We start from the raw sequence: 285,644 nt of genomic DNA on the forward strand, positions 1-285,644 counted from the left end.
TAAAGATTGTGTCCGTGCTGCATACAGTGTCGTCATGATGCCTGCACCTGGGTGTTGTGCGTCTGTGCATATGAGCAGAACATAAACAACAGCTAAAATCAAGAAGGTATAATAATCACAACTGGCTGCACCACATTGCATAGATCATGTACCCAAGTCGCTTGGAAACTATAAATAAGTATTCTCACAGCTTTCATGTACAAATGCATTCCAGATGCTGATTTTCTTTCTCTTTTTTATGTCATACAAGCTAACAGTTTGCTGCATATGGACATTAAAAAAAAAATCTCAATCCTGCCTCTTTTGCCACAGGACACGCACTCTGAGCTACTAGCTAATGGCTCCCTTGTCAGTTTGAAAAAGCACTGATGGACATCCTGTTAGGAAGTCACTGACATTTCAGGTGAGTGATTCCAAACACTTTCTGCTGGTTTTGACATAGCACATCTCTAAATGGAGGAGAAAACACATACACACACACACACACACACATTTTTTTTTTACCCCATAGCAGCAGCAGCAGCAGCAGCAGCAGCAGCAATCACCTGTCTTTGTGCAGCCTGCCGTCCCTAAAAAGGAGCAGAGATGAGGAAGGGAGGACAGACAGAAAAAAAAGGAAGGGCGTTAGTAGGAAAACAATGACAGCTCAGGGTCACCCTAGCACCTCTGCTCTGTCTGCACCGATCTAGCACAAGACAGGCAGAAAATGAGATAGGAGGGGTGCAGATGGCAGAAACACTTAGATAAGGAAGTCTCTTCTCCCAGCTCTCTTCATTAATTTTCATAAGTTAAGTTGTGTATGTGTTTAGCCCTGCAGGCCCCACAGGACTCAAAGCATGTTGTCATCTTGTAGTCTCATTCAGGATGCAGCTACACTATATCTACCTCATGTTTCTTCTCTTAGAAATTCATGACCAAAGACAAGTTCATCATAGACAATACAGCAGGGCTTTATTTGAACGATAACAAACACAAAGATTCAGCTGTGACTTGGGTTAATGCAATACTAATGCAGTTATCACACCTCAAAGTACAGGGGGAAATCTCAGTGGGGAAACAGACAGAAAGGTGGTATTGAGTGGAAGTGATTGATGATTGTTCTCTATTTACAATATTTCTGGCACGTTCGCTGTTAATGTCGGCTTTCAGAAGTGCTGCCACCCGTGCCTCTCCTGCCAATATCATTTTATGAGATATTGGATATTTTCACACACACAAACACACATACACCTAATGATTCTTGCTGCTGTTTCAAGTTAAAGGAGATGTTGGCCTCAATCAGTAACTGGCTAAAGAATGGCCTCCTTTTATGTCTTTGTCCTCTCATCTCTCACATAGGAATTGCTGACTGGGCATGCTCCATCTATCTTCTGTGAGCTGGACTGTCAAAGATCATAGCAGCTTTTCAACTCATTTCAGGGCATTTGTCGGGCAGTGTGGTTGGACTGATACAGAAGTTTGCAGTAGTGGTCATGTTCAAAGTTCTCTGTCATACGTATATACAGAGGTAATCCCTACAGATTCTCAACAGCACCTTAATTTTTTTTACATTGGTTCCACATCTTCTGTATATGGTTTGAGTTTTATTTGTCATGAGTCATTATTGATCTTCTTGACTCACCAAATACAATGAGACTAATGAACCTGAGCCCATATGTAAGTGGATGAGAATCATTTAGACTACATGTTGCTCATTCTAACGTATCACTGGTGCCCATTTATTGTAGGAAACCTTGAGAAAAATATATAATTAAAATATCATAAATGCCTTAATACATCCGTTGCTGCAATCCAGATAAAATTAGGAGTACATGACGCAATGTGGTGGAAAATCTTTTTTTTTTTTATCAGAGTGTGAGGATTATGTTAGTCAGAATATTCAGATTCATGACTATTCAGTGATTGTCACTGTCTCCAAAAAGTATGTATGGTTCCAATCAAAATACTTTAATTGAAAGATAAATAGCACCCCGAAGCTGTTTTATATTTCTTCACAGCAGGGCATTATCTCGTTGATTCTGGCCCGCTTGTTATGTGTAAGCTCCAGTGAGCGCTGTATCTTCCTCGCCTTACAAAAACAAAACCATGCCCTGTTGGGAAGGGGCCACATCTTAAAGTCAACATGGTGGCAGAGTTCCCAGGCTCTGGAAAATAAGCAGTAATTAAGACTGCTGACATGAGAATGATAGGCCAAACTGCAGTGGATGCTTTATCAATATGAGTGTTCCTTTGGCTTTAATGCATATCATATTTGTTTAGTGCCATATTGCCTAACTTGTGGTTTAATTTGTATTAAAAGTTTACAATAGCAATTCTGTTAAACAACAAAACCATGAATGTACTGTAAGAGGAGTTCATACCCTGCACCTACATCTATGAAACTATAGTATGTGCACTCTGTTGATAGGCCTTTTATTCACAGCAGACATTTTGACTTGTCACAGTAGGAAAAGCAAAGGTGTTACTAATAAAATTAATGATGGCTCCGTTGTGTTCAAGTGTAGTAAATCATGACAGTGTGACAGTGAGTCAGCATACACATACCAAGACCCTGAACCTGAAGCAGCTGAATGGAAATCAGCCATCATTAATTGTATTGTATTTACACCTGTACTTTTACTACTGTGACAGGTTAAAAATGTCTTCTGTGTGAAAGGCCTAGGGTACATCCCAAGTCCCTTATTTGATAATTCCTCCCTCCTCGCTTGAACCGGAAGTCATTCTGGTCCGCCATCATGAAGGCTGTCTCAAAGCTCTTATTTCTGCTCTGAGGAGCGAGGATTGAGGAGTGAGGAGGGACCTCTGAGGAGCAATGAGCGAGGATACACTAGAGCAGCCTTTATCAAAGTCTCTTACCGGCCGACATGCCCCTTTATTGGATGTCAGTTATTGACGCTGCAGTTGATCACTGCTCTGATACATCACAACATGAGTCGAGACAGATTACAGATTAAACTCCTAAATTTTAAATTTTATTTGTTTTCTGATTCACAATCTATTTAAAAATCTGTGTTAATTGTTGGTCTGAACAACAAAAGAACCATAAACAATTTTCTTAATTTATTCGAAAGATTTTTCCTCTCATGATCTGTTATTTCCCCCATTAACTTTTATTATGAATATAATGAATGTCAGGGAGAGGAAGAGAGTCTGTCTGTCAGCAAGAAACACAGTTTAAACACAATTATATTTTACATAATTTATTATAATTTCCTTTCAGTCTAATGTGAGGCTGAAAATTCCTGAGCTGGTTTGATATGAGTTACATGATTTCAATTTTCCCTGAAACATTTAGCCTAATAAATAATTTTGTTGTGACACTCTGACCATATTCTGTATTATTAAATTATTAATTCATGATCAGAATATCAATAAATACAGATGCAAATAATGAATAAATAATACAAACACATTCTGCTAGTAGAAATGGTTCATGTGCCTCTGAGCAGGACACAGTACACAGTATAAAAACAGATACAGGTTTTTATTCATGTGTTCAGGTGTTTGTCAAACAGGTAACAGGCTACTCTGCTCTGGCAGTGATAACTGTTCACCTTTATTAGTATTAGCACAGCGCACATGTGTGCAGACACAAACTCCATCAAAAGTCTCTACAGCTGTTAAAGCCGATGTTGAGGAAAGGACGTCTCATTTCTCTAAAAACACATTTCCTCGTTTCCTCTCTCCTCCCATGGTTTCCTTGAGTTTCTCCATGAATCCTCAGTGGGAGGGACTAAGATGCAAGGAAAGGACACAAGTGAGGGAAATGTGGATGCAACTGAAGGGAACTGGGATGTAACCCTAGACTGAGAGATTTGTAAACATGTCTCTCAGTCAGGGTGGAAACACATCATTTAATGAGTCATAGCAATAAACCAGGGAATAATGCCTTTTGGAAACTGTTATTGTGCACAGTGTTGCCTTGTTCTGTAAATGTTTAGAAGGTCCTCAGACACAAGCACAAGCACTTCCAGAATAAAGTATGTAATGTATATGCACTTTACTTCAATGGACCAGTTTAGAGCAGACCAGCTTGGACAGTACCTTCTGTTAGCAAATTATAAAATAAATTTTCAGAAACAGTTTAGCCTTCTGACAGAGAGATTTCAGGGACAAATCACAATATTTGTGTGTGTTTGTGTATCTTGTTTCTCAGATGATGGTTGCAGGAAACACACAGAAACGAGAGTCTTTGAGCAGATATATTTTAGTGATGATAATCCATTGTTAACATTCATGCTGTAGTGAAAGCATCAGTGTAAATTCTTAGGGTATAGGATGTAGTTTACTATAATGTTGGGAATAACTGCACATAATTTCAAGTGTGTCCATTTTCAGTGTCCTGCAGACTATGTATCTAATAAAGCACAAGTAGGAAATAGATCTAACTATTCATTCACTCTGGTCTGGATACCGTAAAATGCTCTGTGTCTGCCCGTGAGGTACATTTCTTGATACTGGGCTCTTCAATTTCAAACACTGCCTAACCAGCACTATTTATAGTTTAATTTAGTTTGGGTTTTTTTTAAGTCTCTTTTTTCCCCCTCAAAAGGGAGTGTGGAGTATCTTAATGCACAAAGGTGTCCCCTGGCGTCTCCAGTTATCCCTATCAGCCCAGACCCCCTCTCCTTTCACCACCATGCCTGCACTGTTCCCTGTTTCCTTGGCAACCCTACGGCCAGCCAGGCCTCTCTCTCTCTCTCTCTCTCTCTCTCTCTCTCTCTCTCTCTCTCTCTCTCTCTCTGGATACACAGGGACTTCTGTTCTTGCCCCCAAGCAGCTGAAGAAGGATTCACTAAGGTTGTGCAAAGAAAAAGGTACATGCTTATCCTTTTCTTCTCTCCCCAATGAGACACTTGCATGACCACAAACAGAAAAAATAGCTCCACTCAAACTGAATGAAGCTTTTTGTGATGCTGAAAACTGTACTGCATATATAATCTGAAAACCAGAACATAAAGGTCAACTGCTGTTAAAGCTCATCACCACTGACTTTCAGGTGAGAAAGGTGCAATCTGTTCCAAACGGATGAGAGTGCCATACAAGAAAACAACAATGTTCTGTGTCATTTTAAGAACAGATTAGTGTCTGTTATGATAAAGCATGAGCATAGACAGTGTGTCAGTGTTGCTTTTATCCAGTGTTTCATCTGTTTAGCTGGAGCTTGCTGTATGGAGTAGAAAGGTCCAGCTTTAAATAGTTCAACATTCCGGGAAATAAGCTTACCTGCTTTCTTTGAGAAAGATGAGAAGATTGATATCACTCTCATGTCTGTGACGTAAGAGCTAGAACTAGACGTTGCTAAGCCTTGCTTAAAACAAAGCATGGGTGATGTGTGTTTAGTCCAATTTGACCACTGGACTAATTGTGTTGTCTGTGTTTGTTGCACCAAACAGCCAACAACTGTACAGACAGTGGCTGTAAGCTAGCTAGCAGCATACGCACTAAAGTGTGTCTCAAACAAGCATATTTCTCAAAATGTTGAACTTCTTCTTTAGGATAAAATATACAAATAATAATTTAGGGCCCTTTCACACCTACCTTATTTGGTTTGAACTTTCAGACTTTTCAGTTTGATCCAATCCAAAATGACAGGTGTAAAACCTCCCCCGGACCAAACAGTCGAACCTTGGCCTGACAAAAAGAGGCGGTCTGGGTCTGGATCAAACTGAAACATGGGTCGGTATGTTTCTAGTGTGAAAACATTTTTTGGATGGTTCGGACTTTCGGACCAATCACAGGAAGTTCCGGCAGGCTATCATGGGGAGAGGAAGAGACAAAGTTTTTAATTGAAATATGGCCTAACAATGTTATAAAAAGTCAACTAGAAAACACTCATGAAAAATGCTGACATTTTCCAGGTATTTTTGTAGCGGATGAGAGAGGATATGAGAGGACGGGAGAACAATGCCACCTGAAGATAAAGAAACTGCAGCAGCAGTATACAAAGGTGCGTGATGCCATTAGAAAAAGCAGTGCGTCAACCATTGAGAAGGACAAATTTCCTTTTTATGACATAAATAATAATATAATAATATTATTATAGTGGCTATGAAATTAATCTGTTCATTCATTTTTCTCCATTAATTCAAACAGCGATAGAAGACCGACAAATTGGCAGCATTCCAACGTCAGACGCATGCCCGTCTACAAGCCAATCAATGTCAAGTATAGGGAGACACCGCTCACATAGGTGATGATGACAGGACGTATGTATGTTCTTTAGTACACTCGCATAATTGCAATGTGAAACCCAAACCGGATCAAATGTATACAATGTAACAAAAACATGAACCTTGGTTCAGACTTTCAGGTGTGAAAATGCCCTTAGATTGCTGTGACCTTAAGTAACCTTTTGTAGCCATGATCAGATAGAACAGATCTTCTAACAGACATGGACATTGGATTCTGGGAAATGCCTGGCTGTCCAGTTGGCAAAATTGTTTCCTCTTTCAAAAGTGACATTAGAAAATACCAGCACAGACTGCTTTGTCTGACTCTGTGTTTGTGGATTTACAACACAGCTTTCTTGAGTACTATAATGCCAAAACATGTTCTTTTTCACTAGAGTCTAACTCACTTTAACTAGTGCAAAAGAGATGTAAGGCTGATGACTGCGGGGCAGTTGTTGTTGTTTTGAATCTCACATCCCATTTCAACACATCAGCACCATACAATGCAATATGTACAGATCGAGGGGCCCTTTCCCATGTTGTGTTAGGACTGATTTAATGAAGTGTCAAGAGTATGGTTATCACTTGTCTCCTCAGCTGTAACTCATCAGCTTTAATTGCCTGGTTTTGTTTTGAAGGAACTTTTAGTGGTTAGTGTGTGTATGTTTGGTCTCCCCTTTGGCATAACAAATTGTTCTGTTCTTGACTAGATCTTCCAGTTTTGTGGCCTCTTTGGTCAAGGGTCTCTCAGAGCTTAGGGGAACAATTAATGAGAGAGGCAGGTGCAGCCTTAAGTTCATCCTGTATACTACATTTCAGGAGACAACATCCAAACACTGAAGGATTTATCCCAGCATGTTACTGGTATTAAACTTGCGCAAAACACTTTGTACAAATAGTTGGCTTTTATTAGATTGCAGATACAGCGAGAGTCGAAACAGATGCTTCTTTTAATGATGGTGTGTGTGAGAGAGAGTAAAAGAGATAGAAAGGAAGGAAGAGAGAAACAGTATGTCTTAACTTTAAGACATCACTTAACCCTCTCTCACGAGGCAGCTAAGGAGAAAAGGGACAAATATGGAGTTTTCTTGGAGAGATCCCTGCCTGTGACCGCCCAGGGTGACAGACAGATAGATCTTCTGGAACGGCTTGTTTTGTTGACACTGGCAATGAAAGACATAAATCATTTGAGTAACCTAATGAGATAATTACTCAATCATAAAGGAAAACAGCGACTAGAGTAAAAGCTTTATGAGAACAAGATAATCTGTCCCCCCATGACCTCTTTCATCTACTTCCATCAGCTTGGCAGATCTTTCACAACAACTGAGAACTCCCAAGCTTTACTGAGCGACAGGTCCAAAAGCAACATATAACCCAAACCTTATATGGGATTCTGGGATCCATGGTTGATCCTTGCATAATATCACCTAGCTGGTTGTCTTTAGCCCAGAGATGCTGTTGGCTCCTAATCACTCCGTCCTGTATGTGGCACAACAGAAAATGTGATGTCATAGTTTACATTTAAAGATATTTTAGTTATTATACATCCCTCATTTTAAATGATAAGGCTGGCGATATTCTATATTTTTTTACTGTCAACAAATTTGATGTAAAGACCAACAATGAACTGATCCCACTCACAAGTCTACTCATTGTTTATGAAGACAAAGTCTGATATACAGTTTAATCTTGTGTGGCATAGGGCTCCGTTGCTGTCCAAAACTATTAGAAACACATCAATGAGCCATATTGTTGCACTGGGTGACATAGTCCTTCATAACGATGAACATGGGTGCTGTAGTTTATTTTGAGTCAATTCCAATGTACTGCTGCTGGAAATACTCACTAGACTCAGATGTGTATTAATTCGCTGCTGAAAATAGTCACCAGATAATCCTTTATTTAGTCCTGTTTGAGTAACGTCTGCTAAAGCCTACAGTTCCCAGCTGTTTTAGGAAATTATTTACCCCTTTTTAAACATCAGATTAAATATTCATGACCCATTTTTAAAGATTACATCTTCAGTGGTAACCAATGGGCTTGAGGCTGAGTGTCACAGACAGCGTAGGGAAATCCAAGTTGAGTGACGGACTGACACATTGTTGGCTTTGGTCTTTTCATATGACAAAAAGGAAAAAGTAGGATAACGCCAGCCTTATCCTTTAACTCTGTTGGAGATGTACAAGTCAAGAGTGAAAGCAACTGATTAGCAAATCAGTCAGCAAACCAGCCAGTCGGTCACCTTGGTGTTCCGTCAGCAACGGAGGCAACTAATCAGATAGTCAGTCAGTCAATCATTCATTCTGTAAGTCTGCCAGTTAGTCAGTCACAATCATAGTGCTGCTCAGATTGAAAAGCAGCCAGCCAGCCTATTAATCAGCTCAGCAGCCAGTCATCCACAAGACTGAGGATATAGCGGGAACATAAGGGAAATGGGGAAAAGCTGGCGAAAGAGTTTCTTTCAATGAGAATAAATATTGTCATAGATGTAGAGCACTTTACACACTTCAGCAGAATTGCGGAGATGAGGCAATAGGCTGACTATAAATGATTGACTGAATGGATGAGTTTTTAAATGAGCTCTTTGCAGCTGCAAATGTTAATACATTGCATATTTTTCACCAAGATAATGGTGAAGATTTGCTTTTTGTTTAGACTTGTGAATGTTCACTGGACAACCTGTGAAGTCATATGCTATTGGTATGTGTCGAAAACAGCTCTCCCTCTTATCACCAATAACATGAGAGATCACACACTGTAGAGTCAATTGGAAATGTACCATGAAAACCTCATTGTTCCCCTTCTGTGATTGGTTGTATATAATCTGTCAGGGTCATGTGCAAATGTCAGCTCGGCCACATTGGGCCGAGTTAAATGTTAAAGGCATTAAACTCCCAAGAACCAATAAGACCTGTCAAGCAGTGGCAGACATCCATTCACAGCACCGTAGGGGAAGGCCTGGCAATTGATTGTCTTCTTGTAACTAGTGTGACGTCAAGGGTAGCCTGAGGCGGATGCCTAGTGTATTGTGCAAGGGCCAGCCCAGGAATGAATACAAACACATATTCTGCATCTGGCACACTAAAAACAGGAGGTATACACACCAACTAAGAGGAGAGGAAACTCTTGGAGATGTGACAGGGGTATAATAAGTGCGGTGGATCGGTTCCCCATGATGTCAGCTTTCTGATGATTCTCATGTTGATGAGGTCAACTTCCTCCCTAAATGGGAACAGATCCTGGCTGATCTTGGCTGCATATGCCTTTTCAAATAAACTGTTGACTTTGTACCAATAGAAGAGTACCCTGATGTTGACTGAATATAGTTTTCTAGCAGTTGGATTTTTAAAATTTATCTTTTAAATATGCTCAATTTAAAGTCATCAGTATAAGGTCAACATATATATATATATTGTCTGATGAGTGAACCTCTCTGTCTCTGACCAGAAAGCGCTGCAAAAGGTGATGATGCTCAGAACACACACACACACAGCTATCTTCATTTCACATGGACATGTATACATAAGAAAACCATAACCTCTCTTGTGCATGCATGCACAGGGTAGATGCTAAACTGCCTTTTGGTGTACTGGTACTGCAATAACAATAAGGTCAAATCTAGTCATCTAATGTAACAAGATTGTTTGGAGTTTATTTTGATGACTTTATCATGGATACCTTTTTCGTGTTCACAGAGGTAACATGGGCTATATGACCAATAAATGGATTACTTAATACTTGACTTTATCAATAATTGCTTGTAAATGCATTCATGCAATCACATTATTTTTCTCAGTTACATGAAAGTATACTGTCCTTTGTTTACATTCCTTTACATTACTTGAGTTGAGTATGATCCAGTAAATTAACAGCTGTGTCAACATTGATCAAGGAAAAGTATTTTGGTTTGGCTCATTTCTCCTTCAACTGTCACAACATGTGTGAGCATGAGAGAAGAATGTAATAAAGTTATGCAGTATTTGGCAGAGGAGGCTGGATGCTTTAATGAGCAGAAATACCCTCATTATTTAGAATTTACTCCATGTGTAAATAAGAATATCACTGTAAAATTGAAGATTTGTCTACGGCAGCCACTTAAACAAGCAAAATATATTATATATAATTTTGCAAATGACGTTTCATTATGTATAACGGTGAGAATGCCCAAATGCCTGCTATTAGACTGTGATCCATTTTCGACCAGTAACATAGGGACTACAAGAATCACCATCTGTCACACAAATTTTGAACAAGAATCTAATGATAGTTTAGGATTGATATGACATTTAGAAAGTGTATTATATTGCAAAAAGTAATACTGTAAGTACTTGCTAATGGATTACTTCTTCTGAACACCTTCCACAACACTGTTTATCAAGTCCAAACAATCAAGACCTCCATCCTTACTTCAAGCACACGAGGTGCTTACACCCTTACATACAGCAAACTGTGGGGACAAAGGATGAACATGAACATGGATAAACTGTTTAAAATGAGACGGATTGTGGGAATGTGAAGCTGTTTTTCATTTGGCTCTCAGACCAGGGACTGAGCACAACAGTCAGAGCACTTTTCTTCCCAGCTGGATTGGAGGGTTGTGTCAGTTTTCTAGGAAGCAATTGATTCAAGACTAGTCATCTAGAACGGTAATTCAATTCACATGCATTGTTGATGTTTGTTTGTCTTGTTCCAGTAAAGCAATTCTGATTCAATTGTAGGTTTCGTGTTATTTCGAGGAAACTTGATTCTGTCATAATTGTCTTGACTTTCCCTTCTATGAACCTTTCTAAAAAGAAACAGGATATCAGTGTCCTGTTTTATATTAACTGTTGTGGAGACATGAATCATCAAACAATGTTATTATGCATATCCATTGTCAATTGCTGGGCATGTGTTTCGTGGTTTTGGAATATTGTTGTTAAGTTGAAGTAACAGGATCGGCCCTGTGTTTTTGAGAAGCTTGAGTTGAAGCAGTATACTTGCATATTCTTCTTTTCTGGGTTTCTCTGTTACAGTTTGGTGTGTGTTATTTTGCTTCAAGTGTGAATACAGAATGAATACTGCCATACATATCCAGTCAAAGAGTATCACAGCATGTGAAACATGAAACAACCCACTGTCTTATTATCTTATGGCTCTCCAACCCAGCAATCCTGGAGCTTTGTTAAAGTCACTAACAACCAAAATATGTTTATAGTGCTTGTTTTGAGAAATTATCATTGGGCTCTGCACATTATATTAAGTACAAATACTTGCTTGTCAATAACATTCACATCTTTGAAGGAAAAAGCTCTGTAGACGTCTTTCCAAACACAAGTGGGTCTGTCTGTTTAAAGCAAGGATTTCAGTTTAAAACTTTCTGCAAGTATAATCTCTGCCCTAAACCAAAAACCAAGGCCAAACAAACAGGAGAAGATACCGGGGATAAACCAGTGCTGCGGGTATATGACCTGCTCATCACATTTGCATGACACTGAATATGTTACTGTAGGCGCTGAGGAGCTGAGCGTTAGCATAAGGCTTTGAGGTCCACTGCCGAAGAGGATAAACATATTTATTCAGCCTTTCCTCACCTTTCGCTTCAAGAAAACGCTGATCCATGTGTAGGGAAATGCAGTTTCGCTGGTTTGTGAAGCAGCATAATTGTGCCCGTTGAGGCTTCTGCCGCTCCCACACCATCAATAGACAATACAAGACAAGAACAGATGCAGCCTCTGCAATACAATGGGCTCTGACAACATGGAATTACAGCCTGTGCAGCTGAAAAGTGGCTTTTTATTTCTTTGCTCCAGGGAATAGCAATAAAGGGTAGGACATATATTGAATAAAAGCATTGATTCTCATACAAAGATGCAATGGCAAAAAAGAGGCAAAGCTATAGCATCTGGACTGATCTGTCACTCCCGAATCTCCTCCCAATCTATAAAGAAGAAACAAACACACAGAGGAAGAAACTCAGTGGGGAGAGAAATACTGGATGCGAGGTGATTCATGTAGAGACAGATGCATGTGATACATCAGTCTTTGGACTTTCCAAAAACCACACAGCCTCTGAGAAGCTTATATTACGGTGTACAGAGCTGTGAGTTGTAATGCATGCATGTGAGCTTTTGCTGAGCTCACCGAGCAGCTGTGAGGCAGGCTGCAGGTGAAAGATGAGTCAAGTCCTAGAGGGAGACATCAATCATTGATGGACTGACACATCTGAGAAGAAAGACAGAGAGAGAGACAGAAGGCAAGCCAGGAGAGAGCAGACAACAAACACACTCTTACTCTGTCGTGTTGTGACCCTGTTGAGAAGTAGGAGAGTCAACGTTGTCCAGTCCAGCCGAGCCCATCCCAGCACATATGAATTCAGTCAGCCCGGAGGGGAACAAAAGGATATGATGCAATATATGACAGGGTCTCTGACAATAAACACAGTCATTTCCCAGGAAATCTCATGCAATCGTGTACGTAATTTACCAATCATTTTCTACTTTTTGCCAAAATTTTGATTTTTGTTGATCCCTTAGTTATGATGTGTCATGATAAAGGCACTCCAGTTTACATGTTTGTTGTCTCAACTAAGATTTTAATTGCATTATGACAGTGTCACACACACACCACATTTATCCTTGCCAGCTTGGTTCTTCCATGATGATTACACTGAAGGATTTTGGTGAGTGTTCACATGCCGTTTTTAAGGAGACAGTTTGAACTTCATTCTTAAAGGCACCCTTTGTTATAGTGTATTAAAGTATATGTATTTCATTTTCTTACATCATATACATGAAAACAGACATAAACCTTACAAGCATATAGCCTAGGTGATGATGCACATTTCTACTGGCTGCAGACAGCTAAATGCTAATGTTAGCTTGCTGACATAGTCACAATGACAACACTGGCATGCTGATGTTTTGCAGGTAGAATGTTTACATGTTTACCACCTTAGTTTAGTATGTTAACATGCTAACATTTGCTAATAAGAACTAAAATAAAGATGAGTCTGATAGGAATGTTATTAGTTTTGCAAGGATTAAGTCATAAACCAAAGTATTAGGCAAATCAAATCAATTTGACCTGATGAAAGATGCTAGTGGAAAAAGTCAGGGGATCACAAAACTTTATTACAATTCATCACGAAGGGGACATGAATGTTTGTACTATATGTCAGGGCAATCCTGATGACATAGTCAGATTCATCAGCTGGGAACCACAAATGTCTGTACCAAATGTGCCATCAAGTAGATGTTAAAATAGTTCACTGGAAGTAAAAACTTGACCTATTGGTGGTACTAGATGAAAAGTCAGGAGATCACCAAGGTCACTAGGATTTGTCCTCTGTGGACCAGGAATGTCAATCAATCAACTGAATAGTTGTTAAGATATTTCAGTCTATGTTTGACCGACTGACTGTCAGACCGATATCGCCATCCCTTGCACTAGCATAGCTACTGGCGTAGCTAAAAATCCAATTTTCAAAACATAAAAAAAGGTTTTGCAAATGTTTTATTATGTATCAAACATGTTTGTTAGAGGCTGAGAAACATGAAAAACATGAAAGAAACATGAAATGTAACCAAACGTCATGTAACCATGAAAACTTTTAAAGGTTTCCTTTAAGTATGGATTCCATGATATACAACACCATAATCCACAGTGTCTCAAAGGGGGATGTGTTAGTTTTCTGTATTATAGCCCCACTTTATGATGTAGACTGATAGGATAGATGGGAAAAAACTTGTCAGTGCAGCTTAAAAGGCATTTGGTTTACATACATTCATAGGTCAAAACCACATTATGAAACAACAGAACATAACTGGCAGAACGCACAGTGTCACATGAATGAAGCAGTTCAGGTGTCCTGCTGAGAGCAGGTGAAAACTCTCAATTTAGTGGTTTTCCTGACAGCACCTGTTACATCAAAAGTCCAGCAAAGTGCATTGTTTTTGCTGACAAACCTTGAAAGAAATGTACTTATTAAAATGTATTTTAATTAGTGATTATAAGACGGTTCACTAATCTTAATGTATGATGACAGGCACGGTGATGATGTGGTCAAAAACTCAACATCACAGTGAAGTGAGAGACTTAAAATGGCTTTGAAGGAGAAGTAGAGTAATAACTCATCGCTGCCCACAATAAAGTCAACAAAGGGACGGGGACATTTTGCTTCTCTTTAATGAATACAATTGGTCTTTCAGTGTTAAAGTGACTCAGTGGTAACAGGATGTGCTGTGCTCATCCTTTGACCCACTAGATATTGGATAACCTCCGACTGATGGGATTTAATGGATACATAAAAGCATGTGTGAAACAATCACACAGGAATGTGTCTCGGTGACATATGAATCAGTGGCCAGTGTCACGCTTTAATGACTTATAATGGATGTGCATTTTGCTGATGTGAACGGTAAGGTTAAAGTCTTTCCTGTTCCGTCCTGTTTCAAGTGTTATCTGTGTGCATGTTTTCACTTTAGGTCTAGTAAAGTGATTTCCTTTCACTCAGCCATGTCTCAGAAATCATTTTATAGTCATGTTAATTTTCCAAAAACTAAAACAACACAAATTAAAAGACATAAATAGACTACAAAATGAAAAAGCTCAAAAGGCAATTACAGAATGTGCAAGATAAAAATAATCTATTAACAGCTAAACGATAACAGCGTCAGGTTGTGGAAGACACTTGAGATCTCCTGAGTGTGAAGTACAGCTGTATTCATATTTTTAGCTCTGTGGTAAATGTAGCCTCTGTGACACTTCACTGGCCTGTTGCAAGTTCTTACCAACCTTTCCCTTCCTTCTACTTAAAACAATAAATAACTGGAAACTTAACTTAAAAATACTTCTTGATTAAATGTTCACTGAAATCACAAAAATATATTGTATGTATTTTTCCAACTTAGCACTAGCCATGCAGATGTTTTTGGTTTTATTTTCTGAGATTTTGAGGTGCTGACACTTGTGCTGCAGTATAATGGGGGTGAACAGAATTTAATTTGTGTTGGTTAGAGCATTAAAAATGACAACAGAAAAACTCAACAGAAACATACCTTTCAAGAAATAATTTCCTGAGCTGTCAAAAGCTGTTATTGCAATGATTTTCCACCAAAGGTAAAAAAAACAAAAAACGAACAATCCATAGCCACTGAAAAATCTTATTAAACATAAATTATTTATTAAACATAAAGTTTGATATTTTTTTTTATTTCTGCAAATGTTCAGATAATATATAAACATATGGCTACTGGTCATTTATCTAATTTATAGAAAAATAGCTCCTCTCCTATGGAACCATCTTCCAGTTTGGGTCCAGGAGTCAGACACCCTCTCTTCGTCTGATAAAGCTTATAGTTCGGGCCAGCCAAGGCTTGCCTTGGACCAGCTATAGGCCTAGACTGCCGGGGGACTTCCCATGATGCACTGAGCTCCTCTCTCCTCCACCCTCTCTCCATCTGTACACATTCATATCCCATTAATACATGTTACAAACTTAGTATCTTACCCGTAGTTTTGTGTTTTCTCATCTCGCAGGAGACTTTCGGCTGCGGACCGACGGATGTCCAGCGTGACACCCACTGCTACTGCTATTATTATGAGTCATATTTCTATAATTATTGTTGCTGTTGTTATTGTTACTATTGTTGTTGCTGTGCTCCTCTCTCTCCCTCCCTCTTTCTCTCTCAACCCAACTGGTCAAGGCAGATGGCCGCCCACCTAGAGCCGGTTCTGCTTGAAGTTTCTTCCCGTTAAAGGGGAGTTTTTCCTTGCTGCTGTCGCCAAGTGCTGCTCATGGGGGGAACGTTGGGTCTCTGTAAATTAAAAAGTATGGTCTAGACCTGCTCCATGTGAAGAATGCCCTGCAGATAACTGTTGTGGTTTGGCGCTTTATAAATAAAATTGACTTGACTTGAAATTGAATTGCTTTTTGATTCCAGTTCAAGCCCTAAATCTACGTTCCCTTCATGTTTTGAGGAGCTTGGAAGTCTCGTCTTATCCTATTATGACCGTGGCATGCTTCCCACTAAACAAACCTGGAGTCATAAAGAGTATACAGGTGTTTGCTGCAGCACCACTTTTCCCAGCAGTCAGAGAGCTAATCATCACTGATTTTGTTTGCTGAATACAGTAAGCCTCACCCCGTCACTCAAGAAGTCCCTTTCACAACATAGAAGTAAGGTATTTATTATGTTTTGTTTATGCTTGAATTAATCTGTAATAACGGCTCACCTATCAGATGGCTGTTTTGATCGGTTTGGTATCTCATGTACCTAAGAATAAGTGGGTAAAATGAAATCCAATACCATTAATAATATACAGTATATAGCCCATGCTCTATATCTAAGCCTTAGTGCAGGCCACCTGTAGAAAAGAAACCCTCTAGTTAACATCTCATCTCAGCTTCAAATAGCAACATTATGTTTCTGAACAATCTCCATGTCGTGCTACGTGCCAAAGACTCGTCCTTTATGTCAGAAGATACTGTAAGACCCACCGTGAATTCAGAAGAGAGAAAGTTTTCATTAACTTAGATGGATACAGGTGGGTGGATTTCCCCCAGTCAAAGTGTCTACATCAAACGGAGGCAGCACCTGTGCTAGCCACTCACCTCGGGCTATAAAACGCTCTCTTTTTCAAGTCAGGAGGGAGAAACCCCCTAACAGGTGCACAGGTTTGTATCAAAGCTTTGTACCTTACCAGCCTTAGTGGATTCTCTTTTCTCCCAGATGAACAAGATTGCTTGCTCACAAACAAGCTGACCTTGGCTTTCAGGGAGGTGCTTGCGCCCTCCAAGACTTCAGATGGACAAGGAGCAGCAGGCCTATGAAATATTTCAGTTTTAGCTTCATTCAGAGAAACCTGATACTGCACATAATGCGTCATATTGACACTTTTATTGTAATTCCAGGTGTTTTCTTCACTAGAGTCCTCAAGAGATTCTGTACAACACCTGGGTGTTCATATGTCCCAACAAAAACAAAGCTCATATCCACGTCTTCATTTGCAAACCCCTCATGCAGCCCAATTAACACTTGCAGTTTTCTGTGTGAGTGGATTGCTTTCGACTCTACCAACACACATGCACACACACATCACTTAGTCTTTAATCATGCTCAGAATTGAGAAAAACCACTTCTCATTAGTAGAAAGGTTTTGAACATTAAGAACGCCTCCTAAACGGACAACCAGAAAGCAAAATTCTACCCATTTCATCTCCACTTTCTGCCATTGCACATGAACAGGAACTGTTGCTGTAACAGACGTTCACTCGCTCACTCGTTCAGTGATGCTGACCTGATGGTGTGTGAGAATGCTGAAACCTCACTGTAGTGAACCTAAGGTAGCTTTTTACTCAATATTTTAATTGTGGTTCTTGACTGTGATTCTATTACACACAAATGTTGCATTTTAGTTTATTAAACTACTTTTACTTTAATCCATACATCTAGGAGATGGGGCTGGGCACTGTAATGAATATTTACAATATATTCACTATTTTATGCTGAAATGATAATGATGATTGACAGATAACCTCTGATATTCAGTTCATAAAAGGATATGAAGAATGTTTTTGACCATTTTACTGATGCAGCTTTGATATGTTGCTTTAACTCTTTGCTGTGTTGGTTGTGCTTGTTTGTGAGTATGTGTGTGTGTGTAAGAGAGAGAGACAGAGAGGATAAAGCGTGCTTAGTCTATTGTTCTGTTGTTCAGTGGGTTGTAGTAGCCTTAGTTCATGTGTTTTCTGTTCTGAGACAAAGGGAACATTAGAAAACGTCTACAAGTTTGAGAGCAAGCGGGGAAAACAATACCAAGTTTATAAATGTGCTCTGATAATTTAGTTTTTTTTCACTGCCATACAGCCATTTAGTCACAACCTGATTCAATACAATTCTGCCTTTGTGTGTTACCTCACTGGAAAAAAAAGTATTGTAATAAATATGTAATTCTGTAATCTTCTTTGCCATTATTAAAAGCTGGTTAGTCCAAATGATTGTTCTGGTTAGAAAATCCCTTTGTGAAGGTATTTCAGAAAGAGAAGGAGAAAGTATTAACATTCAGATACCATATATATTGTATATAATGACCTGGTTGTAAAATATTAGATTAGATTATTGTTTTTAAGCAATAATGCCTGACTCTATGAAAAACAGATTTGACTGTTTTACTGTTGTAAAATGAGTGAAAATGGCCAGGAAGCTCTGAAAGGAAAAAAGTGGCACAAGAGCTATTAAGTGTTCAACAGTCTTGCTTCCATGCTGATTAAAAGTGCTGTTTTCAAGGAAACTCAATGAGTAAGTGCCATTTCCAGCACCATGTAATGAGGATATCCTTCACAGACATGGACACATTTCCAACACGCAAAAATAAAAACAAACTACAGTAGCTGGAATGCAGCTCACTGTGAGTCTGTAGAGGTTCTAGTTAACTCTAGGGTACAATAGATGCTCTACTACAGTACTTCATATGTAATGAGAATTATTGCTCAATTATGTACTGTAGCCCCTCAGTAATTTCATGTGCTCCTAAATATCATTACAACTGAATAATCTGATCCACAACTAGTACATGCTCAGTTTAATTAAGTATATTGATTAAGTTATTATTTCTTTTTAGAGCTATATAAAAAGAGAGAAAATCAGGCAGAGCTGATCACACTGAATTTTTCATATTCATGGAGAACAGAACAGAAATAGTCTTGAGGACAGTGCGACCAATTAGTGACTAGATTGTTGCTTATTCAATTTGTTCAGTACCTGAGTGCACTGAGCAAAGTGCTCTGGTGATTAGAGGGTAGCCGGTTTTACATCAGCAGTGCTCTTTAACAGCGCACCCTGATGCATGCTGGGAGACTCGTGTCATGAAAGCTTGTGTGCAAAGGCCAATTTATATTCAAGTGAATATTAAAGGCAGCAGCCATATATTGAAATAAGTTAGTAAGTAATTTTATTTATATAGCACCTTTCAAGAGCAGAGATGTCACAAAGTGCTTCATAGAGGAGATACAGAAAAAACATAAATACAGACATAAAACACAATAAAAACAGAATAAATAGAAAATAGAAAAATGACACAAAGGCAAGTCTGAACAAATGGGTCTTGAGCTGATTTTTAAATGTGTCCACAGTGTCCACAGATCTTAAATCCAAAGGGAGAGAATTCCAAAGTTTAGGAGCCACAACCTCAAAAGCACAGTCTCCTTTAGTTTTAAGCTTAGATTGAGAAACAACCAGCAAACCCTGATCAGAGGACCTTAGAGACCTGCTGGTGACATACAGCAGTAGATCTCTAATGTTGGCAGGTGCCTGACCGTGCAGAGCTCTATGTGATCACAAGAACTTTGAATTGGATTCTGAATTTGATGGGGAGCCAGTGAAGAGCAATCAGAGTCAGTGTCACATGAGACCTTTTGGAGGACCTGATCAAGAGTTTAGTAGCAGCATTTTGGACCACTTGTAAATGATCCTGGGATGTTTTGCTGAGGCAAGTGAAAAGGAAGTTACAATAGTCTAGATGAGACGATATAAAAGCATGAATTAACATTTCTATCTCTGCTTGAGACGCAATGGGCCTGAGCTTTGCGATGTTTCTCAGCTGGAAAAAACAAGTGCGAATCAGATGCTGACATGTTGGTCAGAGTCAGAGCCTGGTCCATAGTGACACCTAGATTTCTTATGAAGGATTTAACCGACGAGGTTAAAATCAGCCAATCTGCATTAACTCAGTATTTGGCAGACTGTGTGTGGTGAAGCAGTCAGTCCCACCATCTTGTCTGTCATGCGTATGTTGTCTGACATTATGCTGCTTCTGTACTTTCCCCACAAACACTAATTAGCCAACTTCCTGGGTTTATGGTAGTATGTGGTATTTCTGGTGGTAATGCAAATGTATGAATCTGGATTTAAGAATGCTAAAATATGGAGAATGTGGACTCAAAAGCTCAAACATGTTTGGCAATAGATGAGAATCATTTGATTTATCTTACCTGGTGAATGATGTTACCACATTTTTAGATTGGCTGGAGAATAATAGATCAAGTACCTCATGCACTCAAGTAATCAAATCAAGTACAGTATTCAGAGTGTTCAGATATGATTTTCCTCAAGTGTTATTCATCTTGTGACTGAGTAGAGATGTTCTGTATCACTGAAGACTGACTTTTAACTACATAGTGTAGATGCATGCAGCACTCTAAGACTGTCCTCATGTGTTATCATCTGTTTTTCTTCTTTGAAATGTTACCAAAAGCTGATGTTGCAATCACTGTTTCAGCAGAGTGAATTAGAGCTGCAACAATTAGTCAATTAATCGATGAGTCAATCAAAAGAAAATTAATTTGCAACTATTTTGATAATTGATTGTTTTGAGTCATTTTTTAAGAAAAATGCCCAAATGATCTTGTTCCAGGTGCTCAAATGTGAATATTTCTTGGTTTCTTTATGATAGTAACTGAATATCTTTGGGTTGTGGACTGTTGGTCAGAACAAAACAAGATATTTCAGGTTCCATCTTGGGCTTTGGGAAACAGTCATCAACATTTTTCATCATTTTCTGACATTTTATAGACCAAGTGACTAATCAATGAATCAAGAAAATAATCAACAGATTAATTGATAATGAAAATAATCCTTATTTGCAGCCCTACAATGAATGCTACTAACTTTGAAGACACACAGGAAAGCTCCATGACACTAGACCTCCATGAAAGCATCCAGTCGAGATTATTACCCAGCTGCCGATGAAGTCGTCTCTTCTCTTTCTCGTCTGTGTGTGGACAGTCTGTCTGTCTGCCTGCTCATGTACATGAAACACTGTAAACTCCTGAATAAACCTCACTGGAGACATACTACATCCTGAAATAGGCATGAGAGCCTGTTCCAGTGGGCCGCAGGGGCAGTATGTCATGTACTAGGAGAGGGATGCCCCAGTGTTAATTATTGGTCTCTCAACAGGGGGTGAGAACAACCTTGGCTATATTAAAACCCTCACCGGAGTGGGATCCTTGACCCCACTCTGGCATCCACACTGCTGTCATAGTTCACATACTTCTCCTACAATCCTGTGTGCAAAACCTTCTAGTCAGTATGCTGCACAGTATCTTAGCATTTTTTGTACGGTGGAATACATAAAGGCAACATGTAAATACGCACAGACTGATTTTAACATTTGAAACTGAACTACAACCCTCATCTGAGCCTCCACACGCAGCTGTTCAGAAAACTGAAAGAATGCTCTCTGCTTCAAATGCTTCATGACAACACAGGATATTTCTTTGAAAGAGGGTCTTATGCAATAGCTTGCGCATTCTCCAGGGATTTGGTTTGAATTTGAACATGTGAACTTCAGTTGCCCCAACACGCCCTGCCTGTACAACTCTGGAAAGCCGTGAAGGCTCGAAGCGAGCTGTCAGAGGACGAATGAGGTAATACTGTTACACCCTAATAAAAACACGCTGTCAAGTGAATGGCAAAACAGAGTACTACACTGCGTGGAATGAATAGCAAACACATGGCAGCACTAAAGTTAAAATCCAGTGCTGTAACAAATTGAGCACGCTGGGCTCTTTCACTTTTACGTCCTCTCTAATTTGTGTAATTAATTAAAGATGACAGAGTGTTTGATAAGTATTGTCTTCTAGGTGAGCTGGGTCAAGATGATTTATTACGGGGGGATACAAATTGACCGTATAACCCAAAGTAATGGACAAGAATTTAAGAATAACTTCTTCATCAATCAGTTTAGAAAAACCTAAACCAGAATTCATCTGCTGTTTTCTTTGATATTCCAATCAATATTAGTGAGCTTAATCAAGGCTCGGATTTATTATGTGATTAAGAGACAGAAGACTTCTGTTATTAATTACTTTCAATGTATTTATGGGCTCAAAACTGTAGTTTGAGCATTCAGCTTTCAGCATTCAGTCATCAAAAAAGCCTTCATTTTAGGAAAGTATGCATGAAAACTCCCCAGATTCCTGTTATTCTGTGTCTTGCATTAACTGTCAATAACTCGTTACACAACTGGTTTGCACATGACATCATCACTGGCTCTATTATGTGTAGTTTTAGAAGAAAATTATAGTTGATCACAAATCAGGCCTCAGCTAGCTGAGACTGTAACAAGTAGCACATGGCAAATTTTCTCTCTGATGTATTCTCCCTTTAGGAGAATGCCTGTTTCAGATTAATCATTGTGCAACATGTTTCTCATCTTAAGAAACAAATGTAGACATTAACTCTACACCCACTGCACTATTCTTACATTGGTCTAGAAATACTGGACATATGGGCACCAGCTTCGTGATGTTAGGATTTACTGATAAATGTTCTCTAAATAAAGAAAACTGGATTTATTGGCAGATCAGGCAAATCTAGTATCTTATTTTATTGTGTTTGTAGCTGTGAGAGAGAGAGAGAGAGACAGTGAATAGTGGACAGTCCAAAGTGATGAAGCAGATGGTAATCACAGTCTAGACAAGCAGGGCAGAGAGGAGGTAGGCGAGGAGGAGATGGGCCTCGCTGTTAAATCAACCACCCACAGGAACATTTTAAAGCTGTTTTCAAAGACCTCATTGCACAGATTTCTGCAACGTGAAAAGCAGGCAGTCAAATTATCATGGTAGTGCATCATGATGAACCAACAGCACCAGACCAGAATATTAATACGTTGGCATTGGAAAAAAAAAAGGAGCTTGTTTTCATACAAGTCAATGTGTTTGCTGCATAACTACCGTTATTTGAACACCACTTTTTCACACATAGGAAAGAGAGACAGATGCACATGATGTATGACAAAGGATATGAGAAAGCCTCATGTTGTCAGTGTCTAATATGTATGAATTATAATATAGTATAGTGCTATATGCTCCTCTCCCTGCGCGCTCTCTGACAGCATGTGTGTTCCTGCTCTCGACTCTTTTACATAACAATCAATAAAAACTCATCTCACTTTGCTGACACAGTCTAAGTTTGAGACCACCGACCCACAATCATTTAGATTCACAGCGCATTCGTATTGACGGGCTCCTGAATACTGAAGGGCACAAGGGCACCTTTATGTAAAAGACCATGTTCTGTTAATAACGCTGGATAATCACAGCCGTCTGTGTGGACTGATAACACAGTACAGCAGCACTGGAAGACATGAGAGACAAATACAAAGAGAACATCTGCGTGCTTCACAATTACACAACAATTCAATATCAACTGAATGTTATTTCCTTATGATGAAACATTTTTGTCTTTAAAGGAGGACACCAGTCAGAAGCCCAGTATATTGGTTTCAATAGAGAATGTATTTATTCCCACATTACCAGCGATGAATAAATTGAGCAATCTTAATCATATGAGACATGAATCATCTGGACACTGGAAGACATGTTTAAAAAGCTCCAGCACAAGAGGTTAGTGGAGTGTTTGTGCCCTCTAGTGCCAGATTTGTGCATTTCTGTAAGGAAATGAATAACTGCAGCTCGGTTTTAACTCATATTTTTGTTGTCTCTGAGACAAAACGTTATCATCGGCTCGCTTGTGGATACAAGTTTAAAAATACAAAAAATGTCGTTGCTTTGAAAATGTCCTTTTTCCACCTTCAGCAATGTCTTCGTCTATTCTGATTATTTTAACACACTTTTAAAATTAAAAATCTAAACAAACAAAAACAGTATAATGTTTCAGTAGAGATTTGGTATTCAATATGTAATCTTGTCACTCTAAATAGTCTAAATATATAAAGGTGAAAGCTTTTCTCTAAAAAAAGGTCTGACACTGAACCAGAGCAAACTGATTCTTGTCACAATCTGTGTGCGTGTGAGAGTGTGTAACTGTAATACACACATTTTTTCACACACTCATAATTGTGGGCACTAACTTCTCATTTGGGGACAAACAGCTGCCACACACACACACACACACACACACACACACACACACACACACACACACACAAGGTAAACCATTACGTTTTAGGGTTAAGACTTGGGCTCAGTCAATATATTTATTAAATATATTTAATAATATATTTTTAAAATTCCAACAGCTCTTTTCAATCACTTATAGGATATATTTTTACTTATTACTATAAATATTATTTATGATGACTTCTGTGCTACTTGTGTTATCGTTCCTTCAATATTTTGATAATTATGCACCACAACACTGAGGCAAATTCCTTATATGTGTAAACCTACTGGACAATAAATCTGATTATAATTCCGTGTTTTTATCCATCCTGGTAAATTGAGTCCAGTTGTTGGGCGCAGACATAGTGCCACCTGGTGGATTTACTTAATGTGAAACACATTTTGTCTTCAACAGTAAAATTAGTAACATATTGTTATTTCCATAGCCTATTAAAATAAAAATAATACAATAATCAAATTGTCATGATGGGTTAGTATCCAAACAGACTGTGCGCTTTCAGATTTGTAAATTGATTACTGTCAGATTTAAATATAACAACCGGTATCAAAGGTTGTGAAGCTTGTTTAAACACATCTGTATTAAATGATAAAGCCTCCATAAAGATGATGTTTACCGGCTGCTGGTGGATTTTTATGAAGTCAGCCACATTGCGCCTTTACTTGTGGCGTTGAGGAGGAGCTCAGTTGTTTATTCATTCACGTCAGCCCCTCTTCCCTTCCCTTCCCTCCTTCCTGCTACACACAACGGGGACCCACCGTTGTAACTGTTTTTTCCCATATTAAAATTAACCACAGTCACGTCGCCACCATAAACCGATTTTGGAATCAGGTGAGTTATGATTTTATGATGATATGTTTTCTTTAGAGGGGGTGATATGCTGCTGCTGCTGCTGCTGCTGCTGCTGGCGGAGCGTTGACTTGTCCGGCCCCGGCGAGGCGGACTGTTTCAACCATAACTTATTAAATTCCTCCTCAGACCAGAAAATGTACGCGCGTCATGGATGGCGATTTGACCGCCTGTTCGTTTTGGACGGATGTCTTTCGGTGCGGCTCTCGGCTCTTTTTTTTTTTTTTTTTTTTTCTTTGGCGCTACACCGAAAACAAACGGTCGATGTAGGTCAGCAACTACAGTCAAAATGTCGTCTTTTCTTTTTTTACTTCCACATTCTCTCATGCCACAAACAGATGGCGTCGAGAGAGGGGGGAGGATGGAGAGAATGGGGCAAAGAGACGCATAAAGGAATATGGGGCTACACCAGGCCACATTAGCCCGGGTCTGCCCATCACTGATCTATACCCCATACACACACACACACACATACACACAGATACACACACACACCTCTTCATGCCGAGACACGGGAGGCCAATATGTCTTGCCTAGGCCCGTCTTCAACAAAGTTTTTGCTGTTAAGTTGTCGGGCCTTTTCTTTTTTAAAGATACAGCGCAAGTTTTGGGGGATGGGATAATGGTTTATTTTGAGCACAACCCCAACCTTCAGATAACACTCGCCTCGGTCAGCTTTAGCGTACAGTCGAAGCCACATTTTGGTCCTAACCCTCGCAGAGAGCTATGAGGGGGGGACATCACAACACCGGGGAGATGCACTGCAGCAGATAACCTGTAGCCCGGGCTGCTTCCTTGCTCCTGTGTGGAAGACAGACTACCACCAGTTGGCTGACTCGTCACTTGGCTGTCAGAGATCATTGAGAGGCCACAGGTATCCTCCAACGCACTAATGAGGGCAGTGAGTCTCACATAGGCTGTCAGGAGAGAGAGAGAGAGGGGTGAACGTCCTGTATGGTTGTCTGCTTGCGCTCACATTTTTTTTTTTTTTTTGGTGCCATTTAACGCGTTGGGATGCGTAATAACACCGCTGACCCCTTCCATGCAGCGTCTAATCATGTGATGTGGATGGTGCATGCAGCAGGGAAGCTGCATACTGTGCATACCATTTGGCAGCCCAGGGCATGTAGATGTGCTCTGATGCAGCTCAGTGTCTGTGCACTTCAGTGGCTGCCAGTAATTAAAAAAAGACTGCCTCCCCTTGTGGTCTGTGGGTTATCTGATTGGTGGTCATTTAGCTGGAAATATTCAAATGACTCAGCGTCAGTCAGGTATCACAGCCATGCGGATCCTGCTTCATGCTGCAGAACTTAACTGTTTTTTTTTTTTTTTTTTTTTTTGGAAAATGACCCATTTCTGATGTCATCCTGAAATGACACTTAACCGACTCAATCATCTCAATGCCCGAGGAAGTCAACCATTGCTGTCCAGCTCACCCTTTTCTAGCCTCACTGCCAGGAGCTCCAATTTCATTGCAGCTCTTAGAGTGAGCATCTTAAGTCATATCTGGCCTTATGGGTTGTTGACCAGAGCTCGTCAAGTGGCCTTCCTGGTGTTTTCTGACTGTGGAGTCCACCTCCACCTCTGCTAAATGTGTCTCTTGGTGTTTTCTGATTTGAGTGACCAGCTATAGCCCCATCCTTGATTGTATTTGCAGTTTTGAGTCTCTTGGCCGTACACTGTTTGATGATAATATCTCTGGTCTGTTTCTGCTTGTAGGCTTCTTGCCAAATATTCATTTGCTTTGCAAACTTCTTGTCTGTCAGCAGGCTGCTATATTTACAGTCTTCTGTGTCAACCTTGTGCTAATGATCTGTCCTATGCACCCTACCTTGTGATTTTTATGTATTGTGCTCCGTGATGATGAATAATACAGGCATTGTGTGTTGGCATTTGGACAAGACTACTTTATTTGTAGTGTTAAAAGATCGCTCGATGGTGACAGAATGGTGTTGGACGTTATGTATGATGATCCCCCAACTTTTGATTTAATAATAGTGTGCTGAAGAATTGTCGAGATATACAAAAAGCATTGGCAAGCTCTCAACCATTCAGGCTTTGCAGAAATTATGCCTCCCAAGTTTAACAGTGATTTTTTTTTTTTTTTTTTAATTCTTGGCCAGCTTGAGTTGTATAGTGATGAATGATTTTCCACAAGTTTGGATCGATAATATGTCATTACACTGCTGCTGCTACTACACAATCTGTATGCTACTCAGGGGATCATGAGCCATTCCTCCATGGATCATCAGCAGCAGGGTGACGCTGTTGAATGAGGTCCAAGCAGAAAGCACATCAGGACATCCACAGCACAGGATGTTTGAATGTTGGTGAAAAAACCAAAACTGAACCAATCTTACCAGACGCTGAAAATTAGACATCTCTTGTGAAGGAAGATAAGTGAAAATTAAGCTTTTTCTTTTTTTTCCTTCCATCCTCTTTTTATCAGGATGTGGGAATATAGCTGTGGTAAAAGGTTTAGAATAGCTGATGATGGTGTCAGCACATTGCAGCGCTCTGCTGTGCTGCAGGCAGGGTTTAAAAAAAAAAAAAAAAAAAGAGGCTGATGTTTCTCGAAGCACAAAGGCCTAATGTGTAGGGCCTGTTGGTTACAGCCACGCTGAACGACCTCCAGTGTGTTGTGCCAGTTTTTATGTGCTGTATGAGCGTAATGTGTAGGCCTAATTAAATGCCACAAAGCCTGCGGCATTGAATTGTTCATAATAACACCAGATTTACCTTTTTTTTTCTGTGTCATTGGAGCAAGCTAACAGTTTAGTCTGAACGGCTTCATTAATAATAAAAGCAGCCTGGTTTGGTTGCAGTTTTGGTGTGAATGTTTCACTAACAACACGACTGTCAGGATATGATCTGACTGTAGACCACCATGTGAGTAACAAAGATCCAGAACAAGCAGATTTGTCAAATGTAAAATCACTAATGGCAGCTTCACCACACACTTTGACCACTAGTTAGAATACAGTATTGTTGCCAAATATCTGTCGCTTATGTCAGGGATACTTTTTATTTTTAGGATTAAAGTGAAACTGTATAAATGTTTCTATTTGAATACAGGCAAGTGGCAAAATAGCTTTTAAATCATTTAAAGTCCATGTAAAGCAATGATAAATGTGTTTTTTCACACCATAGAAAAATTAGGTAATTAACCACCCAGCCAAATTTGACTGATCAAAAAAATTGCCAAGTATATAAAATAAGGTTTCAAAATCGTGGATAAATAAGCAGTAGTCTCCGCTCTGAAACACTGGGGGTGTGTCTGCTAAAGACGCTGACAACACGGCCCAACTGAGCAGCGTCTGAGTTAACAATGCTCATATCAAACACCCATATAAAAATACACAATTTAAAAGGCTTTGTTTGTAGGTGTAAGGTGAGCAATATGGATGATATTTTAAAAAATAAAGTAACTTTAGGAGACACTGTTTACTTCAGCACGTATTTTGTAGGTAAATGAGGATTTACTTCAGTAAAAGTGTAACTTAAATGACTAGTTAACAATTGATCCATCATCAATCATCGTAATGTTAAATTTTTTTTTTTTTCAATGGAGTTTGGTGCACTTAACATCACCAGCTTCTCTGCTGGAAAGTCCTTGGCGGCTTCATTGCGGCCGTCACCTTTGGAGCAAAAGCCTGTCATGCTGTGCTTTTTGGTGAAGTGTTGCCTTGACCTCCCAGTTGCACAGCCGGGGCTGAAGCTGAAGCAGTGGGCGACAGCCGGTGTCGGCCGCTGCCATAGCCGTGTTGGTCGACTCTATCCGTACTCCTAGCCAAACAGCTTGTGCTGAAGCTGAAGCTGCCGGCGGCCCCACCCATCAACGGAAGCTTCAGCTGGGTTTAAAATAACTCGAGTGCTAACGTTGACTGAAAATGGTCCCATTCACCAGTAACGGCGGATTATCCGAAGTGAATCCCAGTTGTCTCAGATGAAAGTTTGTAACATTTGCCGATGTAAAATAGAAACTATGAGTATGTGTGCTCTAGTGTTTGTGTAGTGGAGTGGGGGTGGAGGGTCATGCTAGTAACCCATCTACGTCATAGAGCTACCATTTCAGACCCGCCCAAAAAATCTTGAACACAGAAATAGTGAAAAACAGTTTAACGGTCTAACGCCACAATTCAGTACTACATAGTTCACAGTCTTTTCACATTTTCAGCAATTATTTTCCAACATGTATAATGTGTTTGAAAAGAAATCTCGTATTTTCCTTTACACGGATTTTAAGACTTGAATAATACAAATGTACAATTTCAAAGCACATTTTTAAAAAATGAAATCTTAAGCCCGCTGATCTGCTTCATGCTGTGTATGCAGAAGGAGTGTTTTTAATAGACAACTCCAGTATGTAATGCTTATTAGGTGCGAGTCATGCCTGTCAGTTTCAGTCTCACTGCTGGTCTGGATAAACGCTGTCCTTGCCAGCTTTGGCTGTGTGAAGTTGTTACTAGTTGTCTGGTGAGTGGGTTTGGGCCCGTCAATCCTCTCAAATCCTGCCAAACTCTCAAAAGATTAGCAATGTTGAACTTATTTTGCTGCAGTGCAATGTTGTTAATTATTTTTTGAATATTTGGTCCTTATGTGTAAAGGCGACTCTTTTCTTCTCGTTGTTTCCTCCTTTTTTTTTTCCCTCTTCGGTTCTGATTATTAGCCTCTGTATGGAGTTGCAGTTGGACTGTAATCATGTGGGCTGATGTGGCATCGTGCAGAGTATTCAGCCAACAGTTCAGTCATATAGGTAACCATCTAGTGTTAGACATTAGCCTTCCGCTCTGTGCAAGCCTCTGTTCACTTAGCTTACTACCACTTTCCAGCACAGTGCAGAGCAGTGGCCTAGTTCATGCCCCCTTGAATGTAATTTTAGCCGTGTGTGTATGTGCACGCTTATCTGTTTTGTCTCTTTCTCTCACTGTCTCTGTTTCCCATTCTCTCATTCCCTCCTCTTTCCTTTCACACTGTCCCTGTGTGTCTCTCTCTGGTCAGTGATAGAGGCTTTTGTTATGGACACTGTGCAGTACTCAGGCCAATGATGCAGGGCTAGTTACCTCAGTTTCTCAGTTACCGATGTATGTTTAGCCATGCTCCACCTCTGTGGACGGATGGCGTTATCCTCCAGGGAGACGTCGGAGACAGTACAGCCATTTTACAGTGTCGGTTTGATTGACACGTCGCATTGCTCAGCCATTACTGCTGATATCTGGTTTACACTGAGGCTGCAAATGGGTGGAAAGTAGTTGGACTGGAGAATTGGATCAAGTATCTGCTAGTTAAAAGTCTTTTCACACAACTTGCCTGCTTTGGGGTTGGCTTAGTCACACTGTATGAGTGCAAGATGGTCAGAATCAGCTGTACATGAGCATAATGCAATTCAAATTATAGTCATATTAAACATTTAATCAAAAACATACATCAAGAGCGAGAATTGCCTCAAATCTAAGCTGATGGCAGTAAAGTAAATCTCACTATTGTAGGCGAACATTTTATGAGAATAGGATCAAATTTCCAACTGAGGTGTTTGTATAAGGTCAGTACATTTAGAATGAATTGCTCCATTTGGCAAATGAGCTTTTAATTAAGTTACCGTTGTGCAATGAGAATATTGTTAGCAGCTTTTCTTAAAGGGGACATATCATGCTTTTTGTGATTTTTTTGTTCTTTTTTTTACTGTTATGATGTCCGACGTCCGTGTTAAAAATGGTCAAAATTTCAAAGCTTCCTACAAGTCAGAAGCCCACACTTCATCCGGCTCTGGATGCTTCATTTCTAATGTTACCTCTACTTCATCCTTGTGATGATGTCAGATTGTTTGTACAATGCACATGTGTTTGTTGCTAAGGTTTTTCCATGTCTTGTTCACGTTGTCCACTCGCATATTTCAAATCGGATTCTGGGCTCCAACATGTCTGAATGTCTTTGAGAAATTTCCATGGTGAGTAAATCACGAGAAAAAGAAGTGAAATCTTATTACTACTGTTTGTTTATGTGGCCTTTGGAGCTGGGAGCTGGCCAATCAGACCAGAGTGGGCTCATTGGGAGGCGTCCCTTAAAGAGACAGGAGCTAAAACAGCCTGTTTCAGGCTGAACTGAGGGGCTGCGTGAAGGGTCAGTGTAAGATAAACAAGGAGTTTTTGAACTGAAAATCATGCAAGTGCAAGCATCCCAGTACAGTCCAGAATATAAATATAGAATATGGGAATATGCATGATACAGCCCTTTTAAGAGTGTCCAGTGCATATGTTTTAGGTGGATTGTGTATTATAGTTGACTATACGCATCCTCTAAAAGAAAAACATCATAATGCACTAAATACTGTCAGCAGTGTCATTTCAGATCAAATGGTTAATTCGATCATTGAGCTTATTTTCTGATATCTTCTGTGTTGCTCTAATGGATTATTTGGCTTCATGTGAATACAGTCTTTGATGCTGAAGTGCCTTATTTTGTCTTTGCATATTAATGGACATATTTATGCTCTTTCTATTTGCTCGTCTGCTGTGTGCACACGCTAAATATTTTGAGACCTTGTGACAGCTGCTTGTCCCGTTGCCAGGAATCGCTGGCCCTTAACTGAGAGCCTCAAACAGACAGACTTGATTGGCTTGAAGACTATCATTTTCCCCCCCGTATTCAACTAGCTATAGGGGGAAAAGATATCCATGAGTACCACTCAATATCCGTATCCAAGGATCCGCTGTTCATTTAATAAGGTTAAGTGGTGGACAGGAAGATCGAAATTCAACCAGGAAGTTCAAAACTCCATTTCAGCAAACATCAGGCATGCTGTAGTGTCCTTGAGCAAGACACTAAATCTCAAGCATCTCTGGGGGCGCTGTTGTGTGGCTGATCTCCAGCTGGGGAAGAAGAAACTTTCCCTTCAGGGATCAATAAAGTATCAGATTATTAACCCTATTGTTGTGTACTTGGTTTAGTTTTTGAGAAACACCACAATTTCCTCTATAAATTTTCCTTTTTTATGTCTTATTTTTTATTCTCATCTGTCTCGAGGGAAGGAAGGTCCTGATCATCACACCACATATGCATTAAAATAAATCTGAAAGAGAGAAACTGGTTTGGGAAAAAGCAGCAATGAAGGAGTGGTAGGGATGATACTGGAGGAGGAAAGACAAGAAGGAAGTGATGGGAAAAAGTGGGGAAAAAGGAGAGAGAAAAAGGGGGAGTGTGGGCGTATCCATGGAAACATGAGGAAAGAGTGATGGGAGAGAGGAGTAGAAAGGAGTAATGTAGTTTGAAACTGTTAGTTAGGAAGCACTGGAACAAAATGGTAGGCCCACAGCAGCGTTTAGCAGAGCCGCAGAGCTCCGATGTTCATTGAAACTTTAAATTGTGTCTTCTCATAATTCTACTCAACTAGATTCAGTTTGATAGCTTCATGCCTTGATATTTTATTGTGCTATTGTAAGTGAATTGATAACATAAGGATGAAACATGGTAGGAATAAAATGAAATCCTGGACTGATGTTTTAACGCTGTTTGGTCGGTTTGGATTGATGACCTCATAAACATTAAGCAAAACCAGACTCGTCCGCCTGGTTGTTCATATTTATCTGACAAATTTTGAAATAAAACTGGAACAGTGCGTGAATATGATATATGTATATGATAAGTCATGTAACTGTTTTCATTTCGAACGTTTAAGGAGAGGAAAGATAAGATGTTACCAGGAACAGCTAAGACACCACGTCTTTGGGATTCTGGGACTTTATCCTCAAAGGATGGCTCTTCATAAATATATTATACTGTATACTTGCCTCAAGCACTGCTGCTTTACATCTGCCATTTACACCTGCTGAAAGCTGCGACGGCATATTCGCAGTAAGTAGTTTAATGTGAGTTTGAGATCCAAACTTAATTTGATTTTTTTTTTTTCCTTTTTCCTTTATTGACCCCCCGTATCAAAAATAAACTGTGTGAAAAATGGCACAAGTAAGAGAGCACTTCCAGCTTACTGCCGTGATACTTAATTTTTTTCTTTAATGCAGTGGAAATTGAAGAAAACAGCGAGAGGTTTATGGGTCACTGAACTACAGGTCAATACAGTTCGACCCATGGCTGGCAGTGCTTGACCTTGTTGTTCGCTGCTTCGATTCCACTGTTTTGAAATGGACGCAAATTGGCTATTTCTGTGCTGCCGGAGCTGCTGTTGATGTTGGCTGCGTGTGTGTGTTTAGGGAGAGGGCTTCCTCCCTTCACAGCATTGATTAATGTGATATCCATTTTTATTGTTTGTATGGGTTTGCATTGAAATTTTTTTCTGTTCATCTGTAGTACCGTGTTTGAGTTTCAAGCACAGTACTTTTAGTGTTTAGTCGTTTTAGGATGTATCAAATAATTAACAGAAATTTACATGCAACGTTGGGGGAGCAGCATACGTTCATTTCAAGCGAGCGCTCGGAGAGAGAGGAGCAACGTTTTGGAGACATTTAAAGATGGTTGAAAAAAGCCAACATAAAGCATCTTGATAAAGTGTTGGCCCACCACAAACCTCCAGAACAGCGTCAGTGCTCTATTGGCAAGTGTCTGAACTCTGCTGGAGGAATGAACACCATTTTCCCAAATATATTCCCTCATTTGGTGTTTTGATGAGGCTGGTGGAGAGTGTTGTATTACACGTCGGACTAGGGCTGGGCAATATGTACATAATCAAATATCACAATATTTTTGGCCCAATATCTCTATCGATATCGCGACAGTATTGTAGGATTTTCATGAAATATTTATACAATGAGATTTTTGATGAATATTCATCAGTAATGTGGATGTAATGACTAAGTGGGTAAAGGCAAATAATAGAACAGCTAGAACATTCTGGTAAGTTCAGAAGATTACATCACTTTACTGTAACGCAGCCTTTAAAACCAGGAAAAGACAACACTTATGCCGTATCATGATATTATGATATCCAAAATCTATGACGATATCTAGTCTCATATCACAATATCAATATAATATCAATTTATTGCCCTATCCTACATAGGACCAAAATTTTCTTTACGGGTTCAACTGGGTTCAGTCTGGTGACTGAAACTCATTAGATAGTTCAGTGACTGCTGGTTCCCTGTATGGTCCCCTGTCTGTCTGTTTATTATCAGTTATTTATGGATTCTCAGTTTGAACCAGAATAATGTGAGTAGAACTTTGTCGTAGAAAATCTGTGTTCAGAGCTTAGTCTGACTCACTGGATGCAGACTTTGGGTCTCAGCCTGCCGTTGACTGCCTAGTTCAAGCAACATTCTCCTCCCCCTCCGCTATCTGTTTATTACTGTTTTCAAAATTCTTGTCGCTACGGGAAACAACAACAACAACAAAAACCTCTAGCAACTCACACGCTGAAAATGACAAGATATGTTTGTCTTTTTTATCAGTAAAACTCACATCACAGAGCTGACATCTTTTAGTGTTTTATGTGGCGTTTTCTTTTGCGGGGAATTAGCCATTTTAATGCCAGGGCTCAAACAAGTTCCCCCTGACACTATTTTGCAAGGACACGTTTGCTACATCCTGGGCTTAACACGGCCCAAGACGATTGTGATTGGCTTAAAGAAATACAAACAATCCAGAGCATTTTTTCCCACTATAGCAGAATGATGGTAGAATACAGACAGACATTTCTCCAGTACTGGCACAGCACTGCGGAGATACGTCTGGCTGTGCGAGACTATTCAGGACCTGATCCTGCTGATGGTCGTTCTATCCATATGTCATTTCTGAAGGCAGAGTGCCTGTCCATTGCTGCCAACACCTGTAAATAATAAATAAGGCATAAAGAGAAGAGAATTTGCCCATTTTCACACTTAAGCACACCTGAATCATTGCTGTGGAAAGTGCACAGGGCTGTTAAAAATCCTGCCATTGGAATGCTTTCGGACACTCTCGGATATGCTGAATTGCACTTTGTTGAGAACACACTTTCTCTGTATCAATACTAAGTTTTGATCACAATTCCAATTCCAGCTTGACTAAGTTGCAGATTTCCACCTCAGCATGAGTAACCGTCTATTTAGTCACTACAATGAGTAAGCAAACATTAGCTGTCCAAGATTTTTGGCCCTGCAGGCAGACAGATATTGTTGAGCGTTCATAGACAGTTTTTGTGATGTATCCAGAACTGTAAGCACCTGTCAGCCTTCACTGTCAGTCGATTGAGAATGTCCAATCAGCAGCTGCTCGGACTGGCTGCTCAGCCCACTGAATTAGTGATTTCACAGTGCCAGTTGCAACTTTTTATGGATACCAGTCACAGTACCGGCTGTGTTCAAGACATAAGTCAGTCTGACTTTGTTGGCGCTGGTTCTTTAAGGTCAGCTGTGTCGGGACCCTCTCACCTTGAGCCGTCATCTTTGGTGCTGGGGAAGCAGCAGTTTTGCAAATTCTGTCGCTGTTGAGTTGATCGGCTCATTAGAAGAAAAGACAAAAGTAAAAAGTTTCTCAACACATTAGATCCACACTGTCAGGGTTGCTCCTTGAAATATTACAAAGTACAGTATCATACCGGTTGAAAAAATGTGGTTATGTTGGGAGAAATGAATAATCCAGACTCTTCCTATTCCTAAAATATTACTGGTCCTGAGAAGTCAGCTTTTCTTCTGTATTCTCCAGGACTTCCTGTGTCCTATATAGGCTTTACATGACAAAATGTGCAAAATATTCCCTCTTATGTTTTCTGTCTGCCTTCCAAGTACATATATATATATATATATATATATATATATATATATAAATTTCTGCTGATGTATATATATATATATATACATATATCAGCAGAAATTAAAATATGGACAAAATAGCAACATTATCATTCATTGTTTCCAGTGTACATCTTTTCCACTTGTATGTAGGGGGATCATAGATGGAGCTTGAAATTTGTGTGTGTGTGTGTGTGTGTCTGTGTGTGTCTGTGTGTGTGTGTGTGTGTGTGCAGCATGAGGAAAAAGCTTAACCGATACAGGATTTCTGAGGCTGATACCTTTATTGATATTACAGAGCTCTAATGATATGTCAGCAGATGATCACATTTTTGGTAAAAAACACATAAACATTTTTGATCAGGATCCTTTTAAATTTGCTTATTAAAAATTATGACCAAGATATTTTTGCATTCAAAAAATAAACCTGTCAGTGCTCTCTGGTGGACCAACTATGTAATTGCAGCACTGTTTGTAAATGACCTCAAACATACTGTATTTTTTGGCATTTCTGTACACACCAATACCAATATTTCTGTGATAAGATAAAATCAGATTGAATATATTTGTATGCTGTTAAGCCTCTAAGTAGTTTAGTTGAACTATAAACTGGAGCTTTGAACCCATCACCATATACTTGAATGCAGCTGTTTCTATCATACAGTGATTACAGATGATGTTGGTTTATAATGATGTTATTGGTTGTGTGTGTGTGTGTGTGTGTGTGTTGGAGGAAGAGGACTTGTGAAAACCAACAATGCCATTCTTTTTTTCTTCTCTTTTTTGCTGCAGCCATGTTTGTGAAACCACAAAATAGAGCGAGATACGGTTTTGTGCTCTCTTTCTCCCATACTCGCTCCCCTTTTTTTTTCTCTACCTCTTTCTGTTTTTCTCTCTCTGGCTCTCTTCCCCTCCCCCTCTTTCTGTTCCTCTTTCCTCCTCTCTCCCTCTTTTATTCTCCTACCTCCCTCCCTCCTTCCCTCTCTCTCTCCCTCTCTCTCTCTCTCTCTCTCTCTTTCTCTTTTTCTTTTTTTTCCTCTCTTGCTCTCGGTTTCCATCACGCTTTACCCCTCCCTCTCCTCTCTTTTTCTTTCTCTCTCTCTCTTTCTCTCTCCCTCTCTCTCTTTTTCTTTCTCTCTTCCTCTCTCACGTTGCACACTGCCCCTCCCTCCCTCTCTCTGTCTTGCTCTCACGTTGCTCCCTGCCCCATCTCTCTCTCTCTCTCTCTCTCTCTCTTTTTTCTGTCTAGCTCTCTCTCTCTCTCTTTCTCTTGCTTGTTCACTCTCTTGCTCTCCCTCTACATCGTCCCCTCCCCCACTGCTGCCTCTCATTTTCTCTCTTTCTCCCTCTCTCACTCCACCATTTCACTCACTCACTCCCTCCCTCCCTCACTCACTCGCTCACTCACTCCCCCTCCCGTCCCTGTTCTCTTTATCTCCTCCCCTCCCTCCCCCTTCAATCCCTCTTTCATTCCATGCAATCATCTGTTCTCTCTCTCTCTCTCTCTCTCTCTCTCTCTGCTTCCTCTATTACGCCCCCATTTTGTCCTCTGCCATTTCCCTCTCTCTCTCTCTCTCTCTTTCCTCCATGTTCTCTCTATCCTGTTGTTTACCACACTCCCCCATGACATTTATGATACAAACTTTATTGAAAAAACAGTTTTTTTTTAATCACAGAAAAAACAAACATGTTGATGAAAACAACATTTATATATCTAGAATAAAGCTGTATTGTGAATAAAAGCTGTCACCGCATATTTGTTTCTCATTTAACCCTTCTACGGTGCCATTCACTGGCCTCTGTTGTTCACATTAACCCAAATATAATCTTTTGTCTCCTATAACGATCGGCCCTAATGCTCGGCGGTTGCTCATATTCAACAAGTGGCTAACTTCCTCGGCTACAAAAAACAAACACAAATGACAGTCATCATCCTCACGGGAATGTAAACTAGATGAACCAGGTGACTGCCTCGCCTCTCGGTTTTACAGACAGACAGGATGATGGCCTCGCTGAGCCACTCCTGCACAGCTGGAGGCTGCTACCAGGTTTTACTGCTTTTCGCTTCTGCAGCAATACCAGAACTATACTTTTCCCACTAGCATATGCCACTGTGAAAAATATAAACATGGCTTCCTACAAAAACACTTATCACAAAAGAAGCCAAAGCTCTCAAATGGTAAATGTTGTTAAAAGGTAAGCAGCTTCAGGGGAACTCTGCCTCAATAAATTGGGTCTGAAATTGTCATAATTAGGATTTAAATGAGAAACTGACTGATTAATGAACAGGTGGAGAAGGTCTGAGCAAGCGTTGGATGCTAGTTTTCTGATACTTGGTGTTACAAACACATTTCACTTTGTACCAAAAAAGTGCAGCCCCTACCAATTAGGGCTGCAGCTAACGATTGTTTTAATAATTAATTCAGTGTTTGTTTTTTTAAACAAATTGATCATCATTTATTCTATAAAATGTCAGCAAATAATGAAAAATGCCTACCACGCTTCTTCTAATTTCTTGTTTTGTCTAACCAATCAGTCTAAATGTCACAGATTTAAATGTTTTAAATGAAATAAAACAGCAAGTCCTCACATTTGAGAATCTGGAACCAGTGAATTAAAAAAAAAATTGAACATATGGGCAAAAAGATGAGACATGTACATGTACAAACATGTACATAAAATAACATCACATAGCCTAAAATACAAAACAAAATAATAAAACATACATAAGCATTAAAAAACCCCCAATATGACCAGCTGTATATATCAAACTTAAAGTCTCCCTCCACTCAAAAATATGTTTTTCTTCTTGTTCCTACAGTTTGATGTTTGAGCTTCACTGTGCAGAATGATGTATGTACAGAGTTTGACACTAGACGACTGTTTACACATTTATCTGCTGAAAGTGGAAAGTTTCTCTGTGCTCATTAAAGATCCAGTTTTAAGGGGTGGGCTTACGAGCAGGATTTGTGACATCACAACTAGTTTAGAAGCCAGTCCTGGTCCAATATTCAAGTCACACAAGTGTGATGTAGAAACTTGAAGCCTCCAGTGCACAAACACTGACTTTACACTGAAGTAGGAGACATCTTGTGTCCAGCAGATAAATGTCTGAAATTAAATATATTGGCATAGGCTATTTATAGATTCTGATTTTTTTTTAATGAGAAGGGGTAGATACAGTGTTAATAAGACAATTGAACTTTTTTTGTGGAAAAAACATATCACACACATTATTGAGTATTTTATTTATCTTAAAACATGACTGAAGGGGATCTTTAACAAAAAAAAACAAAAAAACAGACAAAGAGTAAAGTAAATCACTCTGTGTCCCATTTGGAAACACAAGCAGCAGCTTAAAAACCGGGATTTCAAAAGAAGAAAAAACAAAAGTAGCTTCCCGTTGTAGCTTAACAAGACCAGGTCAAAACCTAGTTTATGTCTGGACGGTGTATGGTCATTGTTTGAAATTGTGGCCAATGTGTCATCGGGATAGTCAGTGGTAGTGTCTATAATGTGAATTCCTGGATATGAAATGTTCATCTGCAGTGTTCTGTAGTGGTGCCAGTAATATTTGTTGTTAAAGTGTACTGAAGTAGCATATTGCATAACATGGTTAAGTTATGTTTGAGTAAAAAAAAAGGTTATAAATGCAGTTCCAAGAACAGTACTTTCCACTCATAACTAGGAATGTTGATTTGAAAGACAGCTTATTTTAATTTTAATTATAACGATTTTAATTATCTGTTAACTCCCCCTGCTCTTTCATCTGTATCAGCAGATGTCTGTAAACATATAGTCTCATCCAAATGTTTACGTAGGATTAGCATGCTACGCTAACAATCCGTCAGCTGTGTGACTTTATATCTGCGCCTTGACATCTTTCAGAGCCCACAAACACTGTAAACACACCTGTCACCTGCCCAACACCGTGCTGTTAAACCGGAGACATCACGGCTATACCTTATTTTTATGCAGTCTATGGGCTACACACAGCATGGCTATGCTAACAATGCCAGCCACGCTAAGTAGTTTCTAGCCGCTGTGCAGGCTGGTAAAATGGATTCGTTGCATCTCTTTGTCTTTCAGTTGGTAAATGTGTATTTTTAAAACTTATTTCAGGAGTGGGATCAGCACTCGGGCCAATTCATTTTGAAAGAGCAACAGCCAATGGGGAAACTCCAACACTGGGCTGGCTGACCAATGGTGTGACTTCATCATTCAGTCAGTGAGTCAGTGATGGACAGACATTTGGGGTTATAGGGCTGGTCTGTAGCCGGTGCAGCCAAAAATTATGTTACATTAAGGGTGCAATCATCAAAGTTGTTGACGATTAAGTCGAGATGAGATGAAAATGCCTTCTAAACCGTTTTAGATCCATCCCTGGTCATATTGTGCACATATTTAACAATATATGCCCAAAAAATTGCAAAAAATCTATTTCTTTGTATTTTCATATCAAAATTCAATCATGTCTACTTCCTGTAAAACAAAATATGTCGTGTGCTTACACAGGCTTGAACAACCAATTTCAACCAATAATGTCATGACATCCACCCATCAATCAATCTTGAACTTTTAGCGGCACTGAGCTAAGATTCATTATGACACGCCCACTTTTCAACATTCAAATCAAATTCCTCCCAACGTTACGTCCCACCTGTCTGTCCTGTTTCACTCGGAAATACGTCAGGATATGGAGGTTAGATACTCTCGAAATGCTGTTTCATCTGGACTTTAATTTTCTCTCAATTGATTAATTGACTAATCGTTTTAGCACTATTACAAATATATACCCAAATATTACAATGGTGAGATGCTGGCTTGATATCAGAAATAATGGAGCCACACTTACAGAGCATGAATATGGAGCTAATGTGGTCAATCTGTCACTGTCGGAGACTTAGTGCTGAACTCCACAAGGATCCAGCTCTGTCTGGGCCATGTCAAGCCCTGGCCTGCTGCAGTGTCTTTTATCAGGATATATCCTTTGTGTCTGGATCCAGTTGAAAGGGACTGTACTTTACACCTGGCATCAGAATGTATCTCGAGCGGCCACTTTTGGTCAGATTTCACTTCCTTGGTCCCATGTGATGTTATTTGTAGGAAACTGTGACTTAAGTGAAACAAAAAAGATCACATTTGTTCTCAAGTGTATAGCTAGAGCAGCGCATTGAAACATGCATCAGTGTTATACTGTATGTAACTGGATATTTAGTTATGAATTCTGATCAGATCACCTGAGATACATCTGTAATACTGAGATTATGAACAAGACCTGAGAAAGCACATGTTATTCTAGTAGACAAATGTAAGTCACACATCTTGGCCTGTTGTGTGGCTGCACTGGAGAATCATTTATTTAACTTCCTGTTAATTGAGCTTTTTGCAACTGTAAAACAAAGGTTTAAGTAGTTTTAGATAAAATAATTCTGACAGTTTTATGTAAGAATTTAAAGGTGATGCGAGATAAACTAATGAAAAGACCAGTAAGATTGTACTCTTGTGCTTTATCATTATATGAGATGTGTCTTGTCTTGCCCATTATGTTGTAAATCAAGCTACTGTATATTTTCTGATTTTATTTTACAGACAGTGTGGAAGCTTGTTTTGCATTGTGCTTGTCTGACTGGGTTGTGATTGACAGGAGGTGGGTTGTAGCATAACCACAGAGAACGGTAACTATTTGTGGAAAGTTTTATTCTGTAGATGAAAACATGGAAATCAGTGAGGCCTAAAGTAGAGGAAAGACACCCTCACCTGTCACGTCTCAGCTTTTGCAGTGTGTCTGAATGTGCCCAGCTTGTATAATGGGCAACAGTGAATAGTATCTAGTTGAAAATGTTTACCAGTGGTATCAGGATCAGGTTGTTATCTACACTAAATGAGAAAATTAGGAAAAACAGCTGTTAGGACATGATTAATAATAGAGATACTTGAAATAAGCATCGATCCATAGTTGGAAACGAGTGATTTTACTATTCTAACACACACCTGGAAACAAAATCCACCAATTACCCAAAAACATGACTGGTAATGCTGGATGGTTTGACCTAGGGCTGTAACTAATGATTGTTGTCATTATTGATTAATCTACAGATTATTTCCTCAAGTTGTCGAATCCAAAATCCAAAGATAATTGGTTTATTATCATAGAGGAGAGGAGTATGAAAACCAGAACATATTCACATTTGGGAAGCTAGAACCAGTGATTTTTTTTGCTAAAAAAAAAAAGATTATTTGATTATGAAAATCATTGCTGATTGTTTTTCTGTTGATTGAATAATTAACTAATCACTGCAGCTCTACTTAAATCATACTAATTGGGCAAATTGAATTAATGTTTGCAGGCTTTTTTGTTTGTTTGTTTTTTACGTTTTTCTTTATCAGTTCTGCAATATTCATGATTATGACATTCTCAAGATATTTATACTGTTTATGACAGTTAACCTCTGACTGAAGTCTCTGTGAAATATATTTTCCTCTTCATCTTTTCAACATTTTGATGTCTTTATCAGATCCTTGGTCTCCCAAGTGATCGGTCTTTTCGCTTGTTGAGCATCAGGCGGTTCTTCTTCAACACCCCTCTCATGCTGGCCATGGAGAACTATGATATTACTGTTCTTGTGTTCTGTGATACAGGAGGATGTTTGATCTAAAGGGAAGACGGTCAGTTTGTGGAAATTGATGTTGTGGCTAAGTGACATGACAGAGAAAACACCTTCAAACATACCATGCATTGACTCACACACTCATTAATAATGCACATCAGCATCTACAGTTACAATCAACTGTCCGTTCACTCTTGGTGGTTTGGTGATGGAAATTCCATCAAAAGAAATGAAGCTTTGGTTTGTTTGCATCAATCCACACATGTTTTCTGCAAAATGCTTACAACATGTTGAGTGAATCTAGGTTTTGTATGTGTAGTATTTTTTTTATACTAACATATTACTACTTGAAAGGTTGATTCACATTTTCTCATTTCCCTCCACAATTTACGGCGTGGTGATTTGCAGCTTTGGTGTTGTCTCAGTATCATCGTTGGCAGGATATGCCTGACCTTTGTGGGCTCTCAGGCCACTGTTGGCACTGTCGCACCGCTCTACGGCTATCTCATCTCTCCACGCATACATGCCTAATTTCGCTGGCGGTGAAAAGAGATTTAAAAAAAAAAAAAAAAAAAAAAAGTTCTTCACACTCGAACCTCGATGTTTCCTGAGGCGTCAATCAGCACCCAGATTTGTGTGTGTGATTGAGGCAGAGGACGGAGGGATTTGCAGGCCTGTTTGATGCATCGTTAGCAGTAGCGTTATCCCTTCATTCTCCCTCACTCAGTCTGTTTCTTCTCTTCATCCATCTTCCATTTCTTCTTATTCTTTTACCGCATTCTGCTCCACTCTTCCCATCCCCCTCTGTCTCTTCCTCTCTCTCTCTCTCTCTTTCTGCCTCTCCCTACCCCTCCCCTCCCCTCTCCTCTCTTTTCCTTCAGTATTCTCTCCTCCTCCTCCTCTTTCTCTCTCCATCCTCTCTCTCCCTCAATTCGCTCATCTCCTTGTCAGTCACCTTCCATCTCTTTCCTCTCCTTTCTCTCCCTCTCCTCTCTCTCTGTTTCCTCTCTTCTTCCCCTCTTGTATCACGTATTTGCAACCAAGTCTGCGCACAAAACAATCTTCCAACACTTTTCCGTACTCATAAACCTTACTTGATAGATGAGAGTGAAAGATACAAAGATGTAGAGAGAGGAGAGAGAGAGAGAGAGAAGAGGGACAGAAAAAGGACTCAACAATAGATGGAGACACAGGAATAAACAGATAAAGGAAGAGAGACAGACAGGGATAGGCAGAAACAAAGACAAAGAATGACAGACGGAGATAGAAGAAAGCAGGGTGAGCGAGGAAGCGAGGCAGCCTGGTGGATCCATAATTTCAGACTGATATGATGTTGATTTTATTTTTCTTGTTGGTGTGTGTGTGTCTTGTGACTTTGAGGTGACTTAGCCCATTTATCACCAGACTATCAAGGAGCCTTGTGCGTTTAGTGATGTATGAGCTGTGCTTTTTTTTTTTTCTTTTCTTTTTTGTTGTTGCTTTTAAACCTACTATCCACATGCTCATTCGTTGGAAGATTGTTTGTTTGTTTGTTTGTTTGCGTCTGCTCTGTGTTTGCGCTGGTGTGACCAGAGTCACTACTGATACTGTGTTGAAGGAGGAGGGAGGGGAGGATGGGGGCAATGTTAGCTCCGCCCCCCCCCCCACCCCCCCTCCCCCCCCCCATCCCTCACATATAAATAGGAGCCGAACATAACCTATTCTCACTCAACACTCGCACAGAAGAATGAGATCCTTAAAGCACCTGAAGCCTCACAGCAGGAGGAGCGTGGTGAGTGTATTGGCTCTCGCTCGTAGCATGTTGAGTGGTAGTGTACTGAGGTGGTGGGCAACATGGGTTGATCAGCTGAAAGACAGGTAGGAAAACTGCTACCGGTGATGTCTTGGATTTTTTTTTCTTTGTTTTTAAAGTTGCCACCAGTAGATTTCTTTTTTTTTTCCCCCCTTCGTCATAAATTAAGAATAGTCTTTAATTGTCATTAACTCGTTACTCGCCTGTAGCTTCCAGAAATGTCCTCTTGGAGCTTTTTTTTCCCCAAACTCTTCTCTGATCCTGTTTCACTTCGCAATTTTTTTTTATCTTTCATGCTGCCTGGCTTTCATTTTGTCATTTTTCTTTCTCCCTCTGTCTCTTGGTGTGCTAGCTGCCTCTCCTCTCCTCTCCTCTCCCTCCCTCTTGTCTCTACATATCTTTCTTTCTCTTTCTTCCTCTTGCTCTCTTTTGCCTGCTGCCTCACACTCACCCTCTCACTCTTTCACTCAGCTCTCCCCTCCCTCCCTCTCCAGTGTCTCTCTCTCTCTCTCTCTCTCTCTCTCTCTCTCTCTCACTCTCTCAGCCTTCTTCCTTCCCTCCTGTCTCCCCTCCCCTCCTCTCCCACACCCCCCTTTCTCCTTATCTCTCCTTCACTCTCCCTTTACCTTTCATTTCTCTTTTTTTCTTTTTTCCTCTCCACCCTCCCCTCCACTAGACTCTTGCCTGCTCTAAGCTCTCTCCTCCCTCCCTCCCTTCCTCTGTCTCTGCTTTCCCCCCTCTGTTCTCTCTCTGTTTTTGTCTACTCTCTTGCTTTTCCATTCTTTTTTTGTGTCTTAATCTTTCTCAGTTTTTCTTCTTTTTTCCTCTCCCCTTTGCACTTGTATATATGTGTGTGTGTGTGAGTGTGTGTGTGTAGATCAGTAGGCCATCTAATCCCTCACAACACACACATACACACACACACACACACACACACACAAGCCAAGCCATACATGGTTAGCATGCTGGATTAGGATGGTGTCTCAGTCACCAGATCTAAAAAGGTTTGCTTTTGGACAGTCTTAATGACGGCTCGCTACATGTACCAGAACCATTGACTGGGGAATAGGTTAGTCCCTGTAGGAGGGAATCTTCTCTGGTTTTGTGTATCCTTCACAGTGATGCAATAACACGCTCTTTAAAATCAAAGTCTCCGTTTCTGTCTCTCTCTTTTTCCTTATTTCTCTCTCGACAACCATCTCAAAGAGACACTCTGATTGGATGATGAGCCCCATCACCTTTTTGTCCGTACTGGATCACTATTGATGAAGGACACGTTCTTATTGGAGCACAGTGTGCTGTAGCTCAGTTTTTCTTCCTTTTCATATCAATTTAGTTTGAACTCTATTTAGTTTTTTCAACAGTGATGTTGTGTTCTCGATTGTTTTCGTAGTAGCTTTTCCTAGCCCATTGGTTCCCAGAATGGGGGTCAGGACCAGGCCACTGGATTAATGCAAGGGGCTGCGAGATGAATGGACAGGATAGGGCAACAAAACATATTTCTGACACACAAAATAGTTTTTTTGCAAGCTTTCCACTAATTTTTGCTTTTATTTATTGTGAATTGCTGTGTATTATCTCCTCAGCCTCTAAAAGTTATTCAGATAAAACAAAATAAGTCCTCTTTTGTTTAACTGGTAGACAATGCGACATGTGACGAGTGGTCCCAGCTAGACTTTACATTATTTTAAGGGGCCACAAGCCAAAAAGGTTGGGAATCACTGTCCTAGCCAGTAAGTTAGACCTTAGAAATTGGCTGAAACAACAAAACAGACATTTACCTGAATTCAAGATGATGACAGAGAAGCAATCCATATTTTAATTTACTTCCCTCTGCTATGCCGTGTGGTAGAATGAGTCATAAACTTGATTTGCTGACTATAGAGATAGTATACTCAGATATATATATTGTTCATTGCTTCCTTGCAGTGCTGTGGTCTTGACCGTGTGTGTGTGTCTCTTTCTGTTCCAGGAGGAGGCGAGCCGGCGCCTGGGTAGATGTGAGCCCAAGGTAATGGCCAGGCTGGTGGACATAGGCACACAAACAGATCCAGTTGTTGTGCTGTCCTTGGCCCAGGCCGCCGTGCTAGGTCTCATCTCCCAGAATGAAGTGTTTGGAGCTACCATAGCACCTAACGGCTTCTACACCGGTGAACCCAAAGAATCCCCCGCACCCCCAGTAGACGGAGTCGACTACGAGTACGCAGACCAGCTTATCGGAGCCAACGGAGATTACCTAGGAGACAACTTGGGAGAAGACGGACAGATGCAACCCAGCTGCAGTCAGAGGAGGTGGCAGCAGGGGCCCCCTCAACAACATCCAGACGGGAAAATGGTCGTCCCCGAACGCCACAGCCTCCAAGCCGGTGATGGGACCTCGTCTCATGTGAAAGGGGAAGGGGTGACCTCTGCAATGTCCTCCTGTGTCCACATGCTGAACAACATGGCTCCCAGAGGGGGTTTAGTTCAGGTGGATCCGGCCACCCTCAGAGGCACCAACAAGAACTGTGCAGAATGTGAGCGGGAGGCAACTAACCAACAGCAACCCAACACACACGGACACCCTCCTCCCACCCAGGTGGGGCACAGAGCAGGGGAGCAGGCCCACAGAGGACTGCAGGGCCAGCGCCCTATGGGTGGCCACGGCCGAGGCGTCCGGGAAGATGAAGAAGACGTGGAACACCAGGGGAACAACATGATGAAGCCCTCACAGCAGGACGAAGCCATCAGCAGCTACTTCCAAACTAGTGAAGTAGGCAGCTATGATTCGGCGGAAATGGGCATGGGAGGCGAGTACGAAGACGGCAGCCAGAGTATGATGTGGACGGATGGGAGCTGTGGAGGGCAGCACCAGCAGCCTCAGCAACCCCAACCTCCTCGTCGGCATGGCGGCCGCAGAGTCGACCGACTAGATATCAACATCCAGATTGACGAATCTTACTGCGTAGATGTGGGAGATGGTCTGAAGCGCTGGAAATGCCGCATGTGTGATAAATCGTACACCTCGAAGTACAACCTGGTCACACACATCCTGGGCCACAACGGCATCAAACCACATGCCTGTCCTCATTGCGGGAAGCTCTTCAAACAGCCCAGTCATCTTCAAACCCATCTGTTAACCCACCAAGGTACACGGCCCCACAAGTGCACCGTCTGCAAGAAGGGGTTTACCCAGACCAGCCACCTGAAGCGGCACATGCTCCAACACACGGACGTCAAGCCCTACAGCTGCCGCTTCTGTCGCCGCGGCTTTGCCTATCCTAGCGAGCTGCGAGCACACGAGGTGAAACACGAGCGCGGCCGCTGCCATGTCTGCTCGCAGTGTGGCATGGAGTTCCCCACCTATGCTCACCTCAAACGTCACCAGACCAGCCACCAGGGCCCCCATACCTTCCAGTGCACAGAGTGCAACAAGTCATTCGCCTACCGTAGCCAACTCCAGAATCACCTCCTGAAGCACCAGAGCCCAAGACCTTACACCTGCTCCCAGTGCGGCCTGGAGTTTGTTCAGCTTCACCACCTACGTCAGCACTCGCTCACTCATAAGGTACTGACACCGCCGCCGGACACTTCCGATTCCACCCAAGTTTACTGACCGTTCTAGTTACAGACACACTGTAAATATTACCTGAATAGTTCATTAGACTGTTCAGGGTTTTCTTTTATCATGTAAAAGAGAATGATAAAGGAGACAGAAACGGATCACCAAAAGGAGGCTGTTGTCCAAAGGCCTCACCTCAGTTCATCTTCTGTCCTTTACCCACTAAAATCTGGGTGAAGTAGACAGGTAAGAGCACTTAGCTTGGCAGGCATCCATGCTCTGTGCCTCATGCCTCTGTGTCTTTTTAGAGCTGCAACGATTAGTTGATTCGTCAATTATTCGATTAAATCAATTAGATGGTCAACAGAAAAATAATCAACAAGCAACTAATCAGCAGCTATTTTGATTAATTGATTAATCATTTAAATCATTTTAAAGTAAAAGTGTCAAACATTTTCCAGTCAGTCATTGTGAAGATATGCTGCTTTTTTTAGTCATATGTGAAAGTAAATTGAATATCTTTGGGTTTTGGACTATAGGTCTGATAAACCAGGCAATTATACTGTTTTCAGATGTTATATAGAACAAACAATAATGAAAATAATCGTTAGTTGCAGGCAGCTCTAGGGTCTTTATTTCAGACTTTTGTTATGATGAAAAATTTTATTGGATTTTAAGACTAGAAGCATCTAGAAACAGTAAAATGTACGATTTCAATATATTATAGCAAGACTAAACAGCAGCCAGCCTGAATGTTTGATAAAGTCAAATAAAAAACAAAGATAGGAAAGTTAAGCCTTTTTTGACAAACACTTAAGCATTTAAAAATGATATCCCTACACTTTAAACTTCAGAACACAGGCTTCAGTCTTTGATATCACTAAAAGGCAAATGCTGACGCTACCTCATCAACAATACTAAGGAATTCTTTGCAAGTTTTTTCATCTGTATAAGGTTTTTATCAACATGCTAACAGGTAAAGAACATTATATTTTACATGCAGTTCCCCTGAGTATGGTTACAGTTATTAAGTTCATCCATATGTCTTCAGGCTGCATTTTTGAGTGAATCATCTTCCCTTCAGATGTTTGCATTAGATAAAGCAGAGAAACTGTAGAATAGATATGTCAATCCAATGTTGCATTTTAACAAGGATTTGATGCTGTGCATCCACAATATAAGGCGTCTTCCTCATGGCCATCCTCGTGTAAATGAGATGTCTGTAATTGCTCAGTGCCCCCTGCCTGTTCTACACATGTACATGCTAATTACTCTCTCTCTCTCTCTCACACACACACGCACACACACACATACATATACACAGACATACAGGTGAGGAACAGCGGGATGAGGAGGCCCAGATATCACAGTTCATTTCATATAAGCACAGCACCATCTTTTTCTATGTTATTGATTCTTGATGATTCTAAAATATGCAACATATGACATCTTAGCCTTTCCCTGAATCAACCCCCCAATCATTTCGCCTTTTGAATGAGGCCATGTTTGGAAATTGCCAGAGTCTAACTTCATACAGATAGATGCAGGGATAGAAAGATCTGGGGCAGTATTTATAAAGTTTCCTAGTACAAAAAGTTGCTCCGAGTGATGAAAATCTAAGAAAAATCTCAGAATTATGACATTTTCTAAGAAAGACTAAATCCTGGTCTGAGATCCTGGTGAAGATAAAACTTATTCACAAAGCATCTTAACCCTTAAGAGAGCTCCTAAGGTAAAAAATTGTTAGGAGTAAGGAGGAGGACTTTTAAGAGGCTTAAGAGTTTCTTAAGCAGAGGAGAAAATGGCGGAAAGACAAAGAGGAAGGATAAATATTCTCCAAGCGCTGAATGACAGTGACTTAATGAAATGCTACAGAATAGATCATGCACGGATAATGTTCGAGGTTGATCTCATTAGACATACGCTCATATCTCCCATCCAAGACAATAACACTATAACACCAGAAATTAAAGTGATCACAACACTTAAGATATTTGGCAACTGAAATAATATGGAATTTGCAGACAGCTGGAAAAAAAAAAGATTTATATGCCAACCAACGCCACTACTCATATAGACTGGCCAGCAATCACAGAAATTAATGAAAGCTGAGCCATTTTTTCCTCTTTAATATCAAATAGATTAAGTACTAAAATGACCAGCATGGTAAATAAATGTAAGAAAATAAATGTAACAACTATCAGCATGTGAATGGGCTGTTGCACAAGTAGGCCTGTGTTTTCAAACATTTCATAGGCTACTTTTAAAGAATGGCTCACAATTTATTCAACAGATTTTCATTACATAAAAAGAGTATTTATAATTACACAATGTCTTAATAGAGACTAAATTCTATGATTAGGCCTATCGATTTCACTGTCATTATATGCCCATTATCACTAAGAGTGCATTTTTCTTTCTTTTTCTTTTTCTCTTTTTTTTTTTTTTTTGGATCAACCAATCACATATTTTAAAAGAATGAGTCATATCTAGCAACGGGGTCAGCCACACCTCCTCACCAAAGTAACAGTTTTTGTCCCTTCCTTGCTTAGAGTTGCACTGAGACGTTTCCTAAATCACTTCTAAGCTGGGACTCCTTTGCTAGAAATTTTTAGGCCCAATTAAGAGCTCTCTGAGAGTCTCCTCAGAATGTTTGTGAATACGACCCTTGTTCATTTTGACTACTTTCTAATAGAAAACACACAGTGACAAATAAAAAATGCTTCATTACAAAGGGTTTACTTAAATTTTATTACTTTTAGGGGAACAAAAATTCCGGAAATGGGAGAGATAACATGTACAAACAGCAGTCTGTATTCAAAGAGGAGTGAGAATGTTCTCCTTTGTGGCTTGTTTTCACTGTCATTGAGCCTGTTGACTGCTCCCCCTGGTGGCCAACAACATCAAACCCTGTCTGTTGTGCAGACGGTGGGTGGACTGACAGCCTGCCAGATTTGTCTGGTTATACAAACACTGTCTCTCGACCTACTCGTGACCTGTAATACATATTTGTTCTTCCCAATAACCCAGAATCCAGTCATTCAGTCCCACTTTGTGTACTGAGAGCGCTGCAGCTCATTCATTTAGACAAGCCTCAAGGCTGTGGATGTTGTGAATTGTTTACTCTTGTGACCTAATTCTCAATGTTTATACATTTCCTGTGGCATGTGGCTGAGAATATTACAGGAGCAAAGTAAGGATGGCTGGACAGGGCTTTTACTCTTGGGTCAGCTAAAATTTAACAAATCAAAACAAATCTACCACCAGCATCCCAGAGAATCGGTCGCTTTGCAAATATAACACAATGTACATGCATTTCATTACATGACATGCTAAAACAGTCCACTAGTTTCTCATTTTGAGTAGAAAACATGGCAAGGAAATGAGTGATACGTTTGTTTGGTTGACCCCTTCTTTCTGTTTGGACTCTGCAGGGGATGAAAGGCCACAAGTGTGACGTGTGTTCCCGAGAGTTCACCCTGTCTGCCAACCTGAAGAGGCACATGCTCATCCACAACAGCGTGCGGCCGTTCCAGTGTCACGTCTGCTTCAAGAGCTTCATCCAGAAACAGACCCTCAAGACCCACATGATTGTCCACCTGCCTGTGAAGCCATTCAAATGCAAGGTAATTGAACCTGATTCATTTTAAAAAGTAGTAGACTACTTCAAAGTCTATACTTGACTTTGCTGTATATGTCTGTGCTCATCAATGTCAACATTTTTGGTTATTTTTGTTGTTATCCAGGTATGTGGAAAGTCTTTCAACAGAATGTACAACCTGCTGGGCCACATGCATCTCCATGCTGGCAGTAAGCCCTTCAAGTGTCCTTACTGCACCAGTAAGTTCAACCTGAAGGGGAACCTCAGCAGGCACATGAAGGTTAAACATGGAATGGACGTATCACCAGAAGGACAAGGTGAGGCTCGCTGCACATATTATCACTTTTTTTTTTCTCTATTCAACCTTTATTTTTCCAGAAAAGTAGCTTCCTCACTTATTTTTACCACCGACATTTTCCCTGTTTGTAATCAAATTTCAATTGTAATGTTAATTCTGAAAGTTATATTTAACACTAACGTTAATGTTTGTGAATACGGTCCAAGATCCTCAGTACGGACACAAAAATGGGCCTGAATATGTCAATATCCTGAGGCGAGTCATGCTCAGCCCAAGTTGCTGACCTAAACCAAACCCTGTTTTATAATATGTGCTATTATATTTCCCAGACATGATGACAGCAGAGCAAACTCGTTTTTATGAAAAGAATATTTATTGGAAATTTCACAAAAGGTTGGAAGATACAATCAGCATGTGATTTTATTTTTGTTGTTGCTTTTTATGTAAGCTACAGTCCTGCCAAAGGCTTGTTGTTTGCCGCATTTTTGTGTTGGTTTCTCCATTTTCTCTTGCTGATTTGTGCTTTTTCACTTATTGTTATTTCTCTTATTCTTACTTATTATTTTCACTCAGTGTTATTGGAACTTATTGAAATACAATATGAGTAGTACAATACAAGAGCCCGCAGGCATCAAAACAACAGACAAACCAGATATATTAACTCTTTGACTTGTTGAATCCTTTCTTTCATTTTGCCTCATTAAGTTTTATTTACTGATTTATTATTTTTACATTTACTGCCATATAGCAGAAATGTCTTAAGGGTTTTGTAGCACAGTCCTATGAAATGTTTAATTTTTTTAAGTTGGCAAGATCTCCTATGATGGGCGTTGGTCCCAGGAATTTCCTTACACTAATGGTAACTTTGGAAATGTGCTTTATAACCCCTTTTTTATTTTATTTTCCAGAAGTTCTTCCAGAAATGGAAAGCCAGGGGGAATATGAAGGACAGAACTTCAGCTTTACATCACCAGACAATATGGACAATGGTGGCTCCCAGAACCTCACTAAACTCACTACAGCAAATATGGAGGACATGGAGGAGTATTACAATTTTGGGAAGGATACAAGCAGCTACACTACACCTTGAGTGGTGATGGACCGGAGAACATGTTTTGTTTTTTTTGAAGGCAGAAGGAAGTAACAGAGTTGTTGTCAAGGCTTTGGAAGACACTAGGGAAGGGGGTTTTCTTTAAGTTTTGGCCTACTTCCAGAAGAGCCAGAACTGTCCGACTCTGATGGGAGGCCAGGAAGGAGACGCACTTCAAAGTAGACGTTTCAGCTCTGTGGCTGATAGCAGAGACACTGAAACTGTTGACATGGTCTGGAGCTCCTTTTCTGGGATTACTATGCCACCGACTCAAAGACTCTCTCTGGCGGACAGTCAAATCTGTATGTTGTGTGTATGTATCAGCTATTTGGGGGAAAAAAAGAAAAACGTTGCAGTTGCAGAGCCATCAGTTACATTTGATGTGATAGAAATTTGTTTACCATTATGCCATTTTTTTTCATTCACGACCAATGTATGCCCTTATATTTTTGACTGAAAGTGCCAGCTAGATACATTTGCAACTAAGCTTCCACCGTGTCAGCTATTTACTCACTGTATATTGAACTTTTGATACATAGTCACAACATATTCATAGGTTTGAATGCTCTTACTTAACAATTCCTAATTGTATTTACCCTTTCCTGCCCAGCCCTCAGTTTAAACAGGCCGGTCTGTCAATGCGTGTGTGTGCTTTTGCACAGGACATTGTAGCCTCTTTCATGCCAGGGCATTTACTACCAAAGTTGCTACTGTCCCATGTCAGCTGATACCAGAAAACAATGCATCCGACATGTAAAGCCCTCTCACTGTACAAATGATTCTGCAACATGCAGTATGTTTACCCACCGTTTTGTTTCACATGGTTTAGCTTTACATGAATAATCTATCCCGTGTAGTGAATATACTGCTCTAGTTTTTGAATTACTGAGTGAACAATACAAAGCACTTTTTCATTGAGACCTGTCATTTTTCTGTGAAGGCTGTCTTCAGTAAGAGTGAACTCAATTCGCCTCAAGCAGAAGAACTGGGGGAAATGAGATGGTAGAATCTTCCAGACCCCCCAAAATGGCAATATTATTAAACACAAACAAGATATGCTTTCTCAGTAGGTTTTTTGTAAACTGCAGTTTTCTTGATATGGATATTTGACAGTTGTCAGTTCAAATGCGAATTGAAGAATGAGCAGTTTGTGCAGAGAATCAGCAGTTTGGGTTGTTTGTTGTTTGTAGTTTCAGCACTCTTAAATCCAGGGCTGTTTTCACTTCACTTTCAATTCAAATAATTCAGAAAGATATATTCCTCCCTCAAGGGAAAAAACATTAAAAGTGGATATAAAATCCATTCTGGAGATTAAAAAGATGAGTGCTGTGTCACTAGCAAATTATTTGGAGGTTGTAGTTACATTTTGAAATGATTGAATTGAAAATGGACTGACGGTGGTCCTGGTGTTCATAATTCTGTTTTGGGGAAGACAGTCAGCTCCCCCTGTCCTGCCATGCAGGTCAGCCTTGATATGCACACTAAACCAGAGGAATGGTCTACTAGTTCTTTTTTGAGATGAGGAATATCAAACTGAGACCTCATGGAAATTGACCATGAATTATTTAATAAAGGTTCTCTAGTTTAAATGATGGAGACTGGTGTTTTAATCTGTCACTGTGTGGGGGGTAATTCTGAGTTGAATGGGGATATATATATATATATATATATATATATATATATATATATATATTTATTTATTTATTTATTTATTTATTTATTTTTTTTTTTTTTGGTTCTTTTCTTTAGCCACACTAGAGGCATATGGCAATGTCCCTCCATACACAACTTTGGTCCAGATTATTGAATGGATTGGCATGAGGATGAGGATGGTCATCCGAGGATGAAGCCTCCTGACTTTGGTGATCCGCAGACATTTCCTCTAGCGCCACCATGAGGTTCACATATGTGGGTTTCAATGAAATGTCTCTGTGGTTCAGAAATTCATGTTCCCCTCTGAGTGAATATTAATAGCTTTGGTGATCCCTTAACTAAACATCTAGCACCATCATCAAGTCAAAAATGTATTATGACCAAACACCTGCAGAACTAATGACATTATCCATCAGCCTTATTTGCAAATGTTGGCATGCTATCATGATAAACTAAGATGATGAACATGGTAAATATTATAGCAGATAAACATCAGCATGTAAGCATGTTGGCATGCTAACATTAGCATTTCTCTTAGTCTTGTTTTAAATGGTTTTATGCAGTCAGCTGACATAGTGTCTTGAGTCAGGACACATTGCCTGTTGTGGGAAGAAAACTGGGGCTTATACTTCCATAGGAAATCACTTCTCAGGACCTGATCATTTTGCACAGAGATATAACTCTTTTTATGGCTGCAGATCATATTAAGTGGGGGGTTCTTTAGCATTTAGAAGTTCCAGCAGAACGTTCACCCAGGATAAAATTTAGGAAAAAAAAAAAAAAAAAGGTAATCTAAATGCTAATTTATGGTCATTTTTGATGGAGGCACCTTGTTCATCTTCTTAGACTTTTCAGTGATTGGGAGGGAGAGACATATTCCTTGGTCCTCTGTAATAAAGTTAATCGATCTGTCAAGACTTTGAGTCCCATATGCTTTAGACTGAGAGTGAACAATAAAATAACAAGATATCAAACTAAGCATTGTTCCATCAGTGTTAGATAGCCAGATCTGTGCAGATTGTATTCACATATACTTACTATATGTGTTTTCTTTTAATCTACATTGATAAGCTATAAGTTGTTATATGAGACAACATAATGAGAATCAGGTAATTTAGATGAACACTGCTGGAAAGTCAATTCAGGTAATCTGTGATGGCACCTTACCTGACATGATCTGAATCGTCTACCGTGAGCCTCAGTTATTCTTCATTACACACAGACTGGATCAATAATAATCTGCTGACACAATTTAGCCCATGATCAATTTCAGACAAGAATGGTGTAAAGTTTAAACTGGGGCATTGTTGCAGAATGAACTTTAATATTCCATAGAGGACATGGCTTGTCGACCGTGATCATGTCGACATCTGCTGGTGATACAATGTAGGTGCCTCCACAGCAAAGAGCTTCGCCAGACCTCCCATCAGGTCTGGCCCCCTGCTGGTGCAAATGCTGCTCACTGTCATGCACTGGCTGGTGCATATGATGCCTCCTAAATGAGCAGACAGCACTGCATGATTGCACTACTGGGCAGAAGCTTATATGAGCAAGTGTATGAAATTAAAATGTGAAATGAATTTGTATGTGGATGGCATTTACTATTAGTGATTCTGACTGCCACATCTGGATTGGCCAATGTAAGGTTACCTCTTATAGCACCCCCTGGAGGAGTTGTGTATGTAACACTGGTTCAACAGGAAAGGGTTCAAATTCAGATTGTTGTAATAAATGCGTCCTTCTTCTCAGCCAGAGTTTGATAAACTGAAACCAAAAATGTTTCTCCACTCCTTTACTTATCATTAAAACCCGAAGAACTTGATTATCATAGAGTGGTTTTTAACCACACCCAAAATGTTTCTGTACAGCCTGTGTTGATATGTGTTTTACTGAGTGTTGCACTAAAAACAATGTTTCTGCAGAAAAAGACAACTCCACACTGCTTGTCATTAAGTGATTAGCTTTTGCTTTTTTATATTCATGCTTATAGAGCAATACATGGCATTACTGTCATTTTTTGTACATACAGATTCCTAAAGATACCTTTTAATTGAATGCAAAAATAGAAACTTCCTTGAAATGGCCATTATAAGTTACTATTAGCAATAATATTACTGTTATTTATACAGTACAATCACTCAATTTATTAATATCAAAAAGGACCGTTGGCAAAAGCAAAGGTGGAGGAACACAAGCTACTGTACACAAGATACTCTATAAGTGATCTATACAAATAGGAAAATGGCACATAAATAGTAAACTTGTTTCCTTCAAAACTGGATACAAAGGTTGATACAAACAACAGGTAAAAACGAGTGAAAAATCTACAGACAGGGTTTGTCTGTACATTGGCACGTGTGTCTTCTGATCATTCTTCATTTTCCCAGAGCTTTGTCCAGGTTGGTCTTGATGGCATCTAGGAAGTCTGATGTGTTGACATAATGTTCATTCAGCTTGCAGCTGCAAGATCACGGAGCAGAGGTGAGACATATGATAAAATATACCATCTGTCCTTTATATAGTTTCCTGAAATCAACTATACACATACAACATACACTTGGCATGACTCAGGGATCTGAATATGTAAACTCACTTGGCCAAACCGTGGATGCAGCCTGCGAGGTCTTTGGTCATCACACCATTTTCCACAGTTTCCACACAGACTTTTTCTAACGTCTGGGAGAACCTGGAGAGCGACAATGCAGGGTGACAACTCAATATGATGCAATATTTCACAAACATATATGTCACATGAGTGAATGACACTTGCTAATCAGAAAACATACTTCATCAGATCAGGATTTCCATCCAGTGTGCCTCTGTGCTCCAGTCCTCTGGTCCAAGCAAAGATGCTGGCAATTGGGTTTGTACTGGTTGGTCTTCCCTACAATGCAAGAACACAGTTACTGAAAATTTAACATGACTTTTTGCATTCTGGTCTATTTTGTTATTGTGCAGGGAGACAATCATATCTCTTACTCATGTACCACAGATTTCATTGTGTGACTGTTCAACATTGGTGTAAAATGATGAGTCTAAAAAGAGTCTCTTATTGTTTGATTTGACTAGCACCAAAACCTGCCTTTTACTGTGTCGATCACTGAAAATTTCCAGTTTTTAAACTCCATTTAAACTGTGCTGAAGATATCACAAAAAAATATTGATGCATAAAATATGACTCAGTTTTTCTTCCAGTAATTTGGATCAGTTGAAAAACAAGATACAAACAAAAAATTAAACAAAATAAAATAAAATTCACACCAATTCTTCTGCCCGCTCTTTAATTTTCTTGCACTTTTCAAAACTGTGTGTAAGTCAAAGAGAAGTTCAAACTGGGTGTGGTTTGATTTTTCTGATGTTTTGAAGTTGCTCACTTAATTACTCTGTTAATACTTGCAGCTGAATACAGATCAAACTCTATAACTTTTTCAGTGAACTTTATATTTCAATGCACTTCTATCGTTTGATGAACTCAGTTTGAACAGTTTCCATGTTGGATGGGTTTGCACTGACTTCAAACATTAAGAGACTGCTTGCAAAACAAAAAGTGGAGAATCCCACAAAACTGAGTAAAGAGAAAATGCCTGAATAAGCAAATTTGAGTGACAGTTGGTATTTGGCATATTCATTGCAATTTACAGCTCTTAACCCTCACAACTTAAATTGTGACTCTACACTACCCCAACAACAAGTCCTATCCTTGAAACAGTCCCTTGAAAAAGTAGGGTCTGACTAAAATGTCCCTCATTTTGCAAACATTTCCACATTTTTGAGGTATAAAACTCTATAAACTATAGAACAGGAGCACACACACACACACAAACAGTTTTCTTTCCTCATAAAGTAAAAACACTTGCAGCAGTGTGACCTGGTGACTCTTACCCTCTGGTGTTCACGGTAGTGCCTGGTGACGGTGCCATGGGCAGCCTCAGCCTCAATAGTCTTACCGTCAGGACACACCAGTACTGATGCCATGAGACCCAGAGAGCCAAAACCTGGATACAACACAGACAAACAAGCCATTAAAGGGTAATCCCATGATAAGAATAAGCCCAAACAATAGCAATGGACTTTATATATTGTATCACCTCCTGACATTATCTTCATGGCCAGAACATGCAGTAAAAGTACTCTTACCCTGAGCCAGAATGTCTGACTGCACATCTCCATCATAATTCTTGCAGGCCCAAACAAATCCTCCTGAAGACTTCAGGACCTGGGCCACCATGTCGTCAATGAGACGGTGCTCGTACCAGATCTTCAGCTTGTCAAACTCTGGTTTGTACGTCCTGAGGGAGACAGAATAATGAAACTGTCACCATAACATTATTTTCATACACTATAACTGGAGACAGTGCATTGTTTGTTCATCTGGTTTTATCACGTGAAATTTTGAATTAGCCTGCTGAAAAGTTTTGTTGTTTTTTTTTTTAATAAAACAATTAACTTCACAAAGGCTCAGTTGTCCTTGTTTAGAATCTTACTTCTCAAAGATTTCCTGGAAGATGTCTTTGAAGCGCCCGTCGTAGGCCTTGAGGATGGTATTCTTAGTGCTCATGTATAGAGGCCACCTCTTCTGAATGGCATACTGGAAGCAGCTGTGAGCAAACCCACTGATGGACTGTATGAAGAAAATATGAAGGTCCAGAATTTAAACGGAAGAAATCACATCACAGAAACCAAAATTATCTTAAACAAATTATGTTAATCTATGCTTGTATTATCCCATTTAAATAAATCTATAAACAAACTTATTCTTACCTCATCAGTGTTGTACATTCCCATCGCACAGCCCCCAGCAGGAAAGTCAAACACCTCCCACTCCTTCTGCTTGCTTCCATCGTTTGGAGAAAACACAATCTTGAACTTGCCAGGCTGGTCAACAACAAAGTCTGTGGCCCTGTACTGTGAGATTAAACATCAAACCTGGTAAACCAGATTGTTCTTTGATCCGTTTGGCTTTGAAAAAAGTGAACACCACATTTGCATTTTTTACCTGATCGCCAAAAGCATGTCTGCCGATTGTTATTGGTTGTGTCCAACCAGGAACAAGACGGGGAATGTTTTTACAAAGGATTGGCTCACGGAAAACTGTGCCGCCCAAGATGTTCCTGATGGTTCCATTTGGACTCTTCCACATCTTCTTTAGCTTAAACTCTGAGAAAAACAACAAAAGCATTTGCAGCTGAGGACCCAGCACAGTTTCAGTCTTTAACCATAGCTAAGATAACCAACTCATAAAGAAACAAAATGATTATCATTACATGTGCTGTTATTTACACGCTCACATAGATACAACTCTTACTGTTTATACTGGTTAAAAAGGAAATATTACATAATCCCAAACATTTGAAAAAAGCTGCTTAAATTCAATACATCAAACTTACCCTCAACTCTGGCCTCATCAGGGGTGATGGTGGCACACTTGACAGCCACGTTGTACTTCAGAGTCGCAAGTGCAGAGTCAATGGTGACCTGGTCATCCGTCTGGTCGCGGTACGGCAGACCGAGGTCAAAGTACTTCAGCTCAACATCCACGTTGGAAAGGATGAGCTGAACATGTACAAAAGACATTTGTCTGAGCACAGTGCTGCACAACGACCACAAAATCACACACAGTTTCTGTGATTTAATGTGCCAGTAAAACTATATATTCTATATATAAAAATATATTCTATTCTGATCTGTTTTGTCCTGCACAATCTCCTCATGAAAACCTAATTTCCTTTTGAGTTTGTCATCCGGGATCACAGGCTCAAGAAAAAATATACCATGAATCCACTTTGAATGAATCAATTTTGATTGTGAATACAAGAAACATCCTTGAAATTTCTAATAATTAAAGGCTATCTATTGTTTTTTTATTAGTGAAAAGTCAGTCCTGCAGGCTTTTACCTTCTCTTTGATGAACTCCCATATGATGCGAGTCATCTCATCTCCGTCCATCTCCACCACCGGCTGGGCCACCTTGATTCGCTTCGTGGCATCTGTGAAATGTTTAAATTGATTTTCATGCCTTAATGTGTTTGTCAGTTTGTCGTCTAATTAAAATTCATTTAGCTGAAATTTCAAACGGTCATAATTTGCATGTTGACCTTGGTTTAGACTGAATACACCTATACAAATCAAGCAAAATGCTAAAATTACTACATAGTACACACATCTCACCTGTAACACTTGTCTGATGAAGCACAATAAATATTTCTTTTACCACTCAGATAAGCAGAGTTTATTCTTAATGAGACAATGAAACTCAGGCAGCTGCCAGGTTTTCTGACCTTAGGATTATAGGACTGATTTGATAGCAGTTATTACCTGTCCAGCCTTTTTTTGGTCCTGACAGCACGTGGACTCACATGTCAAGACAGACTACTCAAATAATAATTTTTATTATCATTCTTGCTACAGAGTGGATTATCATTCCTTTTTCAGGATCTGGTATGTATATACTTCCTACACAACATTCAATGAAATAAGAAACACTTACTTAGTTTTTCAGATTTCAAAGAGCTTAATGATCTCTCAACATTAAAAATAATCCTAGGAGAAGGAGACAGGACCCAATATCTATCAACATGCCACAACCTGAGGGTCACAATGACCTAGACACAGATACACTGTCACATACTGTTTGTTATCTAAAACAACACACAACCAAATGATCATCACTTTAATGTTACGAACCTCGCTGAAAATGAATGGATGTTTTGATCGGAGGCTGACTTACAGTTCCTCTGTTGCAGTCTGTGATGATGGCAGCCGGCGGCCGGTGACAGTACAGCGGCTACACTTCTCGACCCCGTGGTCAGAGCCTTCAGGTAACCCGCCATGTTTACAGGGGATTGATTACTGACACGTACGAGGCCGTTCAGACTGTACCGTCTTTTCTTATCAATGAATTACAGGTCGCCATGGAGCCCAGACGTAGGCTCTAATAAATTCCACCCACGTCAGCGTGGATAGAGCACGTTTCACGCTGATTGGTCCGCGGGAGAAGCGCCGGGCCAATCAGAGCGAAGCGTTCTTGTTGAATAGCTTCCAATGGGTTCAGTGTGGGTTCAAGTCGGTTCAAGTTCACTTCAACTGTCCTTCCTCTGTCAATGGAAGAGTGTATTTTTTATGTCTTTATTTAACTAGTCTGTTGTTTAATTTATTTTACGTATTCATATTTTATTCATTGTTATTTTTCTTTTTTTCTTTCTATTTCTTGTGTATTGTTTGTGATCCCCCTGGCATTTTGTTCACAAGAATATATGTCGTTCTTTATTGTACTCAAAGTAAAAAAAACTCTCCTTAATATTTCTGATGATTTCTGATGCCTGACTGTGTGAGTCCCATCGTATTCAGTGTTAAATAAATACACACAAGTGGCTTTGAATACACTTCAGTTTGTCTTTTGGTTTGAGAATTTGCAGGTGTGAATATAATACTTCCCAATCTTTAATGTTTTCAAAAAATAACTGATTAAGATAAATAAATGTAGTAGTAATAATAATAATAAAAATATTATTGTTATTATTATTATTATTATTAATAATAATAATAATAATAATAATAATAATAATAATAATTTATTTATTTCTATTTAACATTTCATGACAGTGGTCACCCTCTCACGTTTCAGCCAATCACCCACCACCTGCCTCTTGAACTAATCTTAAACTAGCAAACTGTTAGCTAGTTAGCTTCCGGGGTATGTGTTAAAATAATTCACATAAATGAATGACTTTCTCTTAAATTTTATTTAAATCTGTTGACAACAAACAGACAAGTAAACAAATAGGACTGAAAACATATGAGGTTACTATAGAAGAGGATTAGGACCATGTGAAAAATTAATTTGAGTTCTCAGTTTAAAGTCAGAATTCTGGGTTTAAATACATTTTTCCCATGTGGCCCTAATCCTCTTCCGTAAGTCACTTTCTAATGTCCGTTAAACATGTCTCCTTGTGGAATAACACAGACACAACAAGCATATCTCCAAATGTGCATGAATGAAAACTAAGAATCCAATCAATCAGTAACAACAGGATGGGATGTTAACAAACAAACAAAAACAGTATACATTCACTTTTGTAGGAAATTCAGAAAAAAACTTGCTTAAGGCACTTTTTATGGAAAAGAAAAAAAATGCATGGACCGGAACAACTTTTGCACATAAATTAAGATGATAACATCAAACTAAACACCATAAAACAACTAAAACTAACAATCACAAACAACAGTTCTTTGGTTTCTACTTGTGTGCCACAACTTTCACTGTAACTGCTGGACATCAAGATGAAAATCCAGTCTGAAGGCAATCTGGGTCATGAACAGATACTGTAGATCTAACTGAAACTGCTTTATCATACCTCTATAAAAATATAATAAATAATCTCTGCAAGATTGAACAATTTCAATATGATCAACAAAATGTTTCTTTTCAATATTCAAGATTCAGTTTATTGTCATTTTTTTGTGTATTTGCATACACAAAAAAATGAAATGCTCTTCCTCCCAGCCCACAGCAGTGCAACAACAACAGAAAGGATTAAGATATACTGTATACCTAAAAAATTCCCTAAAAATGATAAAAACATAAATCCCAAGAGAAACAGAAACAAAAAAAGAACGAGCAGTTAGCAGCACAGTGAGTTAAAGTGCATTTAGAGAGAAGTACATGTCTCAGTTGGATGTAAACAGCTCTTGTGTGTCAACGAGTGACTGATGGGGGAGTTATAAAATCCATTTTGCTGTCCAGACACATTAGCCAGCATGATTGTTGGAACTGCCCGTTTGTATGGGTTAGCAGTTAGCCTAGCTTGCACTATTCCACGCCTGCCCTGCCTCCACGTCCTGCCACACTGCTTTCGATGTTTCCTCTCCAGTGCAGCTTGAGGCAAGGCTGTGGTCTTCTTTGGGTCCACTGGGTGTAGCAGACCAAGAGCGCTCATCTGATTTAGCTCCCAAAAGTCTTTGTTACAAATGTCCAAAAGAAACTGATGATCATAGACATATTTCCCTGCACTCCACACAATGACACAGACATAGACGTTGACATGGACAAAGACACTGCATAGTAGGAACTAGGAGAGGCCACTGCAAATGTTGCGCCGCCATCACACCAGTTCATGGAGAGAGAGAGAATACCACCAACAAGGACCCCTTCATTTCACCTCTTGTCTTCACAAAATAACTCTTCTGTTAGCTTCCTCAGTGCAGTTTCTCCTTTGGAAGGTTGGTAACAATGGCAGGTAGCAGTTAGCAGTTAACAGCTAGCTAGTTGTTTTGATTAAAAAAATATATCCAAAGATGATATCTCCTCTTCTGTTCTTGCTGATTAATGCTGTTACCTCTTTTTTAGGGCCTTTTCTGAAGATTATTTGAAGATTATTTTGCAAAATGTCCCACTTTTTAGGTCCAAGTTTGAGATGTATTCAGGTGCTGAAACTCGCTCTCATAACACGTTAATATAGCACGTCAAGAACAAAACAACAGACATAAAAAGGGTTTCACACTGAATAAGCCAGCAGAAATAAGACAATAACTCAAAGTATCCCTTTAAAAAAGGGTTTGCTGATACTACAAGTTGTGTGTTAATCTCCAGATGCACTGCTATGTTAACATCAGGTTTCCACCCGTCTTCAAGACTACATGGTTAAGTCATCGCTGCTACAGAGCCTTTCTTGTCACTGAAGAAGCTCCTAAGCAACATGACTTGACCGATGCCGATGACAAACAGCAGAACGGTTTCTCCAACTGACCAGTAGGTAACCCGCTCTAAGAGGTGCTCTGCCTTTGTTCGGTCTTGTGCCTCTCGTAGTCTGTACCATGTCTGGGATTCAGCCACCACCTTCAGGATCTCATGAATGGAGACACAAGTCGACTCCAGCTGAAAGAAGAAAGATCAACGCAAGTTAATCAAGAGCAAAGTAATGGCTTGGGGCAAAAGTTACGGTGGAAGGTGGGTGTCTCTTTTTCTCTCTCTCTCTCTCACACACACACACGCACACGCACACGCACACGCACACCAGACTGACTTGTGCCCACAAAACTGCTTCTGAATTCACTTCAAATTCCAAAACTTTTCCCAGGAAGTCCAGGATGTACACATCATACTATTCACTATTCAAATGGTAACTATTTCTAACTTATGTTTTGTGCAAAATTGAAATGGACTGGTTGTATGTATCTGTATGTGTCATTTTAAGGGTACTGGTATTAGTATCACTTTCGGGGTACTGGTATTGGTACTGGTATCACTTCAGGGGTACTGGTATTGTAATTTTTTAAATGATACCCAGCCCTATACATCATGTTGAGACTCTGAGTCAGAACAAGTCTGGTTCCACCTTGTGGACTTAATAAAAAACTGTCCCTCTTCTGCAATAATGATGGAACATTAACAGTGTTTCTGGACTTGCTCGTCTCATCTCCTGATTAGTTAGTACAGTCAAGTAGACACATTATCATCAGATAATTTTTATAATTGTTTACTATTTTGTAATAATCACAAATGACATGATAAATAATCTATTCTGAGCAGATACTGTATGAAAATCCAATGTCTCTTTAACCAGTTTTATCTTGCATGTGAAAATATGTATAATGGTTTTGTTTATTTTTTGTTTGCCTAACTACAAGATGCCTTTTCAGACAAAACAGAATGAGCAGCAAGGCCACAGAGTTTTGAACGCCTTGTTCCTCATGTATAAGTTCCTCAGACGTACCTGAGTCAGTGCCGTGGTTCCAGTCATGCTCGGGAGGAGAGGTTCCTCGTCACCATGGCGGAACTCCAGATACACAATTTTGTGTGTAAACGTGGAGAATTCATTGCTAAAGCAGACCTTGTAGACTCCCTTCATAGCTGTAGTGTGAGAGAAGCTGTCGTACTGCTTCTTCTTCTCGTTATACAACACATTGTTTTGAGGATCTGTGACAAAACAGTCCACATCATAGTTCCCTCCTGAAATCACCTAAAAGAAAAGAAAATACAAAACACAGATTAAAAAAAAGCTGTGTGTGAATGACGTGAACAATGACACACCAAGATAGTAGAGTGCAGTTGTAACATATGTTTAGTTGTAACCATCAGTTTGTAACATGTTTGGGCTGTGTGGTGCTGAACTGACTGAAACTGGTTATGCAGCAAACCAGGTAACACTGGCTGAGATAACATTTACCAAACCATTGACTCCTCAAACTGAATCTGAGTTTCTAATGTTTACTGCAGTTAAATGAATTAATGAGGATGTCAGCTGACTTACCAAATGACTACCGAACTAAAAATGTAAAACATGTATTAACTTTAACTTTGCGTGTTCCTCCTTTTTTTTTTTTAAAAAAAAAAAAAGGAGACAGACACTACTTAAATAACAAATGACAGAGGGCAGCGTCCTGCAAACACACAGACTGAAGTGATGAAGCCTGCAGAGTAACTTACTTGGAAGTCAATGTCGAACTTCACGTCTTTCTCTAGTTCCTCGTAGAAACACTGTTTGTCATTGTCGGGGAGCTCAAATGTGAGCTCAGTCCCAAACACCACAAACACATGGAGCAGCAAACAGCTCAGTCCCAGGTACAGCATGCTGAAGGCTGAAGTGAGTCTTCCTCAGCTTTGGTTGCAATGATGATAACAGTTTTGTAGCTCTGACGTGGCGCGAGCACGAAGAGCTTCCGGGGTACTTTTTTTTTTTTTTTTTTGATAAAAATTAGCCAAGTGTTACCAAACGTCAAACATCATCATGCATAGGTCTTTAAAACTAATCTATAACATTATATAAATACACTATATAAATACGATATAAAATAAAAATAATAATGAAATGTTAACATTTGTGTTGATTTGATTCAAACTTCCTGATTGCTTAATAGTGACACATATTATTTTATGTGAAGTAATTCACCAGGACCGGTTGTGAACAGTGACTGTATATAAATATGGACGACGCGTCTCCACTTCCTACCGCCATCATGGATGTATGACTGCTATGTAAAAGTGAAAGATATATTTGGGTCATCTAATCTAGTGGGGAAAGAAATGTTTTGCCTTCTTCTATTTCGTGATGACGATTGCTCATGAGCGGAAGTAGGGGCCTGGTGTACGCCAGCAGGGTTTTATCCTCGGTTGTCATAGCAACTGATACAGTACATGATATAACAATTTTGCTTCTGTTAATAATGTGAATTTAATTTAGTCAGGTGAATTAATCTCTCACACAGATTTGGTAATCTAATGTAGGCCCCACTGACAGCACAGCAGTTTATCTGCAAAATGTGGCATTTAAAAAAATATACAATCTCATTTACACCATTTATAAACTACTGGAACTACAAGAAATTAATCAAGAAAATAAGGATTAAAAAAATGAATTTTCTTGAAAGCATTTTTACAACAAAAACAACCACCGAAAGGAACATGTGGCATTAAAACAAATGTACAGGTTTATATGTCTTATTTACACAGTTTATATCATCATTCATATCATATCATTTATGTGTCTGAAGGTCTTCCAGAGGGAGACAGAAGTTAGTAAGGTTATTCTGAAATATTTAAATATTCTTCTGTTACATTTCAATCTTTTCAATCTCAAAAAGTAAAAAGAGCACAACCCAAAAAAGGGTTGTGCTCTGGAGGCTTCAAGTTTCCACATCACACTTGTATAAGTTGAATATTGGACCATATTATCACATCTCGCTCTCTCTTTTACTCACACATCCAGAACATTGTAATCGTGATATTTAGAGGCTGCTATTCTTAGCTCTTTGGCATCACACTGTACACGCTCATTGCTACATTGATACCCCCCCCTCAAAAAACACACACACACACACACACACACACACACAAAAAAAAGACAGACCAAATGTTTGAAAGTTCATCTGATTAAGCTTTTACTCTGACACATTCCCAATAAAAGCTTTAAATATCTAAAAGTGGACTCTAAGGAGTTTCTTATTTTCAAAATATATCTCTAAAAGTATGTGGACACCCAGAAATTAAACCCATAAATGATTGTTGAACATCTTATCCACCACTGTAACAGCCTTCTCATTTTTGAGAAGGCTTTAAACATTATTTTAGAACCTGGCTGCAGGGATTTGTTCCCATTTACCTACAAGAGCATTAGTGAGGTCCAACACTGAGGATACTGTACATGTTTATTAAGGGAGACTGTGTGGCTGAAAACAGGAGAAGTGAGACTTTTCCTATCTTTAGTGTTTCATATATGTGCTCTATTCCTAGATCCTTCCACACAGGGTTGGAGTAGTAGTGGTAGTAGCAGCAGTAGCAGTACTCTCACATCATGATTATGATGTGAGAGAGTCAGAGAACAGATCTCTAGACCAATCACATACCTTGCTCTCATCATCAAGCAGGTAACCATTAGATCCATCCAAATTCTCCTCAACTGTTGTGATTTTATCACACCCTGCTGCCTCACTGTCACATGGCTGACTAAAGACACGATATCCTGTTTGTTTCAGACCTCTTGATGATGACATGAGAGTTTGATCCAACACAATTCTTTTACAATTAACTCCATCTGCCTGCTGCTCCTCCCACGTGCAACTGCTGCTATTATCAGTCTGCCTTCCTCTGGGTTTCACGCACGGTTGTGTTTTAGCAGCAGGAGTAGGAGGAACAATTACTTCATTGTCCTCATAATCACACAGAGTCACATCACAAACACTTGAGTCACATTTGTGGTTTGTCTTTCCTCTTGACGCCAAGGTTAGAACCCCTCTCTGGATCGTCAGGTGCTGTGAGGCCAGCAGATGGTGTTTATGCTTGTCAGGTTTCCAGAACCTCCTTTTTTGGGTGAATCTGTGGCTGCGTCTGATGGGTGTCGTACCCCACACCAAGTTTTCTTTTGTAGACTCTCTGCCACACTGGGGCAGCTGGTCAGCACTGACGCTGTTTAATTTACGAGGAAAAGATGTGGTTTTGGCTGGCTTTTTACTGACCAGTTCAGGCAGATTTCTGTAAAAAGCACAAGAATCTTGCCAGTTAGATCGTGAACTGAATTCACTCAATGCCAAGGTGCTGTATGAGGAGGCAGGTGATCCTGAAGCATCAGCTACTTTTACAACGGGGGTGGACTGAGAGGAAGGGATGAAGTCAAGAGACTGATCTTGACTGTCTTGTGGAATTAAACTGTCACAACTATCTCTGCTGAAGCATTTATTGGTCTTTGGTTCCCGTCTGTCTGGTGTTAAAGGTGGGCCTTTAGCCCGCCTTTCACTTCTAAGGGACCTGTTAACAAGTGGGCAAGCTTCTGAGGTCGTCCTGACAGTTTCTGCATGCATGTTAAGCATCTTTGTGTTCATATCTATTGGTGAGCTACTGAATAGGTCTGCTGAACAATTGTAGACATCCCCTTCAAGCTGCTCTTCTTCATTGTTTTCAGAAAGAAGAGAAACTGCTTTCTCATCCTCCTGCTTACACTCATCAGAACAAATGTTGCTGGCTCGGTCCTGATATGTCTCGTCAGATAAATCATGTCTGTCACCTCCAATGTTCTGTGCAGTTGTATTAGTGATGTCCAGTACTTTTTGTGAGTGAATTTCTGTCATATGTGTGTTACTCTGACAAACAGAAATGGATTCACTTGATAAGTTCTTGTCTTGCAATCTTATTCTAATGTTGTTTCTTGCTGTTTCTCTTTGATATTTCACATTTAGATGCAAATCTGTTTCACTAACTCTGTCAAAATCTTTCTCACACAAAAACTCTGAGAGACTCTCAGAAAAAGGTAAATCCTCCCAAGCCACGGAGCTTGATAAAAATGTTTTGGTGAGTGTTCTAGTAGTGCATCCCTTTGCCTTGGAGCTGAGTGATAGATCCTTTTTATGGCTAACTGGGGAGGGACTGAACCAAGTGTTCAGGATGGGAGCGTTTACGACAGCTTTTTCAATGGATGAGTATGGGTATTTGGTGAATGATGGACTGTTGTAAGAACTGCTGTTTAAGGAAAGAAGGGATGACGGCACTTTCTCCTCTTTGACACTATGATTCTCCAGACAGCCTCTCTGTACATGACGTGGTGTTTTGTTGTCTGTCTGTTTGCTGTTCTCATCTCCACTGTCCTGGGTACTGCAGCCTTCCTCCTGCTCTGCCGATGAAGTAACTAGTCCTAGTGATTGATCCCATGGTGGGGTGGGAGTAAGGGTGCAGTCTTGATGCTGAGATCTAGAGTGAAAACAAAAGCAACTGTTACAAAATGTAACAACAGTGAACGATTCATCCAGTGACACCACCTGACACTGGAGATTTACATGGAGAATCTCTGCTTTTCCTTCAATATCCATAAAACCAATCAAATACTGCAACTTGTTGGCTAAAAATGTGGTAAAGAATTGAAAAGCACATGTGAAATATAAAGACAAAAAGCATGTAAAACTATTCTTGTTTTTACAGCATATAGGGAGTAGCAACAGAAGACTTACAGAGAGTTATTAAATATAAACAGGACCGGCACTTTGAACTGTCTAGGGCTGTAGTCAACCAAAAAAAGTCTTGGTCGACTAAAATCATACATCTCCCGCTGCAGGAAATAATGGATTACTCCTGGAAAGCTATTGATGTAGCACTTTTCTCCTTATGAAAATAACACAGAGATTATTCGACCAATGAGAATTTAGTCGGACGAGAGCATATCGACCAACTAATCGACCAGTCGACCAGCAGACTACAGCCCTAGAACTGTCTAGTTACAGACAGCCTTGTTACATTTAATTTGTATTTTCTCACAATCCAAAGAGCATTTTCAAATGAGGAAAACTTTTTGAGGCACAGTTGCAAATTCACTAGTCATTCCAGTGATTGTAAGAGTGCTTGTAAGAATTTTATGTTATATTTACTTTTTCCTTCTACCTGAGTGAGTCTCACTAATTCCCATTTATTTGTAATTTGTTCTGGCCCCCTACAGAGCCTGCTCTTGAAATAAAATATTGAGCATTATTAGATAAAAGCAATAGCTCTCAATATGTTCTTAAATTCATTACCTTTGCAGTGACTGGGAAAGAAGACCTGAGGCAGAAAGTGTGGTATTATTGAAGCTGCTGGCTGAAGAATGATGAGGAGCCATCAGCGGGACTGTTGCTGGGGGTCTGTAGGTTTTGCTGTGATCAGTGGATTCTTGCTCATATTCTGCTTTCTGAAGAAGGATCCGATAATAACTAACCACTGAGCAGCCTCCCAGGCCTGTAGCTTTTGGGAGAATCATCTGACTGGCAATGAACTGGACCATGTCTGTACTGTTGGAGCCATTCGGAGCACGCCCTCCTAACCAAGGCCCACTTTCTGTTTCTGCTACCTGTGGGGCAAAGACAAGACCAGGGAAGGTTGACATCAAGCAGCCTAAAATACAAATGAAATTTAATAGAATACACATTTTGAACATGTTGTTCAGTCTCAGATGGCTACTACACTGTTCTTGACACAGCATTAATGTACGGTACAACTACCCTGATGACAGAAATCAGGGTTACTTCAAGGTGTAATTGTAATATTGTCACAACTAAGAGCTGTTTTTAAACTACAAGTTTGAGATTTCATCAAATATAAAATTGCATTTAAAGGTGAGGGTCAATTCCAGTTTCTTGGAGACTAAAAATTATTAAAAGGGAATTTTGAAATCTTAGCAATTAAAGATCATATAAAATGAGGTAAAATCAACAACATTTCTTGATGTTTGTTGACATGTCATACAAAACTTGTGGGAATAATACAAACTAACATTTATAAAATAAAAAATGTCTCTCTCCAATTTAAGCCTTGTATCAAGCTGATATTCAACAATATCATGCTTGGTATATGCCTAGCATAACCAATTAGGATAATCCAATACCCAATGAAGTTGTACCTTTATTCCAAAGATAAAATGTCTGCCAATGAAACAGTCCGTGACAGCCTTCACCAACAAAGTGGATCTGGTTGATGGTTCAGTTGGTCCTTCCAAATTCTCCACCAACCTACAAAATTACAGACACAATAAAAATCCAAACTGCTTGTCACCAAACTGATCACAAGTTGATCTTTTTAAATGTACCACATTAAACATGGGTAAACTTTATTCCCTGTGACAAACACAGGGTTTCCTGCAGTGCAGACCACCTCACCAGAAACAAACACTCACAAACGTCAGAAAAACGTACAAAAATATACATTTTTTTCTGACTCGAAACATTAACCTCCCGAGAAACACATATTTAATTAGTGTCACTGTTGGGTCTATTAAACTAAACTGAATCATGAGACAAGATGCATCAAAATCCGGTTGACTTCACAGAGACTTGTACTAAAGTAATGTTAAAATGCATCAAAACCAAACTTGTGTTGAACATACAGTCTAAATGTTCAACTCAGAGAATAATGTGATGCTTCAGATACAGAGCAACATGACTTCACTGCTGAATTAAGAGATTACATTACGAACTAAAGTGTCAAATTCAATCCAAACAAAAAAAAAAAACAAACATACAATATACATAAAACAATTCATGCACGCAATACATTACATACAGACATGTTGATGGGAGTTGTTTGACAGATCATTTTTTGTGCTCACCTCTGTAAACCACTTGCATGAATGCCAAAGAATGGGTTCAAGCTATTGCCAAATACTGTTACTCCAAATATACTCTTGTCCCGGGTTACCCTCAGTGACAGACGGTATCTGTAATCAACCTGTTCCCTCAGACAGCTGTAACCACACCTGGAGCATCTGCATCTGTGGCGGGTAGACAGAAAAGGCAGGTGAAGGTGAGTATGTATTAGTGAGAGGGAGGGAATTATACAGTTAGCTTTAATTAGCATTGTAGCGGAAGGTAATTTATCTAAGTTAGCTGACAGTTACATCAATTCATTTAGGGGTTTAAGCTGATACAGCCTTTATGAATACCTCTATATGAAGTCGGCAGTGAGACGTAACGTTAACTTGTATTTTTTTTTTACCTCGTCGTGTCCTGCTGCTGCTGAACATCAATCCTTGAGAAGCAGCCTTTACAACACGGATAAAACACACAGGTATCTTGCAGAGACAGCACAGCACAATCCACCAGAGCCCGTCTAACAGACATTTAGTCTGCCAGGAGTTGAATCTGAGGAGCAGACACTCGGCTGCAGCTAGCTCACGTTTAAATTAACTTAACTGTAAAGTAACGACAGTAACTTCCTTACCAACGATTATTTCTGAACTCACAACGAATTTCTAACTTGCCACCAAAAGTGCTCTTCTCCGTGTTGTTTTGATTTGTCGGCGGTTGGCAGCCAGCTTGTAGGCGCAGTATCGCCTCCTACTGGTCTGGAGGACGTGAGGCGCAACACCGGGTCTCTAATAAAAATATTATACCAATGTGAAAATAAGGATCAAACTAAATAAGATTTAAAAAAAACGCTTCTATTGACACGTATTTCACGTACATATAGAGGTAGAGGAATAATTATCAAGTGGACATGGGATGAAAATCTGGAAAGGGTATTTATATCTTTTTGTTTTCTTTCTTTTTCCACATTCGACAAAAATTGTTGCGCTAATAGCATACAGACTACTTTTTGCATCCTGTGATGCATTTCTTCACCTTTCACTGATGTGAAAATTACAGTTATGTGACACCTATCAGTGATGCAAAATGAGAAGAATTGATTAATGTTTGAGAAAGCCCAAAATGACGTCTTCAAATGTCTTGTTTTTTCCAAAACTCAAAGATATTTAATTTACTGTCATAGAGGACTAAAAAATGAGAAAATATTCACATTTGAGAAGCTGGAATCACATACGTTTTGGAGTAAGTTTAACTCTGAATATTGAGGAGAACAAATCAGCTTTCTTTCAGCTTCTGGGGGAATCTGATGTCCAGGCAGTTACAATTATGGGAGGTGACAAATTTCCATAAGGACAATCACTATATCTACTTTATAACTACATTATAGACAATTATAGTGTATATGAATAGTAGTACCACAGTGCACATGTGGTATCAAAGGTATATTTAAAATATATTAATGCATATAATTAGTGGGACGTTGTTTTAAATATAAGTTTCCATTATAATTAGTTGAGTACAGATTTGTATTTGCACTTCTTGCATTCTTCCAGCAGATGATGCTGCAGCCGGACAACCCTACTAACATCTGTGTCCCCCTGGAGGAGCTTCCTCCTCCAGGGGGACACAGATGCAGGATGTGAAGCAGGCCCTGCCAAATAACCCCTAGGTCCTTTCCATCAGAGTCAAGCCAAACAAAGGAGCAGAGATATAAACTGAGTCTGAAAAAACAAGCAGATTTTTAAATTATATTCTCTAAACCTGTGAATTAGTTTTAATGCCACATGTTGTTTTTATTGTAAAAGAATCTTTTTGAGAAAGTTCATTTTTAAATCCTTATTTTCTTGTTTATTTTCTTGTTGTTTCAGTATCAATATAAACTGTGTAGATGAGATAATCTATTTTTAAATGCCATCATGCTAGTTCATCAAATGAACTGTGTTACACCATACAGTAGGTGTTACTTAACACAATGTTACAGTTTTGTTAATTGCTACATATTTGTTGTGAAAATTGGAAAAAGGTTTTCAAACACCTCCAAAAAACAGCAAATATGTGGTGTACAGAAAATGTGTGATGTTATGCAGAAAAACAGAAAACCAGTTTTTTTAATAAATATATTCTGATTTCTTTTAAATTCAAATATTTTGAACAGATGAATACTTAAATTCTGGAGCAAAGGACTGAGATCCACTTACTTAAATTTCTCCTCCAGTCAAAAATGTGTTTTACTTATTGTTACTTAATTTGGATGTTTGACTTTCACTGTGCAGCGTTTGACACTAGATGGCTGTTTTCACATTCATCTGCTGAAGGGGGAGAAATTCTCTGTTGCCACCTTAAACCTGATATTAAGATGTGTATCTATGAGCATTGTAAAATCGCAACTAGTTTGGAGCCAATCCTGGCCCAGTATGCAGCCTCCAGTGCACAAACTGTACACTAACTTTTCAGTGAAGTAGAAGACATCTGACATCCAGCAGTTAAACTTTTAGAATGAGAAATATTTGCATATCCGTAGATCCACTCGTTTTTCAGTGAGGGAGGAGTAGATGTGCTTGATTGAACTCAAACTCATATAAACATATTGAAAGCAGAGTATTTTTATATTGTTGTCACTTTTACTGAAAGATTCAAACTCGAAACTTGCTTATAATCAGTATGTTGTATGTAACTGGGATACAGATGTACACTCTGTTTACCTATTTGTTCATTTGAGACTAAAAATCTTAACATTTGCCTAAAAAAGCTGACCTAAAATGGTTTAGAGTGATTTTTTTGTTTTTGTCTGAAATTCAAAGTTGTGGTTAAAAGTGTAGACAGCCTATCAAGCTGAAATTGAAACAATAGAGTATTTATTGCTTTTATATCATTTGCTACAGTATGAGGAAGTTGTTCAACATTTGCAACAGTTAGCCTCAAACAGATGACTCATCTCTCTTACCTGATGACTGAAAGAAAATGATCATACAACCTGTTCCCATGGGTTTAATTTAGTGTCCAAAAATGATAAGTTTAAGTTATTGGCACCTGAGGCTGTGTGGTTCACTTCTGGATGTTGCAGCCAGACATTAAAATAAAAAAAACATCTCCATTTCTTTCCTTTATTTCATTGATTTAATTGTACACACAACCTAAGGTTACATCACAAGTTACATTTGGTCATTTGTCAGACTTCATCTGCAAGTCAAACCACTGGCTGGTTGCCATAGTTACAGTAATTCTGCTGGGTCCCAACACAAACATGTTAAAATACGTTGTTCCTTACACTAATTTTCTTACTTTCTCTCTAGGTGGAAAAATATACAAAGTCTCTGTTTTTTATGGACCATAAACTAGTGTACATCATCTATGAGAAGATTTGTCATTTATCTCTGAGTTTTGCCATCGATATGTATGGTATTGATAAATTAAAACCTAAATGACAATTTGTAAAACTGTGACAAACTGTAAAATTATTTTTTGCAGAAAAGCAGAATACAACTGTTACAATTATCATTTTGCAACCTGTGATTGCATGAAAAACATTTAGCTACATAGGTGTGACACTTAAAAGTATATCTGTGTTTAATCTATATTTAGGTTCATGTCCAGTCAAAAGGTTAGAGAGGTGAGTTTGTGATCAATATGTTCCCAGTTCAAAGCCACTATGTTAAGATTCTTCCTAGACTGATGACTTGTTTGAAACATAATCATGAACATCAACATCAACATAATGATGAGAACACATGATCCCTTGATGACATGACAAAATCCGCGGCGAATGACAAGTGTAACCACATCCTTACAGAAACTGTGTGTCTTATGAAATTCTTGTGAAATGTTGGACTTGGTTTACCACAGAGGTGCTCTGGTCAGCACACCCTTCCAGCTGTGAGACTCTGCCACCTGCAGCAGAGCAGGACAGTGTGTTTAAACATGAAACTGAAAAGTAATGGCATACAGCATGAAACACAAAGACTAGAAGAATACATTGAAACATCCCTTGAAAGTGTTTTTGTGACTGTTAGACTGCAGTTAAATGGTGGCTATAAGTTCATTAATTAGGCTTGTTAATAAGATTATTACTAAAATTAAAAGTGTTGTGAGGACGTCAGCTTAGATACGTAAACTCCTAGACAAGGTTGTAGCTGAGTGGTAGGAAGGTGCTTATTAGTCAAACACATAATAGATGCATTAAACCACAACATCACAACAGAAGGACTTTGATGTAAATAATACTTGTAATTAACAATACCTCATAAATGTTTGCCATGTTAGATTTTCACCTACAGATTTTATTCACTCAAGCTCATGTAACCATTGTACAAGCAGCAAATACAATAGCAACAAAACAATGAAACCCAGCAGGAATAAAGGGAGCATATGGGTAGAGCATTATTCATGAAGGCACTTATTTTACATTTAACCTCTGGCTTATCTGACTTTAATAACAAATGAAACTTAAAGCAGTAGTTCAATATTTTGGAAAACAAGTCATATTCACTTTCTGGCAGAGAGAAGGTTGATACCATTCTCACTCAGAATTGGGAAATAAACTTATTTCCCCATATTGTAATAATTGTTGTTTTTTTTTAAATTCAAGCAAAATGTGGTTATTTCTGCCTAATCCTTCATATCTTCCAGTCACTTTGTTGATTTAGCTGTTGCTTACCCTAAATTGTGTTTTTCACTTTCAGTCTGATATCAGATATACAGTATATTCGTGCACCTGCAGGTTAGGTGTGTGTGATTTGATCTCGCTGGAGCACTTTTAGCTCTCTTGCGCTGTTTCTGTTGCTTTTATATTTGGGGCTAACTAATGCTTTTAATTGTGTTTAAACTTTATGTCTCTTGTCATATAGAAGTGTCAGTAATTGTGATTAAGTTACTCTGTTACTTTGTCTACTGTCTATTGATATAAGATATCTGTCTGTTTATTATGTCTGAGCAGAATGACTCACCTGCATTCTCTTATGAAGAAACCTCAACTTCTGGTTAAGGCATTCAATCTCCTGAAACAGGACAGTCATGGTCAGATGGATGTAGAGGCGCATATGATTCTATTGTAATTTAATCGTAACATAAACTACAAACTATATCTAAGTGACTATAGTTACACTCATGAGCACGGCTGTGTTATATGGAGTTATATTTGTGCCTCATTCATTCCTGAGTGTGTGGTGGGACACTTTGAGCACAGAAAAAGACTTTTGCAAGCATATTTGTAGAGAAATAATTATCACGCAAAGAAAAATATAATGTGAGTAAAAAAAAACTCAGTAAGACTTTGTGAGCACACAGAGCAGATATGTTGAGGGGGGAAGTTACAATATGTGGATAATAGCAAACACGTAAACAAATGTATTGAGCACAGAATAGATTTGTTTAATCAAATTAAATTATTCTTTGTGTGATAATAATTTCTGCATGAAATCTGCTTTATTTTCTTGCAAAACAATCTTTTTCTGTGCTCAAAATGTTCCATTACTCACTCAGGAATGAGGCACAAATAGTAAAACTCCATAGTATGTGTTACGGTTAAGACTTTGTTCACTGTAATGTTGAAAGCCTGGAGGAAAGTTCAAATACCTGGTTTAGTTTTTCATTGTGCCTGCGTTTAATCTGAGGCAGAAGGTCTTCCAGTCTCTGAATCTGAAATTAAACATGGAACCTGAATGATTTTATAATTGTTTTTGTTTTATTTTTTTAATCAAATTACAAAGTTACATTTTCATTTCTGTCAGTCATTTCTTTCTTTTGTCAGCCCATACAGACTTCCACCTTGCAAAAGGGGATCTACTTATATTGTTGTCATGGAGATTTTCTGAAGTAGATCATCTCCTCTTGGACACTTTAAAACAAACCAAACTGCTATTTCTAAGAAGTGCACAGTTGATGTTGTAGGAGAATTTGAAAGAATCATTCACTTTGCCAAAGATGGGAATTTTACCGCACAGTTGAATTTCTGAACTATTACCAAACCACTAATGTTGTTGTTGTCTCATTGCTATGTGCTGTGTCATACCCTCCTGTCAATAGTTTGTAGCCTGGTCTTCATGGTCTTGTTGATCACAGTCATGGGAATGGTCCTGGGTTTGGGACGCACTAGGAACAGAAAAGTCACAACCATCAAAGAAAAAAACACTAGTGTTTCACTAAAGTAAGGCCTTAGAAATGAGTTTTACTAATGAAGGGAAACGTGAATGACAAACACACATCGCTTCAACATAACTGTGAAAAAGTACCACATTTGTGTTGCAACTACACTGTGTACTTTAGCAATACTTAATACAAAGAAGAGTAAAATATTCAAGTGTCAACAATAATAGGTGCTTATGAACATTTTTAGCTTAGGACAGATTTATAGTAGTTTGCCAGGTACTATGATTTGTGATACTGTGTTGCTTTTTCTCTTCTGGTGTCACCTCAAAGTCTATTGCAATCCATTTTGGGTTGTAACTAAACTAGAATTTATTATTCTTATTTGCATATAAAAATCCTGCACAGGTATTGGGGAAAATATGCAATCTTCACACATATAAATAGGAGAAATGGGACGTTCCTGTAGATATCATATAGCATATAAAACTGTATTTTAGTGATCCAGTGTTGATCAAGTTGAGTCCACTCTCACCATGCTGAAAGGTCTTGGCTACCTCAAGCACATAAGGCCTGTGATGAAAAACACACGTTACCAGTTGACACAAATGCTAAATAAATGCACTGAATAGACATACAGCAGATTATGTACCACCAAGAAAAAATAGAATCTTCTAATTGTCTTAATATGAATTTGAGGAATGAAAGACCTTAAATACATCAGTATATACAGTATTTACAACAACTAAAATCAAACACAGATGTCACATTTACGAGTGTTCTGAGTTCACTATTGGAGGAAGCTGCTGTGAGTCTGACGTGACTTACATGTGTTTGCTGTTAGCTGGGATCGAGCTGTTCAGAGGAATCAGACAGCCACGGTGGTTTCTTATCTACAAACAGACAAAAGCAGCCAGTGATCCAGCTCACTGTGTTTTTAAGGATTCTCACCTCATATCGATAGTTTCAGGACTGTAGACATGCAGTATGTGTTTCCTTCAAGCATTCTGATACACGCCTACAACTTAAACATGAGGGCAAAGGACTACCTTGAATATAACATCTGAAGAGTTCAGGCCGAAGGTAGTGGTGATGATCTGAAAATAGATAATATAAAAAGATGTAGTATCAAAATATATGACAGAAATAACAGCCAGAGAGTTTCTGTTGTAAATAAATTGGCAAAATAATCATAATAACTAACAATAATAATGATGATAACAATAAATCCAACTGAAAACAGGATCTTAACAAAATATGTTTTGTAAAGGTTTCAAATACTGGCAAATAAGTAGTAAGAATGACAACAAATGGTTATAGTCCAACCCATTCTCAACACATTAAACCCCCTCTGACTTTTAAATGTGAAATCCATCAAAAGCCAAACAGGCTTCTGGTATGACTAACACTCAATACTCTCCCCCAATATACTGCGCAGGGACAATAACAAACACACTTGCACACCTGTATGATCATGGGGATCTCAGCTGCAGGAGGAAGGGACACTTCTCGAAGAGCCACCACTCTGTCATCTGCAACAGATACAACATGAGGTGGTCAAAGCTGCTAATAAGTCACAGCGTTTATAACTAGTAATTAATGTCTGTATTCATTGTTAATTAATCATTTTCAAAAGGCTTTATGGATCAGTTATAAGCCTTTATGCTGACTAAATGTTAGGTAGCCATGTTGTGAAAAATCCCTGTAACTGGACACTTGATTTGCCTTTTTAACTCTTTAGTCGATCAGATAGACTGCTCCAATGGACAGTTTGACCTCTGACCTTCTGGAAAAGAACTGCAGGGCATCTGAACAACAGCCCATCAATTAACATTAACAACTGCTGGCTTGGTGGATTATAATAAAAACCCTTATCAATCCCCTTTTAACATTTGCATGATTTAGTAACTTTTGCAGAAGGATTATGACCCTTTATTGATGACTTTATTAACACGCATAACTGCAAATTGATAGTTTATTGCCATTTATTAATGTCACCATTTATATCTGAAGATTTGAGCATTTATTAATGACCTCACTTGAGTTATTCTTAATTATGGGTTATATCTGATCTATAAAGCATTAATTATGTGTTAACCAGTAAAAAGCCATTAGTTATCATGTATAAACTCTTTATGGGATGTCTCAAGTGGTGTGTTAAATATCAGTGTCATGAATCAGAAAGTTGCAAATGCAAACACACACAGCAGTCAAGGAGCAGCCAGGAATCATTTTGTGTTACTGTAAGCAGCAGTCCAACATTCAGACTAATCAGCCTTTTCATTTCCTGTTTCACTCAGTGTACAAAATCTGAGACGTGGGCGGCTGCTGCAGCTAATAACACTCAACAGTCAAATGCAGCTGCTGCTGTCCTTGGAGCGTGTTTGGATATAATCTTTACAGACAACACCTGACCATTTTCTGGGTAAAAAGAAAAAAAAATCATGTTTTAATAACGTGTTGTGTGAATTTACACCATGGTCCGAGAAAAAGATGAGAACGTAATCAGTCTTCAGTGGGTTTAAGAGGCTGGTTGCCATGGACACAGACGCACGCACAGACTACATCAGTGGATGAAAATTAATTTATCAGTCATTGGAAAGTCGAAAAACTTGCAGAAACCTACGAACCGTTTTCGTCAAGCCGTCTCAGAGCGATCCAGGTCTTTGATAAACGTGGTAATTTGTCTAAACTGACGTTAGACATTTTAATCCTCCTTCTCCTCCTCCGCAGCAGCGGTCCTCTTCATGCATCCATGCAGCGGCCAGACACGAGAATACACGCTGCATCCGGTCAGGGACTTTCAGAAGAAGTCTTTTTACGTCTGCAGCTTCACGCCAATGTGCCTCATATCAGGTGTCTGTGTGTGTGAGAGGTGTACAGCAGCAGAACAAACCTGACACTTCCTGCTACTTGCTTTACTTGAGTATTTCCATTCTGTGCAACTTAATACTACCACATTTGGGGAAATACTGTACTTTTAACTTTTGTTTCATATTTCAATGATAATAATAATGATAATCACCATAATTTATAGATCTCTTTACAAAAAATCTTCTTTACAGAAAATTTAAATCCATTCTCAAAATTTGAAATCATTAGAATTTATAATACCTATTAAACAAATGTGAGTAATGTGAGATAAGAGAAATCGAGAAATAAAAAGACAATTCAAGAAAAAAAGCACAAAGTAAAATCAGAATAAGCTCTACAATAAAAGTATGTTTTAAGAAGAGATTTTGAAGATGTACTGACTCATGTTTTGGTTTACATATAAAACATATAATCAGTAAATCAAATATGATGGACTATTATTTATTAAACTACCTACAAGTGGGCTGAATGACGCAGTTAAATGATCTCAACTTAGTTCAGCTACAACATAGTAATACCTCAATAATGATAATGATAATCCAATAATATACAGTGTATAATGTTGTGTAACTCTGAAAGAGCCTTTTGTGTATGATGAGAAATTCTACTTATGATACTTTTAGTATCTATTCTCTGTTGTTAATTTGTTGTTATGAATACATTTGTACTCCACTTGCATGCAGGATGTTACTTGTAATGGAGTATTTTTGCCTTATGATATTACTACTGTAGCGACTACTGGCAACAAAGTAAAAGTCGCTGAGAGGCTGAGGATGGGCCTTGTTTGCTGATTGTCTCACACGCTACCAAAAAGATTCGCTGAGATCAAAAAATGTCATTATACTGCATATTCCCATGTGAGAAGAAAATGGATTTAAAGAGGTAATTTTTAATAGTTAAAACTTCTCTGTTTGAGGTATCGCAGCATTAAAGACAAGTAAATATGTAATCACTTTGATTTCAGGCGACTTTACTATCGGGTGTATTTTATCCTGCTTTTTGTTTGGGGAAACATTTCGACTGCAGCACATCTCTCTGGTATGTATGGATATTTATTTTGAATAGGCTACATAATCTATTGAGACGATTAATCTCATTGGGTTCATTTCTGTTCGTGCAGGTGTTGAGAATGAAACCAGCTTAAATCTTGACTGTTCCAATGACGGCAAGAATTTGATGTTTTGCCACTTCCAGTCACTATTTGAGAAGCAGAGCTGCACTGAATATAACTTGACTGTCAGTTACAAACTGCAGTGAGTTAGACTTCTTCCTTTATTGTGTCTCACTGGCTTCAGTGAAGTTAGCCTGCAGTATTCAAAGCGTATACTCTGTGAGCTTATCAGCTGTGGTTGCCAAATTTACATATTTACATATTTACATACATATTCATTATAAGCCTATGTTGTTTATGATGTTTCTTTTTTAAAATATCATACATGTGGCTTTTGAAAGGGTTTCTGAATAAGTCTGAGGAGCCAGAAATGCACATAATCATATTTTATTCAAAGCAGGTTTTTTATCCACAGGGAGAAGAGTTGCATCTTCCAGCAGTGTGACATTGGATGTTGTTGCTCTCTCGAATTGCTGTTTGTTTTGGGGGAGATTCATACAGCAAATGTTTCGAAAGGGGGAACAACTGTGGTGTCCAAAAACATCGACATCATAAAAAGCAGTGAGTTGACCTCTTTTAACTGACAGTCCATCCTAGGACAGCTTTAATCTTTACAGATATTCACATAAGATTTTTTTTTTTGTATTTTTTAGTAAAAGATAATATCTGTCACACAATGACAGTGTTTCTTAAACCTCTATAATGCCTGTAAATGTATTTGTGAATTAATCCAGACTCAGAGGATATGAGACATTTACCCTAATTTTTCTCATCTCTGTTTTTCTACAGTAAAGCCCAGGGTCCCAACAATCTCAGTAGAGGAAATCAATGGAAATTTTCAAGTTACATGGGATACAAACATGTCAAAAAGTTTCAGAGACTACATGAATATTATCGTGACTTACCATAAAAAAGGAGACTCAAAAGAGGTAGAAATGTCAGAGAAGTGTGGAATTAGAGTGGTATTCTCTTCCACTCTCCTCTTTTGTGGAAAGTTTTGATGGCACAACTCTCTTTTTATAATTCTCGTTTCTCCTCAGCAGGTATCTCGTACAGTTAAAGCCCTGAGTTCCTATGAAATACGAGGTCAAGACTTGGAGCCAAGTACAACATATGTGGTCAGTGTGAAAAGCAACATAAATTTGAGTGGCCTGTTCAGTGACAGTAGCAAGGAGTTGGAATTTACAACCTGTAAGTGTCATCTTTGCAGTCTTTTCATCACTTTTTAAGCATTTGACTGTATATTTTTTCTTACACTGTTAAAAAAGAAATGTAAAATACACACTTTAACACTGTATTTATCCTTTCCAAAACAGAAATGTTTTCAGTACCGCTGTTACACATGACAAGAAGTATATAATTTAATCTATTTTATTCTACTAAATTTAATTTTAGTAGAATAAGATGCTGGAAATCCTGCATAGTATTACAACATATACTATATACACAATCATGGATTCGACCATGACAGAAGTGATAATGTCTACAGCTGCAACATACTTACAGAGGTTGGAAAGTAACATAAACTGACATTGTGGGTGCTGTTAAAATAACCAGAATCTGGTTCAAGGCACACCAATCTTGTCACTTCACAGCTGCATCCCGTCACGCCCTGCTCTTGGCTGTCATCATTTGCCTCAGTATTGCTGCAGTCATCATCACCAGTGTTGCACTAGGCTGTTTTGAAATGTAAGTAATTTTGTCTGTTCCGTGTTTCCATGTAAGTACAATATTATAAAGCTGTAATTCCTCTGTTTTGTAATGTGTGTATATGTCCTGTCTGTTTGCCGTTTTGTTGATTTATTTGTGCATTTGGTTTTAGATTAAAAGCAAAGTGGCGGGATACACTTTCCAAATGTCCAAATCCAGAACTTTTAGACATACATCCAGGCGAACAAAAGGTAAGACACCTTTTGATGTTGGTCAAAGAAAAAGCAAAGATGTTGTAACATGAAAAACACACAGCTTCTATTATTGTTTATCTGTTTATTTAACATCTTTCCACATTAACATTCAGCAAATCCTTGAAACTTTAAAACTAAAGTCAATTTAAAACCAAAGTTGTCTTTTTTCCCAACAATGATTACTTGAATACAAAATTTTACACTTAAACTCTTAATGCAATACTTTTAAATTGGTCTATTTAACTAAAATGTTTAAGATCTGAAGATTTTAATTCTTTAGATCCTTCTTGTTGCAGGTTTTAAAGCAATTACAAACCAACTTCTCTTCTGTCTCCATTGACACTGCTGTTGTAAATAACAGTGAACCACGGTTAGTACAGCTGCACTGGTGCATCATCAACTCAAGACATGTCTAGAAGGATTTTTTCTTCAAGGTGTTGTGATTTTAAATGATGTTTTTGATTCTCTTTATTCAGCTTGATGGCATCACTGACAGAAAGCAGCAGTGGGATGAGTACCGACTTCTCTTCTGCCATTATAGAACCTGCTGACATCAAGGCCGGCGTTCAAGATGCCCTCAGTAAAGCCTTCACCCACATTGGTCCAAGATCATCAGTGACAGCCTCTCTGCTCACAGAATCAAACAAAGACAGTGATTTGCTCTCCGCTACCTACAATCCTTGTGTCACAGCTGATGACTTAAAGAATTCTCCTCAATCCACTGACTTTGACAACATGACCTATTCGATACGCATTCCCAGCTGTCAGATAATGATGAATAATTCTGAGATGTTTTGTGACTCTGTGTACCATCCCAGTGAAGGTGACATGATGACCTGTCCTGTCAAGCAAGCACCAGTTTGTCCGGATCCTGTACAACAAAATATCATTTTACCAGCAGTGGTTTCATCTCTTATGCCAACAGACATGTCGTATCAGTGCAGTCCTGACAAGCAAGTACCAGTCCAGGATGGTCAATGTCTCTCTGATGACCAAAGACCTTTTCTCTCTTTCATCTCTGCTAACCTGTCTACACCAATAATCACAGACAGTGACTATCACAGTGTGTAGTATTGAGTCATTTTTAGGGAAATTCTGCTTTAATACACAAATCTGTAACATGACTGTTTTCAAGACTGTTTTATACATTTTTCTACTCTCAGTAATCTGCTTTGCACCTTATGAACGGTTAATTTTATAACTGTGTGCAATGTTTTGACTTCTTGGCTACTTTTGATGTGAAAAGTACATCATGTTTTTTTTATTATTATTTATTATATTTAATTTTCTTCCTTTTTTTAAATTAACTGCTTCACATGACAACATGTGGAGCAGTTAATCTGTCACATTTTACTGTAACTCTGCTTCCATCTGTTGATCTGAAAATGAATTCTTAAATGATTAATGAATCATTGACATGATTATCTTGTATAAATGGCTAAAATAAAGTAAAATAAAAAATCCTTTAAAGCAGGGGTTTTCAAGGTTTTCAGGTGGTCAATTCATGATTGATATTTAATCTCATAGACAATCACCAGTTGAGCCAAGATAGATTGATATTGCTGTTCGACATACTTCAGACCACAGCCAATACATATAAAAGTTCTGTCTGAAGGCATTTATTAGTTTCTGACTCTGGGAAAGTGAAATAAATAAAATTCCCCAAAACTACTGTATCTCTGAACTATTGCTTTAATCAAATCACGCACATTTAGGCACTATTTAGCTATCAAAAATACACATTTATCCACAAATTCACTATTTTTTAAAAGTTTTATTTGGGTTGCTCCATTTACAGTGTTTTACTAAAATGTAGTGTCGGCTGAAGTGTGTACAGTACATCTTTTTCTGAGGAAACGGATGTAGGACGCACTTCCCTTGAATCTGTGGCGCAACATTTCCAGCTAACAGCTTTCCAAAGAAGGAAGACGCAGCAAACTGCACGACTCCTACAGTATGATCAGACTTGAGTTGGAGTGCTGTTTTCGAGGAATCATTTCAGCATGAAGTTTAACAGGTGATCATGTTGTTGGAACTAGTTGTGTTACTTAAATCATGGAATTTTCTGGATTAAAGAAAAGAAAATAATTGATTTTCTGTTTGGTTTCAGGCGAGTTCGCGATAGGATGTCTTTGATCCTGTTTCTTTTAGGAAACATTGCCTCTGTAGCTCTCTCTGGTACGTATAACATGGACACGTAGACAGTTTTAAATAGTCTTTTTATACAATAACTCATTCTCACGATCAATCTTGTCGCATCATATCTGTTTCGTTTAGATCTTGATAATGAAACAGGCCTGAATCTTGTTTGTACCAACGACTTCGAGGATTTGATGTCTTGCCACTTTGACGCACAAAACTGCACTGAATACAATCTGACTCTGCGGAGCAACGATGGATATGGGTGAGTCACTGGTTTCTCCTTTTTCCTTTGTTCAAATCAGATCAATCGGATACAGTAATGATTCATGTCACTATCGATTTGAAATGTATTTCAAACAACTGAATCAGCCTGAGACGTAGCCTATAGTCACAACATGTTGTATACGATGTTGTATTCAACAGGGAGCAGCGCTGCATTGTCAAGCAGTGTGACACTGGACGGTGTTGTTGCTCTGTCAAAATGAAACCAGGGGAGACTCATACAGCAACAGTTTTCAAAGGGGGCCAAAGTGTGGAGTCCAAAGTCATCAGCATCACAGCTAGTGGTGAGTTGACTATTTTAAAACTGTCCAATCCACAAAAGCCATTCTTCATATAAACATTTGTAAAATGTAATATTTCTCTCAAAACAGGGAAATGACAGAAGCAAGAGTACTTTAAGTTACATTTTCCCTGCAGGGAATTTCATTCTCTGCATTGAGTTACTGTTTAAGTCCATAAATCTGCAGCTGCCAGAAACAGACTGCATGAACTTTTCCTGTTTCTGTTCTACAGTAAAGCCCAAAGCACCAACAATCATCTCAGTGAATGAATCCAACGGGAATTTTAGAGTTGAGTGGACGGCAAACACTAACAGTAACAGTCTCAGAAGCAGATTGAGTGCTCAAGTGACTTACCATAAGAAGGGAGACACAAAAGAGGTAGGAGAAGTGTCATAAAACGGTGACTTTACAGATCTTTTAGTGTTTCAGTCTGCTTTTCAAACACTTCAAATAAAAATGAGTGGCCATGCAGCTAAAATGCATGTGCTGTAGTAATGTGAATTTAGATGCATTGATGCATTTATATTGATGTACTGTGTGTGTTGAAGGTTTTAAAACTTATTTACATCCAACTACTGTCAGGTTGCTGTTTACCAGTTTAAATGTAGACTTCTACTTTACCACTCAGTGATTATTATTTAACAATGGGTTGGTTGTAGAAAAAAGTTAAAGAAACTACATTTTCAAAATTCTCATTTTATTTCGTTTCTCTTCACCAGGTATCTGAAAATATCACAACAGCCATAGTTAATGGACCAAATTACTATGAAATACTTGGTAAACACTTGGAGCCAAGTACAACATACCTGGTCAGCGTGAAAAGCTACACAAACATAAGTGGCCTGTTCAGTGACAGTAGTGAAGAGCATGAATTCAAAACTCGTGAGTGTTTTCTTTACAGTCTTTTTGTGACTTTTCAAGCATTTGACTGTACATTTTTTCTTATACTGTTATAAAAGAAATGTAAAATACACACTTTAACACTGTATTTATCCTTCAGCCTTTGTCCATTAATACTCAGAACTGAAGATAGAAAAAAATGAAACATTTTGGGGCTTTTAGATGCATCTCCAAAACAGAAATGTTTTCAGTACCGCTGTTACACATGACAAGAAGTGTATAATTTAATTCATTTTATTCTACTAAATTTAATTTTAGTAGAATAAGATGCTGGACATCCTGTATAGTATTACAACATATACTATATACACAATCATGGATTTGACCATGACAGAAGTGATAATGTCTACAGCTGCAACATACTTACAGAGGTTGGAAAGTAACATAAACTGACATTGTGGGTGCTGTTAAAATAACCCAAATCTGGTTCAAGATTTGAAGCTGCACACCAATCTTGTCACTTCACAGCTGCGTCCCGTCACGCCCTGCTCTTGGCTGTCATCATCTGCCTCAGTTTTGCTGCAGTCATCATCACCAGTGTTGCACTAGGCTGTTTTGAAATGTAGGTAATTTTGTCTGTTCCGTGTTTCCATGTAAGTACAATATTATAAAGCTGTAATTCCTCTGTAATGTTTGTATATGTCCTGTCCGTTTGCCGTTTTGTTGATTTATTTGTGCATTTGGTTTTAGATTAAAAGCAAAGTGGCGGGATACACTTTCCAAATGTCCAAATCCAGAACTTTTAGACATACATCCAGGCGAACAAAAGGTAAGACACCTTTTGATGTTGGTCAAAGAAAAAGCAAAGATGTTGTAACATGAAAAACACACAGCTTCTATTATTGTTTATCTGTTTATTTAACATCTTTCCACATTAACATTCAGCAAATCCTTGAAACTTTAAAACTAAAGTCAATTTAAAACTAAAGTTGTCTTTTTTCCCAACAATGATTACTTGAATACAAAATTTTACACTTAAACTCTTAATGCAATACTTTTAAATTGGTCTATTTAACTAAAATGTTTAAGATCTGAAGATTTTAATTCTTTAGATCCTTCTTGTTGCAGGTTTTAAAGCAATTACAAACCAACTTCTCTTCTGTCTCCATTGACACTGCTGTTGTAAATAACAGTGAACCACGGTTAGTACAGCTGCACTGGTGCATCATCAACTCAAGACATGTCTAGAAGGATTTTTTCTTCAAGGTGTTGTGATTTTAAATGATGTTTTTGATTCTCTTTATTCAGCTTGATGGCATCACTGACAGAAAGCAGCAGTGGTATGAGTACCGGCTTCTCTTCTGCCATTATAGAACCTGCTGACATCAAGGCCGGTGTTCGGGATGCCCTCAGTAAAGCCTTCGTCCACATTGGTCCAAGATCATCAGTGACAGCCTCTCTGCTCACAGAATCAAACAAAGACAGTGATTTGCTCTCCGCTACCTACAATCCTTGTGTCACAGCTGATGACTTAAAGAATTCTCCTCAATCCACTGACTTTGACAACATGACCTATTTGATACGCATTCCCAGCTGTCAGATAATGATGAATAATTCTGAGATGTTTTGTGACTCTGTGTACCATCCCAGTGAAGGTGACATGATGACCTGTCCTGACAAGCAAGCACCAGTTTGTCCAGATCCTGTACAACAAAATATCATTTTACCAGCAGTGGTTTCATCTCTTATGCCAACAGACATGTCGTATCAGTGCAGTCCTGACAAGCAAGTACCAGTCCAGGATGGTCAATGTCTCTCTGATGACCAAAGACCTTTTCTCTCTTTCATATCTGCTAACCCGTCTACACCAATAATCACAGACAGTGACTATCACAGTGTGTAGTATTGAGTCATTTTTAGGGAAATTCTGCTTTAATACACAAATCTGTAACATGACTGTTTTCAAGACTGTTTTATACATTTTTCTACTCTCGGTAATCTGCTTTGCACCTTATGAACGGTTAATTTTATAACTGTGTGCAATGTTTTGACTTCTTGGCTACTTTTGATGTGAAAAGTACATAATGTTTCTGTATGAAATATAAAATCATCAAAATGTCCTTTGATAGAAACTGAATTCACCTTTTTTGGCACATTATTTTTATTCAAGGTCATGAAATATTATAATCCTTTAAACATATCAGGCCTCTAACATTGGACCATTAGGCCTGTAGCATTATAACAAAATCATTTCAGTGATCTATGAGTTAAAAGGATATGTTCACAATTTGTCAAGTCTGTCTTCAAACAATAGTCAAGTTCCCAAACAGATTTTGCTCACTGTAATCATTCCTCCTGTTCATACTGATCAATAGAAGATCCTCTCCAAATGTGCTCAAAAGTGATAAGGGACAAAATCCTTAAAACCTTATTTAAAAGTTTATTTGAAGATAATATGATGCTTCAGTTGTTCAAATGAAGTGAAAGACAGTTAGTCTTTTTAGTGAAAAATTCCCCCTTTGTGTCTCAATGGACAGTGTTTTCCTGTTCAGCTGCACTGGAAGGATTGTAACAAAAAGAGGGAATTTGGCACTAAAAAGACAGTAAATATATGAAATATATTGATTTGATTTGACTAATTTGGATGGCTGAGGCCTCATGTTAGCTTCAAGTAAACTTTTAAATGCATGTTTGTACGGAGGACTGTGGATTTTGTCCCCCATCACTTCCACTGACAGTGCATTATGAAGGGATCTCTTAATGGCCAGTATGAACAGGAGGAATGATCACAGCAAAAAACAACAACAACAACAACAACAACAACAACAACAACAACAAAAGACAAAACATGTGTCAATGTTCATTTGGGCACCTGACTATTGTTTTATGTGGACCTGAAAAATTGTGAACCTGTCCTTTAATGGAGTTCATTTCTATTTTGCATTAAATAAGATAACTCATAGATCACTCAAAAGTATAAACAAAAAGAAAATTACTAACAGAAAAGTTTTAAGTAATTTGAGAGGCAGGAGGTTGGGATTGTTTGGTGTGTGATGAATTGACCAGCTGGTACTGACTGATACACAGTAACCACTAAAGATTTTCAAGTTTAGATACTGAAAAAAAATATAAGAAATGTGTCAATTTACATATTTTGAGAATACGTGCAACTGAAATAAAGCATAAAAACATTTATTCACACATGAAATAAACATCAGATGTAAAATGTTTACTGTGACAAACAAAGATTTTTCAGTGAGATCACACCAGTATATCAATTGTCTTTTGTTGAACATGCAGTTAAATTCAGCAGTGAACACAGTGACTTTATCAGACAGGCCTGGATATTGAAAGTCATTGTGTGCAAAATACATCTTACGCATGTTGGCCAAGGAGCTCTTGCAACACTGAGCTGTTTTGTGAAATGCACCTCTTCTGCATTTGTTACTGTGAAAACTATTAATAGGAGGAACACAAAGAATATAATGATAATAATTTAATATAATAGTTAAACTTCAAAAGTATAATGGCAACATGACAACCTGTCACATTTTACTGTAACTCTGCCTCCACCTGATGGTCTGAAATGGATACTGCTGCCACAGTCACTTCATGTAGTCAGTCTACTTATTATACACAGAATATTAAACATGAACTTTTAAATATAATTCATAGAATTCTGAAGGCATTTATTAGTTTCTAACTCTGGGAAAGTGGGAAAAATGGTAAAATTTTCCAAAACTACTACATCCCTGAACTGTCTCTTTAACCAAATCACACACATTTAGGCTATTCATACTATTAGGCTATTAATACTTTTTTAAAAATCTATAAATAATAATCATCCCAAATATTTGTATCCATGGAGACATGTTCCAGTAATCATCCTCACAGGGGTCAAAGGTCAGACACAAGGAGACCTGCTACATCTGGTCAAGACTTCCTAAACAGTTCTTGTCTATGTGTTGTAAACCAGAAGGGACAAACATGTCCCACGAGTAGACAAGAACTGTTTAGGAAGTCTTGACCAGATGTAGCAGGTCTCCTTGTGTCTGACCTTTGACCCCTGTGAGGATGATTACTGGAACATGTCTCCATGGATACAAATATTTGGGATGATTATTATTTATAGATTTTTAAAAAAGTATTAATAGCCTAATAGTATGAATAGCCTAAATGTGTGTGATTTGGTTCAGCAGCGCAGAAACACATCAAACACCACCTTAGTGTGCACTTAAATCTGACCTTAGCTATCAAAAATACATGTTTATCCACAAATTCAGTATTTTTTAAATTTTGTTTGGGTTGCTCCATTTACAGTATTTTACTAAAATGTAGTGTCGGCTGAAGTGTGTACAGTACATCTTGTTCTATGTGTAGCCCGTCTACCCTCTATATTATGTAGATGGGGCCCTGAGTTCTTTATCCTAATTTCCTTTGTTATATTATCTCTGATTAATTTAATGTTTTTTGCTTGGGTCACTTTGGAAATCCTATACCTCTTGAATATAACTTATTGTGAGACCACAGTGTAACAAACAATTGAGTGTACTAACCCTTTAACACAGTAAACCACACTCTAATATAAGTTGGTATAGAGTATGAAGGCTATATAGCTTTTAACCTCTGAAATAATAAACACACTCAGAAACCATTTAAAATTAGAAGTAATAATTTCCTCCTTTAATTCTAAACAAAATTAAATGAAAATAATATCAAATTAAATACCAGGAGTGTTCACTGCTTTTGTTTCACAAGTCACACAGCAGTTTTCCCTCTTTACCTTTCCAACTTTAAATTATATGCTTTTACTTGTCCACTGAATTATTTTAGTGACCAAACACACACACACATTATCACTCTATGCTAAGCCGGCAACAAGGATATAACAAAATAAAATAAAAGCGTTGCAGGCCTGATGCAGTGCTTGTGATCGTATGGACCAAAAACTTAGTGGTCGCTTCACTCAAGTTTAGAGCATGAAACAAATAAAGCAGTGTATCTATCACAGACAACTATTTATAAACATATTTTTAACTGGGCTACATATGCTCTGAGCAAACGGGAGTGGGACGCACTTCCCTTGAATCTGTTCCTCTCTTGAAATCTCAACATTTCCAGCTAACAGCTTTCCAAAGAAAGAAGACGCAGCAAACTGCACGACTCCTACAGTATGATCAGACTTGAGTTGGAGTGCTGTTTTCGAAGGATCGTTTCAGCATGAAGTTTAACAGGTGGTCATGTTGGTGGAACTAGTTGTGTTACTTAAATCATGGAATTTTCTGGATTAAAGAAAAGAAAATAATTGATTTTCTGTTTGGTTTCAGGCGAGTTCGCGATAGGATGTCTTTGATCCTGTTTCTTTTAGGAAACATTGCCTCTGTAGCTCTCTCTGGTACGTATAACATGGACGCGTAGACAGTTTTAAATACTCTTTTTATACAATAACTCATTCTCACGATCAGTCGTGTCGCATCATATGTGTTTCGTGTAGATCTTGATAATGAAACAGGCCTGAATCTTGATTGTACCAACGACTTAGAGGGTTTGATGTCTTGTGACTTTGACGCACAAAACTGCACTGAATACAATCTGACTCTCTGGAGCAACGATGGATATGGGTGAGTTACTGGTTTCTCCTTTTTCCTTTTTTCAGATCAGATCAATCAGATACACTAATAATTCATGTCACTATCGATTTGAAACGTATTTCTTTATTATTATTATTAGTTTATCTGTCATAGACGATGCAAAAAAACATTGTAACAGGTTAAAGTAACATGAAAGAGATGCATATAGAATTTCTAGCCAAGGTTAATTTGCGACCCCTGACCCTGGTTAGGCTTTTCTACTTAAAAATAGTCATAACATATTATTACCAGAAATACATGAGTTAAATAGAGCTCATAATAAATAGTGACATTCTCAATAACAATAGTACTTACATCACATAACAATAATTTACATGTGTTGCGTATGGTGTAATGTATGCATAATATTTATAGTTGCGTGTGTCCGTGTACATACTTGCATAGTCTGTATCAGTGTGCATGTATTTTTATCTGTATGTATCTGTTCATCTATCTGTGTACATGTCCATGTGTGCATGCACAAGTGTATGATCATTGATCAGCGATTGCAGGTTTGGTTTTGTTTCAGCCAGTGTTTCACCTTTTCATTAAACGTTTTCAGATCAGTTTGTATTTTTATATGTTATTAATTTCAAACAACTGAATCAGCCTGAGACGTAGCCTATAGTCAAAGCATGTTGTATATGATGTATTCAACAGGGAGCAGCACTGCATTACCAAGCAGTGTGACACTGGACGGTGTTGTTGCTCTGTCAAAATGATGCTTACACCAGGGGAGACTCATAACGCAACAGTTTTCAAAGGGGGCCAAAGTGTGGAGTCCAAATACATCAGCATCACAGCTAGTGGTGAGTTGACTATTTTAAAACTGTCCAACCCACAAAAGCCATTCTTCATATAAACATTTGTAAAATGTAATATTTCTCTCAAAACAGGGAAATGACAGAAGCAAGAGTACTTTAAGTTACATTTTCCCTGCAGGGAATTTCATTCTCTGCATTGAGTTACTGTTTAAGTCCATAAATCTGCAGCTGCCAGAAACAGACTGCATGAACTTTTCCTGTTTCTGTTCTACAGTAAAGCCCAAAGCACCAACAATCATCTCAGTGAAGGAATCCTACGGGAATTTTAGAGTTGAGTGGACGGCAAACACTAACAGTAACAGTCTCAGAAGCAGCTTGAGTGCTCAAGTGACTTACCATAAAAAAGGAGACACAAAAGAGGTAGGAGAAGTGTCATAAAACGGTGACTTTACAGATCTTTTAGTGTTTCAGTCTGCTTTTCAAACACTTCAAATAAAAATGAGTGGCCATGCAGCTAAAATGCATGTGCTGTAGTAATGTGAATTTAGATGCATTGATGCATTTATATTGATGTACTGTGTGTGTTGAAGGTTTTTAAACTTATTTACATCCAACTTCTGTCAGGTTGCTGTTTACCAGTTTAAAATGTAGACTTCTACTTTGCCACTCAGTGATTATTATTTAACAATGAGTTGGTTGTAGAAAAAAGTAAAAGAAACTACATTTTCAAAATTCTCATTTTATTTCGTTTCTCTTCACCAGGTATCTAAAAATATCACAACAGCCGTAGTTGATGGACCAAATTACTATGAAATACTTGGTGAACACTTGGAGCCAAGTACAACATACCTGGTCAGTGTGAAAAGCTACACAAGCATGAGTGGCCTGTTCAGTGACAGTAGTGAAGAGCATGAATTCAGAACTCGTGAGTGTTTTCTTTACAGTCTTTTTGTGACTTTTCAAGCAGTACACTGTATATTTATATTCCTTGACTGTAGTCGTGCTCAACATACTGTACATCAAGCTGCTGTTCTTCACAAACATATAAAAGACAGAGTTTAATCATATTTTCATCCTTCAGCTTTTGTACAGAAGTACATTAAATATATAATCCACATTCGGCTTTATCATTATATATGTTACCAAATCTCAACGTTTTTTTTTTTTATAGAACAAGAAATCATGGCATTTTTTTATTTATATAACAAACCACAATTTAATCAAGTGCCCATTATGTGACACCTGGGGCCCCTGAAAACTCTAAAATCATTTTTTGGGAGTTTTTCTTTTTGTATTTTTCTACTCCTGTAAACTCTGTTGTCATGTTGTAGCCAATTTTTAAAATCTTCTCCAAAATAACAAAAATGTCGTTTTGATGCTATTTGGTGAACCATGACAGCTTTTACTCCAGAATGAGGAAGTTTCACCAGACTGTTACTCAGTAACTACATCTGTTATCTGCTGTGGTATTAATGTCAATTCACACTGTCACGTCCCTGAGTCACTGACGTGGGCATTCACACAGTTCACACATTGTGACAAATGATGTTTTTAAAAATGTCCCCTGATATTAATTTTGTAATTCTAGTTTTCCTTGTTCAGCATGACATTGAAATGTAGAGATCCAACATTTATTTCCATATAATTCACTGGCTGAATTATATGTCACTGGTTACACATTATTCACTTACTGAACTTCTGTAATGAGTCGTGTTTATTCAATTAAAAGGAAATGTTTAATCTCCAGGCATTTTTTAAAGACATTATAATGCCAACAGCGGTTGATACAACATGTCAACAGGCTCCAGATTTAAACACTGTGCACTTATCTCTAATTTCTCTCTCTACTGTATGTTAACTATACAAAAGAAGTGACTTTAAAAAAAAAATGTATTTCAAACATGTTACTTCACAGCTGCCTCCCACAAAGTCCTGCTACTGGCTGTCATCATAAGCCTCAGTATTGTTTCCACATAATTCACTGGTTGAATTATATGTCACTGGTTACACATTGTGTGTCACTGGTTACACATTATTCACTTACTGAACTTCTGTAATGAGGCGTGTTTATTCAATTAAAAGGAAATGTTTAATCTCCAGGCATTTTTTAAAGACATTATAATGCCAACAGCTGTTGATACAACATGTCAACAGGCTCCAGATTTAAACACTGTGCACTTATCTCTAATTTCTCTCTCTACTGTATGTTAACTATACAAAAGAAGTGACTTTAAAAAAAAAATGTATTTCAAACATGTTACTTCACAGCTGCCTCCCACAAAGTCCTGCTACTGGCTGTCATCATAAGCCTCAGTATTGTTGCAGTTATCATCAGCAGTGCTATATTTTGCTGTTATGTAAAGTAAGTCATAAAAATAGATTGTCTTTGTCTGGTTTCTTTGTTTGTAAAAAGACAAGCTGTAACTGCTGCTGTGTTGTGTTTACATGTTGTGTGTCATCTTGATGATTTATTTGTGCATTTGGTTTTAGATTAAAAGCTAAGTGGTGGGACTCAGTTGCCAAATGTCCAAATCCAGAACTTTTAGACATGTGTCCAGGTGAGGAAAAGGTAAGATAAATTGTGAATTGTTGGTCAAAGAAAAAGCAAAGATGTTGTTACACGAAAAACACACCGCTTCTATTGTTGTATATCTGTTTAACATCTTTCCACATTAACATTCAGAAACTCCTTGAAACTTGTAGATGTCAATTTGAACAACATTTACTTGGATACAAAATTTTGGTAACACTTTATAATACAGCCCACGTTTTATGGTGTAACTTCCCATCATTTACCATGTAATTTCCCGGAACTTATGGTGTAACTTCCTGGTATGAATCCATACATATAAAATACTTTTCGGTTCTTACCGGTACTTAAATGTAGGTACAGTGGAAGAAAACAAAACGAGAAACAAGGGAGTAACAATTGGGGTTTTAAAATGTAACTTCCCAACCCGTACTTGTTAGGTGTTAGGTAATAAACAGTACTGTGCTCTTGGTTTAATATACAGTACAAACTACAACTCACTATATATTAAATAAAATACAGACATTAACCTTACTCCCTAAAGTAGAGTAAAATATGCCATCTAAGGTAACATATTCCTTCAGCATTTAATTTAAAACAGCATGGACCATGTGAGTTTACATTCTGGACACAGAAGTAACTTGTAACCTTGCCAAAGTCCGCCTAGCATGGTGGCTAATTAGCGATTAGCATAACTCGTGATTAGCATGCTAATACACATGAATTTGGTTGTTAAGACTTTGCCATAAGGCAGCCAACACATTATGATAAGACACACTATGTTGCACATCATAAATATGACTGCTCACCTAACAGGAGAATATGACAGATGCAGGTGATTTGAAGCTAGTGCATGCAGAGAGTGAGCAACTGGCTCTTGTTTATATATAGTTTTATATATAGTTTTTGTTAAGTCATGACATGTTGCATGTTGTTAGATTGTGACATGAAAGGTAACAGAACCAAACAGCTAAGTAAGGATGGGAGAACATAATCCAGCCCACTCCCTGTCGTTACCATGTACTTATACGGTAACTAGTCTGTACCTACAGAGTAAGGACTGGGGAACAGTGTGAATTTAATAATCCAGCCCGCTCCCTGTTGTTACCATGTATTTATAGGGTAACTAGCCTGTACCTACAGAGTAAGGACTGGGGAACAGTGTGAACGTAATAATCCAGCCCGCTCCCTGTTGTTACCATGTCATTATAGGGTAACTAGCCTGTACCTACAGAGTAAGGACTGGGGAACAGTGTGAATGTAATAATACAGCCCGCTCCCTGTTGTTACCATGTACTTATAGGGTAAGTAGTCTGTATTTACAGAGTAAGGACTGGGGAACAGTGTGAACTTAATAATACAGCCCGCTCCCTGTTGTTACCATGTACTTATAGGGTAAGTAGTCTGTATTTACAGAGTAAGACTGGGAGAACGGCACATATGTTGTGGTTTATGTGTAATTAAAGAATAAAATAATTTTTCATAACTACCATATTATTGTGTAATTAAAGATATACTATGTATATTATTACATTACTGTATTGTTATTTTTTCATCCTCGGATGACAATACAAGCCTTTCATAGCTGTGCACTGGAGAGAGGTAAGATTGCCTGTTATGAGCTGCTGCAGTGCTGGACCAACATGGCTGCTAGGAGCCAATTTTCAAAAACATAGACCCATTTCTCAACTTGTTCTATTCAAATTCATACAATGAAGTGGAATACTTAAGCATAATAAATCTCTTGAGTGTGGGTGAAGCTTGCCTGTCAAACACACATGTATAAAAAAAATGATTGTCATAACTGCCATGAGCAAAAACATTTGATTTAATATACACATGTAACATACTGATTCATGCGAGAAAGTTACACCATAAGTTCCGGGAAATTACATGGTAAGTGATGGGAAGTTACACCATAAAACATGGGCTGTATTATAAAGTGTTAGCAAAATTTTACATTTAAACTTTTAAGGCAATATTTTTAAATTGGTCTATTCAACTAGAATGTTTGAGATCTGAAGATTTTAATTGTTTATATTCGTTTATTTGTTAGGATCCCCATTAGCTTTGCCCTAAAGCACAGCTAGTCTTCCTGAGGGGTGTACTACGAAGCAAGTTCAACATACTCAGGCTTTCTTTGTGTAAGCTGACTCGACAAACCATAAACTCGCACTCTGTGATAAGTGATATCACGACAGTGGTTACGAACTTTCTTTGTTAACTCAGGCTTTCTGCTTTGGGCTCTGTGCGCAACCCCATGAAAGGGGGCATTTGGCGCATCATTTGACTCTTTTTCCGCACAAAATGGACCAATCGTGTGCTGCCTGCTTCAGAAAATCCTTTGGTGCGGGACTTTTTAAACATCATTGATTCTTTTAATCTTGTGAAGTCTGTACTTGGGCCTACACATGAACATGGTCACACACTTGATCTTGTTTTATCACATGGTTTGCCTGTTCTAACCTGGAGATCTGTGATGCTTTTTCCTCTGATCATATGCCTCTACTGTTTGAAGCTGCTGTTTGCTGTCAAACAGTTAAACCTTGCGCTGCTGCTCGCACATGTCGAGATATTAACCCTTCCACTGCTGCTCACTTCTCAGATGCCTTCAGTCGAAACTGCGTCCTGCCTGAATCTGTGTATGAGGATACGGAGGCTCTTAACTCATGGTTTCTCGACACCTGTCAAACTGCCATAGACATTGCGGCTCCATTAATGACCAGACAGCATAAAACGAAATCGGAGGCGGAGCCCTGGCTGAATGAAACAACCTGTGCTGCTGCAGGATTGTCGAAGAGCTGAGCGAAAGTGGAAAAAGGACAAGTTGCAAGTGTCTTGTCAAATGTTGAGGGATTACTGGCGTCATTACCAATCCACTGTGAAAGAGGCTAAAAGAAAATATTTTTCTGATATTGTCCTGTTAAACTGCCACAAGCCTCATGTGTTGTTTAAAGTGATCAACTCTGCTCTGAATGCACCACGGAATTGAAGCCTCCCTGGCTGTGTGTGAAAAATTTCTTCACTTCTTCACTGATAAAGTCACTTCTACCAGAGCACTTATTTCACCTCCTGCCATTGACCCTTCAGTGTCTGTCCCCTGCTCTGCTGGGTTGGACACATTTGAGCCTGTGACCCTGCCCTTTGTTCAGGAGATTGTTGGTCATTTGAAGCCCTCAGGTTCTCCAAATGAAACTGTCCCGCCCCGACTTTTTAAGGAGGCTTTCCAGACTGTTGGACCATCTTTTTTCACAGTTATTAATAGCAGTCTGTCCTCTGGAGTGGTTCCTGTTCATTTTAAACATGCCGTTGTGCAACCTTTGTTAAAAAAACCTGGGCTGGATCCTACTGTTTTGGCAAATTTCAGGCCTATCTCTAAATTGCCTTTCCTTTCTAAAATCTTAGAAAAGGTTGTCTATTCTCAGCTCAAGGACTTTTTAAATGAACTAAATATTCTTGAGATTTTCCAATCCGGTTTTAAAACATTGCCCAGCACCAAATCAGCGCTTTTAAGAGTTTTTAATGACATCTTTTTAGCTACTGACTCTGGTCACTGTGTTGTCCTTGTACTTTTAGATTTGAGTGCAGCTTTTGATACAGTGGACCATGAAATCCTGATTGCTTGTTTGGAGCAGTGGGTGGGCATCAGTGGCACAGCACTTGAATGATTCAGGTCCTACCTGTCACATCAAACCTTCTGTGTCAGCCTTGATGACTCTGTGTCCTCCACTGCTCCCCTCTCATGTGGGGTACCACAGGGCTCTGTGCTTGTCCCTCTTTTATTTTCCCTCTATCTACTCCCACTTGATTCAATTCTCAGGAAACATGGCATTTCTTTTCATTGCTATGCAGATGACAGTCAGATGTATGTCCCCCTAAAAAAAGTCAGACTCCTACGGTGTTAAGCCATTGCATGAGTGTTTACATGACATTAAAGCCTGGATGTCTCTAAACTTCCTAACTTTTAATGAAAAAGAGACAGAAGCCATGGTCTTTGGTGGCACTTCTATGACCCCCCTGGTTGATCTGGGTTCTTTGGCACAGTACCACAAGCCAACTGTGCACAATCTGGGGGTAAAAGTGGACACAGACCTTAAATTTGACAGCCAGATTAAAGCTGTGGTGAAGTCGAGCTTTGTCCAGTTGAGGCAGCTGGCAAAAATTAAACCAGTCCTTCAGAGACAGCACTTTGAGACAGTAATCCACGCCTTTGTGACCACTCGGCTGGATTACTGCAATGCACTTTATATGGGGGTTAGTGCGTCCTCCATTGCTCGTCTTCAACTGGTGCAAAATGCTGCTGCACATCTTTTAACTGGCACAAGCAAGTATGAGCACATTTCACCTATTTTAGCTTCACTCCACTGGCTGCCCATCCATTTTAGGATTCATTTTTAAATTATTTTATTTGCTTTTAAAGCCTTGAATGGCCTAGCCCCACCTTATCTCTCTGAGCTGCTGCACCCCTATACTCCCAGGCGCTCTCTCAGGTCAGCTGACCAGCTGCTCCTGACAGTGCCTAAAGCTAGGCTTAAGCTCAGAGGCGAACGAGCATTTGCTGTTGCAGCCCCAAAACTGTGGAATGGATTGCCGCTGCACATTAGACAGGCCTCCTCACTGTCTCATTTTAAATCTCTTCTTAAAACCCACCTCTTCTCTCTGGCTTTTGACACCATGTAGCGTGTTGCACCTTGTGTGAGCAGTGCACTTTATTTTATTTATTATCCTATTTTATTTGATTTTATCTTATTTGATTTTATTTGTTTTTATCTTATTTTATTTTATTTTATCTTATTTTATTACTTTTATCCCATTGTGTCCTTCATAGTTTTATTGTGTTCTGTTGTGCTATTTATTGTGTTTTTTTTATCTTGCTGTGCAGCACTTTGTGCAACCTTGTGTTTGTTAAAATCGTGCTATATAAATAAAATGGATTGGATTGGATTGGATAATAAATATGAGTAGAAGTTACACAGCAAAAACTACAAATCAGCATATACATAGCATCCTACAAATATGTTGTTCATAGGTGTGTCCTTATTTGCTTTTTAAACATTGATTTCTGTGTTAATTCAGTCAGTAACAATAGTAAAGAATTCCATGTTTTTAGTGCTATATACTACTGTGCGTTTGAAGAAATTAGTGTTTGCCTTGGGAAGTAAAAACTGGCCTTCTGTTGCCTGTCTAGAGGAATATGTATATGACTCTAAACTGTGTTTTAATTAACTGTACTGATATGATGGAATTTTGGATTGTAAAACTTTCCATGTTGAGAGAAGAACTGCAGCGATCAGCCTGCTAATCAGCATGCTAATGATATTAGTATTTTACAGACACTGGAGAGCAGCTTGTTCTGTACTAGCTAAAGTGTGCTTATCTTTTTTTGTGGCATTCACCCATATTATCTGGCAGTTATCAAGCTGCGAAAGAATAAGAGTACTTAACACAAGCTTAGTTAAATCAGGTGTAAGGTATTTTCTGCATCACCTTACTACAGCTAATGCCTTGCCCATTCTATTGACAATAGTGTTGATGTGTTTTGACCAGAACATTTTGTTGTCAAGGGTGATGCCCAATAACTTGGTTTCCTTTACTTGCTGGATGGGTGTTTTATATATAAAGAGTTTAAGCTCTGGCTCTCCTTTCTTTCTTTTCAGAGATCCACTTTCAGAAAATATCTAGCTCCCTGTTCAAGATGGCAGTCAAATCAGCAGGTGTTGTTGCTGATGCATGTACAGTAGTGTCATCTGTGTACATAGTTAATTTAGTATGTTTTAGTATGAGAGGTAAATCATTGGTAAAAATGGAATACATAAGTGGGCCTAGGTAGCTCCCTTGTGGAACTCCACATTCCACAGACGCACTATCTGAATAACTTCCATTAAAGAAGACTCTCTGCGATCTATTTACCAGATAGCTTCCTATCCAGGCAACTGCAGATGGTCTAAATCTTTAACACTCAAGCTTTTCAAGAAGAAGCTTGTGGTCAATAACATCAAATGCTGCCGTAAAATCTAATAGGACTGCTCAACATATCATTTTGTTGTCCAGATCTCTGTACCAGTCATCTGCCATTTGCTCTAAAGCTGTGAATGATTTTTTATGTTGAAAATGGATAAGCTATTGTCTGTCCCATGTGGTAATTCTCTCCTTAATTTATATACCTTGCTTCTGAAGTAATTATTCAAGTAATTTACAGTTTCTTTGGGTTTTGTAATAAAGGTACCCCCACACTCAATAAATGTGGGTTGTTGAGAGGTGTTTCTTATTATTTAGTGTACTCAAAAGCTTTTTCCCATCATTCTTTGTCCTGCTTAACCGTAGAGCATAATATTGTTTCTTTTTCTTATTAAGTTTTGTGACATAATTCCTCAGTTTACAGTATTTTTGTCTGTCAATTATACAACCACTTTTCTGCGCTGTTTTCTTTGCCTCGTTCCTCTGAGACATATAGCCCTTTAATACGTCATCAACCCATGGCAGTCTACAAGACCTAACAGTCAGTTTCCTAACAGGGGCATGTTTGTCAATAATTGGTTGAAACTTTTTGAGGAATAGTTGTAGTGCTCCATCTGGTTCTTTTTCATTATAGATGTTTGACCAACATATATTACTGACATCCTCCAAGACAGCTTCCTGAGAGAACCTTTTATAGGACCTTTTGTATACAACTCTTGGCTTAGCTTTGGGCACTTCACTTTTTCTTGCAATCGCTACTACATTATGATCACAACAACCTATTGGAACTGACGCAGCCTTGCTATATAAATCATCTTCACTCAAGTAACTGTGATTGATACTCAAAATTGATACTCAAATGGCATGCGTCAGTTATGGTAACCAGTTGATGTTTTAAGGGACAATTATATGAAAGCCAGTCAATATTTAAGTCTCCTGTAAAAACAACTTCCATATTCAATTCACATATTTCATCCAGCATCTCACCCATAGCTTCTAAATAATTACGGTTTGAGCTTGGTGGCCTATAGCAGCAGTCCACTAAAATAGATTTAATGAGGTAAGTTTACTTGAAGCCATAATACCTCAATTTCATTACACATGATATCTTCCTTAACTTTCACAGGAATATGATTTTGAACATAAAAAGCTACACCACCCCCATACATGGTCCTGTCCTTTCTGTACAAATTATACCCTTGTATGCACACAGCTTCATCATTAAATGTTTCATCCAAATTTGTCTCAGATATTGCAAAAATATTAATTGTGTTTGAAAATAACAGATCAGTAATTTCATACTTTGTTTCTTAAACTACAAATACTCAAATGGGCGATCTTCAAGCTTTTCTTTGGAAGTAAAGCAGCAATAGACATAAGACATGAAATGTATTTCCCACTCTTATTTTACCTTCATATGTTGTGTGTGTTAATGCATATATCCTTCTTGTTGCAGGTTTTAAAGCTGTTACAAACCAACTTCTCTTCTGTCTCCATTGACACTGCTGTTGTAAATAACAGTGAACCACGGTTAGTACAGCTGCACTGGTGCATCATCAACTCAAGACATGTCTAGAAGGAATTTTTCTTCAAGGTGTTGTGATTTTAAATGATGTTTTTGATTCTCTTTATTCAGGTTGATGGCATCACTGACAGAAAGCAGCAGTGGGATGAGTACTGGCTTCTCTTCTGCCATTATAGAACCTGCTGACATCAAGGCCGGTGTTCAGGATGCCCTCAGTAAAGCCTTCGCCCACATTGGTCCAAGATCATCAGTGACTGCCTCTCTGCTCACAGAATCAAACAAAGACAGTGGTTTGCTCTCCGCTACCTACAATCCTTGTGTCACAGCTGATGACTTAAAGAATTCTCCTCAATCCACTGACTTTGACAACATGACCTATTCGATACGCATTCCCAGCTGTCAGATAATGATGAATAATTCTGAGATGTTTTGTGACTCTGTGTACCATCCCAGTGAAGGTGACATGATGACCTGTCCTGACAAGCAAGCACCAGTTTGTCCAGATCCTGTACAACAAAATATCATTTTACCAGCAGTGGTTTCATCTCTTATGCCAACAGACATGTCGTATCAGTGCGGTCCTGACAAGCAAGTACCAGTCCAGGATGGTCAATGTCTCTCTGATGACCAAAGACCTTTTCTCTCTTTCATCTCTGCTAACCTGTCTATACCAATAATCACAGACAGTGACTATCACAGTGTGTAGTATTGAGTCATTTTTAGGGAAATTCTGCTTTAATACACAAATCTGTAACACGACTGTTTTCAAGACTGTTTTATACATTTTTCTACTCTTAGTAATCTGCTTTGCACCTTATGAAGGGTTAATTTTATAACTGTGTGCAATGTTTTGACTTCTTGGCTCCTTTTGATGTGAAAAGTACATCATGTTTTTTTTTATTATTATTTATTATATTTAATTTTCTTCCTTTTTTTAAAATTAACTGCTTCACATGATAACATGTGGAGCAGTTAATCTGTCACATTTTACTGTAACTCTGCTTCCATCTGTTGATCTGAAAATGAATTCTTAAATGATTAATGAATCATTGACATGATTATCTTGTATAAATTGCTAAAATAAAATAAAATAAAAAATTATTTAAAGCAGGAGTTTTCAAGGTTTTCAGGGGGTCAATTCATGATTGATATTTAATCTCATAGACAATCACCAATTGAGCCAAGATAGATTGATATTGCTGTTCGACATACTTCAGACTACAGCAAATACATATAAAAGTTCTGTCTGAAGGCATTTATTAGTTTCTGACTCTGGGAAAGTGAAATAAATAAAATTCCCCAAAACTACTGTATCTCTGAACTACTGCTTTAATCAAATCACACACATTTAGGCTATTCTATGTAATCACCTTCTGATAACTCATGTAATAACTAATGTCATATTTTTTCATTTCCGTTCACTGAGCCTCCCCTGAAATGGTTTTTTAGCCCCCCTGGGGCGGCCCACCTCCTGCTATGAAAACCTCTGATTTAAATCTTTGAGACTGTAGAAATCCTACAGTATGAATTCAGCTGTTAGCATGATATCATGACAAATACACTTATTTTATATTCATCAAATATGTTTGGATAAATTCATGTGTAATGTCACAAAAATGTTACTATTTACTGGGGACTAATACTTCTTTTTAAATCTTTGAATACCTAACAAATACTTAACCTTGCCTAAAGGAAGTGTAAAGACAGATCAGAGGTATGAAACATCTATTTAATACCAGGCAATAAGGACAATTTGTTATTTCTGACACTGGTTTTGAGCAGAGTACTGTTTTTGTAATGTGAAAGCTGCTGTGTTCTTGCCAGTTTCACCCACTGACACTGGTTTTGAGTAATGGGTATGGTCAAGTAGGACAATGTAGCTCAGTTTTCATCTTGTTGTGTATCATGAATGAAAAAAGAGAATTAAAGTCTTATTCTTTATATTTTTGACACTAAAAAGTCTAAATTCGTTGCTTAATACTATGATATGTGAATGCTGGTGAATATAGTATTTGGGGTGAAGGGCTCAGTGCTACAATGTACATTTTGAACTCAAGATTATTTGCATATAGTGGTGAAGAAAATGTAGAAATGCATAGAATTCATTTTGTGGTACTGAATGGACGAAGGTGGGGGTGGGGGATGGGGGGGTCTATACCTCCAGACTTAAAAATCACTATTTCACCCCTGCATGTCCCACTAATGTATGAAAGTATGTAACCCTGCAGCAGCACAGAAACACAAATAACAAGAACTAGTCCATCACAGCCTGTTCGCCTCAATGGAATTAAAGTTGAGAGAGAGTTTACAGTGTTTTACTAAAATGTAGTGTCGGCTGAAGTGTGTACAGTACATCTTTTTCTGAGGAAACGGATGTAGGACGCACTTCCCTTGAATCTGTGGCGCAACATTTCCAGCTAACAGCTTTCCAAAGAAGGAAGACGCAGCAAACTGCACGACTCCTGTAGTATGATCAGACTTGAGTTGGAGTGCTGTTTTCAAAGCATCGTTTCAGCATGAAGTTTAACAGGTGATCATGTTGTTGGAACTAGTTGTGTTACTTAAATCATGGAATTTTCTGGATTAAAGAAAAGAAAATAAGTGATTTTCTGTTTGGTTTCAGGCGAGTTCGCGATAGGATGTCTTTGGTCCTGTTTCTTTTAGGAAACATTGCCTCTGTAGCTCTCTCTGGTACGTATAACATGGACACGTAGACAGTTTTAAATAGTCTTTTTATACAACAACTCATTCTCACGATCAATCTTGTCGCATCATATCTGTTTCGTTTAGATCTTGATAATGAAACAGGCCTGAATCTTGATTGTACCAACGACTTAGAGGATTTGATGTCTTGCCACTTTGACGCACAAAACTGCACTGAATACAATCTGACTCTGCGGAGCAACGATGGATATGGGTGAGTCACTGGTTTCTCCTTTTTCCTTTGTTCAAATCAGATCAATCGGATACAGTAATGATCCGTGTCACTATCGATTTGAAATGTATTTCAAACAACTGAATCAGCCTGAGACGTAGCCTATAGTCACACCATGTTGTATACGATGTTGTATTCAACAGGGAGCGGCGCTGCATTATCAAGCAGTGTGACACTGGACGATGTTGTTGCTCTGTCAAAATGATACTTATACCAGGGGAGACTCATACCGCAACAGTTTTCAAAGGGGGCCAAAGTGTGGAGTCCAAAGTCATCAGCATCACAGCTAGTGGTGAGTTGACTATTTTAAAACTGTCCAACCCACAAAAGCCATTCTTCATATAAACATTTGTAAAATGTAATATTTCTCTCAAAACAGGGAAATGACAGAAGCAAGAGTACTTTAAGTTACATTTTCCTTGCAGGGAATTTCATTCTCTGCATTGAGTTACTGTTTAAGTCCATAAATCTGCAGCTGCCAGAAACAGACTGCATGAACTTTTCCTGTTTCTGTTCTACAGTAAAGCCCAAAGCACCAACAATCATCTCAGTGAAGGGATCCAACGGGAATTTTAGAGTTGAGTGGACGGCAAACACTAACAGTAACAGTCTCAGAAGCAGATTGAGTGCTCAAGTGACTTACCATAAAAAAGGAGACACAAAAGAGGTAGGAGAAGTGTCATAAAACGGTGACTTTACAGATCTTTTAGTGTTTCAGTCTGCTTTTCAAACACTTCAAATAACAATGAGTGGCCATGCAGCTAAAATGCATGTGCTGTAGTAATGTGAATTTAGATGTATTGATGCATTTATATTGATGTACTGTGTGTGTTGAAGGTTTTAAAACTTATTTACATCCAACTACTGTCAGGTTGCTGTTTACCAGTTTAAATGTAGACTTCTACTTTGCCACTCAGTGATTATTATTTAACAATGGTTTGGTTGTAGAAAAAAGTTAAAGAAACTACATTTTCAAAATTCTCATTTTATTTCATTTCTCTTCACCAGGTATCTGAAAATATCACAACAGCCATAGTTAATGGACCAAATTACTATGAAATACTTGGTAAACACTTGGAGCCAAGTACAACATACCTGGTCAGCATGAAAAGCTACACAAGCATAAGTGGCCTGTTCAGTGACAGTAGTGAAGAGCATGAATTCAAAACTCGTGAGTGTTTTCTTTACAGTCTTTTTGTGACTTTTCAAGCATTTGACTGTGTAGGAGCCATGAATGGATTAATTGTGAAATTAGAATGAATTGCAAATTAGTAATTTTGTGATGGTTTATATTTTGGGTTATTTTGGTTTTATTATTGTACGATCACGGTGATTGATAATCAGGTCACTTGGATATGGGCGGTGATATTCCTATAGTTAATATAAGCACCTGTTCACCTGCATGGCAGCTGGTAAGAAAGAGAGAGAGGGTGAATGGGTTGCCGTATTTTTTGTTGACCGCTGTTTTGCATCTGATCGCTGTGATTATTTTCAGTATATTTTGTGCACGTTATAATAAGTTGATCTTTTCTATTAATAAAAGCTATTAAACATATTTTTTGATCTCAGTGAATCTTTTTGGTAGTGTCTTAGACAATCAGCAAACAAGGCCCAACCTCAGCCTCTCAGTGACTTTTTACTTTGTTTCCAGTAGTCGCTACAGACTGTACTGTACTTTTTTTTAATACTAAACATAACATTTTGGGGCTTTTAGATGCATCTCCAAAACAGAAATCTGTTTTCAGTACTGCGTTTACACATGACAAGAAGTGTATAATTTAATCCATTTATCCTACTAAATTTAATTTTTTGTAGAATAAGATGCTGGACATCCTGTATAGTATTACAACGTATACTATATACACAATCATGGATTCGACCATGACAGAAGTGATAATGTCTACAGCTGCAACATACTTACAGAGTTTGGAAAGTAACATAAACTGATGTTGTGGGTGCTGTTAAAATAACCCAAATCTGGTTCAAGATTTGAAGCTGCACACCAATCTTGTCACTTCACAGCTGCATCCCGTCGCACCCTGCTCTTGGCTGTCATCATCTGCCTCAGTATTGCTGCAGTCATCATCGCCAATGTTACACTGGGCTGTTTTGAAATGTAAGTAATTTTGTCTGTTCCTTGTTTCCATGTAAGTACAATATTATAAAGCTGTAATTCCTCTGTTTTGTAATGTTTTCAGCAGTGGGATGAGTACCGGCTTCTCTTCTGCCATTATAGAACCTGCTGACATCAAGGCCGGTGTTCGGGATGCCCTCAGTAAAGCTTTCGTCCACATTGGTCCAAGATCATCAGTGACTGCCCCTCTGCTCACAGAATCAAACAAAGACAGTGGTTTGCTCTCCGCTACCTACAATCCTTGTGTCACAGCTGATGACTTAAAGAATTCTCCTCAATCCACTGACTTTGACAACATGACCTATTCGATACGCATTCCCAGCTGTCAGATAATGATGAATAATTCTGAGATGTTTTGTGACTCTGTGTACCATCCCAGTGAAGGTGACATGATGACCTGTCCTGACAAGCAAGCACCAGTTTGTCCGGATCCTGTACAACAAAATATCATTTTACCAGCAGTGGTTTCATCTCTTATGCCAACAGACATGTCGTATCAGTGCAGTCCTGACAAGCAAGTACCAGTCCAGGATGGTCAATGTCTCTCTGATGACCAAAGACCTTTTCTCTCTTTCATCTCTGCTAACCTGTCTATACCAATAATCACAGACAGTGACTATCACAGTGTGTAGTATTGAGTCATTTTTAGGGAAATTCTGCTTTAACACGCAAATCTGTAACATGACTGTTTTCAAGACTGTTTTATACATTTTTCTACTCTCAGTGATCTGCTTTGCACCTTATGAAGGGTTAATTTTATAACTGTGTGCAATGTTTTGACTTCTTGGCTACTTTTGATGTGAAAAGTACATCATGTTTTTTTATTATTATTTATTATATTTAATTTTCTTCCTTTTTTTAAAATTAACTGCTTCACATGACAACATGTGGAGCAGTTAATCTGTCACATTTTACTGTAACTGATTCCATCTGTTGATCTGAAAATGAATTCTTAAATGATTAATGAATCATTGACATGATTATCTTGTATAAATGGCTAAAATAAAATAAAATAAAAAATCCTTTAAAGCAGGAGTTTTCAAGGTTTTCAGGGGGTCAATTCATGATTGATATTTAATCTCATAGACAATCACCAATTGAGCCAAGATAGATTGATATTGCTGTTCGACATACTTCAGACTACAGCAAATACATATAAAAGTTCTGTCTGAAGGCATTTATTAGTTTCTGACTCTGGGAAAGTGAAACAAATAAAATTCCCCAAAACTAATGTGTCTCTGAACTATTGCTTTAATCAAATCACGCACATTTAGGCACTATTTAGCTATCAAAAATACACATTTATCCACAAATTCACTATTTTTTAAAAGTTTTATTTGGGTTGCTCCATTTACAGTGTTTTACTAAAATGTAGTGTCGGCTGAAGTGTGTACAGTACATCTTTTTCTGAGGAAACAGAAGTAGGACGCACTTCCCTTGAATCTGTGGCGCAACATTTCCAGCTAACAGCTTTCCAAAGAAAAATGACGCAGCAAACTGCACGACTCCTGTAGTATGATCAGACTTGAGTTGGAGTGCTGTTTTCAAAGCATCGTTTCAGCATGAAGTTTAACAGGTGATCATGTTGTTGGAACTAGTTGTGTTACTTAAATCATGGAATTTTCTGGATTAAAGAAAAGAAAATAAGTGATTTTCTGTTTGGTTTCAGGCGAGTTCGCGATAGGATGTCTTTGATCCTGTTTCTTTTAGGAAACATTGCCGCTGTAGCTCTCTCTGGTACGTATAACATGGACACGTAGACAGTTTTAAATAGTCTTTTTATACAATAACTCATTCTCACGATCAGTCGTGTCGCGTCAAATCTGTTTCGTACAGGGCTTGATAATGAAACAGGCCTGAATCTTGTTTGTACCAACGACTTCGAGGATTTGATGTCTTGTGACTTTGACGCACAAAACTGCACTGAATACAATCTGACTCTGCGGAGCAACGATGGACATGGGTGAGTTACTGGTTTCTCCTTTTTCCTTTCAACAGATCAGATACAGTAATGATTCATGTCACGATCGATTTGAAATGTATTTCAAACAACTGAATCAGCCTGAGACGTAGCCTATAGTCACACCATGTTGTATACGATGTTGTATTCAACAGGGAGCAGCGCTGCATTATCAAGCAGTGTGACACTGGACGGTGTTGTTGCTCTGTCAAAATCATACTTATACAAGAGGAGACTCATAACGCAACAGTTTTCAAAGGAGGCCAAAGTGTGGAGTCCAAATACATCAGCATCACAGATAGTGGTGAGTTGACTATTTTAAAACTGTCCAACCCACAAAAGCCATTCTTCATATAAACATTTGTAAAATGTAATATTTCTCTCAAAACAGGGAAATGACAGAAGCAAGAGTACTTTAAGTTACATTTTCTTTGCAGGGAATTTCATTCTCTGCATTGAGTTACTGTTTAAGTCCATAAATCTGCAGCTGCCAGAGACAGACTGCATGAATTTTTCCTGTTTCTGTTCTACAGTAAAGCCCAAAGCACCAACAATCATCTCAGTGGAGGAATCCAACGGGAATTTTAGAGTTGAGTGGACGGCAAACACTAACAGTAACAGTCTCAGAAGCAGATTGAGTGCTCAAGTGACTTACCATAAAAAAGGAGACACAAAAGAGGTAGGAGAAGTGTCATAAAACGGTGACTTTACAGATCTTTTAGTGTTTCAGTCTGCTTTTCAAACACTTCAAATAACAATGAGTGGCCATGCAGCTAAAATGCATGTGCTGTAGTAATGTGAATTTAGATGCATTGATGCATTTATATTGATGTACTGTGTGTGTTGAAGGTTTTAAAACTTATTTACATCCAACTACTGTCAGGTTGCTGTTTACCAGTTTAAAATGTAGACTTCTACTTTGCCACTCAGTGATTATTATTTAACAATGGTTTGGTTGTAGAAAAAAGTTAAAGAAACTACATTTTCAAAATTCTCATTTTATTTCGTTTCTCTTCACCAGGTATCTGAAAATATCACAACAGCCGTAGTTGATGGACCAAATTACTATGAAATACTTGGTAAAGACTTGGAGCCAAGTACAACATACCTGGTCAGCGTGAAAAGCTACACAAACACAAGTGGCCTGTTCAGTGACAGTAGTGAAGAGCATGAATTCAGAACTCGTTAGTGTTTTCTTTACAGTCTTTTTGTGACTTTTCAAGCATTTGACTGTGTAGGAGCCATGAATGGATTAATTGTGAAATTAGAATGAATTGCAAATTAGTAATTTTGTGATGGTTTATATTTTGGGTTATTTTGGTTTTATTATTGTACGATCACGGTGATTGATAATCAGGTCACTTGGATATGGGCGGTGATATTCCTATAGTTAATATAAGCACCTGTTCACCTGCATGGCAGCTGGTAAGAAAGAGAGAGAGGGTGAGTGGGTTGCCGTATTTTTTGTTGACAGCTGTTTTGCCTCTGATCGCTGTGATTATTTTCAGTATATTTTGTGCACGTTATGATAAGTTGATCTTTTCTATTAATAAAAGCTATTAAACATATTTTTTGATCTCAGTGAATCTTTTTGGTAGTGTCTTAGACAATCAGCAAACAAGGCCCAACCTCAGCCTCTCAGTGACTTTTTACTTTGTTTCCAGTAGTCGCTACAGACTGTACTGTACTTTTTTTTTCTTATACTGTTGTAAAAGAAATGTAAAATACACACTTTAACACTGTATTTATCCTTCAGCCTTCGTCCATTAATACTCAGAACTGAAGATAGAAAAAAATGAAACATTTTGGGGCTTTTAGATACATCTCCAAAACAAAAATCTGTTTTCAGTACTGCTGTCACACATGACAAGAAGTGTATAATTTAATCCATCTTATTCTACTAAATTTAATTTTACTAGGATAAGATGCTGGACATCCTGTATAGTATTACAACATATACTAATTACACAATCATGGATTCGACCTTGACAGAAGTGATAATGTCTACAGCTGCAACATACTCACAGAGTTTGGAAAGTAACATAAACTGATGTTGTGGGTGCTGTTAAAATAACCAAAATCTGGTTCAAGATTTGAAGCTGCACACCAATCTTGTCACTTCACAGCTGCATCCCGTCGCGCCCTGCTCTTGGCTGTCATCATCTGCCTCAGTATTGCTGCAGTCATCATCGCCAATGTTACACTGGGCTGTTTTGAAATGTAAGTAATTTTGTCTGTTCCTTGTTTCCATGTAAGTACAATATTATAAAGCTGTAATTCCTCTGTTTTGTAATGTTTTCAGCAGTGGGATGAGTACCGGCTTCTCTTCTGCCATTATAGAATCCGTTGACATCAAGGCCGGTGTTCGGGATGCCCTCAGTAAAGCCTTCGCCCACATTGGTCCAAGATCATCAGTGACAGCCTCTCTGCTCACAGAATCAAACAAAGACAGTGGTTTGCTCTCCGCTACCTACAATCCTTGTGTCACAGCTGATGACTTAAAGAATTCTCCTCAATCCACTGACTTTGACAACATGACCTATTCGATACGCATTCCCAGCTGTCAGATAATGATTAATAATTCTGAGATGTTTTGTGACTTTGTGTACCATCCCAGTGAAGGTGACATGATGACCTGTCCTGACAAGCAAGCACCAGTTTGTCCGGATCCTGTACAACAAAATATCATTTTACCAGCAGTGGTTTCATCTCTTATGCCAACAGACATGTCGTATCAGTGCAGTCCTGACAAGCAAGTACCAGTCCAGGATGGTCAATGTCTCTCTGATGACCAAAGACCTTTTCTCTCTTTCATCTCTGCTAACCTGTCTACACCAATAATCACAGACAGTGACTATCACAGTGTGTAGTATTGAGTCATTTTTAGGGAAATTCTGCTTTAATACACAAATCTGTAACATGACTGTTTTCAAGACTGTTTTATACATTTTTCTACTCTCAGTAATCTGCTTTGCACCTTATGAACGGTTAATTTTATAACTGTGTGCAATGTTTTGACTTCTTGGCTACTTTTGATGTGAAAAGTACATAATGTTTTTTTTTTAATTATTTATTATATTTAATTTTCTTCCTTTTTAAAAATTAACTGCTTCACATGACAACATGTGGAGCAGTTAATCTGTCACATTTTACTGTAACTCTGCTTCCATCTGTTGATCTGAAAATGAATTCTTAAATGATTAATGAATCATTGACATGATTATCTTGTATAAATGGCTAAAATAAAGTAAAATAAAAAATCCTTTAAAGCAGGAGTTTTCAAGGTTTTCAGGGGGTCAATTCATGATTGATATTTAATCTCATAGACAATCACCAATTGAGCCAAGATAGATTGATATTGCTGTTCGACATACTTCAGACTACAGCCAATACATATAAAAGTTCTGTCTGAAGGCATTTATTAGTTTCTGACTCTGGGAAAGTGAAATAAATAAAATTCCCCAAAACTACTGTATCTCTGAACTACTGCTTTAATCAAATCACACACATTTAGGCACTATTTAGCTATCAAAAATACACATTTATCCACAAATTCACTATTTTTTAAAAGTTTTATTTGGGTTGCTCCATTTACAGTGTTTTACTAAAATGTAGTGTCGGCTGAAGTGTGTACAGTACATCTTTTTCTGAGGAAACAGAAGTAGGACGCACTTCCCTTGAATCTGTGGCGCAACATTTCCAGCTAACAGCTTTCCAAAGAAGGAAGACGCAGCAAACTGCACGACTCCTGTAGTATGATCAGACTTGAGTTGGAGTGCTGTTTTCAAAGCATCGTTTCAGCATGAAGTTTAACAGGTGATCATGTGGTTGGAACTAGTTGTGTTACTTAAATCATGGAATTTTCTGGATTAAAGAAAAGAAAATAAGTGATTTTCTGTTTGGTTTCAGGCGAGTTCGCGATAGGATGTCTTTGGTCCTGTTTCTTTTAGGAAACATTGCCTCTGTAGCTCTCTCTGGTACGTATAACATGGACACGTAGACAGTTTTAAATAGTCTTTTTATACAACAACTCATTCTCACGATCAATCTTGTCGCATCATATCTGTTTCGTTTAGATCTTGATAATGAAACAGGCCTGAATCTTGATTGTACCAACGACTTAGAGGATTTGATGTCTTGCCACTTTGACGCACAAAACTGCACTGAATACAATCTGACTCTGCGGAGCAACGATGAACATGGGTGAGTTACTGGTTTCTCCTTTTTCCTTTGTTCAAATCAGATCAATCGGATACAGTAATGATCCGTGTCACTATCGATTTGAAATGTATTTCAAACAACTGAATCAGCCTGAGACGTAGCCTATAGTCACAGCATGTTGTATATGATGTATTCAACAGGGAGCAGCGCTGCATTATCAAGCGTGACACTGGATGGTGTTGTTGCTCTGTCAAAATGATGCTTATACCAGGGGAGACTCATAACGCAACAGTTTTCAAAGGGGGCCAAAGTGTGGAGTCCAAAGTCATCAGCATCACAGCTAGTGGTGAGTTGACTATTTTAAAACTGTCCAACCCACAAAAGCCATTCTTCATATAAACATTTGTAAAATGTAATATTTCTCTCAAAACAGGGAAATGACAGAAGCAAGAGTACTTTAAGTTACATTTTCTTTGCAGGGAATTTCATTCTCTGCATTGAGTTGCTGTTTAAGTCCATAAATCTGCAGCTGCCAGAGACAGACTGCATGAACTTTTCCTATTTCTGTTCTACAGCAAAGCCCAAAGCACCAACAATCATCTCAGTGAAGGGATCCAACGGGAATTTTAGAGTTGAGTGGACGGCAAACACTGGCAAAAACAGTCTCAGAAGCAGATTGAGTGCTCAAGTGACTTACCATAAGAAGGGAGACACAAAAGAGGTAGGAGAAGTGTCATAAAACGGTGACTTTACAGATCTTTTAGTGTTTCAGTCTGCTTTTCAAACACTTCAAATAACAATGAGTGGCCATGCAGCTAAAATGCATGTGCTGTAGTAATGTGAATTTAGATGCATTGATGCATTTATATTGATGTACTGTGTGTGTTGAAGGTTTTAAAACTTATTTACATCCAACTACTGTCAGGTTGCTGTTTACCAGTTTAAAATGTAGACTTCTACTTTGCCACTCAGTGATTATTATTTAACAATGGTTTGGTTGTAGAAAAAAGTTAAAGAAACTACATTTTCAAAATTCTCATTTTATTTCGTTTCTCTTCACCAGGTATCTGAAAATATCACAACAGCCATAGCTGATGGATCAAATTACCATGAAATACCTGGTAAAGACTTGGAGCCAAATACAACATACCTGGTCAGCATGAAAAGCTACACAAGCATAAGTGGCCTGTTCAGTGACAGTAGTGAAGAGCATGAATTCAAAACTCGTGAGTGTTTTCTTTACAGTCTTTTTGTGACTTTTCAAGCATTTGACTGTACATTTTTTCTTATACTGTTATAAAAGAAATGTAAAATACACACTTTAACACTGTATTTATCCTTCAGCCTTTGTCCATTAATACTCAGAACTGAAGATAGAAAAAAATGAAACATTTTGGGGCTTTTAGATGCATCTCCAAAACAGAAATGTTTTCAGTACCGCTGTTACACATGACAAGAAGTGTATAATTTAATTCATTTTATTCTACTAAATTTAATTTTAGTAGAATAAGATGCTGGACATCCTGTATAGTATTACAACATATACTATATACACAATCATGGATTTGACCTTGACAGAAGTGATAATGTCTACAGCTGCAACATACTTACAGAGGTTGGAAAGTAACATAAACTGACATTGTGGGTGCTGTTAAAATAACCAAAATCTGGTTCAAGATTTGAAGCTGCACACCAATCTTGTCACTTCACAGCTGCGTACCGTCACGCCCTGCTCTCGGCTGTCATCATCTGCCTCAGTTTTGCTGCAGTCATCATCACCAGTGTTGCACTAGGCTGTTTTGAAATGTAAGTAATTTTGTCTGTTCCTTGTTTCCATGTAAGTACAATATTATAAAGCTGTAATTCCTCTGTAATGTTTGTATATGTCCTGTCTGTTTGCCGTTTTGTTGATTTATTTGTGCATTTGGTTTTAGATTAAAAGCAAAGTGGCGGGATACACTTTCCAAATGTCCAAATCCAGAACTTTTAGACATACATCCAGGCGAACAAAAGGTAAGACACCTTTTGATGTTGGTCAAAGAAAAAGCAAAGATGTTGTAACATGAAAAACACACAGCTTCTATTATTGTTTATCTGTTTATTTAACATCTTTCCACATTAACATTCAGCAAATCCTTGAAACTTTAAAACTAAAGTCAATTTAAAACTAAAGTTGTCTTTTTTCCCAACAATGATTACTTAGATATAAAATTCTCCACTTAAACTCTTAATGCAATACTTTTAAATTGGTCTATTTAACTAAAATGTTTAAGATCTGAAGATTTTAATTCTTTAGATCCTTCTTGTTGCAGGTTTTAAAGCCATTACAAACCAACTTCTCTTCTGTCTCCATTGACACTGCTGTTGTAAATAACAGTGAACCACGGTTAGTACAGCTGCACTGGTGCATCATCAACTCAAGACATGTCTAGAAGGAATTTTTCTTCAAGGTGTTGTGATTTTAAATGATGTTTTTGATTCTCTTTATTCAGGTTGATGGCATCACTGACAGAAAGCAGCAGCGGGATGAGTACCGGCTTCTCTTCTGCCATTATAGAACCTGCTGACATCAAGGCCGGCGTTCAGGATGCCCTCAGTAAAGCCTTCGTCCACATTGGTCCAAGATCATCAGTGACTGCCCCTCTGCTCACAGAATCAAACAAAGACAGTGGTTTGCTCTCCGCTACCTACAATCCTTGTGTCACAGCTGATGACTTAAAGAATTCTCCTCAATCCACTGACTTTGACAACATGACCTATTCGATACGCATTCCCAGCTGTCAGATAATGATGAATAATTCTGAGATGTTTTGTGACTCTGTGTACCATCCCAGTGAAGGTGACATGATGACCTGTCCTGACAAGCAAGCACCAGTTTGTCCGGATCCTGTACAACAAAATATCATTTTACCAGCAGTGGTTTCATCTCTTATGCCAACAGACATGTCGTATCAGTGCAGTCCTGACAAGCAAGTACTAGTCCAGGATGGTCAATGTCTCTCTGATGATTCTGGGAGATTTTCCTATGCAGAAGACTCCAGTTTGTCCTCCGTCTCTAGAGGCACCAACACAACCATGTCTTGTGATCGCGCGTCCAGAGTCGAGAACTTCGACGAGGTGCTCATTGGTGCGATGAAGCCCGATGGGGTCACTGTATGTGACGAAAATCCCTGCTACAAATGTGTGCCTGCAAGCTTTCCTCCAGTGGATGACGACTATCAGGCATTTGAAACTCTTGTGAAGCAGCCTGATATTTTGTTTTCAGAGCAGAGAAGTGGTGAGGAAGAGGAAGATTTGGATAAATATCCAGAGAAATCACCCACAGAGATCTCGAAAAGCTTCTTAAGCTCGGTGTTTCCAGATGTCACCAATGATGTCCAGGATGGTCAGTGTCTCTCTGAGCTCCAAAAACCTTTTATCTCTTTGATCTCTGCTGTCCAGTCAAGACCAATAATCAAAGACAGAGGCTATCAAAGTGTGTAGTGCTGTTTTTTATGCATTTATACTTTTTTGTATGAACGTGGTTGAGAAATTTAAAATTTGAGAGAGAGAGGAGGAGGATGACATGATATGATAAGCATTCAAATGTTGAACGTGTTGCGAGTTTCAGAGTTTACTCTTGAACTTGGAAACAGCAACAACACCGTTTCACCTCAGGGGCCATTTAGTAGCTTTTCTGTATCTTTTTGATCAGGGATTTCTGCTTTAACACGCAAATCTGTAACATGACTGTTTTCAAGGCTGTTTTATACATTTTTCTACTCTCAGTAATCTGCTTTGCACCTTATGAACGGTTAATTTTATAACTGTGTGCAATGTTTTGACTTCTTGGCTACTTTTGATGTGAAAAGTACATCATGTTTTTTTTTTATTATTATTTATTATATTTAATTTTCTTCCTTTTTTTTAAATTAACTGCTTCACATGACAACATGTGGAGCAGTTAATCTGTCACATTTTACTGTAACTCTGCTTCCATCTGTTGATCTGAAAATGAATTCTTAAATGATTAATGAATCATTGACATGATTATCTTGTATAAATGGCTAAAATAAAATAAAATAAAAAATCCTTTAAAGCAGGAGTTTTCAAGGCTACCTTTGATGTGAAAAGTGCATAATGTTTCTGTATGAAATAGAAAATCATCAAAATGTCCTTTGATAGAAACTGAATTCACCTTTTTTGTCACATTATTTTTATTCAAGGTCATGAAACATTATAATCCTTTAAACATATCAGGCTTCTAACATTAGACCATTAGGCCTGTAACATTAGAACAAAATCATTTCAGTGATCTATGAGTTACAGTTTTCCTGACCTGCTAAAACACTTAAGTCCATTCTCTGAACCAACCGTTCAGTGGCCCGAACCCATTTATTGAATCAATCACTCTTTTGGCAAAACCTTGAATAATTTTCACCTGTAAGACACAGTTTGCAGATCCCATTTACTCTTTTTTGCAAAACTCTAAACACATTCTCACTCACTAAAACACATTTTGCACAGTGATACACTTCTGATGCATAATGGTGACCACAGGTAGAAGAAGTTAAACAAAATTACAGCACAAATGCCATAGCACACACAATGATTCTAAATTGTTCACACTTGTTGCTGTCTTGTTGAAGGAGCTATTTCATTAGTTGATTAGATTATTATTATTTTTGTTTATGTTGTTTATTTTTATTTATTTTGTTTTGTGGGTAAACACGAGGGGCATCAGACAGTAGGTGATATAGGTAGCCAGGTGTAAGAGGCAGGAAATGCACTGGGAAGGGGAAATGTTTTTTTTTACCAGCAGGACAAAGCAGAGAGGTAGCATGATTTTTTAACATGTTTGTTTGCTGTTGAAAGCTGAAATTACACCCTCTGAACGCAGCTTTTGGCCTGGAAAATGAATTCTTTGACTGTCTGAGTAAGCCTTACTAACCTGGTGCATTTGTGGTCCTTTTTTGATTTTTCTTGAATTTTTGATATTTTTGAAGAAACTCTTGATTTGTCCTTTTTTGCCTTTTGAACAAATGGCCACAACACATGTCATGAAACCAATATAAGCCAGTTCATGTGCACAGATGGCATGGGTGAGTTGAGAATTGATACCAACAATGGATGGAAATAATCTGAGAGGCAGAGGAGGAAGAGTGCATGTAAGAGGTGGAAGGTGACTAGGTGGAAGAGGAGGAGGAAGACTGAGAACAGTAATTGCATACAGATGTTTCAATACATCACTACAGCATTGGCCAACGGGCCATTGTCAAAGTCCCTCACCAGCGTGGTGGCAAGATGACACTTTGTGCTGCCATAAGTCATTGTGGGGTTCTCCACCATCTTGCCACCTTGGGGCCATTTAACATCCAACATTTTCTTACATTTCTGGGTGGTCATTGGGATGTCTTGTTTGAGTGTGAGCAGCAGGATCATGAGCAGGGAGAGCCTCCTGTTTATTACTCCTGCCCTCTAAGGTACCCCCAGTATAATAAATTGCCCTCTAAGGTGCCCCCACAGTATGATAAAGTGCCCTCTAAAGTGCCCCCACAGTATGGTAAAGTGCCCTCTAACATTCCCCCACAGTATGATAAAGTGCCCTCTAAGGTGCCCCCACAGTATGATAAAGTGCCCTCTAACATTCCCCCACAGTATGATAAGGTGCCCTCTAAGGTGCCCCCACAGTATGACGAAGTGCCCTCTAAAGTGCCCCCACAGTATGATAGCCAGATCAAATTCGAGCAGCTGTGATAGACCATGTTCTTGTTCATGGAAGGACAATAAGGGAAGCAGGTCGAAACGCACGACCCAATCTCAGCAGATTGTTTGCGGCCACCATCAGGAGATTCAGAGAAGAGAGCAGGAAATTTTTTTATTTTTAGTCCCTGAAAATTTAGTGCATACGGATGTTTCAATACATCACTACAGCATTGGCCAACGGGCCATTGTCAAAGTCCCTCACCAGCAGGGCGGCAAGATGACACTTTGTGCTGCCATAAGTCATTGTGGGGTTCTCCACCATCTTGCCACCTTGGGGCCATTTAACATCCAACATTTTCTTACATTTCTGGGTGGTCATTGGGATGTCTTGTTTGAGTGTGAGCAGCAGGATCATGAGCAGGGAGAGCCTCCTGTTTATTACTCCTGCCCTCTAAGGTACCCCCAGTATAATAAATTGCCCTCTAAGGTGCCCCCACAGTATGATAAAGTGCCCTCTAAAGTGCCCCCACAGTATGGTAAAGTGCCCCCACAGTATTATAAAGTGCCCTCTAAGGTGCCCCCACAGTATGATAAAGTGCCCTCTAACATTCCCCCACAGTATGATAAGGTGCCCTCTAACATTCCCCCACAGTATGATAAAGTGCCCTCTAACATTCCCCCACAGTATGATAAGGTGCCCTCTAAGGTGCCCCCACAGTATGACGAAGTGCCCTCTAAAGTGCCCCCACAGTATGATAAAGTGCCCTCTAACATTCCCCCACAGTATGATAAGGTGCCCTCTAACATTCCCCCACAGTATGATAAAGTGCCCTCTAACATTCCCCCACAGTATGATAAGGTGCCCTCTAAGGTGCCCCCACAGTATGACGAAGTGCCCTCTAAAGTGCCCCCACAGTATGATAAAGTGCCCTCTAACGTTCCCCCACAGTATGATAAAGTGCCCTCAATAGGTACCCCCACAGTATGACGAAGTGCCCTCTAAAGTGCCCCCACAGTATGATAAAGTGCCCTCTAACGTTCCCCCACAGTATGATAAAGTGCCCTCAATAGGTGCCCCCACAGTATGACGAAGTGCCCTCTAAAGTGCCCACACAGTATGGTAAAGTGCCCTCTAAGGTGCCCCCACAGTATGATAAAGTGCCCTCTAACATTCCCCCACAGTATGATAAGGTGCCCTCTAAGGTGCCCCCACAGTATGACGAAGTGCCCTCTAAAGTGCCCCCACAGTATGATAAAGTGCCCTTAATAGGTGCCCCCACAGTATGATAAGGTGCCCTCTAAAGTGCCCCCACAGTATGATAAGGTGCCCTCTAAGGTGCCCCCACAGTATGATAAAGTGCCCTCTAAGGTGCCCCCACAGTATGATAAAGTGCCCTCTAACGTTCCCCCACAGTATGATAAAGTGCCCTCAATAGGTGCCCCCAGAGTATGATAAATTAAAAATTTTATTGTGCAGTGACATTTGCAGTGTACCATAATGTGCTTTTCATTTACATTTTGTCTTTGTCCTTTTGCAGTACTGTATTTTTACCGTATGCAAGTGCTGAATCCACAGACATCCAATACTGTATTTTTGAAGTACTTACAGTGTTCAATATCTAAACTGTGTTACTGAGTTGTGAATATTTCTTTTGGAAAATGCAAAATGACATTTTTGCTGGAGCTACGTGCTCTGAACACTGTGTTTTCCATTTTTGATGTAGTGTTTCATGAATGCTCAGTAGTATTTTTATGTTGACTGGCTGTGTGTATGATCTGAAAACATTGTTGATTTTGAGCACAGATAAAATGTTTTGAGGTGATTGTTTGATTTTTGCAAGATGAGTCAGAGGTTTAGTGAACGTAGTTTGAAAATTGGGTTTTGTGTTTACAGTGTTTATGAAAAGGGTGGAAGGTTTCAAGAAATGTATCTTAGCAATTGTGAAAAACTGTAAAAGGATATGTTCACAGTTTTTTAAGTCTGTCTTAAAACAATAGTCAGGTTCCCAAACAGATTTTGTTCACTGTAATCATTCCTCCTGTTCCTACTGATCAATAGAAGATCCTCTCCAGATGTGCTTATAAAATTACAATTGAAATTAAGTGGATATCTGCCACAGTTAGTCTTTTTAGTAAAAGAATTCCCTCTTTGTGTCTCAATGAACAGTGTTTTCCTGTTCAGCTGCAGTGGAAGGATCATAACAAAAAAGAAGTAATTTGGCACTAAAAAGACAGTAATTTTGAAATATATTGACTTAATTTGACTTATTTGGATGGCTGAAGCCTCATGTTAGCTTCAAGTAAACTTTTAAATATGTTTGTACAGAGGGAGGGCTGTGGATTTTGTCCCCCATCACTTCCATTGAAAGTGTATTATGAAGGAAAAGCTTTTTGGAGGAACTGAAATCAGAATTGACTCAGTGTGTCTGAGACAAGCTACAAAGTTGGTGTTGTTATGAAAATGACTTCCTGATTTTACTGTGAATATGATGAAACTGTGATATTCTGGAAAAAAGTCAAACAAAAGATGTTCATTTGATTGTGGCAGCTGAGGGCATCTCAGCAGATAAAAGCTAAACTATCTGCCTGGCACAAGTAGTAAGTGAATTTAGTTTTTATTTGAGTGAGTCAACCCTTAAACCAAAAACTATCATACATTTTGTTTTTACAATTTTTCTCGATTGCTTACACACTATAATTGGGATCTCACCAGTGTATTATGGTTGTTTTGTAGTGTTTGTGTATTTGATGGTGTTTGCGTGATGTCTGAAGGCAAAGTTTGGTTTAGATGTAAGATTACACGGTTTCAAGTGGAGAGTTTGGTTTTGACATGGAAGTTTGAAGTTTGTCAAGTTTGCAGTTATGCATTTGTTGCATTTATGCATGTTTAGAGGTTTTAGAAATGGAGCATAATTTCAAGAAATTTGAGAAAAACTGTAACAAGTTAAAACATTATTGGATTTTGTCCTCAGTACTGTTCCACCAACAATGCAGCTTTTGTTTCCCACCAACACAACATGTTTACAACCCACAGCCTCAGAGGTAGCAAGTTGTGAAAGACTGCATTTTTAAAAAAGTACTGCTCTTTAATTTGACATAGTTTATGTTGAAACTGGGTATCCGGGCGGGGAGGGTAGATCATTCAAAAGTGTAAGCAAAAGGAAAATTACTAACAGAAAAGTTTAAAGTAATTTGAGGGCTAGGAGAGTGTTTGATGTGTGAGGATTTGACCAGCTGGTCAATTTACATATTTGGGAAAACTTGCAACTGAAATAAAGCATAAAAACATGTTTTCACATATGAAATAAACATCAGATGTAAAATGTTTACTGTGACAAACAAAGATTTTACAGTGAGATCACACCAGTATATCAATTGTCTTTTCTTGAACATGCAGTTAAATTCAGCAGTGTACAGAGTGCACAGTGACTTTATCAGACAGGCCTGCATATTAAAAGTCAAAGTGCAAAATATGTACGTGACACATACATCTTCCGCATGTAAGCAGAGGAGCTCTTGCAACACTGAGCTGTTTTGTGAAATGCACCTCTTCTGCATTTGTTACTGTGAACACTATTAAATGGAGGAACACAAGTTTGCAAACAATATAATGATAATAAATATAATACTTAAACTCCAAAAGTAATAATGGCAACATGACAACGTGTGGAGCAGTTAATCTGTCACATTTTACTGTAACTCTGCCTCCACCTCATGGTCTGAAATGGATACTGCTGCCACAGTCACTTCATGTAGTCAGTCTACTTATTATACACAGAATATTAAACATGGACTTTTAAATATAATGCATAGAATTCATAAATTATTAATGAATCATCTATGTTTTGTGTAAATTGCTAAAGAATAATTTAAAGTTTTAAAGCCAGTATAAATCATACAATACACATTACACAAATGAACTCAGCTGTTAACTTGATATCATGACATGACTGCTATATTTATCAGCGCACACTGAAATGACTTTACTGTGACTTTATTAGGAGCGAACAGAGTGAACTTGAAAGAGCTGCTGTTAAAAGTCGTTGTAAAGTCACAGTAAAGTCATTTCAGAGTGCGGTGGTTCGTTTTCATCTTCGCCTAAGATGTTCCTGTGACCGACCTGGCTGTGCATAGAGAGTTCTGTTCACTGATATATTTATCAATTATATATGTTCAGATAAATTTATATTTAATGTTACGAAAATGTTACTATTTACTGCCCATGAATGCCTAACAAATATTTAGGCGTGGTTAAATATCATTCTCGTGACTTCTCACTGTGCAATAATCATATCTATTTATGTGCAATATTTCATATTACTCCGGTGTATACTAGGCCTACACCTATTTTCACTGATACACTTTTTTATACATATTTATTTAATTCACCAACCAGGAGTAGCAATTTTAAGCAGTAATTTTGGTGTACAGAATCTACAATACAATGACATTAAAGGCTTTCTATTTCTATTTCTATTTTTTCACAGCACGTCCCATATAATGCACCTGAGTATGTGGCATGTGAGACACCAACACATATTGACATAAGTACAGAGGTGACGGTTGTTAAAATACATATAATATTACATCAAAAAGACAAATAAATAAATAGATAATCAATCAAAACTAATAGATAGACAATAGCAATCATGATGAACCCAACCTAAAACCAAACTTTCTCTCTTTATTTTCTAACCACCCCAAATATTTGTATCCATGGAGACACGTTTCATTAGCTACACCCGGTAGCTTCCGGTACAGATAATGTCTGTGTTGTAAACCAGCAGAGACAAACATGTCCCACTAATGTATGAAAGTATGAATCCCTGGAGCAGCACAGAAACACAACAAATGCTGTTTAGATAACAAGAACTAGTCTATCACAGCCTGTGCGTCTCAATGGAAATGACGTTGAGAGAATCTGTAAAAATCATCTCTCTGTTGATTGATGAAACAGGAGTAGGACGCACTTCCCTTGAATTTGTGGCGCAACATTTCCAGTAAACTAAATATTTTTTAGGGTGGCGAAGTCATGACCCGCCCTAGTCTGTCTCTGATTGGTTACTATTAGTTGCCTTCGTTGGTTGGATTGGTTAGATTAGGAGTAGATTTAGAGTTATAGAAGGGCGGGTCATGACTTCGCCATCCTAGGAAAAAAATATGACGCTTCCAGTAACAGCTTTCCATATCAGGAAGACTCACGAAGCAAACTGCACGCACCGCCTCGACAAATGGGTCACAATTGAGTTGGAGTGCTGTTTTCGAGGAATCATTTCAGCATGGAGTTTAACAGGTGATCATGTTGGTGGAACTAGTTGTGTTACTTAAATCATGGAATTTTCTGGATTAAAGAAAAGAAAATAAGTGATTTTGTGTTTGGTTTCAGGCGAGTTCGCGATAGGATGTCTTTGATCCTGTTTCTTTTAGGAAACATTGCCGCTGTAGCTCTCTCTGGTACGTATAACATGGACACGTAGACAGTTTTAAATAGTCTTTTTATACAATAACTCATTCTCATGATCAGTCTTGTCGCATCATATCTGTTTCGTACAGGGCTTGATAATGAAACAGGCCTGAATCTTGATTGTACCAACGACCTCGAGGATTTGATGTCTTGCCACTTTGACGCACAAAACTGCACTGAATACAATCTGACTCTCCGGAGCAACGATGGATATGGGTGAGTTACTGGTTTCTCCTTTTTCCTTTTTCCTTTCCCCAGATCAGATACAGTAATGATTCATATCGATTTGAAATGTATTTCAAACAACTGAATCAGCCTGAGACGTAGCCTATAGTCATAACATGTTGTATACGATGTTGTATTCAACAGGGAGCAGCGCTGCATTATCAAGCAGTGTGACACTGGACGGTGTTGTTGCTCTGTCAAAATGATGCTTATACCAGGGGAGACTCATACAGCAACAGTTTTCAAAGGGGGCCAAAGTGTGGAGTCCAAATTAATCAGCATCACAGATAGTGGTGAGTTGACTATTTTAAAACTGTCCAACCCACAAAAGCCATTCTTCATATAAACATTTGTAAAATGTAATATTTCTCTCAAAACAGGGAAATGACAGAAGCAAGAGTACTTTAAGTTACATTTTCCCTGCAGGGAATTTCATTCTCTGCATTGAGTTACTGTTTAAGTCCATAAATCTGCAGCTGCCAGAAACAGACTGCATGAACTTTTCCTGTTTCTGTTCTACAGCAAAGCCCAAAGCACCAACAATCATCTCAGTGAATGAATCCAACGGGAATTTTAAAGTTGAGTGGACGGCAAACACTGACAAAAACAGTCTCAGAAGCAGATTGAGTGCTCAAGTGACTTACCATAAAAAAGGAGACACAAAAGAGGTAGGAGAAGTGTCATAAAACAGTGACTTTACAGATCTTTTAGTGTTTCAGTCTGCTTTTCAAACACTTCAAATAAAAATGAGTGGCCATGCAGCTAAAATGCATGTGCTGTAGTAATGTGAATTTAGATGCATTGATGCATTTATATTGATGTACTGTGTGTGTTGAAGGTTTTTAAACTTATTTACATCCAACTACTGTCAGGTTGCTGTTTACCAGTTTAAAATGTAGACTTCTACTTTGCCACTCAGTGATTATTATTTAACAATGGGTTGGTTGTAGAAAAAAGTTAAAGAAACTACATTTTCAAAATTCTCATTTTATTTCGTTTCTCTTCACCAGGTATCTAAAAATATCACAACAGCCGTAGTTGATGGACCAAATTACCATGAAATACTTGGTAAAGACTTGGAGCCAAGTACAACATACCTGGTCAGCGTGAAAAGCTACACAAGCATAAGTGGCCTGTTCAGTGACAGTAGTGAAGAGCATGAATTCAGAACTCGTGAGTGTTTTCTTTACAGTCTTTTTGTGACTTTTCAAGCAGTACACTGTATATTTATATTCCTTGACTGTAGTCGTGCTCAACATACTGTACATCAAGCTGCTGTTCTTCACAAACATATAAAAGACAGAGTTTAATATTTTTATCCTTCAGCTTTTGTACAGAAGTACATTAAATATATAATCCACATTCGGCTTTATCATTATATATGTTACCAAATCTCAACGTTTTTTTTTTTTTTATAGAACAAGAAATCATGGCATTTTTTATTTATATAACAAACCACAATTTAATCAAGTGCCCATTATGTGACACCTGGGACCCCTGAAAACTCTAAAATCATTTTTTGGGAGTTTTTCTTTTTGTATTTTTCTACTCCTGTAAACTCTGTTGTCATGTTGTAGCCAATTTTTAAAATCTTCTCCAAAATAACAAAACATGTGTCGTTTTGATGCTATTTGGTGAACCATGACAGCTTTTACTCCAGAATGAGGAAGTTTCACCAGACTGTTACTCAGTAACTACATCTGTTATCTGCTGTGGTATTAATGTCAATTCACACTGTCACGTCCCTGAGTCACTGACGTGGGCATTCACACAGTTCACACATTGTGACAAATGATGTTTTTAAAAATGTCCCCTGATGTTAACTTTGTAATTCTAGTTTTCGTTGTTCAGCATGACATTGAAATGTAGAGATCTGACCCTTATTTGCATATAATTCATCCGAGAAGTGTGTCTCTGGTTACACATTATTCACTTACTGAACTTCCGTAATGAGTCGTGTTTATTCAATTAAAAAGAAATGTTTAATCTCCAGGCATTTTTTAAAGACATTATAATGCCAACAGCTGTTGATACAACATGTCAACAGGCTCCAGATTTAAACACTGTGCACTTATCTCTAATTTCTCTCTCTACTGTATGTTAACTGTACAAAAGAAGTGATTTTTAAAAAAAAATGTATTTCAAACATGTTACTTCACAGCTGCCTCCCACAAAGTCCTGCTACTGGCTGTCATCATAAGCCTCAGTATTGTTGCAGTCATCATCAGCAGTGCTATATATCGCTGTTATTTAAAGTAAGTCATAAAAATAGATTGTCTTTGTCTGGTTTCTTTGTAAAAAGACAAGCTGTAACTGCTGCTGTGTTGTGTTTACATGTCGTGTGTCATCTTGATGATTTATTTGTGCATTTGGTTTTAGGCTTAAAGCTAAGTGGTGGGACCCAGTTTCTGATCGTCAAATCAAAGTTCTTCTTGTGCATCCAAGCGAGCAAGAGGTGAGTCAAAATTTTAAAAACTTGCTACTATAAAAGTGCACACTTTTTATTGAACTCCCTTCCAAATAAACATGTAAGGACGGGTTCATGATTTTTCAAGTCTATCTTAAAACAATAGTCAGATACCCAAATGAACATTGAAATAGGTTTTTCTTGTTGTAATCATTTCCTCATGCTGGACATTAGAAGATCCCTTCATAATGCACTTACAACGTAAGTGATGGGGGACAAAATCCACAAGCCTCCTTCTGTGCAAAAATGTATTTAAAAGTTTATCTGAAGCTAATACGAAGCTTCCGTCCAAATGAGTCAAATCAAGCAGACATCTTTCAACGATACAGTCTTTTTAGTGCCAAAGTTCCTCTTTTTGTTACTATACTTCCTCCGCAGCTCAACAGGGAAACACTGTCTGAGGAAACACAAAGAACTTAATATGACTCACTCAGACTGCTGACTCCTCATACAAGCTTCAGATAAACTTTTAAATGCATTTTTACACACTGTGGATTTTGGCCTCCATCACTTACATTGCAAGCACATTTGAAAGGGATCTTTCAATAGTCAGTATGAAAAGGAGGAATTATTACACACTCCTTTCACTTTTCATTTGGGCCCCTGACTGTTGTTTTAAGACAGACTTGAAACATTTTGAACCTGTCCTTTAAACCTCACTGTTAAAAAGTTTATGGAAAATCTTTTGGGAAATAACATATAACAACAGATCATTTCTGTCCTCCTTGTTGCAGGTGTTGAAGCCCATGCCATCCATCATCTCTTCTATCTCTGTCGAGCCTTATGTTCCAGATGACAGCAAACCATGGTTAGCATGGCTACAAGAGTACATCGACAACACAACACATTTCCCCAAGGATTAGCTTCTACGTGATTGCATTTGCATTTTAAGTAACCCATTTCTCTGTATTCAGGTCGAAGGGGTCGCTGACGGACAGCAGTGGGAGCCCTCAGCCAAGCAGTGGGATCAGTACCGGCTCCTCTTCGCTCAGTTATGCTAACACAGAACCTGCTGACATTATAGCCGGTGTTCAGGATGCTCTCTGTAAAGCCTTCGCTAACATCAGCCCGATATCATCTGTCACCACCAATCCACTTACAGAATCAAACAAAGACAGTGGTTTGTTCTCCACTCCCTACCATACTTGCGGTGTTAAAGCTGATGACTTGAGTTCTGGATCATCTGGATTTGACAATAAAACCTATTCCATCCTCATTCCCGGCTGTGCATGTCAGACAGTGATGGACAATTCTGAGAATCAAACGCAGGCTGAAATGTTTTGTGACTCTACATACCATCCCAGTGAGGGTGACATGATGACCTGTCTTGACAAGCAAGCACCAGCTTGTCTTGTTCCTGCACAACAAAATATCATTTTACCAGCAGTGGTTTCATCTCTTATGCCAACAGACATGTCGTATCAGTGCAATGTCGATTCTGGGAGATTTTCCTATGCAGAAGACTCCAGTTTGTCCTCCGTCTCTAGCGGCACCAACACAACCATGTCTTGTGATCGCGCGTCCAGAGTCGAGAACTTTGACGAGGTGCTCATTGGTGCGACGAAGCCCGATGGGGTCACTGTATGTGACGAAAATCCCTGCTACAAATGTGTGCCTGCAAGCTTTCCTCCAGTGGATGACGACTATCAGGCATTTGAAACTCTTGTGAAGCAGCCTGATATTTTGTTTTCAGAGCAGAGAAGTGGTGAGGAAGAGGAAGATTTGGATAAATATCCAGAGAAATCACCCACAGAGATCTCGAAAAGCTTCTTAAGCTCGGTGTTTCCAGATGTCACCAATGATGTCCAGGATGGTCAGTGTCTCTCTGAGCTCCAAAAACCTTTTATCTCTTTGATCTCTGCTGTCCAGTCAAGACCAATAATCACAGACAGTGGCTATCAAAGTGTGTAGTGCTGTTTTTTATGCATTTATACTTTTTTGTATGAACGTGGTTGAGAAATTTAAAATTTGAGAGAGAGAGGAGGAGGATGACATGATATGATAAGCATTCAAATGTTGAACGTGTTGCGAGTTTCAGAGTTTACTCTTGAACTTGGAAACAGCAACAACACCGTTTCACCTCAGGGGCCATTTAGTAGCTTTTCTGTATCTTTTTGATCATTTCACATGACCTTCATCAGTAGATGGAGTTTGCCCAGTTGTCATGGAAATGTAGGAAAATTCTAAAATTTCATACATTCTACATTTCTATGACAACTGGGCGTCATCTGAAGATCATGTGACATGATGGAAAGCTCCACAACAGCCACTAAATAGACCTTGAGGTGTCTAATGTAACATGACATGTTTTAAAAGTCTGTTGTAGATATTTTTGTTGTTGCACCAAAGCGAACACATTTTGCACTTTGCATCTTGAGAGCACTTAACATGTCTGTTTTGTGAAAATGTTGTGTACAGTTGTTAGACGACATGGCTGCATGTAAATGTAGGAAGTAAAACATCCATAAAGTTTGTACATAAAAACATGTAACAAAAAAAATGTAAGAACCTGAATGCACTATTTTAATCATGTTTTGAATGTTTGCTTGCAACACACACCTAAACAAAACAACTGCTGTCAGCTCATGTATCTGTATGTATCTCACATGTGATATTCAACTAAGGTAATTTGTTTTTCAAATTTAAAGTAACATAGCTCATGGAAATGCATTCCTTAAATGTATGAATGCTGTGAAGAACATGGTTTTTATGATTTCAGTGATATTTAAGTGAACCAAACGACAATTTCTGGTACATTATTTAGCCATCGATTGACTGAATACTGTTCCTGAAACAAGCCACAACAATAAGCTGTGAGGCAGAGCCGACACTGTTCAGGGTTATGAAATTACTTCCTCATTGCTCTTCTCTGGAACTGCCGAGCTATTTCCACAGACACAGATGTCAAGTTCAAACATCACAGCTAATACCTGTTATTAAAGAGGAACTTGTTTTACTGTAAGAGTATAAATATTAAGAGAATGAGAGAAAGAAAAAAAGTACTATTAAGGGATATTTCTTCTGTTCCAATAAAAGTTGTTCACATTGAGAACACTGGAGTGAGTTGTGTTTGCTGGAAAGAGAATTGTTTCAAACACTGAGATATCTATCTGCAGATACTGTAAAAACAAAACTATTTGCATGATTAGATATACAATTTATCTATGGTTTTTGACAAAATGCTTCTTTGGTGATTTGCATAAATTGACCCTTTAAGTCATGCCCACACTGTATAGCCTCCGAGGAAGTAACTTGTGAGCGATGCATGATAAAGACTGCCAAAATGTCTTGGCTCCTTAATTTGACATATTTTCTGTTTAAATGGATCAATTCAAGACATTCCATTAACTTTTAAAACTATATTAATATTACAATATATGATAATATTGTGGTTATATCACTTTGATATTAATAAAATGTATATATACATTTTATAGTTATTTAATTTATAATGAATATAACAATTAAATATAATCTATAATAATATAAAACGGTAAGAAATGTTTCACTTTGATATATAAATAATACGTGTAGTTTTTACATGAGAATGACCTCAATAAAGATGAAAAATGTTTGTGCTGCTGACACTGACATCAGTATTATACAACGGTCGTAGCACTGACAAGTCATAACATGTAGTGAGTTGTGCACAAATATACTGTACAAATGTTAATCTAACAATGTAAGTGTGCACTGTATACTAGTAAACTAATTAACTAAAATGCTGTTCCTGCTTGATTAAAGTCACTAGTAATTTTTTTGTTTGTTTGTATAAACTTCAAAAGTTAAAGTCACCATTGCAACATATGAAACAGCTCATCTGACAGATATTGACTCTGCTTCCACCTAGTGGTCTTAAAATAATCCACATGATAACCAAAATATTTTATAACCAAAAACACTCTAATAATAATATATACAGTATACTGTATATTTGAAGAATCTGCAATTTTGTCCATAACTCTGCATGTAGAATTACAAGAAAAGCATAAAAATCTGTACAAGGTTCTTCACAACTCTTCACTCCATCATACTACACACAACATACAGTACAGCCGGCTATTTCCTGTAATTGGAGGAGCCACTTAAGCAGTGAGGAATGTAATTGGAGGAGGAAAGGGATTGTCATAACTGTGAGGTTTTTGATTGGAAGAATGCCATGGAGGAGGACGGGTGTCCCTGAGTAACCTTTGATTTAATCTGAGCTCCTGAGAAATGTTCTGTTATTGCTGAAACTCTTGTGTACCTGGTGACACATCCATAAAGAACACCTTTCTGCATACCTGAGGCTTGGACCGCAGCATGCAACAACCAGGCCGGCTGAGGCTGAGGCCGTGGCTGGAGGAGCAGATTCACTCTGGGAAGTATCCAGGAGTCAGCTGGCTGGACCAGGTAGACCCCCTTCCACCTCAAACACATCTCTACACGCAAAGATACACACGCATGCACGCCTGAGTGCAAAAATGGTTTTATGGTAGACTAAACTGCCGTGCGCAGTATAAACACAATAAAGAAGAATCACAAAACACTCTGGGCAACATTGTAACCTGTTCTCTTGTGTTTTATTATTCTACAGTCAGCAAGAATTTTCCAAATCCCGTGGAAACACGCAGCTCGTCATGGCTGGAGTATTGACCGAGATGCTACACTGTTCAGGAGTTGGGCCATGCACACTGGTAGGAGCCTCACACTGGTCCTCTGATCCATCCAGACTATATTTTATATATATTTTTATGTCTATCTATAGACTGCTCTTTATCTGTTTATCTGAGGCATTCAGCCTGATATCATGTGCTACCTCATTGCTTTTACACTTGCCTGTGGATGGTTTTATGAGTGAAACCACAGAAGAAAACTAACAGAATACACTGCCAGGGTCAATATGGTTGGAATCAATACCATAATATTAATGAGAATATTTTTTACAATGTAGATATATATCACAACATAACAAATGTATTAATTAATGTTCAATTCATCAAACTGCACTGTGAAAAGTTCATGTAAGTGTGAACAGAAACTTCAGTTTTTTCACTATGAAATTGCAATTTCCATGGAATCATTAATTTGACTGAAATGATATGATCATATCATCACAACACTATTGTTAATGATAAGACTGAGTTATCGCACAGCCCTACATGTAAGCTTCATGTCATTAAAATAAATGAACAAATTAATTGAGAAGAGTTATATGTACAAGACTTCTTGCTTAATCGCAAAGTCTCATCTCTGTCATCTCTAAAAATTTGCTTTTAACAAAGTGACTTCATCAAAGTGTAAAAGGAAAAGGAAGGAAAATAAGCACAGAATGATATGTTACATTGAAATTTGGTCTGTACTGCAGTTGTACAGCATTTAGTGGCAGATAGCATTTGATCATTGTCAGAAAATTATTTCAACCTTCCTAATGAGCTTCACCTGCAGACCTGTTTCCTCTTTCCAGTGCAGAGCAGCCCTGATTGCATTGTTCAGTCCATGTCTTTCGAGATCTACCACATTCCTGCCATGATATAAAATTAGAAACAGTTATGTCCATCGATGAATTGAAGGCCATCATAAAGACTATGATGGAGACATGTAGTTGTTCTTCTTGAGAGGCCACTGTGTTTGAATACAGTAGCTGTTCTTCTGTTTTAATGTGAACTTTTTTGTATATCATGTTCTATATGTTGCATTTTAATATGTTGTGATTTTGTACGGCTGCTACATCAGCAAGGTCTCTCTTATGAACCAGATCTCAATGGGAAAATAAAGCTAAAATAAAACCCAGTTTCCAGTTAAATAATAATAATGTTTACAAAACCTTAAATAACACCAGTGTGAAGCAATTAAACATATAAATAATCTTGGAATGAGTAGTTACCCGAGACAGTTATCTGTAAAAATTTAAGAATCTCAATCTAATCAATGCAACTTCCTGCAATGCAAACTGAAAGTCAAAGGAATAAAATTGGGAAAAGATGACAAAAAAATCTATTCTGGTCAGTTTGGTTTTAGTAAAACATTTCACACCTGGGCGTCTTTTGCATAAAATCCACAAAATATGAAATGTAATTTACAGAATTTAATAAATAAATGTGTACATTTCTCTGAGTTAATCACCTCATAACCAGATGTTTTGGTATCTGTAATCAAATTTCTGCATGTTCTGCATCTTGAAACCCATCACCCTCCAGTCTTGGGAAAGTCATGCTTTGTGATTGTATAATAGCTGCATCACATCATGGGAAAGCTTCAGTTGCTGTCAAAGTGCAGGGTGATCGTGTTGCTGTCAAAGTACAACAGGACTTCTCTTCACAAGACCCGCAGAAAGAACATCAGCTGTGTGTGTAAAAAAATAAAAGGACACTGTGTAGAATCAACAGGTTGAAAAATTCAACTAAACATTCAAGAGTTTTCATTAAACTAAACATTACATAAGTAATAATAATATACAATACATGTAATACATAATTGAGCCATTCAAAAATAAATGACTGAAATATTTAGATGCTCTGTGACTTACAGAGGCTCTAAGTCATTAATAACCTGCCTGTATGTAGAACAGGTTGAAGTTTATGTAATATAACTGCTGCTATTTGTGCACCTTTACTTCTTGTTAGCCCTTGTCTGCTGTAAATGATCCATAGTGGATCTTTTTTAAACTCCAGTGATTTTATGAGTGAGGCTGGCAATTATCCAAATCACATTGTCATCACACTCATTTCTGGTTCTGGCTCTTTTGCTTTTTCAGGTAGGTAGATTACCGATCAGGCAAAGTGAGTAACTGCCCAAACACCCCAGGCTAACGGTGGTTAATCGATTAGTCATTTGGTCTTAAAAATGTCAGAAAATGGTGAAAATGTTGATCATTGTTTCCCAAAACCCAAGATGTAACCTCAAAATATCTTGTTTTGTCCCAGATTACAGTCCACAACCCAAAGATAATCAGTTTACTAGAACTGTCTCTGTGCTTGTTCACTTCAGGACGATACCAACCAGGCAAAGACAAGCCAGATCCCAAAACGTGGAAGGCAAATTTCCGCTGTGCCTTGAATTCTCTGCCTGACATCTGTGAGCTGCGGGAGCACAGCAGGAAGCGAGGCAGCAATGCCTACAGAGTCTACAGGATGCTGCCCAGCACACAAACACACAGGCGCAGGAGAGGTATGACCCGCATATAAAGTGTACTTTTCACTTCAAAGATCAAACATATTCTGACTCACCTTCTCTCTCATCAGGGCTTAGGTTGTTCAGCAGGCCCCGAGAGAGACAGGTCAGTTTAGGAGCGTGCATACCTGATGATCCCTGCACTGTGCACACATGGCAACCCACAACGAGACCTGTTTCAGACACACCGCCGAAGGTGGAGACCCCTGCGGAAGACGCGTTACGCAGCACTCAAACACATGGTAAGAAGAAGCAGTTTGTTGTCGTTCAGGGTGTTGATAATGAAAAAAAAACCTGGTGAGGATGATAGTTGTTGTCTTTGTGTAGGGATGTGGGAAGCCAAACCAGAGGACCAGGAACAGAACGAGGCTGTTTTTAAGGTATTACAACTTATTGTGTTATTATTAAATGTAATGAATCATGGTTTTCTTTTCATTAGGTGGGACAGTCTAACAGTCATTCTGGCTATTTCTGACTAATTGTTTTAGTGGAAATCTTTTTTGGGTGAGTCACACAGAATATTGGCGTGGTTTGAGGGCTCAATAATCCAAAACTCACTGCATTTCAACCAACAGCGACACTGGGCAGATTCTTTTCAACTTTCATAACATATGAGGTGCCTACAGCTGAAGTATTTTAGACATATTTTCCACTCAAATTGAAAATATGAAGGCGAAACAACAAGGTGGAGCTCTAGATGTCTGACTGTATTTTGTCTTCTTGTAGCTGATGGATCACTTAAGCAATGCTGACCTGTGGAATCAGACTGGGGAGCAGAGAGGATGGAGAACACACACACTGTGGGACCACTGGCACTGTAGGACACTATATATGTTTATGTGATTGTGTGTATGAGGACTGTTGACACATTTTTTAAAATCTTTTTAGTCCTAGAATTTGTTGTTGACTGACTCAGCAGTAAGGTATTATTGTCTGACGGCAGGTGAAAGCAGTTGTGCAGAATGATCCTCTACAGATTTGGGATTCCTATTGTGAAAAGACTAAAAAAAAAACAGAATAATTGGCCAGAACAAAGTCGTTAATGACTGTGTAGCTGAAGGGGAGCTCTAATATTCATGTGCATGTGAGTGAATAATCACATGGTTGAGTGTTTTTGTCTCTGTGTGTGTTTTCATGTTGTTTTGTGTTCCTCAGGTCCTGGTGATGATAACCTTTACTCCCTCCATGCAGACAACTACACTGATCTTTTTGGCCCAAACTACATCAAGGAACTCTCTGATTGGTCCACACATCAGCAAACACTGATGCCATAGTCTAGTTGTGCAGCCAACAGCACCCAAATGTGCAAACCTACTAGAAAATAACATCTCATCCTCCTGTTTGCATAGAGCACATACTTGATTAAAAGCTGTTTTTTCTTGCTAAGTTTCATCTGTTGTTGTCTCTTGGCGTCTATCTGCTGAGCTGACCTCTGAAAGACAGATATATCGAAGAGAGCGGGAGAGGACAGAGAATATTACTCAGTCAGTCAGTCAGTCAGTCTGTCGGTCATCCTCTTTGCTGAGCCGGCTGAGATGAAGATCTTGTTCCAAGCCAAGCTGTAGCTCCGCCATCATCACTTCAGTTCGTTATGGTTCAGCGCTTCACACTCACTGAAACGACACCAAGCTCACACCACAGCTGACAGAGTAAACAGATCTCATTTCGCTTCAGTGTGGGATGAGTTATTGCTCTGCTGTTTCTTCAAGTTTAACCAGCACACTGTAAATGAAGAGCAGCTCATGTAGCTTTTACACTTTGTAAGTTTGTGTTTGTCATGTTTGCTTTGCCATCATATTATACAGTAAACTTAAGTTACAATATGTTTCTCTCTGTATGTGTTTGATTCTTATACCTTTGTTTTTTCTTTTTTTTTGGTTTTACCAAATGTGTATATTTTCTTTTTGTGAGGCAGTTTGTTGTGTGACAATACTCAATGTTTTTTTTGTATTTTTAAAATCATCCTGCATTTATAATGTGTAAAAGTTGCTTAAATCTTCACACCCTGTGTGTATATGCATCTTGTTTTCTGTTTGTGTCCATTTTGCAAGTATTACAGCCCCAAACAATAATTACTGTGTTTTAGAAGCTGCCAGTTTTTTCTTCATTTTCGGACTGTTTGCTCTCAGATTTATTTCACTAATATCTACAATCTGTACAAAGCTTATAGAGCAGGAACATGGAGCGCTGAAGACTCTCAGTTCAGAGCTCAGTTCAAGGCTTTGAATGGCTGCTGTGTGTATCATTTCAATAACAACCAACACATCTGAGAGTCATCTGATGTTATCGACACACTGACTGTCAATCCTCCCCTCCAGGCTGCTGTTTTTTATGATATGAATAAAAAGAACCACATGTGCTGTTTGCCTTCAACCTGTATTGACTTTTAAAAGCTTATGCTTTTATTCTGCTTTAACAATTTTCAGAAAGCAATTTTCAGCAGCGCAGAACCATCATTGCTCAGTTTATGTGTGTGTCAGTGTATGGAACATGTTTTTACAAGCAAGTAAGACTTGAGGAGTTCTAAACCTGGAAATACGTTTTTACTCTGATTATTTTGGCACACATTTCGATATGCCTCAGCAACAGAAGTACAGGTGCACATAATTATTTTCCTTTGAAGCGTCACAGTCCTATTCTAGTGTATCGGCATGCATTGTATCAAGACTTTTATACTGGCACACCTAAATGCAATGCAGCCTTAGTCACACCTGTGCTTTTCTGGCTAAACTATGACTAAACATCTGTTAACACGGTAACCTGTTTAAAAACCTGAGATTTTGATTAACTTGTATGAAGACCAGTATTGTTGTTTAAAAGAAGTGTTTTATGCACTTTTAGTGTTATAAATGTGGGGTTTAGGCAGTGAAAATACAGAAGACACAGTCGGTCAAACATCAACAGATGACATTTATTTTTCATTGCTTATTCTGAAAAAATGCAGATAAAAGACAGATGAATTTCCCCAAAAGTGGGAACTACATGTCAGGCAGATTCTCAGAAACAAAATGACAAAAAACAAAAAACAACAACAACAACCACTGCTCCAACTCTGCCTTTTCAACAATGTTATACAAAAAATAACCAAAAATATGTATGAACCTGAAGACATATAAACCATGGATCCATTACTTTTTTTTGTTATGTATTTACACCATCATACAGTAAGTCCTATCACAGAATCTAGTGATAAGGAAACATTTTTTTTTTTTAAATCACATTCAATCACTCCACTAGCACGGCCTGCTGGTCACATAATATACTGCAACCCCAGTAGGTCTTGACATTACAGCATTTAGCCCCAGAGGGAGAAAAAACAATCATATGGAGGATCACTTTTCACACAGAAATTACTACAAAAAACATTTTGAACAGGAATAAATGAGTTACAAGAATGTAGCCTGATGAATGATCAAATCTGTCAGTGAAGGTTTGAAAGTTTCGAGGGTCACCTTGTGTGATGCTGGAGGAGTGACAACACAATCAATGCAATGCTGGTCAATTTTCCTCTTATACAGCATTACAGGAAGTACCTGTCACCACAAAGAGGGTGTAAATCTCCCGTCTGCTGAATCAAACCTTAACGCCTGCACATTTGTCCCAATGGGTACGTTTTTCAGTTTTAAAAGATCTGATTAAATCTCTCTCCTCTGTTACCTGTTTACAAATGGTCAGATATCACATATCCATTAGGTATTCTCTATCAGGTAGGTTACGTAAATAGCTCTTAACACCAATCTACATACTTTTTTTTTTTTTGTTGACTTTGTTATACAAACACATTCTGTTGTAGATGTACTCAACCACGGGATGCACATGGAGGACACACAATCACATGCATTAACAGAACCAGGCCTGCTTCATCAGTAATCACTGTTGGCGGTGATGAGCAGCGTGTACATGGTCAACACAGATTACCCCTCAAGTAAGTGAGGTCATACAGTATATGTAACATTCATACTGCTGCTGCTGCTCTGTCGCTGCCTGCAAAGATTTGTTTAAGGCCTTCTTCCATGGAGCCTGGTTGAGAAATTTGGACAACGTATGACAATACTGAGGGACGAAAATGACCCAGCCAGTCAAGGTTTCTGTTGTAATTTCAGCACCAGTCAATAACAAGGATAACATGAGCTCGAGTCTGACGAGACTGATAACAACATAAACAGGCAATAAGAAAGAACTGCATTTATTTGCTTTTTCCCTAAGAGAGGAAACATGGATATAAAATATAAAATCTGCTGTGAGGTGGATAAACTTTTAAACAAAAACAGGAAAATGAGGAATAGCTGGGTTTAATGTCCATTGTGTTTGTTTTTGATAATATATATATTGATCATATTAACACTGCTACAAAAAAAGGTGGGTCAGATTAGTTTGAATTCTATTTAGTAGCATTTTTTCAGCTTTAAGAGGCCCGACAGGGACAAGAACCAAATCATCTCTGCTTAAACTGTAAGTGTACACCCCCCCCCCCAAAAAAAAACAAACCCTGCAAATGATTTAATGTTGAGAAATAGCCATAAAAACTCATGACTCATTATGTAACACAAAAAACATATTACAGTGTTAAGTTGGATCTAACTGTGAAGATAACCCCCCCCCCCAACTCAACCTGACCCACATTTATTTGCAGTGTTGATTTGGTTGCTTCCAATTTTATATCTTGGTCTCTAGCTGGTTTACTGGATTTAAAAAAAGAGAGAAAAAAAAAATCATATAAAAATATGAATCTTCTTGAAACTACCAAGCTTAGCATTTGCAGTGGCACCTGCTAAAAATCACACTATGAAGAAAAATAACGAACATGACGTCGAAAGGCAGATTAGGAGGTTCATAGTTTATTAAAATTCTATATGGTTCAATCTAAATGAATATAAAAAAAACCAAAACAAACAGTCGAAATCAATGCGAAATTCCTAAGCAAGTGTGAGTGTACAATGTATGGTCCAGTGTACTCTACTCATTTCAAGTTTATTACAACAGCAATCTTCAACCCTGAAAGCAACTCAGAGAACTATGAGTATTTCTCAGAATAAAACAATGAACATTTTGCTTTTTTTTGCCTTGCTTCTTCTACCTGTCCTTTGATAAACCTCTGAGAATAAAAGAAGGAAACATAATGTTCCAAATCTCCAGCGTGGCCCAGCCACCGTGAGGTCCGTTTACAAATCAGATAATAAATACAGGCATCCAAATGGGCTACGACAGCAAATATTTCTGAAAATATTTTCCTCATGCATACACACAAGCATACGTCTGACTGAGATTATGAGCTTCCTAAACCCTCTTTCTCTACTCTTAACAGTTACTCTTTACAGTGCAACAGTATGGCAGCAAATGGATAGCAGTGCTTTCATAAAAAAAAAGGGAATGGAAAATAAAAATATATACAACATTATGGAAAAGCAGTAGTTTTCATCTTTTGGTCCTGTGTCCATTTTGGACAGAACTGCTTTTTTGAAAACGCTTCCTCATATCAACAACAGTAGTTTCCACAAGACTGAAGGGCTGTGAGGGGGAAAGAAAAAAGTGGAACACATGTTAGGATCTGAAATTCTGCTGGTTTTGGTCACATGAGGAAAACCAGAGTCGCACAAATTTCACATCAAATCCAGGTCTAACTGAGCAAAGTTTAAGGAGGAATTCACTTTTTGAAAGACTGACTTAAAAGCCTTTAGAGTTTTGACTCTGGCTAATTTTTCTGTCACTTTTTCCAATCATATCTGAAATTGATAGACTGAATCTGTTCAGGCACAAAAAGAAAAATACTGTGAAAGTGGCAACATCCAGCGGGAGTTTATAAACAAACCAAGGTGCAACATTAACAGTTAACCAGTCGCCTGAAGCCAGTAGAAAGACATGTCAGGATGGTTTAACTCACTGCCTCATTCAGGCTGCAGCTGACAAACTTACATATGAAAAAAAAAAACAAGCAAACTGATAGCTGAGTCACTGTCACGAGGAAAACAGAAGCCGTTATCAGCGCAACAAGGCTAATCAAGTGGAAAAATGGGGCAGTCATCCCTTCACGGAGGGATGATTTCCCACTACGTAAAAACATCACTGTAAACAAATACGTGCTGTGCAGCGTTTCACCAGTTCCTTTTAAAGCCACACCAGACAAGCTTGCTGCGGTGTGTGTGAGCGTGACACGCCATCATCTGTTACGACACAGTATGGGTGGAGTCGACGTTTAGTCATAGGTGTTAACCGGAAAGGGCACATTTCAATATATGTGTTATTTCTCAGTGATTAAGTGTGTGATGTCAGCATGTGACACAGACGAACAACTTTTTTTGGGGGGAAATGAAGCTTTCATATACGGCAGGCTGCTTATCAGTGTTTACCAACAATGCTGCACTGCTCTGTTAATTGATCCAGAATATTTTTGCATTATTAGGTCCCGGTTTTACATGTAAAAATCAAGTTTTCCTTAAATATCGAGGCCCTCATAAACAAAATGACTATTTTCATAAAACATGTCTGAGCTGAGCTGGTGCTGGGCTGTGGGGGTAGTGAAAACTCTGCGGCTGGATATCAGTTCCACAAAGGGATGAAAAAAAAAAAAGCATCTCTCACCTTGTTACAACTGAGAGCCTTCAGACCCTCCGTGCGCGTAGCCCCCTTTGGATTTCATCTGGGCCTGAACGAGGTCCACCTGTGAAGGTGAAGTAGTACGTGTTAACTGACTGATGGCTTATAACCACTATATTGTTAATATTCTGAAAAAGAAAACCCAAACCTACTGATGCCAGTCCCAGACCCATGTCCCCTGAGCCTACATGTGTGGTGTGAACAAAGTTTGTTGGCTCCCCGATCATGGAGCGATCGATCCGTCGCCGCCGTTTCTGAAAATGAAAGCGTCAAACATAAGCTTGTATTTCAAAAAAATAATATAGAAATAAGATTGGGGCTTTTATCGTCCTTAAATATTTGAAAATAATATGACTAGTCAGTAAGGACTGAGTCAACAAAGCCACCTCATCCCACTCCTGTTTAACCTCTGAAACTTTGTGTCATAAGCAGTGGACCTGTGCTGTGGAGCTAAATCTGAGACAGCGGTCGACAATCATGACGACTATTTATCTTATCTGTTGGGATACAGATGTGGCCACTGCAAACAGCCACAACTGGTTGTTCTTCATCACGAAAATGATCCGTATTGAGTATATGTGTTGTGTCAGACAGTGGAATGTGGTTAGGTGGAGTCCCTGCCGCTCTCTTCTTTAATATTTTAATTAAAACAGGAAGTAATCATCAGGCATAACACAACCACAATGTTTTTAAACAAACTTTCAGAATAATGGCTGCTTATGATTTTCACAGTTTAAAGAAAATGCAAGATAACTGGGTCAGGACACTGTGTAACACTAAAGTATTTGTTGCTCATAAACCTTTACACCAACTTAAAAAAAAACAAAAAAAACAGAAAAAAAAACATCTTTCGTACCATTTTCCACTTTAAACAAGGCAGCTACGTTACAGACTGAGTAAATCAATTAGTCTTTGGAGGTTAATTTGATACTCACAGGCTGAGGCTGCTCTGCAATGCAGCAGCTGAAACAAACCCAGAACTCAGTCATTCTGAGGCCAACGAAGAAGCCGCAGCAGTTTCCTCTCTCAGTTCAGACGTCTCTCTCCGTCTGTCTTCCTGTTCAGTGTTACCAGAGCCACAAACACACAGCGGAAGCTGATGACAGACACACACCGCTGGTTTCTCTGGGAGGGTAAACCGTTGGCACACGAACTGCTTTCCCAACACAGGGCAGCGCACTCCTGTCAACACGTGAAAGACAAATTTTCAATTAAACCCTGACGTGTTCTGTCAAATCAGCTATTACCGTCATGAATAAAACTCATGTCTACACTTTGTTTTTCCTGTCAAAGCAATCATAGATTTGGATTAACGACTTGTTTCCTGAATAAAAGTTGAATACCACCAAGCAGAAATATTTTTGAGGTGAACAGCAGTATCCTGTTGATTTGGTCGCCAGTTTTGTGCCTAAAGGGCCACCGCCTTCACTTAAGCAGGCTCGTCTTTTGACAAAACTCACAAATATTTGTGGTCAAACGGACACCTCACGAGGCAGGCATAGTGCTCTACTAGTGAAACTTACTGCTCTTTCCTATTTCCATTTTCGTATTAGCGTAAATGCCTATATCATCATGTGACTGATTTGGGAAAGTTTTCTAGGTCTGGTCATGTTACTTTAAAGTGCTGTTAAAAATAGGTTTACAGTATGTAAGTTTCAAGAACTCTGACTTCCTCATACAAAGTTTAAAGTTATAAAAGGTGAGCGACTGAAATCTTAAGAGATATGCTGTACTAATGCAAACACCTGTGTGTTCTTTGTAGCGTATGCTTCCGTGTGGGTTTCTGAGCAAGTCAGCCGCTATAAACAACACTGATTGTCTAAGTAATCAATATGTTTCACTTTTACTTTTGTGTGTAATCTCTTGCATTTATGATTATAACCTTTGACTTCCGCAGTCAATAAAAAGTTAGTTTTTAACACGCTGTTAATAGGTGCCGCAGCCTTGATAAGATATCCATAAAATCCCTGCTGGAACTGAAATAATCTAGAGGCTTATTTCACAATCAGGACATCCAAGAAAGCAGAACAGAAAATTTGGAGCAGTATTTTACAAATTGCCTACGCTGTAACCATTTAACATGATATGTTACATGGCTGCTCCATATCCTATATTATAGATGAGCAACAACTATTTTTAGGAGCACAGGGTCATTGTAGCCCATTATGTCTCATGCTTAAGATGATGTATCAGTGTATTAGGAGGCAGAAGGACACAGACAGACAATAAGTACAACAGGAGAAATGTGAAGGGCCACTCCAAATCTCAGTCCAGTAATGCTACAAAGGTGGTGAAGTTAAATTTATATGATTAATTCCATTTTTTAATCAAAGAGCAGCAGGATCAGCTATTTTCGAGCTGTGTCACGTCTGAATATAATGAATATAATGGTTTTGCTGTGTGCACATTTGCTTGGCAGTATCAAAAAGACAGTATCAGGCATTTTCATGCCAATTATGGCTGTCAGACAGGAGGTGACAGGAGGATCGAGTGATCTGCCAAACGCAAAGAGGTCGCTGACAGAGTAGATTTCCTAGTGTGCAGCTCTGACACTGCAGCTGACATTGAACTGTTCACTACAGGTGAATCACACACTCAGGTGGCAGAGGTGCTTGATGTTGATCTTATTGACTGTTGAAATCCTTAAAGGTTTAGTTACTCTGACTCTGGTCTCGGATTACACGAACGTAATCGGTATTTACAAACAAATGTACGTTATGTAACTTCGCAGCGCTGCGGCAAAGACCGTCTCCTCACACGGAGAGTCCGACCTAAACTCACAACTGCGGGAATAAACCCATCTAACGACTGATGACATACTGTGTTTCAGGATTGATTTAAATTGAGTTGCTTGAGCAGAGCGGGGTCGTTAGCATCATCGGCTGCTAACCGAGTTAGCCTCGGTTAGAGACCTACTTGTTTTTTCCGCTGACAGCTAGCTAACCAATATGAGCTAACCAGGCTAACTTAGCCCGTTTTCGAAAGTGTGACCTCAATGTTCAACAAAAAACGAGATGTGAGATAAAATAATGTTCGCAGTACTACTTGTCAACTACAGAGTGGGTCTGTTGGGGATTAATGTTAATTTTAAGAGCATTAACTTACCAGATGTCGGCCGGTTTTGCCGGAGATCGACTGAAAGCTGAAGAATGCCAAAAAAAAAAAAGTAGCCCAGGAACTACGCTCGTCGATGACGTCAAACAACTTCCGTTAAGAAGTGTGACGGCTTCCGTGTTGACCCACGTTTCTCACAGGACACACATTTGTCCATTAATTTAAAATAGTTAAAATAAAAACATTATCAAGATGAGGCCACTAACAGACGAAGAGACGACAACGATGTTTGAGAAGCTGTCGAAGTAGTAAGTGAACCGTTCAGCATATTGTTGTTTAAAATGTAGCAGAAATGGTTAGCATGCTTGTTAGCCTGTGTGTGTGATGCATGTAAGTAGAGTAGTGTGGGATAATTTTTGCAATTGGCACTTCAGGTATATATTTTGAAGCCAATACATTATATCCGCACCCAATACCATTCTGAGATCCCCATGTGCTCTCTAACCATAACAGAAAAGAGAAAGCAAATATCATTCTCGGACAAGAAATGGCAAGTATAAAAGTGTTCTCTGTGCCAAAGTGTCTCAGATTATGTGCATTTCCCAACGTGGGACAGATCAGGCTGAAGGGTTTAAATCACCTTAATTCATACAATAAAAACTTCTCTGTTCAGTAACACTCGAGGCCAAAGTGTATGCCCACATTTGGTTATTTCAGTAATTACATTTTTTGCCGTAACAGATATTATAGTAATGTATTATAATATGTTTCAGTAATAATATATTTTGGAACCTACCTAAAAAAGTTTAAATTAAGCATTACAAGACTAAGAGCCCTGAATTACTACTGGTATTGCACATTTAATGAACTTAAATGCATATTCCACCAATTTAACAACAAATGATTGTCCTACATTTCAAACCGCATTTTCTAAAGTGGGACAATGAAAAATTGACTGAAAAAAAAAAAAAAAAAAAGAATCATGTTTCACCATATTATAGTATATTTTGAGGCATGACTATATCTTTAGCACAATATGATCACACTTGAGATGAGATGAGATAAACTTTAATGTCCCGAAGGAAGGAAATTTATCTTGGGCAAAAAGTGTTACGCAGAACTGCAATCAAGCAATACATGACAGTACAATACAATACAAAGACAATATCATATCTCATTGATGAGACAATGCAGTGGTGCACTAGTGCAAAACAAAGTGCTGCACACCGCTGCAATCACATAATACACAACAGGACATATACAGTATAACACAACAAGGCAATGCAGTAGTGCACAAAGCAAAAAGTGCTGCACACAGCTGCAATCAAACAATAAGAAATATGACCAGCATGATGTAATTCAAAACCAACCAAACAATGCAGTGGTGCACTCTGACACCAGCTGATTACATTCAGCTAAAAGAGATAAGATATTGCACAAGGTACACGCCCAAGGTAACTTAGGTGAAACATAGAGCACATCATGAACAAATGGAGAAAATCTTAACAATCATAGGACATACTACCTAAACTAAAAACTAAAAACTACAGTGCCTCCTACCTTATAGCACCTCCTTCACTGTGCTTGAGGCACTACTAAGGATAAGTTATTGCACAAAACCTATGATAAAGAAGTGGAACATAATTCACTTGTAATAGATAAAACTTGGCAACATTGCTTCATTTATGACAAAGTTATATCCTTAAAGGACCAGTGTGTAAGATTTAGGGGGATCAGTTGGTAGAAACAGAATATAATATTCATAAGTATGTTTAATTAGTGTATAATCACCTAAGAATTGTTGTGTTTTCATTACTTTAGAATGAGTCCTATATCTACATAGGGAGCAAGTCCTCTTCTACGGAGCCTACCATATTGTTCCACCATGTTTCTACAGTAGCCCAGAACGGACAAACCAAACACTAGAGAAGACCTTTCATGTTTTTTGCGAGTTTCATGGCCACCATAGGTTCTCCTACATGCTTGGAAGGGGAGGGGGAGGGGGAGGGTATTCAGTTGATTGCAATCTGCAACCTCACTGCTAGATGCCACTAAATTCTACACGCTGGTCCTTTTAACATCAAATTACTCAAAATCCTTTTCACTGTCTTTTGACTGGACTTCAAAGCAAGTACTTCATGTTGGAAGACTGCCCTGCTCGAATATATGGCATCACATGTGAAGTCATGTGATTTCAATTACATGACACTCTAGGTTTAATGTGACAGCAGTCCTAATCATTAGCATTTAGTAGAAAAAGAGATTGCATTTGAGGTTAGGTGACCCACATTACACTAATTCACCGTATTTTCTCCCACTACAGCATCGGAGAAAACATAAAACTACTAGTGGACCGACCCGATGGCACCTACTGCTTCAGGCTTCACGATGACCGTGTGTACTACATGAGGTAACCCAGCACAAGTAGACATAAAGATGTTTTGGTATCTATCAGTACTTTTAAAAAGGAGTAATTCATGTATCATCGTTTTCTGTCCGCAGTGAGAAAATTCTCAAGCTGGCCACAAACATTTCTCGGGACAAACTCGTGTCAGTGGGAACTTGTTTCGGGAAGTTTACAAAGACCAAGAAGTTTCGCCTGCACATCACAGCTCTGGATTTCCTGGCTCCATATGCAAAGGTGACTGTGGCTGCATCTAATTTCTGTTATTTGTGTATTTGCTGGCATCATTTGCATGTCTGCCTCTCTCACTTGCTCCAACCGATGGACAGAGATGCAACCATGAGATAAAGGTAATAGGCAATAAAAACATCTAGTGAAGTGAGATATCCATTCCGGCCTTTTTGTTATCAAACTGGACTTTACATCTCACATCCCTCTTTTAATCCCTGCACTGGTCACTTTTATATATTTAATCAAACTGGACTTAACATTGTACATTGCAGTCAACCTCCACTGTTACATAATTTAATTATTTATTGAACTTGTCACCATTTTTTTGGTCTGTCATGTAGTCCATATTTCCTTTGTACAGTCAATATTTCAAGTTTTATATCCCATTTCAAATTGTTGTTATTCCATTTGGTAAATAGATTTTAAATTTAAAATGTTTGACTTAATTTCAGCACTACTTTGTTTATCTTATTATTTCATTAGTATTATTACTTTACTCTTGTTATATTTGTATTCTTCTATGTTGTGTTTGTGGGAGCAAACGCCAAGACACATTCTTTGTATACTGCAGTCTTGGCTAATAAAGATTCTGTAATTTTATGGTTCAGTGGCACATGCCGATGCTTAGTGGCATATCCTGCTTAAAAACGGTATGTCAGTCCACTAGCAGATCCCACATACATACTTTTTATCTACAGGCACTGTGTAAATCCTATGGTATCTTATGCCACAACATTATACTAGAAGTTTACCGGTCCATGTACGCAGATGTCATTACTGTGTTAAATGTGCAACATGCCATTGACTTGACCATTAATGCCAACTAGATACCAATGGCTGTTATGTCACATATGGAACGTGTTTTTTTTTGGATAATCATATTTTGTGTTTATGATAACAGGAAAACAGCACAGAAATGGGAATGCATCTACCGCTTATTTTTCCATCTCACTATTTTTATTCACACTTTAATTTTCTAAGTCACAGACAAAGTGACACACACACACACTGGCGATGAGTAGGGGCAGGAGTTCACAGTTTACAACGACTCTGGCTCTTTGCCAACACGATGTCTGACTGGTGAATTATTTTGAGAGGTAGAGACTTGATCCACTCTCAAAAGTTCACTTAGTTTTATGGGAGTAAATTGTATTCCATTAAAAAAAAAGATGTTTGAACAATTAGGTCCATTATATTTTAAAAGCCACCAAGAGCTGCATGAAGATATTTTTTTACTTCATCTGTCTGAGTCATGAATGTATTAAATGCTGAACATACACCAAAATCACTACTTTAGCATTCTCTGTTCTGAGATCTTGTCCTGAAATGTCAGTTAGACTAGGTTGAAATGCAGTTAATTGTACTTGTGCATGTATTAATAACTTAAAGCTTTCCATCATGTCTTCAGTTCAAGGTGTGGGTGAAACCTGGAGCAGAGCAGTCTTTCCTTTACGGGAACCACGTGCTAAAATCTGGGCTCGGCAGAATCACTGAGAACACGATGCAGTACCAGGGAGTTGTGGTCTACTCCATGGCTGACGTGCCTCTGGTAAGTCATCATCTATGATGCTGAACTCCTCATGGGCTCAGCGTATTAACAGTCATAACAAGAGTTTATTATTCCCACTGAGGCCACTGGTGCTGAGAATGTAATGTGCATATTGGATGGCAAAGTGCTTTTCATAAAAATATCCTTCCTTCCGAGGTGTTTTTAAATGCTATGGTATGTGATTCCTGGATTAAATTCATCCACACCTACTCTACAGTCTTGTCAAATGTTTAGAACACCCTATTTGCTTGGGTGACATCAGTTTAACTTCAGATCATGTGCTAAACGGACTGAGATATCTGTTCTTGTTCACAGACGGGAGTAATGAACTAGTTATGTCTTATTTCTCAGGGTTTTGGAGTCGCAGCCAAGACGACCCAGGAGTGCCGACGAGTGGACCCCATGGCCATTGTTGTGTTCCACCAGGCCGATGTAGGAGAGTTCATTAGGAATGAAGACACATTAACATAGATCAAGATGCCCTTTTCATACCCAGTAACATTCACTGAAGTGCAGCTGCTGTTTGCTTCAACAGTGAAGCACTCGGCTGAAGGCCACCTTGACAGCAGACATTACAACTGGCCCACATTTCCCTGCATAGTCCAGGGACTGAAATAAGGACCTCTTTATTCATTCTTCTTGGGATACTGCTAATCTGTTATCCACAGGATTCCCTTGTAACAGAGCCTCCTGAGGCAGGCACTACTATGATACTCCCCTTCCCCTGGGTCTTGTGTTCAATCTTATTAGTTTTGTAAATGTCATTATTTCAAATAAATCCATAATGTCTTTGTATTTATTTTAGTCTTCTTTTACATACTGCAGTGAAAATCACACATCAGATACCATAAAAACAAAACAAAGCGACAAACTTGTAACTGCACATTTATTGAAGACTGAAGATTTTTATTTACTGAACATATTTACATTTTGAACATTGAGTTATAAACTCAAACTTGACCACTCAGACCATGTTTAACCTTTTCATGGTTCTCCACCTGTCCTTCAGGTTAACATTTGTTCGACCTGTGAAGGAGTAGTGCGACCTTATTTTACTCCAGGCTCCCTCTCCGAATTTTCTAACTCCATCTTTCAGCCTCTGTGTCTCACTTTCAGTCCACTTCTGCAACACAACAAAGAACATGAGGTTACTCAGCTTTTTGCTGCTGTGACGAGTCCAAAACAGAGAAATCTTTTTCATTTGCAGGGCAATCAATAATGTTTTACAGTATTGCAACTGACTAAACTTAGAAGTCTGCTTGTGTGGTGATTTAATTTAATGTAGGAAACGACCAAATCTATTTCATCCTTTTTATATCAATGTTTGTTCAACGGTTGTTGTTGAACCATGTGAATGTTGTGCTATTTGGCATCTAAGTGGCCGTAACAGGCTGTTAGTGGTATTTATTTGATTCAGGAGGTGCAGTTTGAGTAACATCCATGATGTTGAAGGCATATCAAATGTTATTCTGTTATAATGCCATAAGACAAATTTACTGCTCTAGAAAGTTATTAATTTCCACAGCATATCTGATTGGCCATCATAGCGCCATGTCTGGATAACACTGCCTTGCGGTCCGGCAAAAGTTAAGCCATGTTAAACTTTTTTGCTGGACAACCTTCAGTTTTTTTGCCATCTATGTTGGCGCCCCCGCTGCAGTGACAGAATGGTGTCATCCAAATGAATGAGGAACTGCGTTTTTTCACACAGTGCTTAAGTTGTCCAAATGCTCAAGTCAGATTTCTGAACTGAGGTGAATGCTCACCTTCCTCTGGCTTGAATTTGACATGCTGCTCTCGTTGAGTGATCCTTTGAAGAAAAAATAAAATACAGCATAAACAACATTTACACAAGATTAATTCAGACTTAATCAGAAGCAGATATTTGATGAATATTACCGCTATTCTTTCTGAAGAGCAGCTCTTCTTCATTCCACGTATCCTTGCTCTCCTTTGCGTTTTTAAACAGCTGTTTCCTGTCATCAAGAGCAGAGTTTTTGTTAATGCTTGGCACCCTGATCCATAATGGCAACTGATAAACAGCCGTGCAAAGAAATAAACAAAAGAGTAATAACTTTAGAGTTATTTAACTGCTGAGGTTTGTAGTGAGGGCAGTATGAAACCTTTTAAAATTAAAATACCACACACTGAATCTTTTTCCTCGGTTAATATTTTTCTAGTTAAAATCATAAAAAAACTTTTTGACACTATCAAAGGCAGACGAGGGAGGAAACTTAATTACGTTTATCAACCTCAAGCCTTAGAAAAAATGCACTAATTGAAATGATAAATAACATAAATTAATTATCTCCTAGACCCAAGTTTAGTGAACTGGTGGATTTTTTTGTTGAATTAATTTATTGAACGTTTTGCCAGGAGTCATTCACAACAGCTGAGTCAATCCACTGTCAGATGAAGCTGCTGGCATAATTACTAACCATTTTGAACTAGAGGGACCTGGGTCTTGAACAGGGTCCTTTTGAGGGGTGGAGCTTGTTCGAGGGACGGGGCGATTAGGAATCTGATTGGGCGAGCTGTCCAATGAAGAATCTGTGATACAGATCTCATCTGTATTGCCTGGTTCCCTGCATAAAACAAACAAAGTTAGTCAGATGTCATCAGCCCTTCTATCTTAAATTAACACACCAGCATCAAATGAATGTTGCAGTATTTGGACTTGCTTGCTGGGAGAATCACTGGCCAGTTTTATACGACGTTTCCGCTGTGGGGTTTTGAGACGGTGCTGTTCATCTTCCTCGCTGTCTGATGACAGTTGTTTTGACCAAGTGGTTCTGCATGAGGAGAACTCAGTCAAGTCAAGCATTATACAGAAAAGAAGAGATCTGTTGTGACTGAAGTCATGCTCTGCTTTTTGTCTGTCAAATTCAGTAGCCGAGGTCTGGAAATGTCACTAAATGTCACAGTTGCAAAATAAGACACAAAGACAAAAGGACATTTCCTCCCAGATCTCATAATGTGGAATCAAAAGCCATCCACAACTTACTATCAAAACAATACCGATGCATTGAGCGACCATGTTAAACCTTCCTTTTAGTGGGATATTGTTGTTATGATTTTAGCATCTAATTATTAAAAATGCTGCAGTAAAAGGGAAAAAAAAAAGACACTCATTTTAAACAATCTTCGTGGCCATTTACAAGGTGCACCCGAATGCACCATGAAGTCCCTTGTTTTTACATTCTAAGGTCGGCGCTTTACAAAGCGACGTAGACACACATTTGATCTTTAAGCGTCTTTGTTTTTAAGAGGAGAAAGTGCGACCACGCCTCTCAAGTGTAGATGGCGTCATGTGACTGCAGGGTAAAAGTTCAGTAGAGGCTGTTTGTGTGCAGGGGGGGAGAATGAGTCAGTGCAAGTGCGCCTGCATCTGTTTGGGAGTATATCAGAGAGAGGGAGCGCGAGACTGGCAGGCCGCCGCAAATAAATGAATGTATGGGAAACCCTGGTGTTACCAATCTGGCACTACATCTGTCACTATAGACGTGCTGTATCCATTGAGTAGTTTAAGGTCTGTCAGGCCTCCTAACTGATGTCTACTTCATGTTCCCTGATCCAAACTCAAAGGGAGATCTTGCATCTGCTGTGTTTACCATAAAATGTAGAACAGTTTACCTTACAAACCTTCAGTTCAGATGACATTTTTTGAAAACAGCAAGTATAATGTCTTGCTTATATTGTTCCTATTGAAGTCTTATGATTTGTATTTGACTAGTCTGCAACACTCAGTATTACAACCAAACCTACTGTTCTTGGGCCATCAGTACTACTACAAGTGTGCATAATTTTTTTGCATATAGAGAACTAAAAGTTAGGGCTGTAGTCAACCAAAGAAAATCTTGGTCGACTAAAATCGTACATAATCTTCAACTAATGGGCGATGTAATGGGACTGAGTGCACAGTAAACTCGGCAGCCACACATTTCTCTGTTCTGTATTTCTCTGTTTTGTGTCTTCAGGTTAGGCTATTGATGTAGCACTTTTCTCCCTATGAAAATAACACGGAGATTATTCGACCAATGAGAATTTAGTCGGACGAGAGCATATCGACCAACTGATCGACCAGTCGACCAGCAGACTACAGCCCTACTAAAAGTGAACCTTCCTGAGTTTCTGGAAAGGTTTCTGTGGTTTAAAAGACACCTCCATCCTTACAGCCCTGTGGTGTCACTAACATAACTCATCATTACGACATTGTATGTGAGGTGATTTATTAATTAAACCTCAGTGAAGCAATCACAGGTAGACATAGAACTGTTACTGAGGATGGTCTTACAGTTACAGAGAGGCAAACATGATTTGCACTTACCCACTCTGTGAACTGTTGGTGTGGTTATGGAGTTTCTGTGCACATACTCCGCCACTGGCCACAGAGCTAGGGCGTTCCTCCTCACTGTCTGCTGACAACTCTTCCAAACTAGTTGAAGCTCTGCATGACAAAACAAGCAGTGTCGCTGCTTTATGCTCACTGAGAATTACAGGATCACAAGCAGCCTATTCAGTGTGAAATAAGGCAAGTATATTTTTTCTCCCTAGAGATGCAGCGATATTATGTGTACCAGCAGAATATTGATATTTGTACTTGGAATCAGCAAACAAATTCATCTGTTTTCAGATATCATGACCAGTGTGTTTAATGACACACTTTGAATTAATATACATCTGCCGCTGTGAGGAAAGTTGTCTGGAGTTTGAAGATTCTTTCTGATCAATACGGTCAAGAAAAGGGGGCCAATATATAATATAACTTAAATTTAGTTCTTGAATACTGCTCTTAAACTCATCAAAGTTCATCTAATTGCTAAATGGCTGCAGCCATCTCATGTATTTTTGAAGAAATTATTATTAGTATGATATTAAAATAGTCCAATAGAGGTCTGGTCTGTTGGAGAGCCCTGCACAGGACTGTTTTCTAAATCCCACTCCTGCTGGATTTCTGACCATTATCGCCCGCACCCGCACACATTCTGACCATTCACACCTGCGCAATAGAGTTCCACTGATTTTGTGTGTTCTCCCGTCCCGCAAGGAAAACACGAATTAATAAAGAGATGCATACCTGCCATTAATAACGTAGCAACATGACGTTCTAGTCATAATTACATTCAAACTAATGCAATAATTACAGTTATTCTAGTGCAATAAGTACACCTATTCTAGGGCAAAATTACATTTATTTATTGTACTTATTGTTTTAGAACGTGTTGTTGGCTGCGGTTGTTTTATTTTGTTTCGCTTCCCTGTGCAGTTTATTTTTTGATCGCCTGCTCCCCCCACAGCAAAGTTAAAAACCGCCCGCTGCTGCGAGATTTGCGTTGGGACCTGCAGGACCCCAGTCCCAATGCAGTCCTCTAGTCTGTTCATTCATTAAAGTAAAAGGTTTATTAAGAGAAGTGCTTGGAGAAGAGAACATGAGGGACTGTGTCTCAGCCGTCTCTCCTCAGTACAGAAAGGATTTTGTAGTCATAGAGTGAAAATAACACCAAGGTCACAGAAGTAGAAAAAAAAAAAAAAAAAAAAGTACAGTTGAATTGAAACTTTTTCACAGTGAAATATTTGGTACCGAGAGTGGTTTGCAAAATTTGGTGCACCTTTAATATTTTTCAAAAGATGCTATGATTAGCCCTTTTGGGAAAAGCACAGAAAATTAATATAATATCAGTAGAATTTCTAAAAGACCGGCCACGAAACTCTGTAAAACTCAATGCTTTTGCTTCTGTTGACCCTTTTTTCACAAACTGAACTTGCTACTACAAAAATTAATTCCTCTTTCCTATTAGATATTTATTTCTGAACCAGTATTATTTTAATGAGAAAGAACATGCAGTTATACTCTGTTACACTTCTGAAACTCTCAGACAGGCCTACAGATCACCAGTAACAGCAGCTCAAAGATACTGACTGCATCTTGAGTCAAAACCATCATCTTGACTGACTGTGAGGCTAAACAGCGACAGGCCTATATCTCTATATCTGTAAAGGTATTCTGATCGCCATATGATTGATCAGAGCATCCTTAACTTCATGTAGGTATTCTGGGACCAAGGCCAAAAAGTATCTTTAAAAAAAAAAAAAACAAACGTATTTACCTGCTGCAAGTATTGGTGGCTTGTCTGGGGCGTTTCTGGGGGGATATAGTAACCTCACTGTCCGTTACTGGGCTCTGCAGGTCTTTTTTGTTGCATATGTCCAGTATCTCTGCTGGTTCTTCTGTTGTGACTTCAGCCTCCAGTTCCTGAGAAGTTGTGCACTGCGAGCTCCCCTGACTGTCTGGCTCGACCACCAGTCGTGCCACCGTGTAAGGCCTCTTGTTCCTCAGCGTTACCGGTGACTTTAAGAGTGACTCCGCCCGCGTTGGAGGAACAGCATCTGTTTGTGGTTGTTGGTCTGCTGGGGACCCCTCCATGGGGCTGCCTGAGTCTCTCTGAAATAACCCATCCTGCTCCGAGTTCCTGGTAGTAGGTGAGATGCGATGGGGAAGCTCTTTTTTTGTTTTGACCTGCTCCTCGCTTTCAACCTCTTCCTCCAGCTGAGCAAATGTTCTCTCATCTAAACCTGCAGCCAAAGCCTTGTAGACCGCCTCCAGCCTGGACTTCTGGATTATTATATGTTTACTGGAAGATACATTAGAGACAAGAAAAAGAGACTGAACAGGATATTCAAGCAAGAGCATCTTATGTATCATGTGTCACAAGACTACACAGAAATCTGAATGAACAGCTTTGGCGAGTATGTATTTTAACAGCAATGATAATTAAGCTTGTTTAAAGTGATCTGAACTGGGAGGGAGAGAGAGAGCATCTACCATGTTACCAACTGGACTGTGTTTATTTGTGGACCAGAGGACGGGCGAGGTTCGTCTCGCTCATCGGGTTCAGGGGCCTCGTTGTCTTCCTCCGTACGTCTTTTATCAATAAGCTGTTTTGCAGCCTGGTACACATAAATAAACCAAAAAGACACAAATGTATATAAAGACTTGTACTTCAACAACAAATAAACTACATTTGATCTATTAACTGGTTGTCAGAGGGTATTATCCCTCAGGCTGTTTAAATTATTAAGGCATTGATGACACAAAAAAAACGAAATGAAAGCATTAGTTGACGACAGAGCGACATGAATGATCGCGCTCCATGCATTCCACCGAAAATTAAAGGTTTGCATTTAGGGAAGCGTAATCTGGACAGACGGCTGTTTCACACAAATGTCCTGCTGTGTATGTGTTTTGAACTTATCAATAGTATTGATTGATGAGCTTCTAGTCTGTCTGTGAGCTGCCTGTTTCACTACAGGCAGGATATTCCCTCACTCACTACGGTGGGCGGGGAAAGAAAAATCAATGAATCAATAAATGCAATCACTGTCGATTTCTTCCCGTGGAGCCGACATGCAAACTGTTTTGGTTCAGTAAGTTTCTGCTGTCAGTCAGACTGGTGAAGGCAGTTTGTCCGGTTGCTTCTGTGGACAGAGATGCTGAACGCAGGTCGAATCATCACTGGATGGGAATTATGATGTTGGTGAGCAAAAGTCATTATTTTATTGGTCGGCTTGTTTTTAAAATCAGCATCTGAAATTCGCAGAAACTGAGCCAGCTGTGGGAAAAAAAAAATCTGCACTGCGAAATAGAAAGTTTTGGATTTGGTGTGGAAACGCTCAACGAGATAGATGAGTTTGAATTTTTTCATTTAATTTATTTGCACAAATTATTCATGTTTGGTCTGAAAAGACCTTTAGATGGATCGCTGATGATGTCAGTTTATTTTTTCACCATGTTTCAGTTTTGTCTCTTGCACGTATCTCTAGTTCTTACATACATTTTGGTTGAATACATAATTGTACAGTAACTGTGATAGTAGATGTTGAAGTCAAACTTTCATCCTATCTCATTACAAAAAATGCAAGAAAAGATCTCCGCCACTTTCTCATTAAACTCGTATAGAAACATTTTCAAAGTCTTAGGAAGGTTGATGATTGGTTAAAAATTTAATGAGCTTCTAAAAACCCTTTGTTGTGTTCACAAACTTGGTGCTGTTGACTCATCAGCTTCAAAGTGCCATTAAAACCCAAACTTTTAATGAACAGAACTCCCCATGAACAGCCAGTATTTTCAGTTAGGTGCTGGTCGGTCACAGGAACATATTAGATGAAAATCAAAATTATCCATCACACACCGCAGTGACTTTATTAGGACACATGCGTGCTGAGCAAACCTGAAGAAGCCACAGGCCAAATGTGTTGTTCGCTCCTTATAAAGTCACAGTAAAGTCATTTCAGTGTGCAGTGGTTCATTTTGATTTTCACCCAAACTTAATATTCAGTCATTTATTTTTTAGTACAATGAGCATTTTGTACTGTGCTGAACACAGCATGCATACCTTGTGGAGAAAAGGAACAGTGAACGGGCAAAGTCTTTGGCAAAAGGCATAGATCTCCTCCTTAAAACGTCTGAAGTCCATTTGATCGATGACATCATGTGTTTTACTCTTCTGGCTGATGAGACCCATGAATATCGCTTTCTGCACAGAACACAGAAGATCAGTAATGTGAAACACATGGCATACACACAACAAAACATAAAAATTAGGTCAAGACTGCTAAATGTATTAACATGACTGAAAGATGCATCGTTTCAGCCTTGACTTCACAATGTTTACACATACAAGTCGCACTGAAAATGATTTGATTTAATAAAGCAAATTATGCCTGACATTGTACATTGTATACTGTAAAACATGTTACTGAGAGAGAGAAAACCAATCTAAAGACGATCTACCCCATCTGATAAAAACATGACTGGATTTAATGTTATTTTAGTTACTGGCTGTCTTTACTGTCTTTTTCACTCTCGGATAGGAAACACTTGTTTAGTACAAAACATCAACAAAACAAGCTAACAAGCGTATTTTACATCCAACACTTACATCTGTGAAGACAAAAAGACACCATACAAAATAAAAAAGTTCACCTGCTATTAAACCATATAGAGAGGATGCAGTATACTGTAGAGGGGTTTGTAACATTAACTCATCAAATTCACAGCTCTGTGAATTAAACATTGAACACAATCTAAATATTTTTATAAACCTGTCCACACACAACCTGAACATCCTTTAATGTGATATTGATTAGGATGACCGAGCATTAGTGCATCTTCAGGGTTCAATTAGTGTAACATTACTTCCCTGGTACTGAGTGACATTTACATAAACACATACTGCACTACACACAGACCTCCGAGCATTTTTTCTGTCATACAGATTCTTGTTGATTCAAATGTCCTTTAACTTTTTAAGATATACAACTGAAGAAGAGGATTGTTGGGGGAAGGACGACTACAGGGAGAAGCTGGAGAGGAAACTCCAACAGAGCATGGAACCGTATGAGAACCGTTATCAACAATCAGGTGATTGATGGTGACCAGAATAGAGCCAATGAGCAAACTGGTTCTTCAAGAGGTTTAACGAGGAGGCTGAGGCCCACCCATCCCCCGGTTCCCCTCTCATGTTCTTCCACTAATGTCTCCCTTCAGAAGCACTCCACAGACCTCAACATCAGCTACACTGACCACCACAGCTGACATGGTGATGAAAGATTTCTGCAGACTACATCCAGGCAGGGCAGCAGGCCCATCATCAGGCCGAGGATGCTCAACCTAAACCTTTGTGGGCGTTCAGACCAAAAACATCCTTCCATTAAAAAAAAAATGCAAAGGGGTGGGGGTGGGAGGTTGCGTTCATGGAGACGTGTTGCTTCAGGTACTGGTGAGGCAAAATATAACATTAGAAGTCTAGTTTGAGTAACATTTGAAGGCTTATTGGAGACCAAAAACACTTCACTGAACTTTAGGATACAATGAGATGGGCTTTTACAGCTGTAGACAGTTATCACCATGTCATTCACTTGATTTGTTGTGAGAGGTTAACAGTAGAAATATGGCGTTCACACAAGATAATCTTTCAATTAGTAGCGAAAATCCTTTAATTCAACCTTTATTTAAGATTCTCGGAGGAATCGTTGAGGGTGGCCCGCATTTACAATGATGATGAGATTACACCATGGGAAATACTGACACACAAAACCAACAAACAAGTGCGTTTCTAAAGTGTCCAAAAGGTATAAGTGTATTCAGTTTTAGGTGACATTGCCAGATATTCCATTAGTCTGCTGCACTAACACTAAAAACAGTCCTTCCAAAAGGTGGACCGGAGTTCCAGTGAAACATAGATGTGATGTATGATGGTAATTTTACAACAAGGGCTGAATAGATAAACATAGACCAATGGTTATTGGGACTCTCAGCTGGAAAAGACCAACCAGCTTTATCATAAATGATACAATGTTGAGTTTTATCACTGGCAATAAACCTAACAGCTGACTGGTAAACAGAGTCTAAGGGCCTAAGTGTGGAGGCAGCAACGTGTCTGTAAATTACATCCCCGTAATCCAAAACTGATAGGAAGGTTGATTCAACAATCCTCTTCCTACAAATCAAAGGGAAGCTGGTTTTGTTTCTGTACAAAAAGCCGTTTTTTTTTTTTTTTTTAAATCGCAATTTGCCGACATCGCCGATGTTTTTAAATTCAGACAAATATGCCTGATGTACAAAAACTTTTCTATACTAATGTACTGTATGACCATTGAACATATTATATTAAAACTCATATATTTAAAAGCATATATTTAAAACTCAGTTTAAAAAAAACAAACCAAAAAAAAAAAAATCTGAAAAAAATGGTTTAATCTGAATGCAGCAAACAGGAAAGAAAAATGCTGATTACAGGAAATGATTTAGTGAACATGCTGTTCAAGTTACTGAACTCACCTTGCCAACCATTGGTTTTGGAAAATGTTTGTTGAGCACCTCTTTTGCTTTGTCATATCTGTTGTTCTTGATAAAAATCCCCACAATCTAAAGACAGAGAAAAATCAATTTGTAAAATTAAATATGATTAAAGGTTGAGAAAGCAAATATCTTAAAACAAACCCTCTAGCTTCTTTACTAGGCTCTAAGGTGTAGTAAGCCGTTGTATTCACTCTTGGCAGGACAAGAGGTGCGGACACACATGTGCACACGTGCACACACACACACACACACACACACACACACACACACAGTGGGTGCAACATTGGCATCATGTCTTTGTGTATGCAGCTGTCATGGTTGAACCAGTGGAAAACATAAATGTTAAAAAATAATAACAAAAATTTAAATGAAATAACATTTACAAACTCGTACCATCTCTTTCGTTGAAGTGCATACATTCTCAAAATCCTGCTGTGGAATATTTGAGCTGGGAACATATTCCTGGCTCATGTTTTCCAGCAACATTAAGGCCGATTCCAGAGGAGTTATCGACTCATCGGACTCAAATGACACATCTGTAGGCAGAGCAATGCTTGGTATAGTGAAGTCTGTAAGATTTTTTATTTACCGGTAGATAAGTAAATATTTCCCTTGTCATGGAGCTTATGTTAATGTATTCTACCATGCAAAGCAAGAGAATTGTACACATAGATGCAGATAAATTAAATCTTCAACATTGTTGATAAAGTTACTGAGATGTGCCAAGAATAAATACATTAATGTTGATCTCACCGAGTCTTTCGCCCTCATTTATCCGGGAGAGTAACTGCAATACTCGTATCTTTGTTTGCATGCTGTCAGTAGACTCCAAAGGACGGACCAACACACCTGCAACAAGAGGATGAATTAGCTGCTTATTTCCCCTGAAAAAAACACATCTTCCAAAAGCTAGTACATAATTTACAGCCATGCTTACTATACACTGTGTTGTCTTCATTTGTTCACCAAAGGTAAACTGGAGAAAATGTACTTATGACATAACTATAGATTGTGTTCAGGATTTTACTGTCAAGCCAACTTCCACAGCTGTTGTAGCAAACTTATAGTATGATTGTATAGGATAAGTATGCTGGGTATCTATAGTCAAATAGCACTGTTTGTCCGTTTATACAATGTTTATATGACAACGTGTTTTGAAAAAGCCAAAACTCACCGCTACATCTAGCTAATGTTTCAGGAATCAACATGACCAGCTGGTAACTAACTATAGTTATGTTTCTTGACGGGGAGGCAGCACAGGTTAACATTACTATGACATTTTAATATGCCGAGTTTACATCACTAAAAGTATTGCATACCAACACACATTAATAAAATCGCGAGTAAATTAACACGAATGGCTGCAGCACATCCACCGTAGCACCTCACTGTAGTGAGATAATCCGCTCATTATCTAGCTACGTCTGTGGTTTAATGTTCAGTTTTCCAGTCTGACACTTAATCTAGGTGTTCATACTACCTGCACTACGATTAGACCGAAGTCGGTCGGACACAATGAGCTGGAGTTTGTTAGCTAAGTTAATTGATCAAAGTTAGCTTGGCAGCCAAGAAGCGAACACTTGGAGGTGGTTTCTTACTTACTTTCAAGAACATCTCTAATGCCACAGAAGTCTGAGTACTGCTCGTTTTTAAAAAACTCTGTCGACAGAAACACATAATAATCAACAAGCCACCGATTGACTATTGATTCCACATCAGTTTGATGGCTGTTTATAGTTTCCTTAGCCGCCATATTCACGGCGCGTCTACGGAAGCCGGATGTAGGAGGCAGTTAATTGTTTTCTCTCAGCGAAGGCGGGAACATCCAGGTCTTTATTCCCCGAGTGAAGCCCTTCAGGCAGCGCTTCACCCCGGTTGTATGACGACACAACACTAGCAACCGATGAAAAGCGAAGTTTATACACGAATAACGTTAGGTTAGGATCAAAGTGATGATAGCAGTCTTAGGATTCCCGTTAATCGTGCTCATAGAGACAAAATGTGGGCCATGAAGACAGTAAATGCTGCCTTCAAGACTAAGATCAGGACACATACAGTCACACAGACTCTCAAGTTTCACACCAGCAGAAAACATCATTATCCCATCTACTGTTTTGAAGTGAGTCAACAACACACTCTCGCCTTTTTCTTAAAATGTATTGTTTATTTGATAACGTTTCACTCACCATACCCATTTCAGCACGATCTGATTGCAGTAATACAGTCAGACACCCAGTTTATGTTTTCAGTTTTATATTCTTGTGTTTGTTACTCATTTCTACAGTTAGGTTACATTAATTGTGCTGTTTTGTAGTATTCAAGATGTCCATAGCATGACCTGTGTGTGTCTGTTGTTTAACTGTGGAGGTATTTGGAGGGAATTCCAATGGCCATAAATGTAGACTTAAAATAATTCAGCATTTTATCACTAATTTGCTCAAGGGGTTACATATGTGACACAAAATCTTTCACTTCTCTTTGGTGCTGCAGCAACACTACTCTCCACAGGCAATTAATCTCTACTCCATCTTGTTACATCTCAACTTCAAGGAAAGTGAAAAGATGGTACATACTTTGTCAGCTGTCCCTAATATCTGTCCTAATTTCTTTTTTTGCTTCTAGCAGATCTGCAACATGTTAATGTAGAAGCCACAACGTGTTCTATGTTATCCAGAAACAAACGACAAAACCCACAAATAAAGAACAGTGACTATATGATGGACAAACAATCACAGTTCATAGTTTTAATTTAATCAAGTTTATTATGTAAAAGAATGACATTAAAGATATGACATTATAAGATTATGACACATTAATTAAAAAAAAACTCAAATAAAACATTCCATTTATATTTTGTTAATAGTAACCTTTATACTTTGTTTATAAAGCTGGAGGACTTTTGTTCTTGATAAACATTCTCTCAGGAGAGCAGGAAACAAAACATTTCTCAACTGTTCATGACAATGTCAATGGTAATCCTATGATCAAACATTCATCCTGTTAATAATCGTTACTTTACATCATAAATTGTTCTTTACACTAGACTTTCTGTGCATATCCCCTTTAACAGAATAAAATTGTATTGGTTTACACAATTTTGCACATCGTCACACAATCCACTCCCAATAGTGATGGCGTTTTTCTTTTCCCGAAATGATAAAGCAGAAGGTGGAGAAAGGCTCAAAATACCATGTTTTACCAGTGTTATCCTTTAAAAATCATCATTCACTGATTCTGTTACTGAACACGATTGTGAAACGACATATCCTGTGTTTCCTGATTACAGCATCTGAGTTTGGTCATGAAACGGGACTACTCCTATTGCAGAATACTGGTACACAACAACCAAGCAGTACCAGTCAACATCAAGTATTTATACCCAGTCAATGTAGTAAAATTTGTCAATCAATAATTAGCTCTGACGTTCTGCTACTTTCTACAGACAGAAATAAAAGTTTAGCAGTGCATTAGTCCTGCCTCAGATATGTACTTCTATTCTAATTACATTGTGTTTATTGGACTTCAGGCCTCTCAGGGGCTCTGAATGCATTTTTGCTGTTAACACTCGCAACTATTTGTAATGACAGCTGTTGCTTGATTAGCAAGATATTTTTTGCATCTGCAAAATTTAAACAGCATGGATGTTCCTGTTGTATTCTCAAAAGTCTTATATATTCTTTAGTCTTTCATTTATACATTGATACAGTATTTATAGACATGCCATGTGTATTGGCTTTACTTTATTCATTTTCATTTTGCACCACATAAAATAAAAAGGACATTGAGCGTATTAGGATTAGGGACTAGCTGAATAAACAGTAATGAAAATAGAGAAAGTATGTCACTGTTAGACTGATAAAAGTGATCTCCCAGCATTTAATCAGAAAACAATTGCTGAGTTGATGCAGTCCAGCAGAATAAAAGGAGAAATGAGAGGCCAGCATTAATAAATTCCCCTGATATCAGTTAGCTTTCAGTGCTGTGTCCCTTAGTCCCAACATAGATACGTTTTACATTCTAATGACAGCATGTTTCTTCAAAACATTTTAGCCATAGCATCATATCATTTAGTGTAAACAGTGGAGAAAAAGTTCCTTCTCCTGACAACCACAGATGAGAACAAATAGCAGTATATTGTCCAACACGCGATAAAAATGAGACTTTGAGAATCTAGATTAGACAACACTAGCTGATTAGTCAGAATCTGACTTTAAATCCTGAACTCTAGATTCAAAAAGCCACATTCATCCAGTGCAAACGCCCGTTTATTATGCAGAGTAAAAATTGGAGACAAGTTGTCACAAATTGAGAAAACACTTTCATAAATATGGCAATAAAGACTAAATCTTTCAAGCCGATAAATTCATTTGACTGAATGATTTTACAAAAGGCATAGATACGTGATCTAGTAACACTGGAAACATTTTTGCTACTGTCCTGCCACTAGCTGTTACCGGCCTGACATTTCTGGAGTGAAGCAGGAAAGGCCTCCACAAGCATCTGCTGAGCTCCCCAAGACTTTGTTCATTATTAAAGCTTGTATAATGAGCCTTGTCCTACAGCCTCTTTTAGCAAAGCAGCTCCTTTTTAATTCTACAGGCTGACTGCACAATGAAGCTTGGCTCTGTAGATCAGAACGGGCTCAGAGCTTGCCAAAGGAGGTTGTGCTAGTGTTTTAAGTTCTCCTTTTCAAGAACATCGCACCACACGATGGACAAGGAGCAGGCAAAGCCACCGTGTCTGAAACTTGGCTCGGTCTCGGGGCGTTTGTAAGGTTTTGCTTTTCAGGTTTAAATGCTATGAAGTCGTATTCAACTGTTCTTGCATATGGTTTCTAACTACACACAGAAGTAGCCCCCAGTTTTTTCACATAAAGAACAGCTGATGTATGGGTATAACAATCCAAACTTAATGACATTCAGTCTTGCTCGACCAATCGCTTCATTATGGAAACACTGGGAGGCATATCAGCGGTCTGAGGATCACTGTAGGTTTGTGGAGAATGAGCTGTAGAGCAGCATGTAGGAGTGGTGAAATGGACATTTAAGTACCGCTAATACAAAAATGTTTTTGTCAAAATAAAAGATTCAGAATAAACAGTAGTCATCTCCAGTGAGTCATTATCACAAACTGTTGAGGATTGGTCACTGTGATGAAAGTTAACCCAGACATTTCAGCAGTTATTTAATAAAAAGGAAAAATGTATTTCTACTGGTCTGAGTAACCAAAAGAATCAAAGATTTCAGCCCATGGAAGGAAAAACATGACAAAAGAGATGAACGGATAGGAAAAGCCAATCAGTCCTGCTGAATAAGAATGAGGCTTGTGTTCACAGTCGCCTGTTGGTTCATTTAAAGATAGTGAAAGCCTCATTTCCTGGCTGAGATGCTGACTGATTGAGCTGTAATACATGCAAATCAAGGCAGCACAGATCCATTTCTGATGTCCACTGTGCTCCATATACAGGCTTTCTCAAGTGCCGTATAAGTAGTGTGTGTCCTTGACTATGATTTCCTTGTCTGGGTTTAGTACAACAGTTTCAAGCTTTTCCCCATTTAGATCCACTTGTCTGGGTCCAGTGATGATCAAAGATATGCTGCTGGTCCTTCCACCCCCCCCCCCAAAAAAATCAAATACTAACCTTGAATCTCATCAGCGCAGCAAAGAAAACAAACTGCTGAAGTTGTGTACTGAGGGTGCATGAGTTGAGTTCGAACAGCACCTTGGACGGTCTCACAAGGAATAAAAGACTCACTTGAGTTACATACTGCATGCGTTACCTAAAAACACACAAACAAACCGAAAAGCTGCTCATGTTTAAACCATATCCCAGCTGTTTAACATACTTGTGCAGACCTAAGGTGTTGGGTCTACATCAGCATGTGAGAGTGACAATACAAACTTTCAGTGGTGGTTGTGATGCACTGGAGTCCCACTGAAGCAGCCTGTCTCCCAGTCACCCACACATGAAGGACAGCCCCAGGGAGCAGATGTCCATCTTAGCCCCATCCAAGGAGGACATATAAGAGATCTTGCTTTAGGGATGACCAAGTGTTGGTGAGCTGCATCTGTCTGCCCTTCTCTCAGACAGAAAACTCAGACCCGCCACGACGACCGTGGGTCAACAGCATCAGACGCCGCAGACGCAGGCCTGTGAATGGATTGCACCAGAGCAGAGAGGGTGGACCTCCGAACACAGCTTTCATTCCATCCCATCTCATGCGACGCTCCCATGTTGGCTTCTCGTTTTTAAGACGTTCAATCTCCTGCAAGACATTCAAACTCGTCTGTAAATTAAACATTCCTTATTAAGTAATCTGATAACTTCAGCTAATAAGCGTGCTAAGGCACACAATTATATTAAGACAGGACATTTATCACGACTAAGGTTCCCTTGTCACCTTTTTCCCCTAAACTCACACATCTTACAGTGACCCGCCCTACCACATAAACAGAGTGTAAAGTACAGTGGATACCAACCGTCTCGTCGTTGCAGATGGAGTGGATCTGCGTACCAAACATTACAGCAGTGAAAGTGAGGAAGAGGATGGCTTCGAGACAGAGGAAGATCAGCAGCAGCACAGACACCCCTGGAGAGAATTCACTGCACTCTGGTCGCCAGCAGAGAGAAAGAAAGGTAGAGTTTTTATTTTGCACATGACAACAGAAATGTCAGATTCATAAGGCTTATACTGCTTCCCTTAAAGGACTTAAAAGACCACAATAGACTTCTGGGTAAAATGCTGCAAAATGGGCCAAAAAAAGAGGCACCTGTCACAGTAGCTTAGATCATGGGAAACAATTTTAAACTATATTCCAGTAGAGGGCAATAGAAGCTGGTGTTCCAAGAATGAAATATTATCTTCATCTTATATCTTTCCTGGTTCAGTCCTACCGAGAAACCCACAAGGGAGCGGGAAAAGATCAATGGCAGTTCTGTGATGATTTGTGCTGCACAGCTACAACAACCTGTACAGAGCAGCTGTTCTTACAACAGAGTAACAATCTCTTTCTTTTTTTCCACTCTGTCTGTCTCTCTTTATGTCTCTACGCAGTTTACATCTCTTGCATAAATAGCTTTATCTTTAACACATAAACTACATCTCTTTGACATTCTGTGTTTGTCTTTTTGACTCAAACACATTAAAGTCAATCCTGTAAGACAGAGAGGCCTTACCGTTCCACTGGACTTTAATACAGGTGAAGAAGTGCATACCACTGAGGCCCAGAGCATGGGCAGAAATCAAGGCTATGTACATCTGTGCAGAAAAAAACAAAACAAAAACAGGGGGAAGAGATAATTAGAAAAAGTGACAAAGAAATGGCAAAAAAGAGGAGTCATTCCTCTCTTGTCCACCAGGTTGGTTTGTAAATAATGTGCTCATGTAGCCTCTTTAATTTCTGGTCTGTTGTTTAACTTTAAAACCTTCTATTTTTTTACTTTACATTTATAGCCTATGTTTATGGTAATCTGTGAGAGCCAACTAAGAATCTCATCACATAGGTGACCTTGTACTGCTCAGCCACATGACAGCTTTATGTTTCTGTCATCCAAAGTTCTAGTCAGCATACAAAGCTATAAAAAAGTGCTGATGTTGTCAAGAGAGTCACATCTGGCTATGAGAGTACATCTCATGTAGGCCTATGTCTGTCATGCACAACATCACTGCTGAGCTGGTTAATTCACCATGAAATATGAGTAAGTGGAACAATTTTCTACAAGGGATTGGTTTTGTCAAATTTCACTTTCCACAGATAAATAAATGTGATTTATGTACTTCTTCAAGTACTTCTAAAATAAAGTCAAGGATAAAGCCACTTGAAAGTTTCTATGGTAATGTGTTTTGATTGTTGGTGAAAATGTTCACGGACATTAGAGAAGACATGTACTAGCCACTTGGATTTTTATCGTTGTGCTATAATGAAAATATACTTAATTTATTATAATTGGCATTAACTGATCAAATTAATTACTGTGTGTAAAATTTGCATCCCTAAAACCTACCAGAGCCAAACACCGTTATTAAATTCAAAAGAAAACGGACCACTCCATGAGTACGTCTGTGTACTTACAGTGAAAAGTACAAAGAATCTCTGATTCTTTTCTCCCACACAGTTATTGACCCAGGGACAATGGTGATCCATCTTCCGGATGCATCTTTTACAAATACTGCAGACAGGAGAGAGAAATTATGTTATTGCATGACACAATGACTCTGTTAATATCAATTTTACTGCTGCTGTAACACAAAGTGTGTGTATAAAGTTGTTTTCTTAAGCCCAATTTGAACACTATAAGGTGAGGTGAAAGAACATCAGTTTTGTGTTAACTTGTTTACGAAAGCTAGACTGACCTGCAGTGGTGTGCTCTCTCAGGCTTGATGCTGCAGCACTTTGGGCACTTGTAGATGACCTCTCCAGGTTTCAGCTGCAAGCTCTCCATGTACTCCTTGGTTGCGTTGCCCTTGGGAACTGCACCCTAAGGAGGTGGGCAGACAGACAAAGACAAAATCCTGTCAGTTACAAAAGGTCCAAACAAGTGCAATATGCTACAGGCTTTGAGAAATCAAGCTGTGTCTCTCTGTGTATGCAGCAATTTAACTGTTGATTTTATATTTCTAGGGTTATGAAAAAGATGTTCTCTACTTGGATCGATGTTTGATTTTGACTGAATATGCAGGAAACGCTGAACCTGCTGGTTTTATTGTCATTCTGACAGGATGCAGGGCATGATACCAACTAAAGGAATCTCTTTGGTCAAAGAAACTACAACAGAGCCATTACCTGTGTGAATCACAGTCAGGTGTAACTGCCACTTAAAGCCAAATGCACAAATAAACTTAAGACCTTTAAAGCTTAGATGAAACCAGAGTTTGACACACTACTGCACAACCTTCTGTGTAAAGGCTAAGCTATTGGTCTGGAAAGAACCAGTGGAGCTGTCATCAGACATCTAGCTCCTCTGAGTAAGCATGAATCGATGATGCGGCAGCAGCACTAACAGTATTTGACCCACAACCCCCCCAAGCACGAATTGGTTGAATTCACCAAGATTAGTCACAAAGTATCAAAAAAAACAAAACTGAAGAATAACACCTTTGGCATTTCCTTTTGCCTGTGCCATCACACATTCCAGTAGGAAAAGGCATCCCATTTATTTACCGTTTGTAAATATCACAAGACTTCATGTCATACAGGAGAATTAAAAAGCAGCTGTCAATGAAACGATCTGTATCAAGATAATTGGACTTTTAGGAGAAAAATTGTATTTTACAGTATTTCAACTGTTTAACTAAACTTTTAAATAATTTCCTTTCAAAACAGTACATGTTGTTTCTTGAATACTCTGAGAGAGTTCACAGTTTTCAGGTAAGGTGGAAAACAACAAGTCCCCTGTTTGTTCCTGGGTCGTTTATTAACTTGGATTATTTGGTAAAAAAAAACACCAAATACTGCTCTTATATTAGCAGATTAAACTGTTGTGTCAGGAGACATCTAGCCCCATACAATTTAATAGGCTGCTCTATACTGCTTTACCAACCAGCATCTCTTCACACTCTGTCACCCAGCTCACCGTCCAAATCAGTGAGTGAGTGACAGCGTCTGGTAGGAGTTTGGACATGACAGCAGTTCTTGCTCGTGCTGTAGCAAGTACTGGCAGAGTCTCTTGCTACATAATTCCTGACCACAACCCTATCCTAATCCTGAGCACTAGTTCAATGAATTTAAAGTAATTTTAATAGGACACTTCCTTAAACAAATGATCACATTCTGCTAATACTGTTAGTGCAAGATTTATTCTGTTTTTTTGAGGTGCTCCACATGACCATTATTTTTAAAAAATTGTAATTATGGTACTTTTTTTGTAAACGCAAACAATATTTTCACACCCTCTTCTCCTCTTCAAAACCTCGCTTTCCTCCTCGTCCCCAATGTTCCATTTCTCTCCTATGCATTCTTACCGGGTCAGTCAACATGGTGCGCAGATGTGAGGCCAATGCCAGCACAGCCAGGGAGTTGAAGGTGGCCCCGTTCAGCAGCGAGTACCAGAAGTTCTTGGCAGGCAGCAGCATGACAAAATTCACTACGAATTCAGCATACAGGACCAGGAACCAGGTCATGGTTGCACACACCATACCACAGCTGTCCTGGATGAACCACAGTGTGCGGTTCCCCGCTGTGTGGCCCGTGTGGGGACCCCCAACCATCACTCCGGCTGCCAGGCTCCCCGTCTCGACATCTGCACCTGCCGACAGCAGTGGGTGGTGCTGCTCCATATCTCGCAGTCGGTGGTTTGAAGACTGCATCCTGCCCTATGAGAAGAGGAAATATTTTAAAAAATAAACATATTAATACAGTCTCTGTCTTCCCACGATAAATTTTTCAAATTTTCTTTAGATTTCAAAACCGTTCAGTTGTGTGTATGTGCGGTGGGTAGATGAGGGTTTGTACTTCCTCCAGTATGAATACGTTGATCACAAGACAGCTACGTGTTTTAAAGACGGCATTTAAAAAAGCATACATGTGTGCAGATATAATGCCTCAAAAAAATGATGACTAAAAAGCTTTCATGTTCATGAGCTGCATTGATGAATAAGAGTAGAGAAGTTATCTAGACTTAAGCAGTATCTGACACTTCATGATTCGTGAATGGGATTGGCTGTTAAGACATCTTGTTCAAACCAAAGTGGTGGTCAGCCGACCGACTGACTCAACCTTGGACTCAACTCTTCAAGCTCAGGGCTGTTATTACAAGAGACATGAGTCATTGACGGTTTCTTCTTCTATATTTATGTCAAGGTCACAAGAGCTCATTCAGGACCAACTCAAGAGACTATGTTGGCAGCTTCAAGATAAATCAATGACTGCCCTGCTCCCTTTAGGAAACTGATCCTGCAGCAGAGGTAAATGTGTGTGAGGAATACAGGCTAATAATAATCTGTAGACCCAGTTACTTTCAGCTCACAGTGTTCACTGTGACTCACTGAGACAAAGTAAACCGATAAAACAAGGCAGTGCAAAAACACACTTTAGGCTTCTTTGGTGCAAAAAGGAAACTCAGAGAACAATTTAATGTTAGATTAGAAGAAGTCAGATCCAAAAAGTCCATATGTCTATGCAGAAATACTCATGGAGCTCACGATACAACTGAAATGGAAAGTTTTAAAATTCTTTGCTTCCATACTACACAAAAAACGATTTTTCCTTTAATGACCCACCTTAGTCAGATACCACTTTAATACAATGAAACAGGCTAATTTATTGGATAGACCATGGATTTAGTGTGAAAATGTGTATTTGCTCTTTAAGCACTTAGAACAGACCCAGATGATTGTCTTCTCAGATCAATATTTCCCTGATCACTGTGGAAGTTACATGCTGCCCAACCCAAATAAGCTGGCAAACCACCCAGAACAATTTCAGCTGCATCTGCATCAGGTGGCTACTGATGATATACGTTTAGTAGGTGTGAATCTATTTAAGATGAAAAATATATATTTAACTGAAAAAGGTTTTTGCTAAATAAAGCACGCATTGACTCACACTCCTCAAGTCTGTCATCGTCTCATACAGGAAAGACATTAGATGGTGGTGGGAAGCATGAAATGAAATAAACATAATTATGAAAAAAGAGGACATTAGAAACTTACTAGGCACATTAGGGGTGTGTCCCCAGCTGTGACTGGCTGTCATGACACTGTCTTCTTTGAAAATGAATGATGAATATACTGGGGCTGCCCCATGAAAGTCAATGAGTCAAATCATCTGTCAGGGATCCCTCAGTCGACTGAGATTCTTCAAGTCGAGCAGTCACAACTCGAATCTTGCATCATATGCAGCTGTCTTTTATTGAATTTTAAATGATAAAAAATATGTTGTCATGACTCTGTTGCATTTGACTATGTTAATGTGGTCAAAATCATAACCGAAACTCACGTCAATGGATTTTCTGATTGCCAGATAGTCTATTTGAAAAAAAGGAACAAACAGTCAAATCTCCTTCAGCCAAATCTGATTCAACTGACAAAGTCCTGAGTCGGGTACAGACCTAGAATATATATGTTCCTCATTTCTGAAATGAAAGCTGGAGTCAGTGCTGAAACAACAACCTGTTATTGAAGAATCCTGTTTAACATGCCTCTACAGCTTACCAGCCATATGTAGTTCAATCCTTACTAAAACTACTAAGCTGGTGAACTACTAAGTTGTTAGACACTTACTGCATTTATTGATATGGTGTTTTTCAGTAGATTCTGATGTACTGCTTTGAAACAAATGATTGCTTCCTTTTGCTAAGCGTTTAAATCAAATTAGACATTTCCACTGAGAATGAGATTAGTGGCACAAAGCAAAGCTGTCAGTCTTTAGCTGACCAGCCAACCAGGCTGTCTTCCAAACGCCACACTGCTGTTTGTTTCTGCTTGCATCCAAAAACTTTGCCTGTCAGTGGGTGTCATTGCGATTGCTTGCAAAATGGGAATGCCCACAAGGATGGCAGGCTTTTGCCCTGCTGAGCTGAAACCCCAAACCAGCAGAGATGTCTTCCAGGCTGTCAGAAAATCGAGAGCCATAAACTCCACAGACATAGGACCCATGCTATCACAACCCTTTTCAATACATCAGTAAGACAAACAAGCTAATAAGAGGCTGGTAATGCAGCAAGTCTGTGCAAACAACTGGCTTTAAGGCCCAGTTTGGATCAAACATTACATCTAATCTGAACATTTATGACTGGACGGTTATAGGCTTGTTGTGGTAGGTGGCATGTCACTGTACGTTTTCCCAGAATATATCGTTTTTAGTAACTTTTACTTACTTAAAAATGGCTTCTATGAGGCTATGCTGCCCAAACACTCTAAGACAAAGGTGCAAAGCTTTGCATTTAAATGTAAATATTTCACACAGAAATGCAAATTTCAGAAATAATTTCAACAAAATACCTACAATAACACAGACAGCCTCTTTCTAAAAGCTAATATAAAAACACAAAACAAATACTGCTACTTTAATATTGTTTGTTGCCAATATTTCATGTTCAAGGTCGTGGTTGAGTCATTGTTCCAGCCAAACTAACTAAGGGCCCTGTCTCAATGGCATGTCAAGTATAATTGTACAGACAGTATGACAGACTGCACTGACATTTATCCCCTGCAGGGGCTGATGTGAGTTTATGTGGGTGCAATGAGTGGAGTATTTCTAAATCTTTATTCAGATATAACAGAGCCACTCTTTGAAACAGATGACATCTAATCCTGCAAAGCTATTAACAGTTTTTAAAAACATCAGTTTATTGGCATTTTTTTCTGCCTTCATTAGACAGGTGACAGTTCAGAAGAAAGCAGTTAACATGGGGAGAGAGTTAGAGGTATGACATTCAACAAAATCAAACCATCTTAACCACAAGGCCAACATGACCTATTAAAACAGTTTTTGAGGGGAAGCAGATAAATTACTTGTTCTGCAAAATCATGCTCTTTTAGAGACAGACTACTTGATATAGAGACAGAGCGCAACGTGTCATACTCTGAAAACCACACCCACCAGAGGGGAAAACAACCGGCGCCAGAAGATGCAACCAAGGGCTGAGACACTAACAAAATGCCTGTGGCTAGCTAAAAACATGAGATTTCATCATGTCAGAGGATTATTTTAGCACCATATGTCTACCGGAGAGGGAAAGGTAGTTTATAGCATATGCTGAAACCAGTTTTATTGTATAGGCAAAGATGCAATACATGAATGCAAAGCTGACATCACGTCTACAGTAGAGATAGCACAACTGTATAGCAAACCGCACCACATAACAGGCTGGCATAACACTTCACAGCTGTTATAGTGACTACAGTTTGTAAACAGAGTTGAGAAAATGACACGCACAGCCATGCAATCATTTCTCATTCAGGTTCTTTTTACAGTTAGCATTTCAGCTGAATGCAGGTTATCTATTCTATGATTTAAACACCTCTAAACACTGCATAACTTTCAATTAAACAGCTGTTCTGTTTTTACTTTCATGCATGTTTTCTGTGACTAGCAGCGTGTCCAGGTATATGTGTCAATTTTACGGAGGTTTTTGAGCTGCAGGCTGTCCGTGCAGCTCAGGTTGGGTCTGTCTCTTCCACTGCTCAGCACACGGCCCTGTAACGTTATCCATGTTTTTCTTCTTAAAGCCTCAGTTTTTCGGTTCGGCAGCTTATAAAAACTTAGTTCTGGGTTCTTTACCTTCTTGGTAATGCATCCCACCACACAGCAGCTTTTAGGCATTTTTCTGTTGTTTGCTAGCAAACAGAAGTGACAAGGAGGCACCTTCACTCAATACAAAGTCAATGAAGAGCGATGAATTGTTTTCCCCTCCGGAGTGGGTGGGAGTTAATTGCGCTCTGTCTCTATGTTGGAGTGCTGGTTTATGAAGTTCACATTTTGGAAACCCAATGTTTCAGTAAAGACTGAGACAATTTTGTTTTTTTACTTCCTAATTATACATTAACCCCCCCCCCTAGACACAGATTGTCCACCTACACAGGTGGACTTATGTAGTCTGATTAGGCCCTCTTCTCAAGACTGTGCACAAACTACTCTTGACTGACATCTCCCTCACCCGTTACTGCGGGACAACTTACACTAGACAAACAGAGTGTGGAGCATGCATATCTAAAAAATGTCTACAGGTGCAAAGACTAAATTTAATAGAGAAATGTTTGGTGATCTTTGTCAGGCATTGAAAATCACTGTCAAAAATTTATTTATTTTTTTTCCAAAAACATTTTGACAAATTGAATTTACTCCCAGTAAATTAAAATTGAGCTACCAGGACAACTACACTACAATCATTCTTATTAGTACATAGATTTTGGTGACGTGACTTAATTCACACAGGCTCCACCCAGCTTCCACCTGACAAGATGTCTAGTCAGTCAGAGTAATTGAAAACACCTGAGTAGGTACACAAGAGCCTTTAGGCTTTGTCCACATAAATATAGATATTTTGTAAAACGAACATTTTCCTCTAGGCCTAAATAACAAAAATAACAGCAGCTGGGTTGTTCTTCATTGCCCGAGCTGAATGGGGTTTGGGCTGATCCAGGCATATTTTAATGAATAGGTATTGGCTAAATAAAGCCAAATTTTTTCCATCCCAATCCTTAGTTTCTTTATTCTAGGTACGGCAGCCAACAAATATGTCCCACTGAAAACCATTACAACACCAGAAACACAGGTTTGTCAGCAAGTGAACTGTGTGTAAACCATGATGTGGACAAAATAAACAACAGCCACAGTTTCAATTAATGGTATGACAGCATGCGTCACTGAATGATGTCAGCAAAGTGGCATCGAGTTGCAAAGAAATTGATTAATTGCATCAAAAAAAAAAACCCAGACTGAGACTGGAGGAAAGAACTGAGTTGAAAGCACAACAAAAAGACTGAAGCTGCTGTTTAGAGTATCATCCAGTAAATACATTGACGAGAAAAGAAAATTTAGGGATGAATCAGGATTTGAAAAAGTCAGTTCAGAAGATGATGGTGAGTGACTGACTTACTGTTACTACTCTGAGCAGCATGTCACAGTAACAACTGGAAATTATTGGAGACAAGTGGCTAAATCTGTCACAATCAAACAGTGCTGTGTGGGGAATAAGTCATGGTACATACATGAAAGCTCAAACAAGCTGAGGAGAAATGCTGGAAAATGCTAGAAATACCAGCAGACATCTTTTGGACAACCTCAGTCCAAGTACACAACCCTCTCCCCTGATCATGTCCAGTCAAAAACTGGACAACTAAAAACTAAAATTATAGCAATACAAGTCACACAGGTCTGCAATGTTTTTTGTAGAAATTTTATGAATACCTGTCCATGGGCGCCTCTTCACTTTAGTGCACTCAACAGTTTTGTTTACAACATGTCACTAGTGTTGAATACCATGTCATTTTGCTGTTAAACAATTAGCATAGTCTTTAAGAGGACAGAAAACGCTCTTGGCCAGTTTAGGGTGTATTGATTTTTCCTGTGTTCAATGAAAGGGAGGTCCATTAAAGCCACACCGGCTGCTTGTTCAGCTGTCTGCCCTTCCCAGTCAGAGGGCACAACACAAGATCCACCAATACCTCTCTGTCCCCCTCTCCTTCTCCTCATCTCTCTTCTGGCATACACAACCAACCCTCACCTCAGTGTCATCCTGCTCAGATCACTTTGCAGGGTCAATCCATTGCAGAGTCATCGCATACAAAGTCAGAGCAAGGGCTTGTGTCTACTATCAAAGAAATTTAGATACAACAGCTAAAGCCAAAAATGTCTGAGAAATGGGTTTCGATTTACTAAGTGATTTTATGTTTCACTGTCACATTTCCAAATTGCCAAACAGCTCAAAGGCCAAACTCACGTGATTTGTTCCGAAAACATTAAGAACCAAAAATAAAACCACACGTGGTTGTGATTGTTGGAGCAACTCCCTAGAAAACCTCATTTTCATCAGCGAAAGCCAAAGTGAGGAATGCTACTCTTCAGGCTTTTACACAAGAGTCAAACAGATGACATGAGATTAGCTGCTTTGCTATGTTTGCTGTTGTTACACATTTGACTCTTAAAAACTCTGTTAAACAAAAGACATGCAAATTGAGGGAAAATGCAGGGCAACCTACCTAATATGTTCCCTCTTCACAATGACATGCTGTGGTGTTTACCTCCTGGACCAGCATTCAGGATGGAGTACATATGTAGACTGACATGAAGGCTTACACCTGAAAAAAGACGCACAAAAATGTGTTAAAACTTGCCATTAAAACTTCTTATTAACATACAAACTCTCAGGCCTTCATAGCTTCCTTGCTTGGTTGAATGAGACTGTGTGGTGTGCATGATTTTTGTTCCTTTTTTTTTACTGACAGGAAACACACCCGTCATGATAGCTATTCATAGAAATGTGGTGACACTGCAAGTCTTATCTGCTAATAGTCTGTGGTGTAAGCACGGATATTTCTCTAGTGAACCAACTCTAGGAAGGTAAATCAATCAGTAGTGTGTCTGACCACCTAAACGTTTCCAAGGTCTCTGTCCAAACCACCAAATTAAAGTGGTAATACTTTACTGACATGCCACAATCAGTGAGATGTACTCAGACTCAGACTCTCTTTATTGTCAACCCATCCATATACAAGTGTACATCTGGGATGAAATACAGTTTCCCAGGAGCCTGTGGTGCAACAGTTAAACAGGTAGACAGTGCAAGACATAAAATACACGACATAAAACGTAAGGTCATAAACTGAGCAATCTGTGCATAACATAGTGCAAGAGACGAAGACTGTAGTGCAAAAACAATATAGCCTATAAGACAAGACAGTAGTGCAAGACAATAATGTAAACTATAAGTCATTTAGCAGCAGGTAGTTTTGTAAACATAGTAAAATAAATATAGACAAACACTATCGAGCACCACCAGGTTTTTCTTAAATACTATTATGATTATCGTCCCCCTCTCTGAAGCTAAATGCGCCTACTAATACCCACAGAAACACGCGTGTGTTTGTTTGTGTTCGCCTCAGATGCAACTGTTACTTGCTATGTCACCATTTTTCAATAGTTGGAGGAGACAACTTTGGTCAACCTTGAACCCAGCCAGCTCATGCTTTGTTATGGACAGATAAACCACAAACTGAAGCATCTCCGACAGATTTGTTGGCGAGGTGTGACTGAGATTGCAGCTCCTCTTCACATCGACTAGCCTATAAATCACCACCTTCTCATTTATGAACCGCCATATGCGTAACTGGCCATTTAGTAAAGCCGTCGCTGAGCACCAGTAAATCTCAGGGCACTAACCTGGGTTTTCCTCCTTGCTACAATGATAACTGCAAAGGTCGTGACTGAAACTGAACACTATCAACACACACACATACCGAAACGTGCTAGCTGTGCACTTCTCATGCTACCTATCGGACTGGCTGGTTAAATCTCGCTTTGTTAACTAGCCACTAGCAGAAGCTAATCGCTAGCATGCTAACACTGTATATGCGAGCGACGAGTGCAAAAAGCAGAGCCTCTCGAGTGACAGTTCAATTACATACCTTAATACTGCTTATTTCATTTGTTAGGAACTCCTTCTTAATGCTTTTTGATGTTTCATTTGAGCTTTACTCCAGCTCCAACGCAACACATCGCTCCAACAACGGGCTGACTGACAGCAGTGACCAGACCAGTAGCATCGGAGCTTCCGGGCTTCGCCTCGGGTTTTTCCGTTCCCATTCGCGAGTGTCCGGAGAAAGGCTCGACACATACAGCCCATGGTTCAACAGCGCCACCCTGTGGATTATGATAAAATTGCTATAATTTAGTTCTCCACTCGAGGGTGCTGTTGGCTAAATACTGTCACAATCCCACAGAAAATTTAGAAAAACCGTTTTATAATCAGAATAATCCTTATTGGCCAAGTATGTTTACACATATAAGGAATTTGACTCCGGTTTAGGAGCCAGTTTCATCATAGCGTTTGATGTTTTTGCAACTGCACATGAAGGAACTTTTAAAGTTCTTCATGTCTTAAAGTAATGATGGACTGTCGTTTCTTTTTATTTAGTCGAGCCGTTCTTGCCATAATATGGATTACCACAGTAGTCGAATATGGCTATTTGCTGCATACCAACACTACCTGGGCACACAAACACATTAAAACGGTGATCAATTCCACCAATTAACTTTTGACAAGACACACCTGTTCATTGAAAACCAAGTGACTACCTCATGAAGCTGATTAAGATACTGCCAATAGTGTGCAAAGCTGTCATCAAGGCAAACAGTAGCTACTTTGAGGAATCTAAAATATGAAACATATTTTGGTGAGTTTAACACTTTTTTGTTTACTATATCATTCCATATGTATTATTTCATAGTGTTGATGTCTTCAATATTGTTCTACAATGTAGAAAATAGTAAAAAAAAAATAAAGAAAAATCCATTGCTCCTCTCCATGCCCTAGTAGCAGAGATGGTGCAGGGGCAGAGGGTTGTTTAATATGTCAGTATAGTCTGCCTGACTCATTGATCCTCTATCTGATTGAGGTTTGTGCAAGTTACAATCTATGGCCCCAACCATGACTCTGAAATATCAGTAGCCTAACTGTGTTGTGTATTGATAAATCCATGGCTCTGTCTGTGGTGCTGAAGTACCAAACAGATTTGTAATTATGCCTTTTCTTCTCAGTCCCACCCTTCTGTCAGTTTTGTCTTGGATGTATAATATTCTCTAAACTATATACTGTAAATACTCAATTCTATACTATATTGTAGCCTATATTCTCTATAGAGTAGTGTCACCTTCATGACCAAAGCAACAACAACGTGTAACAACGTGTAGTCGCAGAAGAGTGAGAGGATCATAGAGACACACTGCTGCCTATAATATTTCTATGATCATTCAGTAGCCTCTGTGCTGCTGAAAATACACCCTCAGACCAAGCCACCTCTGTAACAAAATATTTTAGGGGAGACATGACTACAGATATAGTTTTTACAATAGATGTTTGGTGTAACCTAGGGGTGGAGCAGGTAATGTGACTGAGGAAATTAATCTGCACTGACCGCACCACGCTCAGCTGCTACAGTTACATAATTCGAGGTAAAGTTTATACTGTCAAAACTACAGTGTGTTTTGAAAAATAAGCATTATTAATATGCGTAATATTCACATCAAGTAAAATAATAGACCTAGACAAAATATGCATTTAGCCTAATAGCAGTTCAAAAAATTATAATCGCAATTATAATATCAAGAATTAGGCTAGGCCTATATGATAATCCTGCAGTCCTAACTCTAACCCTCCCATTGGGCCATTACCCCTGTTAAAAATGAACAAATCACCTACTGCATGTATGTATGTGTATGTATGTACTGTATGCATATGTGTATGTTCTACTCTGTTCTATGGAGTCTGACAGGTACAAGTAAAAATTATTGTTTATTTCAGCTTAGTAGCTCATTGCCTGCATTAAAGAACCATACAAGCATTTTCAATTGTACTTCACATCGAATTTCTGGATGTGCTTTTCATACCATTCAACATTAAACATTTATTTCCATATAATATGAAAATCGATGGTCAAACTCCTAAAAACTGAATTCTGTAAAACTTCACACTGAATATCAGTTCTGCATTTCTGTCTTATTTTACTTTTCAAATCAGTCTGCACTTGAACCACTCTAGCACCACAACCTTGAACAAGATAAGCAGGTATAGAAAATGGATGAATATTGACAGTGCTCTCGCTCGCCTGATCTGACTCAGTCTCTCTCTGAAGCCCAGACTCACTTAATCTGAACATTGCTACAGTTACAACGCTTACAGAAATATTTGAAATGTGATCGCATATCCTTGAACTTCACCTAAATCCATGTATGAGTACAACGTTAAATCGTTACTGTCCTGCTCTAGGTTAAAGCTTTCATGCATGCTACACTTCTGGTCCAGTCAGTGATGTCACAAAATGTATTTTTAGGGTTGTCAGCTAAAGAAAAACAGATGCTCTAACTAAGTGAAATATTTAGCTAGACATGACCCAGGTCTCTAGTGGTCAACTGGGGACAGATGGCCACTTGTAGCAGCACTTCCCCAGCAGGGAGCAGCAGGACTTTCCTGGCAACAGTATCTGATGTCACGTGTCTCCCAAGAGTGGATTATAAAGCCAAGACAAAGCAGCTTGGCCCTTCCATGCCCTGTTTCTGCAGATGCACAGTGAAAGCTCATGGCTTCTGCCCTCTCCTGTTCTGGTTCAGAGCCAATATCAGCTGTCTGTTTTAGAGACAGGGAGAGAAAAAATACCCAGCAATCCTCTAAAGCAGCTTAAAGGCTGAATCAGGGGACTGAAGCCCTTTCCATTTCCAGAACTGCTTCTCTCTCTCTCTCTCTCTCTCTCTCTCTCTTTCCATTATGGCTATATGAGCATCTGACTGACTGCCAAACGAGCAGCCACAGGCTAAATGTAAGCTGTCTGCTCCATCCTCCACCCTCACCTGCACAGATAAACATCCCTCAAAACATCTCCTGCTTACGCCAGAATAGACAGACCGTGAATAGCAACTGAGACAAGCAGGGTATTTCATTTTAACTCTTAATGTAATCAGGAGTCTTGTATCCGATTAAATAATGAATGCTAAGTGCTCATGTAACAAATAAAATCTCCCGCTGGGAGCCTTGGGTTCCCATGGGCATTATTATTTTGGCACAGCACCCCCCCCCCCCCCCCCCACCCTTTGTTGACATGCTGGCTTGTGGAGTGAAATGAAGTGAAGCAAAGCAGAGTGGAGAGCAGAGTGGTTTGGAGCGAGTGTGTGATGGGACTGTGGCTGGTCCCCTCTATGTGTTCATATGTTTGTGTGTGTGTTCCTAGAGGAATAAAAGGAGAAAGGAAGATGTGGAGTTCAGCTTACCCCAGAGAGGATGAGAGGACAGAGAAAAATACATTTAGAGAATGAGAGAGAAAGCAAACACAAGCAGAAGATGAGTGAAAAGGAACATACATGACAGGATAGCACAACCCCAGACCAATATCAGCGTCACTGTCAAATTAATCTTTCTGTCAGTGGAGCCTGTCTTATTAGAATTTGGCAAAGGAACAATGCCACAGCTGGGCAGTCAACCAGAATGACAAATGAAGATGTTATGAGTGTTTAAAGAATGTATTAGCATTATCTCACATATTAACACCCCAGCAAACCATTAGGGTATGATGCATAATATTCTACTGTTGGTATTGTGTAACAGATGAATTTTGGATATTTAGAAAGAGTCATTTAGTTTAATTGCAAATAATAAAGATTTTATAGCACTCTGTGTTGTGTTTTGGAGATATACAAGCAGTTAAAATAATATTAACGTAAAGTTATGAAACTGAACAGTATGGCGCAATAAAAGACATTTCTCTGGAAAATCTGGAAAGTATTTTCACTTTAAACACCAGTTTTTTCTTAAGAAAGTCCTCATACTTGCCTTGTATGCACATCACCCTCCTCCAAAGCCTTATTATATTATACACAAAGACATATAACCCGACCTGAGCTGCAATGAGAAAAGTAAGAGCATGTGAAGGCCCGTTGAGACTTACAACCTGAGGGAAATGTCTTGTTAAAAAGTAAACGAGAGAAAGCAGCAACGTCTTCATTAATTCTTAAAGAGTGAGGAACCTCAAGAGAAATTGCCTTGATGTTTTGAATTATACGCTGCTACCTGGCGTCAGTGTGTGTGGTAAAAAGAGAGAGAGAGAGAGAGAGAGAGAAGGAGGAGGAAGGTGAGGAAGGAAAGGGTAGTAGTAGCAGTTGCAGTAAGGTGCAATGCATGATGGGTATGCAGTTTGTAGGATGATCAGTAGGCCTATATATCATATTGGAGGATAGAAACTGATTTAGCTAATCTATGTTTAAACCAGCCTGTCCTACTGAGAAAAACTACAGTATAGGTTTTTTTAAAAACTGTAACTACGATTGTCATGATGTTTATTGTTGCCATGACGACAAAGGTTGCCTGACTTACGGAAGTAGTAACTTTAACCCACACCACGTTTCAAGTTGTCATTTTAACCCAAACCATGATCTTTCCCTGACCCTAACCAAGTGGTTTTTGTGCCCGAACCTAACCAGATGTTAACCACAGCATTGTCAAACCATAAAACATCATTATTTTTAACAGTGATTTGTAATGGTTTTGGAAAGCACCAATATGGGTCGTTCCTGAGTGCATGGTACAATCGACCAATCTGTGGTTGTTTAATTATGAAGACGTGTTGGTTTAAACAGGTCCCTATCACAATTACTAAATGAGATTTGGTGCCTCTCTAGGTGACTACATGGTCAGTTTGATCAAAATTATTACCCTGAAAGAAACTGAAAGTGAGAATGGCTCTTTTTCTTCTTCATTTCTTTATTTAAAAAGGTATATTTATATAGTATTTATAAGTCTGTATGGTATGCAATCGCCAAAGGCATTGAGTTCAAACATCATGTGACCCTGTGCATTTTATGGTCTAATTCTGCTAATGCATATTCCACACAACTGACCTGATCATACAATACCATCTGTCTACACTGAAAACATCCAAGAAAAACACGTGCATGCAAACTCTCCCTCAGACACACAAGCAAGAGACTGGGAGATGGCAGACTGAAAGAAAATCAGAGCAGAAGTATTAGAGTCTTGACCATGGACATTGTTGTCTACAGCGGCATGAAGAATGACACAAACCCAGTCTATGATGGCCTCTAACCTTGCACAGGCTTATCTCTGCTGCATCCACCTTCGCCTCGCCCCACACAAATCCAACCTAGAAGCCTTTTAGAGGGGATTTTCTGAGAAAGGCAATCTGTTGGCTAAAACTGCAGGAGTAAAACAGAGGAAGACCAAGACCTTTTTCCCTCCAGACCATCAGCTCTCTTGCATGTTTGGATGCACTGTGCACACAGCAAAAAATGACGGCTGAAGTACAGTGAGCTTGAGAAAAAAGTAACCAATGACAGCTTAAAGAACGTTAAAGGTCACTAATGTATCTCTCTTATTAACTATAGAAAGCTCCTAAAGTCTATTGTGGCAGAGTTGAATGTCTCTTGAGAGCCTGGTGAAGGACATCTTTTTAATCCATCCATTGTTTCCTCCTTTCACTGCACTGTTCTATTTTCTACAGAGAGGGTAAGGTACAATGGATTACATTAAGGCTTTGGTGAGAGGAGCCAACGGACAAACAAGTACCTCCTTCATACCCACCAATGAATGACAAACTGGGCAGAATGTATCTGTTTTTAACATGTTTTTATTAGACACTATGAAGAGGAGAGTAAAAGGAATGGTGGATGACAGAAAAGGGGCATAAAATAAATATTATGAGGCTGTTTCAAATTTGCAGCATGAGGGCAAATGTCATGCATCTTCTCCGGAGTTTACCTTAGTGTGATAGGATTAGTACTAAGCCTTGACCGAGCAGATGCCATGGATTCTTTTGGCTCATCTCAGTATAGCATGGAAAGCATACACTATTCTGTAGCACACGAGAGAGACTTATGATATTCTACTTAAAAAAAAAGATGTATATGCTTTACAAACACACCATTCAGTATGACTTCTGGTTGAAGAAATTTAGGCTCAATTTTTTGATGGGAACAATATTCTACAATGGTGGCCAGTTCTTGCCACTTCCCAGACTGAAAAAGTTAAATTTAACAGAATTAAAAAAAAAAATTCCTATTATTACAAACATCACTGCAGCACTGGACAGTTTTAAGTTGCACGCAATATGTGTAAGCAAGGGTCTGAAGCAAAAGACTGGCTTTCAGGAGTTCAGTCTACCCCACCCTCACACATACACACACACACACACACACACGCACGCACACACACACACACACACACACACACACACACACACACACACACACACTCACACACACACACTTATGCATCCCACTTTTCCTAAGTGCTACATCACATTTGCCACGATCAATACAAAGTTTATATGAGGGCTTTTAAGGTAAGCTTAGCTTTCCTTTTCATAGGGAGGAGCATTTATGTGTGTGTGTGTGTCAAGGTTGAGTGGAGATCCTCCTCAATCCGGACCTTCGTGGAGTTGAGGCGTGACTCACGGTTCACCCTGCTGCCTCATGCTGCGCCGTGTCCACATAGTGGATGAGGTCCATCAATAATTCAACAGACAGACTTCCTCTCTTTCTCTGGTTCTCACTCACTCGCCCCTCCACCCCCCCTTCATGCCTCTGTTTCTGACTGACTGAATCTTCCTCATACTACCACAAACAGCCTCCATCTCTGGGCTCTATCCCGCCTGCCTCTCTGCCAACTCGACCATCCCAAACCACTTAAAACAAGCTGCAACACACTTCCAAATTTAAATCTGAGGCCCACCCAAGTAATGGTTGGCTTTTAGGGATTTTTTTCTACATTAGTAACAAGACATCAAGTCAGCTTTCCGTGATCATGTAAGATTAGTGCTACATGCTGCGCTAATCCTGTTCTGGACACTTTCACTCAAATGTGGGCACTATTAAGTAAGATGTCAGACTTGGAGGAGTCAAAGGAGGGGATTTTAGCAGATGATACTGACCACAGAGTGGATAAGCAGTTACTACTCCCTCACAGCAAAAAGGTCCTGAATTCAAACCCCACTGATTGAGGAGTTGAGGAGTTTCTTTGTTTTCCTTTGAGTATGTGCAGGTCTCCTCTAGGTGCTGCAGTTTTTTTTCACACTGAGAGTCATCCATGTTGTGTTGGTTTAGGAACACTCCTGACACTGGCCTTCTCCAAGGCACTGCCCTCAGTACTGGATTTGGTCCTTGAGTGCTTTTCTCTGGCTATAAATCTAGATGTTTTAGTCTGTTTACTTCAGATCACCATTTCTTACCATTTTCAAAAAGTAAGTAAAAGTAAAAGTAAGTTGGGCAATCCATAAGTGTAACGTTGTTGAGTAACAATAACAAAACCCTGGCCAGGTGTTTAATATGATGGATTACCAATCTCAAGCAAGTGTCAAATCTCTGCAAGTTGATTTTTATGTTTTACAGGAATGAATACAAAACCACAGCTGTCTGAAAGGGATGAAAACACATTTAAAAAAAAAAGATCTGCATGATATCATAATGCAACATCAGAACAAATGTAGAAATCACTGTTGTGCAGTTGTTGAACATATCTAGTATGTGCTGTAACAGTGGCTGCCAGGCTTCTCTTATACCTTTTATTAAATAACATACAGTATATGCAGCACAGGCATAGGAATTTACTGTAGCAAGAACAGCACATCATGATGACTGCATTAGACTAAACTTAGGGTGAGGCCTTATGTAGAGAGCATACTCGCATTTTAGAGGAAAGGGCAGTGCATGAGCTTTTTCCTGGGATTATTAAGACAGATGACAGAGGTTATTCGAGAGTTTTCTAATGTGTTTGCTCAGGGTATTATTGCACTTTGAGGCAAAACATCTTCATGTTTTTGACCATCATCTCACACAAAGTGTAGTGAGTGCCAGCAGGCTCTATCTCCTGCCTAAATCATCAATTCCATATGATGAAAATGCGTGAGTGAGAGATGACAGCCTCCATTAAAAGATACATTAGTGGGCATTATACTGCTAATCCCAGGACCTTTAGGAACCTGCTAATCTGGATTACAGTTTGTAGATCATTTTATAGCATCAGTTGTTGACCTCCCTATACCAAGTTATTCTCCTCTTCTTTTGTTTCCTTTTCATCTTAACCTCTTGAAGCTGTGGGTGTTTTGATCACGTTTTATTTTATTTCAAGGCTTTTGGTATTGTCACATCATGTCTCCACCATATATAGGAGGAGTTTAGGATTTTATAAAATGCCATCATTTTACGTGCGAGTGGCATCATACACACCTTTTATGAAAAAATAATAATCTAAATGCAGTTTACGTCCGTAGTGTTGAAGGTTAACGTCCAGCTTAATTCAGTGAGCTGGGGCTCTGTTTGTAAACACAAAAGGCACTTCCTTCTTTAGCAGACATCACTTTAAAATGCAACACGTGTTCAGGGGTCTGCGGCGAACACAAACAATTCTGGCCCCATTTTCAAATGTCACAGCACAGGAAGAGATGGGTTTATGCAACAAGCTGATGTCATACAGCAGCCACAAAAATCTGCCATGTCAACCCAACAGTCTGGATGGTCACACTCAATTAAGTATACCTCTCTCATAACTGACATTAAACTGCAGTTCAAATACCATCAAAATATTGTATTTTCTGCTTTTATTTGCAATTAAAGTCACATGATGTCGAAATCATGTCTTACAAAGATCTTGCATCAAGCGTTTGATGTTTAGCCACTGAGGATAAGCAGTAGTTGTTGCTGGTGTACTACTAACCGGCATTATTATGACAACAAATATTTGACCATCGTTATGGTTTTGTCTTGAATATACAATTAATGTTGCTCTCGGTCCTGCCGTATTTTGCCTCTTGGTCAAAATCTGACCAAAATCCAAACAATGGATGGTTCATCTTTGACACTTTTATCTAAATCAGGGAAATACTGCTCAAAAATATACAGACAAAAACCAAAACAACACAAAAAGACTTTAAATATGTGAAAAATGTGCCATTTACTAACAATAAAGTGTTCGCAGCAAATTCAGAAATCTTGCTTTTTTCAGGATTTATTTGTCTTTTCGTGAGTCAGTGTAATGCATACATCGATGTTAAGAGAATAAGAACATCTTAAACTCTTTCCAGCCTTGTTGCTCTTCTCTGTGTAACAGCAAACCACCAAGAGCCTCTGCACAGGAAATCAAACTGAGTCTTCCATGATGTGTTCACTCTGAGAGCAATCAGGCCACAGCATGTCTGACTCATCCTAACACTTGAATCTAACAGACCGGCTTATTGGAAGTCTTATTATAGGAACGCAGACAGAGAGACAGCAGAGCCAATTTTACTATGTAATCCTGCAATTCTGCCTTTATTCTGTCAGTGGTTCCGTGTAAATGTGGTAAAGAATAGACTGAACAGATTTATGTAATTTTCCAAGTTTGGAGTTGCGTGGAGACCATGCGTGTTGTTTGTCTCACTGACTCTAACTGTGTTTCTGTACTTGTTAACTTAGGTTTGATATAAGATGCTGATATTTTGTGAGCTGGAAAATCATTCACTTTTACTTTATCTGTGTAGAGTGCAATTCAAAGATTTTGTGTGTTGCACATTGGACATGGCATCTGGAAAAACTGCAATGTATCTTTGTAAAAATGAAAGTACTTTTATAAATATTCAATATTTATACAGAAAAACAAAGCAAAACTCATATACCATTCAATTAAAAAATGTAGAATAGATCATTAAAAATAAAAGTATATAAATCTCTCTTTTGACATGTATTTCTAAATACATCATGAGAGAACGACTGTTGACAATTTTCTGTGATGTCAGTAATTGAATACCATGTAAAAAAAATAACTGGAGAGTGCTTGCCAAGAGGTGAGATGTTGCCATGGAAACAAATTCAAAGGAAAGAAGATGCATTTGCCAAGATCTTAACAAAACATCTGACTCAGCCAAGATATTTGTTATTAGTCAGACATCACCGGCAAGTTAAAACATATCTAACAGCACAGTTTACAGTACAAACAGAGCAGAGGGACATAGAATTAGATTAAACTGAATGAATAGGGAGTTACGGGTATTAGTATATAAGTGACGATGCATGAAGTCTCAATAATGTGCATCAACAGAAAAGCTGATATGAGCAAATACAAAGTTTTTTTTTTTTTTTTTTTTTTTTTTTTTTTTTTAAAATTACAATCTGGGAGAAAAAAAGAGTAGAAGAAATAAATCATGAGAAATAATCAGATGTCATCTTATATAAAGCAAACAATGAGCTTTGCCCTTGGTTCCTTTGGCATCCTCATGCACATCAAGTCCATTAGCTTTGCTCTGCAGTCACTGAATCATTAGGCGCCATCCGCTTCAATAATGCAAAAAGAGCAAACCAGGCAAACACCTCACAGCCCTATCTGCCTCTCATCTCTCAACACAGCAGGAGCCAACTGGGTAAACAACACATTATCCAACAAATACTGTGTGCAACAACTGGCATCCTCCATGAAACCTAAACTGTGTGCAAGCAGGTGTGTGTCTGATGGACTGCAAGGCATGCAACTATGCAAACTAGAAAGAGACAAATATGTGGGTTGTCACTAATGCTCACACTGATTGCTCATTTTCTTCAGCACTGTACATTTATTTGTTTTTAATAAGCAGGTATAAAATGATCACATATATGGGTGTTAACAGGAATGTTGTTGAATGCAAAGATTAACATAAATAAAGCTCAATAACTTCATTCATAAATCTAGCCTGTATCTCCTGATCACATCAAACAAGTAAGACCTGGTCAGCCATCAGTCATGGCTTCACTTGTCTTTGGAAATGTTGCTGACAACATACAGTATGCGGGGATCCTGATGACAAATAGCAGATAGTGGCAGATAGTTTCGGGCTTTGTGATTTGACATCCACTCTGATGGGCAACACAGTCCTGCCCACGGGAGGGTCAGATCAGCCAATGACGGGCTGCATTCAAACTAGACCACTACATGACCAAACCAATGGGAGTGAAGCTGTTGTATTTCCCTGCCTGCCTCTCCGCCTGAATGGCTCTGTTTCGTGCTCACATGTGACCACAGAAGGCGCTTACTGGTATTTAAACATCATCGATTGGGTGCTGAAGTGGACAGCTCCCCGTACAGATAAACAAACTAAAAAACGATGGCTTGTTTCCCCTCCCCATGTTATGGGCGCTCTGAAGCTCATTTTTCTTTGTAAATGAAGATCTCCATCTCCCAGCAGCGCGTCATCTGTGAACATTAACGGACTTATTTTAAGCTGATGACGAGATTGACACAAGCAGCAGTCATAGGCGGATGTGGTGACACCTGTAGCTGAATCTGGACAGACATTTGCAATCTCATAAAAAAGGAAGATTGGATTGTTTCACATCCATTCGCATCCGTCCTGCAAAAGAGGTCCTCCGGCGCTGTTTGATCTCGAGTGAGGACGCGCAAAGGTAGCCTAAAGCCATTTATGGACGCATTAATTTCTAAGCCGCTCTCTGTGCTTGCTTGTAGACAGGAAGGAGCATGGATAGAGAGGAATTTGCTCTGACTAGTGCTCTGAGGGGATTTGTAGAGCTGGGGGTGTGCTCCCGTGGAAACTAAACTAACGACAGTGGCTAAACCGCCGTCACTAACAGCTCGCCATTTCTCTTCAAACCTCTTTTGTTTATTATTTCATATTTTTGTTTGGCGGGGAGATTTTTTTTAATCAGTCATGGGGAAAGAGGAGTGCAAAACAATGCTGGATGCTCTGAACAAAGTAACCGCCTGCTACAGGCATCTGGTGATCGCTCTTGGAAGCACCTCGGACTCGCAGAACCTGCGAGAGGAGCTGAAGAGGACCCGCAAAAAGGCCCAGGAGCTGGCTGTGGCCAACAGGACTAAACTGACCTCTCTGCTCAAAGACAAGACCATCAGTAAAGAGGACCGGGCCGAGTACGAGCGCCTATGGGTTCTTTTCTCCAGCAGCATGGACCTCCTGGAGGTGGACATGAAAAGGTCCCTGGAGATAGGGCAGGATTTCCCCCTCAAGGTGCCGACGAGGCACCTGATCCAGACTGGGATGACCGGCAGCACCACCACCGTGGCGGCCAGGGCCATGAGCGTGCAAAACATGAAGTATGAGGCGGACAGCAACATCGACACGGCGGACCTCAGGGACCTGCAGACCGAGATCTCCCAAGTGAGCCAGATGATGGAAGAGATGGAGATGAAGGTGCAGGTGGCGCCGTGGGCCGTCGAGGCGAAGCAGGAGGCAGGCGCGGAGCTCAAGTCCAACATGAGCGTGGGGAATTCCTCTGTGGGTGTCATCTCTATCTGCGAAGAGGAGCCCAAAGAAGAAGAAGGAGGTGGAGGCAACAGGAATGCAAGTCTTGCTTCCATCTGCGCTATGTTTGTATTCTGTGTCATTATTATGGTCGCTGTGGTGCTAGGATACTTGGTAATCAATATGTCCTGAAGTGACTAACCACCAGTCCACCCTGACGGACACCCTGCCCGGCTGCCCACGGGAGCGCCACCGTGGGTAAGATCCAGCAGCTCCACAACAGAGAGAAAGAGCTTTTTGTGGGCTTGAAGGGGCTGAATAAATGTGGACACACGAAGTTATTAATCTTTCTCGGATTTGTGAATGTATTCGGTGGAGTTGAGGAGTTGCACTAGATAAAAATATAGAACAACATAGCTGTCATTCGGTGAGAATGGACGCCGGGTACAATTTGAGGTTAAGTAGGCCTATTTTAAGGGGCCAAGGAGTCGTGTATTTTTGGAAAGAGGAAAAAAAAAGTCATAAAATTACGTGACAGTGTCTGGCCATCAGGATGATATAAACTACACGTAATCCAAGTGGATTAGTGGAAAAGCTCAAGCGTAAATGTAGCCTACTGTTAAGTATTCCCCTTGATGTTCTGCTGATTGATGCTTTAAATTTATGAATTTAAACCAGCAAAGTCAGATGTGTTCAAACGACTATGGGGCCCTGTAGTCAGAGAAGTAGGGTCATGTTTGTTGGAAAACAACAGAACCAGTATATACCCATAAAGGTTTGCTCTTCACATCACGCAGCTTGGATGTGATTAAATCTGCACTGTTCTTACACTCCCGTTAGCACAGCTTTAACACATGATAAAATCTGTACAGCCAGATTGTAATAGGCCTGCATCTTGATTGCATCAAATCACAGTGTACTTCATGAGAGCCTTGGGACCTAAGAGACGTCCACAGTCTTTTAATAATGCACCCTCCTCGTGCTCCTTTTCAGGGTTTTTCTTGCAAACAGTGTTGAATGTTGCAACATGTGAATAGAGGGGTTTGTATAAACTGCCTACTGCTGTGTCAGATAATGTACATACAATTGAGTATATTTATTATAATAAAAGTTTTTTGAACACACACTGAGCGCTTGTAGTTTGAAGAAGTTGCTCCTGCAGGTGCTTTAAAAGCAACACACAATGCCAAATCAGCATAAATTGACTGTCACAGTTCTATTAGGAGTAAGGCTTTGGGATATATTTATCCCTGCTTTTGAGATAAGCCTAATGGTTTTAAATGAGCCAAAAGTCAAGCCCGGTTTGTAATCACTGCAAAGCTTGAGATACATATATCAGACGTACACGGAGGTATTTTAAGAAGAGGATTATTATCTTAGACGTAATCACGCTGTTGGTCAATTTAAAATGGAGAGGCGACTTACACAGATTCTCCCTCCCTAATGGTTTTAGTTGTAAGAGTCTTTAAGGGTATTCCTGGATTGGCACACAGGTGAAGTGAAGACAGATGGAAAAAGCCTCCATAGCTGATGGCTGATAATTGATATGCTTCTGTTCTATGGCTGATCATGTGTTTGCCTTTCTTTATTCAAGGTTTTGGAAAGGTTTAATTAAAATCAAGATGCAAATTCAGAAAAGTTAATTTTTTTTTCAGCTTCACTTTATTTTGTGTTTCACTCCCTCATTTCTTTTTTCAAATGACAATTTTAAGGAAATAATTCAAATTCAAAATATTCAAATACTGACCCAAAATAATTATGGTCATTCAAAGTTAAACAAAGTTCCACATTTCATTTCCTCTGCAAAACCTGTTTTTATTTTAAACACATCTCTTGCAGTTGACAGTATACAGGGTGTAAAGGATGATGAACCAGTGAGTTGTCAATAACTGATAACAATAAAGAGAGGTCTTTAATTATCAATGCTGAGATTTTGCTCGACAGGATCTGTGAGGATCCATATGCTCCCCTTTATATTTGATCCACAGTACAGCTGAAGGCAGATATCAGCCATTCTTTACTGTCATCATCTTTTTATACAAATATGTTTGTTGAATAACTGTTCTGATGTGAATTCTAATGAAAAGTCTGCTGTAATTGCTTGCAGCTAAACAGTTGCACATTAAATGAGTTTTTAATTGACTGGAGTGATCACCTCCTCCATTCTTGAGGAGGTTCTTCAATAATTGTAAAGGGTAAACAGATCCCTTGCATTTAGGGGACATTCAGTCTTAGTTAGTCCCATAGGAGTAATGGATTGCATTCATTACATATTTCTCATATAAAAAAAAAAAACTGACAAGAGTGTGTGTGTGACAGATATATACATATATAGATATAGATAGAGAGAGAGAGACATTAATTGAAGAGCAGAGAGCGTTCTTTTTGGCAGGACTTTGATGCATGAAAATCAGTGGTGTGCTACACTCACACTTTATTCACAGTAGATTTTCTGACATCGTGTTTATCTTAACTGTCATTTAAGGCACTACTGTACGTTCTGCTAACAGTGAATCACGGACGACTTGAAATTCCTGACAGACTTACATTGTCATCCAGAGATCCAAAAATACAAAGGTGATTAATTAAACATGGTGAAGAGAGGGAAGGGATTTAAATAGTGGACGAGATAAAGCCTCCTAAAACACTGCACTTTAAAATTTGTCCCTCCTATTTCCAGAGGAAGAGGAACGCCAAAGTCTACTTTCATGCAACTTTGAGACTGTTTCAGGCACGCTGAAATGATTTTGTTGCAATCTGTTATGCAAGCAGTTCCTCAAAATAGCCACAGCATCAAAGTTTTACAATATATGCTTCATTAGGTACAAAAATTGACCTTCACAGACCTTTTACAGGTGAGTAAATCGACTTTCTCTACTTGGATGCGTTTTCTTTTAACTTATGATGGCAACATTTTATTTGTCTCACTCTGTTGCTTGGAAACAAATAAACTAAGCAGACTGGTTCGCAGAGAGGCGAGCTACACACTTGGCGGACACAGACCACTGCATCATCCCCTCATCTGGACGAAGATGGTGGGTTTCCAAGGCTGTGGGTTGCCATAGAAACCCGCAACGGACTCTCCACCACAAACAGCACAGACGGTTGAGCTGTGTTATTTCAACTCATCCCCCTTCTGCCACCACCATCCTACACACACACACACACACACACACACAGAGCACTCTAAAGCAGACGATCTGTGAGGACAGAGGAGGGAGGGCAGCGCTGAACAGAGGGACAAGCAGCATCCTTCCTCATGCTGACAGATGAAATGTGTCAAAAAAGATGGATTTTAGATTGAAGGGGTGCTGACCTGTTATAGTGTGCCTCATCATCATTTTAGAACAAAATGCTTCAATCAGGTCAGAGTGACATTAAGATACCTTTAAAAAAGGCAGCACCGTAACCATTGATGGAGGGACAGTCTCTCTCTATATACTTTATACACACAGTATATATTTATATGTTTTTTTTTGTCACCATTTAGTCAATTCTCTAAAACTCTTTCCTGATTCAGCCTCTTCCTGCTGATTTTGTGCATCTAAGAAGCCCACTGGACTGTCACATGTGAAGTGCACTGTTTCTGTGAGAGCTGATGCCAAAAGATGACGAATTATGAACAGAAATCGTGTTCCTTAAATATATATTCTACATTTAGTTTAGCTTTTTTATTTCTTGTGATGGGCTATTTTATAAGAACATGAAATTTACAGGAACATATCAAACTGCTTTAACACTTGAAGTGTATAGAAGCCCAGATATTATACAATAAAGACCTGGTTATGATTACTTCACGCTATAAAGTGATGCAGTGTGTGGTTACTGTGATCACATTACATGTTTGGATTAATAGGAGAAATTTAAAAACAAATCCAATCAGTTACTTTATATAAATTGCCTTATATGAGAACATGTATTGTGATGATAGATGTGAAAATTTGTCAAGCACCCATTAGACTCATTATTCTGTCTTTTTCACTGAGCTTGTTCGCTGACTATGCTTTTACCGTCACAAATCACAAACCATCACATTGTAGAAGAAATCAGCTAAAAGCAGTTTGAGACAGCATTGGTAAAAAGATCAAATTAATAATGGATTAATTGATTGATTTTATAATAAATTAATTTATAAATGGCAGACACAGGGTACAACCCATTTGACAGAGATGATTTCTTATGAGTTATTAATTTGCCATGAAGGACACTGCTGTGAGCAGGGAAGACACCCAAAGGAGAGAAGGTTGAAGCCCCGCAGTGCCTCCAACACTGACATGTGCAATCCTACTGAGAAGGATCATAACACACACACACACACACACACACGCACATACACGCACGCACGCATGCACACACACACACACACACACACACACCACCTATTAGCAGCAGGTGTTGTCTATAAATCCCTTTGATATATTTGGTAGTTAGAATGTTTCTATGGTTACAAACTAAATTTGGTCAAAAATAAAATGGTTACATAAATCATTTTCTTTACATCGCAGAGCAAACTAAAATTCAAAGACTATAAGAGCAGGAAGTTCTTGAAGGAAACTATTTCATTACTTCCTTGTTGAACTTATATTTTCCCCCCAAACTTTGACACAATAAACATTACAAACAAAGTCAGATGCATTTGTTGTGATCAACAGGGTTTCTGAGTGTTGAGATCATGTCATGTCGAGAAATGACTTGATGACTCCTGTTTAATTTCAGAACTATGTCAAAATGAATGAGCACCACTGATGAAACAAAACCCAAAATCTTACACTAAAACGTATTCTCACAGAATCACTCCATGTCTGACGACCCCCTTCACATACGTCAGCTGCTGATAAAAAAAAAAGAGTCTGTAAAAACTGTAAGTCCTATGTAAATTAAAGCCATTAGTAATCATTTCAGATTTGTCAAAAAACAGATTTATTACATAAAAAAAGGTAAGAACACTGTTAAGATCTGATGGCCCTGGACACTCGAGTGTTTCAATGGGATGACACATGGATGGCTCAATATTAATTGAGGAATTGTTCCGTTTTTTTTCCAATGATGGTCGATTATTATACTTAAAGATCCACTATTTCAAACTTCTTTCAGTATTTCATAGTGAATGAGCTGTTCTGACCTTGAGCACAAGAAAAAATAAACTGATGGGAACAGAAAAAGCCATTTCCACTATGTCAAAAACTTTCTGCATGTAATGTACATTAAATTATATTATACAGGTCTCCACACATATTAACCAAGGAAAATAAGCTTGACAAATGTGAGTTTTTACAATTCCTTATGACAATGAATGATTTTCCACCTCATAAGTAAGTCAGTTCATGTACTGTAACTTTGCCTAACGTTGATACACACTCCTCTCTTGAGCGTCTAGCAGCGATTGTAGCTTAACTATCTGGATTCTAAGTACCTGGAGACAAAAACCTCTGTTTGTACTCCACATAGATCATAAACCCTTGAATATAGAAACAACTTATTGAAATCGGTTGAGAAATGTAAACGTTATAGTGCTTTTTTTATCCAGAGAAAACACAGCTCCCTCGTTTAGTTGTACTTGTTAACAGGCAGTCTTGCCCGGTCCAATATGGCGGCAACAATGACGTATAGCAGCAATGGGCTGAAGCAGTCAATGCGGCATCTATGTATGTATGTCTTTGAGTAAGTGAGCATGCACAACACCAGAACCCTGGAACTGGCTCACAAATGAATGCAGCCATCATTAATGTTATTAGTAACACCTGTGCTTTTCCTACTATGGCAGGTCAAATATCTGCTCTGAAAAAGGCCTCTCTGATACAATCAAACTGCTTTAGACAGCGCTGTAAATATTCATGTTTAATGATAATAATAATAATAATAAAATAAACTTGTCTTGTTTTAAGAGTTTTTTTTCTTTATGTGTGCAAGTTGAGGGTGTCGTGCAGCAGGTGGAGCACGTCAAAGCTCACTTTTTGAGTCAAGTGGTGAAGCTGGCTCGACAACAGGCAGCAGGTGGTTGTACTTGGGTGTGATGGTGATCTGTAGAGTTGTAGTATATGGATCCATGATACAGATGCGGTGCAGCGCAGAATCATCTAGAGGATCCTCCAGCGGAAGGTCTGTTATGGTGTCTATGCCAGCCTCTCTTGAACTGTTCAACGGGTAAAGTTTGTCGCCTGCAGAAAATAGCGAGGGTAGCATTAATATTCAGAACACCACTTCACATTCATATTATAAAACAGCACTGAGCAGTATATAATCTTCACTGGTGGATTGAATGAGACAGACAATCAGCACCTGGCAGCACAGATATGTAGTGTTCATCTTTTAGGAAAACAACAGGCAGCAACTGCTCGCAGCCTTCTGTGGCTCGCTGGCTAGCAAACTTGTGGAGGTCGTTCAGCAGAGGGAAACAGCACATGCGGCTGAGCTCGTAGAACTGCGGAGGAGCGATCCACAACTCTCGTGCCTGGTAGCTTTGCAGGACTTCTGAGGGTGTGGACCACTGAAACACACACACACACATACACAGAGGTAGAGGTTAACAGCTGTACTGGTGTGTTTCTTTTCCATTAGCTGTTCTTATGGGGAAGTTGCCAGCCAAAGTGACCCTAATGCAAGGCTTAAGAAATCTTTGATTGCTTTATTGATTATGTAACAATTCACCTTCACACTGCCGCTACAGCTGGAATAATACTTTTACACTTGACAACTGAAAGAGTTTTACACTGCGCTGTTTGAGACTTGTTGGTGATGTATCTCTTACACTTACTTTAAGTACACAGTTATGTACTGCTGCCATTTTAGTCAGCTGTTCATTGTCTCCACTCATAATTCAAACAGGACGGTTTGGCAGTGATGAGCAATAAGTCATAATTTAATAATCATGAACAAAGATTGAGTATTTTGGGAACTGCTAGAGCTGCAACGATTAGTCGATTAATAAATCGACAGAAAATGAATCGCCAGCTATAACTGATAACTGATTAATTGCTTTGAGTCATTTTTTTAAGAAAAAATGCCCAAATTCTCTGATTCCAGCTTCTCAAATGTGAATATTTTCTGGTTTATTGAGTCTTATATGACAGTAAAACCAATATCTTTGAGTTATGGCCTGATGGTTGTGACAAGACAAAACGATTGAGGACGTCACCGTGGGCTTTGGGAAATATATTTCACAATTTTCGGACATTTTATGGAGCAAACAACTAGTCGAGCAATCAAGAAAATAATCAACGGATTAACTAGTTAGTTGCTGCCCTAGATATGATCAGTTTAGATTTCAAAGACATGTGTCTTTCTAATCAGCAAGGACTCATTCAATTCAGCCAACATCTGCCACTTTCACATCTGTTTGAAGATTATTACAATTATTAAAATAACCAGCCTGCATACATGTTATTCATCTGTTCACTAACCTATTTATTTAACTTTCTGTAAGGCACTTTGGTCAACAGTTTTACGTATGCTCTTTGAATAAAGTGACTTCATGGATCACCTGAAAGCGCACTATTTCCTTCTGATCCTGCAGTGTGTGGGGGATCTCCTGCAGGCAGCAGATGAAGAAAGCTGTGTCAAACCTCGTCACACCGTATCGGCCGCTGGGAGTCAGCCAGTTGCCCCACTCATGTAAAGCCCAGATGTTGGGCAGCACCTCCAGCTCTCTGCACATCCTGATGAAGTTGGAGGGGTTTTGGTTCACCAGAGCCCTCCATTTGGTAAGTTCACTACTGCACAGCTCGTTTACCTTGTAATGAAGTGTTTGATCAGTGGCACATCTGTCCTCTGTGCTTTTCAACAAACTCTCCTCCTCCGTTTTGGACACAACCAGGAGCACACCAGACTCCTCAAACGTCTCCCTCAGGGCGCAGATCCGGAAGGCGACCTCTCCCGGGATAGGGGAGCCCAGTTTCAGCCGATCAGTGGCGAAGATCGGAGGTCTGGTCTCCGCAGACTGTTTGACTCTTCTCAAACCAAAATTAACAGAGTTCCTGAAAGATTTGAAAATGTCCAGCCATTCACTCGAAAAGTCCGAAGAGTCCACCATGCCGCCGGGAAACACATAAGCATTGGGCATGAATCCGCTTTTACTGCTTCGTTTCAGCAGTAAAACGTCGTAATCAAAGCGGGACTTGTGCGGCAGGTGTGACCGTCCGAGGCTGCTGGCCGCCGGTGTCCTTGACGACAAACCACCGTCCGCACCGAGCCTCTGGCCGGCGGCTAAGATGAGAGTGGCCGCCTCCTTCCAGTGCTTCAGAGTGGTGTTCATCCTCAAACTACGAGCCTGTTTCCTTAACTTTCACTCATTTAATTCGTCACAGAGCTTCTGCAAGTTGGGGGTACAGCTACTTCCCAACATTTGTTTTGGTGGAAGTGATGAAGGACGTGAGTGTCATCTGAGCTGAGCTGCTGCCGCCACCTACAGGCGGGATGACTGACAGCTACACAGAAAACAAGTGGCCCTTAACACAATTTCTGTATTTCTTCCCTGTCTATCACATGGATGTATAGTAAGAGCTCTTATACATCCATGTTCTATCACTGCAATGCACTTTGATATTTCTTCTCAGAATCGAAATCATTATATTTTGTACAACATATTAAACTAATCGGGAAACCCAGAAAAACTATTGAGGAAACATAAGCAACTGACCTTGGTCAGTATCACCTGGTGTTTTTAAAAATATATTTTTATTTTAGCCAAATAAATTAAAATCAATATTAATAACCAAAGAACATACAACCCACCAATTTTTCAACATTGTAACATTGCACAATTTTGAATCACTGTGAAAACTTGAACTGTGTTACATTTTCTATTATGGTTAATCAAAGAACGGCCTAATTATGCTTCTTTGTATCATAGTATCATTTATTTTTTCTTCACACTACTTTTGATGTTTACCTCCTGGGTCTAGAGGCGTTGGTGTCAGTACATTGGTGTGAGTGTAATATTGTGGAAAAAACCTTCCTATTCATTGCCTGTTGCCTGAATTACAAAGGTGTAAAATTCTTTGACTTATATTGTCTCGATAACACAAATAGGCTAAATTTGAGGACACAGTTCCTGATTTTTAAAATTCTTTATCACTGAGCAATTTCTACCATCCTGAATATTCCTGCAAAATTTAACTTTTATGTTATCATGCATTTGAATCATTTGAATTGGGTCACTTTGCACAATCCACCCCTAACAGTGCTTCTGTGCTTGAATTATAAATTCAAATTTAGGAAATGTTCACATTACTGTGTGTGTGTTAAAAGGAGCAGACTGTAGCTTCTAATAGTATAAACATCTCATCTATGTAAAATCTGTGAAACTGAATTTTATAATGCAATAATATCTTCAGTTATACAGATATTTGTGATGTATTGTAGACCACCTGGCAATATATTGTTTACTGTTATGGTGGGCAAAATGTCATGGTGTTAACAAAATAAAGTGGGGTAAAATTTGACATTAGACATTTGGTAAAATGTCCATGGCTATCACCAGACAGCAGAATATTAGACCACTTGAATTTATACAGTTAATGACAAAAATGTAGGAATGAAGACATTTTTTTCAAGAAAAATCTAATATGCAGCCCTCTAAGTACACAGGCTTAACAAGACTGAATTTGTTGCTGTGCAGAAATGCCCTCAGTCCTCAGATCCTAAGCCCCAGTGACCGTGTCTGAAACTTGCAGTCTGTTATTAGTCATAAATTCTTTTTGTCAGGGTTACTGAGTTCATATGCCAATGTGTTCTTGTGTTAGTAGATTACCATGAGCGAGCAAGGCTGTCTGTCTGCGGCAACTGTGTCTGCGGCATCTGTTCAAACTTGACAGTATTACAGACATCACAAGAACATGTTCTGTGTGTTTCAGCAAGAGCTGGCCTCTAATTAACCTATGTTTTACGGTATTATTTACTGTCATACATACTGTATATACACATATGGTTTCTTTCAATAGGTATCAATCCCATTCCTTATCCAGCAGCAGCAGCAGCTTTGGTTTAAAATGTTAAGAAATCCAATCTGACATTGAACATGCCTTGCAGATATGTCACAGTTCATGCTCAAAATTCATGCAGGTGCTATAGAAAACAATCCACTAACTTGAATCAATGTCTATACTTTTCTTTTTTTTGGTCAGTCATATAAGCAAATTCTTCTCATATTTAGCCCACCCCCCCTATTCTAGAGGCTAGACTAGTCTGCAACTTAAGCTGGAGCTTACATAGATAAGTAAGGGGGAGTCTGAGTCAACATAGCGGGGGTTTGACTTTTCGAGACAGATGACTTATGTTTAAGTGGAGATATGTGTATAATAAAATCTAGTAATTATATATAATTAAATAGCTTTATTGAACAGGCATCTTCCACGCAGTAGTTTACAATTTCAATGTCATTTGAATTTCTGATATTATATATTATGACTCAACCAACAATACTGACTCTCTGCTTTTGCCATAAGTTGACGTGAAGGTCTGCTCAGAAGTTAAAGATGAACTTTAATATACACACAAAAAGAAAAGAATGCAACTTCTCTAACACGGAGGCAATTTTGAAGAGAGGAGAGGAGAATGAGGTGCAGATTAGAAAGGGAATGTAACACACACACACACACACACACACACACACACAGACATGCAGTGGTGTCCTATATCCTTATCAAAGAGGCATTGTGAAAGAAGTCAGGCTAAGCAAGCTTAAAGAGGCGGAAGTCTTTCAGAGTTTCTGTTGAAAACTGAACGGCCTTGAAAGTATCGACAATGTAATAAAAACTAGCAAAAAACAGTATGAAGTATGGATCAGTGACCCCTTGTAGCATCTTACTTTAGAAATAGATTAATCGATCTGTCACAAAACACTGTTGTTAATCAAATCTGTAATGCCATTATCATGTTTTTCTTATTGAAACTTGGTATTACACCTGCTACAATGCCACAATCATATTATTAATCTATTCTTACTCTCCATTACTGTTTCCCTCTCAGACAATCAGTATTTTGTTGAAATGTATATTTAAAAAATGGCAAAAAAACTAAAAGAAAAAAAACAAGAAGCAATAATTTCCAATTGAAAATGTTTTTGATGAGTGGATTTCATTCACTCTCACTGCCGACCTCCCTTTTCCTCCAGAGCCATCCGGCATGTCCAATCAGATCTAGGAACCTCCCACAGCAGGAGTGCGCTCAGTCACAGGGAGCCCCAGGTTTTCCTTTGCATCAGACATTCCTGCTTTCCCTCGCTTAACTGGGCTCAGTATCATTTGTGGGTTCACATCAGTGCACTTGGGTTTGAAAACAACTACATGGAGCATTACTGAGGTGGTTTCAGTGCGGGTTGTAAGTAAATGAAAGTTTTGTTGGAATGTGAACAAGTCAGACTGATTTTATGTTTGTTACACATTAACACAATATTCCAAGGTTAGACAGTACTGTGTGGTCTCATCTTGCAGATGCATGTGCATGTTTTGGAAGTGCAACCAAGTAATTTATTGGATAAAATGAATGCAGAATGTCATGAAAGAATAGATTATTCCATTTACTGTAGGTATGATAAAAATTATTCTGTTCTTACAAATCTATTTTCAACTACTCCTGTCCTCAAAATATGCTACTAGTAAACAGAACACTCACTATTGACTAATTTGAACACTTACTGCACAAAAAGTGCATCAGACTGACTGAACTTTTTTCTTTTCTTTTTTTTTTTTTTACAATTGTCAAAATAGCTCCCCAAAATACAAAATATTTTAAATTTACACACAGATTGAACAATGTTTTTTATCAGGTGTGTGACTTCTTGGAATATAAATTATACTGTGACCTAATCCAAAATTAAGTAGTTTAGCCTTGCTATCTTGTAAATTAAATCTCTCTTAAAGTCTAAACCATGATCGTCAAATCTCCAAATTCTCATGTTCTGTTAACATTTTCTTGAGCGGCCCCGCTGACAGTGCTGTAAGATACCACTTGATATGTTTGTGGCTCAGAACTACTAACAGTCATCATCTAGAAGCCTAAAGAAAAAATGAAGACAAAAATCTGTGCAGTAGATCCGTATTAGCATCTTTTAATACGATCAGTAAAATCACAAGATTAACATTGTAAAAAAAAATGTTTTGGGTGGATTTTCAAGAAGTTGTTTTCCTTGTATGAGCCTCAATGTTTAACTAGATGTGAGGAAATTGTACTGCTGGACTTGGCAGAAGATCACAGTGTTTGCTTGTAAACTTATATATACATTATACTTTATATACTTTTACATGACCTTTGATAAGGGCAACAATGATTAACAAACATAAATCAATAAATCAATAAACCAATAAACCTATAAACCAATGCCACATGTCTTGTAAAAGTCACCGTAAATGGTGTAAAATGCATGCGTGTGTTTTCTGGTGCACCAGCAGACTGAAATGGATGAAGGCAGCGTTAGGAGGAGGAAGGAGTCGCAGAATGGCTCCACTGGCCACAGCGTGAACTCTCAGGCTGAAGACAAGCAGCCTGTGAAAGCCACTGTGCTTCAAAAAGATGTGAGTGTGTTTGTGTGTATCTCTTTTCCTTTCCTTTGTATGTGTGTGGGTTCCTGAGAAAGAGTCTCATTAGATGTTCACACTGTAGGATCCCACCATCCATACTTTTTTAAAGTACTGGGGGCCGAGATTGAGTACCAGGCAGTACCACAACAACTGTCTCTACATATTAACTCCACAATGATCCCCTCAGTGGTGCTGTCCAGGTCCCCTAAGCCTCCTAAGCCCTAAGTTGAATTGGGGGGGAATGAAAGTGTTTCAATGGATAAATTATAACTATGACTAAACTGTGACTACTAAGAATAATAAGAAACAAACCTGAGACATTTATAAGTTATTCATAAGTCAAATATTAATTTGTCTTTTAGCTTTGGTTTGGCCTTCAGCTAATAAAGTCAATGAACTTTAGTGACATCCAACAGCATAAGTTCCATTCAATAAGTTAACATTCAAGAAATTTGATCTTTGAAGTAACACCTTTTGTTTTTTGTTTTTTTTGTGTGTGTGTGTGTACAGGTTGGTCTGCTGAGCGGCGTCTGTCTGATTGTGGGGACTATGATTGGCTCAGGCATCTTCATTTCTCCCAAGGCTGTTCTGCTGTACTCTGGAGCTGTGGGACCCTGCCTCCTCATCTGGGCCGCCTGTGGCGTGTTAGCCACTCTGGGTGAGAAGGGCAACCAAAAACTAATACGTCACCTCAATCAGCATCAGAGATGTCTGTCTCTTTTATTTTGCATAGAGACTGCCTCAGGGATTCACAGAGTATTTTAATGCAACACATAGTGAACATGATAGACACAATAATAACACCAAGTCTTGTGAAATAACACAAGCAATTTTGTCATTTTTGAGGTAATGTTTTATTGGGTTGAATCATATTGAGAGGTGTGGATGATGAACATAAAACACACCTTGTGTTGGATAGGAAGGAGGGTGGCTGCAGGTTTGAGATTTATAACTGGCATCCCTGCCTTGTCTTTTGTGAGCCTGAATAGATATTAGAGACAATTCATCACAAACTGTCGATAGTATTAAGCTGGGAGCTCAACTCTCCAATTTGAAACTGAGGTAGAGCTCACACATAATGAGTATTTTCGCTGGTTGAGGCCAATCTGTTACAAGAACCGCCATCACATTACACATGAATAGGTTGCAATGGCAAACAGAACTGCTATTCAGGCTTGTGTCCCTGCCAGCTTTTTGTGTTGTGTACACTGTGCAGAGAGGAAAAACTAAAAGATGGAGAAAAAAAGTCTTGTCCAAGAGGACCTGTTGAGTGTGATTTGTAGTAAACATTCATGAAAAAGTGACATGCAAATCTTTGCATATATCACTGTAACATTATGAATCAATTAAACCTTGTAAGCTGGTCATTATAGCAGGTTTATTACAGTTTGTGGTTGTAGTGCTTGGCTCTTATTAGCTATTTTGGGTGTTGCCTGAGAATCAATCAGTGATTTTCACACACTACAAGACACAAAGGACCAAATATTTAAAACATGACTCGAATCAGTGTGTCCTCAAGAGTCTCCAGCTGCGTCAGAGGTGGCAGGATTCAATCAGAGAATGCCCTTCAGAGAGTCTAGAGAGGCAAAGTTTGTCACAAGCGCCTTGTGCTCTTATAAAAAAAATCCAAGAGAGCAATGAGGACCTTCAGTACTCTCTGTCACTGTGTCTGTGGAAAGGATCTGGCAGCTCTTGACTTCCAGCATGTTTTTGTGCTACAAACAGAATGGTCATACAAAGGTCACAACTGAAGCACTGACCCTGGAGAAACTGATTAAATGCAGACACTCTATCGAAAAACAAAAAAAACAAAAATATGATTGCCTCTCTGCTGCTGTGTCCTACCTTAACAAGCAGCAGCATATCTGAACCACCCTGGGGTCAAACACATGAGACGGGGACACGTCATCAACCACATCACTTCCAGACACCTTTTTAAGCGGATTGCTGGTGGATAAAAGTGTACTTGAACAAGGTCTGTGGATTGACTGAAACACAGACACACATAGACAGAAACTTGTACATCTTCTAAGAATATATAGGATATTACTCTGTAAGGCATTGTTTTTGTCATATTTTTGCAGCGGCTTGGCATCTTCGCATGGGATAAATTACTATAAAAGTATATACTCACAAGATATATAACAAATACTATACTGTATAACAAGTACAACTCAATTCTAATTCTAACCTTATTTCAATAAATCCTCATGTATATGTATGGCCACTAGCTCTGAGGGGAGAACATCAGAAACCAACTCAAAATGTCTGTGAGAACATACATCGTCCTTGTAATGCTTTGACCAAACGTGCTACACTGAACAAAATGATGTCACTCTACACACAGAGAAACTGACACAATAAACCGACAACAAAATGAAATGCTTGGAAAATTCAATAGCTGTTTGAGTCAGTGTGTTTTTGTTTTTAACAACAGATGTATCAGGCATACCTCTGAAAGAGTTCTTTTCTTTGATGGAAAAATCTCACAGTCTTTCACACAGTCAAGCTGCTCTTTAGGGGCTTTGTTAAAAATTCTGGGTGTTAAATTTCTCAGGATGTGATACATGTTTCCTTTAGTTTAAATAGATTGAATAGAGTTTGATGACTCGTTCCACCACCGGGGAAGAGTCTAGCTAGCAACTTAGGGCCCTGTTGTGGTGTAGGTAGGGAGTGGGAGGGAGTGTAGATAAACCTACCTGCATTCCCTCATTTAGAGAATGCAGGTAGGTGGGAGCCATTTTAGTTGCTGTTTTGTGAGCGAGTGTCAGAGTTTTGAATTTGATGCGGGCAGCAACTGGGAGCCAGTGGAGAGGCTGCTGAACATACATTTGGGGAGGCCTGCCAGTAAGGCGTTGCAGTAGTCAATGTGTGATATTACGAGAGCTTGTACCAGGAGTTGTGCTGCATGCTGAAACAGGTAGGGTCTGATCTTGCTGATGTTGTACAGGGCAAATTGACACGACAAGTGATTGAAGCCACTTGAACCTTAAAGACTAGCTGGTCATCGATCATGATGCCCAAGTTTTGGGCGGACTTTGTGGGCATGAATTAGGTTGATTTGAGTGTGATGCTGATGTTTTATTGTATAGAGGGACTGGCTGGGACGACAAGGAGCTCGGTCTTGGAGAGGTTGAGCTGAAGGTGGCGTTCTTTCATCCATGCTGATATATCGGCAAGGCATGATGAGATCTGAGCCGAGACTGTGTGGTCTTCCGACGGGAACGACGGGAAGAGCTGGGTATCGTCAGCATAGCAATGGTATGAGAAACCATGGGAGTGGATGATTGCAAAGCGAGGTGGTGTATATTGAGAAAAGAAGGGGACCAAGCACTGACCCTGGAGGAACCCCTGTGGATAAAATGTCTCCGTAAGATATAGGACATGAACCAGCAGAGGGCAGATCCTGAGATACCAAGCTCAATGAGTGTGGAAAGGAGGGTTTGGTGGTTAACCATGTCAAAGGCAGCTGACAGATTGAGCAGCAAAAGGGCTGAGGATTGCTCCAGCTGAGTGTAGTAATTCCATAACCGACAGGAGTACAGTCTCGCCCCTGCTTAAAGCTGGACTGATTCAGGTCACACAGGTTGTTCTCAGGAAGGAATTCAGGGACATGGTTAAAGATTGTGCACTCAAGTATTTCTGATAGAAAGGGCAGTAGTTTTCAACCTGGGCTGGGTTGAGTGTAGGTTTTTTGAGTAGCGGGGTTATTTGAGCTTGCTTAAATGTAGCAAGGGAAAATGTTGTAAGTGAGGAGTTGATGATGCGTGTGACTGCGGGGTTAAATGGTCTGTAGAAGGTTTGGTTCGAATGGTATTCGGTCCAGTGGACAGGTAGTGGGATTAGAGTCCAGCAGAAGTTTGGCTACTTCTTCCTCGGTCAGAGGGGAGAAGGAGGAGAGTGTGGCCCTGTTAGCTGGCAGCTGCCAGCTTGGTCAGGCTCAGAGAACTGGTTACTGATGGCCAAATCCTTATCAGTAAAAAAGGAGGCGAACATGTCTGCAGTGAGCAGAGTGGAGGGCAGAGGAGGAGGTGAATTGAGGAGTGAGTTAAAAGCAGAGAACATTTTCCATGTGTCTGTGGTGCCATAGATTTTGTTCTGATAATTTGTAAACTGGAGGAGAATGATTTTAGGAGACCCTGATAGTCACTGAGGTCGGTTTGGATGTTAGAGGGCAGAGATTGTTAAGAGAGGAAGCTAGTGAGGAACAGAGTATACTAACTATAACTGTTCATACACCTTGCCAAGCTAATGATCAGTCCTGAACAATAAATTCCCAAAGAAGACACTGGATTGTAGAAGTAAAAAAATGTCTCTCCTACAATATCCAGTTTAATTATTAACACTTTTGTTTCCAAAGTCTACCGAAGAAACATATTTCTTTTTCCATAAGAAATAATTAGAGACTAGAAATTTGTTATAGCTTATATTTCATCATAAATTCTCACCAGGAGTCATAATATATATTCCTTATATTCTTATCCTTATACTTATGTTCCATTCTCTACCATTGAGGCTGCATTACCCACTGATTTTAAGAAAAACAAAATAATTAGGCTACACTCAGTGAATAAGCATATAGCTGAATGGTTTAGCTTATGTGTGTAACATTTTGCTTGGGGATAATGTTATTAACACGGATTTAAGATTTAAATAATGACTTTGACTGTGAGGGTGTTTGGCAGAGTTTGTTGGTACGTAAAAGCTCTGAACTTTCCTGGGACCTTTTCACATATAATTAAAGTCACATATTATTAAGGTCTTCTTTTAGTTTGCTTTACACCTCTTTTCTCCTCCTTTTCTCTCTGTGTATGTGTGTGTTTTTGTACAGGAGCCCTGTGCTATGCTGAGCTTGGCACCATGATCACCAAATCTGGGGGGGAGTATTCGTATTTAATGGAGGCTTTTGGCTCCCTCATAGCCTACCTCTACTCATGGACCACTGTTATGGTGTTGAAGCCCTCCGCTTTCGCCATCATCACACTGAGCTTTGCAGAATATGCCTCCACTCCTTTCTACCCGGGCTGCGCTCCTCCTCTTGTTGTTACCAAGTGTCTGTCAGCAGCAGCTATATGTGAGTTACACTGTAATGCTTGTGAGTTAATGGCTAAGAGCAGTGAATTACATATACAGTGATAGTCATTGTAGATGTTACTGATAAGAAGACATTAAAACTATGCTGACCACTGAGTTCTTTCCTTTCTATCTCTGTGTGGAGAGAAACTCAATAAACTTCTGTTAATCATCAGTAACTCTGCTTCTGAATCACCTGCTTACCGGTTTATTGTTGAATTGCTGAAAGTATTTAATATAAGTGGCATTTAATAATAATAATAATGATAATAATAATGATAATAATAATAATAATAATAATAATAATAATAATAATAATAATAATAATTGTTGTGGATTTTCGGAGCTGATGCACTGGCAGTTGTCAGTTTGAAGAAGAGAAGACCAAACCAAACTTCGTATGATGATTCTGGGAAAACTTTAATGAAGAACCTTGCAAGGGAGAGCGACTCAAGGGACACCTCCTGTTCGTACGGTGTCCCCAAACTCGTCTGACCCTCACAGTCCAAAACCAGCCTTTAAGCCAATCATAGAAACTAGTTCGTCAGTTCCGAATCATAAACCTATGACCTAAATCTGTATCTTTGGTTTGTCTTGTTGCGTCTGATGATGACCTGCATTCTGGCCTTGGTTCGCCTGTGAGGCTCCTGGTTTATTAAACAACATGTGTTATCTTCTGTTTGAGAGAACAGAAGAGTACAGCTTGACATTCTGTTGTCCTGGTCAGTTATGGAATATCCATAACAATAATAATAATAATAATAATAATAATGCATTTAATTTGTACTGCACTTTTCATTTGCAGTGAATCTCAAAGTCCTGCAGCATTAAAAACATATAAAAAAGAAAATGACAAGAGTTAGGATGAAAAAGGCCTCCTGAGTAAAACATTATATAAAGAAGTCACTTGTGGCTTGGGTTGGTTATGCTAGATTAACTAATTCTGCAAAATATTACAACAGAAAAAGGAAAAACAATGATGAATTGTTCGTAAATTGTTCATGTCTAAGTCAACGGGGAAAGTCAAAGTCAAAGTATTATAAATAGATATATATTGTTCTTTGAGAGGTTTTTAATTTCAAATGTCAAAATTGGAATTTCGAGATACTGCATATTGTTATTTTTTTGTCTTCTCAGTATTGATTGTCACCGTCAACTGTTTGAGCGTCAAACTGGCCAACTACGTGCAGAACTTCTTCACTGCAGCCAAACTTTTCATCATTCTTGTCATAGTGGGAGCCGGCATTGTTATATTGGCACAAGGTGAGCTTTCATGTTCTATCAGTGGCTTTGAAACACAACTCTGCCTTTTCAAATATTGCATTTAACAATAATAATAACTTTGTGTCCAGGAAAATCCAAGACTTTGTCAAATGCCTTTGATGGCACCTCATCCTCTGTTGGAACAATTGGACTTGCATTTTACAACGGGCTTTGGGCTTATGATGGATGGTAACAGTTGTACTTCTCTTCACTTTGCTCTGTCTAAAGCAATGCATTGAAGTATGCTTTCTCAACCGAGTTCCTGCTTTACTTACATTATGTGAGGAGTACTGTGACCCTTCTCACCATCCATTTTTATTGGGGACTGAAAAACCAATGCTTTTTCATGTGGTGGTGGCACCACTTTTGCTCTCCAGTAGGGTCACAACAATACAACAGCAGCACTCAGCCTTTCAGCTACTCTCTAACCCCATACCCTTTCTCAAAATGTGTGAATTCAACACTCAGACATGCAACTTTTTATCAACTCCATATGACAAATCCATGTTCCACACAGTGTAGTTATAGCAACAGTTAACCAGGTTTTCCATGAACTGAAAAACTCTCTTCCTATATTCCTGTGAAGAGCTGAATTCTCTCAGACTTGATACTGGAGCTCAGACACATGGCAGTGCAGTGGGTCCCAGTGACAGTGACCATCATGATCATGATCATGATTCTCTTTACTTAGTCTGTGTTTGCACAGTAAAAGAGGACTGTGTTGGTTTTGAGACTTGCTTGTGCATTACAGAGCACCAGCAGGTGAAGGTTACCACCACCTTTTCGCTTATGAGCATGATTGTGGGAGTGTAGCAGCTACTGACCGTTCTGGGATATATTATCTTCTGATTAATCCTCTTCCTATGTGTATGTCTTCACTGTTGTAATTGGAGTTTCAGCAATCATGCTTGTGTATTCTGTGACTGGGACTAGTTGGTAATTTTTGGTTTGACCTCCCTAAATCTGCTCATGGTGCAGGAGTGTTTGGCCAAGCCTGACTGAGGTTCCTATCTTTGTATTGTGTAAGATAAATCCAGGCTTTCTCTGGAGGGGTAAGGCAAGGTCATGGACTGATGCACTTTCATTTTTATGTCATGTTGGGATCACAGCAGGGTATCAGGCTTTAAAGGAACAGTGTGTAAGATTTAGTGGCATCTAGCATTGAGGTTGCAGATTTCAACCAAATGAATACACCTCCCCTCACTCTCCCCTTCCAAGCATGTAGGCGAACCTACAGTGTCTGTTCTGGGCTACTGTAGAAACATGGCGGTGCAACATAGCGGCCACTGTGGAAGAGGACCCACTCCCTCAGTAGATATAAAGGGCTCAATCTTAGGTAACAAAAACACAACGATTCTTATTTTCATCGGATTATACAATAATTAAAACATACTTATACAATATTATTTATACAATTACTTATACAATTACAATATTATATTCCATTTCTGCCAAGTCTGTTCCACTAGATGCCACTAAATCTTACACACTTGTCCTTTAAGCCTGTGTATCAATAGGGTCAATTAGAGGACAAAGTCAGTGTGAAGTACCTTATAAAACACCATGGACACTTAGGATGCTGAGGGGGGTAACAGTGATTCCTTTACATAACATTAGCACTGCAGGCTGGCTGAGAAAATACTTGCAAATTTCAGTGAGCTGCTCTGCGGAGGAGAGTGATTTTAGAGGACAAACACCTTTGATTAGATCTGAGTTGTTTGTATTATTTTATGGCAGACTGCTATCTTTACATTCATTTTATTGTTTTCTCAGGAATCAACTGAATTTCATCACAGAGGAGCTGAAAGACCCATTCAGGTAAGAGGTTCCAATACAATTCAGCCCTGTCAAAAATTGCATTTATTGCAATTATGCAATAGTATATTAAGTCAGAACAGTGTGTTAAATAATGTAGGCTTATAAAGTGAGCTTGAGTTCATACAGATATACTGAACAAACAAGGCTTGCTGCTCACACACAATTTGTTTCAGATATATGAAGCACATATTCCTGTTTACATGTGTACAGTCCACAGTGTGTTTCTTACATATATAATTGATTTTTTTTCGTCAATTTGCCACAGGAACTTGCCACTGGCCATTCTCATTGGGATCCCTTTGGTGTCTGTTTGCTACGTGTTGGTCAACGTCGCTTACTTCACTGTTATGAGCACCACTGAACTGCTGTTGTCTCCAGCTGTTGCCGTGGTAAGAAGCATAGAAGGTTGCCATGGTTATTGAGAAATAGAGAGCTAATAGTCATGGAGGTTTGTAGTTAGTTTGTAATGACTTCCTCTGTGTGGTTAAAAGTGAATATAAAATAATGAGCGCTGCCTAACAGGAGACAGTTCATCATTTCACATGTGTATACAGTATGTGTAAATGTATTGTTTATTCCAGAGAATTTTAGATTGAACCTGAAACAGCTCAGTATTCATTTACTCTGCTCCCTTGTCTTTTCTGAAGGATGTGTCTGTGTCCTTTTAGACTTTTGGAGACAGAGTCCTTTACCCTGTGTCTTGGATTGTCCCATTTTTTGTTGTCTTGTCTACATTTGGCTCTGCCAATGGAAGCTGCTTCACTGCTGGCAGGTAGAGAGAGACAACTGTCACTTTATACAAATTTGGAAGCTAATGTGGTGTGCCTATTTGTGTGCATGTGAGCAGGAAAACACAAACAAAGTTTGAAATGTAAGAACACAGATGTGCTTGGAAAGACCTTGAGAGAAAAGAGAAAAGACATACAAATAGAAAAAAATCACAACAGCAAAAGTACAGTTCAACAGTAATACTCACCAACACAAAATTTATATATATTTTTTTTATCTTTCTATTCTCACAGACTGGCCTATGTATCTGGCAGAGAGGGTCACATGGTGAAAATCTTATCCTATATTAGTCTGAAGCGCTACACCCCGTCTCCTGCTCTCATATTCAATGTGAGTCCTGCATATTTTATGAGTCAACTTATGTATGTTTCAGTTTGATCCGGTTATTCATCATGACCATCTGACTTATTTAATGTTCAAAAACCATTGCATGGGCATTCACTGTGTGTTAAGAAGGATTTGTGACCCATAAAATCTCAATTTTCACAATGCATGAACATAAAATGGCAAAAAGGTCTTTATTTTTGTCATTTGACAAAACAACTACTGTGTTGTTTCCTTTCACATGAACAAGATACAGTATTTTCTCCTTTTAACCAGTTACTGTTTGGTTTCTCTTATTATTTTATGTTTAGGGTATGTTGGCTATTTGCTACATTATCCCAGCAGACATCAACACCCTCATTAACTACTTCAGCTTTGCTCAGTGGGTGTTTTACGGTCTGACTGCCCTGGCTCTTATAGTGATGCGTTTCACCAGGAAGGAGCTCCACAGACCAGTGAAGGTGAGGCTTTGCACAGTTTTCAGACGACACATGACCACGCAGCAACAACATGAGTAAAAACTAAACAGTGAATCCTGTGTGATTACCCAAAGGTGCCAATAGTTATAGCAGGCCTAATGGTTGTGGTGTCCTGCTACTTGGTGCTGGCCCCCATCATTGATAAGCCAGAACTGGAGTACCTCTACTGTACCATCTTCATCTTCAGTGGACTCCTCCTCTACTACCCTTTCATCCACCTGAAAGTCAACTGGGCACGCAAACTCATGAGTAAGTTTACTCTTAAGAGTTAATTCTCTTTAGGAACCTATTTATGCAAATAATAATTGAGATGATAACAAAAAAACACTGAAATGTATCTATTGGTTCATATAATCATTACTGTACAATAAATTGAGAATTAATGTGGTCAAAAAGAAGAAAACAAATGAATAGACATGTTGTGCTCATGGTGAACTGACTCCAATAATACTGATGCTACTATGACCTTTGACCTTCATTAGGGCCCATCACCATGCATCTCCAGCTACTGATGGAAGTAGTTCCTCCAGAGATATCTGCATGAGAAGGGGCAGAAATGACACCCAGGTCAACTTCAACTGGTTTCCTGTGCTAGGAAACATGTCAAGCCCCCTTTGGCTAACTGTGGGCTGGAAATGTGGGACCCAGTGTGGGTCAGAGCCAAAAATCAGAGCTCACTTCTGTCTGAATAGCTGCATGACAAAAGTAAAAGTGGATGTAGTGTGTACACAAACCTGTGTGGCAGGGTAAGATTTGTCATTTGGGTGCAGGACTGAAAAAAATGAGGATCCCTGTATATATATAAAATTATATATAATAATATACATCCAAAAGTCTGAGAACACTAGTCAAGATACTTCTATTTTGAATTTGTTTCAAATGTAATACTTTTTTTTTTCATTACACATGATAATATCAGCTTAACAATGTGAGTGAAAAATTGAATCTTTGAAAAGATATATGAATTTCAGAATATCTCAGTATTTGGTATGTCCCCCTTTTGCTTTAATGACAGCATGCACTCAAGCTGGCATGGATTCCACAAGTTTGAGCAAAACCTGATGACCCATGTTATCCCAGCATGATTTGACAATGCTCCAAAGAGCTTCAAAGGTCTCCATTGGTCTTCAAGTAGTTCTTTCAAATCTTTGAGGTGAGTTTGGGGTCATTATCCTGCTGTAGTATGAATCCTTCTGATGCAACCAGAGGGTACAGCATGTCTCTGAGGAATGGAGTGGTACTTTTCGTTGGTCAGGGTGCAGTCAATTCAGTGTCCAACTCCAGAGTAGGCAAAACACCCCCAGACTTCATTCCCACCACCATGTTTCACTGTGGGTTTGATACACTGCAGTATCATTCTCTCTCCGGTTCGTCTCCTTAGATCCACCCTTCTGTTACCGCCATGAATCTCAAACTTGGATTCATCGGTAAATAGGACTTTTTTCCAGTCATCCACTGTGAAATGCTGGTATTTCTTAGCCTATGCCAAGCGTTTGGCCTTGTGTCCCCTCCTGAGAAGTGGTTTAGAAACTACTACTCGTCCTTTTGCTGATTGGAGTCTTGCGTTTTTTATTTAGCAAATTCTGTATTTGTGATGAAGTTGCTTTTCTATCTCACAGGGAACTAAGCTTGATGTATTGATCTTCTGATGGTGTGGTCACTTCTGGTCTGCCTGCTTTGGATACAATTGATCCAGTGTTTTAGAGTTCCATGCACTGCCCCCTTAGAAACCTTTAGTCAAGCCATGATTTGATGCCAACAATTTGACTTCTGATGCTTTCACTTAATTCTGATGCCATGTTTCCCAATATAACAATGCTTCTTAGTAAGCAATGATCGGCTGGCACAGCCATATTTATAACATATGAACACTGGCTGCAAGTTGAGTTACTTGAACAAGCCTCTGATGAGTAGATCAAATCCACCTGAGTGTCATCTGAACGCATGCTTCAGTGGAAGAGATGCAGTTCAAGGATATCTGAGCTTTTGTGCAAAGGAGTTAAGTTGGTCAGTGCCACAGATTTGCTTAATTTGATTGCTGACTGATAAATAGTGCAGAAGCTTTCAGAATATTTCTTCTTCATTTTACCTATCTTAACTTTCTGAATCCTCAAACTTTCTGATTATCACCATGTTTTCGTGAGATTTTCAATGTGGTCTCAGACTTTTGGACCTCACTGGTATACTGTATATATTTAAAATAAAGGCATAGCCTAACTACAATTGAAAGATCTGGTGTTTCCAAGATACACAACTTGTTACAAATATAACCAGCAATTATAGGAAGCATTAAGCAATCAGTATTTCACAGCATTTCTTCATGTAGTTGATGTGCAATACAGTTTGTATTGGGGCAAAGATCACTTGATCTAGAGCTGCTAGAAGATTTAGATATGCATGAATCTACACTTGAACAAAGGGAAATGGTAAACATTTTAAATGCAGGACATGACCACATGAAGGCTTCGCAGATCATGCAAGGAAGTGATGTGGAAACATTTATTTTTGTTTCTCCAGAGGGTGTAAGCTAACAGATCAGATTTTCCTTAATGATGTGTGCGTATTATTCAATAATGCTCTCTCTTCTCTCTTTCACACTGGATTATACTCTAACTGTGCTGCATTGTGTTACCTAAATGTATCAATCTTGTTGAGTAGTTGACATGAGAAATAAACAATTTGTGATTCCAGCAAAGATCCCTACTGTGTCTTCATGATCTGATGGCTGCTTTAGCTAAATATATATTGAGAAACATGTGCATGCTGTCTCTCAAGGGGGATAAAATCACAAAAAATAGTAATAATGTGTGATAATTAAATATTGTATTATGAGATATATTTGCTTTTAACTGGAATGTACACACATGTGTGGTGTAGTATGTTTCATGTTGCACAACTGCAACTGATGTTCAGACAACAACTATTGTTAATCATATTTAGCAGTTAATAGAAGTCTGACGATCATAGTGAGTTTTTAAATCAACATAAGGCTACGTGTGAAGGAACAGTGACGTCACAGGACCTCCACCTGGATCGCTGGTTCATCAGTCTAAAGCAGAGAGGTGAAGAGACTCAAAAGTCAGTCAAAACAATGAAAGAAGAACAGTGGGAACATATAACAACAAAACTGAGCAGGGTATTTTCTTGAAGTCCAAACTGTAATTATTTTATCATATAAATGTATGGTTTGTTCACATATTTTGAAAATACAGGACTGTTTTATTCCATTACTGATATAAACAAACTGCTTACAGACCATTGCAGATTTAGATTTAGCTGTTGTCCAGTGTTACTCCATGTATTAAAAGACTTGTCAATATGAGAGTGATATAAAGAATTGATTGCGATTTGTCTTTTGATTTTCAGCAGTAGGGGTGAGCATTTGTTAACATTTGGATTATAGATTGTGTCCCGAACAAATCTGCAAACTGTTGTGTCAGAAAATGTCAAAAATTTAACATTGTAAACTTCACCGTATTGGTATTAACTGCAGGAGTGCTCATTTGCTTATTTGTAACATGATGGTCTGTAATGAGTTCATGGATTTGTAGACTGTGTCATGCTTGAAACAATACATTTTCACACCTGTGCTTTGAATAAGACAGCTATTATTAGAAAGAGCAGTAGATGGAGTGAATTGACTGTTCCAAGAAATCTCCACTGGATGTCAGTGCAGCATTGCTATATGGAACTGTGAAGACATGACGGGTCCCTCACATTATGCTCTTTGTATCGGTATATATAATAAATAATATTTAATATCATTACTTGAGTAAATAAGGAAATCTAAGCAGTGAAATGTTTCTCTGGCCAATCTGCACTGTAGTTCAATGACACACTGTAACACGCTTTTAAGTAAAGAATGCAGACTTCTGCAGAAACTAGATGTGGCGTTTGTGGCCCTCTAGTGGTGCATAATTTTTACATGCAGAGTAGGATCTTCCATGAGTGATCCTGTGGTGTAAAAGTTGAGTTTTTCTAGGTGCCAGTAAATCTGCATTGGCTGTGCTGAATGAGACGACATTTGCAGAGAAGCTGCTTACTAACTTCTGCCAAATGAGGTTGGAACTGTTAAGAGAAGCAGCACGCGGATTGTGTAGCCTCTTGTGTTTGGCTCTGTTATACTGCACATGACGCTTTTGTCAAAGAATGCTGTTATCCTGCAGAGTCAACTCAACAGGGGAGTGATAGGGAAACATGGTGGGGTGGTCACTGAGATGCAAGCAGTTGCCCCCGACACCAGGTGGGTACACTGCAGCATCCATAGAGAGGCGCTTGCTGCCAAGAGAATACCTGATAGACTGAAGGATGTTTTGGACATTACAGTGAAAATGATTAACTTTGTTCAAGCAAAGACCCTGAACTCTCACATATTATCTGCACTATGCAACTAAATGGGCAGCAACCACTTAACGCTGTTAATCCATACCAAAGTGCAGTGTCTGCCAAAGTAAAGTTTTGACAAGATTTTTGAGCTGAAAGACGCCCTTTCTTTACCGATCAACCTTTTCACTTGTCAGGCTACTTACATGACAATGAGTGGTAATTGGTCTATTGAATCTCGGATTACAGGGCCTCTCAACAACCACATTCAATGTGCAGAACAAAACTGAGGCTATGACTAAAAAATTGGAGCTCTGGTCTGTCTGTGTTATCAAGGACAACACACAAATGCAGGGCTGTGCAGAGACCTTCAGAGGGGCAGGTGTTCAAAGTTACAAAGAGGCACATGGAACAAGATTTTAAAACACCATACACCAACATAATTCATAGCATAACCTGTTGAATAATAACCATATTCAAACAGAATTTAACATGGACTATTACAACAAACCGCATCATATAATCTCATTGTCCCCCATCCAATGAAATCAGACGGGGGGACTGTGATTCGCTCTCTGTTGTGTGTGTATGTCCTGCAGGCAGGATGAAGCACACTGAGAGCTGAGAACCATAATGGTCACAGTATAGATCATAAATTGATCATAAACTGTGAGGACTGAGGTTTTTTATTGTAAGGGTAAATGAATGGCAGGATTAGCCCAAGGCTTTAGGTATTTTTGTCTGAAGGACTCAGTTTATAATGTTTGACTGAATGGCATATAAATCAATTTACTGTCAAAAACAAAAACCCCTGAGTGGTGAAAAGGCTGCTCATTTAAAGACATTTAGCATATATTGTTTCTAAACGAGAATATGCTTTTGATATGGTGACAATCTCTAATCCAAAGCATAACATGTAGCTCTTCTATAATTACAAAGAAATAAAAAAAAAAAAAAAACAAGATATACAACAACTGGGATGGAAAGGGGAGAATCTTTAAGGACTATAAAATTTGGCTAAAAATAATGGAGAGGCAGAGTTCAAAAGTAGTGCAAGAGACAGTTAGACAAAACTACACAGCTACAAACTCTTATCTTAAAAGAAACTGCACAAGTTGTGGCTGCCATTTCATTATTTATATTAACTTAGATCTTTGTTTCTGTAAAAGTAAGACATACTATATAATACAGTACATACATTAAATTAAAATACATTCTGAGACTTATATTTAACGGCTCCAAGCACAACAGTAGAAAAATATTTATTAATCCTTGGACACCCTTTGCTGTGTTTCAGAACCTGTTTTGGCTGAAATACCTTGTTGGATGTTGGATTTTTAATTAAAGTTCTAAGATGGAGATGTCACTGAATAAAGACTCAACTTTGTAGGACTCTTTAATATTCATTTTTCCCAACAAAAAAAAGAAAAAAAGAAAATGAATTGTGATTATTTGCCATTGGATTTTTCTCTGATATCTACTGTACTTTTATGCTACTTCTACTTCTAGTCAGCACATCTTCAAGTATTTAAATATTTACACAGAGATTTAGTTTAGTTTATTTCAGTTTAGTTTAGTTACTTTTGAAAAGATCTGTAAGTCCTTTTATAGCAGGTTTCAATCTTGTGCTTTGACTTTTGTTTGTTTGTTCCTTTCTTTCAGCACCATTATATCCTGCAATTCTTCCTAATTTCTGTCTCCTCTCTCCTGATTCCTTCTAGATAAGTAGTTGTGTTGAAGTTTCTGAAGTAATAGAAATATAGAAATATAATATCTGAAGAATTTCTGGTTGAATGTTTTCTTTATTATGAAATTATAGGTCATTGAATGTTTTATATTGTGAAGTAAGAGTTATGTTGAATTTATATTCGAAATCGTGTTTGTGAAAGTTAAATCTGATCACATAAATGTTGCTTTAACTTTATTTCATTTCACTATACTATTAAACTTTTATTTCAGTGTAGATGGTTTGAGAAAGTTGATTCAATGAAGGTTGGATGTCTAGACATTATGAGAAGTGTTACTATGAATTTTAATGATTGGCATGTTGATAGAAGGATTGACTTATTATAAAATGAATGTATAATGCTGAACTGTTTTCAGAATAGTTTTTACAATATATAACACAAGGTGATATGAAATATTCAGATCCAGAGACTCAGTGTGAATTTTGTGTTTAAAACTCAAAACTTAATTCTCCAGTGTGAGAAAAGTTATTTGCCATCTCAAGTTGAAGTCAACCACACCTTAAGAGTTCCCCTGAAACAAAGAAATTGAATATTCATCAACAAATCGTCATGAAACATTTAAAACACACCCAAAACTTCACCCATTTATCCAAATTCCAGAAACTCAGGAGCCAAGACAATTCTTATTAAGATGTCTATTTTCTTTGTTATTTGACCAATTATATACATATTTTAATCTTTTATTGAAACAAGTTCAGTTTTTTTTTGTTTATTTGTAACATTAAGTCCTGTGTTTCCAAGTTTACGCCACTAAAGATTTGAGTGTAGTCAGATTAAACTTTATTCAGCATTCAACTAAGATTACAAGATGCACAGCCAACACCTGAATCCTCAGCTCAGACAAATGCTGAGGTAATGCTGCTCTGAAGAGGAAAGTGACGCTTGAAACTGGATATCGGTCTGCTTGCTTACAGCAGTTGGCCAAATAGGAGTCTAACCAAAAAGACTCTTTTCAGAGCAGCCAGAAACGGCTTGACTCCTCTCTACCTGTGGTTCAACACCACTACACCGCAAAGACTCAAAATGGTCAAAGCTGGACAACACCGCATGAAGCTGCAACTTGCAGCCGACTCCATCTATCAAGACCTAGTAAGACGACATCTCTGCAGCTACAAAACTTGTCAACAGTGGGGCATAACATGGCTTTGTGATCCAGGGTTGAGGTCAAATAGCGTTAAAATTAAAAGATAATTTCTTTAGAGAAGTGGAATTAGCTTTTCCTTAGCATTCCCCGTTGTAATACGTTAGCCTCAAGTCACACACTTCGAGCTGCTATTTCTAAACAAGTTTCATTATTATTTTATTTTATTATCATTTATAGGCATTATTATTCTTTTTAAATTTATTATCCTATGCTTTATCATGCATCCTCAAGATGTTTAGCTATTAATAAATGTCTTCATTTATCCTAAGAAGTTGTTGTTTCTTTGAGCACAGTAAACGGAGGTCACTGCTCGGAGAAGACCTTATGGTTATGAGACTAATTAACTGACCAAATTGAGAATTAAATTCAAGCTTTAATGTTTCCTCGAACATTAAAGGTTAGTTGTAGGAGGTGGTGCCCAAACAAGGTTTATATTAATAAACACTCTAATGCCCTTTGCAACAACATATCTATGTGAGAATGGTTTCTCAGCCCTTACTGAGTTAAGTCATTCATATTATGCTTGAGCTGACGTGTATGTCACTTATTTGAAATATGAGAGGGCTTTACATGTGGCTGAAAGAGCAAAATTGTTAATAACACTGTCATATCTTCATTAGGGATGTGCAGGGAGCCCAGTATTTGTATATGTGTCTGTATTTGTTGAGGCAGCAAAATTATTTGTATTTGTATTTGTATTCAAATAAAAGTTGAAAGAGCCTTAAAAATCCTGTTTTTGTTTTTGTTTTTATTACGCTTTTAATTTTAGTAAAACTGAAGTGTTACAATAAGTGTTCATGAATAAAATACCTTATGAAGGAGGTCCCCACACTGGGTCTCTAACTGGAGTCTCCCAGATCATAGATGACTGCGCTGACTACTGAGCTAAAACTTTACTCGTCACCTCATTGCAGACAGACCTCTACCTATTTATACACCCATAACACAGAGACAGCACACTGTGTAACGTTTAGGGAAGAACTTCAAAGGCAATTCTTGCTTTGCACTTTTCATTTACTGCCTGTTTTTTACAACCTAACTTTGTGGAAAGGAGTAGGGGAACAACACATTATGTAGAGTCCCTTGGGACACTTCGTGTGTGTCAGTAGCTCAGCTTCATCTCTGGGGAACACCCCCAACTCCGGGAGTGATGTCCAAGTTAGGAAATGTGCGTCATGTAGCAGGTGGATGTGACTCCCCTCATTGACACCTGCTGACAGATGCAACAGCAGAGCAGAGGACAGAGACTAAGATAGTGATGTAACTGACCTGCGCGCTGGTATTTGACATGTTTTATTTTTTTTCCATCACGAAAACAAATAATTTTTAAAATATTTGTATGAAACAAATATTTAAATGTAAAGAGAGAGTTGGCCATCTGTGGTGGCAGAGGGGGTATGCAGCAGGAGGTTGAATGTTTGAGGGGGTACAGGACTTTAAAAAGTTTGGGAACTACTGCTGATGGATCCTATCTCCTCCTATATTTGTAGGTTTTTTGAAATTTTGCACTGAGTAGAGATGCACAGTTACATTCTGTTTCATCACTCTTTAATGGGCTTGGATCCCAGGATGAAAGAAATAACATTTTTCGTTTGGGTCCTAGACAGGAAAAGTAAAACCACTCAGAATCTACAAGAAACTTCTGTCTTTATGTGGTGTTGGTGCTTTTGAGATGATGCAAGGCAACTTTCCACTCAGTGTTAGTGGAGTTTAGGGATTTGATGGCATTGAAGAATGAGTTTGTAGTTGTGAAATATAATTACTCATGTTCTGAGATCTATACTCAACTGACTTACAGTAGATCACAGGAGGAGGTAAACTGTAGTTCTGTTGGATATTTCCATGAATGACTTAGTGTGTGCCTGACAATTTGAGGCATCATGCTGATGGAGTGGGGTTGTGTGGATGAAGCATTTTACTGCTCAGTTCAATGTCAAGAATATAAGTCTGCTAAATTGATCCAGTGAATACAAATTGTGTCGTATTGCTTTGACAGTGTCACCTGTCCAACAGAAAAAAGCACACAAATCTTTCATGACATTTTGTTACTTAAATGCACATTCAAACATTTAGTTTAATACCTTTACAATATGAACACATATATCATTCAGCAAAGTGCTGGTCTGTACAGCAAGCAAACAAATTAAAATATATAAGATTGTGCTGTTGAGCTTTGGCTGACATCCCAGCAAGCAGTACCCTCCCTGAGCTCTTTGACAATCCAGCTGACCAGAATATTTTGGTTTCCATTCACACTGGGTGAATGGAAACTACAGCAACCATACTCAACTTCAAACACCACGCAGGAAGGACCAGAGCTGAGACTTGACCCCAAATCTTTCTAGCTGTGTGGTGGCAGAGCTGAGACATTCCACCAATTCTAGTGCTGCCACTCACTCGCACCGATTTATGGTAATGATGTCTTCTTTATTTCTTGAAAATGACATCATTACCATCACCAGTAATTTTATCTGTACAGTTAAACCTGCACTACAACTCACTCTTAACCTACACATTTTTACATGCTTGCATACAAGTTTTTCTGGCTACATATCTTAATGTCAAAACTTTCCTAAAAGGAGAGAACCTGGTCATGTGAACTGGTTGTGATATAATCAAGTGCAGTTGCTTCTGTCTGTTAATTAGTGAATATAGCATGTCTTAATCAAACTTTGCATTAGTGCAGTGGTAGATTGATTGAACATTAATATGCTAAATATGCTGATGAAATGAATGCACACTAACATACACACATTCTGTACATATGCATGCACATACGTCGTCCTAGGTCACTTTTGGGGACATTACATAGACTTACATTCATTTCCTGGAGACTTACCCTAATCCTAACCATAACCACTACTTGCCTAACCCTAACCCTGACTCTTACCCTAACCTTATCCTTAACCTAACCCTAACCTTAACCACTGACCAAAAAATCAGTGTTTTATCAAATGGGGACAGGGCTTTAGTCCCCAATCAACTGGTCTTTAGTCTGAAATTTGTCCCCGAAAGTAGCCTATGACAGACCCACGCACACACACACACACATACAGTACACTCAAATATCATATTATTAATGGATAGACAGCCCTGACGAGAACTCATCTACATATCATTATCATCACATTACAGAGGTTTTCTAATCAGTTACTGAATTAGCATTTGGATTAGAACCTCGCAATCATTCAGCGACCTTTCCAAAAACCGCATTTTAATGCGTCACTAATGAACATATGCTACCGAAGAAGTATGCACTTGTTCCGATTGTTTTTGGATTATAGAAATAATGCTTTAAGACCTCAGAGAATGAAAAGTACTGGTTGCTCATTTCAATTTGCAAACGTTTTGGCTTGCAATTTCCTTGGCGAGCTGAGTTTTTACCTTGACATCTTTGATATTTGACCTATGCACTGTGGTTTCCTCCACTGTATATTTTTGTGATATTAAATTAAACTTAATGGTTTAATTCTTAAGTGGCTCTAGGATATGCACTCAGCTCACTGATTTAAGCAACTGAGGGCAGAGAAAAGTATCAGTGAAAAATAATATTTTTTTAGACTGCCAGCTGAGGTGGCGAAAAGAACCAAGTATCATTTTAACATCTAGCCAAGGAGTCTATTTTGTCAACATGACCTGTTTTCCTCCATTGGAGGGCACACTTGAATAAGCAGTAGCAGTGAAGTGAGCCAGAGCCACTGCATGTTCACTGTGATCCATTTACAGTAGAGGATCCACATCCATTTTTCCCAGACACATTCCCAAGATTTGTGGCTCACCTCTACCTGGCACTGCTCCCAGAAATGTCCTGGCATTGCATTTAGTGTTAAGAACATTATGAAAAAATGCTCTTCATATAAATTATTATGTTTCAAATGATTGTTCTTGCACAAATGTCTCATTAATAACTTTGTTGGACAGCATTTCTCTTGCTATCTCATGCGTGCCTGTTTGTCTTTCCTTTTTTTTAGCCAGAAGGCACTGCTGATTTACTTAATTCTTCAGTGTTGTGTGACAGAAGCTTCCAAAAAACACATAGGCCTATTCATTACTTTCTAAACACAAAACCATTATAGTGATTAAACCTTAGTGAAGTACTAATATGTATTATTGGTGTTTTTTTCATCGGCTTCACCTAGATGGGGGAAATTTAGCAAATCATATCTATTAGTGTCAGATAAAAATAAAGCAAATGTGCTGCATTTAATGTGAAATGCCGTTTCTGAGATTGTCTAAACTCTTTTGGCACTGAATTAATGGCACTCTCATAAATCCAAACCATCTGCCACATTGAGTTGCCTCTTTTCTCTCTCTCTCTCTTTCACACACACACACACACACACACACACACACACACACAAAACACCTGCCAACTAATCTTAAAAATGTGGCTTTGTTTGTTTGCTCCATGTTTCCAGGTGTGGATAAGCTGAGCCCAAGGCGCTGGATACTGCTGCTGATAAATTGTTAATGACATGAGTTGACCTCACAAACTCTGCCAGCTTATGGGGTTTTACAATACAAGATATTTCTGTGACATCACTGAATAGAGAAACAGTTAATCACAATAGAAACCTGAGGTTGACTTTTCTGTTTATGCTGCCATCCCTTCTCTTTTTCTTTTTGTACTGTACTTTCTTTTTGTATATAAGGTTACAGTGTCGGATGTTCATGTTAAACGTGCTTGTCCCTGTGAGCAAAAAGCACTGGCTTCAGACTGCTCTGAACGCTGAGTTCCCAACAGTTTTTTCTACTTTCAAACTGAGCCAACATCAGTTTGCGCCAGATTTCTTTATATGATCATCTGCTCCATGCACAGCATGCAAGTTCACTGCTCCGCTCTGCTAATATTATGGCTGTTTTCTATTGTTTTGGGGGCAGTCACATTGAGCCATGACTCGAGTCGAGCTGGCATGCTGTGAGTGTTTTTCCATTACACAGCAGGCAAAATAAAATAAGTTGTTTACCTGTTGGATTTGTGCTGGTCGTCTGCAGCTCTTCATCAAACACCATCATCACTGTGGCTGTTTCTGCTTGTACTCCCTTCATTATTTCTAACTGATCCATTGAACAAAGAGCTCCAAATATCTCCATATGTTGTTGTGTCAACTGGTTTTTAGTGCTGCTAATGAAACTCCGCTAATTCGATGAGGAACACATTTAATTTTCAGTAAATTAATCACAAGTCTCCCCTTATTTAGTCATTTAAAAGCTTTTAATTTGAAGGAGAAAAGAACACGAGACTGATATGGCTACCCCTCAACAGGCTTTCTCAAAGCTGGACAGAACAGAATGGACTCACTGGGAGGATGACTCCATCTGAATTTTTTTCTAGGGTTTTCAAATGGAAACGCCCACTCAGCCGTTAGCAAAAAGTAATGACATGGGTTAGAGTGCTGATGCCCCCCCCCCCCTCCGCACACACACACGCAGTTCGCTGACAGTGTCTTCCTAACATACTCACTCACTGTATGTTGCACAAAAATTTTCCAGATATACTACCAGCAATGTTGCAGCGCTGAGTCTGAGAGTGTGAGATGTGCACGGGATGGAGCAGAGGGACAGACTGAGTGCTGGGAGCTCTGGAGCAGAGAGCCAGGAGCAGCTTTGGACAAATAACACCTGCAAGTCACACTGGATTCTGCTCTGATCCGGAGCCGTTTACTGGCAGGAGGAGAGCTCAGAGTTTATTTTTTAAAGTTTGAGCAGCAGCAACAGTGTGTGCTCCAACTGTGTGTGTGTGTGTGTGTATCTGTTAGCACGTTTAGCAGAGCAGCAGCAACCTAAATTTGAATTTTTGGATTTGAAGATTTGAATACATATTCGGAAGCTACAGAATGATATAAAAACCTCCAAGAAACAAAAAATAATGGACCCGCCCTTTAAAGAGACAGACACCAAGACTGCTTGTTCAGACAGAGGCTGAACTGAGGGGCTGCATAGGGCCAGTAAGATAAATATAGAGGTTTTTGAACTATGAATCATGCAAAGCTACCCTAGTGGAGTCCAAAAATAAAAATATAGAGCTGGAAATGAGCATAATAGGTCCCCTTTAACCTCTTCCCTGACTTTCTCTCACTCACATCCTCACTCTTTTTACATCTCTTCCTCTCTCTCTCTTTCTCCTGCCAGGATTTTCTCTGCATTCCCTTTGATCTTTCTCCTCCTCCCCTCTCCTCACCCTCTTAAGGCTCTTCACTAACTTTAATTGAGCAACTTAGAGATCAGTGGCAGATGCTATCGTGCACAGACACTCACAGGTGAAACCACAGTTCATCTTGCTTTGTATGTGTGCACGTGCACAAAAATATATAAAAGTAGAGGTATTTTTGTGTGTTTGCGTTTATACTTCTCAAATTTGTATGCACATATATGCATGGCTGTGTTTGCGTGTGAAAATGTCAGGGATCGGGAGTGGAATTCAGCATATAAAAAAGTGGTGCTTGCTAATTGTGTTGCTGTGCATGCTCCTCTCTTGCACCCACTGTAGTTTCTGGCTGTTTAGAAGCTCTTTGATCAGCAGATAGTGAGATGGTAGGGAGGCTGGTTATGCTGGCTCCCCTGCCTGATGCACGGGTGGCTTCACTATATGTTCTGCACACAGTGGGAGGCTGGACTGTTGATGTGTGTGCGCTTCTATATGTGCATGTGAAAGATGAATACTGGAAAAGAGAGAGGAAGGTACACAGGCAGAAAAATAAAGGAAGAACTCATACGTGGTGAAAGAGAGGAAAAGGGAAAGAAGAAGGCGAAAGAGAAAATAAGAGAATGAAGGGGAATAATTATGTGGGGGACATTTTGCCTTGAATGAAGGAGTGTGAACAGCTTTGACTGACTGCCTGGCAGGGTCCTCTCTGATGTTTATCCTGCCTGTGTGTACTTCTAAACATTGCCTTCAGCCACTACTGCTCCACAGTCAAGTTGTGATCTCACAGCTCCTTGTCAGTAATGGTTTTCCTTGTCTGTCAGTGAGCGTTTGTGCACCAGAAAACTCTCTATTGATAAAAAAGCATTTGTCCGTAGCGTAATTTCAATCAGCATCCCGCCAGCATCCCGCCTCAGCATCCCGCAATACATTGCAGTGCAAGAGTGCAGTGAGAAGAATGACAGGCTGAACTTGAAATAATAATTTGAGGCAAACTGCATCAGCTGTCTTCCACTCCAGATTATTTTTTATTTTATAATTATTAAAAATCACTAAACCCTGGCCATCAGTAAATATTACTGTTAGATATCCCAAACCAATATCCAAAGTCCAAATAGCCTGCTTATCCAAATCCATAACGCTGTTTTCACAGTTATCTGACTAAACTAGGTAATCCTGTTTTCTGATAAACCCCCTCAGAGCAAAACTACAAGCTGTGACATGTTGCTTGTCCTCAGTCAATAACACCCAGCCTGCCTATCTGGGGATGGCATTAACAGATAAGAATGACTCTCATTTATGGACAAATGTGTTCACATAGATTTCCCATACAATCCATCTATGGCATGTTTTAGAGTGCCTGCTTCTCATATTAGCAGCCATGAATCAACTCTTTTTATTGACACATGGAGTAATGCAAGTGTAGCTGGGTAATCAGAATACACTGTATAGGCTGTGATTTGTTACTGTAGCAAATACAAATGCTACATTGGTTATACAGGGGCTGTGAGATTGCATTATAGTAAAATAACACCTTGGACATTGATTCAACCATACTGGGCTGCCATACACATACATAAAATCAACTACAATACTACTCCACCTTCTCACCTATAACATAAACGGGATTTTGTGATATTTCACAGTTTATCAGTACTTCTACTCCTTTGATGTGAGCCATGGGAAAATGAATTTGAGAGCTGTCCTTGTGGCAGAAACTCTTTAAAGAACAGGCCTTCAAGGAACAGTTGCTATATCAAGGAACACTTTCTGTGCTTTTCTACAGGGCTGAAGTGCTGTCCCTCAGTGTGAGGAGCAGAGACTGCAAAATAATCCTAACTGTATCCCTCAGTGAATAAGAGAGGGGTCAAGAGACTGCCAATGTAAGCTGTCATGCTGGATCTGAAATGAAATACATACATATATACATAAATACATATCAAAGATACCCCACATGACCAGGGATACAACACTTAACATGTGATTGCACTATTCTGGGTGTCTTCAGTGAGCTGAATTTACTAAACCATGTTTGATCCAGTGTCTAATTAATTCCTTAAGTTCTTGTGTTTATTGCAGGGGAGGGGAGAGAGGGTATATGGTATGTAAGGAGAGGGGATCTGACTTTGAAGTGGTGTTCTGCAAATCTCTAGAGGACAACCAAGCCCGAGGCTGGACTCAGGCTGTGGGGAGGGAAGCAACAACCACTTTTCTATTGAGAGGCCCAAAGTGAGGCTTTCAGTGGCCCTGTTTGCTACACTGAATGACCATTGTTATTTGTTAACTTGAAACAGTACATCCCATTGGAAATAGAATGTCAAAATGTCAATAGGAAAAGACTTAAAGTTTGTTTTTATTCGACTGAGAGGTAAATAACAACTAAGCCTTTGCTAGCATTGTTTGGCTCTGCACAGGAATATGGGCTCTTAAGCCTTTTTCACACATAGTTCCTGGTAAATTACTGAGATAACCTTTCAGGCACTGCTAGTGATTTTCACAACACAGCTGAACCAGCACTTTCCATGAAATATTACTAAGTCTTGAGAGGGGAAATTGGTGGTACAGATTTCCCGGAATATTGATCCCTGCTCCCATTCACACATGACCCCATGCAGGAAATGTTCCTGAACATTTCAGAGATAGACTGCATGTGTGAAAGGCGCTTTAGCAACCCTGAGAAGATTCTTCAATCCTCTGTGGTATCCCCCTCCCTGTGCCTAACTAGCTAATGAACTATCAGCCATCTATCTTCATTCCACCAAGGGCCCACTTGTCCTTCCCTGCAGACAGAAGCTCCTTCTTGGCAGGTTTTGCTGAGGGGAAACCAAACCTCCTGACAGTGAAGTGAAGTCCTGCATTTTTCTGAAAGTCATTTTGAGATGATAAAGAGAATTCAGTGATCTTATTTCTGTTGTTGTAGACAGCACCAGGTATATGTGAAGCACATCTGTGATGTCAGCAAAATACTAAATCCTGGATGTCTTCAGTCGTAGACAATTGCAGACTGGTTTTGTGGACTAAATGTGTGCTCCAGATTGAGCTCACATGTTAAACTATAGTCTTGAATTAACTTTAGAGCGGTGTAAACCTGTTGACTATAGTTTTGGTTGTCTTACTCATTCTGTTTATGCCCACCTTTCAAAATCAACAAGATACACTATTAATGAGACAATGTATGTAAACTACTCTGTGAAAAAAATGACATTTAATAAGTGTATCAAAGGAAACAAATAGCATCCTAGGACATCATCAATATGGAAGCCATCCATAAACATACACTAAACAAAGGTCTTGTCTTATGAGTGGATTCAATGTTTGAAAAAATATAGACCCATTTCACGTTTTCACATTAGACGTGGAGTAAATTGTACTAAATACCTGGGAGGTGGGTGTGGGAAGCCTAACTGAGTGTAAGGGGTGCACACTTTTTCAGCAATAAACTGATTCCGTCTCCCCATCCCAAAAAAATGACCAATGTCGCACGTGCTTCCATCTGGAAGGGATCCCACATTGACCAGTTAGGAGCAAAAACAATGTCTCTAGCTGTAAGGCTCATGCTAATGTGCTGACATCAGCATGAAGATTAACATACCGACAGTTAGTATGTTAACAAGCATGATAACAACTAACAGCAGGTACTTTGACTTGCCATAACAGAAAAAGATAACAAAAAACACCTGTGCTTTTTCACAGGTCATGTAGGTGTTGTGGTAAGTCATGTCAGTGTGCTAGGATGCACAATACAAGGGCCCTGGAACTACCACATGCACCTCAAATGAATGCAGCCATTATTGTCTAGTGAGAAAGGCCTATTGGATGTTACCTGCTGACTATTAACATGTAATGTTTTGCATGTTAGTGGGCTGTTAGCATCAATATAACAGTACAGAGGCTGAATATAATTGGATCATTAGTTTTAGATTTATGTTGTCATAAACTGTGTTGGTAATTCTGACCTATTTATATTGGTGCTGGATGGTTTATTCAACAAAAAGCACAAAAAATGGTTGAGCAGTGGTTCAGCTAGTGCTGCCAATCAATCTAAGGGGAAAACTGCATTTAATAAATTACTTGCAAGAATAGGCCTTCATTTAAGCGTGTCATTCTGTCAGATACTGTAGAACATGACAATCGTTTGGTTTTTTCTCACTACACATATTTTGACAAATTGACTTAGTTGTGCTTTTTGTTACAATGCCCAACCTGACAAATATCTATTAGGTATGCAGGTCAGGTCACAATGTTGTACATTTCTGGATAATCAGCCTATTGCACACCTGTTACTTCAGAAAGAACAGTTTAGAGTTATTGCATAGTTTCTACATATAGTAAGGTGATAAAACTGATTAAATATGTTTCAAATATATTAAAAAAAAACATGTTTTCATAATTTTGTCTTCTTAGTGTCCACTTTGTTACTTAAAATATGCCTGCATGTTGTCAGTGTTGTGGCTTCCTCCAGCAGTTGTAGGATAGCATGGATCATACCATGTTAACTCAAACTCATGAAGTCCTCAAAATCTAATATTTATACTCAATCACGTATTGAGTTTAAATGACGTTTTACTAAAAACACTGTTTGAAATGATCACAAGTGTAATTTTCTATCACCTTTTATTCAGCACAAAGACATCAGTATAACTTCTGGCTGCCCAGGTCGCTCTACACCCCCCTCCTGTCTGTCAGTGGTTTGTTCCTCACTCCAGCTGATCGGCCCAGGATCCCCCCGGTGACTCTGTCCGTCTGTGGCTGTGACAGCTCCAATGTCTCAAAGTCGACTTAAACTGTTTTAATTCTCCGCACTTTAGTGGCCGCTCGTGTCGGCAAATCGTTCCTCGTCCGGTGAAACTTTACAGGATTATCCGGCCGGGGCATTGAAGCTCTACTTGTCAAAGGCAGGAAAAATCTAAACGCAAATACGAGGCCCTCACTCCGTCCCCGGATTCACCTGCTACGCGGAGAGCCTCACACGGGAGAGCCGACATGGGGGACACGGGGAGCGAGGGCAGCAAGCCTCCGAGCAACGTTAACGTGATACCCCCGCGCTGCCCCTGCGGTTTCTGGGGGTAAGACCAAAAACAAATGTCAAACGTCTCTCCTGTAGATGCTTTCTTTCTCTGCCAACAGCTAGCCGAGTCGGTAGCCACTAGCGTTAGCAGCTCAAGCAGGGATGAGCTGCTCTCCTTGTTATTACCCCCTCCCCATTGTTTTGTAGCATTTAGCTGCGAGCTAACACCAGCTGGCCTCGGTAACCTGCTTGTAGAGGCAGGGAACAGGTAAAGGGGTGTGGGATAAAGCCGACGAGGTAATGTGACAGGTGTGAAACCACAATCAAAAATGGCTGGTTCAAGAATGCAGGTATTATGAATCAGAATCATGTTTATTGGCCAAGTATGTTTACAGATGCAAGGACTTTGACTCCGGTTTAGTGGCTCTCAGTGTACTGACACAGAATAACAACACAAGAGTCTTCAGATATATACTCAAGGAATGACTATATGCACGTGAAACCGTTTCTGTGGACTGTAAACAGGATATAAATAGTGCAAAGAGGTGAAGAGTGCAAGGAGTGATGAAATAAAGCCTGTTCAGATATACAGTAGTAAGTGAAATGTATTGCACATTTTGTATTTTAGACTAAATAAATGTATATATAATTTTTAGGCACAGTGGGTGAATGAAGCAGTTGTTCAGCGATATCACACTGAAATAATGTTCAACCATTAACTGAACTTCGAGGCACTGAAGACTTTATCAGTTATAGTTTGCTGACAGTAGGGTTACATGGTAAGATATTGGCTTTATTAGTTGCACCAAATGACAGCTTAACTGTTGGAACACATTGACACTGCATTGTTAGTACAGAATTTAGCTTAAACTGTACAGGACAGTTTTTTCCTTGGAAGGAGGAAAAATGAATGATTTGGAAGTAAACTCAAAATCTACTGATAGGATTGTGCAACAAGTACATTTTAATGTGTTATTGGGACTTAACTTTTGCTTAACGTCTGCTTTAAGTGACTATATATGGTCCTGTACAGTATGTTTCTAGTGATAATTATTCAAAATGTCACGTGGGCTGTACATGCATCTGTCAAAACAGGAAGAACATGCAGTGACACGCAGTGGAGTCAAAAAGATATTCATAACAGATGTATCACTGCCCTCGTGTTGACATGTGTGCATTTAGTTGTCATCTAAATGAACACTTAAAGCTCAATATATATTAAAAAAAAACGAAAATAAAGAAGGAAATGTAGAGATCTACAGTAGCAGTCAAAAGTTAAAAAGTAAATGGATATAAATCATAGTGCATTTAGTTTGAGATTAACTTAGATTTAGTTTACTATTTGAATTTGGTGGGCCAAATCAAATGTTATCATCCCTCTTTAGATGGGCCTTACTGTACTATGTTGTAAACGTTAGGGGCACAGCATGGCTGATTTGTTGAAATTTATGAATGATATTGGAGGCCAAAGTTAAGGTGAACGCTCATCAGCATAGTCGTAAAAGAGTGAATGAAACTTGGAACCCAAATTGAAATATTTGTTTTTACCATTATTATTCATATAAGCTGTGAGAGCTGTTTTAATACTTCAAAGTAACACCTTCACTGTTCACATATTTAAAAAGTGATATGCTCTGTGGTGACAAGCCACCCACTGAACGGTTGGATAAGCATTAGAAAAGTGCAATCTGTCACCAGATCACAACAAATTTGATTTTATCAAATCCTTTATTGAATCTTATCAAGAATTCTTAACAAGTTTACCTCTCAACATTTGCAGATAAGTAAAAGCTAAAATAATAAGGCTACAACTCAAAGATATCTAATCACTTCTTGTTGGCTGTGAAGGCAGAAAGTCTTCGGTTTTTGTGGCAGCCTAATTAATGTTCATAACCCTTTCTCTGCAACCGGAAAATAAGATGAGCAGCGTAATATATGAAATGTTATTTACATATATGACTAGTTTAGTTTAAACAGCTGAAGGCCACTGTGATTCAGGAGCTACTTACTCTAATTACTGAAGATCCTGATTCAGAACTATGAAACGGATCAGATTAAAATGTTGACATGATATAAAAGTTTAACTGGATGATTCTTAAATTGACGTGATGTGGTCAGCTGATCATTTCTTTAGAAAAAAGTTGTCACTCTGTGAAACTACAGAAACACACAGTCCTCTTGGTGTCGTACAGTGGTGTTATAGAGTGATGTGTCTTTTCACTCAAACGATCTTCAGCTGAATACAGACACCAGCTGCAGAGAGCACATTAACCAGAGAACAGACAAACTTCAGTTTAGCTGTTGAGGAATTAATGTTAATTAGCTACAGCTGATCTAATGTGCTGCTGGTGATGTCTGTCATTTTAGGCAGAGATGGTCGGCTAAAAATAAGAAGCATGCTATGTTTTCTATTGCTCCTTGCAAATGAAAAAGAGTGGGGAAAGATAAAAGGTTTGATAAGAGACTCGCTAGTGTCGAAACTGACCGAAGTATTTTGCAGACAGAGATCTGGATCTAAAATGGAACCAGCTATCAGAACTAGGGCTGAACAATTAATCGAAATAGTATCAAAATTGCAATAAAGCAAAGTGCATTATCCAAATCGCAGGAGCTGCAATGTTTTGATAAAGGTAAAATGTGTCACAACATACCATTATTAATGAAGCATTGTGGTGCTACAGAGATGCCCTGACTTAAAAATCATATCCTCCAGACTTAAGGGACCATGCTTGTTTGGTACAGACCCCAGCAAAAGATCACATTGTCGTCATTTGTATAGTTTTTTTCAGTGAAAATGAAATGCAGAAATGACCATTTACACTAAAATTACTTACGTTGCTCATTGCAATCGCAATATGACTTTATTGCATATTGTTCAGCCCTAATCAGAACCCATCCCTAGCAGAGATGGTATTTTCTACAACCATTTAAAATTCAAAAAATGCTTTTGTCATGATGGACTGATGATCAGAGTTCAGCGAGGTTCCAGACGTGTGCAATCGGCACCAAATATCATGGTATCTTTATGTCAGGTGAAGCCATAAAATGTTACAGTATCAAAACAAAGCACTAAGACATCCATATTTGCTCATATAGGTACATTATTCTCTGCATTGAATAGAGATTTGTGCCAATTTTTCTTTGAGCAGGTCCACAATTCCTTGGTACATTTTAGACAGGATGTCACAGTGGAGCTGCCACGGTATTGGGTTTTTTTGTTACCGCCCAAATTAGCAAAGCCATTCAAACCATCTCAGTAACCGCCATATATAAAAATAATTTAAACCTCAGATGTCAGAAAATAAATGGTTCCTAAGCACTGTATTGGCCAGAATATAAGGCGACCCCGATGATAACACGATCCCCCCTTTTCCAACAGCTGTTTTTGGAAAAGTACTTTTTGAATATAACTTGCATCATAGTATAGTTACACACTCACACACTCTCCTTACAGGCTTTTGGAAGCAGTCAAAAATTATTTCCTCTGGCAGTTCGCCTTTATAAGACTGACTGTCTTTTTGAGCTCCTTATCATCTGTGACCGTGGTATTTGGCAGTTTGACATATTCCGTTTCTGCAGTAGAGACATCGGAAGACACTTTGGACTTGTCTTCACTCGTCATGAATTTATTTCCTCCATGGCAGAAAAACACGTTACACCAGCCTTCAGAAACTCCTGCATGTTAAACTGAACTAACCAAACACTTTTAGTGCTGACTGACTCTGACACAATTACTATACACAGACTTTAGGACAGTCGCTAGCCTAGCAACATTAAGGCTACAAATAACCCATAATACAACAGTCAAAGTAGGAGTCGGTTTTACACCAGCACTTTATCCATTCAAAAGGAATGGACACCACTTTTTTAGAGGTTTTTCCAGGAAAAAAAACCCTTTCTTATATTTAGACCAATACGCTAAACTTTTCTAATGCATTTATTCCTGTAGTAGTCTATTCTTTGTAGCCTCTATAGTTTCAATGTCTATCTTTATGTCTTATGTCTCTAAATGTCTTAGCATGTCATTCGTCATGTCATTCTTTATGTCAAGCCTCAGACAATAACTAATATCTCATCACTTGAGCTGCTCAGTCAGTGGTAAAGCGGTGTGATCAGCTTGATTGTGCGGTGGGTGTGACGTGATTGCGTCACCTCAGTGACCGTGGCAGCTCTATGTCACACTGATTACTCATTTTTCTTTCACTACTGTTAACACTGTAGTATCAGTCTATCTGTCCTCAGTGTGACAAATTATTGCTGCTGAATTTTGTATTGGAACTACTTTTTACGCTATTCTTACTTAGCATTCATATGCAGTAGGGTTGAGTAATGTGATTAAATTGTCAGAGACGACATGTGACTGACATTGAAGATGATGTTTGGACATTGTGATGTGAGAGCTGACTTTTAAATCACTATTTTTTTTTAAACCTAATTAATCATAACTGCTGTCAGTCACAATATTGGCCCGAATATGAGTCAACATTTGAAACACAAGTATCTTCAGGTTTCTTTGCACTCACTTCTCATGTATCTCTTTCTTCCTGTTTGTCTCCCACATGTGTCTTTCTGCTCAAATGTGTTTGAAGAGACACATTCAGTTGGACCATGTATGGTTGTGATTGGTGCTCTGTGGCTCATTATCCATAATTGCGTCTGGCATGTAGTAAAAGATGTCAAATTAATTTTTTTTTTGTCCTTTTGTTATGTCCCCCTGAGAGTAGCAAATTTGATTTTCTGAAAGTGATCTTCAACAGGGGAGGTAAAGAAAGAAGGGAAAGGGACAGTTTTATTCCCTCCTTTTGTTCATGTTTTCTCAATACGGCATCAGATTGGTGTCTCTGGGCCTCTTAATGATAATCTTGCACAGAGCATGCTTCAATAAAATAGAATTTTAGATGAGTCCTTGTCCAGCTTCATTAAGTTGTTGACAATAGTTGACAATAGTCATGTTGTATCTCATGCGCACATTGTTCTTTCCCTAGACCGACACCTATTAACTGCTAACTAACTGGTTAATTTTTAAGAAAAGTTGTGATGTAGCTTTCGTTTGTGAGAGCTGTCTGGCAGTAGGCATGGCTATGCTAACAATGCTAGCCATCCTAACTAGCTGCTAGCCGCTGTACTGATTGTCTCTTTGTATCTGCGGGCTGGTGCTCCTGTCAGTGTCAGAGCCTCTGCGTGAGACATTCTGGTCGGTAAATGTGTGTTTTAAAAACACACATTTACTGCGCTCACTCTCAGTCCTGCAAGTTACCAAAATTTGGCACTGATTGAGCTAAGGTGAATAATGTGAAGTAACAAGTTCAGTACTCAACCTTAGTATGCAAATTAACCTATAGACCGGCATGCATAACCGGTCAAAAATATTCTCTGTGGTTAACCATTGAACCATTGAATTCCGGTACATATGATAGCCTTGTATCATAAACTTTGCATAGATGTATACAAATTTTCAGAAATATAAGTTGAGAAAGGGATAAAAAGCAGATGGAAATCATTGCTGTTGGCTGAGGGATTTAAGAAGTCTGACAAATGAAGGTGTAAATCTAGATTGCCTTAAATTGGTCCCGCCCACTCATGTATATCATCGTCCAGAGACATTAAAAGGATAGTTACCCCAGTAGAAATGATATAGCAAATTCTCTATAAGCTGACAAACGCTGTCACAGTATTGTTATATTTGCCGACCCTATGATAACGTGTGTCAACTAAGGGACCAGACCTTTGATGTGCAGATGTGTGCACACTCCTCATGCTGTGTTTCTTGTTTTAAGTGAACTTTGTTGGACACATGAGAAACAAAAATTGAACACTGAATACTTGAAAATACTTTAAGAGTAAACTTTCTGTGCCAGAAAGATCCACCAAAAACCCCATCACCTAGCCTCAAAGTTTGTTCACTGCACTGTGTTGCCTTTGTGAAATCTTAATAAGCTAGTTGTTTTAAAACTATTCAGATCAGTGTTCTTCCCAGACATTTTTCTTTCCAGGTAGGAAAGAATCTTGCATATTTATGCCGCTAAATGCCACTTACAAAGCAATACAGTTAAAAGCTGATTCTGCCACATGGGTTGTTGACAAACTGTCTGAAGTTATTTTTCCATTTTACTGCTCATGTCAGTAGCATTTATATTTTCCTCAAAATGTGTATCAACCGTTCAAGCCTTCACTCCTTTGTGTCACTCAAACTGAATCACCAAGGTGACAGAGCCCATCTTCCTGTCTCTTCCAATCAGATATTCTCATTAGTAGCAGCAGTGGGCCAACTATGAAATTGACTGATTGTGTGCACTCTGCTCAAACTTCACTCAGCTTAACAAGCATGCAGTCATTTCTTTCCTGCATGTTTTTTCTCACCCCTTTTAGTTTCCTTAATTACTCTGTGATTTGATTACCTCTGATTTGTAAGGTTGGCAACGGGAAATGAATTGTTGTTGTTTACTCTGTATTGGCTTCCTCCCTGCCCGTGTCTCATGATGAGGTTTGTCTTCTATCCTTACTTCCTGCTTCCTCCTTTTTCTTTTATACTCAAGACAATGCACCAGCGGACTGACAGACAGCCCTCAGCTTGACTGCAGCTGACCCTACATTTAGAAATGGGGACAAAGGTGTACACTGAACGCCCAAAATAAATAGAATATGACTGATAGCGGCGACCGTCACGCTCAGTGCGCAGACAGTAAGGACGAGGGCTAGAGAGGAAATGAGAGGAGCCCTCTGAGAGGAAAGCCAAAGCCATCTGTTGTGAAAGAGGTGTGCCACTGAAATCAGCAAGGCTTCACTGATTAACCCCATAACAACAGCTTTTTGGATCAAAGATCTTTATCCCTGATTTGGACAGGGACGGTATGTTGCCAACATACAGGCTAGGGGTCTTCACATTTTTGATTGGAAAAACAACTGTTTGATTGCAGTAATGAGCTGGTTACTTCCACCTGGAACAGTGTTTGTTAGCTGGAGTTGACAACATTGACCTTGACAATTGACCATTGACCTTGACTATTATATATTGACAGTGACTGATGGTACCATGGTCACCTCATGCTACAGACAGACAGGAAACAACAGATGAGCTGCATCTAGTTAGTCTTAAAGCTGCATGAAATATGATGAATATTAGTTCAGTCTTACCTGCTTTTACCTCTTGTTGGTCGACAAACTCATGAGAACAATATCTGGGAGAGATGCTTGACTTTCCTCCTCAGCCACTAGTCCATTACATTACAGCTCTCTGTAGGTTTGCAATTAGCACACAGTCAGCGTGTGTGAGTGACTGACCCTTTAAAATTATGCAGTCATTTGAATGAATGTGAACAAAATAATTGCATGATACAGGTTCAAAATTAAAAAAAAAAGATCAGTTTTATTTTTGATAAATCCTGTGTATAAATAAGGCTAGTCATTTTTCTTTCCATTTAAAAATTTTGAATTTCTGTTTGTTCTGCAAGATTTACAGAGATCAAGCAAGGGATCAAAATAAAAAATCACATCTCAGTTGATACAGTCTTTGCTATACAGACCTTAAAAGTCTTATAGCATGGCAGCTTTTGATTTAACTGAATAATTTAAAACTGTAGTCTGGATCACACTCTGCATTTTGAACTTTTTCTTCATATCAGAATCCCAAATGAGAAATTAAGTCGAAGTCTGAGACTTGGAGGTCATGGAGATGTGTTGTTACTCTTGCCATGTAGATGTCCACCAGCAAACGGCTCATTAAACTTTTGCATCCTTCTCCACCTTTTTTTGGGAACCCTCATACAAGCACATAACTTATTTTATTAATATGTTTTCTTTCCTCTCTGCTCTTTTCCCAGGTCGAGCAAAACTATGAATCTGTGCTCAAAATGTTTTGCAGGTAAGTTCTTGTTCTGCTGTGTGCTTGTTTGGTTTGCTGATCTTGTGTCTAACATTGACCTTTGTGAGTCGGGGGGTGAGAGACTGCCTCCGCTGCTGTAGCTGTCCTGGACAGGCCTTGAAGTGACTGAGGGTGGAAAAAGAAGTCTGAGAAAGAAAAGAGGGGTAAAGTGAGTAAAGTGTTACCGTCACCCCTAACTCTGTTACTGTACAAATTGTTATAATTTTAAGAAATTATACTAAATTTCAAACTATATTTTTAAAATTATCTGGGAAATAATTTGTATCCTATAGCTATGTCCAACTGGAAGTTTACATTTCTGTTGGTATTTGCAACCATGAGGCAGTTACTATTTTTGCTGCCTCTTTTCACCAATAAGGTGAGAGATTTTCTTTCTTAATTCAGTACTCTAAAGAAACTGTCAACCAGGGGACATGGGCAATCTCCACTATTTATATGCAAATCCTCTCACTTAATCCCCTTTTGGATCTGACTATGGGAAAACTTGTGGGTTCAAGACTTGGGGGAAGAAGTTTTGGAGGTATGGGACACAGCTTTCTCTAAATTTCTCAAGTTTTAGGGTGATTCAGTACATGTAGCCAGTAAGTCAGTAACAGTAAGTCTCATCAGAATATTTGGTCCCTTCTCATTTAGGCTATAGTTCATTCTCCGACAAAACCAGGGACAGAAATTTGAATAGAAAATTATGTCCATTTCCATAAGTTTTGAGCAGAATGGTGTCAGTGTGCCACAGTCACTTAAGGTAAAATCCAGTTAATTTGAGCACCTGAGTTCCCTCTATGCCACACCGAGTTAACAACCGCTTGATCCTGTAAGTGCAGTCAAACACGTACGCACAGATGCCCAAAATGTTTCACCATTTGACTTTTTTTTTCAAAGACATACAGAAGAAACAGCCAGACAATGATTGTGCCCCAAAAGCCTCCTCAAGCTCCAGCAACAGCCAAGCAGACATCTTCTGTAATGAATCAAACAGCAGCATCAGTCAGTCCCTCATGTCGATGTCTAACACATCAGAAGAGCCTTTGCCAGGAGAGACAGGAGTGACATCTCTACCTGCTCAAGATGGTAAGACAGCTGTAAATTGCTGAGAAATTAATTATATTGGGTTTTCTTTTCAGCTCAAATGGTGAGGCCCTCTTAATTATTTCACATCAGTGAATGACTGGCTCCTTCTTAGGTTCATAGTTCATTGAAAGATACATTTTTGCTCCCTTTTTCTTTGAACTCATGGAGTGTGGAGCACTCCCACTCTAAAAGGGGAAGATGTTTGAAGTATTGAACTTAAAGGTGATGGTAATATGGGCTGTCTGGTTTGTAATGCTTGTCCTAACTATTGAAGTAATGTACTGTATGTCTGCAAATTTAGAATGTACAAGCCTTAAATGTGCTGATCAAAACCAGAGTATTGTAGTTTTTAGTCTAGGGCATCTTTCTGTAAAGGACTGCCACTAGTTTCTGCCAACTGAGGCAGCAGCTGCAGTGCCCCTGTCCTGGCTATATTTGTCCTCATGGCACAGATAGAGGGAATGATAGGAAAGGGTATCTATTCAGAAGTGAAGGTCTTAAGAGGACACCTGCAATTGCCAGGGCATCCGTCATCGCTATACAGTGACAAGGTTATTTGTGGAGGCCGATGCAGGACACAATAAAGTGGCTACCAAATGGATGTGCGGAACATGTGAAAAAATTTCCACACTACCCTGGTGCCTCTGTTACAGCAGGAGTTATTTTAGTAATTTACACAATCACATGATTAGTGCAGATTTTTTTTTCTTTTATACAAAGCATATCATGGAACCAGCTTGTAATTTACTCACAAACTGGCAAAAAAAAGTATCAACTGAATATGTATCAACTCAACTGTTCTTTATGACTGATGCTAAAATATAACTTGTTACATGTTTTGTTGTTACATGAAATGTGTTTGTTTGGGCTTGTGACCAGTCCTTTGCCTGATAGTCTGAACACAGCACTCCCAGCTGGATTTAATATGCATTACCATACAGTAATATTACTAACAGTGAATAAATAAAACCACCTGAATACCTCAGGAAAGGTCAAGGGGGCATGACATATGAGTTATAATAAACAGGGTTGCACTGTAAATATTTAGAAAGTGAAATTAGTACAATTGCATTTCTAACATTAAACACCTTCAAGCAAGTTTTAAAACATCAGGTGGATGATGTATATATTTTATTTTCCACCCACAGTAAGACGTCTCTTGGCTGGCTTCAGTCGGCATGCGAACACGCTGCCATCTGCCCTTTACAGACATCTATTATATTCGCTGTGAAAAGAAAAAAAAAAGCACATAGCATAATAAAGGATTACACACACCCAAGTCATGGTCTTTTCATCCAGCTATAGTGTGGAAAACGTTACCGGAGTATCTGAGCAACCACCAGAAGATTTCGCAACAGCTTCTGTCTTCAGGCTGTTACCATTATAAACTCTGTTTACCATTATAAACTATGCAAGACAAGTTACCTTATGCGTGACCCAATCTGTCAGTCAGTTGCAGTTTACCATTTTTTACACAGTTCTTTGGCTTCCATATTTTCCTCTATATTTTCAAAGTGTGTATGTGCTTGATTATGTTAGAGTGGGTGAATGAATTTTTGGACTTTTTACACAGTTTACAGTTGTCTGCTCTATATTTATTGTTGAATTATTTATTGCTCTATTTTTATTTTCATCATAGCCAAGAGACATTTTATTTGGTTGCTGTTGTACACCTGTGTGATTTTTATTATTGAAATAAAATCTTCAAGTCTTGAGGTCTATCAGGGAGAATATAACTTGAACTGCAGTGTTCTCATCCTGTTTTCTCATTCTGTCCTCCTGTGTTTTCTTCTATTTTCCTTCTCATCTTCACTGTCTCTCTCTCCCTTCTCTTTTTCAGAAGTATCCAGCACAGACACAGTCTTCAGTTCACTCTCCACTCCCACAAAACGCTCTTTTGACTCAGGTATGCCTCAGCTGAACCACAACAGTGTTCATTGTTGGTTTTTGCACTGTGTGCTTGTCATGTCCACTGGGCCCAGCAGCACCAACCATGTAGGATTGATCCAAATTGGCCAGGTTAATTGTTCTTGTAGGGGAAACAGCAGATGGAAGGATATTGGTGACAAACTAGAGCATGTCTGCAAGAGGGTGCAAATGTAAAGCCAATCAAGTGGTTACTAGAGTGAATGCTGGCTATGCATACATGTGTGTCTCAGAAGGATGCTCTACTTGTGTCTGTATGTGTGATAGAGATATGATGAGCTTCTGAACTATCTCTCCCTATGTTTGCTGGGAGCTTTATAGTTTAAAAAAATTCCTTAAAGATCCCCTCCAGACATATTTTAAGACATATAAATATATTCTGCTTTGAATAATTATTCATGTCTGGTAAAGTTTTTCCACCAAAATTTAGTTACCTACTTAGAAATTCTTAATATTACATCTCCTCCTTCTCCCTGATTAAAAATTCAGAATCTCTGAATATGTAAATATCTTTGTAAAAAAAAAAAATAGACTGCTAGACACAAGATGTGTTCATTCTCCGTGTTTGTGTTTTAGATGGCTTCATGTTTCCACATTGATTTGTTTAAGTTGCATATTGCACCAGGATCGGCTTCCAAAATAGCTGTGATGTGCCAAATCCTGCTTGTGGGACGGCCCCTTTAACTTTAATTTTCTGTGACCACAAAGACACTTTCCCCCTTCAGCAGATGAATGTGAAAACAGCCTTTAAGTGTCAAACTCTGCGCATACATCGTTCTGCACAGTGAAGAACGACTGAGCTGAAAAATTGAAGGAACAAGAAAAACACATTTCTGAGTGGAGTGGTACTTTAAAGTATCGAAACAGCTGCTGTAAACAGAAGCATTACTGTCAGAATTAATTGAAAATGAGTTAAATGAGGTCGACATCTAAAATACCACTAAACCTCTTCTAGTGTAACTGTCCCTTCGTTGTGTTTTCACTGTTAGGTGATATCTAACTGATGTACTGTATGTGACACACAGCTGGCTGCAGTCACACACCTGCACACTCACACATGACTTAAGACAACAGCAGAGTAGGCAAGGCTCAGAAATGGTGAGTGAACATGTTGATTCCTTGTCTGATGCTGTGGGATCAAGTAAGCACCATGCCATAACACACAAACACACACACACACACACACAGCATCATTTAAACACTGAGGTGTGGCTGAGAAAACAATTTCTCTAAATGTGTCCCTCTGTATTTCAGTGTAAAGCCTACCTACACTAGGTCTTTTGAGCAAGCCGTTACACGCCTAAATTAATTTGCAGTGCAAATGTCTTGGCTTCAGATGTCTTTTTTTTTATAGAAAATCTAATTTGAGAGTTGTTGACTCACATTTAAATTTGGTATTTCAGTTTAAATTGGCAGCAGAGATTTATGAGGATAACAAAAGGCAGGTGATGAGGAAGCAGTCTTTTTTTTTCCCTCAACATGCACTTGCACATGTACAGCTAACACACATACTCACAGACGTATAGGGATCGATGGGGCAAGCAAAGGGGATCTGGCTGCTCAGCTTGGCCTAGTTCTCAGAGATTTATTGAGCGCTGATCTGCATTCGGCTGGGCCAGGAAAAAGTCTGCAGGATTGATGAGAAAAGCTGAGTTGAAATTCCAGCTGACCAGTGAAACTCTCTACAGGTGCATGCTCTTCCTGTCTCAGGTGTTGGCTTGAATGTAATCTAACGTAGGGGAACCATTCATCTCTAAAATGCCTTTTATTAACACAAAGAGGTGTTTTTTTTTGCTGCAGTCCTGGACACACGGTAGATGAATTCCTTTAGGATTATTTTGTGGGTAGGAAAGTAATAAGAAGTGGGGAAGTTTTGGCTGCAAGAATATTGGTAGATTAATTATTTAAATGCATTTCTAGCAGGTCGATTAACCTTCACTTGTTTTTATATCTGTCCGCAGCAGAAGGTCTATTTGCCTGCTGTAATTCTGTATAACTGATTTGACTGTTTCAATTTCTGCTACATGATGATCATTAAATAATATAAAAGTATTATTTTGCTTGATATCATCATTACAGGTCTTATTTATAATTAGTAGTCTTGAATATGCGAGACGTGTAATGCACATTTTGGATCTTACAACCTTATATTGTCTGCTTCAGGTGAGAGTGGTCAGTCTGCTGAAAAGGAACATTTTAAATTGCCATTAATCACCTGATTTTTAGTAAAGAAATACCTTTTGTTGAACAGTATAGTATAAACATGGGATGTAGATGTGTAATTGCGTAGTAAAGACAGGTTCGAGCCCAATAGAAATGAGATAAAGATGTCTAGTACACACTGTTGAGCTATTAAAGGTTTTACTATTCACTTTCTTACTTTTTTGTGAAAAACCACAAAATGTTAAACTCAGAGGTGAAATCATTTTTTCCCTTTCTGTTTGTGTGTGTGTGTGTCTCCAGCCTCGGAGTCAGAAAGTGACGCTTCTCCCGACAAGCGAGCGAGAGTGGGCGAGCTGCCAGAGGGTGAGGAGTCGTCATCATCATCTTTGTCCGCATCATCATCCTCGTCTCGCAGTGGCTCCAAACAGCGGAGTCGCAAACGTTGCCATCGCTGCCAAACCAAACTGGAGCTGGTTCAGCAAGAGCTGGGTTCCTGTCGCTGTGGTACGAAGATACAACTGTGTTCACATAAACATATACACTATAACCCCTGAACAGACATACATAGATACATGGACCATACACACACACACAAAAGAGGATACACATGCAGCAGCGGCACTTACTATTAAAGACCACAATCATGTGTCTTTCATCTACCCTCCAGTACTAATGCCCAGAGTTAAAGATTGAAAAATTTAAACCTTTAACAAAATATTCATGTCACCAGACACCAAATTTAACATTTTATAGTTTTTCTCTTTTTGGATTCAGTTTAACAGTGAAACACAAAGGTAATAAATGGCTTTTGCAATAGCTAATACTGGCCTCATAAATACATGAATATATATTAGTTAACTTGTTTAAGCTTTGTTAATTTTACATCCAGTGCAGTGGAGCACATCTACTACCTGCACGTGTGTTTGTGTGTTGACGGAAATGTCGATGACCAAACTGCTTTGCTAGCCTTAGGGGACCAATACAGAAAGCCTTAATGTTTCACGTTGCACATAAAACATGAGCCAATTACCACGAACACTAATGCAGTTTAAACCAATACTTGGCTTGCTAATCAACTTGTTTGCATACATATTAAAGTACTTAAAAAGTCACAGCTCTTCACTGCTTAAAGACCATCCGCTTAAACCCACGCAGTAATTTCTAAAGTGGAAATTGACTTTTTTTTCCTCCACCATGTGCTACTTAATGCATGGGGCATCCATCCTTAATAGGCCAATGCTTACTATGAAAACATACTTTTTACAGATGGAAGGGGAATGGGTGCAATTATAGTGATTTCTGACTATTGCAGTAATTGTAGATTACTTTGCTAATGGTTCTGCAGAATGTTTCACAGTATAAGCCAAGAAGGTCTGATAATGAGTTGGAAACATGAATGCTTTTCAGATTGTAAATGGGGAAGAAAAGATAGCTCCAGCTGAGTATCTGATCCAATGTTGTCACACTCAGTAGAGTGCTGCTGGTACACAGTGCCTTTTAATATTTTATATATTATTATTATTATTATTATTATATTTTGTCTTTTACTTTGCAAGCAAAGTAAAATCTTTGATTTGAGAAACACTCCTATACCTTTTCCATAACCAGTAACCTGTAATAAAATTGCCTGTATGGCTGTATTTTGTGTTTTGTTCTAAATCAGAGTGGGGAACCAGTGGATTTGGACGATCTGAGCTGAACCTCTCTCAGCTGTTGGCCTACTGATCTGGCTGTACTGTAGGTTGAGCTAATTTGACATAATGTATTCACTCATAGAGTACATTATAATCACATAATGGCTCCAATCCATATGCATCCACCTTGCCAGAGTGCTGCATGTTGTGCAGTGGCAGTGATGGTGAAAACAACTAAAATAATTATTAATTATTTTAGCCTATTAGCCTATTTAGCCTATTAATTAATGTCCTTACTACAGTAACTGGTTATATATAAAGCATTTCTGTGTGTACCTTTTAAGTGGAATAAATATTTAAGACAGGTTGCATTTAATGTCATAAAACCTTTTGAAAGTTTGAAACTTCCAGTACACATACTGATTTAATTATTTTTCCCAAAAGCGTTCTCAAATTCCTTTATTTCCTCTGAGTACATTGACGTTATAAAATTTAACCCAATCCAAAATTAGATATATATAATTAAAATGTCAGCAATGTGCTGGTGGAAATGTTTGATTTAGGGTTGCTCATGGGAGAATAACAAAATATCTTTATATTATCAATAACTTTTGGAAATGGTGTGGTAAAAGATATATCTTATAAGAAATATATCTTAATATATTACTTATCTGTAGGTCCAATCAAGTTTGAAGACCAATGGATGAATGGAAATCTATCTTCATCTACACAGATGATTTTTAGGCAGCTAAACTCGCTTACACATGAATCTTCTTCTTTAGGGAATCATGTAGAGCAGTGGCTCCCAACCTTTTTGGCCTGTGACCCCTTAAAATAAAGCAAAGTCTACCTGGGATTCCTTGTCACATGTTGCATTGTCTACCAATGAAAAATATCCGTTTAAGTTCCCCACAGTCCAAGGTTACATCTTCAAATGTCTAGTTTTGTCAGACCAACAGTCCAAAACCCAAAGATGCTAAGTTCATCATCATGTTGGACAAAGAAAAGCAATTAATCATCATCATCACAATAAGCTGAAACTAGCTTATTTTTTCATTTTTGCTTAAATAATGACTATTATTAAACGATTATTCAATTATCAAAATAGTTGCTGACTAATCTTCTGTCGAACAACTAATCGATTAATCGACTAACCTTGCAGCTCTAGAAAGAGGACTTTTGTTTTATTTGAATAGCTTTTAGAAGCTTGAGGAAGTAAAACACAGTAATCCACAAGAAATAAAACAAAAATTAGAAGAAAGCTTGACAAAGAAAAATCACAATTTTTTTCTTTATCCTATTCTGTCCTATCATCTCGTGACCCCTTTGATTAATCCAGCAACCTGGAAACCACTGATGTAGAGTGTTACTGTACAGCACATAGCAAATATTGAATGGCTCTATACCCTATAAGTACACGTCTTTTGTACTTGTATTACACTAAGCGAATGGAAGTAGTTTGATTTCCACTGTTGCCCCATGGTCTGGGGAAATATCTAACAGCTGGTCCCTTTGAAAGGCTCCAATGTTGCACAACTTTTTCTCTTCCACTTCATTGGTGTGCACTGCAATCGCATAGGTTTTAATTGCATAGCAACCAGCTGTCAAACTGGGCTTTTAATCACTGCTCATTGAATGCCAGCAGTGTTATTATGTGTATTAATGAAAGAATTTAAGACGATGAGAGCTAACGAGCTTCTCTGAGCTTAACGAGCCTCCTACAGTGGCAGGGCCTTTTGTTGAGAGTGCTACAGTAGAGACCGAGAGTCAATGAGAAATATTGGTTGTCTTGCTTTGTTGAATGGAGTCAAAAGAGGAAGCTATCAACTAGAATGCTTTCTCTGGTAAAAAAACAAAACAAAAAACAAAACAAAAGGTAGTGTAGGTAGGTATTTAAGGTATTACAACACACACTATCTGTAACTATCTCTAACTACACCACATATAATACTCATCTTCCTTTGTCACAAGGAAATAAGCATTTTTTTTTTTTAGTCTTATCCGTTGTGCAATTTGTGTAAAAATCAGAGGGGGGGGGGGGGGGGTGTTTTTGAAACGTATTTATTCATGAAAATAAATCAGAACCACCGTAGGCTTGTAGAAACTATGAAGCCTATTAGGCTATTTCTTGCAGCTGTTACAGTAACATTTATAAGATAATTATGAACTTAAATAAAACAATTACAAAATTTGAAGTAGATCACTGCATTCGCAGGGATGTTTTAATCCATTTATAAAATTTAATTCATCAAGTAGGACAAAATTTTCACTCAAAGGCAACGTGATATCAAGTTCACGCATTGTCCTTTCCTCATCTAGACACATAGGAGATGTGATCATATACAAAAAAACAAAAGGTTAAAAGTTAATTTTACATGCCAACCCTACTTTCAGTACTGTGGCTAGCGCAACTCGGTTTAGACGTGACAATACACTTAATGTCATTCTTGCAAGTCACTGTTTAATTCAGCTCTATGTGCAGCAAACTTCAATATTGAATAGAAAATAATCACAACATGCAGCAGCACAGCGTGCTGCCATCATAAAAATAAATAGGCTACATTATATGCCTACTTGTCAGACCAGTCTTTTTATGGTTTCTTGTGGAGGGGTCATCCACCGTGTGTCGCCCCAGTTTTACCCACATCTCTGCAGGTCCATTTACGTAGCATCACGTAGCCTAGATGCGGTATCATCTATGTTGTCATCTCATTGTTAAGTCCATTTCTGATTTTATTGTTGTTTGCACTATAAAACGTTGTCACGTTGCAGCCTTTAGATTTTTTTTCCCTCACTATGAGGGGGATACATTTTTGTCCCCTCCGGGGATAAAAATAACTCAGCAGAGGCAGGGATATTTAGACCAGAGGAAGGGAAATCCCCACCATCCCCCCCTGGCAAATCACACCCCGGTCTTATGTCTTTCCTTTTTACTTTTGTATAAATTGTAATGGTTTGAAAACATGTCTTCCAGTAATATTTGTGCATTTGTTGAACTTAGCAAATTAACCACTCCCCCTCTCTTGCACCCACATCCCCACCCCTCCTCTAGGTTACGTCTTCTGTATGCTCCATCGGCTCCCGGAGCAACATGAGTGCCTGTTTGACCACCTGGGCCGTGGTCGGCAGGAGGCCGTCCTCAAGATGGTCAAGCTCGACCGCAAAGTGGGCCGCTCTTGCCAGCGCATCGGGGAGGAGTGCTCCTGAACAACCGTTCCCACAAAAAGAATCTCGGTGTTCAGATGGTGTCTTAGCACTAACAGGGATTTGATTTTCTTTGCTTTCTTTTTTTTTTTCTTATTTTGTTTTTCAGGATTTTTGCAGGTTTTTTTGGATACAAACCTGCTCTCATTTATTTTAAATTATGCTTACTCTTTTTCAATCCCACTGTTACCCATATCCAAGTTGTTTTCTGCTTCTGTTGGCTTGATCATATCCCTGCTGCTAAGACGCCTTTTGGAAAATCCAAACCCAGGAATAAGAGAACAAGAAAGAGCAAAGGAAATATATTCTCTTTTCTTCACTTTTTTGCAAGGCCCTGACTACAACAGTGTGAGTGGAGTAAAAATGGATAAATGGATGAGGAGAAGAAATACTAGGCTTTATACAAATATTTCTCCAGGAAGCCAGTTTAAGACTATATTCTTTACCTCAAAAAGAAAAAAAAATTTTAAAAAAAGAATGATGAGGAGGCGGAAGGGATGGTTACCCTTTGTGTTCACTTTTGCTTTGGCAATGTTTATAGACTGTGCTCTTTACCTCAAAATCAGACAGAGCTGCTTTCTACTCTGCGCCAAGCATGGACTTAGTGAAGCGAACCCAGCTAGCCAGCGTCAGTTGAAGTCGGTGTTACCCCCAGGCCGTCCACCACCTGTAATCCCGAATCTTTAGAAACACAGACACCTGGTAATCATCCACCTCAGGATATCAAAGCCCAATGTTAACCCTTCCTCCCTCCAACTTACATCCTTCTCTTTTCCGCTACAGGACACTTTTTTTGCCCCTTTGGTTTAAACATTGTTTTGAAGGTGTTTCTGCTTTACCGAGGACACCGCTGTGGACGATGAAACTGGCATACTACTGTAAGCTCAAGTTGAGAATTTGCAGTGTGAGCCAGACTCAAACACATATTGTGCTGGTGGGAACAGTGAGCTGGTTCTTGGACTGCAGCACGGATCTGTCTTTAACGTGGGCGTGTGGTTGATCAAAACTTAATATGTTGAAAATTCTCTCTGTCTTCCTCTTTTTGTCTCAGTCTTTATCTCCTTATTTTTGCCAGCCCTACCACAAGGAGGCATTTCCATTGTCTCTCAGAAACATGTGGATTATGTGTGTTGGATGTGACGAGACGGATATTAAAACGTGCTTATGATTTGTAAGTCTGAATTGTACACATTACAATACCTTTGCGAATACACAAACACTCGCTCTTTTATGTTGTGTATGTGCTCAGCTGTTCATATCGAGCACAAGCAGGTAAAAATCAAACATTGCTGTACACTTGGAGTCACTCAGAGGTTCCTGTTTGGGATGGTGATGGTTTTTATGGTTCGGGTCTTTCACAATGTCTTAGGCCTTCATTTCAGTTATCCAGATTTTTAAAGGTAATTCTTGGCACTAGCTGTGAAACAAGAATTTGTGTTCTTGGGTTTTTCATTCCTCTGTCCAGTACTTAAATAGTCCTCCACACTTCACCACCCCATGTTTTGATTTCCAGATAGCGTGATGAGCTCACATGCACCCTCCTCCTGCCTTTCACTCCCCTTTTCTCATCTGTCCCCTTATTGATTGCTCTATTTTTCTTCCTTATTTCACCCTCTCTGTCTTCCCTCCTCCCTTTTTTCTTGTTGTAGATGAGGGGAAGAGGGCTGGGGTGAGCGGAGCCTTGAAAGTTAAAATCAGCAAATAATTACTTTCCAAACGTTTTCCTGGTGGACTATGGGAGACATGAACAGAAAATGCATAATGAATGAGTATTCTGTATCTTAAAGAAAACCTTATTTAACCTTTTTGCTTTTCAGATTTACTTACACTTTAGTGTAGAGCTGCATTTTTTTTTGGTTGTAAGATGGTATAAAATGGGAAGATGAACCTGGAAAATGCTATATTTTGTTTCCATTACTTAACATTTTGTTTTTCCTCCAACTTTTTCTTTTACCAAGAAAGAATAAACTGGATTAGACAAAACGTGAACATGTCTGCTGTACTTATTGATGAATGGAACGATGATAGATTGTTTGAAAGAAAGACTGTTATAGTCTTTGTTAACATAAACTGACTTGATCAGTTTTATTTCATTTTTTTCATCCACTCTGGTTTGTTGTTGCATGTTTGAGATCAACGTACATACCTATAAACACGATTTGTGGCTCAATGCATGAAGATGTGAAGTGAGGTTATGTATGCGTGTGTGAGTCAACAGTCGACGCCTTCTTGCAGCATGTTGCTGGCTCTGTGCCACGTCCTGCCATTTTTTTTTATAGTGATGTAAATGTCTGTTTACTGCTCACAGAGGGCTGCTATAAAGCTACTCTCATTTACTTAACAAATCTGTTTGAGTGTGTTGATGCGTGCCTATGTGTGAGCATGTGTGTTTGCTAATGGACAATTTTAACTAAAGAGGCTTCTGATGGCAGCGATGAGTCTTGTGGGCCGGCTGCACTAATTAATGCTGTGAAAGAAGAAAACATATGTAGCCCTGATCAAAAGGCATCTTCAAATGTTGAAGTTGGCTGGCTTCCAGCACAAACGTAATCTCTCACCCTTCTCTGCCCAAACTGAGCTAAAGCTATCGAAGTAAATGTGAAGTAGTTGTAATCAAAGTTTCTCCTCTGTCAAGGTGGTTGAAACCTTGAACTACGTTGGGTAACAGACTGAATTTAGATCCTTTAAGAACTGCCCTGTCTGTTCTGTGTAATTAGTTTGCATCGTTTTTAAGTTTGACATTCAGACAGTGTTACAGGAGATCTCTAGATGTGTTATTGTTAATGTTAAAAAATACTGATCAACAGTATTTTTTTTAATTGGGAAAAACAAGACTTGAAATATATTTTTTCTACTTTATCAATTTGGGTGTCTCTATGTTCTTGTATGTACAAAAGCATGCCACATGTTGACATATAGGACATCAGCATACAGTATATGACAATTCTTTAAATTCAGAGGTCACTACGTCCATATTTTCCTGCTTCGTATACTTTTAAATTGAATCACAATAGACAGGGGTTTCATTTAATCTTTTAAGTTCCCCTGAGGCTTTTTGGAGCCTCCTTTCTTTTTGATTGCCAGAGTCTGTCCTCTCTATTGTGTATTATGTTGTCTTGATTATATCTTGACACACAGGATGAAGCACAGTGCCAGGATTGGGTGGCAACAGGGAACATGAGATCTGTATTTGCTGGAGGCTGACTAGTGTTAGGAAGGGATTTGGAGGATAAGATGTTGTGGCCAGTGGTAAGTAATCTGCTTACAACTCTATGAACAAGGTGGCTTCCCATTCTCAGTGCTTTGATTGGCTGACATCAGTTATGTACACCACATTTGTATTAGATATTGCCTTTGTCTCGCTATTTGTGCCCCCACATCTCCACTGTTATCACTTTTTCTCTCCTCTTTCCAAATCACATGTTTGTGTTGCATGAGTGTAGAAAACGCTGATGCGTTAGTTCCTACTTCAAAAGGCAGGCACCAGTATGATTCAGAGGTTAGAGAAAGAATGATCTCAGATATACAGTAAATGCAAGGTTATGATGTCCAAAGTAAGTGCAGGATCATTCTCTAATGCGTCACAGGCTGTGTTCTATGGAGGTGTTACCCAATCGCACGGTAAACTTATCACTTATCAGTCTTATTAAATACAATGAGCACTTCCCTGCATGTCTGTAATTACATCTGATGCATTACAGTACATCCACTTACGCACAGATGATGCTGCTCCTTCATTTATGGTGCAAATAGATGACACGTACATGGACAGCTGACATCAGATTTCGATATATAACAAAAGATTTTTAATAGAAGTATAATGCTTCCAATTCTTAAAAAAATGCATTTAGTTGTGAATAAGAAATGTTTCCTAGATGTGAGGGTACTTTAGTATGACATTACATGAAGTTTCAGGAAACCTTTCAAAGTTGTCTTACTCACCAAAGCAGCCATAATCAATATTTTTATAATAACAATGGATCAAGTGACAGTATTGTTTCCAGATGCAGCTGGCAGCTGTTTTCAGTAAGAAAAAAAAAAAATCTGATAAATCGACTGCAAGCTACCAGCCCAGAATGAATTGGCAGACAGACAAGATTAGCAACTAGCTGGTAACAGTGGAGCATTAGTCAGATATGTCCCTTGGAAGTTAGTGGAGACAAAAATGCAGAGTTAAAAGGAAAGATAATGGGCTTATCTTCATCAGATGGACACAAACATGACTCCTAATGAATGTTAAAGGTGCAGTGTGTAGGTGTAGGTGCAGTGGCATCTAGCAGAATGGACTTGGAAGAAATGGAATAAAATATTCATAAGTATGTTTTAATTGGTGTATAATCACCTGAAAATAAGAGTTGTTATATTTTTGTTACCTTGGAATGAGAGCCTGCAATGTTGTACCACCATGTTTTGCACAAACCAACACTGACTCTAGAGAAGGCCTTTCACAAGTTTTGCGGCCACCGTAGGTTCTCCTACATGCTTGGAAAGGGTGGGGCGGGATATTCAGTTGGTTCACCTGGTCAACCTCACTGCCTCCTTCAATTCTGGTCTGTATCTCATGGATGTGCAAACAGGCAACTACGGTGGCCCCCAAGGAAACAATACAATACAATACAAATACCAACACATAAAAACACATGCAAAAAAAAAATTTAAAAAAAATGCTGCAACACCAATTGCGATTGCAACACCATAAGTGCTCCTGGCTACATAGGGGGATGTGTTTTGGTATTTGTTGCATTTCTGGATCTTTGAGTGTGTTTTTCTTAATATTTGTGCCTTCACTCTTGTGTGTGTTTTGTCCTTAGGGGCCACCGTAGGCAACTGACCAACAAAATCACCATCTCAGGCTGATAATATGTCAGCATTGTGTTTACAGCTGGTCCAAAAAAACCCAAAAATATTGCAGGTTCAATCAATAAACACTCCAAAACACAAATGCACTTCATTCAGGAGTAACATATTAAGTGTGGTAAACTCTCCTTTTTTGTCTTAGCTCACCCAAAACAAAAGTGTCATCAGATGGGTCAACCACGTGCATCTGGTGTCCCATTTAATTAGTCATTCTTGATTTCTCTTTACATTTCTGTTAACTGCTAGAACTTTTCCTGGAGAAGAAATATAAACTAAGCTATCATTAAATTATGACTTTCGGATGCATTCACCAGCTTGCATTTCTGCTGATGTTGTATGTTATTATCATGCATCATGTGTGGAGATATATTATTTAATATTCTTTGAGTGTAACTCCTCACCCAGAGACGTGTGAGGCATAATCCCCTCTCATACCATAGCTAATGACTTCAGCACCATTCATTACCATCAGTACCATCTTTGACCACCACAAACTGACACTATACTGCAGGAGCCTCAGACAGGCGCACTGCTGACATTTGGTGAGGTTTAAGAGGAAATTAGCAGCGACTGCGGAAGATCCAATCCCAGCGTGGCCATTATTGTCGGTTGAACATTTTTCCCCACATCTGACCTTTAAGGAAGAAGCTGAGTGCACACTTTGCTTCAGTTACTGGCTGACTTCAACAGAGTGAGATAAACCAGTGAAAAGGACTTTAATGAAGAATTACTGATGAATTGGGAGCTTTGTATTACAGTGAAATGGCTTGAAATGGATGACAAGAAGGGAGGTTTCAGATTTCAAAATGATGAGCTCAGTCTCACTAAGCTATATTAATCTTTGAAAAACATGCCTGCCTGAAATCACATTAAGTATTTCTAAATGTTTACTCCTCGAAGTATGTGAGTTACCTTCTGTCCTTAACATCATTTTCTGCTTTGATTTTGTATCACTTCTAACTGATGGATTTCGCAATTAAACCTTTAGTGTAGATTGATATTGTGCTACAATCATTAGCTGTTATTTACCCGAGATTATGTTGTAGTTTGAACAAACACAAAGACGGAAAGCAGAACAGTCCCCACACTCAGTCACATATTCAGAGCAACTCCCAATAGTTTAATTTAATACAACCTTTTAAAAACATGTCTCAAGACTGAAGAATGAGAAGATGTACAGTCTTGATTCAATCTCGAGTTTTACATGAGACCCTGATCATGATGTAAAGCCATCTTATTGTCATGTTTTAAGTAACTAACCATCATCAACATGAGCTATTAACATTTTTACAGCGAGGATGCTTGCATTTCATATTTTAGCAGAACCCATTTTATGTTGATTTCTCATTCTATAATGATTCCTCATTTTCTTTTTTTCCCCCTTATTTATGTGTAGTCATCATTTTCCACTGTAAAGCCACCATTATTTGGCTGCCTAGCAGGTCGCCACTATTGATTTGCTGTTTCTCAATTCTCTTACCGGAAGCCAAACTGGGCAGCGCGTTTGGATCTCTCCCCTTCTGTCCAACTTTTCTCTCAGTTTTCTCTCTGTTTCTCTTTCCTCTCTCTTCTCTTCTCTTCCTCTTTGTCTTCTTCACCTTTACCTCTAAGCTGGCCCCTCTCTGCTTTCCCCTGTTTCTTACTCATTGGTGTAATGTTCTGCTCTACTTCTGTCACTGGCATGCTTGGTCTGTTTCTGAGACCCAGAGGTTAAAAAAAGTTGAATCCAGTTTGGACTGAAGAAGGAGCTTTGACAGCTGCAGCATAATAAGCAGCAAAACATCCTGCCCACTTAATGCTTCAGTGGATTTAAAAGACCACATTGGTTTTTTTGGCAGGCCAGATTCCCCCTCTTATCAGCCCTCTGTCATCTGACCAGAACATTGGTAGATTAAAGCCATAATATGTAACTATTCCACATTAAAACATCTAAAAACTATGTTTTATATTTTGTTGAGTTGTGTACTTAGATTATCCCAAATGTTTCCAACAATCTTCAAACCCAAAGAAATCTGTAATTTTAATCAAGGTAACGGACTGTTTCATTTGGTCGCCTGTCAATGGTGTCATACCCCTCTACCAAAGAGTATACACACACAAGATTCATGCATCGACATGGTGTCTACCAAAGAGTACACACTTACAACGTAATACATTGGCATTGTGGCTGCTGTGTACAAGATAATATGTAGGCGTTGTGGTTGTTTGACAGAAACTGTGATGAATGTACTTTTATTCAGTTTTAAGCCACATTTTTATGATAAACTTTTTAGATCTTGGTTGTTTTTAACTATATCTTCTAACCGGATGACGGTTATGAGATTTTAGCCATCAGACGTCTGGATCTTAAGTTATCAGAGAAACAAGCTGAACGTTAGCAGCAGCTTGGTTAGCAGCCCCACCTGGAAGTCCGGTGCTTGCCGAACATCGTCGGAGAAGCACTGATTTTTTATATGAAACTGCTTTATTCAGTGTTTTTACTTGTTGTAATCACTGGGTCTGTTTCTTTTGGAGAGGAGGAGACCTCTGTGGATAATTCGGCTCCTGGTAAAAACATCCTGAACAATGAACACTGGAGTAATCTTAACCCAAAGACTCTGGTTGTTTACCAATGAAGACAACAACTCCCATGATCCCACGCTATTTCACAACATCATCACACTTTTGTTATTGTTTTGATTGAGCGACCCCTAGAGGCTGAAATTACATATCGTGTGTTTAAATGGTTCCCTGTTGTTAGTATTTATTTCAACATAACTCTTCATGTACTGAAGTGTTTGCATGCATTGCAAAGCACATTAACAGAGAATGACGTCTATTCCTGTGTTATGAGTTGTAAAATGTCACTTTTCACTGATATGATTGAGGTGTGTGGTGAGACAAATGCAAAGGCATAAGTCTGTGTTAGCATAAGGCTTATACTACCACTGTATATGATAGGTCGAATACCAATCCCTTCCCATCCTGTTTTCATTTTCAGGATAACCTGTAACATGACACCCATATATTTATATTGCATTATATACAGAACATTTAAGAGTACAAGCACAATGAATCATAGTTGCTTTAAGCCTTCATAATGCATTATGCGTCAGCCATTGCCGTTCTTAAAGCATTTATAAGGTTTTACAAGGTCTTGTTTCACAATTGCTTAATCACTTAACCCAGTTTGCATGAAAGGTTATAGGGTCTTACAAACATCAGGGGGCTTTCTGTAACCATAACAGATGAAGAATGTGGTTATGACAGCTGGGTCACTATCTACTTTGCTGGAGGACTCTGACAGGGACAGGATACAGCCCACAAGCTTTTTGTTGATCCCAACATGAGAGTCCACATTCGCATCCTTGAGAGAGCATGGCAGACATTCAAAGTGGAAGTGTGACGGTGCAAGCAGAGCCACAGCCTTGTTAGAGGAACATCACAGACTGGGTAAACGCGCTTTGCATGACCCAAAGACATCGCATTCTTGGATGTCTAAAAAATAACATCAGAAAATACAAAGAAGTATGAATGTCAATGAATTGAAGAACGTCTCATACTACACCTGGTTTTCTAAGTCCGTTTTACTCATGCTGGAGTTTTTACAGCCAACTGGAAATCTTACAAATCTTACAAAAATATTTTAATTATATCAACCAGACTGACTATTAAGCAAAATAAAGCAAATATAGGCAATTCATAGTAATGGGAATGTTTATACTTGTAATGCCTTATGACTGCTTAGACATCACAATGCATTGACAGTTTATATTCATGCAAAGTATATTTTGCATGCCACATTATCTACGTCTCTGTGGTGTCATTATCTGAGTCTGTGGTGTAGACACAGACCTGTAATACTATTAGCAAAAATGGTGGATAATGTTTATATCCAACCCTATTTGGGTACAGGTGAAGGACACAGAGCAGCAACAAAGGAAAAATAGAGGCTGTCCACACACTGCAATTTGCAAGCTCCCAGGTTGTTATAAACCCAGTGTTTGGACCTTCAAGATTTTAGTCTGCCAAGATTTAGCAGGTTCTTTTCCTGTAATACTATTAATCATTTAATAAAGTTTTGCTTCCTTGAGTGATGAGTATGTAATTTTAGAATTAGTTCATGTTGACTTGCTATGATCAATACCTATATAGATCTAAATCACACATGTACTGTGTTAAAGAAGATAGAACCTCAAATTGGACTCAATTTGATAAATTAACCTTTTTCCATCTAATTAGAGAGTATTTTTTATACAAGGCTTGATTCCTGACATACTGCCCAGTATGTGTGAGCTTCCATCTGTTATTTACAGGAGGATTTGTCTGTCTGTCTGTCTGTCTGTCTGTCTGTCTGTCTGTCTGTCTGTCCATCAGGTTGGCCACTGGCTCTGATGTTAAATGGTCTGGTAACCACCAGATGCATTATTATCACTGAACTGAGCACAGTTAGTGTGTTTAGTGGCAGTGGCTGCAAAATACCTGCAGCTTTATTTTATTATATGTCTATTTGTTGTGCACTTTTTGTCTTACTTGTCTTACTTTAATGTTTCCACCGCGGGATACTGAGAAACATTTTCTCAATTCTTCTGTATGTTTGGCACATGTAGAGAATTGACAAATAAAAATCTTGAATCTTGAATCTTGAATCTTGTATCTTGTATCTTGTGTAGTGCATATCCTGTATTACCCTGCTAACAGGATCAGGCTAAACATCTAAAAAAATATATTTCTTTATATTTGTAGGAATGTGGGAGTATTGCATGTCTTGAAATACACTTCAATCACAAGCTTCAATCAGTGTGTCTGGGCAAAAAACACAACAAAAAAACAAACTGTATTTTACCATGTCTGTCCACGCAGTCCTTTCCAGACTGTGCTTGTGATCCATTCCCATAAATGTCAAGCATATCGACATCCAAAACTCAATGTTTCCTCAAGGCCAGAACCTTTCTCTTTTTCTTTCTTTCTTTCTTTCTTTCTTTCTTTCTTTCTTTCTTTCTTTATTTTCTTATTCTCTCTTTTTATGTGGGTGGGTTATATTTACTTTTAAGCATATTAACATTAAATCAAAATCATTTTTTGTACTAAGATGAGAACAGTGCCAGTTATTGCTCCACTGGCATTTTATTGGCTCGTGTCAAGTCACAAGTGACAAAGCTGTGTGTTTGTGATGTGTGATCTATGAGAAACTACCAGCTGAGAGGGAAGCAAACTAAAACTAGATATCTGTGTTTGACATGCAAGACACAACAAATTGGCATTCCTAATTTTATTCCCTCTTTAGACAGAAGAAGGCCATTTAGAGCTGAATGGAAGAAGCATATAAACCCACACAGCTATGCACAAAGACACACATCTCGGTCTCTCTCTCTCCTCTGCTTTCTCTTCTGCTGTCCCCCTCCCTCTCTGTCTCTTTACCCTTGCTGACCTTTCATATTCACCATAATCTATGTAACCTCATGACACACAACTCTTCTGGTCTGCTGCTGATCTAGCAACTTTTTATGATAGAGAAACAGTCACTGTGTGTATCTGAATTTGTGTTAGGGTCACTTTATACTCGATATGAACTACTTCGTATGACATGTTGCCACAACCACAACATCCAAAGTGTTTAAAGTGGAGTGGACCATCATAGAGAGAGGGAAGGGATGTCTAATATTGTTTAAATATGGCGATAATAGCACAAATTTTGTCTGACCTGGAAGACATTCAAAGTATAAAAACCTCACGGTGTAAAGTAGGTGTAAATGTTGAATTGTTGGTTTTGGAAGTTACAGAAAAGTTTCTGCACAGCCCCCTCTAATCCGGCATCACTGGCCCCTTAAGACCCTGTCCACACTAAGACAGATAAATTCGAAAACCAAACCATTTTTTTTTTTTACATTTCATCCACACTTGCTGGCATTTCTAACCATCATGCTTTTTTTGAAAACTCCCAAGTAGATGGATTTGTAAAGGCCGGTCTCTTGCTGTAGTGTGGAAGTCAGACAACGGAAAAGATGATGAATGCTCATCAAAAATAAGAAACAGTGCATAATTCTTTACCATGTTTAAGAGCCAAGTTCCTGTCGCCTCTGACATTCTGGAATATCTTTTTTGTGTTTCACTGAAGCTGATCATTTAATACATGTGTTGACATATTTTTTCAGCTTCCTACACAAGTATTTAAAAATGATTGAGGGTCACAAATAATAACACCCCAGTAATCACCCCAGGAATTACTCAGCGCTGCTGAGCAGGTAGCATTTATGACCCTTGATTATTGCCAAAGTACATAATAATGTTCTTCAGCAATAAGGCTGTTGTTTTCACTGCAGATTTTACTGAGGGATATTTTGGATGCCCTTTTGCTCATTGTTTCTGATGTGGACATGGCTCAAATGATGGGGACAGAGGTGTAGACTGACAGGGGTAGAAGGGGTATATGGATCAAAGTCAGAGATAGAGGGACTGTATGTGAGAAAGACAGGAGATGATAAGAGAGGGAGACATTATGAGTAGGTTGGGATGGCCTTTATAGATACAAATGTGGATCATTTATTAGTTAGATTTAGGTAAGATTGCTCTTTGCATAGTCTTTTGACACATGCTTTGTATTAAAGATTATACAAACATATCACAGCAAAGTTCATACATTAAGTGTTGATTCCTCAGTGGCAGTTATTAACTGTTGAACATTTTCAATTATTACTCAAGGCAAATATCAGTATCATTTAAGTAAAATTATTATTATTCCAGTGCAATCTTTTGTGCCCACAAAATGAGGTAGAAACAGAAGAACATTTTAGACACCACTGTAGCATACTGTAGGCTATATGACGAGAAAATAATGAAAGTTCTTTAACAGAAGAATATATAAATGCAAAGAATTTATAATTCAATACTTCCTTGGAGAGAAAACTTCCAGTACCCCGGAGGCAGAAAAATATATCAGCCCATACCAGAGCCAGAGAGAAATCCCTCTGATCAACACATGAAAACTATTCTTATTCCTCTCATCATCTGACCATTTGTTTCATCTTCATGAGTTGCTGTGATTATTTTATTGTCTTTTTTTTCGAACTCAATTGCTCCCTTACACACACACACATCCAAAAGCATGCACTCAGAAGGTCTCATCATTATCTGAATTAAATGTCAGTTGTATGTAATTGCCTTGGCAATATTGTTTGTGAACTTTCATACCAATAACTCTCATTAAATTGTAGGGTGAGGGTGGGAAGGGTCTGCAAGGAAAAGCTCCGCTCGTCTTTCAGGAAGCCTTGACAACACAATCTCTCAGACCCCTCCTACCTCGCTCCCCGATTCCATTACCCAAGCAGTGATAAAATTTCCCAATGACACCGAGCACCATCGCATCTGCAGACAGAAACATAAATTCAATGTACCAGTGCTGTATAGTGTCTAATTGCTAATTGTTGTAATATCACATTACAGGCAGCGGGTGCTAACAATTTGCAGAGGCCTGTGGTGTGTGTGTGTGGAGACAGGATTGAGTGGGGAGGAAGTGGGAAGGCAAATTTATTTATCCAGAGTGATGCATGATATTGCAAAACCCGATCCAGGTTAGGTTTCAGTGAGGCAGCAGCTGTATTTGTGTGTGTCTGTGTGTGTGTGTGTATATGTGTGTGAGTGACTGAGGGAGGGAGACCTTTTTTTCCAAAGTAAACCATAAACGGCAGTCCAAAAATATGACCTTGCTTTAGGTAGTTTGGAACTGAAAACATGGTAAACTACCTGTAAAGAAAATATCAACTATCATCATCACATGTAAAAAATATCATGAAACCAAACAGTGTTCACAGTATGTAATCAAATTAAACTACTTCTCATAAACTCATAAACCGTTATTGAACTTGGGAAGATTCCCGAGCACACATGTGTTTTGTTGACTTCCCACACATCCACCAGTAAAAACAACTGGGAGGTCCTCTGTCTCACCACAGCTTTCTGTTGTTGTCCACTGCAGCAGTGCCTCCCTAGTGCCCGTGGGACTGACAGCAAGAACAAAAGGTAAAGTAATTTAGACCTGTAACTTGACACGCCAGATGATTGGTTACACAGAACCATCTGAAAAGTCGTCCATGGTCGTTTGGAAAAGGGCAGGCACTTTCAAAAAACACTTGGCAGGTGATTGGATGAATCATCTGTCTATCATTGTCTTACCTTGCGAGGCAGCTGGATTCGAACCACTAGTGTTTCGGACACAAGCGCGTAACTTGAAGCCTGACAAGATGGATTCTCACGTGGTCTTGTGACAAGCCAATCACCAGAACAAAACGTTGGCATTGAACGTTTCTCCAAACCACAGAAACGTTGAATATATACGTTTCAACACGTGCGATACATATATCAACATTTCTACAACCGTAGCATATTAACATTTCTGCCCCTTGAATAATGATGTTTTATGGTGTGACAATGCTGTGGTTAAGGTCTGGTTAGGTTTAGGCACAAAGACCACTTGGTTAGGGTTAGGGAAAGATCATGGTTTAGGTTAAAATAAAATAAAAAATAAAATAAAAACGGCCGATGTCTCACTAAAAACACCTACTTTTGTCGGTTGAAACAGGAAGCGGGCATCAATTTTGAGGTGGTCCCGAACTGCTCTCTGCTGATTTCCAACTTGCTGCCAAGAAACTTACTAACCAACCACTAACCCCTCCTCCTCCTAATAGGAAAATCAGCTCTTATAGATCGCATGTGAACTACGTCACTTTGGAAATGTTGATATGATATGTATTGTAGAAATGTTGAGATGATATGTTTTGTTGACATTTTGATATGATACGTTTTGTTGAAATTTTAATATGCTGTGTATTACAAGTGTTGAAACGTAGATATTCAACGTTTCTGTAGTTTGCAGAAACGTACAATGCCAATGTTTTATTCTGGCGACCAGGCTGCTTGTGATGTCATGATCTCGCGAATCCAATTACCTTGCAAGAAAAACAACAGTATAGGTCGTAAATTCAACTACCTACAGTTGCCTTTGAGTGACAGATGCCATATAACGGCCGTAGCAAGTATGACCCGGAGAAGTTCAGATGATGTCAAAATAAGGTGACAATTTCCATATTCGGAGGTGGCGGGTTGGGTGGATGGCTAGATGGAATGGAAAGTGAATGGAGGTGCTGGAGACTGCTATTCACTTCTCATTTCCAATCGTGAGTGTCACATTTCCAACTGCACGCCAGGACAATTTTTTAAAAACCGTAATTACCACTGCCGAGGTGTTTACTGTTACCATGATGACGAAGTTTGCCTAACTTTAAGGAAGTAGTAACTTTAACCCACACTATATTTCAAGTGATCATTCTAACCCTAACCAAGTGTTTTTTTTAGAATAAACCTAACCAGACCTTAACCTCACAAAACATAATTATTTCTTTTAACAGTGATTTGTTTTGGAAAGCACTGATAGAGGCGGCAGCATATTAGAAAACGCTCCCATGCGTCATTCTGCAGTGCATGGTACAATCGTATGAGGATGTGTTGAATTCAGAAGCTTTCAGGCAAAGAGACAAAGTATTACCTAATGGGTGCTTTCCTATAACACAGCTGTTGCAATGAATTTGATGGCCTTTTGCCATAAAGGAATTGTGTGTGAAGAAGCTGATGTTGAAATAGTGGCAATAGTTTGGCATGTTGATTTCTTAATACCTAGCTATGTTACTGCTCAAGTTTGTAACTAGGTCTATTGTCATGCAAAACGCCAGGAAGCTTTGATGATGAACAACAGCAGCTGCCGATTTTTACCAGACAATTTATTTGGTTACTGCTACAAATTGAAAAAAACCTACAGCATCACAAACACTGTCTGTCTATTGTATGTTTTACTAATCAGTTATATCTCAAGCCTCTTTGCTTCCTGTCTCCAGCAGCCAATTTACAGTACAATACAGCAGCTAGAATTGATCTTGGTGTACTCCGATTCCCTCCCACAGCCAAAAAACATGCAGGTTATGTTAATTGGTCACTTGAAATTGCCCGTAGGGGTGAAAGTGAGTGTGAATGGTTGTCTGTCTCTATACTATATATTAGCCCTGTGATTGATTGGTAACCTGTCCAGGGTGAACCTCACCTCTTGCCCAATGTCACCTGAGATTGGCTCCAGCTCCCCTGCAACCCTCTAGACGATAAGTGGTAAAGACAATGGATGGATGGATGAAATTTCTGCTCTCAACATTAGCTTTGCATTAGTTAAGGCAGAGCACTGAAGTTACGCTCCGTCAGCTGTTCAGCACCAGCTGTCTTATTCATGCTCAGTTTCACTGTGTTATTCTGTTCAGCTACCAGCTGACTAGTAACATCCAATCACATTCATGTAACTTTATAAACTATCAGTTCTCAATATTACTCTCTCAAATCCTAATGCCAACATTACTTCCTCCATCACTCCAACCTCTTCCTTATGTGATTTAAGCATTGGTATTATTGTCTTACTAAGCTGTAATGTTCACGTATTTGTACAGCTTTCTCTGATTTTGTACCATTAATAATCCCAGCAGAATCCTTGTTACTGCTTGGATTCTTTGAGAGCCCCCTCAAAGAGCAGAGCTTTTAATACCAAATAACTGTATAACCACTTGCTATACTAGTGGTAAATTTCTTGTCTGACTGAACTGTATCTTTGACATCATAACCCTCACAAGTCAGAGTGTAACTTCGATCCCCCAACAGCAACCCTCTTGTTTTTCTTAAACCTGGATTTGTGACTGAAAAAGCATAGAAATATAAATATATATATATTTTCCACTCAGAGCTCAGTGTGTCTGACTAAACCCCATTTGTGATCATGATTAGTTTCCCACAACTGTTTGTACTGTTCACTCTGTGAAGTAGTGACATAAGGCCAAGGGATGATTCATTTAGATTCCAGCAAATCTTTTTGTTTTGATTGTGACGCACTTTGTCATTTGTCTTAAATGGAAACAAGCTGTACCAATAAACATATGTCTGAAGTACTAAATTTTCTGCAGTTTTCTGTAAGCCTGTTCAGAGATCTGTGTGGACTAGTAACCCTTGCTGCCCATTAAGGCACCGATGGATGATGTCTGCCTGGATTTTAGAGAAAGCATGTTTTAAGTTACCTTGGAAACTAAATGGCTGCCCAAAAAGGAAAACAGGATTTCTACCTGCTGCCATGACCTGCAGCTCTCTGTATTACTGCTCTGTCCCCTCTGCCTTCCCAGGCCACACACACACACACACACACACGCCTCCATGTTACTACATGAGTGTACAGTCAGCAGGGAGTGAGAGGCTGCTTTTTAACCACTAATGGAACACACCTGACAACACTCTCTGCTGCCTTTTACTTTAGATAGAGGAGTGGAGTGGACAGTCCAGTCTTCGTTAGTTTTTAATAGATCTTTCAGGTGGGAGTGAGGACAGTGGGGAAGAGAAGTTGATGTTATATGCTGTGGTTTAATGCACAGTGCTGCAGAATAGAATAGAGAACGTGTGCAGTCTGCTGCTCTCACTGTCTATATACACTCTGAAAAAACACATTAAAACATATTATAACTTTATATAATGATAATCGCATCAGTGTTGCATAATGTATTAATTTAGATGATTGTCACTACCAGTTGCAGTACCTGGTGTCTACCATAAAACAATAATACTGGATGTTACTTTGCTTTGTTTACAGTGTTATACTGTGCACTGTGAATACATTTAACCATTAGCGATCACAACACATCGTGTGACTTTAAACACATCTCCAGCAGTAATCACGAAACAATGTTAATTAATCTAAACTGCTGAATGTGTCCTTAAACATATATTGTCTACCGCCCTCATCCTTCTCATTCCTCTACGGCTTTATTTACCCTAACAGCATTACCGGAGTTTTACTGTATTTTGTCATTTTAAGCATCTTCTTCTCACAATTTCCACCACACTGTTATTTGTTAAGATTTAGATTATCATATCACTTTGTGTTTTGTAACTGTGTGACTAAACACAGAACTCAAGCAGTTACATACTACCTCTTTCCAATGGGAAATATGTTATTTAATCAGGTAGACACCTATGGCTCTTCATAGTGCTTGTTTAAACACTTGCTGCTATGTGCTATAGCTGTGATATATAAAGCAATATTTCACTTTGGTAAAAGGTGTTAATATTTTTACTATTACTTTTGGGTACAACTTTGTCACCGGTGTTTCTTTCTTACTAATTGGGTAAGTTTCTTTTGCTTTTTCTCTTTTGGTGGATCAACCGAAATTGCTACTGCAGGTCATGAAAGTATCATTTAAATATACATGTCTTTCACTTCAATAAATGTAAATGTTTGTGAAGTACATGTAAATCAGTGCTATTTACACTGTTGTTAGTACAAAATGTCTGTATAAATAATTGCAGAGGTATCACTTAAAACACCAAATATTTTGTCAGTAATAATAGTTTCTCATTGTTTTTTTATTTATACAGTCATTCTCTTTTGCACTGGCATGGTCCGTATGCAGGACAATACAAGTAGAAATATTCCATTTTAAAATTAAGATAAGAAACAAATATTAAAACCAACAAAACCGCAACAGAAAATTATAAAAAAAGTAAAAAAATTTTTTTTTTTACCAAAAGTTAGAATCCACTGTAGAAGTCAAATGGTGCACATAACCACCTGGGGAGTCACAAAATTGCCGAGTCGAGACATGCTTTTGCCACTGAATATCTTACATTTTCTTGGTGGCATCCTGCATAGTCTCTGTGGTTACCATGAATCTACATGTTTAATGAAATTTTCCTGTCATGCTTTTATGCAGTTAAAGGGACCTAACCACTTGCAAGTATATTAACGTCGATCTAAACTTATTTTAGCTGCACACAGATGCCACAGAGCTGCAAATCATTGTCATCTTACTTGCATATTTCGTATGATCATTTGAGTCCAGGTCTCTAAGTCATTTTTAAACACAAAGCCGCCTTCAACAAAACACACTCAGCCTTTGTGGATGACTTACACTCTCCATTAAGCCACATTGTTTACAGTTCAAGTCAAACAAATGGAAGAGTTGTTTCAAAGTATCACTATATGTGGTATGTAATTCACCCAGCAGCAGGCAATAGCTGCTGGCAGAATGTGTTCATGGGCTCAACAGTGGCCGCATCATTTACAGGTCAGAGAGAGAAAGGGAGAGACTATTAAAGCAGACAGCAACTTATTCAAAGCAACACCAGCTCCCACTGGATTCATCTTTCCCTCTCTACAGTCCTAATTGGGGAAAGAGATGTCACACTGTGATTGCTATTGGAAATTGAGACTCTCAGTCGATTCTCATCACTCCCATAGCTGATCAACGACTGAATGGGAAGGTCTCATCTGACGCGTGCTTATTTATTGTAGCGCTCAATTAACACATGTGAGCTACAATCTCCTGGGTGGTTTTAGATGAGCTGTATTCATATTGTCTCTCCACCCTTCTCTCCTATCCAGCTAGTTATCCTCTTTGTTTTAGTCTAAATTTATTTTCTTTAAATAATTGCTTTACAAATAGCATTTGGTCACACACAGCAATACACTAAGTAACACTGGATCACAAAATGAGACAACAGTTCAGTTAAAGAAAACAGGTTATTAGCTTGCAAGTGAATTAATATTAAGAGAAAGCCATTGAGGCTATAGCAAAACACATGTCATACACTCAACAGCTCAATCAGCTAATCAGAGTTCAAAAGGATAAAGAAAAAATAAAAAACAGTTTACTTGGAATTTTGAGGAAGATGCCAAATGTTGTAGGCAATCATCGAGTCACAATAGACTTCAAAAGTGTAAAACATGAATCATGTAGGTTCATTTTTATCACCGATCATTCCGTTCTGAAATATGTGAGTGGACAACGTGAACAGCCCGTGGAACAACCCTTGCAACAACCTTAGCAACAAAGGCTACCAATAGACGGATGTTTGTGGGCATGTGCAAACACTGTGATGTAATCACGAGGAGGAAGTAGAGGTAACAATGCAAACGAAGCATTCAGGGCAGTCTGAAGACCTGGCTTTTGACTTTCAGGGGAGCATTTTACATACATTCACCTCAAGTTTGGTAACTTTGACCATGTTTAGCATTGACATCTGATATCATAACAGTATAGAAATAACAGAAAATCACAAAAACCCTGATATAGTATCCCCTTTAAAAGTAATGTGATTATTTTTTTAGTAACAACATGTGGAAGTGATTACAAATTGAAATTCAGTAATTACATTATAGTTAATCCCACTAATTCTGCATTACTTCAAAATGTTTCGGGGGCTGGCTTGTTCACTCTGTTAACAGGAGTAAGATGAGAGGGTTGATGAAGTTTGTGTCTGTGTGTAAAAATTGTAGAGACTAGTCCGGTAGACTACCTATTAGGTAGGGGTAGGGTGAGGTGCCTAGCAAATTCACCAACAAAGAAAGAGTACACCTTCAGGTTACTCCAAAGATGTTTATTTACATGTTTTATCTTTCTATCTAGCTAGCTAACAAGTGGTAAGCCTATATACTCCAATACTTAATGAACCAGGGTAAGATCAAAAACTCATTTGGAGCTCTAGTCAACCCCTTGGATGTAATATCAACTGGACATGGTGGGATTAAAGTCCATGTCTCTAACCTGCCTCCACCAATTCCTAAAATAATCACTCATGGGATAATTGTTAGGAAATAAACCTAAATAGTAGTTAGGTTTGGGATTTAATCTTGTCCAGGCACAAAATGAAAACTGTTCCCCTCACTTGACCTCAGTTTCTCTGTATATTCCAGTGTCATTTACAGCCAGGCCCAATATTTGAATTCCTATTATTCGCTAAAAAGGAGCCATTTCAAGAAAGACATTCATGCCTAACAGACACTCTGGGCAAACTGCCAACTCTAGCTCTGACTATCTAGGAGATAACCCGCCTTTCTGTGAGGTAATTGACTGTGTGGATGACTATTGCAAGGATGCCATTGACTTGACTACCATCAATAGAGGCATTTTGTGGAAAGTATGTCTCCACTAGTAACCACACACACATGCATGCACACACACAGAGAGGGTGATGGCGACTGCACATCTAAGAAATGGGAATGCAGAGACCTAGACAGACTCTTTGTGGCAAATCATTATTTATTCATGCCCAAGTCTGATTCACACACATTTGATGTAGAAGCAGCCATGTCGCTTTGGGGGCCATGATAGCTTTCCAGGCCACGACTGAGTTGATACAGCTGGTGGTTTATCTGTGGGGTCAAAAGACGAGGACCGACATGTCTCTCTGCTGATGATTTTCTGTGTGCAATCTGCTTTGTGGACACTGCCCTTTAGCTAGCTGCTAGCTTATCTCAGGATCTGCTGGCTGGCTGATCAGGCTTTGTGCGAGCATGTGTGTATGTGTGGATGGCAGCATTGCACTGAGTTAGATGGATGGAAGAATGCATAGCTAATCAGAATAATCAGGCTCTCTTCTCTGTCTTTCTCATGCTTTGCTTGTTACTATGCTGGATGCAAAGAGCTGACCCTTAACATGCCACAGAACAGGGATTATCCCCTTAGGGGTCGCCCTCTCTAATTTACTGCCTTTTCTCCTCCCACTCTGCCCTGCTGACAGGCCTGTATGGGGATAGCAAGCATCAGAATGGACCCGTAATTGAAAGGGAGTGGAGAGTGTCGACTGCTTGTTTGTTGTCAGCGAACAAGGGCAGAGTGAGAGGGCATCAGAACGAAGGCAGGGGTGAAGACATGGGCAGGGAGAGAAGTGACATTTCTGCTGTCAGCATTTGGAGAAAAAGTAGAAATACCATTTAAGGAGTTGAGGCTGTTGTGGTTTCTTTAATGCCTTTTATCCAGGCAAAAACAGACATTATTTTTATGTCAGAGCAATCCTTATAAAAATCCCCCATTTTGCTCTCAACAACATTCTAGTCCTCTACTGCAAAGATTATCTGATTAGATAAGTTCAATTTACTCATTTCTTTTTGACATAAGGAATCACAATAGTTGGTACGGCAACCAGCTGCGGAGAGACATGCTGAGTTTTTTCAGTGTGCTTTCTCCTTGTCATGGTTACATGGCTAATGCAGAGTAAATGATCTAATACAAAATAGGAGAGTTCACCAATAACTGCTAGTTAGTGTTGTACAGCTGATGAATTAGAATAATTTAAGGAAAAAAACATGGAGAACACATATGATTCTGGTACAGATTTAATGATCAAAGGATGCATTAATCCTGGAAAGTGCATAAACATAGACACACAGGCATGCACACAATCTACTGAATCCCTCGATATAGTGTTGGATCTCTTTGGTAATTCCACAACAAATTTTAGTGAGATAGTCTCTCATATAATTCAAGATTGAAAAAAAAATAACCCAAAAACTTCAGTTAGGTGGTTCAGACAGGTTGGGGCCTATTTCAGAAAAGCGTTTTGTGAGCACTGCTCACATATTGATCTCAAATGGTGCCAGTGTCCTGTTTCATAAATAATCAACACTCACAAATTGCAGATATATTGTAGATTTGTGAGTCCTACAGTTCTCTTGCATGCTAATGCATGTTATGGTGTTTCTTTTGATAAGTTAAACATGTCAGGATTAACACGAGAGGACTGAATGTTGGACCATTATGAAGGGTAATGTCATGGTCATATTATGTCATGGTCCCATTGATTGGTTGCCGTCAAAAAGGCAGGTTTTTGAGAAACAACTTCTCAAACTTTCTGGCACAGTTACTGTCCTCCGCAATGTCTGTTTTTGCCTGGATAAAATATAATCTTAAACAAACCACAATATAAGCCTGTTAGAAGCAGACGCAGAGAAGGAGGAAGGAAACAAATTCAAGAAAGCTGGTGTGCTGCAGGGATAGCGAGTAACTTTCTTGCTGAGACTGTGATGGGCAATATCCCTCATCCTTGAAGTGTTATGATTTTGTTTTTAAAAGCAGGAAAAAAGTGTCGCACACTCTGGCTCCATATGTATTTCTCTTATATTTTCGCCCTCAGGCCTTCTTCAAGATCAACAACCATAGTAGGACACAGGCACTGGTATGTTGTATAGGCCATACCCTAGTGGCACAGCTGATGGTGATTAGATAATCATGTTCCACCATTAGGGTGAGAAAAACAATCAAAAGACCTTCAGCTGATCAAGACTTTTAACAAATAGTGACAGGACTACAGACAATCAATGCCCTTTAAATATGGTGAGAAAAAAACATAATGTTTAATATCATATATAAAGATATGTTAGATGATGTGTTAACCTAAATGAACAGAAATCAAGCTCTGAGTACTGTGTTTTTGAGAATGCACCCGAGGACTCTGGGCCTGGCTCCCTCCACCTAGCTAGAATGGAGCAACACTGTGAGTGACGATTTGTACTCTGTGGTTCAGGTAAGGCCTGCATTCTCTCTTTGGCACCAGCAAAATGTGAACAGCACACAATACCAGTCCCAACTGTTAGAGTAGCACTCAGTATATGTTATGGCCTGTAAGTAGCTGATATTGCCACAAGGCTTAGTGTTAATTTATTCCCCTAGATGCTACAACATATGACTCCCTGTGCTGTGACAGTACTGTGAAACAAAAGTGCAAGTTGGAATAAACACTTATTATAGAATTGTGTGTAACCAAGTGGAAACTATAATGGCTTGAGGCTGAAGCCAGTGCCAAAGCACCTTAAAATGCAATGCACTAGACAGTCGAGGCATGTTTCCAGAGTATGAGAGGCAACACATCGCACTCCTTATTTGGAAGGTCCTGGCTCCAAATGGAAAAGATGGCGCCGACCGTAAGCTACACCACTGGGCTTCAAACCGGCTCCAATGCGAACATCTCACCACCGTCCATCTTTATATACAGTCTGTATGCAAGAGTATATAATACACACTCAAAGATGAATTAACACTGACATTGTTACTGTGTTGTAAATAGTTTTGAATAATAACCTGCCTCCAAGAAGCTTGGAGAGATTTAACTTAGTGAACAAAGAAAACAATAAAGCGATACAGTATTTACCATTTACAATATACAGTATTTGCAACAGTACATTACTGCAAGGCCTGATGCCTAATCCATGAAATGCATTTTAATTAACATTGTTGAAACAAATAAATAAGTGGCTTTTGGTAGTTCTGGTACATGGATTAGTATAAACCCAAACATTCAAGTTTGAATTCAATGTAACAGAAATGGACCACACAATTTTGGAACCATCTGGGGGATGATACTAACAGTAACTACAGAAACTGTTCTGTGAAGAGCATAAATGGCATTTTAGTATGAAGTTATTATAGCCATCTCACACACAGTAGGATTTTAATGTTGATAGCAAAAGGCTAACATCTCTAGCTATTTTAAGATTCAGGTAGCAGGAAAAACCTGATATTTACAGTATATTAATAATTAGCCCAGGTGCCTTTTTCATCAGGAAACTCATTAAACTAAAGAAATAACTAACATTTGTACTTCAAATTGAATGGTATTTTCAATGTATGCAAAGACTTTGTGTATAATGGAGAACCCCACCAAAGACACACACAGAACCATGCACATAAACTCCATCCAAGAGGCATCTCACCACTGGACTAATGAGTCAAATGGACATGACTGGCTAAAAAGAAAAAAAACAAAACAAACAAAATTAGCCCTAATATCAGCCAACACAGCCTTAGAAGGGAATGAAATATTTGATCCCCCAGTTGTGAGTGTGGAGTAATTTGAGCTGGCAAATTACCTCCTTCTAATAAAAACTCAAATTTGGAAAGAGTCAAGGAGAGAGTAAGGAGAGAGAGAGAAACATTAGAGTTGGTCTCATACCACTGTTGCAGTAATGATAGTGTTTGCCCGTGGCCAAACACACAGAGAGAGCTGTGTCTTAACAGCAAAGAGAGGATAATAGCACAGAGAATTATTAGACAGATCTTAGCAGTCTGTGTTTGAGTCAATTCTTTAGCCTTATTACACACTGCAGGGGGTAGGAGGAGAGGGGGAGGGAGGGGAAGAGATTTAAACAAGTAATACTGCATTAAAGGCATTACAGGGTGACAGTAATTACTTATACCACTCAAACCGAGGCATTAAGACAGCAAAATACAAGCTGTGCACCCACTTCCTTCCTTTTCTTCCTTTGATTGTTTCCTGCTTTTCACCTTCTGTCTCTGTCTTTCCTTCCTTCTCACCCCTTTTCCCTAATGCTGTTTTTTCACCTTCCTCTCCTCTCCCCTTCCTTTTCCTCTCCTCACTCTCTCTTCGCCTCTCTGTCTCTTTCCTCTCTTCCTTATCAGGACAGTGGCGGCTGCCTGGGTAATGAGGATCAGTGTTGTTTTAAATATGAAATAGTGAGGGGGGCCCGGCGGGGCGGAATCAATAAGAGCCATTACCTCTCCTCTCTAATGATGCAACCACCCCCTCCTCTCCTCTCTGCTCACACCACCCCTTGTCTCAGCCCATTTCTACCTGCTATCCGATATCGGACGGGAGGAGGTTATGTATTAACGAATCCCAAGGGCAATGTGCCTTGCCGCCAATTACCCAGTGAAAAATGACCCTTCCTTGGACATATGTGTGTGTGTGTGTGTTTGCGTGCAGATGTGTGTGAATGGGCTGGGTGGAGTAGTTGACATGGACCAGCTGGTGTCACACAGTCATGGACAGCTATGCTTCCTCTATCTGTCTGTCTGCCCTACACATACACACACACACAAGCATGCACGCATGCACTCGCACTTCCTTAACTATGGCTGTTCATTGTGACCAATTATGACCTTTTTTTTTCTTTGTTTACTCAGTTTTTTGGAGTCTGTGTGGGTGCAGAGAATTATTCAGCTTAAGAGGACTGCAGGATTTCTGTTGTTACCACACACAAGGGAAAGTCTGTCTTGCTGGTGGTGATCAGTTTTGCATAATAGGCTACACCATAACTACATAAGTACAGCAAAAGATGTTATATCAAAGTGAAAGAGCACACTTCACAAACATCAATTAGCCATCTGTCAATAGTTGCATTTCTATAATACTGCAACCAGTCTGTTATTAATTTCTTCTAATTATGCTACCCTTTACAGTTTTGCTCCGTCAGTCATCTTCAAAATAATTGTTCTTAGAAACTGCAACTCCAAAGAAGGTAGTGTACTGGAGGAGGAAACTGTGGACAAAATGTGAAAAAGACACAATACCAGTCTCCTGCAAATTATGTTCTCAGTGGACAATTATGCACTAGTGATTGCATCAAATGCCAACATTCAGTGCCAGTTATGGATATAATTTGCCATTTGTTTAGCTCAATGAAGTATAACAGTGTAAAGGGTCCCTAACATTCCTAACCTTAAAGGGGACATAACATGCTTTTTGTGATTTTCTGTCACTTATATGTTATAATTTCGGATGTATGTGTTAAACATGGTCAAAGTTCCAATACTTGAGGTGAACGTATATAAAAATGTTGCCTTCAAGGGGAAAGGCTCAGGCTCCAGCCTGCTCTGCATTTGAAAAGTTACCTCTACTTCCCCATTGAACTGATGTCAGATCATTCACGCATGCCCACAAATGGTGGTCTGTTCCGTTGCTTTTGTTGCTAAGGTTGTTCCATGGGTTGTCCACAATGTCCACTTGCATATTTCAGATGAGATTTGGACTCAAACATGTACAGATGTATCTGAGAAGTTTATATTTCGAGTAAAGAATGGAAAAAGAAACTAAATCCAATTACTATTGTCTGTTTACGTAGCCTCTGGAGCTGGCCTATCATAACAGAGTGGGCACATTGAGAGGGGGACAGAGGCTGAACTGAGGGGCTGTAGTATAAAGGGCCAGTATAAGATAAATAAGGTAGTTTTTTTGACTGTAAATAATGCAAATACATACAAATATATTCTCAACCATTCTTTAGTTGAAGAATGGATAAGATTTTCATACATTGGCACTGAAAGTAAAAATGTTGTCAGTGAATGTAATCTGGGGTTAGCAGAAACATCCACTGGCAACATTTTGTAAGGTGAATGGCTTTACTTATCAGTCCAAACAGAAAATACACAGACTCAAGATTATGCTTTGTAACCCTTGGTCTATGAGAACAGATAGCTCCTACTGAGGGCCTTTGAAGGATATTGCTGGCAATTTTCTATATTTTCCTTATTGTCAACCAATCTCATGAGCAACAATGAATTGATCCGACTTACAAGTGTTGTATGTGTATCCAAAGCCTGACATATCTTATTCCTCTGTGCTGTAAACCACTGTTGTTGCCCAAAAACTATTTAAAAAATGTCAATGAGTCACAATGCTGCACTGGGTGACATGTTCTTTCACCCCTGAAGAGTGATTACGGTAATTTGTTTAGAAACAGCTCCAAAGACTAATAACAGCGATTACATTTTCATCTCTCTCAGAGAGCATTACCTGTAGGGCAGACACCACTGTACATATGCAGAACAGCGGAGGTCTACGGCACAGAGGAATATGAAATGTCAGGCTTTGGATACACGCACAATATTTGTAAGTAGGATTAGTTCATTGTTGGTTTGGCTGTGCACATGACATTTGTGGACAATAAGAAAAATCTAGAAAATCATCCTTTAAGTTGCTTTCAGACAGTGAGCAGCTGCCGCTGCCGCCTCCATTGATTTCAATGTAAACACAAAAGCAGCTGTGCTGCAGAGGTCAGTGCAACGGCAAGAAGACAGAGAGCACCTGCTGCGCTCATGAACATGCATGGCTAACACAACGGTGCATACTCTTTATTTGTGTATTTATAAAAAAAAACACTCTCAGCTCTTGGACCACCTCAAACTATCTAACATCAGATGTCAGTCATAAATCTCTCTCAGGGTTTTAGAATACTCTCAACTCTTTGGTCCACTATTCTTCCATGTCTGCGTGTTGATGAGTTGAGTTGTCAACTTGAGATGCCTGTTATCACATCTCTGTTTAATAGAGTTACATTGCCTCTCTAACTGTCCAGCATCTCTGCCACACACACACGCACACTCATGCACACTCACACATGCACACATACTCACACACACACACAAACACACACACAATGAAATTATTGCCAGTCTCAAGTGTATCTTTTCTGTCCATTTAGCTGTTTCCATGTGGGAAGTGCTTGGTGCTGATATACAGCACTTTGAGCTCTGATTGAATTACACTGATGGGAACACCAATTACAGAGCATGGTACCAGAAAAAAAATTTAACCAAGCACCTCAGATCACATCACAGTCTGTGGTGCTCTGATGGCTTCCCAAAATAAAACAGGTCTGGGCTGGAATCATAGCACATTTACACGTGAAAAGACCAACAGGCATTTTTCATACAGTAGTGGCTGAAAACACAGGTTTGTGTTACTCTCATAGGTTTATGTATTACCTACAAAAATCTTGCTTTATGTCATTTCCATATAGTCTTTATCTTTATATCATATATAGCATCTAATCCTTCCATTGTTTTGCTCCTCAGTAATAATACAAGTGTATAAGTATACATATTTAAAAACTTGCAGTACAATCGTTTCTTACTCTAGTTTACCCTTCCAAATTTATATATACAGTATATTGTTATTTTTCAAATATATTATACCATAAGTACCTAAGAACATCAATAGCGTTCCCCTATTTTTTTTACCATGCCAGAAGCATTGCTCTAGGGATGCAATGTCATCAAGTATCTTGACAATCATGGATTGCTATGGAATTTTGTAAAGATATTTATGGTCCCCAGAGGATAAATCCTACTGATGTTGGGGACCCTGACTTTTCCTCTGGTACATTAGTAGTTCTGAGTGAAATATCTCAACTATACTACTGGAATGCCATAAATTTTACAACAAATATTCAAGGTCCTTAGAAGATACATTCTAGTGACTTTCTCTGACTTTTCCTCTAGCACCACCAGCAGGTCAAAGTTTTCACTTATGTTGTAATATAACTTAACATCTGCTTGATGGATTGGCAAAAAAATCTTCATTGGCTGGTTACCAATAATTGCACTCACCTAATGCATCTTGTGTTTCCTCAGCTCAGATGTCTGCAAGGAAATTATATTGCCGCATAGACCTTTGATAATCAATTACAAAACCAATGCAGTTTCTTGTGAGGATTCTTTTTTCCAGGTTTACACAATTAATTGAATTATGTTGCATTTTGAAAAATTCCTGATTGGAATATCTGAGTTCAATGTTGTAATGAAAGTTGCTTAAATCTTCAAATCTTAATATTACTCTTGTCATGTAGAAGCCAAACATACATGCCTACATTGATGTTGCTGGTTTTCTCAGTGAAAGTTTCTTTATGTGAGCTGAATGACTCAGACTTTGTTTTGTTTTGATTATAATTAATCACAGATATGAAGGTGATATAATGAACCATTGTGTAAAAATAGTTGGATGTACTCTCCAGATGTATGTAATATGAACTTTCAGGCTGATTTGTTTGATTTTTTAACCAAAAAGGCAACGAAAGGATCTTGTTTCTTTAGAATCATACAGTTGGGCTTTGAGTAATAATCACTTATTTTACTATTTTAATCAGAAACATGAGCATGTCCATAAGTGAATAATTGATTTGTGAAATATATATGTGTATGAAAATAGTAATACTGTGAATTTATAATAATTAAATACAATACTACACAGGTAAACTCACTGCAAGAGGAAGTGATAGTCCCAACCAGCACAAGTTATGCACAAGACAATAGAGCACTTATTGGAAATTATTATATGACATCTGCACCTGTAACACATGTATGGATGATGTACTTGTCACAGTGACTATGCAGCTCCACCAAGTTTCTGACAGGTAGGTAGTGCATCTTTGTGTGCAGAGTCAAAATAGTGAATTTGGCAGGTGTAGGATTTTGTTTCTGACTATGTTCATTTCATTGTTGGCTCACTACACCCACTGCAATTATTGCTTTTCTCTGAGGTCTTCTGCAATTCATGGTTTCATGTATAGTGGGATGAATGTGTGTGTGTGTGTGTGTGTGTGTGCTTGTGTGGCTGCCACCCAAGGTTGTTCCTACAACATGTTGTCTTTTGAGATTCATTGCCTTAAGCAGCGATGATACGCTCTCAGCAAGACATGCCAAGACTGCTGGCTGTAGCCCAAGATGAGGGGCGAAAAAAGAAGGGAAGGAACAGAAAGAGACAGATACTTGAGCCAGATCCCATGATTTTGTTTACTCCAAGTAAAAGATTAATTTGAATCGAGAGTGCTAAGTAATTAGTGAGCGTCTTGATTCTGTTTAAGAATATCAGATGAAAATCTAGGATGTTTACCTCTCACTGTTGCCCAGAAATGATTGAAAGGTTACAAATGTTACCAATGTGTTATAACAATTTGTGTCTCCTCTAAAAACTTTGTTCCCAGAAATCATGATTATGATTCAGTTGCAAAAACAAAACAATTTACTTAAAAGACCTCCACTCTTTCTGGTTGTAAGGACAAGAATGAAGAACAGATTCACCTCCAAAAAATGAACAAATTAAATTTCTTTTGTTGCTGAAAGCATCAGCAACATCCCATTTTCTAGACCTTACTTAAGAAGCCTTTTAGCCTCAAATAGTTAACTCAAAGTTTTCAGGATGATGCCATCGTACAAGTAACGGTTTTACAAGTGCACTGATGCAATAGAAATTATTTGGAAATTTTTAATTCAACATATTCAAACTATCATGTGGGATTAATTAACACTGCTTGTATCAGCAGTATTAATCACTCTGTGTTGAAGGCATTCAGAGTACAGTTACACAAACCACTTTGAAGTTTAACATCAGAGGCTTTGATGGTCTGCACATGAGACAGACGGACATACTGTATTTGACCGGGGGTTGCTGGTTCTAATTCCTCACAGACAATCCAGGAAATTGAGGAGAAAAATTAATGTTCTCTAATACCTCAGCTACTAATGTGCCCCTGAGCAAAGCACACAACCTGCAGAATCAAGTGCAGACAAGACCAAACAGAAGTTTACCAAAGGCAATGATTAATGCAGAACTTAAGTTGTTGAATTAGAAAAAACACAGGACGCAGAACAGGTCACACAGATTTTATATTTGATGTCAGAAAAATGCAAACATAAACAAAATGGATTACAACAACATGGTAATTAGTAATATGCGACAGTAACTTTAAATACACCCATCATCCTGAAACTGCAAAATCCACCAACTCAGTGCTACAAGCTGATTGAAGCAGACATTAACCAAACAAATATTCATCTGCAATTGATGTAAGGTTAACAAGTGGATTTGTTTCATGGTCACACTGATTTTTTTTTAATAAGCAGAGCTAATCACATAATAAATGATTTGGAAAAAATGGAAACTGGACAATTCAAAGTCTATCTGTCTCTGTTAAATTCTGCCACATACAAGGGGCAATTTGTTTAACGACTTATACATAAATACATATTGCTATCACCACCATCACTGCATCATTAAATGAATAATAAACTTTATTTGAATATTTATGCAAAAGATGGGAAGTCAAACATAACCGCATTATAAAGGCAGTGAAATGGTTTACTCCTTTTCTTCAGTGACAACAGCTGTCTGATATTTTAAGCGTCTGTTTCATTCTGTGTTGCACACATGGAGCCACTGCTTTGTGATAAGCCAACATCTCTCATGCAGAAGGCAGAAATACAAGAGCCCTTTACACAGGGCAGACCCCATTACCACGCACAGTACATGCACTATACACACGCGCACTCTTATAGTGGTGATAAGCTGAAACACGCCCCCTTGTGGCCACACTGTAAAGAGAAAACCCGGCGGCCCAACTGTGGAGAAAGAGGGGGGGACAGTGTATGTGTGTGTGCGTGTTAGTGTGTGTGTGTGTGAGAGAGAGAGAAAGACAGAGAGAGAGAGAGACAATGTGTATGCGGGGTTGTTAAACAGTCAGTCTGTTTTTGCTGTCATAAATAATTGGTCCACGGGGAGGGGTGCTGGTAGTGGTGTTAAGGGCTCCTCCATTAGGCCCAAAAACTTTCGGAGCGCCTTTCATTTCTAATTGGCACCGACGATTGGTGGCACAGCAGCTGGCGAACTCCACCAAAGAGTCGACAACAGAGAAAAACACGAAAACCACTGCTGCCCCTTTGGTTCTTAAAGACATCCTGTGGCCCCCAAATGAGTAAAAAACCTATTTCAATGCAGGCGCAGAGTGAATGGGAGAGCGAGAGGGGGGTGGGGAGGAGAGGGGGGAGCAATGCTGTTCTTTTGACAACCTGTTCAGTGTGGAGCTGTGAGGCTTGGCCTGAGCGCATCTATGTGTAAGCCTCTGTCCTCCCTCCCCTCCTTCTCTCCGGCGCTCCATCCCTCTCTCTCTCTCTGTCTCTCTCTCTCCTCACAGACAGGGGCGGTCGTTCTCAGTCTGCGCACATATTCCACTTGGCCAGCATCACTTGGAGTCCACAGACACAGCGCTGATTGAACGAGCGGAGGGGAGCTCATTTTCAGAGCGCATGATTGTGTTATAGGGGCTTCACTAGACTGTCATGGTCAGAGGCAGATAGGGAGAGAGAGAGACATAGAGAAAGAGACAGTAAAGCCATTTCAACCACGCCTTTAAATAGTAAATAATCAAAAAAAGAAGAAACAGGTTCTGTTGGATTTTGCCCAACTAACCTTGCTTGAGTTTTTTTTTCAGAGGGAAAGTGTTTTATTTTCATCTTGGGGAAGAAGAGACTCTGTGGAATCCAGCAGCGGTGAGATTCAGCTGCCCGCGCCTCCGTGCGTAAAATAAAAGTTTAACACACCAAGGAGATTATTTGAGAGAACTGGGAGCCCGGAAAACTCTCCATCATACTCTCCGGGAATTGTAAAGCTGATACCGGACGCCCAGTGAAGGAGGATATATAACTTTTCAACACATCTGTGGAAAGACACGGAGGCAGGTTGTTCCAGGAGAGCGGTGGAATTCTCTTCGCGGAGCCGAGAGGAGTGCGCGCAGCGCCGGGTAGCAGACTGACCCAAAGGACGGCACTTCGGAGACAAGGTAGGATAGACATGCAGCGGGGATTACACGCCTGCACAGAGACTACATTTTTATGATTCATATTTACTTTATATCTTTTATTTGTGCGTTTTTAAGAATAAATGTGCACAATTGGGAATGTCTAAAAAGACAGACAGTGTTTAATTGTCCGCCGCTCTCAGAATCAAAGTTGATCACTTTTTGTTCTAATTACAGTTAATATTCCCCATTTGTGACACTCACATTTTGGCTCTACCCACCTGCCAGTCTTTAATTTGCATCAGTGATATCTCGTTTCATCCAGCCAATATAACGATCTGCCAGACTACATGTCAGTATGAGCAAGTCTCATGCAGCGCATCCTGACATTAACGCAGGGTATTAACTCACATGCCTGGTATAATGAAACTTTGATCACGGCCGCGCTGTATAATGCAACCTGTCAATGCAACCGACCCAGTCATTACAGAAATGTGAGGGCATGCGTCGGAAATGGAAATCCTCATTCGGTGAGAGAAGTAAGAGAGTCCATTAGCCCCCTTGAAACCAGCTGCTTTTCATCCTTTTCCTTCAGGTTTTCCACAGGTTATGGATTCACAAATACATCTTACAACAGCAACCCTGTGGTGTATTTTAAAGAGGATGCTACAGATAGCAAATAAAAAGTGTTTTTTTTTTCCTACTGGACCTTTCACCCTAATAATTATATTGATCTGAAGCAAAGGCGGTGTGTGTGTCTGTGTGTGGGTGTTTGAGGTGTCAAGTGCATGACCCCACTTGTTGTAGCTAATCCTCCAAGAATAGGCTACTGCAGTCTCAGTTCTCACTGGTCCTGACTCTCTGTACCCTTCACTCTCTCTACTGCCTCGGTGAGGAGAGGACAGTGGAAGTTTAGTCAGGCTAAACAGCGGGCAACTACAATCCTGTCAATCTCCAATCCTCTAACACACACGCACGCACACACACACACACACACACACACACACACACACACACACACACACACACACACACACACACACACACACACACACACACACAGTCCTGCTTGTAAGATTCCTATAATCCATGATTTGTGATTGAATTACCCTTTAAATTGAATGAAACGATGTAGGGTGTGCAGCGGGGGCTAAATTGTTCTGTAATATTATTTTCACGGCTTAAGAGGACATAGCCAAACATAAAAAAAGAAAGAATAAAAACAATTGAAACACACACAAAGGCTTAAAGTACCTCTCCTTCCTTTTTGATAATAATCATTCAGCTGTCGCCTCTTATTTATCACAGGAATTTGCAGGCTGTTCCCCTCTGTGCGCCCTGTTTTCACCCCCCTCTCCTCTTCCTCATCCTCTCTCTCTCTCTCTCTCTCTTAGGTTATGACGGAACTGAGCTGAACATGGAGCTTTTCTGGATTTTGTTATTTTCTAGCGCTTATCCTCTTACCTGGGGCCAAGGAGTTTACGGTAAGAGCGTGATATTTACAAATGCATCGCTGTTATTACATCAATACAATTCTTTATTAGTGCAGGCTGACTGAGCTCCACTGCAGCAGCTTCATGTTAATTTGTTATATTATTAGTCTATAACCCTAATTAAGGAGTATCTCCGTGCCACATAGTGTCCGCGTTTCAGTACGCACTAATGGGAGGCAGTATAATAACTGGTGTTTAAACTACTGCGAGAATAGCTTCAGGGAGATCGACAGCAAATTAACTTGAAGGGGAGATATTACCTCTTAGAAGTCACAAGAGGCAGCTGGGAAAACCTCCAGCCAATGCATTGGAGGGAAAACCCACCTAGTGTAAATCCAACCTAATTCCATTTTTAGGCTGACATAAATCTCTTATAGTGAAAATTCACATCATGCATCACAAGAAATAGCTGGATTAGTGTGATTAAACTTAAAATTATTGTTCAAGGGGTTAGGTTAAAAACTGAATGGGGTTCATATTTGGCGACAGTCAAACTTACAGTGCCACTACAGTATGTTCCATGCTTACTGAATGAACCGCACACACAGACACACAACAGGTTTCCGCAGGACGAGGATGAGAGACCTCTAAAATGTAGCTCTTCTTTGTCGGGTTAAACAGGACAGTCACACTGTGCTTTTGAGGATAAAGCGGAGATTTGTCCCCTCTTAAGGCTGTCTCACTGTACTACAGAGGCTCAGTTTCTTCGGCTACAGGCGCCCGGCCAGATATGCGTCATGTCCCTTAGGGCAAGGCAAACACACAAGCCGATCTGTCAGCTTTGATACTTTAGATTTTGATGTTTGAAGGCATGTGGCAGCCATTGAAAACAAGGTCTGTTTAGTCATAGTAGTATAGAGTGCTGTTGTCATAAGCAATCCTGCAGTCTGCCATCACACACACAGAAAATAAAGACAATCTGTTATTTGCTGAAGCATATAGACCCATGCAGGGGTCCTTGCTAACTAATCTGGCTTATACCACTCTTTTACCTAAGACTGCTGCTGAAGTATTAATGTAAAAGATTATAACCAACTTACACGGCAATTCTCAAATTGTATAGCCAATAATATTGTATGTATTTTTTTGCGACCTTACTATACAATACACAAGCTTTATGACACCCACAGCTGCAGACAGAGCAGTGTCTATGTACTGTGACAGTGCTGGATGAGGTCACAAAGTACAGACATTTTTTTTCCACTATCTGTTTATAGGAAATGTCAAACTAGGTCTTACAATGAAAAAGGATGTATGTGAGTTTTAGTAATATCACATATACTTATCTGGGGTCATTTTTCTATATGCGGGTGAAGGCCTCACCGGTTTTGATAAAGCCAAGATTTACAGTATATCTGTTTTGAACACTGTTATGTTTGTTCTAAAATGTTTCCAGGAGACATATATTAGATATTTGGAATGCAATATTTTAAAAATAATAGATATTAGTAATTTATGAGTTGCCAGCAATCATTTTGTAGGTGTTTTTTCATTCAGTTGTCTCCTGATGTAGTGTCTTTGAATCTATTTGCGTTGTCCTGCAGAAGGCTCACATCTCCGGTTTGCCCTTCTTCATTTTTGTCCTAATTTTTTTTTTCATAATAACTGTATGAAACAGTTTTGGGTTCTCTACAGGGTGATGCGCTGATTGTCATGAAAAATTTGTGCTTCAGTGCCTCATGGGCTCTGTCACAAATATGCAGCGGGTCGAAGCAGATGTAATGCCAGTGGTAGAGTCGGCAATTTGGAGTGATTCAGTGACAAAAAAAAAGATATTTTGTTAACTTTTTCCCCCCGGTGTTGTGGAGTATTTGTCTTATGTGCAGCCTTTCAGACTCTGCTAAGGGAGGAGAAGTCTTAAAGCTTTGTGGGAATTGTACTGGCCAGCATTCACAGGGCCCCATATTCCCGGGTGGCTTGTGTGGTGGTGGTGCTCAGCTGTGTGTACCTGTATAACAACTGTTTCGTGTAGACAAACCATTATCACTAAAAAGAGTCATTCAGAAAGAACAGATCGTTTCACAATTTGCACAATTGCAGTAAACAACACAAGGAGGGAATATCGGGAAAAGAGCCAATGAGTTTGGCACGCTCGCTCGCTGTGTATGCAGATATGCATAAAATGGTTTCTCTCACTTTGGAATTGTTTAGCACTTGCTCTAGCAGACAGATGCGACTTGCTGTCCGTCGGGAGACGAACAGTGTAAGCGTGCCTGATTGATGTCAGCGCTTTGGACGGCTGTGAGGTTCATTTGTGTTTGGATGCGTGCATTTTTGTCAGCGCATGGCTGTGAGTCTGTGCGTGCAGGTGTTTGTGCTCGTGTCTGTGTGTGAGATCATGTGTTTGAGCTCGCAAACCTGGGAATTTGTGTGTTTCTGTGTGTGTATGTGTGTGTGTGTGTGAGTGGGATGTGTTTGTGCGGCAGACACACTTTTCTTCCCACTGCAACAGTTTGCTGTCTCAGCAGGGACTTGTGGATCAGTCACTGTTTCTCTTGCAGCAGTGTGGTATTGATTGTGCTTCTGTGAATTTTGATAGGTTGTCATAAAGCTTGTAACACCTGTCCATCAAATAGCAGCTGGACAGACAAGTGCACCAAGGAAATGCAGCGAGGAAAAAGAAAATCTGCACACCAAATGTTTTTCTCCCTGTGAGCTTTGCTCTACAAGTTTATTAAGATAGTTTTATAATATATCTTGTTTATTTGACAGTACATAATTAGAGTGCTCTCCTCTTCTCTGGTTTTATTTTGGATATGCTTTTTTATATGCATCTCCACACACTGATCACAAACATCCCTGCATACATATGTAGTTATTTTCAACTTTCATTTAATCTGGATATACTGTAATCCCAGGCATTACAGGCATGATGTGGCATTCAAATGCGCCAACTCTCAGCATATTTAAGGATTAGGGGAGG

The 285,644-nt window shown here is 39.0% G+C and overlaps 21 protein-coding genes and 2 long non-coding RNA genes across 37 annotated transcripts in view; 14 read left to right on the plus strand and 9 right to left on the minus strand.

The window, feature by feature from the left end:
- Positions 1–25,480: 25,480 nt before the first annotated feature.
- Positions 25,481–54,177, plus strand: LOC122973701 (zinc finger protein 710-like). Of its 2 annotated transcripts, none has more exons than XM_044341520.1 (5): positions 25,481–25,805; positions 46,028–47,602; positions 51,031–51,222; positions 51,343–51,514; positions 52,404–54,177. In XM_044341520.1, the coding sequence occupies exons 2-5, from the start codon at positions 46,070–46,072 to the stop codon at positions 52,583–52,585; spliced, it is 2,079 nt and encodes a 692-aa protein (XP_044197455.1). In that variant the 5' UTR covers positions 25,481–25,805; positions 46,028–46,069; the 3' UTR covers positions 52,586–54,177. The 2 variants fall into 2 exon arrangements, with proteins under 2 accessions (XP_044197455.1, XP_044197383.1); XM_044341448.1 differs by lacking the exon at positions 25,481–25,805 and adding an exon at positions 43,975–44,034.
- Positions 54,178–56,184: 2,007 nt separating this feature from the next.
- On the minus strand, positions 56,185–61,314 carry LOC122973913 (isocitrate dehydrogenase [NADP], mitochondrial). Of its 2 annotated transcripts, none has more exons than XM_044341748.1 (11): positions 60,966–61,314; positions 60,134–60,225; positions 59,626–59,791; positions 59,235–59,395; positions 59,000–59,143; positions 58,723–58,859; positions 58,376–58,527; positions 58,121–58,233; positions 57,025–57,122; positions 56,832–56,924; positions 56,185–56,698 (listed from the first exon to the last, which is right to left on the minus strand). In XM_044341748.1, exons 1-11 carry the CDS (start codon positions 61,066–61,068, stop codon positions 56,614–56,616), a joined length of 1,344 nt encoding a protein of 447 aa, XP_044197683.1. In that variant the 5' UTR covers positions 61,069–61,314; the 3' UTR covers positions 56,185–56,613. The 2 variants fall into 2 exon arrangements, with proteins under 2 accessions (XP_044197683.1, XP_044197753.1); XM_044341818.1 differs by having other exon boundaries at positions 60,923–61,056.
- A 647-nt stretch (positions 61,315–61,961) lies between these two features.
- LOC122974042 (transmembrane emp24 domain-containing protein 3-like) lies at positions 61,962–65,872 on the minus strand. Its single transcript, XM_044341920.1, has 3 exons — positions 65,664–65,872; positions 64,951–65,196; positions 61,962–64,112 (listed from the first exon to the last, which is right to left on the minus strand). Exons 1-3 carry the CDS (start codon positions 65,805–65,807, stop codon positions 63,879–63,881), a joined length of 624 nt encoding a protein of 207 aa, XP_044197855.1. The 5' UTR covers positions 65,808–65,872; the 3' UTR covers positions 61,962–63,878.
- Positions 65,873–66,502: 630 nt separating this feature from the next.
- On the minus strand, positions 66,503–72,475 carry ddias (DNA damage-induced apoptosis suppressor). Its single transcript, XM_044341640.1, has 5 exons — positions 72,180–72,475; positions 71,794–71,955; positions 71,089–71,197; positions 70,229–70,539; positions 66,503–69,413 (listed from the first exon to the last, which is right to left on the minus strand). Exons 1-5 carry the CDS (start codon positions 72,302–72,304, stop codon positions 67,532–67,534), a joined length of 2,589 nt encoding a protein of 862 aa, XP_044197575.1. The 5' UTR covers positions 72,305–72,475; the 3' UTR covers positions 66,503–67,531.
- LOC122974173 lies at positions 71,902–73,900 on the plus strand. The gene is made up of 3 exons (XR_006400252.1): positions 71,902–71,987; positions 72,222–72,251; positions 73,324–73,900. It is a non-coding gene; the product is annotated as an uncharacterized LOC122974173 (long non-coding RNA).
- Positions 73,901–74,001: 101 nt separating this feature from the next.
- Positions 74,002–80,711, minus strand: si:zfos-1056e6.1 (uncharacterized protein LOC107988029 homolog). The gene is made up of 9 exons (XM_044342050.1): positions 80,482–80,711; positions 79,316–79,383; positions 78,901–78,948; positions 78,680–78,744; positions 78,387–78,424; positions 77,778–77,857; positions 77,342–77,404; positions 76,714–76,764; positions 74,002–75,658 (listed from the first exon to the last, which is right to left on the minus strand). Exons 1-9 carry the CDS (start codon positions 80,555–80,557, stop codon positions 75,605–75,607), a joined length of 543 nt encoding a protein of 180 aa, XP_044197985.1. The 5' UTR covers positions 80,558–80,711; the 3' UTR covers positions 74,002–75,604.
- Positions 80,712–81,592: 881 nt separating this feature from the next.
- On the plus strand, positions 81,593–84,864 carry LOC122974867. The gene is made up of 10 exons (XM_044342934.1): positions 81,593–81,607; positions 81,690–81,763; positions 81,846–81,978; positions 82,252–82,397; positions 82,626–82,765; positions 82,877–83,027; positions 83,432–83,525; positions 83,659–83,737; positions 84,037–84,110; positions 84,217–84,864. The coding sequence occupies exons 1-10, from the start codon at positions 81,594–81,596 to the stop codon at positions 84,809–84,811; spliced, it is 1,500 nt and encodes a 499-aa protein (XP_044198869.1). The 5' UTR covers position 81,593; the 3' UTR covers positions 84,812–84,864.
- A 754-nt stretch (positions 84,865–85,618) lies between these two features.
- LOC122974723 lies at positions 85,619–89,681 on the plus strand. Of its 3 annotated transcripts, none has more exons than XM_044342729.1 (10): positions 85,619–85,757; positions 85,851–85,918; positions 86,018–86,144; positions 86,306–86,448; positions 86,678–86,827; positions 87,184–87,327; positions 87,814–87,907; positions 88,036–88,114; positions 88,414–88,487; positions 88,594–89,681. In XM_044342729.1, the coding sequence occupies exons 1-10, from the start codon at positions 85,744–85,746 to the stop codon at positions 89,186–89,188; spliced, it is 1,488 nt and encodes a 495-aa protein (XP_044198664.1). In that variant the 5' UTR covers positions 85,619–85,743; the 3' UTR covers positions 89,189–89,681. The 3 variants fall into 3 exon arrangements, with proteins under 3 accessions (XP_044198664.1, XP_044198586.1, XP_044198753.1); XM_044342651.1 differs by having other exon boundaries at positions 85,628–85,757; positions 86,678–86,823; positions 87,165–87,327; XM_044342818.1 differs by lacking the exons at positions 88,036–88,114; positions 88,414–88,487 and having other exon boundaries at positions 85,634–85,757; positions 86,678–86,823; positions 87,165–87,327; positions 88,621–89,681.
- Positions 89,682–92,368: 2,687 nt separating this feature from the next.
- Positions 92,369–105,150, plus strand: LOC122974570. The gene is made up of 10 exons (XM_044342587.1): positions 92,369–92,519; positions 92,613–92,680; positions 92,780–92,906; positions 93,576–93,724; positions 93,954–94,099; positions 94,442–94,604; positions 95,948–96,041; positions 96,170–96,248; positions 103,624–103,697; positions 103,804–105,150. Exons 1-10 carry the CDS (start codon positions 92,506–92,508, stop codon positions 104,396–104,398), a joined length of 1,509 nt encoding a protein of 502 aa, XP_044198522.1. The 5' UTR covers positions 92,369–92,505; the 3' UTR covers positions 104,399–105,150.
- A 944-nt stretch (positions 105,151–106,094) lies between these two features.
- On the plus strand, positions 106,095–109,790 carry LOC122974926. Of its 3 annotated transcripts, none has more exons than XM_044343141.1 (8): positions 106,095–106,222; positions 106,316–106,383; positions 106,483–106,609; positions 106,771–106,919; positions 107,149–107,294; positions 107,636–107,798; positions 108,650–108,743; positions 108,829–109,790. In XM_044343141.1, exons 1-8 carry the CDS (start codon positions 106,209–106,211, stop codon positions 109,391–109,393), a joined length of 1,326 nt encoding a protein of 441 aa, XP_044199076.1. In that variant the 5' UTR covers positions 106,095–106,208; the 3' UTR covers positions 109,394–109,790. The 3 variants fall into 3 exon arrangements, with proteins under 3 accessions (XP_044199076.1, XP_044198989.1, XP_044199137.1); XM_044343054.1 differs by having other exon boundaries at positions 106,096–106,222; positions 108,826–109,790; XM_044343202.1 differs by having other exon boundaries at positions 106,098–106,222; positions 108,864–108,955.
- A 292-nt stretch (positions 109,791–110,082) lies between these two features.
- LOC122974465 lies at positions 110,083–118,960 on the plus strand. Its single transcript, XM_044342532.1, has 10 exons — positions 110,083–110,337; positions 110,431–110,498; positions 110,598–110,724; positions 110,877–111,025; positions 115,458–115,603; positions 115,946–116,108; positions 116,595–116,688; positions 116,817–116,895; positions 117,195–117,268; positions 117,375–118,960. Exons 1-10 carry the CDS (start codon positions 110,324–110,326, stop codon positions 118,363–118,365), a joined length of 1,905 nt encoding a protein of 634 aa, XP_044198467.1. The 5' UTR covers positions 110,083–110,323; the 3' UTR covers positions 118,366–118,960.
- Positions 114,373–131,775, plus strand: LOC122974229. Of its 4 annotated transcripts, none has more exons than XM_044342424.1 (10): positions 114,373–114,537; positions 114,631–114,698; positions 114,798–114,924; positions 126,401–126,549; positions 126,779–126,924; positions 127,267–127,429; positions 128,418–128,511; positions 128,636–128,711; positions 129,458–129,531; positions 129,638–131,775. In XM_044342424.1, exons 1-10 carry the CDS (start codon positions 114,524–114,526, stop codon positions 130,632–130,634), a joined length of 1,908 nt encoding a protein of 635 aa, XP_044198359.1. In that variant the 5' UTR covers positions 114,373–114,523; the 3' UTR covers positions 130,635–131,775. The 4 variants fall into 4 exon arrangements, with proteins under 4 accessions (XP_044198359.1, XP_044198275.1, XP_044198245.1 ...); XM_044342340.1 differs by lacking the exon at positions 114,798–114,924 and adding an exon at positions 126,121–126,247 and having other exon boundaries at positions 114,379–114,537; XM_044342310.1 differs by lacking the exons at positions 114,631–114,698; positions 114,798–114,924 and adding exons at positions 125,954–126,021; positions 126,121–126,247 and having other exon boundaries at positions 114,387–114,537.
- LOC122975085 lies at positions 118,406–130,878 on the minus strand. The gene is made up of 2 exons (XR_006400569.1): positions 130,804–130,878; positions 118,406–118,534 (listed from the first exon to the last, which is right to left on the minus strand). It is a non-coding gene; the product is annotated as an uncharacterized LOC122975085 (long non-coding RNA).
- A 1,103-nt stretch (positions 131,776–132,878) lies between the features above and the next one.
- Positions 132,879–137,660, plus strand: LOC122988310 (interferon regulatory factor 2-like). The gene is made up of 7 exons (XM_044360524.1): positions 132,879–133,115; positions 133,300–133,399; positions 135,693–135,872; positions 135,947–136,117; positions 136,203–136,255; positions 136,602–136,692; positions 137,031–137,660. Exons 1-7 carry the CDS (start codon positions 133,026–133,028, stop codon positions 137,147–137,149), a joined length of 804 nt encoding a protein of 267 aa, XP_044216459.1. The 5' UTR covers positions 132,879–133,025; the 3' UTR covers positions 137,150–137,660.
- Positions 137,661–138,765: 1,105 nt separating this feature from the next.
- cdc42se2 (CDC42 small effector 2) lies at positions 138,766–145,659 on the minus strand. The gene is made up of 5 exons (XM_044343872.1): positions 145,575–145,659; positions 143,405–143,651; positions 142,622–142,723; positions 142,455–142,533; positions 138,766–141,383 (listed from the first exon to the last, which is right to left on the minus strand). The coding sequence occupies exons 2-4, from the start codon at positions 143,456–143,458 to the stop codon at positions 142,459–142,461; spliced, it is 231 nt and encodes a 76-aa protein (XP_044199807.1). The 5' UTR covers positions 143,459–143,651; positions 145,575–145,659; the 3' UTR covers positions 138,766–141,383; positions 142,455–142,458.
- A 7-nt stretch (positions 145,660–145,666) lies between these two features.
- Positions 145,667–150,502, plus strand: nip7 (NIP7 nucleolar pre-rRNA processing protein). The gene is made up of 5 exons (XM_044343769.1): positions 145,667–145,831; positions 147,847–147,933; positions 148,026–148,164; positions 149,567–149,707; positions 150,059–150,502. The coding sequence occupies exons 1-5, from the start codon at positions 145,776–145,778 to the stop codon at positions 150,176–150,178; spliced, it is 543 nt and encodes a 180-aa protein (XP_044199704.1). The 5' UTR covers positions 145,667–145,775; the 3' UTR covers positions 150,179–150,502.
- A 90-nt stretch (positions 150,503–150,592) lies between these two features.
- terfa (telomeric repeat binding factor a) lies at positions 150,593–162,362 on the minus strand. 2 transcript variants are annotated; one of them, XM_044343410.1, is made up of 13 exons: positions 162,171–162,362; positions 161,322–161,417; positions 160,962–161,104; positions 160,548–160,634; positions 158,101–158,241; positions 156,531–156,655; positions 155,815–156,339; positions 154,035–154,154; positions 152,389–152,499; positions 152,146–152,292; positions 151,607–151,683; positions 151,474–151,517; positions 150,593–150,830 (listed from the first exon to the last, which is right to left on the minus strand). In XM_044343410.1, the coding sequence occupies exons 1-13, from the start codon at positions 162,319–162,321 to the stop codon at positions 150,672–150,674; spliced, it is 1,926 nt and encodes a 641-aa protein (XP_044199345.1). In that variant the 5' UTR covers positions 162,322–162,362; the 3' UTR covers positions 150,593–150,671. The 2 variants fall into 2 exon arrangements, with proteins under 2 accessions (XP_044199345.1, XP_044199424.1); XM_044343489.1 differs by lacking the exon at positions 154,035–154,154.
- A 945-nt stretch (positions 162,363–163,307) lies between these two features.
- On the minus strand, positions 163,308–178,805 carry zdhhc7 (zinc finger DHHC-type palmitoyltransferase 7). Of its 2 annotated transcripts, XR_006400622.1 has the most exons (9): positions 178,637–178,805; positions 177,212–177,310; positions 170,531–170,881; positions 168,923–169,047; positions 168,642–168,738; positions 167,746–167,827; positions 167,049–167,179; positions 166,471–166,834; positions 163,308–166,348 (listed from the first exon to the last, which is right to left on the minus strand). XR_006400622.1 is itself a non-coding variant. In XM_044343616.1 (8 exons), the coding sequence occupies exons 3-8, from the start codon at positions 170,873–170,875 to the stop codon at positions 166,652–166,654; spliced, it is 963 nt and encodes a 320-aa protein (XP_044199551.1). In that variant the 5' UTR covers positions 170,876–170,881; positions 177,212–177,310; positions 178,637–178,805; the 3' UTR covers positions 163,308–166,651. The 2 variants fall into 2 exon arrangements, 1 of the variants encoding a protein (XP_044199551.1); XM_044343616.1 differs by having other exon boundaries at positions 163,308–166,834.
- A 10,508-nt stretch (positions 178,806–189,313) lies between these two features.
- On the plus strand, positions 189,314–196,114 carry si:ch73-167i17.6 (regulator of G-protein signaling 9-binding protein). The gene has a single exon (XM_044344090.1). The coding sequence runs from the start codon at positions 190,400–190,402 to the stop codon at positions 191,141–191,143; it is 744 nt and encodes a 247-aa protein (XP_044200025.1). The 5' UTR covers positions 189,314–190,399; the 3' UTR covers positions 191,144–196,114.
- nudt19 (nudix (nucleoside diphosphate linked moiety X)-type motif 19) lies at positions 195,993–199,374 on the minus strand. Its single transcript, XM_044343982.1, has 3 exons — positions 198,432–199,374; positions 197,231–197,438; positions 195,993–197,109 (listed from the first exon to the last, which is right to left on the minus strand). The coding sequence occupies exons 1-3, from the start codon at positions 199,200–199,202 to the stop codon at positions 196,892–196,894; spliced, it is 1,197 nt and encodes a 398-aa protein (XP_044199917.1). The 5' UTR covers positions 199,203–199,374; the 3' UTR covers positions 195,993–196,891.
- A 2,743-nt stretch (positions 199,375–202,117) lies between these two features.
- slc7a9 (solute carrier family 7 member 9) lies at positions 202,118–215,907 on the plus strand. Of its 3 annotated transcripts, none has more exons than XM_044344196.1 (13): positions 202,118–202,267; positions 203,335–203,460; positions 203,977–204,124; positions 208,298–208,540; positions 209,677–209,802; positions 209,892–209,991; positions 211,576–211,620; positions 211,886–212,009; positions 212,289–212,392; positions 212,643–212,739; positions 213,045–213,194; positions 213,287–213,461; positions 213,695–215,907. In XM_044344196.1, the coding sequence occupies exons 2-13, from the start codon at positions 203,344–203,346 to the stop codon at positions 213,754–213,756; spliced, it is 1,491 nt and encodes a 496-aa protein (XP_044200131.1). In that variant the 5' UTR covers positions 202,118–202,267; positions 203,335–203,343; the 3' UTR covers positions 213,757–215,907. The 3 variants fall into 3 exon arrangements, with proteins under 3 accessions (XP_044200131.1, XP_044200117.1, XP_044200127.1); XM_044344182.1 differs by having other exon boundaries at positions 202,150–202,271; XM_044344192.1 differs by having other exon boundaries at positions 202,188–202,271; positions 203,338–203,460.
- A 15,327-nt stretch (positions 215,908–231,234) lies between these two features.
- LOC122975978 (AN1-type zinc finger protein 3-like) lies at positions 231,235–251,446 on the plus strand. The gene is made up of 6 exons (XM_044344243.1): positions 231,235–231,638; positions 239,401–239,441; positions 240,342–240,530; positions 242,371–242,436; positions 244,920–245,123; positions 249,306–251,446. Exons 1-6 carry the CDS (start codon positions 231,556–231,558, stop codon positions 249,458–249,460), a joined length of 738 nt encoding a protein of 245 aa, XP_044200178.1. The 5' UTR covers positions 231,235–231,555; the 3' UTR covers positions 249,461–251,446.
- Positions 251,447–279,901: 28,455 nt separating this feature from the next.
- Positions 279,902–285,644, plus strand: part of LOC122976051 (MAM domain-containing glycosylphosphatidylinositol anchor protein 1) — a 188,820-nt gene continuing 183,077 nt past the window's right edge. For both annotated transcript variants that reach the window (XM_044344358.1, XM_044344440.1), the window contains exons 1-2: positions 279,902–281,270; positions 282,623–282,712. In XM_044344358.1, coding sequence (XP_044200293.1) covers positions 282,646–282,712 — 67 coding nt within the window. In that variant the 5' untranslated portion in view covers positions 279,902–281,270; positions 282,623–282,645. The remainder of the gene's footprint in view (positions 281,271–282,622; positions 282,713–285,644) is intronic.

Source organism: Thunnus albacares, chromosome 1, assembly GCF_914725855.1.
Source record: "Thunnus albacares chromosome 1, fThuAlb1.1, whole genome shotgun sequence".
NCBI classification, from domain to species: Eukaryota; Metazoa; Chordata; class Actinopteri; order Scombriformes; family Scombridae; genus Thunnus; species Thunnus albacares.

Bases quoted from the DNA above. Each gene is read 5' to 3' on its own strand.
- LOC122973701 (XM_044341448.1), top strand. From the start codon at position 43,990: ATGAGATCCTTAAAGCACCTGAAGCCTCACAGCAGGAGGAGCGTG. The intron at 44,035-46,027 runs GTGAGTGTATTG...TTTCTGTTCCAG, and splicing joins CTCACAGCAGGAGGAGCGTG to GAGGAGGCGAGCCGGCGCCT. The intron at 47,603-51,030 runs GTACTGACACCG...TGGACTCTGCAG, and splicing joins AGCACTCGCTCACTCATAAG to GGGATGAAAGGCCACAAGTG.
- LOC122973913 (XM_044341748.1), bottom strand. From the start codon at position 61,068: ATGGCGGGTTACCTGAAGGCTCTGACCACGGGGTCGAGAAGTGTAGCC. The intron at 58,860-58,999 runs GTAAGAATAAGT...TTCTTCATACAG, and splicing joins GAATGTACAACACTGATGAG to TCCATCAGTGGGTTTGCTCA. The intron at 58,528-58,722 runs GTAAGATTCTAA...TGTCTCCCTCAG, and splicing joins TTCCAGGAAATCTTTGAGAA to GACGTACAAACCAGAGTTTG.
- LOC122974042 (XM_044341920.1), bottom strand. From the start codon at position 65,807: ATGCTGTACCTGGGACTGAGCTGTTTGCTGCTCCATGTGTTTGTGGTG. The intron at 65,197-65,663 runs GTAAGTTACTCT...CTTTTCTTTTAG, and splicing joins AGTTCGACATTGACTTCCAA to GTGATTTCAGGAGGGAACTA. The intron at 64,113-64,950 runs GTACGTCTGAGG...TTCTTCTTTCAG, and splicing joins GAACCACGGCACTGACTCAG to CTGGAGTCGACTTGTGTCTC.
- ddias (XM_044341640.1), bottom strand. From the start codon at position 72,304: ATGTCTGTTAGACGGGCTCTGGTGGATTGTGCTGTGCTGTCTCTGCAA. The intron at 71,198-71,793 runs GTGAGCACAAAA...GTAATTTTGTAG, and splicing joins CATGCAAGTGGTTTACAGAG to GTTGGTGGAGAATTTGGAAG. The intron at 70,540-71,088 runs GTACAACTTCAT...TTTGCCCCACAG, and splicing joins ATTTTATCTTTGGAATAAAG to GTAGCAGAAACAGAAAGTGG.
- si:zfos-1056e6.1 (XM_044342050.1), bottom strand. From the start codon at position 80,557: ATGTCTAACGTCAGTTTAGACAAATTACCACGTTTATCAAAGACCTGG. The intron at 77,858-78,386 runs GTGAGAGTGGAC...TTCTGTTCCTAG, and splicing joins AGCCAAGACCTTTCAGCATG to TGCGTCCCAAACCCAGGACC. The intron at 75,659-76,713 runs GTGAGTCATTCT...GCTCTGCTGCAG, and splicing joins TTCTTCATAAGAGAATGCAG to GTGGCAGAGTCTCACAGCTG.
- LOC122974867 (XM_044342934.1), top strand. The intron at 83,028-83,431 runs GTAAGTGTCATC...GTCACTTCACAG, and splicing joins GGAGTTGGAATTTACAACCT to CTGCATCCCGTCACGCCCTG. The intron at 83,738-84,036 runs GTAAGACACCTT...TTCTTGTTGCAG, and splicing joins TACATCCAGGCGAACAAAAG to GTTTTAAAGCAATTACAAAC.
- LOC122974723 (XM_044342651.1), top strand. The intron at 86,824-87,164 runs GTAGGAGAAGTG...TCTCTTCACCAG, and splicing joins AGAAGGGAGACACAAAAGAG to GTATCTGAAAATATCACAAC. The intron at 87,328-87,813 runs GTGAGTGTTTTC...GTCACTTCACAG, and splicing joins AGAGCATGAATTCAAAACTC to CTGCGTCCCGTCACGCCCTG.
- LOC122974570 (XM_044342587.1), top strand. The intron at 92,907-93,575 runs GTGAGTTACTGG...TGTATTCAACAG, and splicing joins TGGAGCAACGATGGATATGG to GGAGCAGCACTGCATTACCA. The intron at 94,100-94,441 runs GTAGGAGAAGTG...TCTCTTCACCAG, and splicing joins AAAAAGGAGACACAAAAGAG to GTATCTAAAAATATCACAAC.
- LOC122974926 (XM_044343054.1), top strand. The intron at 106,610-106,770 runs GTGAGTCACTGG...TGTATTCAACAG, and splicing joins CGGAGCAACGATGGATATGG to GGAGCGGCGCTGCATTATCA. The intron at 106,920-107,148 runs GTGAGTTGACTA...TCTGTTCTACAG, and splicing joins CATCAGCATCACAGCTAGTG to TAAAGCCCAAAGCACCAACA.
- LOC122974465 (XM_044342532.1), top strand. The intron at 111,026-115,457 runs GTGAGTTGACTA...TCTGTTCTACAG, and splicing joins CATCAGCATCACAGATAGTG to CAAAGCCCAAAGCACCAACA. The intron at 117,269-117,374 runs GTTAGTACAGCT...CTCTTTATTCAG, and splicing joins GTAAATAACAGTGAACCACG to GTTGATGGCATCACTGACAG.
- LOC122974229 (XM_044342424.1), top strand. The intron at 126,550-126,778 runs GTGAGTTGACTA...TCTGTTCTACAG, and splicing joins AATCAGCATCACAGATAGTG to CAAAGCCCAAAGCACCAACA. The intron at 127,430-128,417 runs GTGAGTGTTTTC...GTTACTTCACAG, and splicing joins AGAGCATGAATTCAGAACTC to CTGCCTCCCACAAAGTCCTG.
- LOC122988310 (XM_044360524.1), top strand. From the start codon at position 133,026: ATGCAACAACCAGGCCGGCTGAGGCTGAGGCCGTGGCTGGAGGAGCAG. The intron at 133,400-135,692 runs GTAGGAGCCTCA...TGTTCACTTCAG, and splicing joins GAGTTGGGCCATGCACACTG to GACGATACCAACCAGGCAAA. The intron at 136,118-136,202 runs GTAAGAAGAAGC...GTCTTTGTGTAG, and splicing joins ACGCAGCACTCAAACACATG to GGATGTGGGAAGCCAAACCA.
- cdc42se2 (XM_044343872.1), bottom strand. From the start codon at position 143,458: ATGACTGAGTTCTGGGTTTGTTTCAGCTGCTGCATTGCAGAGCAGCCT. The intron at 142,724-143,404 runs GTGAGTATCAAA...TTTCATTTTCAG, and splicing joins TTGCAGAGCAGCCTCAGCCT to AAACGGCGGCGACGGATCGA. The intron at 142,534-142,621 runs GTAGGTTTGGGT...TCACCTTCACAG, and splicing joins TGGGTCTGGGACTGGCATCA to GTGGACCTCGTTCAGGCCCA.
- nip7 (XM_044343769.1), top strand. From the start codon at position 145,776: ATGAGGCCACTAACAGACGAAGAGACGACAACGATGTTTGAGAAGCTG. The intron at 145,832-147,846 runs GTAAGTGAACCG...CTCCCACTACAG, and splicing joins TTTGAGAAGCTGTCGAAGTA to CATCGGAGAAAACATAAAAC. The intron at 149,708-150,058 runs GTAAGTCATCAT...CTTATTTCTCAG, and splicing joins CCATGGCTGACGTGCCTCTG to GGTTTTGGAGTCGCAGCCAA.
- terfa (XM_044343410.1), bottom strand. From the start codon at position 162,321: ATGGCGGCTAAGGAAACTATAAACAGCCATCAAACTGATGTGGAATCA. The intron at 151,518-151,606 runs GTAATATTCATC...TTTTCTTCAAAG, and splicing joins GCTCTTCAGAAAGAATAGCG to GATCACTCAACGAGAGCAGC. The intron at 150,831-151,473 runs GTGAGCATTCAC...GTTGTGTTGCAG, and splicing joins CAAATTCAAGCCAGAGGAAG to AAGTGGACTGAAAGTGAGAC.
- zdhhc7 (XM_044343616.1), bottom strand. From the start codon at position 170,875: ATGCAGTCTTCAAACCACCGACTGCGAGATATGGAGCAGCACCACCCA. The intron at 169,048-170,530 runs GTAAGAATGCAT...CCACCTCCTTAG, and splicing joins GCACCATGTTGACTGACCCG to GGTGCAGTTCCCAAGGGCAA. The intron at 166,835-167,048 runs GTTGGTATCCAC...AATGTCTTGCAG, and splicing joins CCATCTGCAACGACGAGACG to GAGATTGAACGTCTTAAAAA.
- si:ch73-167i17.6 (XM_044344090.1), top strand. From the start codon at position 190,400: ATGGGGAAAGAGGAGTGCAAAACAATGCTGGATGCTCTGAACAAAGTA.
- nudt19 (XM_044343982.1), bottom strand. From the start codon at position 199,202: ATGAACACCACTCTGAAGCACTGGAAGGAGGCGGCCACTCTCATCTTA. The intron at 197,439-198,431 runs GTGATCCATGAA...TGTGTGTTTCAG, and splicing joins AGGAAATAGTGCGCTTTCAG to TGGTCCACACCCTCAGAAGT. The intron at 197,110-197,230 runs GTGCTGATTGTC...TATTTTCTGCAG, and splicing joins CTACATATCTGTGCTGCCAG to GCGACAAACTTTACCCGTTG.
- slc7a9 (XM_044344196.1), top strand. From the start codon at position 203,344: ATGGATGAAGGCAGCGTTAGGAGGAGGAAGGAGTCGCAGAATGGCTCC. The intron at 204,125-208,297 runs GTGAGAAGGGCA...GTTTTTGTACAG, and splicing joins TGGCGTGTTAGCCACTCTGG to GAGCCCTGTGCTATGCTGAG. The intron at 208,541-209,676 runs GTGAGTTACACT...TTGTCTTCTCAG, and splicing joins TCTGTCAGCAGCAGCTATAT to TATTGATTGTCACCGTCAAC.
- LOC122975978 (XM_044344243.1), top strand. From the start codon at position 231,556: ATGGGGGACACGGGGAGCGAGGGCAGCAAGCCTCCGAGCAACGTTAAC. The intron at 231,639-239,400 runs GTAAGACCAAAA...CTCTTTTCCCAG, and splicing joins TGCCCCTGCGGTTTCTGGGG to GTCGAGCAAAACTATGAATC. The intron at 245,124-249,305 runs GTACGAAGATAC...CCCCTCCTCTAG, and splicing joins GCTGGGTTCCTGTCGCTGTG to GTTACGTCTTCTGTATGCTC.